The sequence below is a fragment of the Diuraphis noxia genome, unplaced genomic scaffold (genome assembly GCF_037042655.1).
Source record: "Diuraphis noxia isolate RWA-SAM2 unplaced genomic scaffold, SU_Dnox_SAM2 contig0002, whole genome shotgun sequence".
NCBI lineage: Eukaryota > Metazoa > Arthropoda > Insecta > Hemiptera > Aphididae > Diuraphis > Diuraphis noxia.
Genome location: NW_028301712.1, coordinates 85,835,899 through 86,062,801, shown reverse-complemented (window position 1 = coordinate 86,062,801; position 226,903 = coordinate 85,835,899). Strand labels below are relative to the sequence as shown.

Sequence of the window (226,903 nt, the reverse complement as noted above, 5' to 3'; positions counted from 1 at the left end):
TATGATAAAAATATTATAATACAATGGTGTATCTCTGCCTAAGTATAGTTGGTATATCAATAGTAATAATAATGGCGTTTGAAAAAATAGTCGGGCTTGAATTCCAGCTGATGCTGGTCGATTATAATAATATTATTGCGTACTAATTGCCAACTGGCTACTAATAAACGATGGTTTGTTTGAAATTATCAGCTAAGGTCTACGATGAAATCCGAAATCGACTCACTTGATTTTTTTTCTGTCACCTACATTATTATGTTACACCTGCAACATGGCTGAATCTTATTATAATATCAAGAAATCTGACCACATTGAAAAGACCATCATGACAAGAGTTGTAGACACAAAATTAGCAACATCGAATACGATGAAATGGAGACCAAGCTACACAGATTCGATGACTACACCGAGAAAATAACTTACGGAGATTTGACCATAGGCACAAATATGGGAGTGCTTGGGGTTGCTTCAGCTCCCTCAGATCAAAAATACAAAAAATGGAAAAATCATATGAAAAAAGTTTTCTTTGTTATACGTTTTATTTGGCGTTTTTGGTATAGAAACACAAATTATTTATGATGATTATAGTTATATAATATGGTTGAATCAAATATTAGTTAATATGTAACATTGACATTTTTATCTGTTTATACTAGGTCATTATATGAATATATAGGTAATATACCTAATGTATTTATGAGGTATATAATTACTGTTTAGATACTTAAATATTAGTGTGCTTATGTTTTTACAGTGCATTTATAGTAATTATAAAATTGAAGAATGGTACTTAGGGTCATAGCCTCCACGGACCTGTTTCATCTACATAATTTTAGCACCCCTAGTGTTGGACTTGGATTTGAAGGATCAATGAAACGTTTCAAAGTTACAGTGTTGCGTGACTCCACGGTGGGACCATCGGCCGCGGCAGACTGCACGGTGCCGACCGGTGTGGCCAGCGTGAAAATCACGGAGAGTCTCACTCATATTGTTCATTTCATTTTTCAACAAAACATATTTTGTTTACATACTCGTACAGTAACATTTAGTTTTTTTATTTTTTGTCTTAAAAGTACGATGTTATCTAATTCAACAGAATAATGGTCCCACAGTGCAAGTTCGTATTCACGTGGAACGCATAAATAATACTAAACATCTGTTTTTTTGTAACGTATATTATCTCAATAAAATATATGGTAGATTTTGGACACGTAAAAGTATGAGTTTATCGGTGTGGTAAAACTCAATATATAATATACATATAGGTATATAGGTATAACTTAATATATACGTGATTATAAGAAAAAGAAATAGAAAAAAATTTAAAAACCACGCACACGATATCACAGTAAAATCAATACATTAATTAATTATATAATTAGCAATTATTGCTCGGCCCAGAATCTAAAACGATAACAACTATTGCTTTTGTTATTGATGCATGAACACTGCATTGTGATTAGTGTTTATGTAAAAGTAGATATACTGCTCTGATCCACAAGAGTCATACGATCAAATCCATGTTGAAATCCACACACGCTGTCAATATTAGTGATGATGATATCGATAATAATTGTTGTGGACATAATAGTATTATAAAACATTTAGAACTTTATATAATAATCTAATATAGTAATACATTTAACATTTAAAGAAATTGACGTTGTAATTGAAAAGAAAAAAATACTTCCATACGCTAATAACCTTTGTTGTTGAAATTAATTGATCATTAAATAAGGAAAAAATGCCGTTAAACAACTCAAAAAAGTAAAAATATTTTAAAATTTTTATCAAGTATAGAAAGTGATAAAATAAACGTTTGGTGTAAATTCCAAGCATATACGATTATTCGTTTTTGAATTACAAAAATATAAGAAAATCGTATACACCTATATAACTGAATATTTGTATCACCAAAGAGAGACGTCATAGAGACAACATGTAATATCACAAAAAAAATATATTATGCCAGTAAAAGTAAAATTGCTTACCTTACACGAGGAACATCGATCATGTCAATAAAAACTGTAATAATGTTATATACAATACAGAGAGCAACGAAAACATAGATAGTCAACTAAAGATTTGATCATTTTTAGATAGCTTTGAAAACTAAGGGCTAAGACGAATCTGTACGAATTTTCTGTTGATCGATCGTCTTTGCGGGCAGTGGATATCTTCATCTTAACTTGCATGTGCCCGTGACATAGAAATTATACAATAGTGAACAATAAAATCGTTACTTGCTATAAAGCGCATCGATGTGACTGCGATCAAGTTGAGTGTGCTTCAGGTGGACCCAATTTACTAATTAATTATAAATGGCATCCTTCACCATTATCACAATACTGAACAAAAACTGTAATAACTATATCATTGGATTACGGCCACTGAGCATCACTGCACAATCTGCACGCACTTAAATGATATGATAAAAATAATATTTAAAATACAAGACGTCAAACACGAGAGCGATAGATCAATTATTATTATGTTAACATTTCTTACAGTTGTAGACAAGTGCATAACATTATCATGAATAATATCACGAATTTTAAGTAACGATTATACACGCTATACCTATAGACCGGTGCTTGGCGGCGGTATTACTGTCTGCGCATAAAATCGGTTTATTGAATACCGACCTAGTTAAAATAAATTTATGTTTTCATGATAATTTAACGTAAACTAGAGATATACTATAAAAATGGTATAAGGAGGCTGCAGTCGGTCGTGTAGTTTTAAGGAGGTCGATATAGGCAATTTAACATGATAACATTAAAGTGACTTATAAAGTGTGTGCAAAGTAAACACACACAAGGGTGTTAATCTGTAAACGTTTTCGGTCAAAATTTCCTAGAAACCATCCGTCATCGACATCAAATGTCGTAAACAATGATCAAGTTGTGCGGATGATCATAAAATAAATTTTTGTCAATAATAATAAATTTTACTATTTTTTCTTATAGTTTATACCGATATATATATTTTTATAAAATTGCCCAATTATTCCATAATTTAAAACTGTTCAGAACACAACCAGTAGTATTCACAAATTATTCATTATTGTATTTTTGATTTTTATTTACTTTGAAATCACACGTTCAAATACGAATACCAGAATAATAAATGTGTAAAAAAAAAGGTGAAAAAATAAGCGAATACCGAATAACTATACAGTGGTTCATTAGATCAGAATTTCTAAACGTCACTGTTCACTGAATAACAATCACTGGAACACTGGTAACTGTTGAAGTTGTGTGAATAATGAATTTATAAAAGAAAACAATAAAATTGAACAATTTTGACGGTATAACTGATTGGTGTATATAAATATTATTGCAATACATTATTAATATTATTGCAATAATGTTATTTATTATTATGTACATTATCCGTACTATGAAATTGGTATCATGACATTTTATCTGTGTATTTCGTTGAATAATTTTGTAACAGTTGGCCTGCACAATTCAGCCCGGTCGTTCCTTATATTTATCGTCAATTAACTTACATACGCGCACTCATTGACAATAATACTAAAATATTATAAACTTTTTCAATTCAAAAAAATTGGTTTTTAGACTAAAAAGCCAGACAAAACCGAAGGTATTTGGTTTGACGGATTTCGATTTTTAAAACTGATTTATATTGATCAACTAATGTACTAGGTTATTAATTGTAGAGGCGATTTTGAATACCTATTTTTTCAGCTGAGATATTGAAATATGATAACTTTTTTTAAATATTATTTTTATGACACTTTCAATGTTAGGAACATCAAAAATCGCTTCTATAATGACCTAGTAAACTTGTTGATCAATAAAAATCAGTTTTAAAAATCAAAATCCGTCAAACCAAATGCCTTCAGTTTTGTTTGGCTTTTAGTTTAAAAGCCATTTTTTCCATCGACTACAGCAGGGATTTGATATATTTTTTTTTATTGGTACAGCATCAACATCTTGGTTATTAGCTTACAATTGGTTAGGTTACATATTATATGGACTTTTTACATGATGTTAAGAGAAGCAAGAAAGAGAAAAGTACAAAAAAAAAAGAAGCAAAATAAATTACAAAAAATAATACAGTTAAATTAGGTTGTACATTTCAATTTTTTGGATTTGATATTATGTTAGGTACTCGTGGGTTTTTCATTGTTGTAGAAAACTGTGAGTCTGTAACAGTATAATCAACGTACATTTCTCCAGCCCTCCCATCTCGAATTTCGAAAATATTTTTGGCTATATATTTAGCATGTAGTTAGCGTGAATCAGCGTGACTGGTTTTGAAATTTGCTTGATACCAGGTTAAGCTTAAAATTGAAAACAAGGGGGGGGGCTGTAAAAACGTACGTGTATAATCGGATTTTAGACTTTGAGTCCTATACATTTATAATGACTCCTGAAAATGTCCTGGTTTCGATAACAACTAAATCGGTTGATTTGAAATGATATACGAGATTTGATTTTTGAATAAACCGCTTTTTTTGGGTCTGAGCGGAATGACGAATGTAATATTAATTTTCAAAACAAAAATTATAAATGACTTTTATGATTTTTGTGTCTGTCATTAGTCATCTTTCAGAGCAAAAAAATGCTTAAATTTTCAGCTTCAAAATCTTTCAAAAACTTGGGAAAGTCAAAAGAAAAAAATTAGCTCACTATACTTTTCTTAATAATTCAGTAAAAATTAAAAAAATTAAAAACGTAAATTTCAACGAACATTATCTTATTTATTTTGTTGTACCTAATTTGAAAATGAATAATCTTATAGATACTTTTCCCGAATGTATCTAATAAGCATTTACTGTACAATATATGATAACATTTTTAAACTTTAGACTTTTTTTAAAGATATTTGTAGACATGTGAAAGTGAAATATAAGACTTATTTTCTATAAATATCCTTAAAATTACGCTCAGGAAAAAATTGACAGTAATTTGATCCAAGGATCCTCAAAAGTTTGTTACCTAATACATATTGAGATTAAAACAAACATTGGGCGTTGTGAAAAACACAAAATGTTTAGCGTAAATGCACCTATACATATTATATACAATACATTTATTGCTTAATTTCGCAAATCATTCGGTAATTAAAAATCTATCAAATTTTTTATATTCTTTTCTTACCTAATATTTGAAAATTTAATACATTTCATAAAAGTTTTGATCTCAAGGAAAAAAAATCATTAAAAAATTCGAAAATAATTCTACCAGTATTTTTTAAGTTCTTTTGAGAGACTAAGATATTCACGGGTAAAATAAATAACGATTTACACAATGCATTTACAGATTCTACATTATTGTAATAATGAAAAAAAAAATAACACCTTTTTATTAGTATTTATTACTATATCTTTTACCAAATTCTCGTGGAAATGTAGATTTTAATATAATGGATCACACGAGACCTAAAGTAGGTATCTATTTATGGTTTTTAGAAAATTCTAAATATAACATAAATAATAATAGCAATAGTATATGTATTAATGTTTCTTGTAAAAACTATGCCAAATGTGCCAAGACACTGTGTACTTTAATATTCGAGGTTCAACTATATTTACGAGCGTATACTGTATATACCTATTGGCTATTGGCTATTATTAGTGTTTTTTGTCAGTGGAACTTTTTATTTTAAATATAGATAGGTACTTAAATTTTATTTCTCAGGGTTTCGCTGTTTCGTTATTATTATTATTGTTGTTGTTGTTTACACTTCACTGTTTGTAGGTAATGGTTATTTAAGTTTTTATACGTTGTATACTCAATGATAACAATTTTAAGTTGTCGATGGAGTAAAAAAAAAAAAACGAGATTATTCATAAAATATGAACCATAATCGTTTGCCTTCAAATATTGTAGTTGTTTGCCTACAGCACGCAATCTATGGTATATATATAGACATATAGTTTACGCATAATCTAACCTAATCTCAACGCTTTTGAAAAAAAAAAAACAAATATCAAATAAATAAAGCTAGTAATCTCTTAAAAAATATTCATATTTTCAAACACCGATAATAGAATGCTCTTTTTGTCGGTTTCTCCACAAAAAAAAGAAGTCAGTAAATTTTTTTTCAAAAAACTATAATATTATTATGTATCTTTACGATAAACAATAAGTACCTATGGAAATAAGCCGTAGATATAGATATTTAGGCATTATTCCGATCGTAGACCAAGTATGGATATTTTCCAGTTTCAACGTGACTATGCGTTCATGATTTTATTTTCCACGAAAACAGTTTTCGTCGGTAATTTTGTGTTCTCATCTCGGGCGTCGATGTTGTCGTTGACAAACAATTCTTTAGTCCTATAAGCAAACGTGCGATGAGATACGCGCACCTATATACTTGTATATATGTTGTATATAATGTGTTTGTTGTATATGATGTATCAACTATTATCAGCTATTAATTATTGCGCATTTTAAATAAATTTCATTCATAAATACAATTTTTATAAGTATCTATTTCGATACATATTATACAATATACATCTATATACAAGCTGATTTTTAAGCTTATTTAAACCTATTTTTTAAATTTTATTTGACTTATTTTCATGCTTAAATAACGCATATATTCAAATAATAAAAATATCATATACCTTCTATTAAAGGGAAAATATTGAGGTTTATATGGTAAAAAAATCACTCCACATAATTAGCAATCAGACACAATTGATGTATTTTCTACACAAACGTCATAAACAGTTTTTTAATTTATAATTGATATTGAATCTATGTCGAAAATCGATGAAATAACATCAACTATAATTATTCTGACAATTGTTAATAAATTAAAAGTTCATAAAACGTATATTATATTAAATAAAATAATTTTAATTTATTTTCTAATTAAAAATGATCTTAGAGTTCAAATAATCAGTAACCTATGCACAACATTATGAATCTATGTATATAATTTATTGAACTTCTGCGTGTTATTGATTAGGTAATTTTAATTTTTACTGATAAAATACCGATGATATAGTTCAATTAATGTTATTATTATTATTATTATTATGTTTTATCTTCACGAGCATCGTAAGCCAAACCAGTAGATAATAAAAATGTATTTTTATATAATACATCTCAATTATTGCCACTTCTAAAAAAAAAAACGAGTTTCTAATGGTATAAATAATTACAATGTGTGGGTATTAATGACGTACACGCAGAGTCGAAAGTTGCCAATTCTTAACGTTAATAAACCTTAAAATATTAATAATTTAATAGCAACTTTAGCGCATCTTTTTGTGTTCAGACCACTGCAAATTGTTAAAATGTATTATTTATTAGTTTGTTGTTTATGAAAATATTTTTATGGTAATTATATCATCATATGTACAATATATCTATTATAACCTCGACACTACATTGATTGTGTGAATAATTGTGCCTATAATAGCCTATAGGTAGTAAAATATAATACGTTATAATATTATTGCATATTAAACTATGATAATATAATCACCAATCTTATAAATAGGTATATGATAAAAAATTTTATTTTGTAGTTTTTTCGATTGATTAAAACAATAATTTAATTTCATAAACTCCCCAAAAATGGACTACCTGTAAAATAAATATTATATATAGTTGTAATAGGTATGATAATCGTTAATATGTTTTATACACATGTGTCATTATTTAAATAAGAAAATTGATTTTCAAACCAATTCCTGACTGGTAGCAAATCGAACTCGAGGGACTTGAAATGTCTAATAAACGCGTTTAAGCCATAAGGTATAACCTCCTATTCGGCTCCTAGCCTCCCATTCTCCTGACTAATGCTTATAATGCGCATGGTACACCCCAGAGTCCTCATTTATTTTTTTCCATATTTATATATATATATATTTTTATTATTATCAAACCAATTCACGTTAGATTACACAGAATTTGTGGAGAAGAGAAGAACGACAAAATTAATAATTGTTTTATAATATATAACCATGTAGTTTTCAATATATTTCCATTTCAACTGAAGTTTAAATTATTTTTTTGACTGTCTTCCATTCTTTAATCATTAACTATAATAGATATTGGCAAATATCAAGTCTGTTGAATGTCGATCGTCACTTTGCTGCTAGGAAAAAGGTATCCAGCAGTTCACCCGCAGACAATAAGTGCCGTGGAAAAAAATTGATCTTGATGTTTATTAATTTTTCCAGTATATTTACGAAATAACGTATTGTACTGTGATTTCAACAGCAGGCTAACGGAAGCTTCTGCGATAGCTGATTATATACATCGACCAAAAACTAATCCGGTGAAGACGTGAAGTGAAACTGCTATAGCGGTGCGCAGGCGATTGTAGCGTATGGTTTCATCCTTCGTGCTTGGCGTTATTTAAAAACGTCCATTTTATTACTTGTCAGGATTACGTGAAACTTGTTCGGCTAAACCACCGTGTTATATGTAAATATAACCGTTGCAACAACTGCAATGCATGCAATAAAAGTTATCATTTGGAATGTCTACAACTTCCTACAGATGTGAATAAACCAAAATAAGCAAGAAGATGTCAATATTGCGTAGATTATCACGACACCGCGACGCCTTCTCTTGTGAAGCAGAAGCGTCTGTAGAGCGCAAGAAGGGTGAGAAAAAGTCGACTCTCAAAACAGTCAAAATCCAAAGGCGGTATACATGTCGACATTAAAGCTATATTACACGGTGATTTCAGATTTGATTATTTCCGAGAAGAATATGATTTTAATTGCTTTGCTATGTTTTCTCTCATCATTTTAAATAGATACATGTAGACAAAATTAGGATGATCTGTAACTATTATTCTATATACTTATTTGATCGGAAGCAGTACATTTTCCCCAATATGTGTTCAAAATATAATAAATATATATACAACACGTGTAATAATTTGGATAATCGTATTTTGAACGTGTTTGTAATTTGCACCATCGCAGGTGGTGTCCAGGTGTGTATCAGATCTTGTAGTTGACGCTCAATGTTGATGTGTTAACTTTAGTCCAACAACTTGCGCGTGCCAATAAAATGCAGGTTGACTTATGGGTGAATTAAATAACAAGTATTATAATTTACGAAATATATATACATAGTAAAAATATTTAAGCATTTTATGATGAATAAAAATGATTAATAATATTAAGAAAATATAATTTGATATTTACATTATAGTCATTATACACACACCATGTCACCTAATGGGTATACTGTGCATGTCACCTTCAACACGTCATTCCACATTCAAATCGAAGCATTGAGTATCTAACAAGCTTTTCGACGAATTGCAGGACAGTTTTCAAGGTTGCTCACATGGTTTTTTCGTTAAAAATATCACATTATTCGATGAAATATCGTGTCGAGGTCAACAGCCGGTTTTTTTTTACTTCCTGCAGAATTGGTTGTCAAATGTGTTGGGTCGGGCTGCTTTCGACGACTATACTTACCAGATTAATCCCATGTCGTTCTAATTTATTACTCATTGTACATTTGCACTGGATTGTGTACTTGTATATGGTATGCATATACCAATTAAAGGTTGTGATTATTTTTGGTGAGAAAAAAACATATACGATTAGGATGTATAGTCAAACGATACTGCAGGACTTGGCGGCTAATTCTTGAAATCAATCGATTGTTTGTAGTACAAATTAAAAAAGGGCAAAAATCTCGAAAAGTGAAAAAATTGAAATCATTCGGTATATTGTCTACAGCTGGTAATTATTAGTCTGTGATGAACGTTGTTCGCGTGATATTTTATTTTAGGTATATTCTAATAATTGTAATCGAATACAAATCCCGGTGAACAAGTGAGTTACCTATATGGGTTGTATTATTATTAGAACAGAAAACAACTATAATATAACACACTTGTGAATTGTACGCAAAAATTATAACTGCCGCTGATGTCATATTTGTACAGCTTCAGTTATTCATTTAACAATAAAAACCTACGTTGTTGATACGATCGAAAGATTATACTTATTTTGCAATAGTCTAAAAGGTACCACACGTTCCTACATACAGTGCTTGAATTGGAAAAATAAAAGGGGTTCCAAAAAATATAAATTCTATAATATCATTAATATAATAGTATTATATTTCGAATTATAATATGCGATATCGAAGACTGAAAAATATTTGATATGAAAGTAAAATACTTAAATCAGGTAAATGCATAAAAATTGAAATAATTAAAATGTATTATTCGTCCATTCGCAGTGTTGTTTCGCATCAATGTAAACATAGTTGCCTACCTTTTTCGCCGTTTTATACAAATATAATTTGCCAACGTCTATAGTATAATAGTGCGACTAGCAGATGACTCGCTTTTAGATTTTTTCATATTTGTTGAACATATCATTATTGTGTTGTTTCTTTTTTGTTCCGTAGGTTCTTTTGTTGGAAGTGAAGTGGCTCGGATTGGACTTTACGTACACGCAATGTTTAATTTAAGGAGGTACAATACCCATTCTTCTAATTATAGGTATGCCCACAAAAAAATAAAAAATTCAAATAATCGGGTATGCAAATATTTTGAAGCTAAAATTTTATTTTTTCCACTCATTCAATAACTGTAGCTGGTTGTACATATAATTATATTATTGTAAAATGAGTATAATATTTTAGTCGACAGTATACACACTGAAAAGAGCAATATGATGGTTTAATAATACACGGGATTGCGAACAAAACGTCCATAGTACCGTTTTTCGAACGTGACGATTTCTCACGTTGCAGTACATTATATTTATATATCATTCGAACGCGTAAAACGCATAATAATAGTAATAATATCACATACACAATACACAAACGTGGGCCGGTGCAAACCATGCGGCGACCAGCAAAAGTGTCCGACATATAATAATAATAATCGGCGTGCGCATTATATCGATCGGCTTTTTACATCCGGCGCATGATCATCGTGCGATTATACTATAATATCGTTGTCCGCCATCTGTACCGGCGCCGCACAGTAGCTGTGTATACCAAGATACCATATTGTATATATATAGGTAACCACTGCAACAGTGGTCAATAATCATTAACCACACGCGTATACTACACACTGCAGTGTACCTGTAATAATAATAATAATAATAATAAATAACAAACCTATTTCGTTTTAATCGAAAACTATACCGTTCGCGATCGGACGGCGGATTACATTGATCGTTATTTTTCGCGCCTGTCGTACGCTCTATAATAATATTATATTGGTATATATTATTGTTATTATTATTAATAACATATAGGGCACAGCTGCCACGGTTTCAGTGTACGCCTATATAATATGTCCGTGGACGGTTTATATACAATAATATATACAATGACGTGTATTATATTATTATATACATTTATATGTGAGGTATATGCGGTGTGAGTGTAATGGCAATAATAATAATAATAAGAGCAGTAATATAATAGACGGACGAAATTATCGCTACGATAACGCGAACATATTATAGCTATATGCATTTCAATACTACGCATGTCATACACATAATATATGTATAGGCGTTTGTGTTTATGTCAGTGTAAGTGTACGTAGTATAAGCGAATCCGTTTAAGGAGGGAAATTCGTTTTTTTTTTCATTCATTTATTTATTATTTTTATTTTTTTTACGTACCATTTATTTCTAGGCAGACGCATTATTGTGCCCGGCCGCGGCGTGTGTGCTGAGTGATGCTGACCCACACGCGAAACCTAATCGCACCTAGATAATATGGACCTAGATCGTAGTCGGTCGCATTCGCATAATAATAATGCGTATTATTATATAGCTACAGATAGTACGACTGCACATCAAACGCGCGTCCCGTCCATATTCTATTAGGTATATGTCTATTGCTGCGGCTGGCAAGCTGACCCTTGTGAACGTGGCAGCTGCATCCAAATAAGCATATTAATAATAATAATTGTTATTATCTTTTCTCAGTTTCTCCCGCGGTTTCGTTGTTGATGATAATAATTGTAACTCGAACGCCTGTGTGTGCAGTGGGCAATCGAACGGATAGATATATTATTATGTTTTCAGCGTAAGAAACCCAAGCGCAAATGAATGGTAAAAAAAAGGGCACCGGATGCTACATATGGTCATATAATACTCGTATTCTCGTATAACAAAAATGTTTGAGGACAATTTAAAATATGAAGATTCTTTATAAAATATTAAAATATTTTATTTTGTTTTGATATATTGAAAATACGTAAAAAAAAAGCGTATCACAGCCAGTCCACGCCTGAAAATACCGTTTACTACACAGTATGAAGCTATAGTACATATTATAATAGATAGGATTTAAACCCGGTGGTAACTACTTATGAAAAAATCGTCGATCTTCATGGTCTAAAGTGATATGTATACGTATGAATAAGATTCGAGACTTGCATATAGCATTTCCATTTCATTTAATAATTACTGCAGAATAGTCTAAGTAAGGTATAAATTTGTTAAGTCATATAAATGGATTGAAATACATAAATTTTAATAGCATATTTTCGCAATAAAAATTAAATAAATATTTATGTATAAATTATTTTTAATCAAAATGAAGTGCGATCACTGGATGGTTTCTTCTCTCACCCTATTCATGTTTTTCTTAAATTATATTGTAGCACATATTCTTATTATACATTTGTGTATATAGATTGTATATTTTCTGGTAAAAAAAATAATAAAAAAAATGTTTTCGCATATTTCGCCGTTTTTTGAGCAAAACGCATGTTTAATAAATTTTGGGAATTTAATTGTTATTCCTAGCATATTTACGCAGTTTTCGTTTTATATGTAAATTTATATTTAAAGATTAATTTTTTTTTTACTTTCACAATAATATAAATGTTTATAGGCGTGTTATTGTTGTAAAAAAAATTACTAGTAAAAATGTGTCAAATTAAAATTAATAAATTAAATTTTTTAATTGTCATTAAAAAAAATATTCTGTTGCATATTTTTGCAAATATTAGGTTATTTTAATTTGTAAGAGCATATATGCACGCTTATTTCCTACAATTTATATGCAATAAGTCCAGAACCCTAGTTATGAGTTTATGATATTATTCTATGGTTGCTGTCTGCTCAACCATTAAAAGAACGATACCTGAATATCGATCGCGATTTACGTTTTAATCGCGGCTGAACAACGCGATAATAATGGAGATCTATCGCGGACGAGGAAGAGCATAATAATAACAATAACTATTATGTTGCTGTATAAGTATTAGGTACTATACTCTGCATGCCCATTATATGAGTTACGGTTACGGTTATGGTTAAGATATCACATATTTAAATATAAACTAACTATATTCCTATTGTTATTTATTAAGCCCGAATTAGTTTATATTTTTTTTTAAATGGCCAATATTGATTTATATTTTATGCCTGCCAGTTTTCAACATTAAACTACACTGTACAATACTTAATAAACTGAAAGATCAATAGTAAAATAAACTGTTATATTTTCTATATTCTACGAGCCGGTGTAGTTATCTATATTATACTGTTAACAGCTATTTTTCTTTCCTTCGATAAATAATTTAACTGATCAAATAATAAAATTAAATACTTTCAGTTTGAAAACCTATACTAAAATCAATATTGAATATTCCAGTGTCGTACCCAGGATTTGTTTTCGGGGGGTGGAGGCTTAAACATTCACACTTAACTATATGGGAAAATAGGAAATAATTTAAAAACATATATATATAGGTATATATATGTACATACCATTTAATATATTAATATAAATTGTCACAATTTTAAACTTAACCGTCAACAGTATTATACTATGATATAATTCCATTACGCATTAACTAAAAAAAACATCTCACCTGAGATTTCGGGGGGGGGGGGGGGAATTAAGCCCAAAAGCCCACCTCCTGGATTCGGCACTGCAATATTCAAATGAAACATAATTATATCAATGGGGCGTATTATTATTACAGTAAGATTATAAGAACGCGTCGATTTATTATCTTATATGAATTTAATAATGTTTATAAAGTTGTGAATTATTAATTACTATGAGAATCTAATCAACTATAACCATTTATTATTTTCACATGATTTTTAAACTAAAGAATTCAAGTTTTTTTTAAATTTTAAGCCAATAAGTAATCACTTAAATATCACTTTCATAAAAAGGGATTAACACAAAATACTTTATATTAAATTGTATTTTATAGTAAACTGGTATTCTATTGGATGTAATAGATATTATATTCATTGATCAATTTATGAATGGCCCTTTATTAAAATAATGTTTTTATGATTAAAAATGTCATTTAAAATTAATTTTTGGATTAGTAGTTAACATAGAAAATACATTTACAAGATATTATATAAACAGGGCACACTTTTTGGTAAGCTTTTTAGTTCAAATATTAATTAATTCAACTAATATAAAATCGTCTACTGTTAATATATTAAAATAAAGAATACAAATCACAAATATATTCTTACATAAACGAACAATTTTTAATTTTGATTACTCGGAAATATTATTCCAGAATGGCTGCATATCGAATAAATATTGAAATTAAAAATATATTTGTATTCATTTTAAAACTAGATTTTCATTAATCGATACCGGATGGTATTTGATGACTTGAAAACACATAAGTCAGTTTGTATTCGTTCCACCAAAGATAAATAAATAGTAATTGGTACACCGACTACCTACCAAGTAAATGATTTAGAAAATACGATAGTTTTTTTATTATTATTTATTATTTTATTAAAAAAATATAATTTTTTTAAAAATAAATCGAGAGGACTAAGGTATCCCGTCGATCTATGTAGAAGTATTTCGCTAACCGATCTCACGGTTTGTAAATAATGTTTTGGGGCAATATCCAATAATGCTTGAATAAAAAAAAATAGCATCACCAAATGTCCAAATTCATAAATATATGATCCACTTATATATTGTTATATGGAACATGGATTGATAAAAAAAAAAGAAAAAACCATATAGTTACCACGTAATGCCATTTATGGTTTTTAAAGAATTTATACTAAGTATACATTCGATTTTTGTTATGTATTCATAAAAATATTTTAAATTGATATTTGTGTTTAATGCTACTTTTCTTTTATTGTGAACTATTTAATAAAGTAATAAACACCCAAAAAAAGGCATTATTATTGTTTAAAAACTATCTATAATATTTAAGAAGTGTATTTTTGTATTCATATAAATAACTTACTAATAGTTTATTATTTTGTTTTTGAATACAATAACTTTTTTTACTTTTTGTTACATATGTGTCCAATTGTTAGTGTCTGTATTTCAACAAGTGACACTTCTATAGAAATTATGTATCACAATACGCATTCCTGTCAAAGAAAATAGATAAAAAATAAAACAATAATCATAACCAAAGTTATAAGTATAATTAATAAAGGTAAAAAATATTTAAGAAATATTTTGCAATATAGTTTTGAAACTAAACGACTTGATTTTATTTCAATTTTCGATAGGCAGACAGGTATCACATCAAAAAGCGAAACACATTGATTGTAAGAAACTTATTATCTGTAAGCTTTTCGATCCGTAAGTATCTCACGGATTAAACCACTATCTAAGGATTAGTATGAAATTTGTTCTCCTCTTTAAAATATAACGTATATATTATATTCATATTCTTTTAAATATATATTTTTTAACTGAATGTATCTTTAAAGTTGAAAGCAATTTCTAACAAAAAAAAAAAAAACGTAGGCACGTGTATTGTATAGTGTAAAAAAATGGTTAGATACAAAGTGATTTTTAGTTACTACTTTAATGGAACGCACATCAATGTGCGTAAACTACTAACGCTTGTGTTTTGGAATGATATGATCGTTTGTATTTGTTTGCCCATTATAAAGTGATAATAATTGTTCCACCGAATGAAAAATGCAATTCGACATTTTTAGCACATTGCGAGAATAGTAATTATTTAGGGTCAGAGCACAAATTTCTATAAGTATTTTTGTTATATTTACATCTCATATAATATGTTGTATCATGATGGAATCATACATATTTATATAGAAAATATATATCATATTATAGAGATGGTATGTATATGCCATGTTTTTACATGGGCAGGTGAAGCTCACCATTCATACATCACATAAGAATCTTCAGTTGCTAGTTAAAAATTAATAATCTACAGGCGTATCATGTATATACAATGACTTGCAAGTAATAAGTACTTAGTGCCGGATATATATACAGGTGATTTGAGCTGTTCTTTTTTTCTTCGTAAGTCATTGTCAAGAACGTTTGCAATTATTGTTATTTAATCGCCGATTAGTCACCAAAATTAAATATCGTTCGTTATACTTTCGTGGTAGATACCATCCCCTGCTAATCTCGCCGACGCGCGACGTGCGCTATATCTGAAAAATAATAATTATTTAATGCATTCCGTCATTTATGTTCTATACACTTAAAGCTACGAATTAAAAAAAAAAAATATGTACCACCTGTTGTGGCTTTATATACATACTTATAAATGTTATAATAGCGAAACGGTGTCGAAATGTCGAGAGCGCCGTCAATCGTTTTTTCCGACAAAATATCACCTACTTAATATTATTATTATTATTATGTTCTACGGCAACGTCGTCGTCCTGGTCGTATTCGAACGATGTACACAACACGATAGTGATAAGAAATTGGGCGAATATAATAATATAATAATGACCGTGTCATGGTTACCCAAATAAGTTATACACATTGCGGATCTCTTATAAGTTATAACAGCAGCTGTCCACTAGAATATTGGATTTTATTATATTATAATATTGTACTGAGTGAATGATGAAAAAAACCTCATATATTTTATAATTTATATGTGATATATGTTAAAATGTGAACCTATATTATATAAATATTTTTTTAATATAATGTACGAAGTTACTACGCAGGTTACCTACTGGTTTATCCTAATGTATATATAATAATTAGGGCTGGGATTTCGATGCACTTTGCATTGTTATCCAAAGCTTTCTGTGCGATACTCGTCTGGTCACAAATTTGTTTTATGTACTTATGAATGAGAATAAGAAAGTTTATTTTGCATTTTTGGAGATTTTTAGTTTTTAGGTCATTTTCTTAATTTTTTGGGCATTTTAGAGTTATTGCAGGAGCATTTTTTGAGTTTTTAGAAATCAAGTATGAATTTTAAACACCATTTTATTACTCTAGTTAATTTTTTTAAGGTAATTTTTTGGGGTTTTTTATGGCGTTCAAATCCCAGCCCTAATAATAATGTTAAATGTATAATATAATAAGCTCGGACCACATAATTTTCTTATGTCCACCGAAAGACAACTATAAGTACCAACTACACGGTTATAATCTTAAACCTATTTAAGGAGACGTGAGACGTGTATTATACACGTACACCTATAATAGGTGTACAGCAATCGCATATATAATATATTATGTAACTATATATCTTTGCGCACTATGATTTTTCTCATAGTTACAAGTCCCATACACGACGCTCAGTCGCGATCTTTGGAGGTAAGTTGAAAAAAAAAGCACCTGTGAAATACTTATCTTTTCAATTATATTATACTATATTATAGGTATTGAGGTACTATACAACTATTATGGTCCTATCCGTTTTCCGTATACGTCGCTAAGGCACGCACTATTAATTAAATAAATCAAACGAATTGTGCACGAGGTATCCGTAACGGTAATGTTCTGTTGTTTACTGTTTTTAACATAATTTTTTTCATTTTAATTACACGTGCAAGTTATCAATAAGAAAACGACGACAATACAAAAATATCTTTCCCGTTAAAAATTGGCAGGTATATAGGTAACTAAATCCATTTCCATGCCAACGCTTGTCGTGTGTAGGCGGTATATTGCATGAATATGATAAGAAAAGAAAAACATTGCTAACGATTTAGGATAATATCTATATATTAAGACATTTTCAAAAAGTTACAGTTATATGGAAAATTGAGCACAAGTTAAATCAGTTACATCTTTACCAACAAATTTAAGTAAAAATCATAAATTAAGCAAAAAAAATAAAAAATACATAGCTCGGTCTTAAGCAATGATGGTTACTTCATTAATCTATGAATTAATAGATAGTTGTGTTGTATGATATTTAGAAAAATGTCGTGAAATTATATTTTAATGATGTACGTCATTACAGTGCATAAAAAATAACACACCATTTGTAAGTCCGCAGGTATAATGTACGGTAGGTCGTAATTTAAACGCAATTATAAGTTAATTCTTTTACTTTAAAAATGATCTAAAAGAAAAAATAATATCAGTTATCTATAATATTCTATTTTGGACTTACAACATATTTTTATTAATATTCAGTGTTATGATTGTATGTGGAATAACATATTTTAATGCTCGTATAATATAATATTAGCTATTCCGCTAGATGTTGACCGGGTAAAAATTTTGCATGTTTAATAAATGTATTTGTAAAAAAATGTATATGCCATATTTCTTCTCATCATAATAGCAATATAATATGTAACCATTTAGATGAACAAAAATCTTATTTCTTTTTTCGCAAACAGAAAAAAAAATAATTTTGAGCTAACCTTAAGAGCTGTTTTTATAGAGTTAAAAATAATAAGAAAGAAATACCCTCCGGTTCCTAAGGAATGTACCAAGGTATATTGATATAACTTTTATTAAAAAGGGAGGTCCTGCAGTGGTTTTTTTGAGTAATAACTTCGGATAAACTAACGTCAATTTTTAGCTGTATATATACCTAATCCGACTTCGTAAAAAAATGAAAAAATATCAAATATAGCGCCATAATATAGGTGTATCTTGGTTTTGGTGTACCTCAGTAGAGGTAAATTTTCATCGGTTCATTTTGTGAACTAATTCGATCGAGATTGACAATTCACCTGCGCGGTGGATTGGATGTAGCACTTGATATTATAAATCAAACGTGGTTCTAACTACTCGTATATACTCTCAACATTTTTTTGATATCTCTAAGAATGATTTTAAATGTTCGCGACATTGTTCAAGTAGTTTTTGAGTACCTATATTATGATATACGAGTACATATCTAACTCCCATTGTTTTAAGATATAATTTTTTTATTCGAAACCATATAAACGCGACACTTTAATGTATGCTTTTACCTCATCTGCCCGAGTAACCAATGGCAACAAATAATAATTTATCCTATTACAATAAATTATTATAATATGTAAGCTGTAACCAAAAGCATTCATTCAAAAACAAAAATTTCAATTGTAAATCTCAAAATGCTTTCTTAAATTTGTAAATGAAAAAATTAAAGACAACTTATCGAGATAATAACTATCTATCTTTCAAATTGGACTAAGCAAGAGACGTTTACAAAATTCCACTAAAATCAGTCAAGTGTGGTTTTGAAGATTAGAGCTGTTCGGACATCGTGACACGAGATTTATATATGTATAATTATTGTTCAATTCAAATTACGTTCTTTTTCAAGTTTCTCTGTTTTAAAATACATTTTTCTATATTAGGTTAAATCATTGTAGTAATGCTATAATTTATAATACATTAAAATTATGTTTGCTTACACGTTAATTTATAAAACTATTGGTTTAAAATATTTTAAACTCTGATAGATTACAATTAATACCTTTATATTTGATATATTAAATTATAACCTATAATTAAAAAGTCTATTTTATCAATTTTAAATTGTAATGCAATTCAAAGTATCATCGTGTACCAAAACCATTGCTAAATAGTTTTATATTTAATATTTCTTTATTATTGCTCAACAGACAATGTGCATGTTCTTGTTTTTAATAGAAAATAATTACACTCAAGCGCATAAAAAACCTATGAAAAAATAACACAGCATAATGCTATTGAATAATGATAATAAAATATAGACATAATATTTTGCTTTCTGCAAACTATAAGATCACATGAACATCTAGACGAGTGTATTCACCGCTGTTCAACCGTGGAAACTTATTATTGTTCATCCGAGTTATTGAACCCTTCGTACTGTATAGTTTTGATCTGTTTCGATGATCATATTTTTCAGAAATATTAATATTCACTAAGACGCCTGTGTATAATAGTACTGAAATGTTGGTTTTGCGAAGTATTTTAACAATAATTAATTATTCATTTTCATAGTTTCCACAAGTCATAACTCTGTCAAGTGAGGTGGAGGTCAGCTACCTTCAATAGTTGTAACCATATTATGGTTCTCGATATAAAGATTAAAATAGTTACCATAGTTACCATAGGCACATATCTATAATATTGAATTAAATCAATTATCATTAATTTTTTAAGTGGTATTACACTGTCTGCCTTGTATAGCAATGATTGTGCTTTGATAATAATATTGTACCTTTATACTTATAATAGCTTTGCCTTGATATTATATATATATATATATAATTCTCTGAGGATATATCGTCAATTTATTGGGAACTTAAAAAGATGATACACGTATAGTATCAAATAATTTACGGTTTATATTATATGATTTCCAGCCCATGTGAAATTTTTTGATCGTAAGTATACTGCCCAAAAATGTCAATCCCGAAGAATAATAGGTATATCGGGTTAAATATCTACTTTTGTCAATATCTTGTCAAGTAAAGAACTGAAGTAAAAAGGCGTTTAAAATATTTAGATCAATCGATTTATGTTTTTGTGGCTGCATATGAACTGAGTTCCATTATAAATTTTTATGACGAATTGAGTTCCAAATTGTTGTAAGGTGTATACCAATTTTATTGAGTCCATGTAAAATACAAACTGAGTCCAGTAAAATTAAAAAAATTAAAATTTTTTTTTTTGCCATTTTTACAGATGTAGGGCTGTAACAAAAAATTCAACAGGTATGATTAAACATGTTTTACAAACATATTGTATAAATTAAATAATTATAGATGATAAAATAATTTTTTTTTTTATCGGTAAAAATGTATGGGATCAACATTGTATACATTCAAATCTAGTTATATATTGTGTTCGATTGGAACAGCTGCATTTTATCACTGATTTATTTTTCTTTTATGTATAATTTCATGCATTAATTATATGAACACTTCTAATCTTTATATACGTTTCGCATTATATATTCAACGAAATTTTTATAAATTGGTTAATGTTTGGATGGGCTGAATAAAACATAGTATTAAATATAAATAAAAATGATATGAAAATTATACGTACCTATATAATATATTATATTGGTATATATCCATCTGGAGCGGCTTTTGACGCGCGGCACGACTATATATGTGGCATAATTTCCACTGTGTCTGCAGGAATTTGGATAGTTGATTTTAAATTTTACTCAAAATAATCCTGGACTAATTTCGTAACTATTAGTTTCCTAACCCAGGACTCAATTAGTATATTATTTTTTTTCCCGTTCAGTATAGGGACTCAATTAGTATACAGCGGTTTTTGTAACAGTAGGTTAGGTATGAACAATGAAGAGACCTATTTTACACATTTAAACATTAAATCAATGGACAACGAAGACCTTATCATCACCCAATTTGTTGACTACTAATGAAAAATAGTAGGTAATCATTTAAACGAGACAATGGCAATGGTTATCGATTGACCTAAAAATGTATAATAAGTAATTTAAAAATATCAGCATACATACATAATATATATATATATATAATACACAAAATAATTATAATTATTTATTACATAGACTAAATTTAAACTTTCAGTACACTGTGGTGAACGATTATGGACAGCTAATATTAATGTACTTGTCAATATTTTTGTTAAACCATTTATTTTGGGTACCACTTACCAATGCTCTATTTTTGGACTCTACTTTTTTTTTTATTACTTCTATGTCAATGTCATTGTTGTCAAGTTAGTACAACGAACAGGTACAAAACTAATAAAAAATCAAAGTTATCAATTAACTATTGGTACCTCATTTACATTCGGCCATTCACACCTTCTCACGCTGGTGTATTTAATTACCAAAATACTTCGCAGTGGCAGCTTCATAATAAATTAGTGTTTACATTACCCTGCTAATAATTTGTGCAGCGGTTAGGCTGCTGCCCACCCTGTCCGATATTTACTGCTCTTGATGAGAGAGCGATGGACAGCGACGATGCTATATGACGATGCAATACTCGTGCTGTCCGCTTTCATGTTCACTTCCGTGTTAACTACCGCAGAAATGCCGGAAATGGATTGAACGAAAAGAGGTATACCTATATGATTTTTAATTATTTTGAAATAACATAATACGAGATTTTAGAATGTATTATATATATATAGCTTCACAGCATAATCGGAATTTATTTTAAAATTTATTAATTTATTTTATACGAATATAAACCTAAGCCTAACCTCTAAATTGATTAATTTTATTGTAGAACAGTATCAGACATCAATTATGTATAACGTTTCGAGAATCAGCACTTAAAAATGTTATATTTTGTTCTAATAACGAATTAACTATCTTATACTAATTGTACGCATTTGAAAAATTGTACCTACCTACACAAATAATTATTCGCTTTGAGCTGCGTTCTATGTAAGTAAAGCGTTTAATCGAATTATAAACGATGATATATAATTGCCATCATAACATCAACTAAGCCACTTATCGGTATCCGGTGGGATTTAATCTTCTGAAATGTATAACAATTTTAAATTAAAATACCGAAAAAACGGTTTTTCAAAAGCCTAATTTCTCACGCGGCCGGTTTTTTCTTTCGTTATTCATTGTTGAAAATTCAAACAATGCATCATAGAAACGGTAGTCTTAGCGTAATTAAAAAAAAATTAAAAAAATCCTCTTCACCACTGCAGGCGGATCTCGCTACGACAATATACCGCTACCGCGAATTTGGTGGACTGTGAACCACTCCGGCCAAAATATCTGAAAAAAGACGATGACACGCGTTGTGACAATATTACAATAATAATAATAATATTAATGGGCCGCTTACGAATAATTTATTATTATTATTATAAGATTGAATAAACTGCGTCGTCGAAAGAACGGATGACGATACGAAAAAAAAAACAATATAAATAATAATAATTATTATAGTTGGTCTCTGGGCCGTAAACCCCGAATTTTTTGTTTGCTCGTGCGGACACGATATCGTCATCTATATATGGTATACATCAACGTAATGATATGGTGTGTCTTTACAACGTACTTACGCATATCATAATATTATTATAATCGTGTGTATTGTTGTACGCCTGTTGCACATCATGCAGATCACGCGCGGTGTATGACACGACTCATTAAATTACCGTACACCCGAATGTATTTTTGACCATGACCAAATAAATATTGTGTTCATCGTGTTATGCGCGAGACGGAGGAGGCGATGATTTCTAAGAAAATAAAATCAAAAAGATACATACTATAGGTTTACATTAGAATAAACTTTGATGTTTTAAACTCCTGCAGTTTACGGTATGTCGTGTACATATAAGTGCGTACGTATATAATAGTTGGCGCGTATTTATAATTTCCACTTTCCATCGGTATACTTTATTACCTGTAATAATATATAGGTAGGTGGTCAACAGTTGTATCCGGTGGGCATTATGTATACCTGCCTACAGTAAATCAACGCGGGACGGTGTTAGATTTGGGTCACTGAACAATGAAAATTTAAAGAAGTCTGTGCAATTTTTTTGTTTCCGTGTCGCCCGCATGTCTGGTACGCGCGGTCGGCCGGAGATCAACGAGGAGGAGTGAGGACGGAAAACGACACCAGTCGTGATCTATACCGTCGATGTGCTGTTGGCCAGATACGAACACGTAGTAATATACATATTATGTAAAATGTATACATATACACATATTATTATATTGTTTAAGATATTACGATCTCGTGCCTAATTATAATGCGTGCAATTGTTATCATAATTATTATATTATTATTGTTGTGCCAATGTGCCGACGAGACGATCGGGTATTATAATATACTACTACGCCACTACGGAACCGTCTGCGATTTCAAAATCACAAAAAAGAGAGTACAAAATAGTCACGAATAAGTTAAAAAAAAAAAAAAATAGATATTGTGTATATTTTTTACGCATGATATAAATAACCGAGAATGTCGGTTCTATCTGATTTCCACGACACGTTCAAAGTTCTGACCGCCGGTTACGTTTGTAATTATATATTTGCGCACCTGGTAAACTCGTTTTTGTAAATCAGAAAAAATGATCACACAACTTTACTATCATAAAAATACCAAACGCAGAAATAACGCTATTAATGAGTGCGAGCGCGTGCAAGTATCAGTGCAGGTGATTAAAAAAATCATATTAATAAATAATAACAATAGCAAAAAATACAGAAAAAAGATGCGCACGCCTACCGAAATCTATGTCGCACTGAACCTATATAAAACAATACATAAGTAATAGTAGTATTACCATTGAGTAATCTAACCTATCTATAGCCAATGGTATTATGCATTGTTCCGTTGAGTTCATATGCATATTTTAATCGAAAAGTCTGACAACAATGTTAATCCATTCAACATTTAATATATTAACGAGTTAGTGAAAATTCGTAATTATTAATAATAATTTTTCTGGGGTTTTGATGCAATTGGAATTTATTTTCGAATCTACCCATCAAGCGATGTCCGTTTTATGACATACACGATTCTTGTATTTTTGAATCAGAATATAAGTTTAAATTTTCATTCATTTGCATTTTTAAAAAACAATAAATAACACAAATATGATCTAAACCTATATATAAAAGAAAAAACAAAGTAATGAAGTATGGAAATAATTATTTAAGAAAGATCAATAAAACTACTAAATTTGTAAAACTTGTAAAACTTGTTACTATCCTTTAAAATGTATAAAATCATTTAGGTAAAGAAATTTTTAATAGAATTATAACGAAATTATAAGAATCAAAATAAATGTAGTGCATTGTTTAGTGCATCATTCCGAATTTATATATCCCCTTTCTCCCCCCCCCCCCTCATCGCGTACAACAATTCTGCAGTGGTGGGACTAGGATTGTACATGTTAATTTCTTACCTAGGTATGTATATATAATTTAACAACCGGAAGCTCGCAGTTACCAATATCTATATATACGTGCATTTTCCTATATGCAATCGACTCGACACGGGTTGGAATGCGAGTGTGAGAAATTATAAATCGTATATCTGTACATGCTTTTTATATAATAATACTATAATATAAACTTAAGATGAACATTGTGTGTGGGGATTTTTTTATTATTATCTTATACAGTTTTAACTTTTAAATAACTAATTTTGACAGGAAACATAAAAATAATATTTTATTTTAATATTATTTTTAATATAATTATTATATTAGGTACTCTGCTATAACGCACGTAATATAGATCACAGCACATGCAGACATTGTGTTATTATGGATAATATTATGAAAAGATGCAGCTGGGAAATGTTATTGTGTCGTGTTTAACAACGGTTTATGATAATTATGTTAAATATTATTTAAGTTTTAGTGCGTTAACGATTCATAATTTCTTTCTCGCACTATAACTGTGTTCAGACAATTCTTTCAGATCAATCTTTCTTCTATTATTTTGTTACAGGCATGCGTGATGTGGAAAAATAGAGGAGTATCATGACCCGTAATAATGTGTGCATCGTCGGATTGCCGCGACAGTTTAGGAAAAATGCGCACATAAACCTGGTGTATAAATGTATAATTCGCGTACATATTAAATAAAGGTATCCGACTAACCGACTGTAATTCTTCTTCTTCTTCTTCTTCTTCTTCCAGCTTTAAAGGCCATTTGAGGCCCATTGCTACAAAACAAATCTCCTTCCATCTGTTTCTGTTCATAGCTGCTTCGATGATATTGTCTATCCCAAGTTGGTTTAGTTATTTTTTATTTTTGTCCATCCATCTCTGTTTAGGTCTTCCAATCGGCCTTCTTCCCTGACGAATGCATCTTAATACACCATTTGCTATTGACTAAGCCCTTAGTACATGTCCAAGCCAACTCAGTCTTTTGTGGCGTATTTCTGCTATTATGTCTGGTTTAACAACTGTAATGCCATATAAATTATATTTATATACAATAAGTCAACAAACTAGGGCTAAGATTTTAGGCACAGATATTAAAGCACTGCATTTTTGTAAAACAAGACAGCAAGTTATGAGATAAAATATGTACCCCAACATAATATTGTGCTGACTACATTAATTCCTAAACAATAGAAAATAATGAAAATAGATTGTATAAATACCAGGGGTGGCCTAGCCTCTGAGTTTTTTCTAGGTTGTCGCGATCGACCAAAAACAAGTTGTGAATCAACAAAAAATAATATATTATGATAATATGTATTTCACAGTTTTACACAACACATATTTTAATATATTTTATTACAAATTATTACTTTTATGTTTTAAGTTATTACTATTAGAGCTATACTACTATTATACTTTTATTATTACCACTTTTATGAATTATAATAATGTTTATTTAATCGTTCAATGAAACTGAAAAAATTCAAGAAAATGCGAAAGAGTACCTATAGATAATACCTAAAGATAATATTATATACCTATATAGATAATATTATACTGAAAACAATCAATGATATATGTACCTATATAAAATCTTTAAACTGTGAGGACGGGGTCAGTGGAAAAAATATACAGCCAAGTTTAGGTTAGGTTAGGTCAGTGGTGGTTTTTAGGGGGGCGAAGGGAGCGCTCTCCCCCCCCCTTGGATTTTTTTGTGTCAACTGTTATTTTCTGTAAATTATATAATATGCATATATATAAGTTATATATGCAACTATTATGGAGGGTGGGGAACACAAAAATTGAAAATAGCCTCCCTTGATGATTTATCAAAACCGCCACTGGGTTAGGTGTTATTATAAATATGCATTTTTATGTATACATACCTATAGGTATTATAATGCATGTATTATATATGCATTATAATGCATTCAAAATTTATTAGTGTATAAAAAAATGATTTTATGGGCGAGACTCCAGTTAAGCCTATATGTATATGCAGTTAATAAGTTGTATTTAATGAATTGGTATACACATTTTTTGTACACGTGTGGCCTTCCGGCAAACTTTATCTTGCTTTCAGACAGGATATAAATTTTTTAATTATTTTATTTTGACGGTGAATTAAAAGAGATTTTCTATTCATTTTTTTTTTATTTTGACTTTGAGTATTGTTTTGTATAAACGTGCAAATACATTCGATTTTTCCAAAAAAAATAATTGGAGATCTCAGTAGGTATCTATATATATGCTAATATGAATGCAAGTGGAGACGGTTACATATATTGTATCGGCTTCATCAAATATTATATCTCCAATACAGCTGTCTAATATTGATATCTGTAGATATAGGTGCATCGAAATTATTGTGTATATCGTGCATACGACGACATCGCGCGTGTACATACCTACAAAAGTTAAAATTCTATGTTCAATAATTTGTGCAAAAGAATACTGCGGTAGTCAAAAATTTAAAAGACACTGCGCAAATATGTACCAGTGTTATAGGAAATAGGCGTGTATTGGAAATAAAAAATACATATAGATACCTAAACAACATTAGCATGCGCAGCAAAAAAAAAAACTGTAAATCATTGAGCGATCTCGTGGGATTTGCAGCTATCGTGGTCGAATACTGTATATGGAATTAATAAGCCGTAAACCAAAATCCTTTACAGCTATATAGGTAAATGTGTATTGTATATTATTATTATTACATATTATTTTCCCGTTCGATATTATATCTGACGTCTGTTCGGTCGTTTTAACATTTATTTTTTCACATCATATAAAAATTCCACAATCCATATGTACAAAACAAATACCACACAAAACAATATTGTTTTTAAGAAATAGAATATTCCCATTTTCGATAGTACATCCCAATCGACCCTGAAAATATGATAAACTCATTAAACTATCAAGTGTAATGCCTTTAGTTTTTACTTGTTATTAACATTTTACATTTTATCATATATTCTTATGCGCTTTTTAGAGGTTTATCTACACGTAAAATTAAAATATTATCTAAATGATTAATCACATTTTCATAACAATATTTTGTGCATATCGAAATATTTAATCGAACGTAATTTTTAAGCGTAATATGGCACTTATTTTTATTTACAGGACTCAAGGCCGTTCATTAAGAGGTATTTCAAATAACTGATCAATGGGCCTTTGGTGTTCCAGGCTTCACGCTGACTTTGAATTAAACTATAATTGTTATTATTATTTCTTATCTGTTTAAATAAAAAAACATAACATATTATATTATTATATTATATACATCACTATATATATATTCATTAGGAATAAACAAATATTGTTTGTTGAACGTTCTTTCAAAATGAATTTTTCAAATGTATTTTTTATTGAACTTTCATGTTCCCAATATTGGTGTCATTCTGATGACCATTCCGGTTAGGTTAACTACAGCTTATCATAATGTATGAGAAATCCATTTATTGACGGTTGTAAGCTGCAAATAAAAGAAGACTTATATAGATAAAAAAAATATAATACGTATACATTATAAAGTGTAAAGATTATAAACACATATACCTCCATAAACATAAATATGTATATACAAATACAATATTAAAATGTTTATTACAAAATAAAAATAAAATAAATACTAATAAAAAATACTGAACTATTTTCATTCGTCGTGTATAAAAAAGCTCTAATGCAGCGGTCTCCATTACGTGGCCCGTGGACAGTATGCGTCCCTTTAACAAATTTAATATGGTCCGCACTAAAATTAATTCGTACATTCTAAAATTCAAAGTTCAAGAAAAACATTTGTGTTATTAAATAAACTTTTCCTTATATAGTCTAGTGTTTTGTGTAAAATATTACCATTATAATTATTATAATTCCACTAATTCTATTGGAGCATTTCTCTCGATCAACTATAATATTATAATATATTATACAAGACGTGATGTGTACATTCGTTATTCGGTTTGAGTATAGTTTGGTATTTCAATGGCGTTTGTATGTGTTTAAAAGGCGAACAATTTATTATATAGGTATAGAAAAATCGTTTAATATGATAAAACATGTTTTATGTTCAAGTCTGAAGCTCAACCAGGGCTCCCCCCTTGATCCGTTTATAAAATAGTGTTTTAACTTAAGTGAATTTAATTAATCTAGAAAATCAATTCTATTTATATGGATAATATTATGTTATAGGTACAGCTATTAACGATTTTATGTTAATTTCGCGTTACGATGATTACAAAAATGACAAACTCAGCTATAAGGAACGTTTCGTAACATACCGCGAACATCAAACGAAATATTATAATAATATGATATTGGGACCCCACCATTGAAAAAATGACCATATAATATATAGCTGCGCCACTGGCCCATTTATAGCGCGTTATCGTCGTCGTGTGTTCGAATACTGCAGATAGTGATTGTTTAACAATTTATGAATAACACAATTGAACGTTTAGAAGAAAGTTTGGCATGTACAATACATATTATCTTATATTATTGAATGTATACGGCTCCGACGTGATGCGCGAAGAGAAACAGATTCGCGATTTAGATCATCTCGCGCGAGAGTGAACAGTGATAATTATTATAAAACGATACGTAATTACGGCGACGATATAATACACGAGCCAGTGCGTTTCCCACAGACGACGCCATTTGACGGCAATACTTATTCGCGAAGATAAAACAACATCATCGGCAGTGTATTTTCATAAGCCGCATGTACCTTGTCGTCGTCACTGGGTCAACGCGAGTAAACATATTCTATACGAGATCACGACACGAACGCGCTATTTTCTTCTGTTCATTAGAAAAAGAAAACAGACCGAGCCGACGGCGTAAAAAATAATGTGTGGACACGAAAGATATAGTATGAGAACGGATGGGAAAATGATATGTCGTATTATATATATATATATAGGTGAAACAATATTATTATATGCGCCATCGTATCGCGAGAGAGTATATTATTATGTAAAAACAGTTAAAACATTATAATATTATAATATGTTATGCCCGCAGCAGCAGCAGCACGAAATGTAGCCCACACAACGTTAGGTTAACCTAAGGGCACACGAAACTATCCTGTTACGGTAATCACCCACCTCATACGGGTAGGTCATACTTCGGGGTGTATTATAATACGGAGACGCGTAGTTATGCAGTTTTATATTGATATCTGCTGCTGAAAAAGGATATGTTATATATTATAATAATTCATAATGATACAACCCGCCGACCGTATCCAGAGTATCTATAAATACGCCAGTGGCGGATTCAATAAGGGGAAGACTGAGAGGCCTCAACAGTTATATATGTTATATATATTACATTTGTAGACTTGTAGTCGTAATAATTATTATTATTATAAATAAGTGATGATGGAATTATACTTTTAAATTTTTCGTGTTAGGAAAATATGAGTTTAAAGAATTGTGTATTTGAAGTCCTAACATCAAGGTGTTAAATATTGTACAACTGATTCTTGTTTAATACAATATATAGGTAGTATTAGGTATACCTAATATTATTAAATGTATTTTGTTGAAAATAATAACAATATCGATAATACATTTAAAATACTTTTCATATTGAAACAAAAACTATATTGAATACAATTTTTAATAGAAATATAAAAATCCATTATAGGTTGAATTGTTTTAAGTTGTTCTTCTTACGATAATATTGAATAATATTAAAAATATTATGCACAATATTGTTTTATATGTATTTTAATGTCTTTATTTGACGATATCGACTATTAGATATATGAATGAAAAGTAACGATCAATAATTTTCTTACCAAAAAAATATAGCTAATATAACTACCGCTGAATTATATCTTGATCACTGTTGGTGGATATCTATAACTATTTTGCCTCTAAATTTCGGCAATAAGGGTATTTTCTCCGGTCACTTCTACCCGCCCCCCCCCCCCCCATCAAATGCACCTACTGCAGCAGGATACTGTGATTGGCAATTGATTCTTTTATATCATCATCGTAAATATATTGTTGTTTGGTCGGCTAGCTATAATGGCGTTGGCAAAACTCATGGACTATAGCATTATGGATGTGGTACACCTGCAATTTTTCAAAAACGATTACCTTGAAATTTTGATGGTGAAATGGATAACGGGGGAGGTTGGAACTAACCTGGGCACGTAGTGAATAATAATAATAATATGTGATTTGATGACCTGCTACAAATGTGTATAAGTTTTTAGCAGAACAAAGTGAATGAAAGGTAAAAAAAATCATAGTTATTATACACCTACTTCCGGTTTACTATCGAAAATGTGTCCTTAAAAAGTTAAACACAAAAACGCTCAACCCCGAAAACGAAATTGAAGAATCCTTAATATCGCGGCGTGTGTGAACACAATTTACAATTACCTATTATAATTTTTCCGTGCCTATATCTAACCCCTCTCCAACTACGCAATCGTCTTCGTCTTGGTCGTCGTCGGCGGTGGTGGAGGCGGCAACAGCTGAGGCGGCCGATCCAGAGGATATATACGTACAGTCCATCCGTCCGTCCGTCCACAGAACTCGCTACAGTGCTGTTGTGTTGCTGGTCCGATGTAATATTCGTCACAAAAACATATTATTTATCTTTTACAGCGGCATTAACGGTGGAACTTGAAAAAAAATTAAATATTTCCAATTGGTAAATAGTATTACATAATATTATTGAACACTCGAGAAGAGTAGTAGTCAGTTGTCCGCGTGGAATAGATTCCAGATCGTTTCTTTTTCAGCGGGCAAACCGAACTCACAAGATCCTCGACCACTTCTCTGCGTGCGTAAGTGTTTATTTCCAATTATTATTATTTTATTTAAAAAATAACAAGTTTCAAATAACAGTTGATGTGCTTACCGTGTTTATCTGGCATTCCGATATTTTGGTCAACAGATCATCACTTATATTATTTTTTTATTTTTTTTTACACTATTTTGTGATATAATTGAAACTCTATAGCAGTGTGTAAAAATGGATAAATATTTTCTAACTGTAAGAAAAATAAAGATTATTCCTATTATAAGTGTTTTATCTAAAATTAGCTATAGGTACTAATAACAATTTTTATTATTCGTATGATCACTACTTTTGTAGGTATAGTTTTTTAGATACTACAAACATACAAATTTACTACAAATATAATATTGTACATTATAATATGCCCAATGGTACTACCCTGCAATAAACTTAGATACTTTTAAAACTTAAGAAAACTTATATCCATATATTAAATACGTTAAAAAATTAAAATACACCAAAATAAAATCATCATAATCATGTATATATTGTCTAAACTTATAATCAGTGTTAAGTAGTAACGTAACGCGAATCACAAATTTCTGTAACGAAATTACTTTTGCAGTAACGCTATAGTAATTTCATTATATTTTATTTAAATTACCGAAATCGTATCGAAATTACTTATTAAAAGTAATTTTTATGGAGTATTGGGAGTAACATGATATTTTCTACGTTATTAAAATAAGTTATCTTAGTTCTAGATCAATTATATTCGAGAAAAATTAAAAATTAATTAAATATATTTACGATTTTGATATAGATAACAAGTAATAATCGACAACATTATTAAAAATCCCAGGAATTAATACTTTTGTTCGTTTATAACATTAATTCATCAATAATATACCTTTTACTTTTTAGTTTTAATAATGAACTGGTTTTGTGAATATTAAAAAAAAAATGTCGTCTGTAACTTCCTATTTTTTGAATGAAAAAGTAAAGCAACGTGATAAAAGTAATGTTTAAACGTGAATGTAATTTAAATTTTAAAAAATCAATGTAACAAGTAATATTAAAACTGTTCAAAAGTAATTTACCCAACACTGCAGGTATTATACTTAATTATACAAACTAAACATAACTACAGAAGTCTAATGTTTTCTCAAATAAAATAAAATAAATAATTTTTGGATTTATTTCTAAATTACATTCAAGTTATGATTATATATATGGTTATATAAAATAAATTTCATACATATAATATATCATATTATGATGTATAATATATTGCCAAATTTAGTTTTTTGTAATTAATAAATTATTTTCTATTTAAATTCTATTACCTTGTATAAAGCATATATAATTAATTCTATCACTGAATACAAAACGTGATGTCGTGATCAATAATTTAATTAGGTATAAAATGTAACTAACCGTTCGATTAGGAAAATTGAATAGGTTCCTTTTGTTTGGATTTATATGGGCACGTAGAATAAACAAAATTGAACTAGGTCACTTTTATATCAATAGAGGGTATTAAAATCAAAGATTTATCTGACGTATGTATAAGAATCGTTAGGATACTATACTATTGATATTATCTTATACACCACAGCGAAATTTTTTTTTTTTTAATAATTTGGCCGAGATTTACTTGTTTACTTCTTCCGTTAGTTTAAATAGGTACACACAATGTTTCCGTTTTACCGATTCAGTGAGAAAACTATACCATTACAAGTAAACATAAGGTCGTCGTGGACCGCTAGAGTCACTAATTGATTGTATCAGTTGTAATGATTACTGTTCACAGCTATTGTCTTCAAAATCGTTTACATTGCCGATTAAGTTTGTTAATAAACGAAATTTAAACACGTTGTTCAAGACGACTGGCGATCGAAAAAGATCGCTTTAGTCGTAAAAAAGTAGGTACCTAATAATACCTAAAATGATATTATTGTGTTCTGCAAAATGTGCAGACCTGGCGAATGATTACGGACGTATATGGCTATACTTAATATTTGAATTAATATAATATCAGGTGTGGTCAGGTATTCCAAGCGTAACAATCTCAATCAAATGATTCATACATGTCAAATTTCCATCATCGCAACATAATATTATACTAACGTGTTTCTTTTATCCGACAAACTGCATGATGATCTGTTCACATAACGGAAACGGATTCGATTAAATTATTATAGCCAAGTGTATTATTATAATGTGTGAAAACGTACTGTATACCTATCTAAACATACGTCTTATTATAGACATGAATACACGATTACTTAAAAATGTCACACATTTTATTTTCTCTATTATTAATGTTCTAAAATCATATTATATTATTTATGTTGTTCTCCCATAATTTCGAAAGTGTCAGAGTCAATTTTTTCGGCAGACACTATTTTTGAGTCATTAAAACACAATTTCTGTTTAGAGCGTTCCGATTACTCGTCGTGTACAGACAATAATGTATATCAAACAATAAACATGGTTTCGAACTTGGATATTCATTATCGTATGGAGCCTGTATTATAAGCTTATATCGAAAAAATCTATAAGCTTAAAACATTGTTTATGATGTGATCAATTTTTAACAATAATTCGTGGTCACATTGATACTCACGTTTGATTTTATATTTTTGTTACAAAACATTTTATTTTAACGACGATATTTTTTTATTGGCATAATAATATAATTTTCTATTTAAAAAATTATATTTTTTATATCTATCCCTCTATCTGAGCCCTTTATCCTATATTATACAATTATTATAGAATTTATTTATGTTTGCGTTTCAACTCATATTTTTAAATAATGGATTCGATAAATATTTTATTACCTATTTAAAGTTTTAATTTCACAAAAGTAGTGTAATTTCTTTTTTAAAGAACATTAAATTATTAACTATAATTTGAATGAGATTATAAAGTTATAATATTGACTATAATCTAATGCAACTTTCTACAAATAATTTTAAAAATAATATTGAATGCGATAAACTAGGTAAGTATAAAATATGATATATGTATAATAGAATCATATTGTATAGGATAATACATTATCATGTGATCACATAAAAAATGAGGCTGTACAGTGTCCATAATAGTTCTTACATATTTTACGAAATACGATACATATACAAGCATATAATAGTATATGTTACTCGACTGAATTATTCTGGGTGGTCTACAAACGATTTAGAAATAAATTTCTAGAATCACTAAAATAGCAAAACTTATCCGATAAGTGAAGTGCATTAAATTTGTACACTTTCGAAATAATCATTCTGTAATGTTATATTTTAATCCAATTGAAGACGGAATAAAAATGTGCTACTTATCCAGAAAAAATCTATTAGTAGTAACGTTGTATACCAATGCAGACTTAATTAATTTATTAACTAAATTCATATTAATCTTCTACATAGAGTCATGCATATAAACATATTATATTACTAAAAATGCTGAAAAATAAATCTGATATACACGTTAAATATTTATATATAAAAGATGTCCATCATGTAAAGGGACATAAAAAGCAGACTGATTATTATAAAAATTACTTTTACTAACACAATTCATAAACATTAATTAAGTTCGATTTTCCGACAAAAATAACATCATATTCATTTAGGCGTCAACTATGGAAGACAATAGACATTTTAATAATTATATACACTATATAGGCACAAGTGGGTACCGAATTTTTTTACATTGTACAAATGGTGTGAAATTATTATTGAGCGTTAAAGTACCATAAAATATAAATCATTCAACCGAATGAAATCGTAAAATGTTTATTACCATGTATCGTTGTTATTTGTTGTTATAATTACACCAGATTCGCATTGGCTGTTTTTGAATAGATAATAGAAAAACAACGTAAAAAAAATAAAAAGTGTCATTATTGTTATTATTATTTTAATATTAGGTACAAATGTACATCACTATTGAAAAACAAAATTCCTATATAATAAATAATACAATTTACTATATAGGTACATATAATGTACTCGCCGCGTATATACAATATACACAGTACACACGCACGCACGCACACACACACAATATTATATTATTTTTTAAAAACGTTATGTTTAGAGTAGTAGTTCTTATTTGTTAGGAAATATCAAGATTGACAGATATATGTTACGCGTTAACATAATCTCAATATGAATAGATAAAATACCATCGATAACTTATATGTCTATATGAATAATACACACAATCATATTACATTTTCACCCTCCCGAAATTATCTACTCTCGAATTAGTCGGGTATTAAAACAAATAAAAACATTTTCAGCTATATATATGGGTCACACCCTGACTTCTAACAATACTATCCTGTATATCAGCTGGCATATGTCCGGTACCTAAATATTTTTTTTTTATTTCTCTTGAAGAATAAGCTTATCCATCTCAGCTCCAACTCCTCCCACACACCAAAATTGAATTTTTAGTTCACCGTTTTAAAGCCTATAGATTTATGACCCATATAATATATATAGATATGAATATTTTAATAATGATTGTTATAATTCGAAATAAATACACAAATACTATACAATTTACCTATATTATAATTTGTAACTTAAACCAATAATACGATATCGTATTATATGGCCTAGGTCTACAGAGTACAGACTACAATGAATAGGTATAGGTACATAATAATAATTTATTATCATACCTGTATAGTGTATAATTTCCAAACTATTCGAACACATATCCGTATGGCGTATACTGCACATGAAACCGTAATATTATAATAACGGCACGTACTGACACGAAACTGACGCATGTCCATTATAAAGTTAACTCCTCCGTTCGGTTTTTGCGGTACTGCGAAACGCATCGCGGTAGGTAGGTACCTACAATTGTATTATAGTAATGTATAGTATATTATAATAATAAAAATAATATTATTATTATGCCAACCGCAGCAGAACGTATAGGTAATGAAATCGCGGTAATCGGTAACTGCGAAGTTATAACCGACGACTGTACGCGGTTGTGCACACCATAATAATCAGTAGAATATCAAAAATAATAAAATATAGGATACTGCATAGTACATAGGTATAAAAATTAACATCATTCGCATCACCTGAATAAATTATAACCACACGTGATGTATTATAATCGTTTTGGGCGCCTAATCGTCTAGAAAACGTTACGCGTGGATGGTTTTACTTTGCAACTCAAGAGCTATACCTATACAATAAAACGACACTATATTATATAGTGGACTGATTGATATTTCTACCACTTAAACTGCGGATAAAGTAACATTTTTATTTTATACTTTCATCATACTAAACAATGGTAATTTATGAAACCTATCTGATAGGTTATGTTATAAATTTATAGTAAAGTCTAACTACAAACTAGTATTGTAGAATATTATACTAATATAGAACATAGATTTTACCATGGATATCAATATATTTTTTTATAATTAAATTATTTTACCTACATATTTTAATTTAAAAATAATCTTAAACTGAATAATTATGAGTTGTATTATATTTAAACTCGATGAAAAAATATCTTATAATAAAAATAATTAATAGTATATTATAATCATTAATCACATTATTAATGTGAAAAAAAATTATCACATTATAATTGACATTACAAAAGGTTGAGAAACACTGTCTATAATATATATATTCTATATAGTATAAGCTATCTATAAATTATTGTTGTAGGTATCTACTTTGATTACAACTAATAAATTACTAAAATAATTTATTGTTATTACTTTACATCTTAATAATTGTAATGTATAAAAAATATGTAACATAATGGACGCAAAACATCTCGCCGTTACCATCCATCCAAAAAATTTATTTTTTCTAAGTTCCAAACTAGACGTGTTCATTTGGACCTTAATATTGTACCTACCTACTACTATAGGTTACTCTCGTTAGTCTCGTATACCACTGTCGTCGATTTTATTCAAATCACTGATAAGTGTAGTATTTTAAAATCGTTACATTTTATCTACGCAGAACATAAAACAAAAAATTAGGAAAATAAGAGAACTCAGGAATAATGATGTTTTCGACGAATTTTGTATAATCAAAATAAATTATTATAGATTTACTTTAAAATGATAAATCCGGAAGTGTGAAACTATTGTAGGTATCTTATGCGAGTGGTGTAAGATTCGTATTCCATTTATTTGTCGTTTGAAAATGTAATACTTCGTCGACTTATAGACCGCGACGACGGTGTAACTGCAGTGACAGCATCGACTAAACTCAGCCATTATCGTACAATATTATTCTATTGCAAAGTACCTACCTATAGCAAAATTAGGTTTTAAAATTTTAAGCGGTACCGACTTAAACCTAAATACAATATTATTCATAGAGTATGACTGTTGAATTTAAACGGTGCGATTTTCAGGAGAAAACGATGCACACGGCCATTAATCGCGATCATAATAGGCGCTTGCGCGTGTGCGATGATCGTTTGTTTAGATAAAAACACCGATAAAATTATTGCTATTATTATTATAATTATTCGGCGACGGAAATGCGCTTGCGGCGCCGCCAAGTAAACATAATATTATTTTAATATTTGGTTAGGTTAGGTATGAAAAACGATCGGCCTACGCGACCTACCCGACGACGTGCGCCGCCGAACACCACACGCCACCGCTCGTCTCGACGACCCTGACCTATGCGAAACGGGCGGTCGTGACCCTCTGGTTGTGTCACTCGCGGCTCAAACGAATACCAGGGTCCCATCCGAGCCGCGTTCGTTTCGCGAATAATGTGCAAAATACGTATAGGCGGCGGCGATTTTCAAACACAACATTACATTATATTTTCATAATACGTATTTTGGTGAATATCAAATACGACGAGGAAAAACGTCCTCGTAAAATATGTCATCACATGTCCGAGACGCAATTATGTGCACATTGTGCACAACTTAATAGAAAAAAAAAAACAGTTTTTAGAAGTTTGAGTTTACAAAACAACCATTTTGCAGTGGCACAATATTATTACGACAAATGGGAGCGTGATGTATATTGCATTGCGTTAACTATCCACACTTGCGTCTCACATTGAAAACGAGATCGATAATTAATAATGAAATGGAGAAAATAATATTATGTTCGATCACATAAAAATAATAATAAGCAGCGTAACAGCAGTTATATAAAATATCACTTATGAATTATTTGCAGGTTGGCATTTTCCTGGTGGTTATGTAAAAAATAATTCAAAATTAATAATTATTACTTAGGATACTATAATATTAGGTTAATACTTACTTCCTATAAAATCCTTTGAAAGTTGGACTATAGTTAATAAATTAGAACGTGTACCAGAAATGAACAAATGTTTGTTCACCCTTCCTTTTCTAAACAGTATTAAAAATGATGTACTATATGTATGTATAATCTGAAGTGCTGTATTCTAAAATCTAAATCGTGTTGTAATTTATAAATGATAATTTTGATTTTAGTTTTGATACTCACGCTTCTGAAATTAAAATATTATATTTTAAATTCATAAATATTTTAGCCTGTAGGTATATATATATTATTATGTATCTTATCACTGTATTAATAGCCAAATGGAGAGTCACTTAAATACACATAAATTAATGCATATGTTATTTTATCAATAAAGCATGTTTTTGCGTCTAAAAATTGTAGTATAATTATTCTATTTATTATCTTTATCATAATTTATAACATATTTATACAGTAAATTATTAAAAACAACCAAAAATAAAAATATATTTGACATACTCCTCAAACTTTTTTGTGCATGCTCAGATAACCTTAACCTATCTCTTAAGTCAAAAATTTAAATTATATTATAATTAATTAATATCTGCAGCAATCTGCAGATATTTCCTTGGTATAAAAAAACGAAAAATAATAACAATAAATAATAATATAATAAATGCGACCGACATTACCGTATATAAATACAGACATGGCTGTCGCTATGCCAAATCGTTGGCGAAAATTTTCTCTACCATAACACCACGACTACGAATGATTCACGCGACCGTGTTGAAAATTATTGTACCATGTTATTATATTAACATTTTTCCACGACTTGATAGTTGATATACTAAGCTGATCGTCACACTGAATTGTGATCTAAATTCACAGGTATATAATAACGGGAAACAGTAGAAATGACAAACAGACGTCTATAGCTACTATAAAAGAATAAAATATAATATTAATAATATAATAATACCATTAATACCTATATATGAATTAATATTTTGCGATATTCGTGTCTTGTGATCTGTATATTGGACAAAACAAACACTTTTTTTTAAATATTTGGGATTTTTAATAATTATTATAATAATACAGGCTTAATACTTTATCGTGGCCCGTGAGGGAGAAAGGCGTATTATAATATTATAATATTAGCTATAAATATTTCAGTATAATATTTTTATCTCTCATCATAACATTTATTAAATTTATCACTTTAATATGTAATATATTAGATAGGTACTATTATATTATATCATACAACCACATAATTCAAAGTAAATTTTAATATAAATTTATGCAACGATAAAACAACATGAGCACTCGACGTGCATCAGAACTTTTAAAATTAGGACCCCGTGAAGAGGTAAGTTTAAAGCGGTCGTGGCGGGAGGAAGACAATTCAGCTCTCACTATAATAATTTGAGACTCACTCGTCATTGGTTAACAATGAAAACAATGAAAACTTTTTACCACCGTTTGTTCACTGCTCGTTCGCGGTACACGCACTCTATATACGCTGCAATAGATGATAAATACATAGATATATATTATGTACTTAGCTATTCGCTCTCATAACATCACTTTGTATATGATATTATATATTATAAGTAGAACTTAAAGAGCCTGCAAATATTTTAATTACTAAATTAACACGAGTGAATTGAATTACGCGTAAAGAAGATGATCGTCGCTTGAATAAAAAAAATTATAACGGTATTTAAGATTAAAACAAACATCGTAGTTTTTACAGTTACAAAACCGACGTGATATCTGCACGCTACTTCACAATTACGATTACGTTTCGTTTGCAACGCAGTTTCAGTAAATTAATTATTTTTGAACTCGTTGTGATCTTTTACAGTTCAAACAATAGTGCGCTTACAACACATTATGAGATTATAAACGTGAATAACAATTGTTGGTTTTTATTTGTTTTCCAGAGTATACCATCATGAAGTACATGGATCTGTTCCGGATTGTTGCGCTTATTAGCGCGCTATGCATAAACGGGAACTTGGCGTTCACATCCGGTGACGATAAGTTCATAAAAAAATACGCCATGATGAAGGTATGCCATATGCCCATATACATATATACTTTTAATACATATATTATAATATGTAACATGTATATTTATTTATCATATTACACGTGTTTTGCAAAATATGATATTAGATGATTATTGGAACAGTCGTGGAAAAAGTAAAACAAAACGGTTACTTTCACAGTCCATAGTTGACAGTCCACACATAATGTTAAACGAGCAATTACTATTTTACATGGTTCAACGAATAATAACAATAATTTTTTTTTAAAAGTATTTCACACGTATGACATACTGTGACATTACCATAGTGGATGTACACTATAAACAACTGTATATAATATATGCTGTGAATAATGTACGGTTGTCTACTTGACAAGTGAATAAGTTAAAGAGTAAATTAAAAGAAATAATTGCCAAATATTATAAAGCCTTTGACGTTTAAAGATATAAATATGAATTACCTACATACATGTATAAACGGACGTTAAAACACTACTGCCCTAATAATAACCAATTAGTCCAGTATTTTAGAAACTAATTTAAAAAGTTTAAAAAATGTACATTCTATACCATTATGAAATTAATAACTTTTTATTACTGAAACCCATAACGCATTTATATATAATTATACTAATGTATATAGGCATATAATATTACAAGTTATAAGTAAAGATAAATTAATATTTCCTTAATTGTAAATTACTATTATTATTACAATTTAAAGAGAGTTAGAATAATAATAAATTAAATATTATTTATGCTATTTCTTTTAATAACATAAACAATAAATATGTCTGGACAAATTACAAAAATACTTTACCGACTAATTGTTTTGCGTTTAAAGATTTTCATTTCTTTTTAAATTGTTCAATACTTATTATAACCGGTCAATTGGCTACTTAGCTATTGTATATAATATCAAAGTACCTATAACAGTAAATAATGGCAATAGATATTTTTCGCGGTCACATAAACCTTCTTCATATTCCTGCAGGCTCCAGCTAGGTATATTATTATATTATAAAAATATTATTTTTATTTTCAAAACTAAGTATATATCGTATTTATAAATTTCAAATTTCAATACAATGATAAAATATACTTCAATTTTTATTGTAATAATTGAATGATATATTTACGTGCAAATATGATGCTTACTTTTTTATGATTATTGTTTATAAAATCCGTTACAAAACTCAATCCATTCATTTAAACGCGTTGTTACTCAAATACTAAAATTTAAAAATAAGTATTTGCATTCCGACACCGTCTTGCGTACAGATAATATAATATATTACCTCATTAGCATTTCCATAATTATTATACAAGTATTAACGAATTTAAGTACACAAATATTAAACGATAGTGTTTTCATTTCATAGTGCATACAGTTAATATAAAAGGTGCATCCAAACGCACCAAAACGACCCTAGATGCATAATATAATAATTACTTATGAGGATTCTTAATTTTATTTCTACAACTTAAATCCTTGTAAACCGTTTTAAATCGTTGAAAATGCATCATGCGATTACAAGCGTGAAATAATCAACATTTCAACGCCCAGAAAGTTTAAGCGACTATATAATTATCTAAACATATCTATTATATATGATTATCCACTCGCAACTCGGTGAGAACGGGAAGTGTGCGAGCTGACCATGCAGGATTTTTTTTTAATATTTCAATTTCGCTAAATACATATTAACTATAATATTTTATCTATATATACAGTAGTTCTAACCACGTTGGTAAATCGGTATAGAATCAATTATTAAAAGTCATTAGGTATACGTAACGATTTTTTTCTTTCAAATTTAAGTTACATAATATTTAAAAATATGAAATGGAACGACTTCTATAAATCAAAAATAAAGTACTTATTTATAATATTTCTGCTGCAGAAAATCATGTAAGCTTAACATTGCGCTATTTTCTGAAAAACGTTGAAAAAGTAACTATTTATAGTACTATACACATATGCACTATATTATAATACCTACTACTCGTAAATACCAATGCGCGCTCTGATTTTTGTTACGCGGTTCTGATTCGCGCGAGTGTATTACAATATATATATATGTGTTATGATATCGTCTGCAGGTGTACGAGAACTGTTTCGGGCCGGACGTGGTGAAAGAAGTGCGGAAGGAAATGAAAATAGCCACGGCCAAGTGCAACGGCAACATGCCGATGAGTGTACCTACGCCCAACATTGGCTCTCTGAAACTGGCCACGGCGCCATCAAGCATACACGAATTCAGCAGCGCACATCTCCAACCAAACCAGCAGCACCAGACCAAGCCACAAGAGGAAGCGTCGTTCAGCAAGACGCAGCCTAGTGGCATCGACATAACGAAACTTCAGCAAGCCATTCTGGCCGGATACAATAAGCACCTGGTGAGTATAATTATATTTTTCTTAAAAAAGATTAATGATCGACATCTGAATATATATAATATATATCTTATACCTACACAATATCCATTTCATGTGATATCGATATTCAGTATTTATTTTTAAACATTGAGTTGAAAAATACAACATAAATAAGTAGTCAAAGTACTAAGTAGTATAATATATTGATCATTTGATATCTCAAATTTTCACCGATAAATAAGTACAAAACATGTTTATAATGATGAATTATCTTATAGATAAATGATATTATTGATTATTTTATCGTAACTTAAAAATCTAGCTGAATAAAATTGTTTGCTAAAAATAAGATATGAAAGCGGGCGATTGTAAACTCTCCCGATTTTAATGGCATGTAAACTCTCCCGGGTTTAGTCCAATACTACCTGACGGGAACATGTAAACTCTCCCGGGTCTAGTTCAGTACTACTAAGCTAGCTGGGGAGCATGGGGTATTATTCGTTTTACATAGTTAGAATTGGTTCAGCCATTATATAGTCGATATCGTTTTAAATATTTAAATGACAAATACAGGTTAACACAAGATAAATACAGTAATACAATTCATAATAACAATTATAATCACAATCTCAGTGTAGCCAATTCATAGAGTAGCAATAACATTTAAAATAACTTGGGAGAGTTTGCACATTTCTTTCAGGTAAACATAATATTTACCCGGGAGAGTTTACCATCGGGAGACTTTATCATACAATCGGGAGAGTTTACCACCGCCCATGAAAGCAGAGAAACGATTTTATAATCGTTTTACACTTTATACTACGGACCAAAATACGAAGAACTATAAAAACAGTTTTTCGTGTACGACGGAATTCATACCTAATTATTCAACGCCGCAGTATAGGATCAATGGACGGTGGAGTACCACAACTTTTGTACATTAATAAATATTCTTAAGCCATTAGACTTTCGAGCTTCAAACACATCTGACAAACATTGACACGTATCCTGTTCCGATAAAAATGTATTCTGCATTTAAACAAAATTAATGAAGAAAACAACTAAAAGTATATTATGTGTTATGATTTTTCGTTACCTCGTTGGTCCGTTCTTGACAAACGTTATAATATGGTAATAGAATAAATGTCCGTTTGAATACCTTATAATGCTCTATTAATTGTTCAATAGTTATACTTATAATATTTGCTCAGTTATTGGTTGTAGGTGAGGTAAAAACATATTCGTGCTGCTGCTGCAGTATATGCGTCTACCTTATACGTACAGAATCATACTATATGTCATACAACTTTCCAACTACGTTTCAGTTCGATCGATTCTCGTATAGTCGTATAGGCATGTATCACGTTATTCTTCCTCGTTACATATCGCTTCATCGATTAAGCATGCAGAAGTTCAATTGTATAGTTGCACTTACCGTTGAAATCTGTCATTGTATTCTGCTTGCATGTTCGTCTCGGTAGGCCAAAGCCAACAGTTTTGTGTCCGCTTCGTCGACGGTCATTGATCGATCGTATGCCTCGGGTTTTCCGTTCATCCGTAAGTATATAGTGTCTTGCAATAGTATTTCAATCAACTGGAATCTAGATCGATGTCCGTACCTGTAAACTAAATTAATTAATTGCCAGGCACAAGCAACACAAATTGTATTATTGTTATTCGGTCGACGAGATCGCGAGAAACAATATGCAATGATTGAAATCCAATTCGTTCTGACCATCGATATTCGATATACGTATTCGACACAATATAATGTTCATAAATCATAATATATCAATAATCTACGTGCGTAGTTAATTTCGTAGCTTATTTTGCATGAGTATAAGCTCTAAAATTGTTTTTTATCACTTTTTGAATATAAAACAATTATTTATAGCTGTAAAAGTCTATCACTCAAATTAGTCTTAAAGCTCCATATTTTATAATATCCTAACTTATCTACAAAATTTAATTCAGGGTAATAGTATAGGTAACAGTTTTAGAGCCATAACAAATCAGCGTCAAATATAATCGTATGATGGATTTTTAAATTGCAATTAAATAATTAAAATATTATTGATTAATTTATTTACAATATGCATTATTCATTTAGGTAGTTGTATGGAAGTGTTTATTTTTTTAAATTTAAAATTAAATCATACAAATTCAAAACACGTGTAAGCCTGAATGACAAGTGATTGCTTGTAGGTATACATTTTTTAACAGTTAAATACATTTATCCATAATAAACCTAAATAGTCATTACTATAATGAAAAAAAAAAAAAAATAATAATTACTGTAGACTATCAGATCTTGATTTTTTGGCATCCTTTTTCACCTCCTGATAAACCATATGATAAATATAATATTACGTTTAATGAGTCAAAAACTTTAAATCGATAGTGGAACCAAAAATAAAAACAACGCGCATAATTCAAATTTAATGATATATCACGTAATTATATGGGTACTGTGTATAATATAGGTACTATAATTTTGTATTGCAAATGTATTTTTTATTTTTATCATCGAGTTCGAACATTAAGGAGTCAATGGACATAATGTGTCATGAGAAATTAACAGTAAGTTGTTTTGCATAATAAAAACGTATGCTAGTACTCTAGTAGCAAGCGTATAATTGCAAAATAATAATCATTACAGACGTACAAATTTAATAAAACTTGTTTTTCTATTCGAGAGTATAATATAATATACAGTGTCCCGCGAGGATTTACCCATTGCGATATCTCCTGAGATAATAAATCTGTTTTTTATTAAACTCACATAGACAAGAGCTACATGTATTTATTTTTATTTTTTGGTGAAAAGTTAAAAAAAAAATTATTTTTTAATTTTTGAAAAAAATAAAGATACTTTTATATTATAGAGTTTATTTTGCTGAAAATGTTGACCTATCAACATTTTATTTTTTTTAGTTTATGAATAAAACGGCGAAAAACTGATTCTTATCCGGTCAGCGAGTCCCTTATCTATACGGCTAACAGATATATCCTCACGGAACGCTCTGTATTTATATTCCTCCCTAAAATATGATGAGTGGCTATAATAATATTATAATATACATTTCAATTTTGAATTACACTCAGCAATAATACACATTTTTTTTTGAACCTCCAATCCACACAAATGCGAATTTATATCATTCGTTCGTGTTCGCATTGGTTTGAGCTGATGACGCTAAGATCAAATAGAATGATATTCAGTGTGAACGACATTCGGCTCATCACCTCATCACCCGACAAACAGTAATTATTCCGATCGAAAATAAGTCAGTAAACTTCAAATGATAAAAAGAATGATTTATTTCGTCGATCAACCGATGATGTGGGTGTTACTAGTGGTAAGACCACTTACAAATTCACTTAGTTTTGTATCCCTTGAAACGGCTAAAAAGTTGGAAAACGAACATGAACGAATATTCTGATGGACAGGTGCGGTTAGAATTTTATACCATTCATCGCGATCTCAGCCTGATGTAAACATAATACCTTTACAAACGGACAACATGACAAATCTCCATATAGCAGAACCTGCAATACTGCTGTGTTATTAGCTTTTTTAATATTGACCCATAGTTTATAATACATTCCACAATATCTGTATCCATATACGTGTTACTATACGCATAGGCCAAGGCCGTAGCCAGCAACCAATGTTGGAAGGGCTTTAGAGTAAATAAATAAGGTTTTTTAGTAGCATATATCAAAGAATTAATAAGCTTAAAAATATTTTAAGAAAAAATTCGGGGTTGGGGATAGTCTAAACCCTAACTCCTCCAGTCACCACTATGGATACTTGACGAAGGATGATATTTTACGATATTTCAATTTTACTTTGATTCAATGATAATTTTTAAATATTGTAATATTTTGCACACTCCTAACTTGTATAAAATTTGAAATATGTTGTAAGATACCTATAGTTAAAGGTGATATTATTAAGGCCGTAACTTAGGTTTTTATTTATAAATGATTTTTGATAAGAGTCCAGAAAGTGAAATATTAGAAAATCTTTTGATGTAACAGGGAGTACTTAAATTTAAATTCCTATGAACAATCGGGCTACGTTGATTTAATATTTGATATTTAAATATGTTGCAAATAATACCTAATTAGAATACTATTTAAAAAAAAAAAAAACATTCTTTCTCGAAGTATAAAATTAAAGACATAAGTAGACGTACTGTCAAAAAGAATTATTTTAAATGGAATTGCGTGTTTTTTGAAAATGTATATACTTTACAATTTACATAAATATGGTTTATACTTTATTCAGCAATTATTTTAAATAAATAAAAAAACGTTATCAACTTTTGCATTCAATTGTCCACCAACATATCCATAATTTATCCATTGCTGAGTATTATATGAAAACTCTTTGGCCGCAATAAATAAGCTGATGATAATTGATAATAATATAATAAATAGATACTAAATAGGTAACAAACTAACAACTATCAAATACCTATCACAAGACAATAATTGAGCCCGTAAACTATATTATTATGCGTGAATAATTATGTAATCAATAAAATATTATTATTAGGCCAATATCGATTCTTTGTCCGTTATACTAACTACCTCAATGGTATTAAATAGCAGCAGTTTATTTCAATGATGTTAATTTTTTAAGCACTATTTGTCTGTCTCGCTTACCAATAATTATGATTTATTATATTTTAAAAAGGTGTAATTCAATACAACAATAAAAAAAAAATATTTAAAAGTTTTTCAATTACATATGATATACATTAATTACATAAAATATACAACGTATAACGTAGACTACTCTCACAGCTGAATTTTCGTAATCAAATAGGCCAGTACTGAAATTTAATATCAAAACGATGTTAAATTATTAATATGATAAATAATATAAATATGTATTTATTAATAATTTACTGCCTGAGAAAATAATAATGAGGTAACTTAATGTTATTTTTCTATAAAACAAATCTTGTAAACCGAGTAGGTGTCAAAAAATCAAATAATATATAACATGATTTTTATTGTTGGTCAACTAATTACGGTTCACCTGCAAGTATAATGTATAATATTTTAGATTCTGAACGGAGTGATGAATGTATTGATTATACAATGATGTGTGTGTGTTTTTTTTTTTGTGTGTGTCTGTGTACAGCATAACTAGTCGAAATAATGCTTCAATTTCAAACTTTGGGGGTGATTTCCAATGGAAAAGTGAATATCCTTGGTGCATTATACAGGTCAAAAGTTAATATTTTCCAACAGTTTTCAAAAAAATCGAGAAAAACAAAAAAAAATGATAGAAAAACGTGCATTTTTACGCAAAACCAGTTTTCGACCAAATCGATTTTTTTAATACTTGAAATTTTCACCAAATGTTTATGTTAGTGTTATCTATATACAGTTTAATTTTCAAAAATGTTCGACTTTTTTTGAGTTATTTATAGACCACTGAAATTTTCGATTTTTTTTTTGAAGTGTCGGTAAAAAAATGTTGGGCGACCAAAAAACCTTGAAAATTTAATACACAGTTCCTTATGAGTTTTTCTTATTGTAGCTAAAAAAAATTAAAAATCGTAAGTCACAATTTTTTTTTATAAGCGATTATATTTCAAATTTTTACGAAATCTGTCGAAAACGCAAAAATTTGCAAGTAATTTTGAAGTTGAAAAATTATAAAATAATATGTTTATAACTAAGAATTAAAAATACAACACTACCTTTTCCATAAGTTTTCTTTCAAGTAGCTAATTTCGCCAGTTATTTTGATTGGCATTTTCTTTACATGATTTAATTTTCAAAATATTTTGACTTTTTTTTTGAGATATTTATAGACGACTGAAATTTTCAATTTGTCTGAAATTTTTTTTTTTAAGTATCGATAAAATTTTTTTGGCCCCATAAAAATACTTGAAAATTTAATACAAAGTTCCTTATAAGTTACTCTTATAGCTATTAAAAAATTATAAGAATACGTAGGCACAATTTTTTTTTTATAAGCGTTTATATTTCAAATTTTTACGAAATCTGTAGAAAACGTGAAAATTTGCAAGTAATTTTGAAGCTGAAAAATCATTAAAGTTTTTATGTTTATAAATAAGGATTAAGAATACAACAATAAGTTTTCCTTCAAGGAGCTATAGAGAAAAATCGAAGCATCATTATAAGAAAAATTTTAAGTGCGTTTTAATTTTAAATTTTTACGAAATAGCGTAACGATAACGATTTATCCTGAAACAATTTTAAATATTTGTTATTATTCAAAAAGTTTAAGTCGTAGATACTTGCAAATTTTATCAGTTATTTAGATTGGCATTTTCTTTACTTGATTTAATTTTCAAAATATTTTTACTTTTTTTGAGATATTTATAGACAACTGAAATTTTTAATTTTTCTGAAAAATTTTTTTGAAGTGTCGATAAAATTTTGTAAAAATGCTTCGACTTTTAACTTCAGTACCTTGTTAAATCAGAAAGTGAATCTAGTTGATACTTTGGGGGATCAAAAGTAAAAAATTCTTAATATTTTCCTAAATAATCGGGATAATCAAACTAAAAATTAACGGAAAAACAGGAAATTTTACATACAATCAGTTTTCGACAAAATCGATTTTGATTTTTGATGTAACTTTAAAACGAATGACCATTGATACATGAAATTTTCACCGAACGTTTATATAAGTATATTCTATCCACCATGAAATTTTTAAAAATTTTTGACTTAAGTTAAACTATTCATAGGTATATGCAATTTTCAATCATTATTAGTTTTTTTTAAATTAAAATCGATAAAAATTTATTTTTTAGGTAGAAAATCTTGAAAATTTAATACAAGGCTCTTAACATATTATTACAATAGCAGTTGAAAAATAAAAGAAATTCATTGATACAATTTTTTTTTATAAGCATTCAAAGTTTGAATTTTGACAAAATACGTAAAAATCACAAAAATTCACAAATTATTTTAAGCTAGAAATTAATAAAAAAATTTTTTTTTAAACTGAGATTTAAAAATTTAATATAAGATTCCTTACAAGTTTTTCAATCTTTATCACAAAAAAAAAATGTCCACCGGAAATTCAAATTAAATTTTTATTAGCATTTGAGTTTCAAATATTGACAAAAATTCGTCAAAACCATGAATATTTGCGAATTATTTTGTAGTTCAAAATTCATAATATTGTTTGTATTTTTATCTAAGGTTATAAAATTCAACAATAAGTTTTCCATAATCTTTGATCAATTAGCTATAGAGAAAATTTGAAGCGTCATTATAGGAAAAATATTTTTTTGAGCGTTTAAGTTTTAAATTTTTATGAAATCGCGTAATGATAACGATTTATCCTCAAACTAGGTATATGTATATCTATGATAATATAAGGTATTATAAATTATGATAATTACATGCAATGTTTTTGGAAAAATTGATTAACCATGCCTTATGCAAAATGCGTCCTAATTTAAAAATAAAATATTTGTTTCAAAATAGAATATATGACAATATTTAAACATAATATATCCTAGATTGACAAATCACCTCCGTTTAGAATCGTTTTTCGTATACAATGATACCTATCATTGCATTCAAATCTAACCTACCCTAGTCAGAGGTCCACCCCACCACCTAATGTACAGCAGAGCGATACCCACTTTCCTGCTTTTTTTAATTTATTTATAGACCTTCCAGTACTAGAGACAGCATATCATAAATTTATTATATACAATAAAATATATTGTAACGTATAATATGCTTGTCGAATAATATACAAGTGGAAAATTACAATTAAATTACAATTATTACTGTGTAAAAGGAAAGAATACAAACAAAAATATCCCAAGTTAATATTATGAATAATATTATAATTTATTTTAATGTTTTACATTAAATACTACGAAATAATTTTAAATGAAAATAATTATTCGAATGCGTGTGTACAAGATTTCACCAGTCCACGCAGTCAAATGAGAAATAGACGTTATACAGATGTCGAATTTCGTTTTGTTCATTTTTAGTTTTGCTTCTGGCTTTTGATTTTCATCACGCAAACCTAATTCAGTAGCGTTAAGATAACAATGTTATTACTTTTCTAAAAAAAATCGATAAGAATCACGATAATATTTTTGGAAAATTAGACTGCTTACAACGGTCTGATGATTCGCATTGATATCAGTATCGAAAAGCCGAGCGTGAAGAGTTTGGTTAGTAGGTAGGTATATAATAATATAATATGAACCTGAAACTGTCAATCATAAATATTTCGTAACTACATAATTCTCTTTCCTATTCACCGTATATACATTATGATTGCTCGTCGGTTATATAATATTAAAATATATTCATACAATGTTTATGCAACCGTAAGCGTCCTGCTGCCCATGCCTGCCGCTGGTGGCGTCGTCGTCGTCGCCATCTTTATCCCGCGCATGAGCGTGTCCGGGCGCACGCTTCCACGACGGAAACTAATAATATTTCCGTATACAGTATGTGTCACCTCAGCGACACCGAACGATTCGTACCAGGGTCCCATGACGATAACACAGGACTCGCGTTTCCTTTTCGCATCGATCTGCAAGACGATTTACCTGAGCGAACCGCGGTCGTGTTTAGAATGACTCGTTGGTGATGTTTATTATGCGACAACGCCTGCACATTCAAACTATATAGGCAGTGGCGTACGAGGGATTTTTCAATATTGGTGGGGGGCTTGAAAATAAAAAAATCTCTAAGTTGTCTCAAGATAAGGTGCAAAGTACGTAGATACTTTCTTACATATATTATATAGTAGTTATACCTATATATATTTATAGACTATAATGGTTGTAATAATTGGGTAAACACAATTGAAGATACTATATTAAATTATGGGTAAATATAAAAACAAATAATAATAAACAACATATGGTCAAGGGGGGGGGGGGGGGGGGGGGGGGAGATTTCAGCCCGTTAGCCTCTCCTCTGTGTACGGCACTGTATATGTATATAGGTGTAAGGTGCAGCTTATGACCCGCGATAGAATTTTGTTTTTTCGACTCGTATGGATTTCTCACATCTCTGTCAAATCACAGAGGGATATACACCGACGCTAATTTTCCGAGCACTGATGGCGTACACTAAAGACTAAAACCAAGATACACCACATTTTACGTTTTTTCAAGAGAAAAGTCAGGTTCTACAGCTAGTAATTTATAACAAGTAGTATTATATCACTCGTAACGTACCTAAGAGGTAAAAATAAAATGTACACCTGACTGACTAATCTACCGCTCGGAAGTTGTTGAGTTTTTTATGCAATTTTGCGAAAACTGCAACAATGCATGCCGTTTATCGAAGATATTCGTGCGAATATTGTCGGTATACGCGGTGGTGTATAATATCAAACGAAAACTTTTAAAATTTGGCTTTAAGCACAGTTTAGTATGCATATGGTTTCCTTCCCACCACACAATACCATAAATTATTAGAATATTCATAACTCACTTTAAAACTCAACTATATCGTAAAAAATCCACATATACCAAAACAAATAATGTTATTCATATACCATCAAGTTCCATAAGAGGTCGATTTTCATTCAAATGTTTAAACTAACGAAGCTACACGTGATCTTCTGAGGGAAAACTTGGTACGTTACGCACTCGTAAGACGTAGACGATAATAAATGCGAGTGTTACGTCCTCTTAACCACACGAAATACACACGCATGCATCACACCAAGAAATAAAATAAAACGGTTTTACAACCATCATTATCGTATATTATATTATATAGATCGTGTCTATTACGGTCCACTATTTTATAGAACTGTATATTTGTATTACCACGCGTATACCGATATGTACCGTATTTTATGTGGTCGCTATATATACATATATATTAATATCATACTATAATGTAGATTACATACATTTTATATATATTTATATTTCTCATACATCTAGCACGGTGTTTTTTTTAGCAGCAACAGTCTTCTCATAATTCATACTCGCAGTCGGCATCTGCAGCATCGGCTTCGCATCTCCAACCGCAACCACAGCTACCACAGCAACCACAGCAACAGTACATCAAACCGTGGACGTCGGGATCGTCATCGGCGTTCTTGGACCAACAGCCGTCATACATGACAAACGCTCTATTTTACCCACCAAACGCGGCCAACGACATGTACCTGCCGAGGATATCTAACGTCCCACAACAGTCCTACCCGGGCCCGTATCCCATGATGGCCGCCGGTCAAATGTACCAGCCGTACTATCAACCGTTCTACCCAACGCACAGGACTTCGGTGAGTCCACTGCCAATGAGCATATTACATAATATCACGTGTTACATTATGTATAGAGTGACTATTTGAAATAGTGTGCCGCGAGAGAACAAGCAACATCTGAGAAAAGAATAAACATTGATAAATGGCGAGGAGCACTTAAATTTTAAGAACAAATTGGTACCTACCTATATAAAAATAAAACAAAATATAGGATTATAATATTACCTATACTTATTATGATTTCTAACAAATTTTCAAGCAGCTAAAAAAATAATTAAAAACTCTTTGAAGTATTTTCGAAGATATTACCAATAGCTCACGATGAAATAATCACTCCGTAAACCATAAACACGGGTAATCAATAAGCTGACTAGGGGGGACAGTTTCATGTCACTTGCAGTTACTTATACACTCCACCAATTTGACCAGTTAGATGATTAATTATTTACTTAATATCGCTAAGTTTTTATACAGCCAAGTTTGTGTAATTGCGATAAACACTGTAAGTAATAAAAAAAAAACACAGATTCAAAAATTAAATTTTGTAGAAAATATGAAAAACCTTACTTGACTATACTATACATACATATATTGTCTACATTAATAAGTGCTTACAACAAATAATTACAACCAATTATCGAATCCCAAGTCTGATCATACGAAGTCTGCATCCAGTACATTCCATTCGTATTTCATCAATGGCCAATCTGAGTCAACATATACCTACTCACTATTAAAGTACTCACGTATAAACATTATGTGTTTATCATAAAAAAATATATAATTTTACTCTTTGTATAATTAGACTAACGGACTAAAATATTATTAACATTTATTAATGAATTCATGGTAATTTATTTTACGTCATATCAAGTATAAACACTTTTTTCATATTTGCCTTCCATTCATATAATATTATGCATTTCTTAGTTAACAATTTATGCAAATTTTAGAGCATATTATACGATTCTTCTTCGATGGATTTTTCTGTGCGTGTATTGGATGCAAATTTTAATCGTGAAACCTGCAAGAAACTCATAAACTGCTAAATAATATTACTTTTATCAATATAATTTAAAGGTTATCCGAGTAGTTTATTTAAATATTTTGTAGGTATATTAAACTTGTATACCATTTTAGTCGTTCGAGTTTACGAGATATTACTTGGATAATTCGCTCCAATTTTAATATAAACAAACATTTTTAAAATTTAGTTACAGTTTAGTGACTTAAAATTACCGTTCTACTAAGCAAATTCATTTTCTACTTGAAGATACTTTTACACACATTTATATAGGTACTCACAATAGCTATCTCCATCATCAAGCTTCATTTTCATTTTATTAACACATATGTTTATATTATTTACCACATTACTACATATATACATTTATATTTATCTCCATTATTTAATCTTGACCTATAAATGCATCTATAAGTAGTACATTTTACAATTTTTAAACACAACAAAAAAATCAATAACACTATTAAACTAATTACTAATGAATAATAATTTATGAATTCATTATTGCATAGTAAACTTTTGTACACACACAATTATAATAGGTAAGTACTTATTATTAACTGTCACCGACAAGTTTTTTAATTTTCACAATTTTCAAAATATTTTATCAACCTTTTCACTTTTGCACTTCGCCATAATACACTGTATATGAGTCGACTATGCTTTTTTCTCAACTCATTTTAAGGGCCATCGTTGCAATGGCCATGGCCATAAAAAACGTCTCAACTTTTCCCATCATATGGATCGTCGGATCGTCAAAAATCTAGTCTTTTTTTAATATTTTTGACGTATTGGAACTCTTCAACATCCATCCATCCGGTCCTTGGTCTTCCTAATAAAGTTTTTTTAACTGACACTTTTTTCATTACTTATATAATTTTATTTTATTTACGTAAATTATGCAACCTAAGATCTAAAATCTAAATTGTGTGAAAACAAATTATAACATATATGTAGGTGTTAAATAAATTTTCAACAGACACTTCAATTTTTTTTTTTAAACACGATTTTACAGGTATAGGTGCAAGATGGTCACATAAATGTATCATTATTTTTATAGTGTGGATTTTAACCTATTTTTTATCGTTATAAATTTACAATTTGCTTATAACATAATAGATACATAAAAGTTGTATACAAATTGACCAGCGTGTTGACCATATATCGGTCATGCGTATGATAGAATAACAATCTCGTGATCCAAAAGCCTATACTCTATAATGTGGATATTAAACTAATAAATATAAGGATAAGCGGAACGAATTACACTATCACTGTGACAGGTATAATAAAAAATAGAATTATTTTTACACTATGAGCTATTTTTATACGCTTCGTTTGGAGACAATTATATTTGGGCGAATGACCTTTTTAGTTTTTACTGCATAAGACACGACAAATGTACAAGACTAGAACTCTTTCTTATATTCTGATATATATATATATATATAAATAATATATAAAATATATATTATATAAATGTATGTACACATGAGGTGTGTTCAATAGTATGGAAATCAAATGATTTATTTGATGACCAAAAAAATAATGAGGATGATATTTTATGTAATAAATACATATGTATAAACAAATAATATTATTTATTAGGCGCACAATACGGCTACGCATTCCTTTCTTTTATTTCATGAGATTTAGATTGATAAGTGGTTCTTAAAACCTGAAATTGGATTGCTTCGTGTGATTTTTTTATAATTCCTAGACTAAAGTCTGTTCTTATAGGAAACAAATTTCAAAAACATCAACTAAATTGAATAGAAAACAACGATACAACTTACTCAAATCAATACTATAATGAATAATTTCAGAAATGATTTGAAAAATAACAAACCACGTATGTTGAAACTATACAAACTAACTACATAATTCTTAAAGAGGCTAATTTTTCAAAAGAGATTCATTACATTAGTGTGTTAATATTAATACAATATTAAAAAATAAATAAAATTGTCATCGTTTTATAATACAATCTAACGGTACTATATAGGGAACCTACTCGGGAAACGATAATAGAATCGTATACTGGTATACGAGTATAAAAAACTATGTCGGAAGTTGACAATCGTTCAAATCTCCAAGGTCTCGTGGTTCCGTTAACATAATATTATAATAATACCAACAATTACTTAATATTATTATGTGTTGAGGTATAAGGGGATTTCAGCCATTTCATGTGTACAAGTAACGAACGTCAATCAATGTGGGTAGCTTAAATATTTCAATTTAGTATAACTATTATTAGCAGCGTTAATCCGCGTACCAATTATAAGGTTTGAACATTTTCATATACTACACGACCAAATTACGTTTGTTTTGCATGTATAAAAAATGTACACGACGTGTAGAATTTCAATTTATTAGGAACTACAAAATGATGATAATATCACGAGAATTTAACGCATAAAAAGGAAATAAGATATTATGTACAAAAGGTATATTATTGTTAACATCGAAATATGAATAACTATTAATTACCTATGTATTTAATATTTATGTTCCATTTTATTTTTTTCATAAAAGGAGATTTTCTTAGGATACCATCAGAGAGGATTCCGCGTACCACAAGTTGAGAAACGCTGCTATATAGTACCTATATATTAATATACTCAACAGTATTTTCCCGGACATGCTTTACCCCATATAATCCGTGTGTACATATATATATATATATATATAGTATAGGTACGTGTATAATTACCCATATGCATATATATACGATGTATACACAATAATAAATTGTATAAATCGTGACCGTATGGCGGAATAGCGTGAAATACAGTAATACGTGGTATATATAATATATTATATTAAATTATGCGATGCGACCGTTTTGCGTTCGATGGACCTTATAACGATATTGGGATAGGCACACACACTCGCGTGCCGCCAGCACAAAGTCTACCGTTATTATATACATAAGATCATATAGGCATTGTTATGTACATGTATATCAGATTTATACCATGTACACATTTAAGTAGTATAAAATATGTTATAATATATTATGTATATTTACATATAGTACAAACATACAAGCGATTACTTTCGTAGTGTATTCTTATGACCTCGTATGACCGTACAATATAATAGGTATATATAGGCGATAAACTGATGAACGATACCACCTATATATGTATAGTTATATCTGCGCGATATAATTTATGCCGTTATGCCACGTATTTTTATAAATTTTTTCAGGTGCTCGTTTATGATTTACCTGTGCTAAAAAATGGTAAGCAACACCCGCCCCCCCCCCCCTTATGGCTGTAGGTATGTTTTATTTGTAAAATATTGATGAGAGATAACGGGGATATACCTACACCACGTCGAGAGCGCTGCAAGGGCGTAGAAAATAGTAGAAACGATTTTAATGATTTCTCCATTATAGTTTATTTATCTAAAAATATAATTTAAATAGTATTCATAATACGTGTATAAATGTTAAATGTATAATGGAAAATTGTTCGCACCCTCATTAAAACAATTCCCGCGGACGCCCTTGACCGAGAGTTTCGTTAATATAATATCATTAATAATATCATAGGCACAGGTTACGTATTTTATTCGCGCTATTATATTAATACTATGCACATTCGTCTTTCAACACCGTTGTCCACTTATTATACATGCATATAATGAAACGATAATAGTATAATATTATAATACGCGCGCACATTTACTGGACTGCGGTTGAATAATTGCCGGACATCGGTTAAACAATAAAAAAAAATTACAACTGGAAACGTGACTGGTAACATTGCGCGCGCGTTTCAATAAAATATTATATTATGCTTACCCGTAATACGTTGTAGCACGACGACAAAAAACAAACCAAGTCTCCAATTCGCACACGACTTGCTCGGTATGAAATGCAAAACACGGCCAGTCCACGGTAAAAATAACATACACAACACACAAGACGGGTCACTGTATAGACATCACTATAGTCAGTAAACTATCATCATTGTTATTATTATTATGATATTATGGTTACGGGCCAAACATAATAAAAGTACTAAAGATATCCATCGAACATGGCGCAGTAGGTTAATAAGTTTATGGTGATATCGATTATATTATATACATGTTACATGTAATAATAGTACATCGGTAGGCACCTCTATATAATATGCACTTGGTATTTTATGGTTCGGGACGTATTTCTAATGTAGATAGGAAACGTCTTATGCAGTTATGTCGGGTGGGATACTTGACTTTATAATAACTGGTTCTAGGAAAAACGGTAGAGCCGTTTATATAAAAATATAAACTTCAGTTTCGATCTAGGTCGAGCCCACATCCAACACCTACACATAAACAGAGTGATTTTTTAACTTGTTTACCTACCACGTTTTTTAATTCAAATCATGCATTTATTCAAATTCTGGTTTTCTAATATTCAAAGACGGTATTTTCGAATAGATACTTAGATTTTTCACAATATTTACCAACATGGGTTTTTTAAATAGGAACCTGCGTACTTTAATGAAAAATGATTTTTCTGAAAATGTTGACGTATTGTAATCGAAATTTTAACTACAATTTTTTGTTATACTACTTTAAGATAATTTTAGTACTAAAGATAACAGTATTGTATTAAATACTTTGTAAATGAATATATAAGCTCGGTTTTTATAATTAAGTATGCACTATAAAATATTTATTAATCATGACTCCTTATTATACTTAATACGTACTGCCGATGGATCAAATCGATGCAGACGATGCAGTGTCTCCGCAATCACAAATAATAATAAACGAGGTCGACGTTCAATAACGAGGCATGCAGAACCACAAAAACTAAATAATCCGGCGACGATATTGTCACCAAGTTTTGCCAGCTAGATTGTGTAGGAAATCGCGGCCGCGTTCCTTTTACAATAATGACACCACAGCCGTCTCTGAAAATGCTTAAAGTGTCACAGGTGCAGTCGTTTACGACATATATACATACCTATAAACATATTATAGCGATAATGTTTTGAGGTTAACCACCAAAACGATATTCCCATGACCACGTGCAAAACGACGGCAAGTAGGTTTGAGTACCTATGCGTACATAATGAGCATGGACATCCCCTGGAATAGGGAATTCCTAGAATTTTAAATTTGTTTTCCAAAGCCTTAACTGTAACGCACAAATTTAATAAACACATAGATTACTTTTAAAATGTATAAAACATCTACATTTATTTTTTAAATTAATTTCCTCCTCTCCAAAAATGTTTCGGGACGCCCCACAGTGGTATAAAAGACGATTTTAGGCGGCCAAAAGTATTATTTTTAAAACTAAAAAATTATTGTTTTTTTTTATCAATTATTTATCTTTACAATATTCTGTGGTTAAATATAAAATTTCAAATTAATTAATTAACATACACCCGACTTATAGTACTGTTTGTATAAAATATATACATTTTTTGATTGACATTTTATAACTTTCACATATTTCATATTATTTTATTCTCTCACTTAAAACGATAAACAATATTTTTTTTTTTATGTAGTTATTATGTTGTCTGAAATGCTATAATAACAGATTTTTTATTTTTTTATATTATTTTTTTTTTTTTGGTATTTGCTTATTATTGTGTTGAAATATTGAGTATTTTAATGGTTTTTTAACTTCGGCGTAATGGTACTTAAATTTACGCACTTTTACCAATTATTCACTATATACATATTGTATAGAAAATTGATAGCTATTTAGAAGTATAAACATTTTTTGCATTCAGTTGCGACAGTAATTTACAAAAATGGATTTCTTTAAATAAATATGATATACCTACTATTGTAAAAACCATGATTTTAGTACTTAATCAACTTTTAATGTTAAATTTAATGTTTTTGCTATAAATATAGGTATACATTTTAAGAAATAAAAAAAGTAATGAACTAAATTAACCATCAAATTTAAATAATTGTGTATAATATAATCTTCCGAGATAAATCACTGATTAATCAGTCAGCGTGATTTCTGAAAAAGATTGATTTATGTCACTTTCTTCGTCTTCATCTGATTCTGGTATTATCAATAATTTTTTCACATCATCTGATAACTCATGTTCATATTGTTTTGACACATTTCGAATGGACGAAATATACGGGTCTGACGAAATCAACAATATATGTAACAAATCCTCGTTTGTATTTAGCCTAGAGTTTTTACGAGTATTATGCTCTCTGTATTATTTGTAGTCTTTGTTTCGACTCTCCTGCGCTTCTTCAGATAGTTTACCTAAAATGTATAATATTAATTTTTTATAAAACTTACTCTTAAATGAATATTACCAATAGGAAGTGGTGCAAATCTTATAACATCTGCACCGTGTAATAACACTTTATGCACACTCGCGGGCATGTAGTACCATGGATATAACGTGACAAACATCTTTGCTGTTTTTAAACAATACTCTTCAAGTTTTATAAAAAATTAATATTATACATTTTAGGTAAACTATCTGAAGAAGCGCAGGAGAGTCGAAACAAAGACTACAAACAATACAGAGAGCATAATACTCGTAAAAACTCTAGGCTAAATACAAACGAGGATTTGTTACATATATTGTTGATTTCGTCAGACCCGTATATTTCGTCCATTCGAAATGTGTCAAAACAATATGAACATGAGTTATCAGATGATGTGAAAAAATTATTGATAATACCAGAATCAGATGAAGACGAAGAAAGTGACATAAATCAATCTTTTTCAGAAATCACGCTGACTGATTAATCAGTGATTTATCTCGGAAGATTATATTATACACAATTATTTAAATTTGATGGTTAATTTAGTTCATTACTTTTTTTATTTCTTAAAATGTATACCTATATTTATAGCAAAAACATTAAATTTAACATTAAAAGTTGATTAAGTACTAAAATCATGGTTTTTACAATAGTAGGTATATCATATTTATTTAAAGAAATCCATTTTTGTAAATTACTGTCGCAACTGAATGCAAAAAATGTTTATACTTCTAAATAGCTATCAATTTTCTATACAATATGTATATAGTGAATAATTGGTAAAAGTGCGTAAATTTAAGTACCATTACGCCGAAGTTAAAAAACCATTAAAATACTCAATATTTCAACACAATAATAAGCAAATACCAAAAAAAAAAAAATAATATAAAAAAATAAAAAATCTGTTATTATAGCATTTCAGACAACATAATAACTACATAAAAAAAAAAATATTGTTTATCGTTTTAAGTGAGAGAATAAAATAATATGAAATATGTGAAAGTTATAAAATGTCAATCAAAAAATGTATATATTTTATACAAACAGTACTATAAGTCGGGTGTATGTTAATTAATTAATTTGAAATTTTATATTTAACCACAGAATATTGTAAAGATAAATTATTGATAAAAAAAAACAATAATTTTTTAGTTTTAAAAATAATACTTTTGGCCGCCTAAAATCGTCTTTTATACCACTGTGCGCCCGCCCATCGCTAATATGACGGGTACATCGTAGTAATTTTCTAGGGGCTACGATGATATAGACGCGCGGGTATAGGGAAAATTTGGTGATTAAACTATGAACTGATATCCTATACCAATATATGTACATTTATGAGAGTGGGTAGGTATTTAAATAGACTCACTATATAGGTCAAATTTCTCCCGACTAACGTATACAAAGTAATCCGCCGCGTGTCTTTAAATTGTTTGTATACCCTTACCACAATTGACTAGATAATTTGACATTTGCAGAGGGTCGGAGGTTTTGACGTCCGCAACCAGATGGACACGATGGCTGCCAAAATGACCGGCAAGATCCGAAATGTCACGTGCGTCATGCAAGAACTCGGCTACGTAAGTGTCTATTAATCTGCTGTCAACGAAATTCATATTTTTTTTTATTATGACTATTTTAAAGTGAACTAGGAAATACCTATACCATAGAAAATACACGAAATATTTTACCTTTTTTTTGTTCTTAAAATTAAAAAATAATAAATCTAATTTCTAATATTTATTATTTTTTAAGATAACTCTTAGTTTTAACATGACGTTTTGTACACAGCTCAACCAAAACATGGAACCAGACTACGAAAACATGAACGACAGGGTGATGAGGCTACCGATCGCCGAAGAGCTTAAACAAGACATGGTAGACGGAATTACATATTGCAAGAAATTTTCGGTAATATACTCTTCATGAAACGATTATACATTTATAAACTTTAACTGTTTGGAATACATTTCGAAACTATTAAACATTAATTGGAACACGTTCATTAATTCTTTTTATGTTAGGAACAAACTATGAAAAGTTTTTCTGATTATTTCGTTTAATTTAATGATATACGTACCTAATATGTATTCAATAATTTACAGTCATACTTTCGTGGCTACTGGCCAGGTATACTGGTATTAAAACCTTAAAATTATACTCTTTTACTTGAATAATTAAAAATCATATGTGATATGCATTGTCTTCCAATTTTCTATTTTTTGTAAGTATCTAACTTTTCATAATCGTATTTGTATATGTGTCAACAGATGTGCGTGCCGGATGAAAGAAAAGACAAGTTCGCCAAAGAGTTAGTGCGGCCAATGTTCTTTTTCAAATGCTATAAAGTACGTAAATATGGTCTAATACACAAATAATATTGTACATTATTATTAGACCGAATAATATAGGTACAACTAATGCAATTAATACTTATTATATAATACGTTTTGTTTTAACACAATAATACTATATTGTATTCGATAATATAGCATAAAAAGTTGGAGTCGTGTATAATGAAGGATATCAGAGATCGTTACACGTCAGAAGAATTTGGCGAAGACAACATGGTGACATCCGAACGATCGATGAGAAGCTCACAGAACTTGGAAGACGATACTATTGAACAGACGGTTTTCGATTACATTTACGGAGACAAGTCCATAGACTTGGACGTTTTACTGTGAGTGCAACTGCAAGTGCAAGTGCAGTTTATCAACAACTATAAATGCTCAACCGCGTTTATCACACGAAAGAAAAATCTGTAATCTGCGTCCTAGAAAGTCAAATTATATACGTTTAAAAGTATATTTTTTTTCATTAAATTTCTCTAGATTGTAAGATGTAAGAGATATTTAATTTATTTTTATGTACGTTGGTTCTGGTTTTAAAACGCTACTAAAGATAATTAAATTAATACCAGCAGTGGCGTTTCGAAATCAGAACGAACTCTCCAACATAATATTTATGTATTTATTTTAATTTGTTAAGCTTATTATAATTTATTTATTACGAGTAAGAATTTAGTATAAAAATATATTATAATATACATACCTATATTACGTAAATGTAAGATTTATTTTTCAAATTGTTCACATTTTCTCGTTTTCTACGCAGACATTTTCACAGTAACAAATAGTTTAGGTACATCAGTATTTTTGGAATGTTGGATTTAAAAGGAAATGCTTGAGCAGATGTAATTTTTGTTATACATTAATCAATAAATTATAAACTGTAAATAATAATAGTAATAAAAATAATTTTATTCAACAAGTATAAAAGAACAAATTTTCTCACATAATAATAATTATTGTTATTATTATTGTATTATTGTTATGTTTAGTTAATTATTTTAAACTTGTATATTTTAAACAATATTTGGGTGTTCAATTATCTCCATGTAACATATTACATTGATAGTATAATAATAAATAAATAGCGCAGAATAAAAATGATTGTCATACAAAATGATAAAAATTGTAAAATATATGATTGCGCGATTGGACGAGTTGAAAATAAAATAAAAGTATAGTAAAAATAATAGTAATAATTATAGTAATGGGGGGAATGGAGAGGATGGATTAGTTATGCGATGTAAGTTGAAAAGTTGAGTAAAATCCTGATTTAGTTTTATGACAACTATATATGAATAACCTAAAATTCCTTAACATTATGTGTCGTGTTAGATATTTCCCTAAATGAAAATAGTAATAATAAACACGTTTTGATTGTAAGATTATATTCATTTGACTACATAATGTCCGAGTAATTATTTTCACTATCTTTGCGGCTGAACAGTCTCATGCGACCAGAATGTTGAGTGGCGCTACTGATCACGCTCATCCACCTGAAACAGACAACACAAATTAGTTATTTAGATTACTTTAATCGACAAATAATTCAATATTTATAAAATAATATTATGACGAAGAAAACTGCTCCCTAGATGTGATTTTACACGCCTCCATATTATACCTACATCGAAGGACGGACACCCACAAACAAATAAATGTAATTACCCATTTGCCAACCTAAGAATTAAAACAGTAGACAGATAATCACAAATGCAATTATATATAATATATATATATATATATAAGAATCGGAACACAATAACGGCCAAGACCACAACGTTTTACCTAAATAATGGAAACCATTAAGAGTTAAAAAAGCTGGTTTCAAACAAATGACCACGAATAATCTAATAAAGTTTTCAGTTAAATGTACGTACAGTACCATTTTCCAGGCTTTACATAAAAGTGACTGCTGTCAATCACTCAATTATCACCACGAGAAAACAAACGTCGGTATCGGGGTACCAAAACAGTCCAAACACCTAAATTTGAACCTAATTCGACAAATTCACACACGCCTAACCTAACCAAACGAATAAGTTTAAAGGCTTTTCCAACTTTCCAACGACATTTTAGATTTTATTCGGAATCTAACGAATGATGTTTTCGTCAACCGGTAATATAATTATTCAATTACCGTAAAATAATTCAACAAACACATTTTTTTTCGTTCGAGTTGCACGTAAAACGGATGATTGAAAAAAAACTAATATTTCAATATTTAAATAATATAGAGACGTAACACGTACAACAATGCGGTTTTATTGTGGTCGCAAAGTCTTAATGTTCTCGGTTTTATTTTCACTCGAATACACGAACACAACATGACTTGTTTGGACTACCTAGTAAAATCGAAAAAGATTTAAAATTCAATAGATTTTCCAATGACATAAGTAATTTTTATAAGCATTGCTATATTATTTATAGCATATATTATAATAAATAATAACTGTATTGTAGACACCCATTATGTACGATATCCTGCTTTAAGACATATAATTATCCTTATCCTAGAAACGTGTTGAAATATTTGTTAAATATAACGTTTTTTTGTAGCTAATCTAATATTATCGTTGACAAAAAAAAAAAAAAAAAAAAACCATCAGCATATCTTATAAACTATGTTTTAATTAATAAAATAATAACTCAATAATAAAATCCCATTTCCAGTAATAATTATTGCACACGTCACTCACCTGCCAAACGTGTATTCGCTTTCGGCTCTGAAAAAGTAGACGTGATTCTTAAATTGCAACTTGAAAACGAAGTCTTTTTCTATGGAATCGTCTTCGTTGGGTTTTGAAACACTGTAACCGAGCAGAGGCAGACTGGCCAACGGCAAGTCGTCTTGGAACGACTTGTAGAAGAACAGGCAGAAATTGGTAAACACGACCCACAGCTTTTGCCAGCCGTTGCTATTTTTGAACTTGCGCAACAGGAAACCGCTTAACTGATTCTGTAGGGAAAATGTGGGTAACACGGTTAAAACAATTAAAATATTTTAGGATTTTTATATGGATTTTCGTTAGGGCGTAGTTTATGTTTAAAACGGTAAAAAACTGTTAAATTCGAAACGATTTAAAAACATGTATACATTAATACGTAAAACGTTATGTACAATAACATTGATTGCCGGTACTCACCTCGGAGGCCCGAAGATGATCAGCCATGCCGATGCTCGTGTTCCGATGCCAGCAAACGTGAACGGTCGTGTTGTTCCTTTGCGCTGCACCCGGTGCTTTGCCACCGTTGATATCGGACAAAGTGCCGTTGCAGTCACCGTTGTTACTCATCATATCGTCCGAAGAACCTAATAGGCACAGTTATCGGATTGGAAATTAAAATAAGCTCGTGTTAAATCGTTAAACGTTGAATTTGTTTATCAACAATAAATGATGGAAAAATACTTTTAAAAAGTCTATAGATTTTCAAAATGTTTCGAAAATTATACTATTATTATTTTTTTTAATTAAAACAAAACAAAGAAATTGAATTTATCAAAAACTAGTTTTGCGTAAAAATTTCAGTTTTTTCACGTATTTTTTTTTTGTGTTTCCAAATTATTAAGAAAAGTGCTGAAAATTGTTTACATTTGATCCCTCAAAAAACGACAAATAGATTCACGTTCATATCATATAAGATATTTAATTTAAAAATCGAAACATTTTTCTACTAATAAAACATAAGACAAGGAAAATACAACTCAGCTCTAATTTAATATCGAAGAAGATTTGCTTTAAAAAATAAGCAAATATAATGACTAAATATATAATATTTTAAACGATCAAATTAATAATAATATAATTTGTTAATCAAAAGTATGATTATCTTACTGCATGATTTCAAGCTCAAATAAATATTTGGTCGCTCAATATTTGCCCGTTCTCCTTTGTAGGCTTGAACGCTTTCTGCGATATCTTCCAACCATTTATCTTTTTCCTCCTGACTGTTCGCCGCAATTGTGATTACTCTGGAAAAAAAATGTGCATATTTTTAACACTGAATCAATCGTTTGAAAACCACAAATAAGTCAAATGCACGCAATATATACAATATATAATAATATACTATATAACGTTTTGATAAAATAAAAACGTAGTCGGCAACTAATTTTCGCAATAATTTCCTCATACCTGTTATTTGAATAGATTGAAAAAGAATATTGTGTTGGGTTGTCGGTTCGTTCTTCAACAAAGAGGTCGTTGAGGGGTATCTGGCCATGGACGCGAAACATGTGGCCAACCCTTGCCGTGTATAACAACATATCAGACATCTATATTGGCATGCACAAAAGCGCAACACTAATGTTAAGCTGAACACATATTTCTTTAAAGCTATAAGTTAAATATAAGCTTGATTGAAACTGTGCGGCAGCATCAATGAATGAAAAGGGAGTGGTCACCGTGGCACAATATTTTATCTTTTTACTTTAGATATCAAACTATGGTAAAACAAGAAGAAAAATTAAATAATAATTCCATCTGAACCAAACAATATTATCATCATTTTTTTTTTTTTACTATACTAACTGAAGAAAATATTATACTCTAATGTATTTTTGTATTTTAAAGTTTTGCAATACAAATGAACATATTATCAATTTGAAAATTAGAAAAATCCATTTTCAATTATACAATTTGTTAATAAAATCTTAATTATATGAATTTAAAATGAAAAAAGTTATTTAAAAAAGATTTTGAAAAATAGAAATGTTTGTATGGTGTATAAATTTAAATTAATTGTAGCCAAATACTTACTAGATCCATTAGAAATTACCCTTTATATCCCATCTATAGATGTACAGCAAATTATTTTTAATTTAACAAATAAAATACACAACATAATATGATACCAATAATTTAAAATTCCTATGATTTTGACTATAATAACAAATTTCAATACAATAACTTCCATTTAAAGAAATATTTTTGAGAACCATAACCAGATTTTAACTTAACTTATAATTCTCGATTTCACAAATTTATTTTTTGTTTTCCGTGGAACTTTGTAATATGAATGTTATACTCTAATTTTCAATTGAAATTTTAATCAAAATTGTTAAATGAACAGTTGTTGTTAATAATATATGTTAAACTATCAACTATTCATAATGAGCATCTTTAATATTATGTACTTTAAGTAGTATAATATTAAAAATGTTAATAAAATATTATGTATTTAAATAATGGTATTGTACATTTTATGTATGTTGTGTTAATTATGGAAATTAATTTGAATACATGCAAAAACGTCATAATTAAAAGAAGTACATGTTAAATTTAATGACTTTTGATATGTTAATTTTAAGGTAATTTAAATCATTTAAAGATATTAAAATTCTATCATTTACTTTTATTTTAAACTATTAAGCACTTCCCAAATGTTTTCATAAATAAAATGTATACAATTAGATTTAAAGTTTTTAAATTTCGAAAGGTTAGAAAGTTAAAAGTTGAATATAAACAAAGATTTTGAAACAACTATAAATAACAATAAATTATTGTATCACAAAATAATAATAATAAAACTCTTGTACCACCTACTAAGTAAAAAAAAAAAAGATTACTATTAGAAATTTCTGAAAATAGTTTAATGAAAAAATCAGACAACTAATCAAACAAACAAAGCGGTTAAGATTTTTCTAACTCAACATCTTTTGCAGGAAAGATAATAGAAATAAATATTTAATCATAATTTTCAGCATTTTCAAGCAAATACATCAACATACATTATAATTTATAATCCAGTACACAAATAAAATAACATTAAAACTGTTCATTCATTGAACTTTACAATTACTAATACTTTCAAAATAATGATAATTAACACTCAATATAAGATGCTTTTAGTTTTTTAAATGTTAGCAACACAAATTAAGTATATTTGTACAATTTTGTATAATTTGTAATTTTTTGCTTCTCTTTACAGGCTTTTTATAGGAACAAGGAGTTAAAACTACAATTTGAACAATGGAAATAAATTTAAAATGACATGTATATTATATTGTTGAAACAACATTACAATATATTTTGATTTTGTTTTAAGATTGCTTGCCCTCCATAATTTGAATATTATGTATGGATAGCGTGCCGCACAGATAGGGCTGCTAAAAATAAACAAATAAGATAATGTTAAGTCATGCTTCAACTTGCCAGAAAAAACATGCGCTGTTGGTAACCTTTTCTCTGAGAAAATTTGGTTAGACACCCTTGCCTTACAAACTCTCGACCAGTAACATGAAGTGTGTCAATGCCAACCATATCTCTCTCCAACTCACAAAGCTGTACAAAGTTTTCCTATAACAAAACAATTTTAATTATAACAAGTCAAAAATTAAATTAAATTTTTAATTACCGATCTCCGAAGTGCACTTGGTAATCTTTTTGTCACTTTCAATAGTTTTGCTCTCGCTTCCAAACAGTTGTTGTAATCAATATGAGAAGAACTATAGTGTCTTATTAATTCTAAAAAATATGAATTTTAGTTAATAATCAAAAAATTATTATCAAAATTACATACTTTCTAGTAAATGAGAATAATGGAGTAATCTTTGAAGTGGTTTCAAAACGAATGAAGACAATGGCAAATAGCACACCTTTTCTACTTCAAAATCTTTATAAAATGCTTCAAATTTCTTGTTAGTACGATATGTATGATCAATTTTTTCTAAGACACTTAAGTGTTCATCTAAATAATTATCATACAACTAAAAATAATAAAATAAACATTAATTGTCGTTTATTAAGCAACATTATTTTTAAATAATTGTACATACCTCCAAATTATTAAAATGGTGTAACAGAACATCGGCTATACATGGAGGGTCCCAACTATTTAATCTCATTTCCACATCTTTCAAAAATAAAGAATGAGCATCATAAATTGGATCAATTAGATTTAAAAGCATGTTTACAGATTCGATCTGACCCATTTCATCATCTTCTTTGCTCATTTCATCACGCAACCACTAATAACAAAATGTAAAAATTCTTAAATTAAAAAAGTATTTTTTATTTATTTAAATTCATAAATATTAATTTTGCTTACAAAATTAATGACTTCTAAGTCTTTTCTATAAGTCCGCTCTGTCATCAATAATTCTTTAGTAATAAAATATGCTCTGTCAGTGGGCCTCTAAAGAAAAAATAAATTTTAATTTTATATAGAATGAATAACAATAATCACATTATACAGTTTAACTTTATATTTAATACTTATATAGGTACCTACTACTTTGTGGAATTTATAGGATAATTAATAATAATACTCACTTTGCGTTTTGTATCAGTAATTTCAAGATTTTTCAATGATGTTTTATCCTTGGCAGCAATTATTGTGCTAACATTGTTATAATGATCATTGCTGAAAAAAAGTGTATCAAAATTTAATTGTTTAGTAGAAAACAATGGAAGTGTATATTATATTTTACCTTATATTTCCTAACGATCCATTTGTAACATGGTTTTTCGGGGTGGAGGATGTCATTGTTGTTACACCATTTTCTTTAATGGACATAGAAGATAAACATGATGTCGATCCATTGATTTTCTTAAGTGGTGAATCTACTTCTTCAGGAGTGTCACCTTAAATTGAAAAAAAATTTTTTTAATAAAAGCATATTATACAAAATATACCATGCAATGTACAATTCACAAATGGAGGAACAAAAACAAAAATTATATATAATACTTTTATAACAATGTAAATGTGCAATTTGATAAAATGAAAATAGGGAAAAGTTTGTGACAGCAAATAAAAACATGTAATAATTATAATTTAACCAAAGTACAAATATATACTTAAATGTATATTTATTTGTGAGTTGCAAAATAATAATATAATAAATGAAAAACAAAAATAATAATAATAAATGAGAAGCAATTTTATGATATGTAATTGAATGTTGGTACACAAATAGGATTCAACATAAAATGTATAACTATTTATATGTATTCAAAACTCACTTAACTCCATTGGGTAAAACCGGATATGCATAACACGAATGATTTAAAGAGACATTCAGTAAAAAAAACTTGCATAATGTGGAAATTATTAAAAATGATTAAATCGTAGTTTATTTTGTATTTATAGACTTTTTATTAATTATTATATTTTTATAGTTGCTTGTATGTACATAGTAAAATAGTATCTAGATATAATAAGTATAATCAATTATTCATAAAAATTGACAAAAAAAATATTCTAAACACCTAGTTGATAAATTTAAAAAAAATAACAAGGTATAAATTATTGAATCGCAGTTTCACAGATAGGTAATACGAAAATGCTCTTGAAATCTACCAATATAATATTATGCATAAAAAAAAACAAGGAATAGAAAACAAAACAAAAAACCACAACAAAGTATGAAATCTTTTAACAATTTATAATCAGTTGTAAGTAAATGAAATCAAATAAATACAAATATCATAGAGAATGATGTTTAACGGCAGATGTATAGTCAACAAGATAAAAAAGAAGTAATGAATATTCGAGTTTTGAAGACTAATATTCTAAAACAAATTTATTTTCAAAAACAAAACAATGTTTAGTGAATATTATATACTAAAGGAAGACCGATTGAAATTTGATATAACGTTAGAGAATTAGTATTTAAATTTATAATTTTAAAACTAAAAAATTTACTATACCTAGCTATTTAGACCATATTTGGGCCAATGAGAGTAATATTATAAATTCATTTATCTCTTTTAAAACTTGGTACAGTGGTCAGTGACAATATATTAATCTCGCCATGTCTCTAACTTGTCATAATAATATTCAATATCAGTCTATAATAATATTATTATTATTATTTATAAATATTAGTTTCTTTTTGTATTACCATTTGAAATATTATGGTTTAACAAAATAATGATATATAATCACTGATAAGGTGGAATTTCAGTTTTCAGTGTTAAATTTTACATTATACTCAACTGAGATGAAACATTTGTATCAATATTAGAATTCATTATAACTATTAAAGAAATAATTTAAATTTTTATTTCAAATACAATACATTTGAGCACCAAATAAAATGTTAGTTTTCAATAGAATATTAAATTGATCCTTTAAAATATGTTTAAGTACTGTTGACAAATATTTATGATTGATAAACAGTTTAATCACATTTGCCAACCATTTAAATTAAATATGATAACACTCATTATTTGTTTTTTTTTTAATTCAACCAAGTACAATTTACCATTGTATAATGTATACATTATACAAGTTACAAAAATGTCAACATAAACATATTATACAGTTGTTTGAAGACATAATTATTATGTGGCTCACTTAGAATTATTAATAACAATTTAACAGACCAAAACTATTATTTAAATATTATAAAATAAAACAAAACAAAATCTGAAGACAACATTTTTATAACATTATTATCACAACCACAAAACAAATATATACATGTATATGTATGTATCTATAAAAAACACAAACATTAAAGAAAAATTACTAATTTACCACTTGAAATACTATAGTAAAATTATCTAGTAATGTCTTAATTATCCCTTAAATTCTTAAACACAATAATATTTGTTAATCTACACCCTATATGCCATTAATAATTATTATAAAATTGGTTCAAATTAGTTTTGTTGTAATTTAATGAAAGCTTGGATATTTATAATCAACATTGACTTTTTTGGAAAAATATATCTATACTTTTGTAATTTGTATCACTTTAGGTTTTCTCTTTAAAGTATGTGTGTAACGTCTTCTTTTGGAAGCCCTAGGTATTGTATTTGGCACATTAGGTGGCTCTTGAGCTTCAAATGAAGATGATGAAGCATCACTAGGTGGACTGCGAGTCAATGAGAAATAAGAATGGCAACGAGCTCTAGAAGCTAATGTCTTAGGTTTTGACCCTGGTGTATCCAATGATGCAGGACCATGTGCCATACGGCTCTTTCTAGTTTTCATATTGGTCTTAGGCAGTTCAAACATGTGAGGTGGTGGTCGGTAGAATTTTGATTCATCAGATTCAGTAAATGGTGAGTCATATTCATCAGAATCTTTGTTCAAGAACTCAGGAGGCGGACAGACACTATCGTAGTGGTGAAGTATTGTAGCATTACTTGAAAATTCTGATGTAGACACGCCAGCTGAAGTATCATCACCAAACGATAGCCTAGGTTTGTTTGTAGATGGTGCTCGTCGTGGTTCTTCTGGTTCCTCTTCTATAAAATCATCATTATGAATTGTTTTTGCATCATCATCATCATCAAAATTTTTTTGTTCAACAGGTGTAAGTTCTTCACTTTTAGGAGAAGGCCATTGTTCAACTGGTGGAGGAATATCAAATGCATACTCTTCTGGTAACGGTGGCAAATCTGGTAAACTATCCATCGCATCAGAACACAAACTCGGCTGACAATCACTAGACAATATTGAATCATCTAGTGACGCTGATTGAGTAGAATACTTTGTTGATAACTCATCATCAACTTCTGATTTTTCTGATGTACTTTGTTCGCTAATTCTAGATAATGTTCGTGACATACCATATATACCATACCCGATGAGATACATTCCAGAATAAGTAACATCTGGAGTTGGTGGTAAAGGACTAGATGTGACATCTTCTTCATCAGCAATGTTTCCGCTCAAATCATCCATATGAGGCGGATCATCAAGACTTGAACTACCAGAACTTTCTAATGAAAGTCTATGATTTCGTTTAGGTTCTAACTTGGGCGGTATTTCAATGCACCCTAATTTATTGATTAACTCAGCGTGATTAATTTCTTCTATAAATACATCTGAATTAGGATGAGGCTCTTTTATGCCTTGATCATTTCTGTCAACTATTAAGTTATCTGCTTCAATTACAGTATCTTCAACAATTTCTGAAACACTCTGACCAGTTTTCTGAGCTGTACGTTTTGTTTCATCTGAACTTTGAGAGTCAAGTTCTTTAAACGGTATTTCCTCACTACTTCCAGAATCATCAACAGACACCCAATCGTCATCAGTGGAACATTTGTTATTAGATTTATTATTTTGGTTTTTTATGTTAGTATTAGGTGCACAAGTAATATCAGACACAATAAACGTCTCATCTTCAAAGTCTTTATGTTCATAATCAATAGCTGATGCCACATTAAATTCTTCAGAATCCCAAACTTCAATTTCAAAATTTTTTAATTTTTTTAATGAGTCCAAACGCTCTTGTCTAGTACTAGAACGTCTTCTTTCTGGTGTTTCGCTTGGCGACAGTGATATACTATTTTGTTCTTCAGATTCTTTAACAACAGTATTAATTAAATATGTAAGACATTCTACAACCGTCTCATCAACTTTAATGTTCCACCATTTGATTGGTTTTTCTTCCAACTCCACTTCATTTTCGTTATCAACTGTATCATCTTTACTAGAAAATGACGTAACTAAAGGCAGTTGATGCAGGGAAACAACTGGAGAGTCTAAAGATATAGCCCTTCTTTGGTTGGACTGGTTTTGTCCAGATACATTTGGAAATGCTGAACCCTCAGATAAACCTAACCTAGCAAAAAGTATAGGAGATTTTTCTCTATTTTGAGATATTTTATCAGGTAATATTTTTCTCAATAATTCAGAAGGTGACTTGTCTTTTTTTAAAGTAGAAAATTCATCAAGGTTAGCTAACTTGGTTGCTAAAGATTGGAATTTATTAATTTTAATATATTTAGATTCAGTATCTAAAGGTTGTGGCACCGTAGTTTTTTGTGAAACCATCATACTGGATAATGCATTTTTCAATTTTATTTTAGTTTCATTAGAAATATTACCATCAGGAACGACTTGCTCTTCGTCTTTTCTTATACTGCTATTTTCATCTTTCTGTGTTTCACTATGAAGAGCTACTTTTGAATGAATTATTTGTGAGTTCTTTACAGAATTGGACACAATGTCAGGAAGAGTGCTGTATTGCATTAATTTATTATGTTTTGTTTCATTATTATCATCATCGCTTATTACAACATTTGGAACTATATGAATAGAATTGGAAGTTAAAGCAGAAGCAACTTTGATTTTAACAACAGAAGACTTAAAAATGTTTTCTTTTTTCGGGCTATTTGAAAAACGTCTTTCTGGAGATATTCCAGGTGAATTAGAAGCAATAGATGTAGAAGCTGATCCTAAACTCTTGTTATCTTTACTACCCAATGAGTCTTTCATTACTTTTTTAGCTTTTCCTCCTCTATATTCTACAATTATTATTTCTTCATGGTTAGGCTCTTCTTCATCAGGGTCAATTTTTATAACTTCCACTTCTTTTTTTAATCCATTATCTGCACTTCGAGGTTGATAACAAATTTTCTTGACCTTACTTACAGGTACACTGTCTGCACTATGACAAGACTTCAACTTGTTATTTTTTTCACCAGAAGATGGTCTTATTTCAGATTCATTGAATGAAGTTGATTTGTATGCCATTTGAATAAGCTCTGAACTTTTAGACGTGGTTACTACATCATCGTGATATTTATTTAATAAAAGTGTATCTAAATCAACAGGACTGTCATCTTCAACACTTACATTACCCGTGGATTGTGTTGATAATGATAAGCCTGAATCTTGAGAATAATGATCTGAACCACACTTAATTGTAGACCATTTAACTGTACTTTCTTCATTAGGCGAACCCTCAATTGTATGACGTTTATGTAATATATATGGTATATCTAAATCTAGTTTAACAATACTTGGTTCAAAATTGTCTAGGGGTGTCAAATCTATAGACTTTTGATGTAGTAGTCTATGAGATTTGTGTTTAGGAGCGCTCATATATGAATCACTTTTTGTTCGTTCAACGGGAACATGGCCAGTTTCACCTTTATTTTCAAATGCATTGAACCGAATTGCATTATTAGTAAAAATCTGTTCTTTACTTCTGGAAGCCAATTCTTTTTTACAAATTTCATTAAACTTATTGAACTCTATATCTCTATATTTAGGCTCTAAATAACCAAATCGTTTTTCAATTTCTAAAGTATTTTCTTTGTTATCATTTTCTACATAAAATATTTCATCTTCATCATCACTAATAGTATTATTAAATACTTCTCTTTCTAATAACTCATATGAATCTTGACTAATGTCATCTTGGTACATATCATCTGTATCTGGTACTACCCTAATATTACCAGTAATTTCAAGCTTACGATCACTACCACTTTCAGTTGATAAACTAGAAGTTGTACCAGGGTAACTACTTGAGAAAATTTTTGTAATAGGATGATCTATAGAACTATTTCTATCAAACGAGGAATTAACTTCTTCGTTTTCAACTGGAGGAGTTTCTCCGGAACAAGACCTAGATGAATTAAACTCTTTGCAGCTAGAGCTACGTTGCCAACTATAAATGGAAGGGGTTGATTTGTCAATAAGTATTAAATCAGTCTGACTAGATTGACATTTAATATCTTTGTAAAAAGTTTCAGAATATCTAGAGGACGTATATGATTTATCAGTATCATAGTCGTCTTCGTAATAATTTGACCTGATAACATTTGTACGGGTACAAGGCCTAGTGTAAGTGATGTTTGGGTACATAATAATGTTGTTTACGGCGGAATGTTTCTGACCTGGATCGTTGACGCTGTACGAGTGCTGGGACGAAGTGATGGAAGTTATGTCCGAAGTTGTCGTCATCACTGTCGTCGGATGTACAACTTGAGCAGTCGACACCTCTCCAGGCGCCACCTGGCGATGGACTGCGTTCGGACTCAGAGAACCCGCTAGGCTCGTGGCTTCCGAATTTGCTAAAAAAAAAAGGTTACATGTAGAATTAATAAGAGCTTAGAAAGAATTTAAAGTGGGTTATTAAATTTTTTAATAGTATGTAAAAAACTATAAAATTTTAAATATTTGTTATTCATATTTTTAATTTACAGATATTTCTTTAGCAAAATAAAATAAAATCAAGATGCATGCTATACCTACAAAGTTTATTGAAATCATGCTTAGATATAGCTGACAATATTAATCAAGAAAAAAGTGTTTGAATAATATATACACATATTTACATGAGATTGTATATTGTATAGATGTAAAGTATTGTATTTGTACAAATAACATTATTATATTTAGAATATAAAAAGTATAAAATGTTTTACAAAAATATATTTTATCAATTAATTAATATACGATACAATTGTTATTATATGTTGATATCTTCCCAAATATTTTATAATACATAACATTATTTAATTTTTTACTAAAAACAAAACAGATTATTTGATGAAATCAAAATATATGAACTTAACAATAAACTTTTTGTAATATATAAATTATATTTTTTTTTATTAAAACTAAATCTACAATTAGTAGCCTCCTTCATATTAGATAAAATTGTTTTTTAAATGTAATCTTGAAAGTACAAATAAATATAAGAATATATAATGTGAAATGTACTATTTGCATTTAGTATTTTTAATATGTAGGTATATTAAAATTTTCTAAACTTTTAAAAATGTAAATAAAATAAAATTTTTATTTTTAACTGTATAAAAAGAATAAAACTTGTCAACTTTAAAAAAATACTTGAGATTATACTTTAATGTATTATAGTTAAGGTATTTAATAAAAACACTAATATTGGTTATACAAATTACAAAAATATAATTATGAAGTGGCTCCAATAACATAAGAAATTATAAACTTAAATTATAAACTTTTAAGTTAAAAAAAATTATTATAAATAAAATTGAATCGCAAAAAAACATACCGAGGGGCAATAAAGGATGTGCTGAAAAACTGGAACCAACATTGGATATAGTAGAATGTGACAATCCGGTATGCCGAAATGATTGAGACCTGTTGGCAGAAACAGGGAAAATGGTGTAAAGAGAAACGCTATTTTTTACAATGAAAGTAACCCATTTGATAATTTTAACACACCATCAGAAACTTACTACTTGATGTTGTTTTTAATTTTTTTTTTTTTTTTTTCAAAAAGAAAACTTAAGACCATAATAAAAACATGCGTTTGGAAAAAATTTCAAAATCGCAGCATAGTAATTTTATTGTTACATAGCTTTTTTAAGGTAAATAAATTATTGATCTTACATGGTAAAAAAAAATTAAAAATACTACTGTAAAATAGATAGTATTAAATAGTTATGAAATTGTGATCACTTGAGTAAGTATTGATTTTAAAATAACATGTTGCCACGAAGAATTATATTGATACAAAGTTAATGCTTTAAAGTTTAGACTGCAATATTTTAGACCAAATGAAAATTTAAAGTAAAGAATCCTAAAATTTGATATTTTCTTTATTTTATATCTTATAATATACTATTGAGGACACTGACAACTTTATTTAAACTGTGAATAAAATCTAATTATTTAAAAATGTGAATACTTCAATAAACTAAAAATTATATTATACACATAAATATCATAACTAACAACAAGCTCAAATTAAAATATCAAGTCCTGTAATGTTTTATAACAATTATTAACTACAAAATATCTTTAATTGATATTTTAGTTTCTGGTGTGTTTTAAATTTGGAGCCACTTTCATTGACAAAAATGTGAGAAAAATAAATAAAAATTCATTCTCTTCAATAACTGTTGCATGCTAAGAATCACAACAACCAAGCTATTCTTATGGTTGTGTGTAATTACTACCAAAAATAAAAATTAATTAATACTTATTGTTCATTAGAATAGTTTAATTTAAGTCGATTTTTATTAATTGTCATTTATGTGTTATACATACTTATACATAGACTTACCTTTGGAATGTTTGACGTTTAACAAAGTTTTCCCTAACAAATTCCACCATTTGTTTTTGAGTTTTACCACTATATCTATAATTAAAAATATATGTATTAAATATGAATACGTATATATATACTTATCATACATGTATTATTAAATCATCTACCTGAATGATGATCCTCGACTTAAAACTTTAGTCCGTTGACGTGGTAAACGTTTTACAGTAAAACATCTAAAAAAGCCATGATTTTCTACGCATTTTTTCCAAAAACTTTTACAATCGTTACGAGTTTCAAATATAAATTCCACTATATCTTTAAAATAACCCTGTAATTATTAAAGAAGACATTTATATGCTATAATACTGACAATTTTATGTATTTATAAATAATGTATCAATATTGAAACTTACATATCCCTCAGGGTGTAGTTTGATAAGGAATTTTTTGCGTTTAAAGCTTAATTTTCTGATCTTGGCCCAAGAAAATGTATTGATTTTTGTAAAATTTTGAAAAACCAAAACACCCAAATGTGCAACCGAAAGATTTAAAGGAACACCTTCAGGATCCTACACAAAAAAGTTGATTAACATTAGAATATTTTACGAAAGTCCAACAATTAATAACCTACCTTCGCTGAATGCATTTTGATCCCATATAATTCACATCGACGTGCAGTTTCTAATAAATTTAAATCTGCTTCTGCTGGTGATTGTCCTCTAAATAAAAATTTTAACAATATTATTTAATCTAAAAATATGTTAAAAAGTACATACATATGTCTTTTATGACTTTCCATTATTCTTATTTCCATTTCTCTGTCTTGGTGTGGAACAAATTTATGTGACGATAAATAAGTGTGATCTGGATAATCATCCGCAGAATAATCCCCACATTCAGCTAGAAAATTTAATTTACAATTAGTAAAATTCATAAATATATAATATATATATATAAATGTTACCTTGTACAATATAAGAGGCCATTAAAGCAGCAGTATTATCATTACATTGCATGTGCCCATGTGATAAATCTCGTTTAATTTGTAAACAAAACAGATACCTGGTGTATTCCTCTTCCAATTGAGCAGGATCAGGTGTGTAAAACTTAACACAAAACCTCATTAATGGGTCCACAAGTGACAGTCCTATTTGTTTGTTTAATGGTTTTTCTAAGTCTAACCAATGCTAAAAACACATGAAAAAATATTAAACAGACTTCACCATGAGAATAATTCATTTTTAGTACAACTTACTTTTGTAGAACCTTCTTGATATTCAAGTCCAAAATAATCGGCTTCCAACAAATTTAGTTGCTTACATACTTGTTCAAATAACACTGATCCATCAGCTTTTGTCTGTATACAATATTAAATAATAATTACATTGTCCTTAGGGAATAAATCAAGTTTGATATCAAACCTGCACTTGAAAGAGTGTAACTGAATCATCCAACATTTGAACACGGACATTGAGCATTTTCCCTCCCCTTCTGGGCGTCGTTGGTGGTGTTTTAGAACCAGCTACACCAGGAGTGGACTGTGAATGGGGTATTTTGTTCAGAGAACTTCCCAGCGAGCTTGGGGTGAGTGTTTGGTCTTTTTCCACAGGAGACATTATATATACTTATTTTAAAACTAATTTAAAAATAACAAAAACCGAAAAAATTCATGAAACACAAAACATTAGAGTGGTTCAAATCATGTTTTCCTATCGACGTTGGTTGGTTCTGTGTGATTGATAGAATCTGTTCTACCGCGGCAACACCAATGAAATTCCATCTGAAATAAAAAACATTATTGTGAGAACTGAACTCGTATTATAAGATAAAATGAAGTTTTGTATTTTTAGTAATGTCAAGCGGATATAAAATCCAACACTTTATAGGGGAATAGGAGGGAAGCGATCATACTTTTTACGAATCTATTTTTAATGATTTAAAAGAAACGAGGGGATAGTACTGACAAATGACTCTTGTAAGTTGTAGTAATTCTATTTATTTTAGCCGGCACAAATAAAAACGACTGCGGATACACGAGTGTATTGCGACGAGTGTTGTGAGTTTGTGACCTTAAACGATTAGACGCCACCTAATTCAGTTGAACGTATTAAATAGAAAAGGTCTCTTACATACAAAGCCATTCACTTCATCCTTCAATGGACTGCATAGCAATGCTAAATTGTTTAAATTAATGTGTCTTCAATTTAATTTCATAAATAAACATACAAATAATAAATGTGTATACTATAATATTATGTATATAAAAGAAAAATCGCTTTGCATCAATTATTGAATGACTACCAGAATACTATTATATGATAAATAATAATACGTTATAATATATATATATATATATAATATTTAATTGAACTAAGTTGTTACATATATATAGCATTATTAACATTGTTTTTTTACAAGCATAAAGACCAAATCTAAAAAATATACAGATACGACTGATATGAGTTAATTTACAAGGCCTTTTAATGGAAATCCCACGTTTTATTGATGCAAGTGGTTATTTAAGGCAACTGCAAATCTAAGTAAATCTCAAGAAACAAAGACATTACTTTTGTTTTTATCTAATCGCACTTTACTGGTTTGACTTCTAAATATTTGAATAGAATTTTTTTACGAATTGACAAATAATTTTCATAACATTAGACATAAGAAATAATTGTATCTATGGTTGATTGTTTTACAACAACGGAATTTAAAATGCTGCTGATAATGCATTTCATTTTATATTCATAATAATCCAACAACTAGATTTATTTAAATGTACACAGCACGCATGAAACAATACACATAATACATATCACATATTATGTATGTAGGTTAGGTTAGTGAAGAAACGGGTGGACAAAATTAAACATACGCTTAGTCAACTATTTAGTTGTTTTACTGTTAATATAATATAATATTCACAAAAACATATTATGACATTTATAACTTTTTTCATAACTAAATAATTCTTACTCAAAAATAAACTCCGGAATTTTGAATTATTAGGATTAATACTTAAGAAATTGATAGTACTTGCATTATATATCAAAAAAGGTAAAACTATTTATATTCCTAAAAATTTTTTTTTTTTTTGTTATTTAGAATATACAATCTGTACCTATGAGGCACAATGAGTACATGAGATGAGAGATACTGGATACATACATATACAGTTAACATTAATACAAAATACTAACCTAAGCATATATTTACATGAATTCACGGGTCATGAGAAGCCATTCATCAATGGCACTCACTACCTGAAAAAATTAAAGGTCTTTTTTATAGACAAATTTAAGGAAAAAAAAAGCAGGTAAGTCGTGTATGTCGCTCTGCTGTACAGTAAGTTACAAGTGGGTTACTGTAATGGATGGAATTAAATTTGAATCCAATGATATTATATCACAAAAAACGATTCTGAGCGAAGACGGTTTATCTGTCTAGGATATATTATAGATTATTAAAAATTTTCAAATCTTAGATTTAAAAAGAAATTTTTTTATGAATTTCTAGTTTGAAATAATTTGCGAATTTTCGTGATTTTTACATATGTTGTCAAAATTCAAACTTTGAATGCTTGTAAAAAAAAATTGTGATTACGCATTTCTTTTATTTTTCAATTTTTATTGTAAAAATATATTATGAGCCTTGTATTAAATTTTCAAATCTTAGAATTAAAAAGGAAAACATTTATGAATTTCTATCTAAGATAATTTGAACATTGCCGTAATTTTTACGTATTTAGTCAAAATTTGAACTTTAAATGCTTATAAAAAAAAATCGTGCCTACGAATTTTTAATATTTTTTAACTTCTGTTGTTACAATGTGTTAGAAGCCTTATATTAAATTTTCAAGCTTTTCTACCGAACAAATAAATTTTTATCGATATTTATAGAAAAAAAAACTAAAAAAGTTGAAAAATTAAAATGTCAGTAAACAGCTCAAAACAAATCTTAATATTTTGAAAATTTTATCAAATATATAAAACGCCTATATAAACATTCAGTCAAAATTTCAAGTATCTGCGGTAATTTGTTTTAGAGTTACACCAAAATAAGGAAATCGCTAAAAGTGAAAATCCAATGTTGTAAAAATTTAAATTTCAAATGCTCATAAAAATTTAATTTGAATTTCCGGTGGAATTTTTATTTGTGATAAAGATTGAAAAACTTGTAAGGAATCTTGTATTAAATTTTTAAATCTTAGATTTAAAAAGAAAATTTTTTATGAATTTCTAGCTTAAAATAATTTGTGAATTTTCGTGATTTTTACGTATTTTGTCAAAATTCAAACTTTGAATGCTTATAAAAAAAAATTGTGACTATGAATTTATTTTATTTTTCAACTGCTATTGTAACAATATGTTAAGAGCCTTGTATTAAATTTTCAAGCTTTTCTGCCTAACAAATAAATTTTTATCGATATTAATTTAAAAAAAAAACTAATAATGATCGAAAATTTGAAATGCCTATGAATAGTTCAATTTAAGTCGAAATTTTTTGAAAATTGCATGGTGGATAGAATATACTTATATAAACATTAGGTGAAAATTTCATGTATCTATGGTCATTTGTTTTAAAGTTACATCAAAAACCAAAATCGATTTTGTCGAAAAATGAGTGTGCGTAAAATTTCCCGTTTTTCCCTTAATTTTTAGTTTGTTTTTTTCAATTATTTAGAAAAGTATTAAGAATTTTTTACTTTTGTCTCCCCAAAGTACCAACTAGATTCACTTTCTGATCAAACGAGGTACTGAAGTCAAAAATCGAAGCATTTTTACTGCCCCAAAACGTGATGACAGACACAAAAAAAAAAAACACACATCATGGTAAAATCAATACATTCATCGCTCCGCTCAGAATCTAAAATGTAACCTACATGCCTACATCACTGAGTGTACATTCAAGTTTTAAGTTCATATTATAAACTAATACATTATAATAACCTTGTGTTGGTCTTACAAAAAATAAATATATTTTCTACAGAGGATGATGTTGGAGAGTTATCTAATCAAGTATGTACCTATCATAAAGAATTATCTAATATTCATGTATGCATATATCATCCATCTTGTCAGTGTACATTCTTCTTATGATAACATTAGTTAAAAATTACGTAAAATACACAAAATGAAATGTCAATTAAGGTTCATAATCAAATAACGAAGTTTACCTTTAGATATATCTTTATCAATAATATTATGAAGGTGCCTTAATCTAACTTTCGATAAAGTGAATAAAAAAAACTAACGTAACTATACATACATATTTTAAGTCTTTACTTTTTACGCTTTAAAATATAATATTGTATTACAATCTTAAGGTAAAAGATTATGAATGAAATAGTAGTTACGTAATATGAACTATGAACTAATCTTATAATTATTCAACATGATCCATTATAGATAGGTACGTAGCTATTAATTATCAATCTAACATAATAATTTAAATTAATAATTTTCAAGTTTTGAAAAGAGTATAAAATTAAAGTACGGGGAACTTTGACTCCTTATAATCCAGCTAGATTTAATTTTCTGCCAAAAACCAACTATGAATTTTAGCATTATAATTTAAGCAATTTTCTAATTGAGTGTCTTTAGACACAAAAAAAAACGTATATCATTGTATAACCAATACTCAAAATCTAAAATTACATGATCTTCAACTCTGTAATTTCCGGTGTAAATTCTAGCGATTACAAAAAATATCTAAATCTCATTTTCTTAAATTATCTCTTATCTAGTAAAATCAATTCATAAACCCCTCCTACCATTAATACATTCATATCTTCAAAGTTCCTCAACGGCCAGATAGACACTGTGTCCACATTTTAACTTCACCGTCAATCGATAATTATTCAATATATATTATATATTTAGAATTATCCTATTAAGCGCAATATTGTCAACTTCCAATGGACATAATGAATATTTGCGCCCTAAGTAGAAAACTTTACACCCTCGTTTGATGCGCCTATCGGCATACAACGTTGGCACTAAACTTGTCAGTAGTTGTCGTTAAAAAAAAAAAAAAAACGCAGAAAAAAGTTAATTATTTCCGAAATAAGAAAAATACTGCATACTATATCTTTCACGTGATTTATAATTGTATTTTATAAAATTGACATTGATAATTTGGATCAATTACTATATAAAATCAAAATAAATTATAAATACTACACGTATATATCAACATAATATATATAATATATATTCACAATTAATATTTTTAACATAATATAAATATTTTTTTTTTACTTGAAATGATTAAATTAAATTCCATTATTACATATTAATATGTTAACTATAATATTATAATATAATATACTATAGCAGTAAACTCGTGTGCTGATGATGTTCGAACACAAATGGGTTGCGCCGATTTATACTAAATACAAAATTATTAGCATCAAAACCATTTTTGTTTTTTTAAGTGAGCAAGTAAGTTATTAATTAATGCCAATAGTTTATTTCGTTACCATACTTCACATTGAAAATATAGCGTTAAAAATGATTCGTGGAAAAAGAATTACGGAATTCAAACAAATGGTACAGAGGTTAGTGTCCTCGACGCTAATATTCACAGTTGGGTTTCTTCTAAATATCCTCTTTGTATCCACAGAAACTACAAGATCGATTTCGCAGAATATCTTCAATAAAAATAATACGACCCTTGTAAGCGCTGAAAAACAATACAACCGAATTCCAGTATTTATGGGGTTGATTCTACGCATTGTAAATTATTTTCAAAAGATAATACGACATAAGTTTTTATCAAATCTAGGTATCTGTTATTCGTGTATCGAATAATTTAGGCCATAAAAACGGACAGGGACACGAGGGTGTACAGATTCATAGAATAATATTAAAGAGGGGATTAGATGATTTTCGATAAGTAAAACTAATTTGATCGCTAGCCATCATAGTACCAATACTATATGGGCACGAGTTAAAACACAACCACAAGGTGGCTGACAAATAACACTGTCAATGATTATTATAAAAAAAAAAAAAAAAATTAAAACTTGAAACGTTGTTATCAAGTGTTAATCCATAATATGGTTTGACAATAGAAAAACGAACTTTTGAGGGTAGAAGTAAACACACACTTCTTATCAATGTTTTGCATATTGCTCAGAGGGTAAAGTGGGAAAAAATTTCAGAGGGGACTAATTCTCCATATAGTTTTAAGCGTTCCATATATAATTTTATGTATAATGTCTAATGTATAAAATCCTAATTTGTTAAACGGAACGCTTTTTAACCGCCGTCTGAGATAAGGGGACTGAGTCCTCCTGCCCCCCCCCCCACTTTAACCCCTGATATTGCAGAAGGTAAACATGCTCGTTCCAAAATATCAAAAATTCACAACACTTAACGTCATCGTTAAGGACGTGCCACGAGTCACAACGGCGTATATACATTGAGCGTGTAATAGCCACCAACCAACACTATATCTACAGAGCATCAGTTATTCAGTTCGGTGTATTGGTGTATCGATCACCGCGCTAACACTTTTCAAAACCAATTTAATACTTATCCACTCGTAAATGAGTGATACACTGATACGTTAATATATCGGTATATATACTATTGTGTACGAGGAAAACTAAAACTATTGATATAGAACAACAGAATATTAGGTACAAATAAAAACTCAAGAATCAGAAAAAAAACAGTCGCAAGACAATAACCAACTATAGATATGAAGTGAGATGAAATAGCACCACACCGTTAACACAGGGTCGGTACCACTTGATACTTGTGTATACACGACTTTTTTTTATGATGACCGTAACTAGTTATTAGCCTTTATTAGGACGAAATCCGGCACGCTAATATGAATACAAAACAGATGCTATAGACGAGTCTATTCCAGATTTGGGTGTGGAATTCCAGTTGTCCGCGATTGCAATATGTGTGTTCTCGAATCACTTTTTTCCTCACTCTCACGAGATCTCTCTCATTTGTCACACGATGCCTCCAGTACTAGTATAACGTATATACACTGTACTTATATATTATATATTATACGGACTGCGACAACCACGCACTTAACAAAACCACACGGGTCTATATTATACAAATGAATATTGACTGTAAAAGGAAACGTCCGGTAGAGTAATGCTGTAGTAATGTACATGTGCGATTATGTATCCATGTACATATGTGTGTGTGTGTGTATGTGTGTGTGTATGGGTACTAGTGTGTACGCACATAGTCATCCAAACATCGTCCGGTCACGACGACGACATTATAGTTCTCGTCTCCGTGTTATTGTCGGATACCGAGTATAAGTTTAGTAACCACTAACCGTTGACAACGACTACGACGACGTCAACGCACATGCCCAGTTAATACATCCCCACCAAAGACTACGACGCCGCCGCAATGGGAGAATGTGGTGAGGGATAAAATATTATGACCATTACCCTTCTACTGTAATATAGTCCTACTCCATTATTCACCCGCACATACAGAGCGACCAAAACTCCGTTGAGGCCAAAAACAATTCCTCAACCCATCGACCGAGACGACGCGATGATGTGAGTAACGACTAATGAGTATCTGTGAAAATTCACACACAAACAATAACATAAGAGCGAAATAATTGGTTTACAAAAAAATAAGTTAGAAAAATACATTGCAGAATTGTTCACTTCATTTCATTACATACCTACTTACTGTATAGACTAGACGGAGATGTCCAAAATTAATGCTAAGATTTTCGTGTAAATGTGTGTAAGGTGACCCACCTGATGCTCAATGGGGAATCAAACTAGCAATCATTACACAGGCATGTATCGAATCAACAGACACAATAAATAACAACACGATTTAAAATATTTATGATACTCCAATACTCCATGCAAGACTGCACAGTACACAAAATTCTAAGAAAAATATGACAGAACTATCTTTGAAGTTTGTAAACGTGACATTCACTCTGTATATTTCCAAATACCGATTCTGCTGTATTCTACTGGACAGAGAGGACATGGCGTTTGTAAGGCTGTATGCCATAATAATAATAGCAGTCGGTGTGTGCATTCACACAGATCGGCCGACATACATCCGGTTGCAGGAAATGTTTTTATATTATATAGAATATATTATATTATTTCATTTACCTAGAACGACAACTGAGTAATGAAAAGGCAACTACAGAGTATAAGAAAAATATTATTTTTGAATCATAAAAATGTTTAAATGTTATTATATTATAGAGTAAGAAGAATCTATTATTTATTTGTGTGCTAATAAATTCTGGTTAGATGTAAACCCTTACATTATAATATATTGTCGTATAATATTATATAACCTACTTACAATCAAAAACTCCTTGAACAATATTAAATAATATATATTCAATTAATTTGTTTGCATATAAGTATTACAAAGAAGAATAAACGTATTTTGTATTTATAAGGCGTTCAAAGGAATGTCATTTCTAACCTAAAATCACTGAATATCTTATTCATCCGTTGATTCATTATCTTTCACAAGCAAAAACTACAATAATGAATTACATATTAAATTCATTGAGATTTAAATTTACTTATTTTAGAACCTTATCTATTGTCACTATGAAATTTATTGATATCTTAAGTAATTAGAAAGATGTTCATTATTCATGTTTTAATAAGATAAATAATCAATTAATACTTAATTAGTAAAACGCCTGCTTTGAGAAAAAGACAAACAACAAAGTCAAACAATTATTTCTTTAGGAAAAGTTTTTATTTTTAATATACATAATATGCCTACCATTGAACATGCCTAAATAATTTAAATTAAAACACTATAGTAAACGTTTAACTCATATTAAGATTTATTAACCAATCTGTTTTAATATTTTACATTTTAAACTGGTCTAATTCAATCAATCTATCCTATATAACAGTCAATATGGTAAATCTAGACTAGTATACTATAGAAGAAATATATATATATTGCAATGTATATAGAAATCGACGAGAACGAACTTCAATATCGATCATTCGAAAGTAGGACAAGACAGAGAATTAATTATCTATATGAGGAAATTTGCTCATAATTTCGAAAAAACTATAAGTCTTCAGTAATCAAATTGTTCCTACTTTCATTAACTAATTCCAAACTTAAATATTATTATTCATTATTGACATGTAAAAACGACATTCAACACATGCTCGATGTCGTTTTATTATAGATATAGCTTAAAATAATACACGTATTTATGTATTTTTTTAATCTATCGCATATAACATAATATCACACATCGAAAATTCACACAATTTAGGCTACACCTAAAATTATTGTCGTTATTAATATGAATGGACTATTTGGAACTCATTTTAATTTTCAAAAAAAATGTATTAAAGCCATCAAATGTAAAAATCTATTGAACTATTAATTAAAATAAAATACTTAAAGTATGATAAGAACACAAAAGGTATATACAGGGTGTCCCACAGAGATCTGACATTCTGAAAAATGAAATAACTTTTGTTCTAATCAATATTTTAAAAAAATTTCTTTTAAATATAATTCATAGACACTTGCGCTACATTTTTAGAATACATTTTTTATTTTTTAATACTGAAAAAAACTTAAAAATTGATAAATCTTTTTTCGAAATATTCAATATAGCCAATTTGTAAATTTGATTTTCAGAAAAATTGATATGGTAAAAACACTTATTTAAGTCAAAAAGGCTGATTTTTTACAATTTTTTTAAATATCAATATTTTCGTTACGTAAATTATAGTAATTTATAGTTTATACATCACATATTATTATTAAAATAAATACAATAAAAAAAAATAATTAGATTTTAACATGCGCTTATTTAAAAATGTTCTTATAAAATATTTTTAAAAAACTTAATTATTATTTGAAATTACAAGGTTTCTAACATAAACTAGATCGTAATTTACTTAACGAAAATATTGATACTTAAAAAAATTGGAAAAAATCAACCATTTGACTTAAATAAGTGTTTTTACCATATAATTTTTTCTAAAAATCAGATTTACAAATTGGCTATATTGAATATTTCGAAAAAAAATTTTATCAATTTTTAAGTTTTTTTTTCAGTATTAAAAATTAAAAATGTATTCTAAAAATGTCCATGAGTTATATTTAAAAGAAATTTTTTAAAAATATTGATTAGAACAAAAGTTATTTCATTTGTCAGAATGTCAGATCTCTGTGGGACACCCTGTATATACTATAAGTAATATTTGCAAGAGTTTACAATAATTTTATAATATTTAATGATAATACATTTTTTGTGCAGTAATTAGTGTACTGGGTTTGCTAACCATAATCAATTATCTAGAAAGATCAGGGCCATAGCTACGAGGAGGGTTTAGGGGGTTCAAACCGCCCTTTAACAAAGTAGAAAATGTCTAGTATATTTTCAAGTTTAAAATGTTTATTTTATAACTGAATAAATACTTGATATAATATTATATTAAATTTATAGTGCCTGTAATGCATTTGATAATTGATAAGAGTTAAATAATAAAACAAAATAGAGGCAAATTAATCATTGAATGCAGTATGTGGTTACCAGGAAATTTCTTTAAGAGGCAGTATGTAAGAGGTATGGACCCTCCCCAAAGAAAATTCTTAGCTACGGCCATGAGAAAGACTATTATTATAATATATGAGAACGTTTTGATTACAATAGACAACCTACAAAACTGTGCCATCTAATCGAAATATAAAAAATATATTTCGTATCTTTACCAAAAAATGATATATAGATAATATACATAGAAATCCGGAATTCTACATTAAGTATAGAACATAAAAAGTATTTTCATACTTATAATATGTGTTAAAATACTAAAACAAACTTAATTTTATTGTATTAGTAATACATTCGTCACAAGTGGTGTGAGGCTTAAGAAGTACAATAAGTTGCATACTATGAATATTATAAATAAAATAACTTAATATAATAATACAACATAATATAATATACAACATTCGAAATGCTCATAATAATATTTATATTATGATATTTTAAACTATACTTAGCTCTCTACTACACTGAAGCTTTGTAAATATAGACCACCCACCCATACATAAGTGAAATAACCATAAAAACAATTATGGGTTAGGCGCCATCAAAGCAGAATAAATTAAAAAAGAACATGTGGATTCCAGAGATATCTAATTTAAATATACATTTGATATTTACGAACAAAAATTGTGTTAATTTCCATGTTAGGATACTTAATACTGATAAAATTATAATGGTTAATTTAATAATCGAAACATTTATAATATTATGATACATTTATACTATACCTAATATACATTTTTTTATATATAAAAAAAACAATACCCTTTGTACATTTATAACTTGCAGGTCATAAGTGTGATATTAAGTTCAAAAGTAATGATAAAATAACTCAAATGCGCTCGCTTGAATTTGGCGTAAAACGGTTGTCGGTTTTCCCTTGTTTTGAGAAATTCTAAGAACTATCTCATCGAAATGAACAAATTTTGTAATATAAATATTATGGCCGAAAAATGTCCACACAAAAATACATCATTTTAAAGCCAATATAGGTATAATATACACATTAATTTAATCACTTCGAGATTAGGTTATAAGTAGAAGTATAAAGTCATTACAAAAGTACAAAATATGATAAAATAATGGACGAAATTTTAAACAATGTAAAAAATGGCGTATATTAATTATATACCCACACAATAGTTATTAATTTATTATAGTTGATAATTTTATTGATAAAGTAGACAAACTATACATAATATATAACATTTTACGCCCCCCCCCCCTTGACATGTAGGCGGTATTTATGCATTATCTGTTAAAATCATGAGAAATTTGTGCTCGTGGTGCGGTCGTACACTAAACTGCGGAGAGCTCTGAGAAGGGCTCTAAGTGTACCTACCTACGTACCGGCCGGTGTTGCTAGCTGCCGCAAGATAGGTGACCACTTAAGTTTTTAGCAACAAATCCTTGCCACATAATATACAACAAGTGTTCCAAACCACGGTTCGGGTGGCAGTAATGTGCTAAACAGTTCCCACCCGTTCCCGGTATATAAAAGGGAAAAAAATTTAAAAAGTTGTTCCAAACCAATCGTACCCAAAACAAACAGCTAATAGACATAGTTGTCGGACTTATGATCAATAAAAAAAATTTAAATTAAATTATTAAACCATTTATCATTCCATTTACAGAGCTTTCAATATTTAAAAGAACATTTCATTACAGTAATATTCAATGTAATAGATAATAATAACTACTTCTGCTAAACAATTATTCTAAAATAGAACACATCGTAATACAAACGTAAACAATATTGTAATGCTTGGAGTTTTGGACTGGCGTTATAAATTATAATTTATACACAATATTGATATTATTTTGATTTATAATAAATAAAACTATTTGTATTATCAATAAATAAATGTACTGATTAATTAAACTCAAATGATTAGATTATCTGTTTAAATATCTATATTAAGAGGACGCCACACCCGCATGTGTTGTCTTCGTCGTACAAGTGCGTAGCATAGCAAATTTTACGCTCAGCAGATCACGTTTATCTCCGTTATTTTAAAATTTAGAGTGAATTGACCTATTATGAAAATTAAAGGCAAGATTATTACCAAGTGCATCTCATAGGCTTTTTATTATATTTAAATTTTAAAGCGAGTAATGAGTATTTTAAAATTGTAAATAATTTTTATATCTAAAAATACTCATAACTCGGCTTAAAATTAAAATATAATAAAAAGCCTATGAGATGCACTCGGTAATAATCTTGCCTTTAATTTTTATAATAGGTCAATTCACTCTAAATTTTAAAATAACGGAGATCAACGTGATCTGCTGAGCTTAAAATTTGCTATGCTACGCACTTGTACGACGAAGACAACACATGCGGGTGTGGCGTCCTCTTAAAGTAAATTTCTTAGTTAATTTTGATTTATTAAGTTGAAAAGTTAACTCGAGAAATCAAAAAGTATTAGATTTTGTAATTGTACAATAAACTATTTACTATTATTTACATTAACTAAATTATTATACTTTATTTTTATGCATAAGCGCATATAGATTAGCTATAACATGATAAAAATTAATTAGGAGGCAAAATTTGAAGTTGCTTGCGTTTGGACAATTTTGACACTTTACCAAAACTTAAAGGCAAGAAAAAATAAATCATCAAATTTAGAGATACAGATGTTTGTTATCAAAAAGATACATTGCACACTATACACAATATCTAAAAAAAAAAACTACTCTAACTGTTAAACTTTAAATATAAATAATTAGTGTCTAATTATGAAAATAGTTAATACCGTGTTAAGTAACATTATTTGTTGCCAAAGCAATTTCGTAACAAGAACATTTTACAATGATTCAATAATAAGTCGTAAATTAATATAGTAAAAAAATATATCGTAAATATTCCACAAGTTGACACATGTTTGACATACCTAGTTATAATTAATTTAATATTTGAAATATACTTAATAAAACAGTTTTCTCATTAGTTTAATAACAGATAGTTCAACTGTACAGGTATTATTTAAGTATTAACGTTAACTTTTTGAAAATCCTTAAAAACACAGGGTTTCAAGTTGAAAAAACATTACAACATATCACACATCTAATCTACGTTTATAATATTATAATTTACCTCGTGATTTACGCAGTATCTAATTTTTGCTTACCATAAAATTTAATTAATTTAATACTTAAATCTTAAGAGAATTTTTACGTGCCATTATAACTAATAAGCACTTATGCAATGTAGGCCAATGAGCTATTGTTTAAAATTGATGAAAAAAAATGTCTTAGGTTAGGTTGAATTTTTTTTAACACAAATCATGCAAACTACTTGAATTAAGAACATCTCGATGTGCATAGATAGTTGTAAATCGATCCGTCTGCTGCCCTCTGGTAAAAGTTTAAAAATGGGTCATTCAGAACGGGTTTATAAAATATATTATCATAAAGACAAATCGATTTCCATCAGTACCTAACTATTTAGAAAAATACCAAATGTTCAAATAATAGTTGAAAATTCCGGGAGTAATGATGTCAATTATACATATACGTATAGCGTTTAAAAAAAAAAATGTTAAGAAAATTTAAAAACTATTTTAGTTGTCTATGAAAAATGCTAAAATCGTCTTAAATGATATTTTTAAGATATAAAAAAAAAATCATTACTATTTTTATCTTTTTTTCAATATGTTAAACTTATGGAAGAACCTACATAGGTAAACCACCGTTGTGCAAAAGTTGATCAGTTACCTCCAAAGAAAACTCTTGGCTACGCCACTGCGTGTTTAGAGAAATACATTTATATAAGTACATTTAAATTCAGAAATATGCATATATATATATATATATATATATATGTACACGTAGATCAAAATATATATGTAAGTTATAAATACTATGCATCAGCGCAAATAGAGATTTGAACAAGGTGGTAGATAAGATCCTGGTTTTTTGTGACTTAATGGAACTTAATTTAAGTGCTCATTTTACACATAGGGGGTGCAAAAGACCCAAAGCACCCCCTTTAGTTACACCAATTATACTGTGATAATTTCGTTTTTTAGGATAATAAGATAATTTATTTGTTTAATTATAATAGATCGGAGATGTTATATTGAATTATGAAATGTGAGATGAAACAAACTAGTTTAGAAAATTACAAAAACTATGAAAAACTATGGAAATATAATTTATTGAATATATTAAATTCATCCCATATAATTATACTAATTCAAATTTAAGTAAAGTCGAGTTTTAAAAAAATACTTTGGAACTATAGGTTAAAATTTCTTTATTATAAACATTTTCACTAGGTATATATTTTAAAAAGCACCTACCATTTTCAGGTTAAAGTGAAGAATTAATAAAATAAATGATACGCTTACGGATATTGAATTTGTATGCACATTTCATATTGAGTAAATATTCAGACGGTGATAAATTTTCGTGTTTAATAAAAATATATTTTTATAATTAATATCTTCAAGTACGACTGTACACTCTGTACGCCCTAAAATATGAATAAATGAATAAAAAAAATATGGAACATTTTTTACTTATCTTGAACAATTTTACCTGTTTTATTTATTTTAAATAATATTTTTTTAACTACCTAATTATTATTATTTATATTATTTTAATAGCAATTTTTATTGTTTCAAGTAAACAATTATCAATAGTGTACGTACAATGTACATTTTGTAAGTAAGTATTTATTTATTTATTTATGAAAATGGAAATTTATTTGTATTTAGACAAAATTAAAAAGCAGTAAAAAAAAATCAAAAATTGTATCGGAGGGAGATTTCCACCGAAATCGGTCGGGATATAGTGTCTGTGATTCGAATGATGCTTGTTTTATTATCAGTTACTAAAGTTATGGAACATGCGTTTGTATAATACCCTCTTACAAAAGCGATTGAGACTAAATTTGGAAAAATTCTGTCGTTAACAATGGTTTTATTTGATTTAGAGATGGAATAATATTGAGAGAAAAACATTAAAAATGTCTACTTTCACTTAACATATCGTCATTAATAACCCAGTAAACAACAATATACATAAAAAGATGAGTCAGCTTCTCAGAACTACTCAGTACTGATTGCACATGATAAGATCTATTAGGATGAATATAAATTAATTAGTCACACGTGAACTCGTTTGTACTTTAGTGCTAACATAGGTTATTTTGAAAATAATTAATCGCTACATTTTTGTTCTTTTCTAATGATATATGAATACTATAGTTATGTATAAATTATAAAAAAAAATGTATTGAGACATACTAATTTTAAAATCAAACGCAGACAAAATTGACAAATTAGCATAAATTAGATACCTAATTAATGTAACAATTATAAAAAAGTAAAATAACCTCGATTCTACTTTTGAAAAATATAATTATTATCTCAATATTTAAATTTCAAAATGCTCTTAAGTATCATAATGTCTTAATAGGACAGCGCAATATTTGTAGAATCTCTTAATCCCACGTGCAACATAATATTAAGACATTATGATTAGATTGTTTTTCATGACATTTGAAGGATCAATCAATAAAATCACTGATTGCAAAATTTATAGAGCAGAATATTTTAGAAGGTATCAACTTTATATTTTATTACCTATTTCGTTGACTTTTAAAATAAAAATAAAGGTTGTTAATTTGAATAGATATTTAATTTTTTGATACAATATTAAAACAAATCAACAATGACTTCAAAGGTATTATATTCTTTAGTTTATATGATTTTGCGTGAATGCCGAGGTGAATGCGTTTTGTTTATGTTCCGCGTGGGACAGTGAGATCATATTATTATAAGCAATGCGCTAGAGGCTAGACAATACACATTACAGTTTTACACAAACATTTTCTGTCACTGTCTTACAAGTGTGTAACATAGCAAACTTACGCAAAGCAGATCAAGTTTAGTTCCGTAAGTCTAAAAATTGGAGCGAATCGACTTATCATGAAACTTGGTGGTAAGAATATTATCTGTGTTTTTTTGGCGGGTTTTTTTTTACGATAATTAAGTTTTTAAGAGAGTTACGAACATTTTAAATTTACGAATTATTACGATATATTATACATGCAAAACTTGGTATCAAACCTAACTATCGTAAAAAAGCACACATACAAACACAGCTAGTGTTCTTACAATTATCCGGCCTTTATTAGGCCGATTCACTGCTATTTTTAAACTAACGATAACGGAGCTAAACGTGGTCAGCTAACTGCTAAGCGAAAAGTGAGCACTTGAGAAATGGAGACATCAAATGTCTGTGCAATGTCCTCTTATAAATTATACATTTGCTTAGATATGAATACGTAAAATTAAAGGTTTAGGTGGTTAAAGTGAATAAAGTAATACCTAAGTAAAATCTTAACTGATATGTCAAATGTGTACTCTCAAATACACAAATCAAAAAAAAAAAAAGCTAATAAATAAACCAATGAACAATTTTAACTGCAGGTCCGTTTTTAGTGATAACTCAAGCTCTTGCTCATAGAACGGATATAAAGGTTGATAGGTAGGTACTCCACCTAATTTTGATCACAAATGCTTTATTAGTTATTCAACATTTATAAATAGAAATTTAAATCATCTGACATAATACAAGTTAAAGTGTAAAGTACCTACATACATTAGGGCATTAGGCAATATATTTCAATTTCCTCTAAAATAAAATATTAAGTTTTGACTCACAAATACTATCTAAGTGCAAAACATCAGATGAAATAATCATTCACTAACAATTGAAGTGGAAGTCAAAACTTATGAATCTAAATGTATGAAAACTTGACCAACAGGAAACAACAAAAAGAGCAAAGAAATAAAAATACAATAAAGAGTTTTTTTAGTGAAAAGTTTATTTCTGAATGTCAAACTGAATGTTTATTATCTGAATTTGTAAACATGTAAATATTTTTCAAACAATATACAATTAATTCTGAATAGTAGAAATTAGATGGCCAGTCAGGGAACATATGGTTAATGTTAATGGAGAATAGATAGACTATCAGATTATACAAATTTTATTAGGTACTTGTATAGGTGTATATCAAATCACTTAATCAACAATACCATTGATTAAAAAATGTTATAAATTATAAATAAATATAGGTAATATTATAAATACTATGCAATGTTATAATCAGTTAACAACTATTACATTTTATAACTATTTGTCTATGCACCTATTGTGAATTATGTGAATACAGTTTACATGACAATTTGTATAGCTTGTTACAAAGTAATAATAGACATTAAACCAATATCGAATTAATAGGTATAGGTACAGACTTATAAGTTAAAATTGTAATTATTATTTTTATTTTATTCTAACAGATTAGATTCAACAGTAAATTATGCATAGGTACATAAATACTAAATTAATTATCTGATTTGGAAATAAATTACTACAAGCCTAGTATGACACTGAATCGTTATAAATGTAACTGAAACAATGATGACTATTAATGTAAATGACTGTTATCAATTTTATGTTTCACAAATCAATATAAACATTTTAAAATTAATTCCAGCTAAGCAGGTTGGTACTTATATCACTATTTATTTTTTTCGGTTTTAAACCAATTACGCCATAGAAACTAGTTTTCTATTACTGCCCAGATGCGGCAATCATTTGTTGATGATAATTATAATATGTAAGTACTTACATTACATTTTGTTGATATCATAACATAAACTATGACCCACTATGACCTTTTGGCCGTTCTTTAAGCATTTAGTGTTAAACATTTCAATTAATAATACATTAATATTAATAAGCTTACAAATTATACTAAGTTTATACCTAAATTAATTTATTGTACAAACCAACTATCAACTATTTATTTATTATATCAATGGATAAAATGGATTTTCAACTTTTTTTATAACATTTTGTAACAAGGTAACATTGTCTGTGTGGTAAATAAAGAAATAAAGGGATGTCTCCTCATATTTGAATCATATTAAAAGATGATAGGTAGTTAATTAAACCTATAATATATATAAGTAAATATAACTACTTATCTTTCTATAATTCATTTTGTATTTAAAAATATGAAATTATATTAATCAATATTAAAGTAAAATTAGTAAATATTAGTAAATTAGTTTTTTAACTACCAATTATTAAATGTTTTTAATACCTATTTTAAACATTAAGGTAGATTATACTCATTATTGTTAATATCTCGGTTAATATAATGCATAAAATAGACTAGGTACCTATTGTAGTCATAATTGGTATTTATCTGTGTTGTGAATATTTTAATATTAGATCCACAAGTGATATGATTTTAAACCCAATATTAAATAATAACAGGAAAATGTAAGTAAATATTAAATTTCACAATTAATAATAATGTGGTGATTTTAAAGTTATTGCGTACAATGTCAGTATTATTAATGAAGATAAATATTTGAACATTTCATTAGCGATATAATTTATTCGTAATTTAGGTACAGTCTTGAAAGCAAGACAATTAATAGGTCATAAGATTTCTAGAGTAGTATTCAGTAAAATACAGTTATACCTACTACTAACCTACACTTAAACAATGTAAAACTATCTTAGTACAGAGTTTTAAATTCATCAAATCATCATCTTTATACGCTGATTAAATAAATACTACAAATCACTGTATAGGTACATTTTTAAATTTAGAAAAGCTATGTGAGTTTATAATAATCATCTAATGTAAAAAAGCGGATAAATTAATGTTCAGATGCCTACATGCATAACAAACAATAATAAATACAATTAATATTGAACTAATTTCAATAAGAAAAAGAGAGTGGCTACCTAAATAAGTAATAATACTGATAGTGACCGTATCGGACTATTCGGTTGTATCAATTTATCATTAAACGAGGAATAGACTTTGGGCTTTCAATAATGATCATTCAACAAAATGAGATTAAAATGCATCAATATGATCCACGACATTGGCCACGATGTCTAATTCTAATTATTAAAATAATATGGACAATAATATAGTTAACGATAAACGAATAAGTGGTGTTTTCGCACATCCTTATACACACCTACTCGAACGCTCCAAAATATTATTATTATTTTAAAGTGAAACCTATTGTGGGCGACAACGGTGGTGAGAGCCATTGTACGCTGGAGAGATGGGTAGGCTGGATCGTACATATGGTGCGCCACCACAGTGCCCCCGACAACCAGGACACCATCTGGGAGTCCCGTTAGGGGATTAAGGACCCGAACGGTCACAATGCAAAACCGTCGGCGGGCTAAGCGCACGTACACGCACAAACACACAATACGCGCCTCAGGCAAGCAGCTGCGCGTACGTAGGGCCCCCGAAAATTGGGCAACAAACAAAAACCTGGTAGAGAACTCTCAAACAAACTCACCTCCGATGAAGACGAAACGCGGAGACACCACCGCAGCTCGGAGGACGACGCTCCCGACGGTTCACCAACCGTAATTGGAACAGACTAATCCGCACGTACAACACATCGCGCGCGTCGCCGCGGTCGGTCGGGCCTAGTGGAAAAAACGCACCGCGCGCACACACTCACACTGACACACACACACGCGCGCGCACAAACGAGTAACTCAACCGACGACGCGATCTCACACACACACACGTCTACGATTATTGTAGAAATTAAGTACTACAACGCGGGCCGGTAAATCGGGCGAGAAGTTAATCAGCGGAAAAAAAATCCGCACACGCACGCCCACTACGCTAGCGGACCGGACCACTCGAAGACGAGACGAGTCGCGAGAGGGCCGAACGAGATCGTCACAAGACGACGACGAGTGAATGAACGACGACTGACGAAGTGACGACGGTGTCAGCAAGTCCGGACGGTGTGTATGCGACTCTGCCGAGTTGACGAGTGCCGAGTGGAGAGAGATCGGCGTGCGGCGTACGGGCGGCGACGGCGGCAGTGCGTACGGTCTCCCGCCCTCCGGCCCAGTGCTGCCATCCGACGGCCGTGCCGCACACTAAGTGTGCCAAAGACTGACGATAATCGTGCGCCCGTTACGAACCACTACGCCACGCCGCGGCCGTACGCGACGAACGATGGTACACACTACCGTCTCTACCGAACAATATTGTACCGTACAGGGTACAGCACCCCAAGACGACGACGATCCGGCGATTGGTACATCCAGATGGTTACTATAGTCTATAAGTTTAGACAGTGCAGTGGTATTGTGACCGGTGTTTACCAGATGCAATTGTACCCTAGAAATGCTTTATAACTATGTGATTTACATATATTTATATATATATAGGTGTATGCTAATTGTTTACTAAAAAGTGAACAAAATAATGTGATAGGGTTTGACATTTTGTCACCACTCCACTGAATAAGTATAACTATTATATTTTACGTTTGTGTTTAAAATTTGAATACAGTGTAATATATTGAAATTAAATGATTTTATTTTTCATAAACGTATCTAAACTCTAATGTAAAGTAAGTAGAATAAGTAGATACAGAAAAGAAAGATAAAACATTAGCAGGAAAAAGTTTTTTTTTTACATCGATGTGTTTAGTGTAGACATTTAAAAATATCGTTGTTTCCCTTTTTAGTCAACGGTCTAAAACAATAATCAATGTTTTAATACTTATTCAGTTTTACTCCTTTCTAAGATGACCTCCTCGGATTGTTAGTCAGTGATGACGTCACCACATCGTTGCGACCGACCAACGCTGCGGGAGATCAGCAGTAGTAAAAAGGCCGTAGATAATAGGTACGATTTAAACCGCACCACCGTCAATACCGGTCAAAAACTGAGGAATTTACTATGCAGCACCTATCTAAATAAACATACTTCAGGCATACAGTGTAATACCTACCTATGACCTACCTGCTATACCATGTCCAAAGATATATCTTCACACAACGTTATTGTACATAACTTACGCCGAAATTACCTAAATCGAGGGTGGTAAAGGACGAGGGAGCATACTACTACGTGTATAGAATTCGTTTATCGTCGTGCCCGTCGTGGTATTTTAGATGGAACGTCGATTTTACATTGGTATCTGCAGGATTAAAGATATATATATTATATATATACAATAAACATTTGTATTGTATACGTATACATAATATATATATATATATATATATATATATATATATATATAATAAATATCGAAGACCACGAATATATATATATAGTCGACATTTTTGGCGTCAAACGTGTGAACGCTTCGTTTTTCACGCCAAACGTAATGCGGTTACATGTCATCCGCCGAGTTCAGGAACCCTATACCCAATCTCAGTGTTTGCTGCTATAATATTATACAATATTATATATCATAATATTTATAATACCAGGCTACAGATCTGTTATACACCGTGATTACATTCTACCTATATTGTATTTAGAATCCATTTGCGTAATCTCCGAGTTGTCAAAATATTTTAGATTACCCACTAGTATAATTTTTCTTCGCCGTTCTCCTGCAGTAGCGTTTTTTAAATAAGGGTGTATAGTTGTATTATAGCACGATAGTTATCAGTACGTTTTTTCAAAATGAAACCACGGGCATGATGGCTATCTACCTCGCGTTCATCGATCGTATTTAGTCCGATGTCTAGAGAGCTCTTCATTTAAGTATAGACTACCGGTACACATACTTAATAATGAAATAGGTACCAATCTTTAAAATTGGTAATTTTAAGTACGGGTACCAAAACCATAAAAATATAATATAATATTGGCAAGTGGTAAGTCACGATCCTCATGAAGAAATAATTGAGTATTTTTCCTTGAACATAAAACGAGTGGTATAGTAGACAGATCTGTATTAATATATTATTTACTGTCTGAGTATAATCTAAAAGCTTTCAAGCAACCGACAATTTTTAGTTTTACTGCTGCCAAAGCATAACGAAATTATCTAAACAAATAATACGAAGCGACGATAAAGCACAATAGTAGGTATATATAGGTACCTCGGCACTTCATATTTGTATAAAATGTAATACAAACATAGTATGTAATAGTACATTACTAAAAGAGCTTATGTGGATTATTTTATAACATATAATCGTTTTACCTGAATTATTTTCAAACGTATATACGCAAACAAATACCTACGAAACACACGTCACAACATATTGTTATGAATTCACTATAAATTTCAAATAACAGTCGTTGAATCGTATAACACAGGCGTATAAAAGTCTGGAAATGTGTATTTATTTTCGAAAAAACCTGTGAATTACATTATAATAATATATAGATTACAATTTGTGTACGTCACAAATCATAAGTACCAAAACAACCCAAATTGAAGGATCCGCGTGATCAAATGAGAGTTTATGCACTTTGTTTGATGAGCAGATTGAAGTGCCAAATACATTGGTGCGTTTGTCAATCTAAATTGACAATATTATTGATCATGGATGAAGCGTATATGGTACTTTTACATTATACATTGGCGCCCATTCCAGCGGTAATCCAATATGAGGAAATGGTTTCGTAGGATAGGAGATGAGTGATGGTAATGAGATCATGAGACTCGCTATACGTACATAATATATAAGATGTCAAAACTGGTCTAGCAGGAATATCGTCGGAGTGCACATCTCTTTCCTATAGTCAAGGGCGCGTAATATTAGTTATGTTATCGTCAGTAACAACAAATTTAAAACTAAGAATAATTGTTAATGTGCCACCAGGGCTGGATTAAGGCCCAATGCCGCCATGGAGCAAACATTTTTTGCCGCTCCTCCAGCCACCACCCCCTCCACCACCACCAAGGTAGCCACTATACGATGCAACACATTTTTCCAATAGCTCATTTGAGATTGTATTTCTTCTTGTAAAGCGTGATCAATAACGTCTTTATTTTTAGTTGTTCTTAAAAACCATTTACGGACATTTGTATTATGAGCTACACTTTTCTCATGTTCATTGACTAGATGATGACATTTTTGCCAATTTGTAAACCCAAAATTAGGATCACTGAAGGCGTGTTTATTAGTACCAAAAATTAAACATTGAAAACAATAAAGCGCATTTTTAGATTTTGAATAGAGAAGCCAATTCCTTTTTTTGCGTTCGCCATTAAGAAGACACCTTTCAAATATGTCATATGGAAGTTTTCTAATATTTTTTCCGCATAAACGTTTTGTACTTTTAAAGTCAATATCAATCAAATTAACAAAAGGCGGATTTTTTAACAAATAGTCAATTGTATCAGAATCTAAATTCCATTCTGCTGGATCTGACCCAGGAAATTGTTTTGATACGGATACATTTTTTGAAGAGCTGGTAATAAGTTCTAAGTTAGGAGACGGAATTTCATTGTTTTTTTGTTCATCAAAATTATTAGTTTCAGCTAATGAATCAATAATAGATAGACTACTCATCTCGGTAATGATTCGATAGCGGTATATAAAAGTACATAACTACAGATATACTTAGTAGCTAGATACTTCAGTTTGTCTGATAAATCCGCTACAAAATGCCGTATAAGAAAATATAATCAACATTTCAAAATAATATTTTCTTGTCTTCGTATTTATATATTCATCTTATTATTGTATTATATAATAGCCAATAAGTCAACAGAACATTAACATGGTTGACAAGTGGCAATAATAGGCAATAATATAAAAAATATACAAACGTTACAAACCAATTGACCCTATTGCCTATATTAAAAACAACAAATTAAAACTGTGTATCTTTAAATATCAAACAGAGACCTAGCCATGAACATCCAATTAAAGAACTATTAGAAAGAAAAAAAACATACACCAGAATTCAGTCTTATAGTATTAATAGTAAAAGCTTGCACTTGAAAGTTGAAATTAACAATATGGACGTGAAATGAAGTTATTATTATTAACATTGGCACAACTATAACAATAAAGATGAAATGTAGCCATATGTATATATTTATAAATTAGTGTGTTAAAATGTTGTTACTACGTAGTATTTATATTATAGTTTTTTCACGAAGTAAAAATATTTTAGTTTGCATAAAGGTTACCATTGGTTGCTTGAATAAATAAAATAAAATAATGTAATATTTAAGTTATCACTTATCAGTTATTGTTCAAATGTACAACCAAATGCAATGTCCTTATGTTTGAAGCAATGAAGCTTATATAAGTACAAACTCAAAAATTACTTGACCAACTTTGACTAAAGTTTCAAAAAATTTTATTATGTAGATATCAGAGTATACACAATGTATAAATAGATATAAATTAACACCGGATGATGACATTACGTCGTAATGTAGTATAATTTATTAAAACAAATAATAATGTTATCAATTATAAAATATTTGTAGCTAATCTTAATCTGCAGTTTATAAACGTGTTTGCTAAATAAAACAAAAATTATTAACACTTTATGAAAATGATAAGATACTAATATACATAATAAAATAAACGAACAGAAAAAAGATAGGAATTGTGCCAAATATTTAAATTTACTTAATTTTTTACAACTGATGATTGCTGGACAGAATATAGTAGGTACATCTGTACATGGCGTATGGAGTTGACGAATATTTAATCATTGTATAGTATAATATACTTGACTAGTACCTATATAAACAATATACATATATATTATATTATCACCTTATTTGTATTACAATTATATTTTTACCTACAAAACTAATATTTGCTTCATAAATCATCAATGGTCAGCCAAAGCTTTTAGAGAATACTAAACACCTAGCTTCCTACTGAAATAGGTACTGAATAAAATAAATATAGACTATATTAATATTATAGAGTATAGATAATATTATTGTATTTGATGAAATGAAACATACCTAATGTATAATAATTATTATAAAATCATATACCTATGTTGTGTTTTTTCCCTTCAATTTTCTTTGTTGTAAATAGATGAAGGTAGTAGGTACAATATAATAGGTATCTAATTGTTATTTATTACAGCATTATACCTACATGAAAGTGTCAGTGTATTTAAATTTTAATTATGTGTACACAGAACACGCATTAATTACAGACTATACCCGCCTATTATATTAAAGGTGTATACTGTATACAAAATACTAAGAGTTAATATAATGTGTACCAAAAAAAAATTTAATATTTTATTACAATTTTAATCATATTAATGTACCTCCTTTATATACAATTTAATTAATTAATAATTATTAATTACTAATTAGTAATATTACACTTTAGAATAACGCGTATTTACAAATAAATCATTCTTCATTATTTATTTTAATATTTAATTATTCCCATTATTCATTCTTATTATAACCGGCATGCTAAAACCACGAGAATTGCTATTATCGTCAGTCATTGTTATGTCACCATTGTCACCCTACATGGCAGTCAACCTGTTTTAAATTAGCCTAAAATATAGATAATCTATTATCTATATACATTCTACCTACTGGTAATTTGTCATAATCATTACTTTACGTCATCTATAAAAAAAAAATAGTATACAGAATAATTACTAACATAGGGCATAGGAACATCCCATACACTTTAAGTCTTTAAATATATTTCATAAGCTACAAATAAAATTTAGATGTACTCATGTAATAAAATTTATGTTATATACGGATATGGATATGGTAAATATAATAATACATTATATATTAACACCTCTATTAAAAATTATAAAATAGTTCGCAAATTATTGTAAAACACACTTAATTTATGTTTACAAATTTCAAATATTTAACTAACATAACTAAATTATGTAATTAGTTACATTTAAAATATACATATTATGTTCAATTTAGTTTTCTTGCAAGTATGGTACATATTATATAATTTCATTCCACCTAAAATGTTTTTAAACATGTTCAAGTTATAAATTATAGTATAAAATGTATGTTTTTGTGCACAAAAAAAATATACGAGTATCATACAAGGGTTACAAGGCTATTATATTAATTTTACATGTACACTGTAAGGTAAGGTTTTTATTTTATTTATTAATACTATACACAATCGGCACAATAAGGAGCTCATTGACAGAAGGAAAATTGAAAATTTTGAATGAAGAAGCCACACACCGATGACACTTTTGTCTTTTAATTATTATTATGGTAAAGTAAGTTAACTAAATAACAACTACTTACCTAGTACCTACCTACTGATAGCTTTTACAGAAAATAGAAATACGTTATCTCTCTACTACAATTTTATAAGTTTCTCATCGTTCGCATTTCGCGCCGATTGAATCTAACAACCCATTTTATTTTCTCCTAGTAAACCAGATTATAATTACTTTTATAATTATAGATAATACATTTGTTCTACTTTATTCATAATTATTATTTAAGACGTACAATATTATGTACTACATTTATATCGTATTATTGTATATACCTACTGATATTTTATGAGTACAATATACAAATTGCAATAAATGTTTACATTTATAACATTTAATGAAAGTAGGTAAACGCAGAATGCTGCCGCTAGATATTAATATTAATATTTAATATTACACTGAACAGAGTGTAATGCATATCAACATTATAGTTGTAACGTTGTAAGTTTTTATTAATTATTTGAGAAAAATATAAAATACAATATTTGGTATAGCTATATACAGTTAGGTAGTCAATTGCATAATATATTAATAGGTACACTTTTTTTTTTTTTTAATAAACCGTCAATTGAGGGGGGAACCGTGTAAACACTATAACTTCTTCAAATATATTTATACTCCTAGATAATTATAGATTTAAGTCATGACAATATATCTAGTATATTCAGGAAAAATGAACACATTGTTAGTCTCAAAATTATTGGATACGTGCCTGAATAAACACCGAACTTCTCTATAGTTACGTTAGAATAATACGTTCCATTATAACTTTTTGCAGATTAAAGCGTCTTTCGTCACAATTATTTAAATTACAAAACTCCAAATAAATTCTATTTATGTAAGTAGGTACTCTGTAAAAATTTAACTTATCATTGGAAACGCAACCATTTTGCGAATTGCATAATATAGCCATATTATATAGTTATAGGTACTAATAACTAATATGTACTTATATTTGAATTATGCATAGATAATATTATAAAATCAAATCTAATAAATCAATAATGTTCTGAACGGACAAATTATTTGCGAACTATAGTAAGTATATAAAATAAATGAAAATTAACTGCTTGAAAACAGAAAAATTATGAAATAATTAAAGGTACAATACAAAAACCATATCCAATTATAAACGGAAATTGAAAAAAGCCGCACAAACTATTATAAAACAAAAACGTAGTATTACGATAATTTCGTTATAATAATTAAAACACGTGAAAATGAATTTTGCTGGTAATGGTAAAATGATTAATTTCTATTTTTGAATTATATAATGCGTGTTGAACTTGAATTAATATGTATCAAAAATAATTCAAATATGACATTAAATTAAAGTATAAATAGGTACTACTATACTAAGGAGTAGTGATTAAAAAATCTCAAAAATTTAATCTAATTCAAGAAATTGTTTTGAGGAAATTTCTGATATTTACCTCCTATATCGTTACCAGGAAAGTATTATACATTTCAGTATTTTTTGAATTAAATTATAAATAAGAATTGAATACATTTTAATGTTGGAGTTTTGTATATAAATAAATAATAATAAATATTAGATTCAACAGAAACAAATTTTTAACAGCTAGGTAGGTATTGTACATACCGAGTGGACATATAATATGATGGTTTAAGATAAATAAATTTGAGTAATTTATAATTAGTAAGTATAGTAAGAAAAAAAATTAAAAATGAGTAAATATTTATTATATTATTAAAACCGTATTCAAAAGAAAGTTTTTAAATGAAAAAAATGTTTTATTATTATAACAATAAACGAAGATCTTATATATTTTTTTAAATACGATGAACAAAAACGTACAATTTAAAAACGTTTTTAATTTTGGAATTAATTATGTTACATAATTTATGTATATAATATATATTAATATATGAATTAATAAGAGTGCATATTATTATGTACTATAGAATGAATACATTTGCCAATTAATATTTTAGTACAGGTACTAGGTAAAAGGCCGGTATAGTATACCTAAGTATATGTATCTACTAGCTTTAATCTAAAATAAAATAATAAATTGTATATAATAAATGTATAAACATTAACCAATAATACTCAATAGTCAATAATTAACCCATAGTTAATAAATTACATTAGGAAAATAAAAAAACATTTGAAATAGTTATAATTCAGGTAATAAATAATAATGCGTATCCTAAAAACTTGCATATAAGAATAAGATATACCTATTACCCTAATATATAATACTTATTTTAAAATATTTTGTAATGTTGTCGTTATTCAATGCTAAAAGGAATTTAAAAAGCACAATGCACATAATACATAATAATATAATATTTAATTTATATAATTTACTTATTGTTCAATTTTATTATATATAACAGATTGTAAATATAAAAAAAATTATAAAACTCAAGGACAAGCATCACTAATTTACGAATGATGAATAATAAAATATATATATAATAAAATATTTAAGACAATTCAAATTAATGTGATTTATAAATACAAATAATATTCAAATTTCAATTGCCTATAGTTCTCTACGCTTTTACCTATATATATAATTTGGCGATTTTCACGAGTTAAAAAATAGACAAAACATACCACCCGCACCCACCTTTTTATATGAAAATAAAATAATTTATTAATCGGCAACGTTGTCGAGAAGTAAGTATTGGTATTCGTCTTTTAAATGATTTAATGAAAGTAACTAAATCGTTATTTTAAACCAAGAAACAGAGATTAAATACTTTAATAACATACCTATCTAGTCAGTAAATAGTTTGCAGTAACATGTGTCAGGTACCTAAATTCATATTATACAGACTATAATTGATGATTTTTAATCTTTAGCACGTCAATATACGCGTCGTTCAGTCGTAACTTTTTATTTGGCATTATACGTATGCTTCGCCCGGATAGACCAACCACAGTTTAAAACAAAACGTTATACCATTTCATACTATGTCCTTGGCGCTCATAAATCATAATTATTCTTCAGTCACTCGTTTTAGACGAAATAATGACGATTTAAAAATGATGTATTGTATTATTTAAATTGGTTGGCTACTATTATATGTATTATAAATTATTACATTTGTTTACATTTCAATAATTTAATATATATAATGTATATACAATATACATATATTTCAATAATTTAGACTATCGATGTGCCCCATTGAGTCAGTACTAGAGAGATAATAATATACAATTATTGTGTAATACTATAAAATTAAAATATCCGGCATGCACTCGTGGGGTGTTGTGCTTGTGTTGCGTGTACAAATTAACGTGCATTGGTCAAATGATTGTTTTATCTCATCAGTCGAATTTCGTGCGTACATTGAATTTTAAAGTCCGCTTCCTATATGTTTTAAAATAATACTGTTGACTATTCGTTTTTTTTTTGGCAGCTTGCCCGGTAAATGTTTGAAAAAATATTCAGTTTTTGTATTCCACATAAATTTCAGCTTGGAACAAGCCATATTGGAAGACCTGCAGCTATATCGGAGAACTTATAATGGTAGCCGTCTGCTGGAGAAGAAAATATGTTTGACTTACCTTCCGAAGATTTACTATCCACGAGTATAGTGTAAAAATAATTTTTCGCTCCAGTTCTTGGCACATTACACTACACTATCTTAAGTCTTAACGCGTTAATTGCATATATTCCGTTTAAAATCTTTGAATTATAATTATTAACCACGATGATGATCACCGAATGTCGTATAAAGCCACATGTAGATATAATAAAATGCATAGAGGATTATAAATTGTACCGTTATACCTCCCACACAAGCCCACACGTAATAATATTCTTACACATATAATATTATTAGGTTAACTTACTAATATTTTTTTTTTTTTTTAGAAACTGTTTTGATAAACGCATTTTTTGACTTTCTCAAATCTTGATATTTTAGCAGCCATGGATGTTATTAGGCAAATGCTGCAGCTTTACGACGTATATACTAATAAATTAGGATTGTATAATATCATGATATAGTTCATAATTAATAAATATTACATTTATCTGTTAAATTTCATCTAGTAAGATATATATTTTTTTCTTTAATTTTATAAATATTAATAGTTTTATTTATGGATATTATATACCTGCAGTGGTTCTAAACGTTTTCATATTCACGAAATACTCACAATTTTATAAGATTTGACGTATCACAAACGTAAAATAAAACAGTACTTATATTTATTTATTATAAATTGTATTTAAAATTACATCAAATATAACAATTGGAAAATCCAGTATATCACTCGATAGAGAATAAAATAATTTTATAAGTAGTACAAGTTTAAAGACGATGAAACAAAATTCTTCTTTTTTATAATCGTTTCTTAATTTTTTTTTAATGATTTTCAGATTAAGGAGGAATACTTAATCTAAGTTCACTGAACACCTTTTAAGAACCACTGATGTGTCGATATAATATGTCTGCACTCTTTAGTCTTTACTCTTTAGTGTTTTTAAAATTATAATAATTATAGACAAACAATGTATGACAAAGATGTATACCTATACCTACTATAGTGACTACTATATATAATATGATATACAATTATAGGCTATTATAATGTTAGATATATACAATAATAAATCATAGTTTCTCAATTAAGTTTCCAACTATTATTTATTATTTTGAATACTTTTTGATCAAAAGTTGGTATAAGATACATATTAATTTATGTATAAATAATATGTTTAAGATTATCATGACGCATAGTCATAAAACACTTTTAAAGAGCTCTTCCAAAAAATTATACCAAGATAATATTATAATTATTATTCATGATACTGTGAAATTATACTCATTGTAGTGCGTATATATAATGATAATAATAGGTGTATACACATTATGTATAGGCATATGTAATTAATAATATGTATTTTTTTTTAATGTTTACATTGCGAATGCCGTGATGTTTATCGATTACTTACATAGTTGCACATTGGTATAGATGATTTTTGAAAAATGGGAAAGGAATATCCGATTATCCTTCTCGAAGAAATATTTTATGATTGCATCGCACATACATATATATACACATACACACACAGTTATAACTACTTTTATGTCCTATGTTCAGAGCTTGGCCAGATATATATTCTTGTATACGTATATTGTATATCTATAAGCAATGCTCGACACGTATACACAGGTAAATATAATGTACCGACCATTTCCGCCTATAGCTGCACAGAAAAAAACCACCATGAATTACAATATACACTATTATCGTTATTCATTGATTGAAAGGTGAATATTAATTTAAAAATAAATGTAAGCACTTGCCGTTTTTTCAATCATTTAAATTTAATAATAGGTAGCTAGTTCATTGAAATATAGAATACGACCAGAACATCTGTTGTTGTTACATGTATAGGTACATAAACGACGCGTTGAACCGCAGAAGATGTATTTATTTATATACACAGAGTGATTCATCAAACATGTTCACCTCTTTTTTCCTTTGACAACTTTTTCAAATTTCAAATTATTTCAGGACCAGGCGAACTTGTAAAAAAGTTGTTATATATAGTGAATGTCAATAAAATAATATCAATTCACTTTCGTAGAAAGTAATAATATATAATAAATAATAATAATAATAATATACATTTTTTACGCTTCTCGAAACACGTATCATAATCCGCAATTTTTTTGTGTACAGCTGCAAAACCCATTAACCAATTGTTAAATACGTTCAAGGCATTAAAACGTGGACTGAAATTCTCGCTTGTAATTTAATATATATATTATAACCAGGGAGCTTAAGGCCGCTATAAATCTCCACATCAACCAGGTTTATTTTAGCCTATATATATTGCATATATTAAAATAATAATTTTACAAAAACTCTATAGAGCTATAAATAGCTCCCCCCCCCCCCCCCCCCCGATCATACAAAATACTTGACTTCGCCACTAATTATTATATGTATATTATATTTATGCCGTACAAAATGTATAGCTAATATTTATTTATTTTTAATTCGTATAAGTGTATATAGAAGACTTGATGAAAAACTTTATGCACGAAGTCGATGCATGAAAGCATTTCGTATTTGGATGTCGATGATGGTGAGACAATACTTCGGTGTGAGGTCATTCACTGAATTTATGCAATTTTGTTAGGTACCAAAAATCCCGTTGAACGATTATTATTGCAGACAATCAGCTTTCGGAATATTTGCAGGATTATTTCCGGACCAACCACCTGCATCATATACGTGGCCCCAATCACGACCACACAAGGGCTGCCGTATCCTGTACCGGTATCATTTCCGCTTCCGACATCCTACACCGTTCAAAGGTTATCGGCCCTTGCGACGCCAGCAATGATGACGGACACCTCTGATCTCATGTTTTCATGGCGCTGCGCCAAAAACGTTATATATCGCATTCCAATCATAACAGAAAAATATTCAAATCTGCGGTGTTGAAGTCTGCCTGGGATGGAGAGCTCGAGATACAGATTTTGGCGAAACGATGTTGTACAACGTTGTAAACAAACTATTTAAACATTATTGGTCTTCGGCGCAAGCAGATCGATCTTGCAGTCGGAACTGCAAGATAAGGCGTCAATGATGGGCGAAGAAAAAGTATGTATTAGTACGTTAATAATACCCTCAATTATTCTCAATTCGGAAAAAAATATAATTTTTTATATCTAATATATTATGTATAGAAACAAATACAATTCCATGATATTTATTACAAAATAAAAATAAAGTACTTAACTATTTTTATTCATCGTGTGTTTTTCGTAAAATATTTTAGCTATAAGTGTGTAATTATTTTTATATCAGCATTTAATTTATTATTAGAACATTTCTCTTAGTAAATTATTGCACACAAATTATTATAGTGCCTATTCAATAAAAGTGCCTAGTAATTTAGTGACGTATATATTTAAAACTGATTACCTACCCATATTGTACATGAATTTATTGCGACATAATGCTTGTTATAAGTGTTTGGAACTTCGGACAAGTTATTTATTATTTTTAAGTCACTAGACTTAGTTTCAACCCGTTAGACTCCCACTGGCTTGATTCGGTTTCGGTATTCACCAAATTTGATCATTTCGGTTAACTCAGTAAATTTGGTTACATCTGTTAGACCACTAAAAACCGAAATATTCAAAATCAGCCAAAATTATAAAATTAGCGAGTAGACACCTTTATTCTTATTGGTTTTAAAGTTAGGTAAATCAAATTTCTAATTAAATATTCACCGAACCATACGGTTTTTACTAAATGTATATTTAATTTGAATTCTTATGCCTATGTACCACCAATTCGCCAGGAAGATGGATCATGGGCACGCTCTGACCAAGACAAAGCTGAAACGTACGCACGTCACCTGGAACGTGTATTTCAGCCGAACAATATCATCTCTGAACTTGACACAGAACAGTGTCAACCATTGTATGAAATACGCGAAAAGATAAAGCACTTCACACCAATTGAAATTGCAAAAGAAATCGATATGAATATCAATCTAAAAAAAGCACCTGGCTATAACCAAATAAACCCAAAAATATTGAAAGAATTACCCAAAAAGGCTATGATTCACCTAACACACATCTTCAATGCCATCCTGTGGAATACGTTCCTAAACATTGGAAACGAGCTCAAGTAATAATGCTACTTATACCAAGGAAGCCACCTGAACAGGTAACTTCATACAGACCGATATCGCTTCTCCCAAGCTTATCAAAATTATTCAAAAAATTATATTTAAAGCGATTAAAACCGATAATAGAAGCAAGACAGCTCATTCCTGAACACCAGTTCGGATTCCGGAATAAACACTCAACAATCGAACAGGTACATCGTGTCACCAACACGATAAATAAGGCACTGGAAGAAAAAAAATATTGTTGTGGAGTCTTCCTTGATGTAGCACAAGCTTTTGATAAAGTTTGGCACAAACGACTACTTATTAAGTTACGAGAACAGATGCCGCATACTTGGTGCGCACTCATCGAATCTTACCTATCTGAACGTCAGTTCAGAATCATTCACGAAGAAGCAATAACTGATAGGAAAAACATATCAGCTGGAGTACCACAAGGCAGTGTCCTCGGACCTATCTTGTACTTACTCTACACTGCAGATATTCCAACTAACAACTATTCAAAGACAGCCATGTTTGCCGATGATACAGCAATATTGGCAACTGATGAAGACCAGCAGACTGCGACTGATCAACTTCAACGGACAATCAACAACGTATCCAACTGGACTAAGCGATGGAAAATCAAAATTAACAGTGACAAATCGCTGCACGTAAATTACACTTTGCGTAAATATGTCAATATCCCAGTTATTTTTGAATCAACATATCATCCCACAGAACGATTCTGCAAAATATCTAGGAATGCACCTTGACACACGATTAAACTGGAAACATCACGTTCGCCAGAAAAAACTGCAAATTAAAGAGAAATTAAGGAAACTTTATTGGTTGATTGGAAGACACTCCGATCTAGACCTTACAAGCAAACGCCTTTTGTACGTAACGATAATTAAACCAATATGGACCAATGGAATACAACTGTGGGGTTGTGCCAGTAAGTCCAATATTGAGATAATTCAACGCTGCCAAAACATTGCTCTTCGTACTATTGTCGCAGTATACCAGTACGACAGAAATGACATTATCCACCGCGATCTGATGATGACCTCCGTCCAGGACGAGATTACCAAGTTTGCCCGAAAACACGAGATACGCCTAGATCAACACACCAATCCAGCTGCAATTCAATTACTTGACAACTCTCAAGACATAAGGCGTCTCAAACGCCGAAGACCATATGACTTAGTACAAAATATTAGACTAAGACCGGGATCTCTCCACTGAGAGTGATAACCCAAACACGTTATTGTATATATTTACCAAAATATTATTCATTAATATTTAGCATATATGTACACCTTTGAAATGTATTGTTAAAGATCACTGATCGTTATAATAAAAGCCTTCTGGCAGTTTACAAAAAATTTACCTGTACAAAAAAATGTTTAATTTTATTAACAAAAATTGATTTTAAAGACTTTTAATTAAGAATCAGATTGGTATTTAAAAAACGTGTTAACCTGTTTGTGCCGAAACGCTTGAGACAAAATATGACAATAGTTCTTACAATGTAATTGTCATTATAGAGAAGACGACTAATACGAGTTTCTAATATCACCCGCGTGCATTCACTGCAGTACTCCATTTAATAGTTACATAGTATACAATCCAGCGACACGGTAGTGTCGCGAGCTAAGTAAAAAAAAAAGGAAGGCGAAGCACTCGACCGTGTATATATACAGAAACCTAAACATTCCCATTTAACACGTGTTAATATTTTGGTATTCTTTATTAAAGGCTGTAGGTCTAATAAATGAACCAAATAGTTAGAATGAGATATCAATCGATCGAGAAAATCATAGGCTACGTGCTTTTATAATTTTAAATAGAATCGGTTGAATAGTATTTTAGTTATGATCAAAAAACTGTGGATATTTAAGTGATCATTTTATATTACTTTCGCCGCCGGCTGCCGTATTAAACGCGTCATGTTGACGGGACGAGTGAGAGGATTCTTGCGACGGCGGCGTGTGTCTCCCACTACTATTGCTTCCCCCCACCGCTAGACACATACAACATACTAACACGCGAACATGGTCCACAATCGCTTATCAGTTATCGGTATCGGTGCATTCTGTTTTCGTAATTTGAATTTTCGTTCTTTCGTCTCGCGTCCTGCGTACGAGCTTGTTGTCGGCGTTATTGTCTCGTGTCCATAATATTATTATTCAATGCACGTGGTATCACCAAACCTAACCGTATCGACTATCTATCATTTTCCATTGAGCATTTTATTGTTAAATAATATATAGTCGTTATAATAATAATTATTATTATAACAGTCTTTATTATAATTTATAATACTTTATTGTGACTGTCTTCATATTTGTGTCGAATTGTGTCTACATTAAAAATGGTAACTTAACTCCAAAAGGCGCGAGATATGAGGAAAAAAAATATCAGGAGTCTACTCAATCTAAAATCGTAGTTGAAAGTTATAATAGTACTACTATTAAACAGTGCAGTATTAACACGGTACATGAAGTACCACTAAAAAGAAAGAATCCAAAATCCAAACAGTTATTTCCATTTTATTAAATATTGAAAAATGTGCCAATAGATCAATTGGTAAATTAAAAATGCCTCTGGTTCAAGGTAGGTGTGCAGATAGAGTATTAAAATGGGTGCTGAAGTATAGGAAACAAAATGTACTTTTGTACAGAACGATATGTTTAAACATCTTAAAAAAATTATAAATAAGACATTACATCATAATAATGGAAAAAAAAATAAAAAATATCTTGACCCTAATAAAAACTAATGATATCTCAACAAAAACACTACGTCAACTCCGTGTAAAAAAACGCTAAGTAAAAAAAAAAAATATATAAATGCAATAAAATGTGTGATATAAGGTGGAATCTAAGTAAATAGTTTAATGAATAAAATGTATGTATAAATAATTAATTCAAATTTAATAAAAATTGTTTATTTATATTAATTTATAATATGAATTATTTTAACTCAAATTGATCCAATTTTGGTTTACTTGGCCGGAAGATTCAGTCTAAAAAATGTATAGCCAAGTACTAATAGTTTATGTAATAAATAATGAAAGCACCATTACAATAAATAAATTGTTTCCGGCTAAGTAAACCAAAAATGGATCAATTTGAGTTAAAATAATTCATATTATAAATTAATATAAATAACCAATTTTTATTAAATTTGAATTAATTATTTATACATACATTTTATTCATTAAACTATTTACTTAGATTCCACCTTATATCACACATTTTATTGCATTTATATATTTTTTTTTTTTACTTAGCGTTTTTTTACACGGAGTTGACGTAGTGTTTTTGTTGAGATTACTGTAGTCTATAATATAGCCAAATAGGTACCTACAACCTGCCTATAACAATATATATTGTAACGATACGGTAAGTCGGTAATACAAAGGCACCTCCTAATGATTATTATAATATGGCACAATAATATTGATTATTTCCTTATTTTTTTTTTTTTTTTTTGTAATTTTATTTAGCTAGTCATGATAGAAACGCTGTACGGCGGTCAAGCTAGGATCGAACAGCAATATAACGAAATAACAATATAAATATATATATATATATATAATATGTACTTGTATATGACGTTTATGAACTCTAGTACTCTACCTACGAACAGTTTCTGTAAAAAAATGATTAAACGACTGCATTTTTAAATGTAAAATTGTAATATGGAATAATAAAAAAACATTGCACCAGAGTATCTGTATTATATTTCGAATTAGAGCTAGTGGCTTTCTGAGGAAGCCTTTGATGATTTGCAGTTATACTCTCAGCCGTAAACTAATAAGTAATATTATAGGTATTTCTTAAAAACTATATAAGACATTACTGCATATAGGTACTATATAGTTGGTATACTAATTTTATTTATTTCCTACGATCACTAAAAAGCTTAAGAGGACGTGATACCCGCATGTGTTGTTGTTTCCGTCGAACGAGTGCGTAACATAGCAAACTTTACGCTCAACAGATCACGTTTAGCTCCGTAAAAAAATAAAATGTTTAAAAACGCCCATTATGGGTATTACTTTTAGATCTTGGTAAAAGGGAGGCTATTAGCCTATATTACTCCATTTTACCAAGGTCTAAAAGTAGTAGGTACCTGTTACGAGTGTTTTTAAAATTTTTTTTTTAGACCATGGTTAAAAGGAGGCTTTCAATCATATTATATTAAATTACAAAAAACTGCAGTAGAATACCTGCATTGTATTATTTTGAATTAGAGCTACTGACTTTCCAATTAGTCAACAAACTGTATATTACCTATACAACTATACAGCGGTGTAGATACGATTTTTTCTGGGGGGGGGGGGGGGGGGGGGTTAAAATATATTTATGACACAAATTACAAGTTATTAGTTAAACTAAACGTCATTTTTATTTTGTTTCAAATTGGTATTAATTCCATCATCGAAAAATGCAAAAAAAAGATTACTTTAAAAATAATCAGTATCACAAAAGATAAAATACCAATATAAAAATTTTTTTGGGTGGTTGGGAAACCCCTTACCCCCCCCCCCCCCACAACTACGCCACTGCAACTATATATATAATTATAATAACATAATTTATATACAACAATATATAAATATACCAACCCTATATACAAGAATTTGAAAAAAAGTCAAGATAGGCCAAACCTCAAGCGAAACGGTTCTTTTCGATTATAATGCAGTCGTATGTGACACAGTGATTTTCCCGTTTTTAGATTATAAGCGGAGCGATGAATGTATTGATTTTACCATGATGTATGTTTTTTTTTTGTGTGTCTGTCATCATGTTTTGGGGCAGTAAAAGTGTTTCGATTTTTGACTTCAGTACCTCGTTCGATCAGAAAGTGAATCTAGTTGGTACTTTGGGGGGTCAAAAGTGAAAAATTATTAATACTTTTCTATAAGTATATTCTATCCACCATGCAATTTTCAAAAATGTTCGACTTAAGTTGAACTATTCATAGGCATTTGAAATTTTCGATCATTATTAGTTTTTTTTAAATTAATATTGATAAAAATTTATTTGTTAGGCAGAAAAGCTTAAAAATTTAATACAAGGCTCATAATATATTTTTACAATAGCAATTGAAAAATAAAAGAAATGCGTAGTCACAATTTTTTTTTACAAGCATTCAAAGTTCAAATTTTGACTAAATACGTAAAGATTACGGCAATGTTCAAAATTATCTTAGATAGAAATTCATAAAAGTTTTTCTTTTTAATTCTAAGATTTGAAAATTTTTAATGATCTATAATATATTCTAGACAGATAATCCGTCTTCGCTCAGAATCATTTTTCGTATACAATGATATAATATCATTGGATTCAAATTTAATTCGATCCATTACAGTAACCCACTTGTAACCTACTGTACAGCAGAGCGACATCCACGACTTACCCGCCTTTTTTTAAATTCGTATTCTTATACTAATGTTTGCGCAGTACAACCAGTACTATATAATATGCACACGTGTATTACTATACACACTCTGACCGTATTACGCAAAATAAGTATTATACTAATTAAAAAAAAAACGGTAAAGCCGCTTTGCTCTACTGTAGTATGGCTGCATATATTATAGTAAGTGTCGAGTGCTTTGAGTAGAATAGTGAACATTTGTAATGGCGACGTGTTAAATTTGAATAATGTTTAATATGATAAATCACTGAATAGGTATATGATGAAAAACGATTCAGAATCTGATGACAGACTAATTTATAAAAATATTACTATACTCGGAAATTATCAACTATTTTAACTAATTTTATAAAATTAATAAATGCATACGACGTACTTACTGCTTACAAAATATTCGTGACCTACATCACCTATGTCCCATTAAACAGAAAATAAATGCACAGGTATCGTATTGCATGAAAATAATGTCGAAAACTTATAAGTTATAAGTATAGGCAGGTACCTAATACCTAGTCAAAAGAACATATGATAGGCAGCACTGTAACTTTATTATAGCTGCTTAAAACATATTATTAAGCGTTACCTACGACCAACCCATGTCCTATAGCTGCTACAGGTGTCAGCAGATTAATATATATTATAGAATACCAATTATATGTGTTATGAAAACTTACCTATACATATTTTTATACTATATAGTCGTCACTCGCCTGTTTACGAATCTTTCTTTCCCTCTGCACAATATAGACATACCTACTGTTAAACAGTCATCATACATTAAAACATAATGATTAAAATATAATGTGCATTAAACACGCAACGGTTCACAATACAAACCACTGCATCAGTGACGTGAATGCCGTCATCCGATACGAGCAATGAAGTAAAAAACACTGCACTGCGATAGAAAAAAAAACCATTCGAACGCGCACGTCTACCTATAATACTTATATATATTATATATATTATTATAACGTGATTAGTTGTACATTTATGACCAATAGTCAATACACCTATAAGGCCGTGTTACAGACTATTACAACGAGAGGACGCCAAAAACATTAGAATCGCGTGCGTGGCGTTTATTTAGCCGTGAAGAATTACGGCGATGTTCCGGTACGAGATTTCTATGGACTCGTAACGTCATTTTACCACGATTTAAAATATTATACCTCAAAGGCTTAAACCGCGATTAACGTTCGTTGACACAGTATAGTTGTTGGACATACGCACATATTATTATTATAACACTGTGAAATATAAATTATGATAATATGATTTATGGCAAGCCATTAAATAGTCGGTACCAAACTGAGTAGACTCACGCCCCCCCCTTATATTATATCCAAGTCAGTACTTATTCAATTATGCCACTGCAGTTTGGTATCCAAATACTCTGAACCAGCGTTTCGCAATCTGTGGTACGCGTACCACTAATGATACGTGGAATGCTTATTTGTGGAACGCTAAGAAAATCTTGTTTCATGAAAAAAATGGAATGGATCATTATTCACGTTAAATATTACTTTCTTCATTTGATATTAATAATAATTGTGAATATTTCATTGTCCATTAAACGTTTATTTAGTTAAGTGGTACATAAACATTTTCAAACGCGTTGCTCTAAACATACAAATGAATATAAGGATATTAATTCATATTAATAATGTATTATTTACTTGCATTGGTATTTTTAGGTTTGGATTTTGACCATATGTTTTGCATCTTATTTATACATACATAAAATACATTATGCAGAGCCATACTTAAGTTTGATGTTAAGTTGACCAACAAGAAAAAAATAAGGGTGATAAAAAATGGTAGAACAACTGAACAATACAAAAGAGATACATTGCTCAATAGCTATTACTTGATAATAGTTTTGACCTTTTTATGTTAACTCTGGCCTAACAATTTAAATATTTTCTAACAACTGGCTATTATTAATAATCATGGAAAATATTAGGTATCACAATTCATATTAAAAGTATTTTGTTAAATAGAAATAATAGAATAAACATGACAAATTAGATAAACATATCCTGAAATTTAATAAGTAATAACTAATAATGATATAAATAATTAAAAATTGATAAGGGTTTAATAGATAATACTTTCTAAAAATTTAGCAAAAATTATAAGTATAATAAAATAAAACGTGTTGTTAGCATTTTGACATTTAACAGCAACATCCAGTCTTAAATTCATAGTTCTTTTGTGAATTAAACATAATTTAATTTATATTCTGTTGGGCAAAACAACATGTCGATTCTGTACATTTCATCGCATCATCGAGCTATTGAAACCGATTTTCTTATATTATATGACTTAAAGCAAGAAATCATGTGGGGATGCACAGAAAAACTATTTTTTTGTTGGATCATAGGGTAAGGCATATTCTTTTGCAAAACAGAATTAATGTCAGATTTCTATTTGATAAGACCTCTATATATTTATACTTCCATCTGTTATTCTTGGGTTGTGTACAAATGTAGGAACTGTGTAATCGTTATTCATTTTAATAATAAATTGTTGAATATGTAATTTTAACAACATATTTTCCAAGTATTAAATGTAATCAATACATACATTACAAAGAAATCATAATAACATTTCTTATTTAACATTAAAAAATAATAATATTATAATTTAACCGTGAAACAGGTAAACAAAAGTATTGAAATAAATAATAAATGAATAAAATAATACACTAGACCAAAAAAATATGTTAAAGCAGTAGAATGATGTAGCCAATAATATATGCTAGCAATAATTTAGATGATACATGAAAAAATGTTAAAATTTAAACAGAATTGATAAAAAATTTGTTCTGTTTAACAAAAAATGGTGTTCATAATTAGCTAACTAGGATAATTGTATCCAATCACAATAAAGCATAAGTTATGTTTTTCCATCAACGCGCCAAATTTACATTTACCATGGTGGCTGTTGCTGATTTTGTGGAGGATATTGAGGTGGATATTGTGGTTGGCCTTGAGGTGCATAATTTTGAAAGTCTGGAACTAAACACGTTATTATAAGCATAGCTGGTAAATAAAATATTTTTGTGGTTTTCCTCACAACAAACAAAAAAATTACTTTTGATGCATGATCTTGAAAAGACATTGTTTGTAGTATTTTTCTTTATCAAGCAGATAAAATTAAAGCGATAACAAGAAAAAAGTATCAAATTACTGTCTAGTTAGCATTTTTTTTTAGCAACTTTTTGGCTAGAGCGAATAGTCATAAATAAAAACTAGTAACAAAAATCGGCCACCGTCTGAGGTTACTTTTAGTCTTATAAGAGATAGAATATACAAGGGCGTCCAATGGGGAGGGCAAGGGGGGACATGTCCCTCCCCTGGCTTTTCTGTGTCGATGATACATGTATATAATTATTATACTATTATATATATTATTATTATTTATATGGACACAGATCTTGGTCTGTGGTATAAGAAAAATAAGTACGCTTCGCCGTGTAAAAACGTGTTTAAGGTCTACTATGACGGAGCAGCGACTATCTGATCTATGTATACTTAGTATACATAGACAGAAAATTGATGATTTAAATTTAATTCAAGGTGTAGTGGACAAATTTTCAAAAAACAATAGGAATTTACATTTTTTGTTTTAATGTTCATCGATACTATTTTTTAAGTATTTATTCTAGTATAATAAGTTATTGTATTAAGTTAAGTTATTGACACTTATAGAATTAAATAATAAAGTGAACTATTTATGTTGTATATTTTATATTTTATTAAAAATTGAACTATCAAGTCTAATTTATTTATATATATTATACAGTCATAAAATATTGTTCTACGTAAACTTACATATAGCAGTTAACAGGTTAACAGAATGGTCAATATTATTGCAAATATTTAGTGTCCCTTCCCTGTATTTTCAAAGATGGACGCCCTTGAGAATATACATTATTTAATCCATGTTAAATATTCAAATAATTTGCTTAATTATAAACTCTCAATTATTATGTTTTAACTTAACAAAAAGAATAGGTATGTTAACATATTTTAGTATGGCATCCTATTCATAAATTCTCTATTTATTGTACACTACCAAATAAAATTAGACCCAGATGAACCAAAAAAAAAAATATTAGCAAAAATTAGAATTTAGTTTGAAACTCAAAACTTACAAAATCAGTGGCGTAACTATGGGGTAGCGAGGGGTAGCGGTCGTGACCCCAAACATTTTTATGGGGTGGCAAGAGTATCATTTTGTTACCTCAAAATTATTTATATAATTTAGTAAAAAAAATCCGCGTCAGTGTGTATTTACTATTTATTTATCTTTAAATAGTTATCAAGAAAAAAATACGTTATTTGTGAATTTTTGGGGTACCACACGATTGCGTACGATTTACTGTGCATCGTTGCTAAATTAATGTTTTTATTTTTTATCAGTAAAATTTAAATTTTGGAAAAATGACTTAAGTTATGGTACCACTTAAAAATCTCAATTTTCGATAAATACCTATGTTATAATAATATAGTACACAAAATAAAATAATTAAATGTTAAAATAATATAATAAAAAATAGTTATTCAATAATAATAAAAAAAAAAATTATGGAAGTAACCCCTGTTCTATAAGTTCAAAGCAAATGGCAACAGTGCTTCAAAGCTGCAGACAAAAATCGTACGCAATCGTGTTTTACCGGAATTTTCGTGTTATAAAACTGTATAATAATAGTATAATGATAAGTATAATATAATAATAATATATAAGTATAATGATTATTTTAAAATAATTTAGGAGGAAATTATGCGTATAAGTGGTACTCATCACTCATTATGCTTATTGGAGAAGGTGAAGTATTTAAAAGTGTTCATTACCCCAAATATTTGCTGTTAGTTACGCCACTGTACAAAATAATGAACTAGTTCAGACCCAAGATTTACAAAAATAAAATAATATTTTATTCCCTAGTTATAATACACTATATAGCACATAGTTCACCTTGTGGCTGATAATGATGAAGCGTGGCATAAGGATTGTATGTAGTTGGCATAGGCGGAGCATACATGTATGCAGGAGGTTGGTAAGAAGGCCCAGTCCTAGGAAGTGTGTATGGCAAGGGCATACCCTGTGGTTGTACAGGATAAGGAAGCTGAGTACCCATTGCTGATTCATCTATATAAAAAAATTGTATTTAAAAAAAAATATGTAAGTATTATTAATGTGATAAAAAGTAATTGTATATTTACGGTTTAGGGTTTTAGCAGGTGCAATTGGAATAGAAACAGGTTTTTCTCTACTCAAATCTGAAGTTAATGTTTTAAGTAATTCTTCTTTTTCTGCTTTTCGAGCAAAACAAAAATCGGAAATTTTGTTTTGGGCAGTAATTAAAATCTATAAAAACAAATAATAACAATAGTAAATATTAATTTAAAAATAAAATAAAAGTAATGAACGCCAACTTTAAATTTAACAACACAAAACTAATTTTATATTCTAAACAACTTAATAATAAAATATTTTTTAATTTTTATAAATAGTATATAACATATAATTACTTCGGTCAAGTCATTATAAAATTTGGTTCCTTCAATTAAATTACTTTGTAAATCGTTAAATACATCATAACCAGATGCTAAATCTTTAAAAAGGGCTTCCCTTTCGCCACCACTGCTCTTTTCTCTACAAAACTCTGTATTCACTACCTAGCATCAAAAATGAATCAATTATTTAACTATAAAAAAAGAATATTTTTCATGAACATACCTGTATATTAGATAGAAGTTTTTCTTGTCGAGCAAGACTATCATTTACTTGAGCTTTTAAATGTCCATAGGATTGATCTAAACTTTCAGTTGACAAATTAGCTTCATGGATAGATCCTTCTTCAGACAGAGCATTCAAGAACTTTGATTTCATATCAGTTGTGGCACATTTTAATTCCGTTTCAATAACATCTCTTTCATTTTTCAATACTTCCACCTATATAAATTAATAATTTTAAAATAAAAATAAACTATGAAAATAAAATAACCTAACCTCTTCCATTAAATGTTTTAATTTATCAGCAGCCGTGGAGTTAGCAAAATTAACTCCAGAACTAGATCCAACTGGCAATACATTTTGCATGGCTTCCCGTCCTTCAGATAATAAATAAATAGCTCGCTTATGGGTTTCAAACTTTTCATGAATCATCTAATAAGAATGAAAATATAATCGTAAACATTTGAATATTGATTAAAAGTTGAAATGCTAATTTAATATAATTTTACCTTATCAGCAGATTTGGCATTCTTAATGATCTCACGATATTTAGATATGTTAACTTTAAAAACTTGAGTAAGAACACTTGATTTGGTGCGATTCCATTTTTCTTTGAACTGTGCTTGAAGTTGTTCATCAGATGCTTGTTCTTCATTCAACATCCGTTCAGACTAAAACATTTATTATATAACAAAATTGTTAAATACATTAATTAGGATTATCTATGAATATAAATAACCTCGTTGATTATTTCTTCATTTCGTTTTAACAGCTCTGGTAATTCTCTGATCATATTTTCTAATCTTTGAATTCCGCCATTCATTCTTACACTGTTTGATTTTTCTACAAGTGATTGTGGTATTCCTACACCTTTAACATCCTCTAGTGCTGCTGGCAAGTTTAATGAAGCTAAACATCTATGAACAATCGCAAAATAATAATATAGAAAAATCATACGATAATTATGATTTTTTAAATGTAAATAAATAATTATATGACATACCCATTCAATATTTGTGTAGATTCTCTCAACTTTCCAATTTCTGAATTAACAAGTTCTGTTTTCCGAACATCGTAAGCGCTAAGTGCTTGTTGAACTGATATTGGTACTAAATCTTCAAATAAATCTTAAAGAAAACAAAATAAATCGAATAAAACAAAATTAAGAATAGGTAATATTTAGATATAAATGTATACCTTTAAATTTAGATGAAAACTTTGATGGCACAGGAGTAGGTTTGGCAATTGCAACTTTAGATATAATCTCTAAATGTTTGACATCTGGTATTCGTTCATGATAAATGAAATCATTGTCTTTCTTTGCTTCATTTAACTCTTGTATAGCTTTATTTAGAAGCTCATTGTAATATGAACGAGCACATCGCTCTTGACCAGCTTTAAGAGATGAAATGGCAACCTGAATGAAATAATAATAATCAAATGTTTATGAATATATTGTAATCATTTCAAATTATTTTTTATACATACATTAAGCCTGGCTATTTGTTCACCAACAGTTTTATTAGCCTTACAAACCATTGCTTGATAATATTGAGCCAAACCATGGAATATTGACTGTTTTCCATAAACCTATCAAATTTAATTTAAAATAATCAGGTAAGTGGATGTCGCTCTGCTGTGCAGTAGGTTATTGTTATGGATGGTCATAAATTTGAATTCAATAATATCATTGAATATGAAAAACGGTTATGAGCGGAGACGATTTGTCAACCTAGGATACTTTTTACTATAATATTTATATTATTTAAAAAAAAAAAGAAAAATGTAGGTAACTACAAAATAAATTCCAAATTAATCAAATTAGATTCATTATGTACCTGACTGACTCATTCATTCGTAGTGCATAAAATATACTTTAAAATATTTATAGTATTAATATAAGTCATTAACGACATTAACTATTACAATTAGAATATTAAGTATACTCAAGATAATTCAAGTATTAGCAAATTATATTTTTAAATAACAACATAACCAAAATTGTTATACTCTGTTATTTAATATGCAATTTTGTCCAAATTTGAACTACTTTAAACACTGTTATATAAAAATAAAGTACCTATGTATTTTTAATATTTATGAAATACTATTGCATAAACATATGTGGAACCTTGTATTTAATTTTCAAGATTTTGACCCAATGAGTAAAATTTTATTGATACTTATAGAATAAAAAAGTGGGCAAGTCCTCTGCTGTAAAGTAAAGATTAAGAGTAAGTCACTATAATATGGATGTGTTTAATTTGAATGCAGTAACAGGTATCATTGTATGCGAAAAAACATTCTGAACAAATATTTATATATATTTATAGGTATTTAATTTATTTAAATATAAATTTTAACGCTCACAAAATGATTTCTATATTAACTCTTAGAGTTTTTTTTTTTTAAATAGTTATATGAAGAAAAAGTTACGGAAGAACCTTGTATTGGGTTTCTAAACCTTAGGTATAAATCACAACAATTGTATGAATTTTAAACTTCATAATTTCATGCAAATTTTCGCGATTTTGATATATAATGTTTGAATTTTAAATGCTTATAAACAAACATTGTGATTAACGATTCTTGATTTTTTTTACTACAATAAGTACAACTTATAATAAACCTTGTATTAAAATTTAAAGATTTTTTGAAGAGCAAAATTTTTTTTATAGGCATTTCAATTTTCTACAAATAGCTTTAAAAATATCAAAGTATTTTGAAAATTTAATCATAAATGAATAAAGCTAATATAAATATTTGGGGAAACTTTCAATTATATACAATGATTTGTTTTTGAATTTTTAAAATTTAAAATGTCTTTAAATAACTTAAAAATATTCAAAGTATAGGGATTGAAAAATTAAATATATGGTATTTATTTCAAGCTTCTACAATTATTAATTTAGGAATAACAACAAAATAAAAATATCGGTACAAAAGAAATTTAATGAATATCAATGTTGTAATAATTTTAAATTCAAACACTTATAAAGATTTTAATTGACTATCTGGTAGGAATTTTTACTTGATAAAAGTAGACAAACTGATGAAGAAACTTGAATTGAATTTTCAAATCTAAGATTTTTAAAGATAAATTTTTAAGAATTTTTAAACAAAATAATTTGCACATTTTTTTTTACCTTTTGTAAGCTAATGAGAATTTTAAATTTTGACCTCCCCAATACACCAATTAGAATCACTTTTCCACCAAAAAATCTACTGAAATTGAAAACGAAGTATTATTTAGATAACTTATCATGTATACACACACACACACATAAAAAACATATCATTATAAAATCAATACGTTCATCGCTCCGCTCAGAATTTAAAATGTTTTAATGATTGTAAAATAAAATAATATTAAGTGTTTACGTTTGATGTCCATTCTTTATCCACTGACATCATAACGGTTTCTCTCTCCATCATTTTTACTGTTTCTGCATAATATTCTTCACACTGTGCACATAATTTAGCAATTGTCTGATCTTTCATTTTATCTAAAAAAAAAATAAATATATAAGTATAATTTTAACAGGAACTTTATCAATTATTAAATAAATATGCTATTTATATCAACTTAATACATATGAGACAGTGACAGAAAATTATTTTGCTGGAAAATTCTTTAGAACATTAGAGCATAGGCAATAAATAGACCTCCATTGATGTTCAAATAGAATAACAAGCAAAAAATTTTTGATTCAAAAGATTTCGATCAATATTGAAAAAATAGTATACTATCAAAAAAATTAGACATAAGAAAGCATTTACACGAAGAGTTTTCATATTAGGTATTAATGTGCTACATTTTATATCAACATACAACCAAATGAAAAGACCCAAGATAGCAACAGTAGGACTTCATAAAAATAAGGTAGCAATATTACCAAAAAGGACAAACACCAACGATATCGATGTGAAACAACAATCAAGCTAGGAGAATGTGCAGTCGCATCTGTGTACAAGTTTTATTTAAAATATATTAAAATATTTTGACAAATATATTCATCTTACACTCAGATACTAACATTCCCAGTAATTAATTTTTATGAAGATTCAAGAACGGTCTAATGAATAATAATCTAATAATTCAGGAAATAATCTATTATCACTTCCTCTCTAGCCTCTTGGCCACACATAAAATAAAACTCCTTCAACTCAACCTACATATTCAACTCTCAGTTGACACCACTTATGTTTATTAATTCGTGTATTAAAATTATCTAAATTACAAACTGTTCAAACTCAATCTAAATTAGGTACATATTATTATTTTCTAATAATTATAAGGAGGTTACCTATATCATAGCCAAAGTATATTTATTTATTGTGTGAAGAATTACAGTTATATACCATACAACTAAAATAAATGATTTAAGTTAATCTAGTTTATCAAACAATTATAAAATATTATAACAACCAAAAGCAATACAAATTCTTTACCTATATTTGCTTTAACTATAAACACTTCTTGAGCTTGAGCTAACATAAGAGATGATAACATTGCCAATGTATCAGGATTTAAGTCTGGTGTTGGATCTTGTTGAATTATATTCATAACTGTTGTTTTTAAAGTATTAAATATACCAGCACTTTGCTAAAAACAAAAAAGGAAGTTTGTATTATAAATTTAAAAACAATTATAAGTACACTATCACAATAAAAAAAATACATGATTTATTAATGAATATTATAATATGTAAGATTATATCAACAAAATGAAAACCCATCAGTAATAATGCTGAGGTCATTTTGATTTTAACTCTACTACTTTTACCCAGGGTGTCAACTAAGCCATCAAGCTTAATTCCACTATAGCAGAATAATAAAATATAATTTTATATGTGCTGTTAAAATGTGTCATGGATGTTTTTATACATCTTAAAATACTTATAGCTCCCTTCAAAATTAAAATATAGTAAAAAGCCCATGAGCTCTAAATAATACTCTTACTTTTAAATTTTATAAGAGGTCAATTAACTCTAATTTTTAAACTAACGAAGCTAAACGTAAACTGCTGAGTGTAAAATTTGGTATGTTACACTTGTAAGACAGAGACAACACATACAGATATAACGTCCCTCTTAACAGGTAAAAATTTAGTTGGTATAATATACGTTAAGGGTTTCCACACTACCATTTTTTGCAGAATAATAAACCTATGTGTTCAAATATACTGATCTTGAGTTTTGATTCGATAATAATTTTGAAAACACATTTGAATTTATTACAAAGTTTATTTTAAATCATTTAACAGTAAGCAGGGTTAGCGTTAAACTCTCGCATTCAGGTGTAATAAACTCACAACACACCTAAACGTCCTAAACAAGTTCCAACACACCAACGTGAGTTTTATGATAGTAATTTTAACATATTTTATTTATTTGTAATGTGAAATTGGAATCTTTTGAACCACATTTTAAATTTATTATTTTTTTAAATAAAAATTGTCACTTAAAATTTAGAAACAAAAATAGTTTCACAATTTTATATTGTACTTCTGACTCAAAGAAGTACAAATAGACCATAATAAATTAAAATATGTTCTAAATTTATTGTAGTGGTAAGACCTGACTCAGTACATTGGAACCCATTTAGGTTTATTTTACTCCCAAAAAATGTTAGTGTGCCTTTGCCTTAATATGAATTTAACAACTTGAGTAAGAAAACTCATAGTAAGATAAACAAAAGTAAGAAACTATGATAATAATATGGGAAACAATTCTAACAATATAACATTCAACTTAAATCATAAAATAAAAAGATTATTATTTTATTTACTTGAAGAAGTTTAGCAGCCATTTTTAATCCATCGTCGGTCTCTAAATTTTGAGCAGATGCTATTGCACTTTGTTGAGCGGCTATATTAAATAGTACACATATTCTCTCATAAGCAAATGAACAGAGAGCTAAAAATTATAAAATAAACATTAAAATAGTAAATAACAAGTTAAACTGATATAAAATAATTTGTGTAGGCATCATACAGTTTGAACGTACTTATGCTGACTTTTCCATTGGCAAAGAATGATGTCATTTTATTAAACGCATCTTTCCACTTGAAAGGAATCTGTACTTCAGATGGCGGCACTTTTGATTCTAATGAAGTTATCTGATCATAATAGCTGTAAACAAAAACATAATACATAAACTACCTTGGTACACTACTAGTAATAATAGTTATTAAAATCGAATTATGCTGGTTTACTTGTATATTAGTTCGAGAGAGTTGTCATATTTGTCTAACACCTTCCAAAGCGCCTGGCTACGGAGTTTGCTAAGTTCATTGATGGCTTCTGTGTAGTCTTCCGGATTGTCAGCCGAGTTGTAATGTGACGATATCAAGTTCCGCAAAGGTTTAACTATGTTCACTTCAGACGCCCGTTTAGTGGGCACCGCCAACAACGACGTGGTCGCCATACTTAATGTTGTGACGGAAAATTTCACTAATTTAAATCGAAAAAATCTGTGCGAAACAAAGGAACGACGTACTCGTAGCTGTCTGATTCAGTGACTCATATATGGACTTCCCTACCTAACGTTAAGTCTGAGGTACAGACGTCCAAGAGCTGTTAGCACAATATAAGCCGACAATAACAGTTAATTCGTAATGATTAACTAACACAGGTTCGAGAGTCTTGGGTCGGTGAACAGTGAGCGCTGATTAGTGTTGAACAGTTGAATACTAGAATACTAATACTGGATGAAATGAATGAATATTCCGTAAGGACACTGAGCGATAAAAATTAATAATACGTTATATCTTATATGTAAATATATGTATATATTCTAAGGTTGTACTGATTTGCTACTCATCCTCTTATCAGTCTTACAGTGTTGCCTAATAAAAAACACATTGAAATGTTTATAATATGGAAATTTCAAATTTGACATTTCGCCGGCCGGCGCACAACCATCGAAAATATTTTCGCCAACAGTAATATTATTATTCTTACTTTAAAAATACACTGAACAATGAACATAATTTTAATTTAAAAAAACAACCACTGATAAATAAAACTTGAAAAATGCATATGTTATTAATGAATGTAGGAAAAAAAAAAAGACACGGAAAAAAAAGCCAAATTACAATAATTAAACATATAACAATTAAAATTAATGTATTAAATTAGGTATTATTTAAAAATTGTTTATACATAATTGATCAAATATATAAATAATAAAATTTAAAGTATTATTCAAAATTTTTAAACATTGGTCATAATATTGTATACATAATACATATATATATAATTATTAATACACAGGGTTTATGTTAATTAATTTTAAATTTTTAACACAGTTGGTCTACTGTATAGTCCGTATTCATATTATGTAAAAATAAAATTGTTTATATTATAATATTACCTGTGTATTAATAATTAAATACATATATATATATATATATATATGACCAATAATGTTTAAACAATTTTTAAATAATACCTAATTTAATACTTTAATTTTAATTGTTATATATTTAATTATTGTTATTTGGCTTTTTTTACCATGGCTTATTTTTCCCGTGGATTTTTTCTTGGCTTTTTTTTCTGACTACCGTTATTAATACATAGTATAATATTAATACAAATATACAATGTTACATAGTAAACTATGTATATGTATTGCTTAAATTAAAATTATTTTTATTCTTTCCACTGAACTTATTACTTATTTACAATACTTGAATTTTTCAATAAATATATACAAATTAGAATGCACAGTTGGAACTAACGTTTTTAAATTATTACGCCTTTTATTAATGTTATTAATTCTACCCATAAGTATAATACTAAGGGTTAAAATTTTGGGCGAATGTAAGTTCCCACACGAGATATAGCAGGTAAAAATTAACCCTGGATATTCGTATACGTAAGTTCCCACACGAAAAAAAATACACTTGTACGTAAGTTCCTACACGAAAAAAAATTATACCAAACACCAAGGCTGGGCAAAGAAAAGTAACTTAACTTAATTTAAAGTTAAAATTTTCGTATTTTCAAAATAAAAATTTTAGACACATAATAATGTTTATAATATAAATTGCTTATAATTTTAACTTTTAATTCGTTAATGCTCAGCCTTGCCAAACACAAACTTCCTTCCCACTTTATTCAGATTTAGGACTGACAAATAACTTATATAACTTTTATAACTTAAAAATAATTATACACAGTATCATACTATATGGCTATGTGAAGTGTTTGAGCTTTCGCAATAAACCAAATAAAATTTGATTTTTTTCTATTACCTATTATTATTATTTTATACCTAAAAAAATTTAATTGGATTTTTTTTATCTAATACAAAAACAAAACAAATTTTAAGTTGTCATTCATAAGTCTTAATAACTTAACTTTTTCCGTGTGGGAACTTACATATGTATTCGCTTACCTGCTATGTTTCGTGTGGGAACTTACCAAGCCCCAAAATTTTGGAGGGGCTATTGCAGTCCAACAAAACTATAAGTTTTAAATAACCTATTGGGGGTAAACTTTATTTAAGATCAATTAAGAATATTTTTGGACCTCTCTCGATCCCTGTTAGCTGACTACCTAAAATGTATGATATATTTTTCTAACAATGTTGATCTCTAGACCTCTCTCTCTCTCTGTTATCAGTCCATTTCTTTATTAACTTATTTACAAATTTGAAGTTATTTGTGGTTTTTTTCAACATTTAACTTTAAATGTTGATAAAAATAAATTGTACCTATGTTAGGAAGATTTGCGTAAGTTGACAAATCTAACGTTCAATGTGTTTTTTAAATGAATTGCGGAAAAAATATCCCTAGCATATTTTATACATAAGATATAATAGAAATAAAATTAATATTATTGTATATTATTTTAAAAATTGTTATTTTACCCTGAATCATATATTTAAAAAATGCATACATGTAGTATATGCATATCGCATATGTGATATTATATTACCTACCCAGTACCCAGCCACGAACTTAAAATAATAATAATATTTAATATAAATTAAAATGTAATGTGATTATAATTTTATAATATTATTTGTCTACAATGACTATTGAATATAAATGCCGTATCTACTATACCTAAATATTATACCGGAATTGAAACAATTTACAACTGATTGGTCATTTGGAATTACATCTTGAACGAGTTTATTTTGAGTATACTGTATTACTGTTGAAAATGCCGTAAGTTTAACCATTATGGTATACATTTTATATATACATATAATATGATATAATAGGTACATGTATATATTTTGTAATATTAAATTAGGGTATAACACCGTTTTTATAAAATAACAATTTTTAATGTAATATACTCGTATAATATGTATTTCATTTTTTATATAATACAATTTATAAAATAATTTAATACTACCTGTATAATGCTTATTATTAATGCTACTGGGGATTTTTTTTTCTAGTGCAGGAATTTTTTTTTTCCATTTACCATTTAAAATATTTTAATAACTTTACATAAATCTGTTAATTTTACTAACGTAGGTTAGGTTAGACAGGTAGCTATATTATTTTATTTTATGTACTTTACTAATACTATAGTACCATCTATACTGGTTCCCATTCAGAGTATTAAATGACGATGTTTAAGATTCTGAGGAAGGAACGACATTGAAACGCTTATACTATGAGTGTTCGATTATAGGCCAAATAGTTAGTAAAATGTATTATAATTCAATTTTGTATTTTGTGGACAAGATGATTTTGCATTTATAACAAAAACACAAAATATAGTCTAATATAACATTAATATAACATTTGTATTATATTTTCGCTTGAAGTATTCGCAACGAATTGTGTATTATTAAATTGATTTAACTAGGTATTTTAATTTTAATTTAACAATATATAAAACCATTAAATCTAATTATAATAAAATATAATATTATAACTTATAACGAAAAATAATATTATATGTATTAAATATTAACCTAACCTAACCATATGGCTACCAAACAATTATAATAACATTTTAATTATTAATTTGGTTTTTTCCAATTATTTTAAAAACTAAAATGTACTGATAATTTTCAATTTCAATTTCCTAAATTTACGAACTAAATCCAATTGGCTTCCAAAAATCTTCATCGAAGTTTGTAATCAGAGCATTTTTTGAAAGTTGAGAAATTGAAGTTGTACAAATATTTTAAAATACCTTATTTAAACGTCTGAAATTATTAAGCTGGTAAAATAAAAATAAAATTGTAATATCATATTTTCAAACCCCACTCCCAATAAAAACTCCTGCGTATCTGAACGTAATGTAATGTAGTAATTGTTGTTAGAGAGCGGTTATTTTTTTTAGTTTTAGTGTGGACCAGTTAACATTTTTGCCCCACACGCTTTCAAAAATTTTAATGACGCTACTGATCAAGAATTAATGACAATAAATTAGTGGAATAAAAGTTCAAACAGGTGGTTGTTTTATATTATCTCTGAATAATAATAATTTTTTTTATCTACAACATGGTTACTACCAGTATTAAATATTTAACCATTGTTCTGTGATTTAACTATGGTTCATAACAATTATTATTATTCACATGGTTGATATCAGTTATCAATTATAGTGCCTTATCACTTTATCAGAACATTCAGAAGGTTTAGAATAAATTGTAAGACCAAGATTTAATTTTTTCAATTTATATCTTTTTTGTGTGAATTTAATTTATTTCTAAATATTTTAATAGTATTTAAATATGTTAACTTTTGCTAAGCTCTTATAGTTAAATCTATATTTAAAATGAATAAAAGTTATTCGTTGAGACGTCTATGTAACTTGCATGGGCATTTAATTAAGCAACATCGTGTCATTCGTTACAAATCAAAAACTAGCAATTACATAAATTCATTTGTACTGTATGATAAATTTATATGTGAACGACGTTCTCAGTCAAAATGCAGCGTCTTGGTACAGGTTTCTTCGGAAAATTCATGTTCTGATCTACATTCATATTGCTCCAAATTTGGTTCAATCAAAAATATTTTTCATTATCAACTGGCTGGTTCAAATCATTTTGTGCTTACTGAATTTGAAGACCAATCGTCAGTAAATTCATTGATGGACCAAAGTACACATATTAAAGATTCAAATGTTATTGCTGTTAGATCACCATTTCTTTGGTTTCGTTCAAATGCAAGTCAGAAAAATTCAAAATTATCAACTGTTGAAAAATTTGATTTTCCGTTTAAAGCTAATCAAACAATGATTGAACCTAATATTAAAGATATTGGACTGGAAAAACTAGATTCATTGTCTAATCAGATGTTATTATTATTGAAATGTACACAGCTGAATGATATTGGTACAAGATTGAGGTTTCTAACAGCAATGCAAATTGAAAATGCACTTAAAGGTATTTTTCCTCTATCAAAAGTATTACCTTTTGGTTCATCAGTAAATAGTTTTGGTAAGATTGGTTCAGATATTGACTTAGTTTTAATGGACAGTCATACCACAGAAAATGAAACTAGTCGATTGATTTTTCATGGAAAATGTGTGTCAAATGGTCGGACCCAAATACAAAGAAATATTGAAATACTTGGTGACCTTCTACAGTTATTTTTACCAGGTTGTTCAAGGGTGAAGCGTATTTCTCAAGCAAGAGTACCGATTGTCAAGTATTCACAAGATTTTGTTGGTGTTGAATGTGATCTAGCAGTCTCTAATGAAACAGCTGTCAATATGTCTGAACTTTTGTACATTTTTGGTAATTATGACTACCGGGTCAGGCCTTTAGTCTTTACTATAAAAATGTGGGCCAAAGAGATCAATTTAACAAATAATACACCAGGAAGATGGATAACCAATTTTTCATTAACACTTTTAGTTTTATTTTATTTGCAACAAGAAAAAATCATTCCTGATATTCAGACACTAGTAAAGCAAGCTAGAAACAATGATGTTCGAATCACTAATGAAGGTATCAACTGCACGTTCCTTAGAGATGTATCAAAACTTGACAGAGTTGATAAAAATAATAAAACCTTAGACCAACTTTTATTAGGTTTTTTTGAATATTTTGCATCATTTGATTTTAGTACAAATGCAATATCATTAAATTTTGGGAAAACAATCAATAAGCCCGAATATAGTGCCCTATACATTGTTAATCCATTAGAAGTCCATTTTAATGTTAGTAAAAATATTAGTTCAGAAGAAGTTGAGAGGTTCAGGATAGAACTGAGAAATGCTGCATGGACCATAGATTCTTCTTTAACGAATACAAACTCATTCAACTTATTAGATCTATTCAAAGGTTTTGACGTTAGCAAGAAGAGCCAAATAGTTTTTGATATCAAACATCAAATAAAAAATTCAAACAGATTAGTAACTGTCAAAGATTTATTTGATGATGATTCTCAAACCCAAGAAGACATAAGACTGAATAAACAGTTAAAACCTAGTGAAAAAGAATTTTGATATTGTACATAAAATAAGAATATATAATAAATTATTATATGTTTTTTCTTTAGTTTTTGTTTTTCATCCTGTTTTATGTCAACCTAATATAATGTACTATTAATAATATCATTAATATCTCTGAATTATTTTTTTGTGATTATTTAAATTTTAGATATTAATAAGGACTGAAGACACGGTATACAAAAATAATTTCACCAATTTTAAACAACTCATTCAACAACTAGAATTACATCATTTATAAATATTATTTCACAAATAGTAGGAATATGTTGCTTTATTAATTCTTATTAAAGAACTTGAATAAAACTAAAAGAAATCAGAAGTGAGTAATCAACAAAACAACTGTAATTTAGCTGATTAATTTGTAAGAATCTTCAATATATTTATCTGCCCCTTCAAATATTTGTCGCCTCCCCTGAAATTCTATTAATAACTATTGTAATAACAGTTAACCCCTCACTCTAATATAATCAACTATAAGTCTATAAATGATTTTAGTACTTATAGTTATAATCAATGTTGGGTGCAATAGTAATAAACTAATAAGAAATTAATTGTCGACAACAAATAAAATGTTTAAAAAAAACTAACAGAAGTTGCTTTGTTGTATAGTAAGTTTCAAGTGTTTCTTGTTGTCAAGTGTGTCATTCTTTTTTCTATGGATGGAGGGATTTAATTATAAAAAAACAATTTTATTTTGAAATACAGTGGGTGTATTATTTTTCCCACAAAAATATTGAATATTTTATTACGGTTATACTTTATATACTTCAGGAAAAATATCCCAATTTCTATTGTTAGTAACATATCAATCATAATTGAATTATAATTTATATAACACAAATAACCACAATTTTGTTCAACATAAAGTCATTAGCTAATTATTATTTACAGCGCTGTATAAGCAAGGTATTGTACAACTGAGTTTTATGATTTCTAATATTTGACTACAGCTACTGCTAGTGTAGTTTAATAATTTGAATTGATTATATTTCCTCAAAATGTTTGTACTATAACTTCTCATTACATAAAAAAAAAAAAAAAAATCCAAACAGTCATGACTATTTTGACGTTGATTCACCAGTCTCATAAGACCTGATTATAAATGCAAGTAAAATCATTAAAAATTAAAAATAAAATACAACAAATTAATGTTTCATTTAGTTAATTATAATTTAATCTTTAAATTCTGGAAACACCAAAATAGTAAACAATTTATTTTTTAAGGCCAGCATAAAAATGTAATATTATTTACTATTAAGTATTAATTATTAATACAAGTGTAAAGACCAATTGTCATTTGCATTACCTTAATAAAACAGAATATATATTAATTTAACATTTTTAAGTATAATACCAACATAGTCAAATTGTTATCATTTCATAACATCATTATTTGTTGGAAAATAATTACCGATAGTGACACAGATGTTATAGGTATTTTTTCAATAATAATAACTAATAATAATAATAATAAAAACGGACAGTCTTTGAACTTATTGGTAGAAATGTTACAAATTACCATAATTATCTAGATGGCAATTTATACGACACATTTTATTGCCAAATTTATTAAATAATGCATAACCATATTTTGTTTTAACCGTAGTACAATACAAACACATCAATATAATAGATTTCTCATTTGGTCGCATACAAATAAAATGATTTAAAATTTATATACATGAAATTTTGTCTAAAATTGATAAAAATTAATTGTACATTATTCATTAGAATTAAGTTACATTTCACGAATAGTTACTAAAAAGATAAAAATGTATAAGATAACTTAGTAGTATCTATAGATCACTAAACATAATATTGAGAACTAGAACATAAATATTATTTTAAAAAATCCTAATAATCAAAAAGTTATTTCTTGATATTAAAATTAAAATGCACACTATTAAGCAAAAAAAAAATATTAACTTAATTTTTTTTTTTGTTATTGTTTAATTAAATAAAATTGTGATAATAGAAAATGTAACCCGAAACTTCCCTAATCACGCACACAATGTAGAACTAAATATTAATTATTGATTGGAAGACATCAAGGTAAAAATTCAAAAACAACCCAATCAATAACATATATACACACATATAAATGCATATACATATATATATATTATCTAAATATATATATATTTATATATGTAAATATATATGCATATATATTTAACAGGATATCAAAGTAGAATATATTAATTATTATACATGTAGTAATCTATATTAAATTTAAAAATGAAAAAAGATAATTATACTTAAATTGTGATCGATAAGATTTTTAACTAAATATTAATTTGTATTTAAAATTTGTGTTTCAAATTCAATTTAAGTCTATATGAATGTGAGAGGTAGATTCGTTTCGATAAAAAATTATTATTTTCATTATCATTTATTTATTGTCTAGTTGGCATTATTTATGCTACGTGCTTTTTTGGCTACAGCTCTAACACGTTTCGCAGCTTTGGGAATAGCTAATTCTAATTTACGTTTTACACCAGTACTAGTGGATGGTTCCTGCTCATCAGAACTCTTCACTTCTTCAATTACTACTGGTTCACTTGGTTCCACAGAATCCTCGTTAGTATTTTCTGGAATTTGGTCACCTTGACTATGCAATCTAGTGCTTACAGCATTGGTAGTAGAATTTAAAGCAGGTGGTCCCATAGCTAAAGATAAATCACTAGCAGTAGTACTGCAGGATGAACAAACTGAAACTGTAGACGAAGATGATGCTGATTGTAGATATTGAATTTCTGTTTTGCATTTATTAAGTTCCTATAAAAGTAATACAAGTATAAAATAATTTTTTTTTTATGTATATTTATTTAAAATGTGGTTAAATATCAAAATGTACTCTATTTATTTCTAAAATACATTAGATAATATCATACATGCAATGGAGGAAGAAAGAATTATGAATGAAAAATAACCTTAGAGCTTGGGAAAAAATTGTTATAACAGCAAAGAACTTTCAATGAAAGTGCAAAACTTTCAATAAAATTCAACTAGGAAATATCAGAACAATTAATATTAATAGCAAATTTAAAAAAGATAATGTTTAGACCGCATTTCTACTTAGCATTGCATAACTATTTAATAATAAGAGAAATGCAGTAAGCAACATTGGTATCTACAACATTGATTAGAAATATTTCAAAAGGAAATTTTCTCAAATTGAAAAAATGGCCAACACAATTACTTTTGATAATAATAAAAAGTAATAATATCAATCTTTTATCAAGTACAGAAGGTATAATATTTTAGAACGAAAAATAATTATTTAAAAAAAAAAAAAAACAGAAATGAAATCCACAGAAACATATCTAGTCACATATTAACATATGGTTTCAAAAAAAAAATATGTTGATCAGAAGAATCGTTACATAACAGCAATAATATACAGAAAAGCACTCCTAAGTGATAATGACTATAATTATTATATTTAAGAACAACTAGATTGCAATTTGCTGCCAATATATTATATTGTAATTGCTTTTATTGGACTTTCAGGTGTAAACACTAGAGCTGAAATTTCAAACTGTTTAGTTGAAAAATGTTTTAAAGTATTCTTGTGGTTATAGATAGAATATATAGATAAATATATTTATAAAATTATAGTTGTGATTTATATCAACAATAATTTAGTCTGGATTCACTCATGTTAAAAAAATGAAACTTCATTGCATATTATTAATTTTAATACTAACTTGTAATAATGTACTGAATTTTCGATTTGTCTCTTCATTCTTCTTATCATATTCATCCATCCTACTTGAATATTCTACTAGTGTTTTATGTTGTTCAGCCATTTGTGATTTGCATTGCTTTAACTCGCGCTGCATATTACCTGATTGAGTTGATGTTCTATAAAATATTTTAATATATGTTTACTAACATTTTAAAAACCTAAATTAATATTTAGAAAAGCATTGACTGTATCACATATTAATTTCAAACTGCAACATGTCACCTAAATTTGCCTTTTTTTTATCCTTTCTTATAATATATAGTAGGATATACTATGTAAGTACCAACACCAACCATAGAAAATAAAATGTATTATCTAAGATTTTAACGTAAAAATAGTTAATAATAGTGAAAGAGCAAACAAATAAAAATTGTTGTGTTAATAATTTCAAATTATACTCACTTGCGCAATTGTTTTCGTAAGTCTAAGAAATCTCTTTCCAAATGACAACTTTGAGACCTAATAAAATAAATAATAAAAAGCTGAAGAAATGTAAAGATTTAAATATTTTAATTTAGAGGATTACAAGGCATAATTTATCCATGAACATGATTTTTTTACTGGATAAACTTATGGAGACAGTATAAACAGTAGCTTAAATAAGTTTTTACAATAATATGTGGATAAGATCTTTCTGTATATTGTGTTTTTTTTTATATACAACAATATAAAAGAATCTAATTTTAACAGTAAAACTAATGTAATACATTTTCTATTTTAATACAAAACTCAATTCATTTTATTTTTAAGGCTCAAGTTCAAACAAATAGTTTGTGAAAATATAGTTCACTGTAATAATGAAATTTGTATTTTGACTTACGTTTTTATTCCTTGTTTAATTTTACTAACACTTTTTCGTAACATTGAACCACATTGAGGACTTTCGGATGAAGCCCGTTTCCCTTCTAAGCTTGAAACTGACCCTTCACGTATCATTAAACTACGTTTTCTCAAACACATGCTGGTAATAGTTCTAGTATTGGGTGGACCTAAAATGATTTTAATATTTTATTAAGATAAAATATATTTTGATACTATACCTATACTAAAATAAGAAGTTTTATAAATACCCAAAGGTGATGGGAATTCATGATAATCATTGGCAAAAAGTCGAATTTCTGGAAGAGTTGGTTCAATCTTTTCCCTAAAATATTCCATTGCCATTGTGGATAAGTCAAATAGTTCATCTGTCACTTTATATGGCCTTGCCAACTTTGTAGTAACTTTAATGTAATGTAGTATTTTATACACTTCATCTAAAATCTAAAATAAAAGAACACACATTTAATAAATAAGTGCAATGATAATCATTAATCAGTTTTAAATTACCTCTCCAGCAAAAAAACATATATGTTTTCTTTCAATGTGTTTACCAAATGCCATACGCAATAATAATAATCTCATGTGAAGTGTTTCAACAATATCGGATTCGCATGCGAGTGGATGTTGTCGCCTAGCAGATTCTCGCCTAGGCATTTTTGTTTTAATAATTTGAAAGCGATTTAACATTTGGTTTTGCAAACGTTGAAAAGTAGAATTTAATATAGTACTACACACTACATTAAAATGCCGGGAAATCTGCAAAAATAAACAATTTAATTAAAAAAAATAAATATTTAAGGTTAGGTTAGGTCAGAAATTTTTAATAACTTACCGATCTTAGTTGGGATATGTGTTTAAAATTTGTATATGATAAAATTTTCTCAAGGATTTCATATGGAAGGTCTAGCAAATTAATATGGCTAGAACTACTTTGGCCTAAATTAACTACACTGAAATTTTTCTCAGGTTTTGTAATAACAACCACTTTGGTTGAAGTACCAGAACTGCTACTACTTTGTTGTCTAGTAGATACCATTTTATATAATTTGATGTAGTAAATATCTGACAACTTTCGATGTGTGAGAATTCAATCTAAAATCTTAAAAACAAAAAGAAAAAAAATTATTTATTTATTAAAACAGTCAACTTTAATAAGAAATTTAATTTTATGAACATTTTAATCAAATTACAACATATAAATGAGACGTGGGTAATTGTTTTTTTAAAGTATACCTATAGTTAATTATTTAATTTTTATAATAGATACCTAACCTAACCGGCTAGATTATTCTTAGATATAAACACTATCAAAATATTATATAGAATTATTTTTAGAATTAATCAAACCAGAGAAATAATTATATAAAAATAATAAATGAATTATAAAATATTAAAAAAAAAAATAACATGACATTTTAAAATCTTTTAGCGAGAAATCATTTAAATTTGAGTATCTAAAAAAGGGTTAAAATTCTCAATATATCAATTCTGAATCTAGCAGTAATTATTTAGATACTTTACATATATATACTTAGGCACGCAAACAAATTGTCAAAACCAGTTGTTTATGCAAAATATAATGAAATAAAAACATCTATAATGGAGTGATGAAAACTTATATAATTAAGTATATGCTAAATTATTCTAAGAAGGTAACAATAAAATTGTAATAAGTTACACAACAAAATTAACAATAAGTTTACTATAGCTTAAAATCTAAAAGTTAGTAATAAAAAAAAAAAATGTCGATAATTAATTGTTATTAATAAAATTATTAAAATTGGTAGGTTTTCATAGTAAATCATAAAAACAATAACTGAAAAATAATAGTTATAGCTATTATAAAAAAAAGAGAATATTTTACTTTTATAGAACTAATTATTAAATGAAAATAAGTAAATTTAATTGTATACGAGAGCAACCCTAAATAGTATTATATTGAATTAATTTGCAATTAAGCAACATGAAAACTATGGTGTTAAGAGTTTCACCACAAAATAAATAGTATGTAACCAAATTGATACAGACAAGTCCTAGTTCCAATTTTATTTGGCAAATGTTGAGTTAATGAAATATTAGAAAAATAATAAGTTATAAAATATTATCATTGACCACATCTCCAAAATTCCACAAAACCGTCATACATACACGAATTGCTAGGATACTTGCGCGAAAAAATGTTTAAAATGTCTCGAGACTTGAAAAATGCGTTGGGTCGTTGGTGGCACGACAGACCCAAAACACTACAACAGAGTCACGGCCGAACTAGAGAGTTTTCGAAAATAAAAAAAAGGCTTTCTTGCGGCACGGCAAAGGACTAAGAATGGTACACAAAAATGCGCGGAAGACGACTATGCGAGGACGAGACAATGGACCTTTAAGGACAAAGGCTCGCGTTATCAGGTTTGCTGGGGAGACGAGTGCTCAGATGAGGTGGCGGTACACGGCCGGAGAGGGGTGGTAGCGACGCGAGGGAGGGAAAAAAGCCAGTCGTCCGGTAGTGCCGGAACACTGTTTCGCCTGCGTGCGTATACAAAAATCTCGCGCCCAAAACACAAACGAGCGGACAGTGGGGGAACAACGAAAGCTGAGAAAAAGCTACACCGGGCCCAAAAGTACGGCGGCGGCGTCCTCCCTGGGACCTTATGCGGCGAGCGTAGACCGGTGCGACGGGTGTTCCGTGTTGTCGCCAACACTACATCGATAGTTCGTGCGTCCCGCCGGGCGAACTTCGGCGATCCGCTACCGGCGGGTCGGATGACCACGGAATACGTTACGTTACCTTGGAGTTTTTCGGCGCCACCGGAATATTACGAGAACGGACGGCACGTCGGACTCGGAATAATAATATATATGTGAACTGCGGGCACACAGCAGTGGTAAGCGAAGACCGTTTGAAAATCTTCCGAACGCCGAAACACAAGTCTCGGTAACGAGTAACGACCACAAACTTGGACGGCGGGGCGGTGGAGGCGCAAGGCTGTTGATTGGCACGCAAATGCAGTCAGTACAAGCACCGAACCGCGGGAGAGTTGCCGTACAAATGCGAAATGGCTTCGAAATGCGATCGCGCCAACACTGTGCAGTGTTTTGTGATCGCTGTCCGTACTGGACGGGGAAACGGGATGGGGTACGCGACGTGTACCGCACTCCAGTCGGCGCTCGGTTGGCGGGTGGGACGTTTGGTGGGGCACCGTCGACAAACCCCCGCGACAAGACAAGTCGTAGAGTCTCGAGCGAGCGATCGCCGGGCCGCCGGGGCCGCACAGTGTTGCCAACTTCCAATCGGGTACGTTAAAAAACATGATATTCTCATCGTTCCTTTCTTCTACACTTTAACAGTCCTAGACTCCTAGTAGTCCTACACGGCTACACTCCTACACCGTAAGACGTAAGTCGTAGATGATCTATAATGAATGCAGGGTTATCATATTATTTTATCCTACGCCTTCTAAGCGTGATCGCCGGGGCATAGACCTTCAGCAATTACAGGTTCTGTGTGTCTGTCTTATGTGTAGAGTTAAGACACGGTCGCCAGAGCTACGGCTACTTCATTACACGCGCCGTGACCGTCTTAAATAATAACATGTATATTATATAATAACAACATTATGGTCTTCCACTTTTTGTGGTTTCTGGTCCACACTCCACAGCGGCCCAGCAGCTAGCAGGCAGCTATACCACTTCTACCAGTTACCACCACCACCACTACCTCGAATATAGGTACGATACCACTCGCGTCACCGCTGCGGCAAGGGGTTATTGGCACTAGGAATTATTTTTCTCTCTTCTCTTTAAATTCCCAAACCGGAAGCTACGTTACAATAATAATAATATAGTGTAAATAATATTATATTGTATGTCCCTCGTCGTTTCCACTCGGCAGCGGCAACGCGCCGGCTCAAAGTAGTAATTACATTTTTTTTCCCGCCGTTTTTGCACATATACCTACGTACATCTTAAAATTCTTAAATAATAATAATATTATTATGCTTGCGTATAATAAAATATAATCACACATTCACACCCATCTCGTCTGTAATATCCGTAAAACGTCATGTCTATACGGCGCGGCGTAATCATTGCACTTGCATTTTCAGATGCCAGATAATATCATAGTCTATAATTAAAACTTAAGTGCACATAATATGACGCTGTTACATACTTATACTTGAATATCCATATCATTATTATTAGCTGATACCTAGTATTAAATAAGATTAGGTACGATATAATAGATACTCGGTCATTAAAATGTATGATAAAATAATAATATAGGTATTATAATAATATGCGTTCGGAGTATCACTCGTATAATATTAATGAGGTCGAGGTATCATATAGCCGTAGATATTCATTATAATTTACCGTCTTATTTATTTGATGGTAGGAATAAAAGTCTTTTTTATAAAGAAAATAGCTAATGATTAATATGTAACGATATAATAACTAATAAATACAAAACCAAGATTTAACAAAAATAGTAAATAATAAAATAATTATAAAAAAAAATATTTCATTGAATCGTAGTCAATAATATTATTAAAAAGTAATTATATATTAAACATGTATGTCTAAACTTGGATAATTTGTCAGGAATATTTTAACAAAATAGAAAAAATATTATATATTTATAAAAAAAACCATTGTATAAATTATTATAGCTGTAACTTAATATTTTGGGCTAAAGCTTTTAAAAAATCTTGGAGCTTACAAAGTTTTATCAACTTTTTTTCCGCCGATACTTTTTCCGTTCCCTATACTAAGCTATAGACGTATCCCAGGAGGGTGGTTGGAAGACGGGGCACTTGCTCTCCCTAGGATTTAAAAATTAATTGTTTTCCAAAACATTATCTGTAACGCGCCAATTTGGTAAACATAGATTACTTTTAAAATGTATAATGAAATCTTCATTTATTTTGCCCCTCCCTAGAAAAATGTCTGGGGACGCCCATGATGGCTGATACCTACATTTCAGTTTTTTAAATGAGAACCCACATTTTACTATAATCTATTTAGTGGATAGTAGTGTTGATGTACCTAATTCAAAATTTGAACTAGTCATTTTACTTTATAAAACACTTAAGTAGTAAGTAGGTACCTACAAAAATCATAATATGGAAAAATTGTTTATTTTTGGTATCGTTATTTAAAAATTCTAAAAATCGAAAGCGCGTGTGTGTATCCAATTTTTTAATAAATATTTTGTGTAGTACATATAAGGCTATAACCAGTATAATCTAATATTAACGATTTGGACAATATTAGAATATATTATTATTATATTTTCTAAAGTCTATACTCATAATATAGGTAATATACTAATATGTATAGAGTAGGTTAAGCTATTATATATGTGATATTAAACATGTATATTTATGTAATAAGAAAAATCAAAATTAATTCATCTTATCAATTAACATTGAAAAAATAATGTTATTTTTAAGTTGGTATCTTTAAAAAATACTCATTATTTACTCAAATAATATTAATTTATATTTTATGTACAATTGCATATAAATACCTATATTAATAAATAATAATATTATTAATATTTATTGTATTATAGGCTATAGTAGGTTTAAAACCAATTTTAATATAACTGTTGGATAACTAATTAGTTAATAGAAATTATATTAATTGTATTTTATTTTGATATATTTTATGTTTTTTTGTAATTATAATATAATTAATATTGATTATTAAATATAAATATATAATAAGTACATTACCAATTTACTACATCATCATAAGTCATAATAAATTTTGTCTTATAAGTTATAGTTTATGCAATATTTTCATAATATAAAATTCATAATGTTTCTTTTAAATTAAATAATACAATGTTTAAAAAATATGCCTTTGAGAATAAACTGATATTTTGTTGTGCCAGTTGCCAAATTAATTCAGTCATTATGATAATCTGCTTGGTGGCTATCTGCCAAAATACAATCGAATAGAATATACCTAGGTATTATAAATAATAAATATATCTAAAAATGATATAATATGCTTTTCTCATTGAATATTTCACATTTTATGTTTTTACAATATAAATACATTATTTTGACAACTTTACGTTAAGTAGATAGTAGATTTATGGTTATCTTTTTTGTAATATGTTTGATAAAATAAATTGTACCTATTTTAATTTTTAGTAGATGATTTACATATATATAATATAATATATATATTAATATATAGGAACACATTAAGTACCTACTCAATCTATATAGGTACTAAATAAACATTTACATTTACATTTATATACACTTATAAATTATAATTATAATAATATAATGTCCATAGGCGCAAATAGGGGGTATTAGCGCGCCCAATTTAAAATTAGCATCCTCAAATAATGTTTAGGTTTATGTATTAAAAACTTCTCCTTACAAAAAAAAAAAAAAAAAAACTAAAATGAGTAAATGCATTGCTTAGTACCCTTATTTTTTTTTTTATTGCAGAAATTGCGCATATGATAATGTTAAATAGTTTAGTCTATTGCTTAATGCTTATATATAGGCTATATAGCCTGACTTATAGTGTTTAGTCTTTAATGTTTATAGTCTTATGTCAATTTTTAAAGATAAGTACATAAACTCTATAAGTGAATGTAGTTATAGTTGTTCTTCTTATGTTAAATTTTAGACAATGTTGTTTAAGATTACGTTTAAAACCAGTGGCATATTTATTGGTATGGGTAGGGGGTACCACCTTCCAAACTAAAAGTATATGAATGTTTAAAATTATTAAAACTAATTCACTGGATGTGTTAAATTTTAATTCAACGATTTAAAATTATTATATCCGGAATACAATTCTGTGTAATATTCTAATATTAGTTATTACCTAGTGTAGGTATATTTTATGATATTATTGTGATTCAAGTATTTGAAAATGTCATGTAGGTATATACTGCATGTATGTATACAATTGAATATAATATGTGTATTCTAATTTCTAAGAGTTAAAAAGTCTCAAGTACACCCACAAATAATATTTTTAAATTACAACGAAATAACTAAAATCGTTTTTCTTGATTTTAATATGTCCGTACAAAATAATCGTAACTGTGCTTATGTATTTTTTTGTTACAGTATGAACTTAATTTATGAAATATGAAAATCCTTGAATTAAACATTTTATAATTTTGTTAACCACAAAATAATTTGAAAATTTTAATTTTAAACACTTTTAAATTAAATCGTGCCTAAATGTCAAGTTACACTCAGTTATACTAGTAGCTTATCTTTATTCTATAGTAAATTCTATAGTAATTCCTATTATAACTTATATAAATATAACTGTTATAACTTATATATAAGGAATCATATAAACGTTTAAGTTTTTTGACCCAAGGAATAGGTACCTAATATTTTATTGACAAATTTACCTATAGAATCTATAAATAACTTTAAACGAATTAAAATATTTTGAAAATATTATCAAGGAGGTATAGAAAATAATAAATAAATTTGTTGAAGAATTATTGTATATTCACTTTTGTTTTTTAGAGTTATACAAGAAAATCAAAATATTCTTATTGTTCAAAAAGGTGTTAAAAGGCATAAAAAACTATACATCAATATTATTATCCTTCCTTCAGCATCCATGCTCTGCTCAAAATATTATTTAGTCAATAAATAACGAAAAAAAAGCAAAAAAAGCCAACGGCACGTAGTGTTCCCAAGCGGTCACCCATCCAAGTACTAACTACGCCCGACGTTGCTTAACTTCAGTGATCGGACGAGAACTGGTGTATTCAACGTGGTATGGCCGTTGGCGATATGTTGTGGGAAAATTGAGATATTTAAATTAACTTAACAAGAGTATTCACGTTTTGTGGGTTATAAATTTGTTATTATTATTAAAATTATAATATAAATTATAATGATTAAACAATATTGTATAAATATGTATTTCTTAACTTGAAAAATAATTTATATTCGTAACAAAACAAACTTTCCTATTAAAAATCAAGCAATTATATCTTATATAGAATTTATCTTTTAATGAAATATAATCGACCTAGTTATTAATTTCCAAAACTGATGAATATAAAATATATACATTCCATTAATATTCGTATATCGTATACTTTTTAAAAATACAAAATAATATACATTGAAAGTTTCAAGTAGGTACCTACCTATGGGCTACGGTTAATAGTTCATTTTTTAATAACAACAAAATAAGAAAATCATAGTACGAGAATTTGATAATAATTCATGAGTGAGTGAGTACTCGTAGGTATACATCTAACGCGAAACGATCTTAAAAAATTAATTTGACTTTCCGGTAAACTTTTTTTTGTTAAATGAAAAAAAAATATCGGGAATTGCAGTATATAAAAATTCATATCTTGATATAAATACAGAACAACAGATCATAAATGAATTTCCAGTATGAAATAAATATAATAATATGCTACCTTTTTTTTTCCTGTTTAAAAACCAGGAACGGGTGGGAACTGTTCAGCACAATACTGTCACCCAGTAATATAATATGCTACCTAACAACTTAACCTAACCAGTGTGAAAGTTCTTACCGTTAAACACATACTTTTACGTTTTACACTGCCACAACTACGCCAATTCCAGAATATCTCTAAACATTTCGGATCATCTACATATAAGAAGTCTTGAAAACTACAGGCTACAGCAACATTATAACATTTCTACAAAGAACTAAACTTTACAACCTTATATAATGTATCAATGTGTCTTATTATGTATCTTTATTAATGTTAACGTTGGCCAATAACCTTAGTTGTTCGAGGCTTAAATAAAGAAATAAAAAATATGCTAATTTTCGTATGATTTTATGATTCTGTAAACATTTTAGTCTTATACAATTATTGTGGATTCATGCTTATTAACTACTTTTTTTAATTTTCCCTAACTTGCTTATGAGAAACATATTGTATTACATTTTCAAGTTTTTGATCTGAAAAAAAATTTAACAACAATAATTTAAAAAAAACTAATATGGTAAGATTTGAAATTTCTTTATGACTATATAAATCTCAAAACGAATCACAATATATTACAAAAATGTTATGGTTCATAGTCGCATAGAAATTGCTTTTATAAAAATTCAGTGAAAATTGCATGTATCTAAGATTTTTTTATGCTCAAGTTAAAGCGAATTTTTCGGAAACTGTAGGTGTTACATATAAATCCAAACTTTACCTTAATTTTTTGTTTGTTTTCCTGATTCTTTTGAAAATGATTGGGTATTTCTTTTACTTTTGATCCTCCAAACTACCAACTATTTACTTTCATACCAGAAAAGATGCAGTTGTTGAAAATTGCAGCGTTTTTACTGTCCCAAAAGGTGACGACAGGACAAACACGTACAAAAAAAAACATTTAATTGTAAAATAAATAATTCATCACTTCGTTCAGAGTCTAGAACTAGATCTGTATCAAATAACTTACGATTAATTTTCATGAGTGTCTTGCTAATCGTAAAAATATATAGAAAAAATAATATACATGCCACGTGGAACTATATGTAGCTCGGCAGTAATAAAAAATATAAATTATAAGTTATAAATTTATATTTGTAAATTTGTTAAAATAAAAACTGTTACTTGATAGGTATATTAGGAGGGATAGTCAAACAGTAGGTCGCAGACAATTTAAAATTTGATCTTCGTCAATCGTCAATATTAGAATTTATAACTTTACATTCAGTAATACTCCCAATAAACCCTAATGAATATATAATATCCACTATACTGTCGACAATAGTCGTATCATATTATCATGTAATTTTATAGCTGTTCCCATGAACATAGGTATATGATATATGTATATCTTCGTTCATGATAACTACTTAAAGGAAAAATATATTACCAGAATAGTAGATCTACTATATCTGTGTCAAAATAATTTTGGTCATCCCTAGTAATAAGTACTCCTATATACGTAATATGCTATAGCTGCATGATGCAATAATGCCCTGCGTGATTGCATCATATCGGCAATATCTTATAAATGTAGGTACCTATTGGTGTAGTATTGTTATATAGTAAACACTAAACACCAAACACCAAACAGTAAACATTTGTTATGTAGGCTATACTTGATGAACAAATGATTGTCCATTAGTTTTTCAAAAATAATAAAAATATTTACAGTCCATCTTATCCACTAAATTTTAGAATTTTAATGCAACGAATAACTGACTGAAAAACGCGCAAAAAATGACTTGCATAGTCGCATTATATATTATTATAATACACTGCCAATGTAAAACCACTCATATTCTTAAACGTGTACTATAACGTGTAATAGTGTTGTCTTTGCGTTTTTGCAGCTCATTTAACTTGAGGTAGACATTAGACACTAGTCAACAAGCGTGTTTTAAGATGAGTTAAAATAATACTCATTTATTTTACAATACATTATTATTACCAACCAATTGATATTAGAATAATTAAGTTTATATTGTCAATTTTTGATAGCAGAAAAAATACTCTGTAATGTAAAATATATTATATAATAGTCATTACTCATTAGTATAGGTACTTACTAATTAATATACAGTATAAGGAAATATAACCTCCTTTGAGGTTGAGATAATGTTGATACATATACGTTAAATGTATATTTAGTCCACAAATTCAAGTAGCATATAGTTCAAAAGAAGTAGTCACATGGGGTAAGATCAGGTGATTTTTAGGGAATAATAATCCTGGACTAAAGTATTGGACTGATTTTGGACTATATGTTACTTGAATTTGTTTGGAATTCATTTGGAATAACCCTGTATATAATATATTCTATTATTAATAAATAGTAATAATTAAAATTATATATTATTTATTACCTTATCAAATTATTTATCAAATACCTAATTAGGTATTGAGAATAGAGCATTGTAATTTGTAGTCAATGCGATTTTCCGCAAAAACTGTAGGGGCACGTTGAAACGAAGTGTATAATGTGTTAATATAGTGTGAACTGTAAAGTAAACAAATAAATACATTTGTCGATCATGCACACATAACACGATGATGATGATAATAATAACAATAATAAATGTAATTATTGTTGGTTCAAAGTTAATTTTGTTTGCATTTCGAAGAGGAACGTTAAGAACCACAGTATAATGTGTCGTATTGTTTTGTATGTGACACTATATAATAGGTACTTAACTTAATACCATAATATTTTCCTGGTGACACAAGTGAAATCGCATTGCAGTCAATGTGCTACTGATGACTTTGTATGTACCTGCAATAGATATGACTATTGACTTACATGAATAACGAGTATGACATAGACGAACGACAAATTCATACGGACACTACAGATATGCCCCCCACATGGCCACATGGCCACATAGTAACATGGGGGTAGTATTGTAGTAATTGCTAATAGCTAAATATACGAGTACATTAATTATTGTACAGGGTGGTTCTTTTATCAATAAATATTATTGCTACTTAGTACTTCATAAATTTATTATTCCTAATTCCGTAGTAGAACATTTTTTTTATGATTTTAATGTATAAAAATTGAATTTCAAACTCATTACTTATAGGTTATAACTTATAATAACTCATAATTAGTCTCAATGTAATTATAAATACCTAGTCCTATAGTGGACCAATATTTTGCGGTGACCTCTGAAACACCACTCGCCACTAGGCTAATTTCATGTTTAAATAAGTTAAACATTATTGCGACATATTATACATTAATTGCAACTGGATTGATATCCAATTTTTATCTACCGTATAAAAAGTTAGAGAAAAATATTCTGCTTTGGAGCACCTATATAAATTATAAAAATACTTGTTGTTATTTAAAAAGTAAAAAATAGAAAAATTATAAGAGTTAATATATAATTTTTTATTGGTTTTAAATGTTATGTTTTTGGTATGCAAATAATAATAAACAATTTTTTCAAAAAGGAAGTGTTATTGTTTCAGTATCCGACGCATACCATAATGTGTATAGAATTGGTATGTGTTATGTCTACCTATTCGCGTCCTATGTTCTGAATGTTGTTAATTGTGATTGATCCAAATATTGATAAACATATATTTTGGTAATTTAACGAAGAAATCATGCTTCAATAGAAATATGTGCCTAATTAATATAACCTTAGGTATTTTTATTTTATATTGTTATTTGTTAATTCTGTGATAATAATATTATAATTAGTTATATTACTCTATACGTATAAACCATCATATATGGCCATAAATCATAATAATAGCCAGTAATAGATAATACAATTTAAACTGCAGTACACACAGAAATACATACAGAAAATATATATCATTATTCTGTATTTTTGTAATAATAAATGTAGGTAAATTTTGTTACATAATACAATTACTTTACTGTTGTTAATAAATAATAATAAACCTATTCATTTCTTATCAGTCTTAACTCTTAAGATTGTCAATTATTGTAAAGCCGTAGTTTTTTGTTGTTGTTTGTTTTACAGAGCTTGTTGTTAGTAATCAACAAATTATGTGTTTTTTTCACGACCCATCAGGTCCAGCTGCTGGACTCCAGCATACCAAATTTTCTTTTAGCAACACTATTGATGTTATAATATTACTACAGTGAATGTGAAATAACCTATTATCAAACTTAAAGTTTAGTCTTTAAAAACATAATCTGTATTTGCACATTGATTTTGTATAAATATAGATAAGATAATTTTTAAAAGATTAAAACTTTTCTATTATTTTAAGATGACATAAATGGTTTAATTAATCATCCAATAAAGTAGCAGTGTTTATAAGGGCTGTCTATAAATTTTACTATCAATAATTATTGAAACAATGAAACAGATTTACAGGTTTTGGATAAATATATCATTGCAATTATACAATATTCCATCATATACCGACATAGTCGACATACCGTAGTCTCACAAATGTTAAAATTTATATTTTGTACAAGAATCGAGTTTATTAACATATGTCATATACCATATACGATATACTTAGTGGTCATAGGGTAAATATTAAACTACATATAATATTATGTTTTATTTACATTTTTTTTTGTTTATACCTATAGACACTAAACTTACAGATGTGTGTTATATGTGATCAGTGGCGTAGTTAGGAATTTAGTTTGCGGGGGTTATGTGTTTTTAGCAAAATCAGTAATCCTCGTGCAGTAACCTACCCCAGTACCCCACCAAATATAAAATGTTAGCAGTAGGGATTTATCCTCTTCATTTCCACTTAATTACGCCCCTGAATGGCCTGAATATGATTACTGATTACGTTAATATATTGTAACGTCTTCAACACGTGTTGACTAAAGCACAAATAAGAAGTATTGAAAAATACTGTAGACAAGGTAGGTACGTCATTAAAGTAGGTACATAATAATAAGCTTCATAATAGTAAGCGCCGGACACGTCACAAGTATATGATGTACCTGCTAGTACCTACGAAGACAAACTACATAGTAAGACCACATTTCATATAATATTCTATATGATGAGACACTAACACATTATTAATCTATCTTAACATAATATATTAATAAATTATGCACCTCAAGATCAATTAGATATTTATTCAAACTTGAGAATATTACTTTGTAATTATAAGTTATAACATTACCTACACAATATCGTGCAGAGATAGCGAATGAATAAGTGGTTAAAAAAACCTGCATTATAAGCATTATATAAACCTATATTATACAGTTCATATATTATATTTACTGACTACCGAGTGGCGAGTTCCGACTATCGTCATCGTAGTCATCGTCGTCCTACTCCTGCTGATGTTTTTGTAGATAGGTACTAGGTTAAAGGGTAGGTATCGTATATTCATGTATAAGTATGTTGTAAAGATCATAGCTCTTTTACATCATATTTAATCAAAAATCGGTTGATAATAATAGTACTTAGTAGTTAGTAGTTAGTATGTAATGTATTGTACCTATATATACTACATAGCCACTTCAACGGTGAGTTTAAAGAACATAATTCTTAATTATAGTAATTACCAATAAAAATAATATTTAGGCATAATATTATGATAAGATATTTTTTTAAATAAAATATACAACCAAATGAATTAATTAATTTAGTTAATTCTCATTTCTTTAAACAACCATCCTACCAGACTTGTCAATATATGGTATGGTATTATCATGACTATATAGCCTAGGTAGGTATACGTAGAGGTAATGGTAATATAGTAGGTTAAACTTAAAAAATACACCAGTTTTATAACTTTTATATAACACTCGGCAAATAAGGTTCTTGAAAATAATTCTGATTGTTATATCATATTTCTATTAAATATAATCATATATTTATTTTCTGATTTTGTATCAACAAAGCAACATACGGCCAACGCGCTTTGATTCGCTTAGAGAGTAACAAGGTCATTGTTAAAAAAATATTATATTATATTTCACATCATTAAATATTGTTCTTATATTTATATTTCATATTCAGATCTAGTTGATATAGGTAGATAAAACAATAATTGTGTTAAAATATGACCAAGTCTGATTTAGGAAATCCTAGATATAAATATCCTTATATTCCTGCTGGCTAGTTTACATAGGTAATTATGATACATTATTCTTTTACCCATTATTTCTACAATTTTATCGATTATTGATTATAATTAAAAATAATACTCAATACTTATATACTATATTAATCTATATATAATACAAATTATATTATCAAATTACTCTGAATTATGATTATACATATATAGGTACATTTACCTACATTATTGTTTAATAATGAATAAAAAAAATTGAACTTCAATAAAAACAAATAAATAATTAATACAATATTCTTATCAGCTCTACAAATTAATAAGAATATACCTAGGTAAACTGTAGTTTAAGCTCTGCCTACCCTATTTAAAATTACACGATTTCTTAACTTTTAAATAATTACATAGGTAGGTACCTGATTATTATTATTAAAAAAAAAAATATATATATGTATATAATCTTAAAAAATAGGTAACTAATATTTAATTTTAATTAGATCGTGGTGTCTAGATGATACGATTAGTGATTCATAAAAATAAGAACAACTATTCTATGTAAATGTGTATCTATACACAAATTTAAAATCGTGCAACTGAATTTTATACATTAAAGTTTTACCACATCTAAAAAATTAAAAAAATATTTTATATTATATTATATTATATTTATATTTTAGGCTGCCTTGCGCTGGAATGATGTTTCGAAATCAATGTAAATATGTGTACGACACTGCACAGCGCGAAATACCTACAGAAACCGGTACCTACCCTGTGTTCTAATACAGTAGGTTTACAAGAGAAACAACGAACTTTTCGTGACGGCATAGCAATGCACAGCATCATTTGGAATAGATTTTCTGAACTGAATAATGATCATGAATGATTTCGTAAATCATTATCATAGACATATAATAATATTATATATAGGACATAGGAAAAGAAGAAAAAGGCCATTGGAGGACTAGCCGGATGTATTGGATATCCCGAGCAAAGTGAATAGGTAAGGAATAACGTTCATAACTCATTATCTGATTAAGAATAATTAGAATATTGTTATTTGTTATCATTGAGTACGTCGACATTTGCGATGGTATAAGCATATAACTATGTATAATGTTAATATTAAACAAATAATAATTTTCTGCATTGTTGACGGTTTGGAAAAAAATCAAGTTAAGAATTTATTTTTAACTATGTTAATATTTGTTAAAATAATACTTATAATATTTCAAAATACTAATAAGTACAGTACATTTATTCTAACGTATATATTGTTATATTTAATTACCCGTAGTTCATCAAGTTATTAAAATTAGTTTAGAAAAAAAACTTAACTGGGCAAAGTTACAGTTTTTATATTTCAATCAATTGTTGGTAAACTCTTTTAATTTGCACATATGAAGCACATCCTTACGCAATGCTCCTTTATTAAAATAAATATTAAATGTATCTTGTTAAAAAAAAAAATAGTCTTGATCTTCCAAGGAGGCCAGTTCCCTTATACACGTCTTTAGTTCTCTCTATAATCAATTTAAACAATCCTCCGTGTAAAATTGTTTGATATTAAATAGAAAACTTGATTGCCATTGATGCCTTTCTCAGGCACTAAAAAGTAAAAATGTTAAATGTTTAATATCTAATATCTAATTATTTTTGAATCTTCTGATTTTTCTTTTCGTGGCAACATGTCATAAATTAAATTTAATAATATATTCTGTGGTAACACCGTAATTTTGTCTACGTTTATTGATAGTGGTATCAATATTTCGAATATTTGGTGATTCATCAATTGAGTCGGCATTCGGCATATTTATTGTTTTAAGTGCAACAAACACCAATTTGTAAACACTAAAGCCTTAATTTTACCATAGAATATTAACTTTACTGCCAACTGGATTTACCAATCTTTGTGATATTGGAAAGCGGTTCATTGTTCCTCACATACGTTCTACATTGGATTATACGTTGATACTTATTTGTTCCGAATACATCTAATATTTAAGAGATATCAACATATTTAAAGCAATCTATAAGTTAATTTATACAAGTTAAAATGGCCAAAGAGGAATCAAATACGGACGATAAACAAATCAAGATCAATAAATGGGATTACCTCGCTTTAAAAAATGCTTTGGATGACGCAGTAAAGGAGGTATTGATTACAAAATATAATCATGTTGAGGACTTTTCATTGATTGACTATCGTTTGCTGATATGCACATTTGCTGTGCTGGTCGCTGGGTTTGCACTTGGCTGGGATTTCTTCAATCCGTTCCCTAAATCCCGTTCTGTTCTTACGGTATGTGTTGCTTTTTATTTCATTACCATGGGTGCAATCACATTATACACAACATACATGGAAAAAGGCATATTTGCCGTGACTTTAGAACGAGATGAAAGCGGTTTTAATCCAGATGTTGTTTGGGAAGCTAGCAGTTATATAAAAAAACATACTGGTATGTATTATTTGACCCTGTTGCGCAAGGATACTGTTGGAGGAGATGTCAGAGAACGTGAAATATCTAAATCAGTTTCAAACTATTTTGATGAAGAAGGAACATTATGTCAAGATGTGGTGGAGAACGAGATAACCAAAATGAGGGAAGCTGTTTTAAAATTGAAGAAAATTGAATAATTTATATTAGACTATTAAAAGATTCTCATGGTTAAAATTAATTAAGGAATAACATAGGTATTAACTATGTTTTATTATAAATTAATTTAGTTTGATAAAAATATATTTGTTTGATCTTGAAATTTATATATTCATATACCGTGTTGATTTATAAATTTTACTCATAATAATTATACTGATGTATTACCATTCAAATATGAATAGAATAATGGTTGGGTAATATCATAAATATTTAATATTAAGAAACCCAGGTATTAGTTCCTCTGTTTTTTCATTATTCAGCGTTGGAAGTTTAAGTAATTTAGGTGAATTCAATTTTTTGAAGCTACAAAAACTACTGTTTTATACATTGATTCCATTTAATTTATAATAGTACTATAACTACTAATCTACAGTACCTACATGCATTTCTTAAAACTGATAATTATTGGAATATGTTGTAATAGTCATGGCTAAATATATTATTATTATTTATATTTGGCCCTGATCAAAGTGAGCTTATTTATTTTCCTGTGAATAAATGATTCATAATGTACATGGAGTATGGAGAGGTGTAATAGAAGTGGCGAGGGACCTACAAGGCATGGAATAAGCAAAAAAAAAATGTACATGATTGAATGTTGAAAGATTTTAAATATATTCATAATTATTAAATAATACAATAATACATCATATTTATAATAGCCAATAGATTAGATTTAAAAATATTTCCAACCTCTTTACTTTGACAGGTTATTGATAATTTTGTCCTAAATCGAATTAAAATATTTAAATTTTAATGATTCAACATTTGAAGTTTACGAATAAAATTCTAATATGCATATGTATTAATCAATTTTTTCTCACTATGGTGTTTAATTCCAGAGTAAAAGTTTTTGGAAATCTTCAATATCATTCAGGTGCAGATTTTTTTCTTAAAAATGTAGTCATTAATCCATTATTAATTATAAATATTGTTGTTTGAACTACTTTTTGTTATTCAACTAAGCCAACAATTTCTAGTTTTGGTAACATTTTGTTCTAATGTTTTGTAATTGAAATTTGAAGGCAATATAAATTATTTATAAATTACATACATTTTTTTTAAATATTATAAAATTATAAAATTCATTATGAATATAAATTATAAATCAATATTTATTACAAATATACCTAATTTCATATACATAAGAATGATTGATTTATATAATAGATTATACAACAATAAACACAAAATAAGTGAAAAAAAATTATAAGTGATTTGCTATTGAATAATATTTTTAATTAAGTATGGTTGGGTTAATTGATTTTTTTAGAACTTCAATCTCATTAAAATTAATGTACATTTTTAATAAAATAGCAAATAGTGAACATATTATTTATTTGAAATTTAAATGTCTTCCTGGAAAATATCATTTTTTATAAAAATATAAAACCTCACTTTGCATAAATTGTTCTAATTTTAACATTCATTTTATTAATTGGATTCTTTGGTACAAGGAATTTACCCATCCCTGCTCTTGATAAATATGTTAAATGTTAACAACAATAAACTTCATTAAAAAATAAAATTAACAATAATTTGGTTTTATATTCAAATGTTTATTAACAGAATCTTTAAGAAGTTGAATAACTTGAGGTGGATTTTTAGCTTGAATCACTGCAGTTCCAGACACTATCATATTTGCTCCTGCCTATAAAATATAAATAATACTTTGTTGTTAACAGTTACAAAATTGAATGTTTTAAACCAGCGGTTCCCAACCTCGGGTCGCAGAGGTTTTCATGGTGGGTCGCAAAAGCTTTTCTTACATTTACATATCATATTTTATTATATTATAATTTCAATTTCGGAGAAAAAAAATTATGTTCTTTTTTTTGAGTCGCCAAAAGTTAAATTTAAAATTTTAGGGTTGCAGTGGTTGCACTCATAAAAGGTTGGGAACCACTGTTTTAAACCTATAATTTGATTTCTTAATATAATTGGGCAGCAAATATTGTTATATTCAGTGGATTAGTCATAAACATAACCTGTGTATATCATAAATGCTAAATTATTAACTATGAAAAACTCTATTAACTTAATCAGTGCTGGCGTGAGGGGTGTGTCACTGGCTCACTGCACAGAGCCTCACACTTAGTGTGACAAAAATGATTAATAAATAACCTAACCATTAGCTATTAGCAAAATATGCATTAAAAAGTTTGAAAATATATGCATTTATATGCCCTAAAATTATTAAATTATGCACTGAAAATATGCATTATGTAAAAAACCATGAGCAAATTTTGAAATAATAAGAATATATCCATTAATTTTAAAAGTGTTTTATTAATTTTAATTTTTATACATTCAATTAGTAAAATAAAAAAAAATGAATAGGTACTTGTGAAGTTCGTGATATGTCTTTGTTATCTAATTTTTGTACACCATTATTCTGCACTTACAATTAAAAAAATTGGAATTTAATATTAGGTATTTCATTTTGAGGTATATTACTATATTAGTATAATATTTATAAAAATTATATTTACTTAAGAAATTACACTATATTATTAGTATTTTTTTTATGTTTTCCAACTTAAAAGATCGGCGATTGTCTATCAATAAGTTTTTGAGCATAGAAAAAGATCTTTCTACATCTGCTGAAGTAAGGGGTGCATATTTGAAATACAATAAATCATTTGCAGTCATATCATCAGGTAGATCTAAATTTGCAATATTGTCTTCTTCGCCACTCAAAACTTTGGAAATTTTACAAATTATGTTGTAGCCGATATTTTTGTCCAAAACATATTTTGGTTTTTTTTTAATTTCAATTCCGTAATATCCTTCTAATTTTGTAAATGTGTCTTGGATTTCTTCGACTATTTTAGGTAGTCACAGGAGAATAATAGGTAATAAATAGAAATACTACCATTTTGTAAACGGGAAAATAAATAAGAAACAAGAAACTTTTCAAATATTTGTCTAAAAAATTTTTTCATGAAATAATATGCGCTAACGCCGCTAACAACTCTAAAAAAATCGACTTTATGCCAAATATGCCTTAACACCAAAAACATGCACTATTAAACTTCATATTATTATTATTTTTATTACTTTAAAGCCTCAACAACTAAGGTTATTAGCTTACATATTTTAAAATATTACTTATATATATACAGGTACAATTTACAATACATTTTACAATATTACAATAAAATTATTCTTGGTAGGTATGTGTAATTAAAGTAGGGGAATATCTAGGAAAACATATGAAATTATATGAGGTTATAAAGTTTGGTTATTTTTAGGAAAGTTAGAATATTGACTTCATATTATTGTTACTACTGTTATGAAACGGATTTGTATCTCAGTTAGCATGTTTTCCTGTGTAGCAGAAAAAACATGCAGATGCATGAACTTATGAGCCTTGGTTATTATACATTAATATTACATGAGAACATCAACTTCCAATCTAAATGAGGCATTTTTTGCTAAAATAGGATTTAATACTCCAAGAATATTTAGTAAAAAATGTAATTAAATGTAGTTCACTTAATTATAGTTCACTTTTTACCTTAGCACAAACATCGATGTTATTTGGACCAATACCTCCATCAACTTCAATGTCCATTGTGGGATATTTTTCTCTCAAAAGTTCAATTTTTGGCATCATGTCTGTCATAAATTTCTGACCACCAAATCCAGGTTCAACCGTCATCACTAAAATCATATCAGCCATATCTATATATTCTTCAACACATGTAACCGGAGTGCCAGGTTTTATTGCTAAGCCTACTTTCATGCCAGCTTCTTTGACTTTACGGCATACTAAAGGAACGTCATCACATGGCTCAATGTGAAATGTGTATTGATCCACGTTAGCATCAGCCATAGCAGAAATCCACTAATAAATAAAATTTAAAAATTTAAATATTGGGCATCAATGCATTATACACAAAAACTTTTACATGCATATTTATTTTAAACTTTGTCTCAATGTAGAATACACCAGCCGGTGAACTGTTCCCATCAACCAGGGCGCTTTTCCTACATAACGCCATAAATAGTGACTGGTAGAAGAGGAAAAGTGCACAGAACTAGTATATTCTATTTTGAGACGGAATATGAATAAATTTTACTTGAATTGGATTTTGAACCATCATGTGTGTTTCAAACACAGTGTTAGGTAACTTAGTTCTTAAACATTTCACGACTGGATGTCCAAAAGTTAGATTAGGAACAAAAGTCCCATCCATAACATCTAAGTGTAAATAATCTGCTCCACTATCTACCAACTTTTGAGATTCATTATACAACTGCGATAAATCAGCGTTCAAAATAGATGGACCGATTTTACAAGATAATGTTTTGGCCATTTTCTAAAAATATAACAATAAGTTATTAATTTTTTTTTTCATTTGAATATAAGAATTTCGTTAATCAGGACTAACTGGGATTCTAGGTTGTTCAATTTAATGAACGTTTGAATAAACAAAATTACCTAAGGGAAAAAGGCGGAAAGCACCCCCCTCCCCCCGGTCTATAACAGGGATTAAGTACCTTTTCGTAGGAAAGATCAATTTTTTTTAATAAGTTACTAAACCATAATGTCCAGAGAGTCGTACAATTTATTTTAAGAATGATAAAAATTAAAAATCATTCAATTATGTATGTTCAAATAATAATATTATCTGCATATTTACAAGTTTAAAGAATACTTAGGAAACATTATAGGGCTTTTTTAGAACATATTAGTATCATATTTTAGGCTTTTAAGAACCTAAAAATCCACTCTTTAGTTATTAATATACAACAGTGGGTTTCACGTGAGCGCATCACATTATTCAAAAAAAATTACTTTTAAAATGAAATTTCAGTACCATTGTGTTAGTTAAAATAAAATATAATGAAATTAGTATAGCGTTGCTGCAAAAATAATATTTTGCAACAGTAATTTGTAATTAGTTAAGAGGACATGCAATAAGTGTGCAAAACAAAACAAAAAATATAATATAAAGGTAGGCAGATTTGTTAAAAATAGGGTAATAATAATAATTATCCAATTGTGAGGCATTAATAATAAAAACATAATAATTATGAAAATTTACATAACATTTATTTTTATTTGTTTTTACTTTGTACAATGAGTGTGAATCAAGTATGAGTTGGGAAATTTTGACCTACTCCATAAAATACAGAAATGTTGTCCAATTTCCACAATTTTGATGATTAAATACAATTATTATTATTATTTATTATTTAATATTTATTTATACATTAAACTGTTACTGTTAATGAAATTTCAAGTTAAGACTGAGTTCACCAGTATTGCAAGTCTGAGGTATAAGTATTGATTTTCATAAAATCAATAATTTGGTCATGAATAATACAATTTGTAGTATAACATGCAAAAGTAATCAAAATTTAAAAAGAAAGTCAGCGTCTCATATCAAACAGTTGGCAAGTAAATGATTTCGTTGGGTTTAGAAAACTGTTAAAACAATTTTTATTAACGAACAACTTACTATATAAGCAGAAAACGTATGAAAGTTGACCTTCAGCGGGCACGTTACTAAGCGAATAAAAAACAGGATTATGGGAAGTATACACTTTGATCGTACTGTAGTACTGCAACTACTGCTTTGCTTACTACTCAGAAAAAAAATTATAAAAAAGTTTTTAAAAAGTTTCCAATCTTGTGAGAACTGAAGACTTGTAAGGAAAATACACCGCACGCACGAGCGCCGTCGAAGCAGTTTGTACGAGTGACTTCGGTGATAAGAACCTATATTTACAGTAAAGTTTTGATCTTAGAACGCTAGACGGCCTAGACGAGTTACAATATCAAACCAAAAGGTGAAAGGGAAAAAAGATTATTAGTTAACATTTGCTATCTGTTTTTTTGTTTCTCATATTATGAAAATATGAAATAACGAAACTCCTCGATCATCAGCAGCGCCGAACACGTGTAGATTCGTGCGTCGCGCGTCGGTCGGGCGCCGGGCAGGCGGTATTGGGTAAGGGGAAACGGCCAAACGGGCCACGGCCAACGGATGTTATCGAATCAGCCGTAGGCGAGTACGTCATGTGTTTCACCGCGTTATCGCACGATTGGATGACCTTTTGATCTCAATAACTTAACGATGGGAACGCAGGGCCGCGGGGAAACCACGGCTTTTCGTATTGGTCGTCCCAATTCGGCAGCGGTGGCTAACACGATATTAGGTAGACAGATTCGACCGGATCGTCATGGAAGAAACACGCTGACTGATGACGTCTGACGCGACACAATGGACAGCGGTGTTAAAAAAGAACGCTATGACGTCACGGGTGGGTGGAGCCGGGCGCACTAGCCACCTCTCGCCCGTTGACCGTGTTACACGAAGTAGAAGAAATCCCCATCCATTGTGTTTGGTTTTGTACTGTCTGTTACGGTGTTTTAATTAATTGTCCATTCTCTATTCCTTCGTTGTCATCTGGGCGCACAAGAACCTCGCTGGTGCTTACACACTCTCGGACACACTACTAAAATTTTCCGACGACCATTTCGTTTTTTAATTATTCGCTGTGGAGGTTTTAAAGGTGCCGCACGACCATGGAGAAGATATCAAGTAGTAAAAACAGTAATAGTAGTAGTAAGAAAAACAGCAGTCTGTTGTCGATAATGCGTAACTGGCAGACGGCATGCTACGGATTGGAAAACTCGGTGTCTGACACCGAGCCTTCCCAATACTCTATTTCTCTTTGCCCTGGGCCTCAGTGGTGGTCCTGATGTCCCCCATGCCGCAATTGTAGCCAAACGCAACAGAGAGGGCAGCAGCGGCATGGGCAAGCTTATTCAATCGGAGCTCTCTGTACTGGAATCACAACCAGTGCATGAATTCGAACTTTTGGAGGACGTGAAGAAACATTATGCAGTACGGATTACGTTTGGGATGCAGATCACGGCTGACGTAGATATACAATGGGATACAATATTGTCCGGTCGCAAGCTCTACATACAAGTGAGTTGTAATTTGTAGGTACTTGCAACAATACATTGTTGTCGCCCAATATACACATTTAATGGGTGGGCGACCACAATGTTTTTGGAATGACATAATATCATTATGAGGTTCTGTACGATCTTATCCTCAGATGGTAGGTTTAACATTAAAGGGTGTAATCGTGTATTATATTGTTTTCATTCTTCGTGTTTCTTAATGATTCGATACATGTTTTGGCTCAAGGTCATCATAACAAATTTTATCTGTTTTGATATTGTGTTTACAAAATTCATAATATGATTAACAATTTATGTCGAAGGAATGTCAGCCAAAAAATGTATTGTTTTCAACAAAATAATATATCATGTTTGTTAAGTTAAGATGTTATTTATAGGTAGGTTGTGCAATAATATATTTGGTACATACTACATGTTTTCTATTTACATTGGTAAGTAACATGAATTGAGTTTAAAAAAAAATAAACACCAACTAAATCACAGTACTGACAGTATTTTAATTTAGTAGTATTTAACTCTGTGTAACTTTCATTTTCGATATTTTCTTATTTAGGATAACTTATGAGGTTTATTTACCTACCTACCAAAATAAAAACATGATAATTATTTAAGTATAAAAGCATCAACAGAGTTTAAACATAGGTGTACTTGTTTTTGGTGCTTCTCGCTTGGTACCAATTTTAATATTTATCACTTTTATAATATAATAAGTATTACAATTAAAATAAAATATGATTTTTATGTTATACCTGATCTTATCTCAATGTTGATATAAACATTTGAGTACAGTACCTCTCATTAACCTGTGTAGCCATACAAATTAATAAAATTATTGATATTAAATGCAATTGTCAAATAGTATAATATTGGGTATTTACCTAACCTAAAAGCAAAATGTAAATTTAGTAGGTATAGATCTATTTTTTATCTGTGGTAAGAATATCAATGGTTATTAGTAGATTAAGATAAATTATGAAAACACCTATTAAACGTGTTTTTTAAACATCACAAATAGGTGATATTAATAAATGTTTTAAATTTTAATTATTATTTGAAATCAATTTATCTATCTACCTACAACTTGCTAACAAAGTCTAATAAGTCAATAAAATTATCTAAATTATTTTACCACTATAATATGATATTTTATTGATGAATAATATTGTGAGATTATTAGGTACTTTTTATTTTTATCTTAGCTATAATTATTATTTATTTTTTTAAATTTTTGTCCTTGTTGCTGAATATATTTTATACTATCTGCCAGCATTTAATTGGACAAAGTTATCTAAATGTTTAGTATAGTTATATTTATGTATTTTAATTATTATTTATCTTTTAACCATAAGCTTTTATTTGTATTACAATATTGACTATATGATTTTGGATTTTAAATAAATGGAAATGAATCAATACGGTATACCTCACTGAAATTTGTTTAATTTATGAATGTTGAGTGTTGACTATTTCACTACTACACCATGCTTTAAACCTGTGTAACCTAGGTATATAAAATATATTTTTTAATTTTTTTTTAAACTATAGGTACAATCTAATTATTTAAGTTTAAAATAATGACAGCCAAGGTTTCCCAAAACTGTATAGTTACCTATAAATCATATTATTTTAAAATACAGGAACATAATACTATCTTTGTTGCTTATTATGGATTGGCTATAAATACAAATGTAAAACATTTTGATAATTTAATAAAGAACATAGATGAAACCATTATTAATAGTTTCAATTTTTCAAATTTTTACCTTATATTTATTGTGATTTATTGTAAACTTCTTAATAGTTTAATGCTACTTAAGTGATGTTTTTTTTGCATTAATAAATTAAACCATATATATTTTTAAATAGAATTTTCTTATTTACAATTATAATCATTTTTTCTATGCCCTTTAATATTTTATAATCATTAATAAATTTTATATCTTCAACATTAATGATGTAGCATTTTCTTGCTCAATTAAATATATTTTTCATAAAGTGTATCACCATTCTTGATACACTGTACTGCATACCTTATTTTGTGATAAGCATTTAAAACTTAATTCAACGTATCTTATTTAATTTATATGAATTTGAAAAATATTGTTTTTGTTTATCTGATTTTCAGAAATTAATTAAGAATGCTATCAATTGAATTGAATGTCTTCTTGACTGAAATGATAATTCTATCAAAAATATTCTTAATACATGATATATTTTTTATACATTTTTATTCTAATGATGTTGTGAAGACTTCGTCCCTCTTGGATCTCAATATTATTTTCTGGTGAGGGTAACTGCTTGCTCATTGGTGGGGACCAAATGCCCTCTATAAACTATTTTTTAATTTGTGCGTTTTGCACCTATGGACATCACAAAAAAATTAAAATAAATGTAATTACCAGCCATTAGGGTATTTAGTACTATTAATCTAGATTTATATTTATTATAATTTAATATACATTTATGTTTACTTACCTTTAGATTCTAATTAATATTAATCCTCGCCTCATATTTTTACTCACAATATATGGCTATTGTAACATTTTATCTGTAGTGATAATTTATTTTATGAATAGTTTTTTTTTAATTATGTTTAGGTTAATAACTATCTATTCTTACCTCTATTTTTTATAATTAATACTTAAAGTACTTATCGCTTAAGTACTTTTTTCCTATTAATTTTTTAATTTTTAAACAATAGTAAATTGTTTTATGTGCTATTAATTTTTTTTAAATATAAACCTAACTTCCAAATGTGGACACAATTTAAAAATGTTGTTAAGATAATAGTTTTTCAAAATAAAAATCTTATTTTAGTTGATTATAACCTTCTGGTGCATTTATAATAAATTAACCATTATTTATTGAAACTTCAAAATAAACATTATTTATGTGTTATTAATATAATAAAATGATAATTACAATTGATGTTATAATAACTTGTCTGTTTTTACTAGTCTCAAATCTGAAAGATATCATTATCTGGTCAAATTTGACTTTGAAGCTTGTAGAGAAATTTAAATTTGTATATTTTTTAGGTGGCTGATGCACAAAGACCAGTTGGATCAAAAGAAGGTTTTTTGGCCATGCTGGAATATGCAGAAGAATATTTAAATGTATCTCATATAATTGTCTGCTTTGCCAAGAACCATCCTGAACGCAACATACTGGTCAGAGGTTTCATGTTTTTGGGATTTTCGTTACAACCTCCAGGGCTCAACAAGATTGTACCACATGCTGCTATTGATAACTATAACCACTATATGGTGTACGATGTCGAATCATAATTTCATTAAATTTCTCTCATTTTTAAAAACAAAAACAAAATATTCAAATAATTTCAAAAATTATAATTATTTAAACTGTAGGATATATAGTTGAATTCGATTGTCAATGCTGCCACTACCCCTCTTTGTTGCTCTTAACATTATTATTATTAAATGTGTAAATTGATGCTTGTTTAATCATACAATAATTAATTACTTTAATTACATTACATTTTAAAATATTTTTTTTTTGCTTTTGTTTATTACTTACATAGATAAATACTTTTTTTTTAACAATCATGTAAATGAAATTACACTTTTTTCTAATTTGTCTCAATTTTTATTTTTAGATTAAGAATTATTTATAGTTATAAAAAAAAACAATAATTATATATTTAAATGGGTATCAATCTGTTTTTATTTATTTATTCTTATGGAAAAAAATAGTTATCTTTTAATTAATCAAAAGCGTTTTTGGAAATCATATTTTCATATGATACAGAAAAGTTTATGAATAAACTTTTGTTTACAATTAATTATACAAGTGTTGAATAGTTAACAAATAAATATTTATCAATGGTTGAGCTTTGCAACATAAGTATTGATAAAAATTAAAAATTACAAACAAACACTTCACACATTATTTATAAGTATTAAAATATAATGTATTTTTAATCAATGTTATGAACATATTTTTTCATAAGAGAATACTACCTGTGTGTTTGTCATCTTTATATTACTCACCTACAACGACCTATTAAAAAACTATTAGCCTCTAGGTAAGAACGTTATTAGTGCTTAAGCGTCACTGATTTTTGATATTTTCATTTTCAAGCAAGATATGGATCGGTGTGTGAAATATCAAAAGTTAATAATGCTCTTGCTTGAAAATTAAAACTGAATAAAAGCCAACGCTTTAACACAGATAATAATCTTACCATAAAGTCTGATAATAGGTCCATTTACTTTTATATAAAAACTAACAGGACACTATTAAAACTAGTGAACATGCCATGTATTACATTATTACATGTGTAAGGCGGGTACAATAAATGTATGGGCAGCATTCTATCAACACAGCTATAAATAGTATTTATAGCTGCGGTTAATAAATAATAAGTAACAAGTAAATCATTGATTAAATATATTTAAAAAAATAAAAATCGTGCCCGTACAAAAATAATTTTTTAATAGTAAAATCAGGGAATTGCAATGTAAGTGTGTAAAATTGTTAAATCACTAATATACCCATAATTATGAAAAACTTAGCTTTTAATCAAAATTTGTGTAAAACATGTGCCTAAAAAGGTTGTATCTGAGTTTAAGTTGGATAAATAGCTATTAAATGTTTTACAATCACAGAAAGTCATTGCTGACTCGTTAAGCGGAAGTTATATCCCCATAATTGTATTGTCTGTCTCCGTATTTTTTGGGAACTCCAATATCGAAAAAATAGAAACTATATATTTTACATTCAGTTTTTTCATTTTTATATGGTGAAAATGTAATTTTTTTAGTTATGTAAAATACAGGTGATTCCTTTAAGTGGGTACACTAATTATCTCAAAAAGTAATTACTTTTTTCAAAATATTTTTTTACATGGTTTAAAGTTGTTAAAAAACCAACGTTTTTATTAAAAAATTATATTTTTAAATATTTTTTATTCTTATCATTTTTAAGTTTTTTACTTTTTTGAATGACAACATGGAGTATTAATTTCATATTCCAAAGCAGAATATTTTTCTAAGTATTTTGATTCATAAAAATCGAATTTAGGGCTAGTAGTTTTTGAGTTATAAGTAATTCAAGTTTAGATTGGCAGAGTGGAGTGGTACGGGGTTGCCACACAAAATGTTTGTCCACTACTCCGCTTGTCTAAACTTTAAATACGTATAACTCATAAACTACTCGTCTTAAATTCTATTTTTATGAATCAAAATACTTAGAAAAATATTCTGCTTTGGACTATGAAATTAAAACTCTATGTTGTCGTTCAAAAAAGTAAAAAACTCTAAAAATGATAAGGCTAAAAAATATTTAAAAATATAATTTTTTAATAAAAACGTTGATTTTTTAACAACTTTAAACCATGTAAAAAAATATTTTGAAAAAAGTAATTACTTTTCGAGATAATTAGTGTAGGTACCCACTTAAAAGAATCACCCTGTATATAATAAAGTAATTATTATAGCTTTGTTAGTTCTTTTCCGCACAAAACAGTTTTTACTGTTTTACATACTTACAATCAACATTATATCATTGTAAGAATAGAATAAGTAACATAAGCAGGTGTAGCATTTTCTTAGAAATGAAAGTTCAAGGTATTTAATATTTATACAAATTTTCAATGGGTTTTTATCTCAATTTTCCATTAATGAATTTATTCATATTCTGATTTTTAATCAATCTGATCTGTTTCCTGATCATCAAATACCTAGGTGCGACTATACAGCGATTATTGACCAATAAAGCGAAACTATTAGGTGTGGTTAAAAAATTATTGGATTAAATAAATTAGTGGTTATTTTTTTATTAAGCCAGTAAGCTGCTGCTGTTGAGAAAAAATGTCTTATTTATATTTGATATTACTTCTACTTTTTAAACTAAAAAAATTTCTCTCCCCCTGCTTATTTTTATTAAGTCTTATATAAGCGACCGCCATTTTCAAATTCGGTTTGGCTCCTCAGTATCCAAAATCGAGGAAATCTTAGCTGGAGTTCCCCAGGATGGAATCCTCTCTCCCTTTCTTTTTAATATCTACACTTCTGATCAGCCTATTTCCCAAAATACTACTGTAGCTGATTATGCGGATGACAAAGCCATCATATCATTTGACAAAAATCCTTTTACGGCCTCACAAAATCTTCAAACTCATCTCAACCTAATGTCTGAATGGTACACCGATTGGCGCATTAAACCTAAACCTAATCCCAATAAGTCAGTACATACAACATTCTCTTTATGCCATTCCATTTGTCCTAATGTCTATTTAAATAACATACTTATCCCCACGTCTGACTCAGTTAGATATCTTGGACTCAACTTGGATAAGCGCCTCACTTGGAATAGCCATATCCGTATAAAAAGACTTGCCTTAAACGCCCGTCTTCGCAGACTACGAACGCAACTCACAAATTACAAACACTCCAGTTTAAAAATAAAAGTTCTTATGTATAAAACATTACTCAAACCTCTATGGACATATTATGGTCTTCAACTATGGGGTACAGCAAAAGCGTCCAATACTAAAAAAATTCAAAAATTTCAGAATATTGCTCTTCGGAAAATTACTAATGCTCCACCCTTTGTTTCGAATTACACTATACATAATGACCTGTCAATTAAAACCGTGACAGAAAAGCTATACGTTTCTACAAAATCTTTCATGCCCGGCTGCAAACACACCAAAATCCACTCATTAAAAACATATCCACCCTAACATTACCTGGCAACCCCAAGCGTCGATTAAAGAGGAGCTGCAGGTGCCGTGACTTGCTAGGGAACTAATATCAAAAAAATAAAATAAAAAATAAAAAATCAGTATATATAAACAAAGCTAGTTTTATACAACCTCCAGACTAGTGCCATTAGTGGGTGGCTTCTTACTCATGTACTCATGTATTATATGTAACTCTTATCAAATATGCTAATCGTGCATAATTGTACAGATTGTATATATTATTGTGTAAATAAAAAAAAAATAAAAAAAATATTACTTCTGATACGGTCAAATACTTAGGTCTTCATTTTGACAAACGCTTAACATGGAATATGCATTTAAAAACAAAAAGACTCCAACTAAACTCACGCTCCCGCATACTCAAATCACTCTATTCTAACCAATGCACAAAATTAATAATATATATATCTCTTTTAAAACCTATATGGATTTACGGACTACAATTCTGGAGAGCTGCCAAAAAATCAAATACGAAAAAAATTCAAACTTTTCAAAATATTTCACTTCACAAAATTTAAAATGTCCCTTGTTTCGTTTCAAATCTTACGCTCCATATAAAAACAATTAACGAAGAAGCCAAAACTTTCTACAATAGATTTCACCACAAACTTACGAATCTCTACAATCCACTCATAAAAGCTCTCCCGTCCTAACCCTTCCTGGAAATCCACAACGCAAGTTGAAAAGATCATGGTGTCGCGACCTTCTCTAAATTAATATAACGATGCATATTATCAACAACAGCTAAAGTGTCACTATAATAGGTGGGCGGTGGTAAACTCTCCCGATTGTATGGTAAACTCTCCCGATTTTTAAAACTAGTAAACTCTCCCGATGGTAAACTCTCCCGGGTAAGCATTATGTTTACCTGAAAGAAATGTGTAAACTCTCCCGGGTCAATATTATGTTTACCTGAAAGAAATGTGCAAAAACTCTCCCGAGTTATTTTAAATGTTATTGCTACCCTATGAATTAGTTATACTGCAGAGATTGTGATCATTTTTTTTATTATGAATTTTATTACCGTATTTAATCTGTATTTATCTTGTGTTAACCTGTATTTGTCATTTAAATATTTAATTACCATTAAAGTATTTTTAATTTAAATATTTAAAACGATATCGACTATAATGGCTCAACCAATTCTAACTGTGTAAAACAAATAATACCCCATGCTCCCCAGCTAGCTTAGTAGTACTGAAATAGACCTGGGAGAGTTTACATGTTCTCTTCAGGTAGTACTGAACTAGACCCGGGAGAGTTTACCATCGGGAGAGTTTACATGCCATTAAAATTGGGAGAGTTTACAATCGCCCTAATAGGTGGCTTCTTTAATAGGTAACGTCTTTCTCGCCTGTTTTTTTTTTTATATTATTATTCTCGCATATGATTAATGTGCCTAAATTGTAAAGACTGCATAAAAAAAATATTTTATATAATATTATTATTATAATTTAGAAATAACCATCTACATTCTACAATATTCTACATCATAGATTATTAACTCTTGTTATTCTCTAATATTATTAATATTATGGAATTATAAAATATTCTGTCAGACTAAGAAACAACAAAATATATATAAAAATTTAAAAAATAATACCTAGGTACCTATCTACCCCTCCACTTGATAACGAAAATTAATAATTAAATTATTTCATCATTCGCATCAATTCATAATAATTTTATATTTTTGTTGGTCTCGATAGCATTATTTATCTATTAAGTACCACAATGGCGTATTATATTATCAATGCCGGGTATTTAGTAGCAACTAACAATTTAATTAAAACCACTTAAAATATAGATATGACTAAAATATACTGAAAATTCGATTTATAATTCCATTAAATATGAAAATATTTACTCGAGTAGCTTATTTAATTGGATTAAATTTTTTTTTATCTAATCAGTTGTACTTTAACCAATTTTTTCATAATAAATTATTACGGTCATGTATTTGGCCACTATGACTCCTTATATGTTTATTAAGTCAATTACGGATTACGTTTACATAAGCATTATAAGTTTGCAATGTGCATACTATTAAAAGTAATATTATATGATACCTATAGATTATATAGATAAATAAACACTAATACCTACCTTAGAATATTTTAATATCCCGTGATAACACTATGGATTGTGTAACGATGTTTACCAAGTCCGTTGGTAGGTACCTATCTAATAATTTTATTATAACAACAGAAACATAAAATTATCTAAATCACTGCGGTTCGATTCAACTTTCATTTAAGTTTAAACGATTATTTATTAGTTATTACCTATAGGCTATATTACGATATAAGTTTATTATGAGTTATAATGAAATATAGTACAATATTACACTTTCTTAATATTTTGATCATTGTTTTTTTTCTTGATTTTTGATAATACACAATACAAATTACAAGTATAATATTAATAAAGTAACCTGCAGGAGGCTGATTTCGACTGGATTTAAGAAATTAATTGTTATTGATGATTGATCATATTTGTAAAATCTATAGGTACCTAATAAGTAGTAATAAATATTTATCACTAAAATTAATTGAAACAGCAACAATATATGGTCTACTCTACAGCTCCCCACTTACTGTATAGGTATTCATACGCTCATGTGTCAACAACTTGCGAGAAACCTTCCATTAAATTTTCAAGAGCAAACATTTTGTATTGTCAAAAATTGAAAAAAAAACCGAATCAAATAAGAAATATTCTTGTGCCTATATAAATAGCTCAAAAAGAATCAAAATATTTAAAAAATTGAATGGTGTTTAGAAAATGTAAATATAAACATTCGCTGTACATTTTATGTACCTATGGACAATGTGTGATTATTTTTTTTTATAGTTACATCGAATAACAAAATTGATTTTATCAAATAAAATAAGAAACTGATTTTAATTTAAAAAAAGTTAAGCGTCATAATATAAATCCATGATAACTTTTTATGGGCGACTGAAGTTTGAATTTTTTCGATATTGATTATTCAGGCGTAAATTAACGAATTCTCATCAAAGGATTTTCTTTTTTTGTTGTAATTTAAAAATTGATTGGTAACCATATGAACCTAATCTATATATAAAATTAATTAGGTAGGTACCTACTTATGAAAAATTTTGTTTTAAATTTTCAATCTTAAGCTGAACAAATTTAATGAGGCGATTGTGAACTGTGATCTGTCTTCCACCTTCCCCGATTATTCCATTACATTCCCAATACAAACTGTTGTTTTATAATATTTGACAAAAACCAATTTAAAAAAGCGGGTAAGTGGGTATCATGCTGCTGTACATTAGGGGGGTGGGGTGGACCTCTGACTAGGGTAGGTTAAATTTGAATGCAATGATAGGTATCATTGTATACGAAAAACGATTCTGAATGGAGATGGTTTATCTATTTTATGAATTTCTAACTTAAAATAATTTGCGAATTTTTGTGATTTTTACGTATGTTGTCAAAATTAAAATTTAAATGCTTGTAAAAAAAAAATGTGACAATGCATTTCTTTTATTTTTCAACTGCAATTGTAAAAATATTGTAGGAACCTTGTATTAAATTTTCAAATCTTAGATATAAAAGGAAAATACTTTATGAATTTCTAGTTTAAAATAATTTGCAAATTTTCGTGATTTTTATATATTTTGTCAAAATTCAAACTTTGAATGCTTTAAAAAAAAAATTATTCATATACATATATTTATTTTATTTTGCAACTGCTATTGTGAAAATGTGTTAGGAGCCTTGTATTAAATTTTCAAATCTTAGATTTAAAAAGAAAAACTTTTATGAATTTCTATCTAAGATAATTTGAACATTGCCGTAATTTTTACGTATTTAGTCAAAGTTTGAATTTTAAATGCTTATAAAAAAAAATCGTGCTTATGTATTTTTAATATTTTTCAACTGCTATTGTTACAATGTGTTAGGAGCCTTGTATTTAATTTTCAAATCTTTGATCTAAAAAGAAAAACTTTTACGAATTTCTATCTAAGGTAATTTGAAAATTGCCGTAATTTTTACGTATTAAGTCAATATTTGAACTTCGCAGTGGCGTATTTACGGGGGGGGGTCCAGGGGTACTGGACCCCCCCAGAATCTCTCCAAAAAAAAAAAAAATTCTTACATATTTGCAGACCCCGATTTATGTAAGCACGTGTGGACATGGTTTTTTCCCGTGAACAAAATATTTAAATGAAATATAGTTTAAAATTAGTCAACAGTCGAACGATCAAAAACCCGCCGCCACGCGTAATTAAACTTTTCCTTGTATTGTATGTATTACCACTTTATAATATACCCGTATTATAGATAAACATCAATAATTCTCGTAACAGTCAAAACATTCTTATCGCCAGGAATTGACGACTCACATCATTCTCCAATAAACTATTTCTATAGGACAATATAGATATTTATTATTAATCTATATGAGTTTTTGCTTTGTAAACGAGGAAATTGTTATAGAACCATTTACTTCATGTTTGACGTTTGTATTTCGTTACTGAACGACGGCGTCGGCTACGAGTGCGAACTGCATTACATTTTTTTAATAAAATACATTAGATTATCTAATGACAACCTAATCTAACATATCTAATTTAGATATTTAGATCTATTACGTAAGTACCAATTAAATATATAATAAATTTGTAAATAATAATAATAGCTCATTGATCTGATGTGAGCCGTAAGGAATTTATTATTTTTAATAATAACATAAAACATTAATGTAATTTTTGGAGTCAACTGGTCGACAATTAGTATTCATTTAGAACCATGTTTACCTACGTAATATTTATTCTCTGTCCAGAGATAAGCAGAGTAAGTAACATGAGCGACAAGCCAAATAATGCAATTGATGCATTGAATATATGCAATAAAGACATGTATCCTGGTATATTCAATTTGCTTCAAATTCTAGCAACACTCCCTGTATCGACTGCGTCAAATGAAAGAACATTTTCGAAATTAAAGTTAATAAAAACGTACTTACGTAATACAATTTCTGAAGTAAGTGTTAATATTTTATTCAGTAAAATATTATTTTTTTATTTGTGTAAGATTTATGTTTTTTTTTTCTAGAATAGACTTAATGGATTGGCTATGATGTCCATTTATAGAAAAGATTCTCTCTTACCAAAAGACATTTTAGATGAACTTAGTAAAAAAAAAAGACGCTTAGATTTTGTACTTTAAAATTATAAAATATAATAAAAAAACTTTTTTTTTATTCTTATAATCTATTAAAAACTATTTCTTTATATCAGTACCTACCTATCTATATTATGTTGGAATTATTGGACCCCCCCCCATAAAAAAAATTGAAAATACGCCACTGGAACTTCGACTGCTAATGAAAAAAAATTTTGCCCATGTATTTTTATAATTTTTATATACTTATGAGGAACTTTGTATTAAATTTTCAAGTATTTTGATAGGGTCAAAAAAATTTTATTGACACTTCAAAAGAAAATTTTCAGAAAAATTGAAAATTTCAGTTGTCTATAAATATCTCTAAAAAAGTCAAAATATTTTGAAAATTAAATCATGTAAAGAAAACGCCACTCTAAATAACTGATAAAATTTTCAAGTATTTACGACTTATACTTTTTGAATAATAACAAATGTTTAAAATCGTTTGAGGATATATCGTTATCGTTACGCTATTTCGAAAAAATTCAAAATTCAAACGCACTTAAAATTTTTCCTATAATGATGCTTTGAGTTTTCTCTATAGCTACTTGAAGGAAAACTAATAGAAAACTTAGTGTTGTATTTTTAGTCCTTAGTTATAAACAGAAAAAATTTTATAATTTTTCAACTTCAAAATTACTTGCAAATTTTCGCGTTTTTGATAGATTTCGTAAAAATTTGAAATATAAACGCTTATAAAAAAATTGTGACTTACGATTTTTAATTTTTTTTTTTAGCTACAATAAGAACAACTCATAAGGAACCTTGTATTAAATTTTCAAGTTTTTTTGGTCGTCCAACATTTTTTACCGGCACTTCAATAAAAAATTGAAAATTTCAGTGGCCTGTAAATAACTCAAAAAAATTCAAAAATTTATGAAAATTAAACTGTATATAGATAACACTAACATAAACATTTGGTGAAAATTTCAAGTATTTACAGTGAGTAGTTTTTGAATTACAACCATATAAAAAAATCGATTTGGTCGCAAACTGGTTTTGCGTAAAAATTCCAGTTTTCTGTCATTTTTTTTTGTTTTTCTCGATTTTTTTGAAAACTGTTGGATAATGTTTGCTTTTGACCTGCATAATGCACCAAGGATATTCACTTTTACATCGGAGACCACCCCCAAAGTTTGAAATTGAAGCATTAGTTCGACTAGTTATGCTGTACACAGACACAAAAACAAAAACAAAAAAAAAAAAAAAACACACATCATTGTTAAATCAATACATTCATCACTTCGTTCAGAATCTAAAATACTATAAAACAGCTTTAAATATCGAATAACATTATACAAACATTTTAGTATATGAATTAACAACATTGAAACCAATACGATTTCTTTTGTCGGACAAAAAAAATGTGGAACGCTTCACGATTTTGCGTGTCATCCTTGCGCAGGGGCCATGCTAATCTTCTCTGTATCGTTCCAATTTTAGTATATGTACTGCCGAAGCAAGTACATTTGAATGTGGGCCAAATGCTGTATATATAGAGCGCAATGTTGTCTGGACGTCATATGTGAGAGCGGATGTCGCGTGTTCTGAACATACTGATAGAAGATGAAAAACACGACCGCCAATAGATGGGGCGAGCTACTTCAGGAACCGATTGGACCACAATATACGGATAAACCGGGACATCATATTATTATAGAATAACCTTTTTTTTCGTATAATGTGTTTATTATCATGTTCAGTTGTAATTGTTGTTATCATAGTTTAATACTAGAAGCTAATATAAAAATAGTAAAAACTATTTTTTGTATAATTATACGGGAATTAATAATATCCCATATTTTAATTGAAAAATGTATTAACCAATGCAATTTTTTGCATAAACCACATTTACTGCATTTACATTTATTAATTGTTAGTAATAACCTAATGTTCATACTTTTCGGTTGAATGAATTGTTTTCAATACAGCTGTATTACTTTTAATTTTTAAATAAAATTCATTACAAGTTAAACCCAAATTCTATGTATAATATTATTCTATGTTTTATTATTAAACAAAATAATATTAAAGTTATTTTCTCTTGTCTGCCATAAGCCGGAACAAAATTAATTACCGGTCGGGACACCGGGACATGCCGGTCAAACCGGGACGAATGGCGAGCCTTCGGATATTACTAAAATTAGGGACGCCATACGACTGGCATACGTCCCGTATTTGGATGAAATGTCCCGGTCAGGCACGTAGGTACATAGGGGGGTGTTTTGTGTTTTGGGTGTTCAAACATCCTCCGAAATATTTGGTTTTTGTATGGTTATTTACTTATTATCCTATTTTAATGCTAATTGTCGTATTATAGTATTAGGTATAGACAGGCATAATATTACATCGCGTTTGTGAAAAACCGGCTAAAGCAAAAGAAAAATGTTCTACTTTTCAATAACTGATTTTCAAAAACACCCCCCCCCCCCCCACCAAGACTTGTCCACGCACGTCACTGGTCCCGGTGTCTCCTTACACAAATATTGTTAATTCCTAACATAGTATGTTCTCTTATCCCCTCCCCAAATTAACACCAATGCAAATTAAAAGTAATAAGGGTATGATTTAAAATGTCCCATATTTTTAAGAAATAAATTTAGGATCCCTATAAATCATTTATATCATGAATGGGAGTATTACATTTAATATATTATTATGAATTTGATAAATATTTAATAGTATTTTGAGTTCAGTGGTCGGATAAAACCAGCCTTTTACGAAATTCTTCTTGTTATTCGATGTAACTAAAAAAAAAATATAACTTTTCACGGAACGTTTGAAGAATTTTCTAGGCACCATAACATTTTCTAATTACATTGATTTTTTTTTTAGCTATTTATAGGTACCAATAAGAAATTTATCAATTTCTTTAGTCTTGTTTAATTATTGTCATTAGAAATTTTTTTGATCATATCAAAAAGTTAGAAAATTAAATACGGAGGCCCTCATGATTGTTATTAGGTATAATAGCAATTCTAAAATATTAAAAAGATACATAGACATGATTTTATTGTACGAGAATATAAGGTTTAAATTTTGGCAATATTCATAAAAATGTATAAACTATTTTGTTAAATATTGGAAAAATTAAGAATAATCTTGTAAATAAACACAGAACAATAACACAATATAAATGGCTTATATGAATATTCAGCAAAAATTGCATTTATCTGCGTTTATTTGTTTAGTAAGGTTACACTTTAAACATTTTTTTTTATTTAAATATAAGTAATTTTGTGGCATAGCCAGGATGTTAGTTATGTGGGTCTGCTTCACTTACGAGAGGCCACTATGTAGAAACTTTAACCATTATACTCATAGATTTAACTATTAGTTATTTATATCACATTTATATACCAACATTTGATATAACTATTAACTATAATATTACATTTCATAACTAATTTTTAGGTTAAAACTTTAGGTATTATTAATTCATTGTTATTTTTTATTCGATTTAGGTATATTACTTAAGTTAATAAGTTTAAGCACAAATTCCTACTCACTATATTCTTCAATACTTGTCTTCCTGTCTATATATGTATATCAGTACCGTGTAGGTATATGGTATATCTCATATATCGTAATGGCAAACGGCATGATGCAAAGTAATAATAAAAAATTGTAACCAATGGCAACTATTTATAAAAAAAATTTATAATAACATTTATAGATTTATTGTAATTTTGCAACAGACAATCCCAATCCCATCGGCAATATTTCTTGAACAAAAAATATATTTATTTTATTAACGATACTATGTTTTTGTTTATTGATTTTCCTCAATTAAAAATTATTTCAATAACCATACATTTTGGCATTTCACATATTATACCAAACATCTCATGAAAAGTTAATTATTATTTCTTTTTTTTATTTAAATGCCTCTTTTCATTAAATATGATTAAAACTATTACTGAGCATAAGCCTCTGAATAAATAAATAAATATTGTACACATATTAAAATATTTTATTCCTCGAAACACAGAGTGATTAACAAAATTCAATTTGGAAAATTATTTTATGATATTTATACATGTAAATTATATTTACTTTATAATTTATTTTCAGTATTATATTAAATAATTAAATAAAAAAATAAAAGAACACTACTCTTCGTCATTATCAATTTGAGCATTTGCCCTGGCACCTTCATTTACAGCCGTTGCCAAATCTATATTTTGTTCTCCTTTTAATCGATCACGTATTAGTTCAGCAATTGCTCTTTGTGTCCGCCTTTCGAGTTTGGTCATTCTCTTTTCTATGTCTCTTTTCAAATCCCAATCTGGCTTTCTTGGTGCTAATGTATTTAAATCCTAAAATAATAATAATAAAATACAAGTTAAAATTTTAATGAAAAATATAAATATACTAAAAATAGTAGTGACAAAAGGAGACTAGTAGATCATTATCTATTCTATTTCTAAAGTTAGGTTATGTTATATACAATTTATTATAAGTACTATTTTAGTTTGAAGGTAAGACTAATTCTTGACAAAAATATTGATCATAACATTAAAAAAAATAATTTAATATTCATAATCAGGGCCGGATTTAGAGGAGGGCTGAGTGGGCTGCAGCCCAGTGGCCCCCACCAATGTTATAATATTTAAATTAAAATACAGAAAAAATATTTTATTTATATATTAAATACTCATATTTACACATGTAATTAAATAATATTGAACATTATTTGGACATTTAAAAAATTTAATTTTACTAACTATAATAATAGATGTATTCGGATTTGTTGACAATGAACGGTGTCTAAGAATCTAGGTAAGATAGGTTTTTATGCCATCCGTAATCGGTGTTGATTTTCAAAACGTCATTGATAAGTTTGTACAAATGAAATTAAAAAAAGTTCCAGGCATTTAATTTTAATAACCTGACATTATTATTTTTATTATTCTTTATTTAATTACTTACACCTAATATTATGATGATATTACTTATACTATAGTTATACTTGATTTGATTGTTTTTATAATTATTTATTATTAAATAAGTAGTTAAATTGTTACTACTATAGTAGTATACTAAATATGATAATGAATGTTATTTAATAAGTAAAGAAATATATATTTTCTTATTTATGTGTAAGGGGCCCCCCACAATGCATTCCGCCCAGGGGCCACCCCATACCTAAATCCGCCCCTGTTCATAATATCTAATTGCAATGGAATTGTCATAGATACAATGAAAAGATGTCAACCCACTTAAAAAACAAATAATTTGGTTTTGATCAACTTAACACTTATTTCTCTCCATTTAAGAGGCTGTCGGACCCACATGTGTTTACTCCGTCTTACACACGTACTACATACCTGATTTTTGTTCACTAGTTTCAATAACATACTGTTAGTTTTGATATTAGATTAAATTTACCCATTATCAAAATTTTATGTAAGAACATTATCTGTGTTCTCTTTTTGGTTTTTTACGATATTTTAATTTATAAATAAGTTGTGCATTTTAAAAAATATATACTTTATATATTCATAATTTATTTATAAATTAAACATCGTAAAAAACCGACGAGAGAACACAGACAATGTTCTTAACTAAAATTTACTCTAATATCAAAACTAGTGAATGAAAATTTGATATGTGGTACGTGTGTAAGACGGAGAAAACAAATGCAGGTGCGACATCCTCTTAATAAATATATAAATATAACTTGCCTACATCTTCCAAACTAGGATAAATGATTTTAGCAGTTGTCCAATATAATATCATAAATTAACTACACATTATTAAAAGTTTGAGAAAGTAATTTAGCATTCATGTTCTCAATTATAATCTATTTCTTATTATCTTATCAGATATAATCATAATATTTATCTTAAAAGTATAATAGTCCATTAAAATATATTTAATAACATTAATTTACCAATTCTTGAACAGTAAAAACGGTTTCTCCAGCTTTTAATTGATCCTCGACTTCAGCAACAATATTACCTGGTTGAGGAGTAGGTATAAGTTCAGCTTTAAGCCCTTCATCTTCTGGAATATAACTTTTGAATCTTGGCCTAGAATAATAAAAAACTCTTAGATACAACACAACATATTTAATTTTTACTTCATACTTAGGTAATGGTTTTTCCACAATGTCTTCGTTGGTTTTTGATTCGTTTTTATTTTCTAAAGATTTTTTCAAATTTGCCAATCGTTCCTTGCGTTTTCGAGCTTCCTCTTCTAACAATCCAACTTTAATAGATTGATTTTCTGAATTTTCCATGATATAAGATAAAATATTTATTTATTTAACTGAGCAAAATAACAAATAATACTTAATTTTTTTTTAAAGTAATATACAAGTATTTAAACGGCATGAACTACACTACTAAGTAGTAGGTTTGATGTCCAAATCACATTTCATTATTTCAATACATCAAATTCACAATCCACAAAAATCTAACTTTTGTTTTAATTTTTAAAATTTAAAATTTAAATGTTTTGAATTTTTGATAATTGATAATGTTATCACATTTTTTTAAAACAATGTGACCATTTTACACATTATTAAATATTAGGTGTATATACTGTTTAATACGATCTCGGATGCACAGATTTAAATTATTATCTATATCTGTGCTCGGATGTAGGCAATTTTCCACTATTTAGGCATAATATGGAGTTGGACCTTGGACCTAATGTCCTAATCACGGACATAATAATATATAATAATAATATAATATAATATAATAATATAATAAATATAATAATACATAATAATAATACGTCCGTGGTCCTAATGGACCTATGGTTTAGTTTTAATCAATAATGATGACAAAATATATATTTAGTATATTTTTATTTTTTATATATTTTGTCATGGTTTTAGTGTTACTCATAGAGTAATAGTAGTAATACTATTACTCTATATTACCAGCACAGACGTAAAGTGTATTTATCAAAATATTATGAGAAAATATAGAATGCAAGACGGATACCAATATCAATACACATTGGGATTGGCCATTATTCGTTTATCATGTCCCATGTTCCCGTGGTCCAAATGATGTACCCAATGCCAATGAATTTTTTTTTCAATCATATAAGTAGAATCAAGACGTGTTCAAGTGTTTAAAAAGTTGTTGTTTTATTACAATAGAAGTTAGTAAGTTACACCAAAAACTGGAAAAAAATTACCGTATAGGTATATAAAAACTTCATAATATGTTAGCATTTTCTATTTTCTATACACAATAAAATTTTCAAAACATTTTGACTCATGTTGAGCTATTTATATATGTATTCATTATTTTAGCATTTGTAATTTTTCTTATTTTAGATTTTTTTCAACTAATTAAGATAAATATAATTTCATTTGGTCAAGAACTGAAATATGTATGTACATTTTCAAGCTTTTCTAATTCTACCCAACAAATAAATTTTCATCGATAATAATTTTAAAAAGGCGGGTAATTCGTGGTCGTCGCTCTGCTGTACAGTAGGTTACAAGTGGGTTACAGTAATGGATAGAATTAAATTTGAATCCAATTATAAAATAATATAATTGTATACGAAAAACGATTCTGAGCGAAGACGGTTTACCTGTCAAGGATATATTATAAATTATTAAAAATTTTCAAATCTTAGATTTAAAAAGAAAATTTTTATGAATTTCTAGTTTGAAATAATTTGCGAATTTTCGTGATTTTCGTGATTTTTACATATGTTGTCAAAATTCAAACTTTGAATGCTTGTAAAAAAAAATTGTGACTACACATTTCTTTTATTTTTCAATTGCTATTGTAAAAATATAATAGGAGCCGTGTATTAAATTTTCAAATCTTAGATATAAAAGGAAAATTTTTTATGAATTTCTAGCATAAAATAATTTATGAATTTTCGTGATTTTTACGTATGTTGTCAAAATTCAAACTTTGAATCCTTGTAAAAAAAAAAATTGTGACTATGAATTAATTTTATTTTTCAACTGTTATTGTTAAAATGTGTTAAAAGCCTTGTATTAAATTTTCAAGCTTTTCTAACGAACAAATAAATTGTTATCGATATTTATAGAAAAAAAAACTAAAAAAGTTGAAAAATTAAAATGTCAGTAAACAGCTCAAAACAAATTAAATATTTTGATAATTTTATCAAATATAGAAAATGCCTATATAAACATTCAGTGAAAATTTCAAGTATCTGCGGTCATTTGTTTTAGACTTTTAGAGTTACACCAAAATATGAAAATCACTAAATGTGAAATCCAGTGAAAATCTAATGTTGTAAAAATTTAAATTTCAAACGCTCATAAAAATTTAATTTGAATTTTCAGAGGAATATTTTTTGTGATAAAGATTGAAAAACTTGTAAGGAATCTTGTATTAAATTTTCAAATCTTAGATTTAAAAAGAACATTTTTTATGAATTCCTAGCCTAAAATAATTTGTGAATTTTACATAATATGTTGTCAAAACTCAAACTTTGAATGCTTAAAAAAAAAAAATTGTGACTATATGTATTCCTTTTATTTTGCAACTGCTATTGTAAAAATATGTTAGGAGCCTTGTATTGAATTTTCAAATCTTAGAATTAAAAAGAAAACCTTTTATGAATTTCTAAGATTATTTGAACATTGCCGTAATTTTTACGTATTTAGTCAAAATTTGAACTTTAAATGCTTATAAAAAAAATCGTGCCTAGGTATGTATTTTTAATATTTTTTAACTGCTATTGTTACAATGTGTTAGAAGCCTTGTATTAAATTTTCAAGCTTTTCTACTGAACAAATAATTTTTTATCGATATCTATAGAAAAAAAAACTAAAAAGTTGATAAATTAAAATGTCAGTGAACAACTCAAAACAAATCTAAATATTTTGAAAATTGTATCAAATATAGAAAATGCCTATATAAACATTCAGTGAAAATTTCAAGTATCTGTGTTTATTTGTTTTAGAATTACACCAAAATAAGGAAATCGCTAAAAGTGAAAATCCAATGTTGTAAAAATTTAATTTGAATTTCCGGTGGACTTTTTATTTGTGATAAAGATTGAAAAACTTGTAAGGAATCTTGTATTAAATTTTCAAATTTTAGATTTAAAAAGAAAATTTTTTATGAATTTCTAGCTTACCGTTACCGTCGAATCATAGTGTGTATAAAACTATAAACTATAAGCTATAAATAAAAGGAAATTTACTATTTTCTTTTATATACTGTAGGTATAGACTATAATAAATGAATAACTAATAGTACTGCTCAGTTCAATTTTCAAAATATTTGGAGCTATTTATAGTATAAACCATAAATCTATTCCACCGTTATTTCGTATAATGCTAGCATTAAACTATATTAGCTTGTAATAATAACAGCAAGTAATATTATAATAAGTCATAATTATTAATTTGTTTTTTTACAAAAAATAGTTGAACTTACCGCACTAGTGTACTACTAGGTACTACTAGTTACTACTTATAGGAAAATAATTATGTAGATAATAAAATATTCTTTGAAACATAGCCTGACAAAGTGACAAACCAAAAATCAGAATTGTTTGTCGTTGCTCGTAAAATTTTACGCATTAATTATTGCTTTGAGTTATACACACTATGATAAAAATAGTACTAGAGAGTCAAGAAAAGTTGCTCTTGTGTATGGTAAATACATAAGAGCAACTTTTCCTGTTTTTTAAAAAAAATTTAGAGTTACCTAAAGGTAATAGTACTTCTGGAGTTGAATAGGTAGTATATATTTGGTAACATTACATTTAATATTATAATTTATGGCCTAAAGCTTAATTTATTGATAACTCTATTGTAGGTATACTGCATGATGCATCAGCAGTACCTACCTATTATATAAAACGATTTTTTACACACATTATTACCATAAACTACGGATTGGCAATTGGATATTGGCATATAATAAGTAGCAAGTACTACGGTCTACGATTGTTATTAGTAATGTATTCACTGCTATAATGTCATGGATCTAGATAAAATGAACATTTTTATTAGGTAGGTACATATACCTTTGTTTTTATTTGATCATAGTCGAGGCTCGAATGAATAGGTATTAGGTAACTACTGTTTAATATTTGTTTATAGTCGATTTGTACGTGCATGGGTTTGCTATATTTTCAATAGTCCAGTCATAGGCGCCCGCAGAAATTTTTCTAGGGGGGGGGGGGCAATGTTAGGATTTGAGGATAAATATTATATTTTTACTAGATGTTTTAAAATAATAACCTTTTTTATTATACTCGTATACAATATATTATATTTTATTATAATACAACTTATTTTATACTTTAAATTTGTTGTAGTATACAGCAATTAGTATATTTAGTATATAGTAATTTATCTTAAAACATTCAATTAAAAAAAATATTTTGAAAAAGCCAGGGGGGGAATGCCTCAGCTTGCACCCCCCTGCGGGCGCCTATGAGTCCAGTGCCAATCAATTATAACTAGACAGCTATGTATATTTATTTATTCAAAGCATTTATGAGAATTTTGTTAAGTATAGGTAATTCGCCCTTAAAATAACTCAATTTTAGGTTCGTAAATAGTATGTATATTTTAAAATGAAATAAAAATATTAAAGTACAAAAGCGTTATGTATTTCTTTTTCAATTATCATTTATTTATTCACAGTGGTATCACATATATGGTTTATGTGAAGATAATGATGGAGTGCAGATGATACAGCAGTCGCGTATAGCTTTCTCTCTAGAACTATAGGTATTAAAATGTACTATAACGTGCGTGTGGTGGATGTCCAGATAAATTTAATTAGTTATCTTTTAAGCAATGTAATAATGGACTGATATAAATTTACTTTTACAAATTTTTTAGAGCAGCTGATCTATGTTGTTTCGACTTTCGAGTAATCTATATTATTAAAAGGCAATGTTTTTGTATATTGTGTAAGTGACCCACAGCCAAGTGTATCGCCCTGGCCCGGAATGAACCGGCAAGCTAATATGAAAAATCATGGTGGGTCACGTAAAATTGGGTTGGTAGCCAATAAAATGACCAACGGGCCGATATCATTTTCGGGTAAATAGTCTAGTTTTTATTTAAATAGAGGTATAATATAAATTTGAATTGATGGTTATTATAGCAAAGAAAGTGTTAGTTTTATATATATTAACCATATGTTGGGTATTCCATTCCCAATAATGATAATGCATGCAACACGCTGCCGTCGCGACTGTGCAGTGTATATACCTACTGCATATAAGTGTATATAGCTGATGTATGTATGTGTACAAATGATGAGGTACGAAAACACTTTTTAAACATTTAAATATATACTTAACCGTTTGAGAAATTGTTCTTCTCAGCTTAAATTAGTTAAATCTCTTTTAATGTTAGTTGAAAAGGATTTACAACAAAATTGTAATAATAAAGAAGCTCAAATCAAATTTAAACTAATATACCTATATTAATTAAAAATGGTTATATTAAGGTCATGACTAGAATAAGAAATAGGTGAAAATTGTTTAGTTAAAAAAATTATATTTCGAGTTTTTGAATATTGCTTTTTGATAATTTTTTTGTTCACATGTTGTAGTATAAAAATAAGAGATACAAAATTGCTTCGCTTAAGATGGACACTAAGTGACCTACTTCTATTGACTATTATACTTTAGAATATCCCTAATAAATAAGAAAATCGTTTTACTACTATAGTAAAATCAATACGTTCATTGTTCCGCTGAGAATATATACCTACTTTTTTAATAATAATTTATGTTTCATTGAATTAATATTTATTTATGTTTATTGAACTTTTTTCACAATAACGTTGTATAGGTATTATTTTAATATTCAATATTTTATGTTTATAAATTGTAAAAAAAAGCATTAAAAGATTGTTGGTTATAATGTTTTTAACAAAAATTATGATAGAAATTATTTCAAGGTAATAAATTATTTTTTAATAAAAAGCAAATATAAATTTATTTAAAGATAGTCAATTTTTTTTAAGTTTGTATGGGATTTTGGTACTGACGTAGATATGATTATATGAGTATTTTTACTTTTGTTAACCGTCGTAATTGTTGTTATAATATTTTATGTGTGTAAACTTATTTAATATTATTCCATACACTAATACACTATTTATTATATTCTATAGTAGCGGACAGCGGTATAATGTATACTTGTGTTTGTATAGAAAGATGGGTTTTTGTTTAGGGTTTTTACTGATTTTTTTACTAACCTTGACAAATGACAATTTATATGTGATCATGAAAAGTTCTTCGTAGTTAGTAACTTACTCGTATAGTATATAGACATTATGACATAGTGAATATTCTTTTTTTATAAACAATGACGATGATGAAATACAAAAAAATATAGCATAATTGTATTATAATAATTATATGCAAATATATAATAAAACATTAAGAGGACGCCACACCCGCATGTGTTGTCTTCGTCGTACAAGTGCGTAGCATAGCAAATTTTACGCTCAGCAGATCACGTTTATCTCCGTTATTTTAAAATTTAGAGTGAATTGATCTATTATAAAAATTAAAGGCAAGATTATTACCGAGTGCATCTCATAGGCTTTTTATTATATTTTAATTTTAAAGCGAGTAATGAGTATTTTAAAATTGTAAATAATTTTTATATCTAAAAATACTTATAACTCGCCTTAAAATTAAAATATAATAAAAAGTCTATGAGATGCACTCGGTAATAATCTTGCCTTTAATTTTTATAATAGGTCAATTCACTCTAAATTTTAAAATAACGGAGATAAACGTGATCTGCTGAACGTAAAATTTGCTATGCTACGCACTTGTACGACGGAGACAACACATTTACACATGCGGGTTGGGCGTCCTCAATTTTGACTCAACAGACTTGTCTACAGGTTAATACAATGCTTGTAATTTATTCCTCATAAAAAAAAAATGTCTGGTTTGCTATAATTTGTTATAATTGTACAATGAAGTTGAAAAACCTTTTACATATATTATGAACTTCTAGGTCAATACATTAGTTTCAAAATTTTAAAGAATAACATTATTTTGAATTTTTGATTTATTTTTTTGTTGATGTATTTCAATATGATAAATTGAAAACTATTTAATAAACAAACTATTTTAAAGTTTTTTCGATAATCTAACCATTTTTATATAAAGTTATTTGTATAATAAAGTAATTCATTATGAATTTTAATTTTAATCGCTTATGAGTTTTATTATAATGTTTGGTTAAAATCTTAATAATAAAAAAAAATCATATATAAGTATGAGATACATCCTAAAAGCTCACCAATAATAGCTAAAACGTGTAGTACCATTACTATTCGGAAAAGCAGAGCAAAGACAATCCTCCCCTGAGTTCGGTGACAAGATAAGAAAAAAAGTTCCATAATTAAAAGAAAAAAAACTATTCTTTTATGAATAAGTAATATTTAAAATTTACTGAAATTATTGTATGTTATATGGTCCAATGTTTCTAATAGCTAGTATACATGTTTATCTACACAAAAATAACTGATGCTCTATATACCTATTACTTAGGTAATATATTTTTCGATTATTTCAAATATTAAACGTGTTATGCAAAAATGTAAAATGTTTAAGTATATTGTGCATACTGTATACCTACAGTAATTTCAAAAATATTATCTTAAAAATATAGTTATATTTATTTTGACGTATAGCCAATAAAATAATATTATTCAGCATAACGAAGTCATAATTTAACCTCTTTCTAATGAAAGTCAAGTCAATACCTATATTTTGCTGAAACGTTATTTTTTATTGTATATTTATAAAACTTTCATTGCTATTTAATATTTATAAATATTATAAATTTTGTAGATTAGAAAAAACATTTTGCAATAAAATAATATTTGGTTTGACGGATAAAAATTAAATTCTAAAAATGAAAATCTTTAGTATTTATATAATTATATGTATATGTAAAACGTAATACGCCAAGAACGGTGCGTATCCATTTATGTTTTATTTTTAAATTACGCACCTTATAAAAAGAATATTAGGTAATTAACTAGGCTGAAAAAAACCAAGGAAATAAATGTATTATTGTATTTTGATATACCACTGAGTATTTACATAAAAAACTATTAGGTTGTTAGTTGAAAAAAAACATTTTGTTTTATCTATAATACTGTATTTATCGATTAGTTTTGAAATTTAAAATATTGGATTGAAAATAATTTGGAAAATATAAATTAATTAAATTATATAAAAAATTTAAAAATTACTTTGTTATCTAGCGTATGTGGTTAAATGTAAATAATATGGGAATAATTATAGTATTTTTTTTTTGTTTACGTCAGAATATATTTTGGATTTCGAAGATGTTCAAGAAGGATGTTCGCGAATCTTAACCAAAATTTATTAAAATAGGTATAATACGTTAAATTATGTATATGAATTTTTTTTAACTGCATTATTCATAGTAAATTTTATTTTCATCTAATTTTATTTCAATTCCTTGTTTGTTGAGGTCTTCAATTTTTAATTAAATTGTATAAAAAAATTTCATGGAAGGTAAAATGTATTAATTATAATAAAATGTAGGTAGGTACGCTATTATAAATTAACTAGTTTATAATGTAACTTTTAATGATCAAATTTATTTTAAAACTTCTATAGGAAATATCTCTGACCTAGCCACACTGGACTTGGTGGATTCTTGATTCTTCTATTATAGAAACGGGAGGGGAGAGTAGCTTGATGTTCGACGGTATGAAAAGGTACACTCAGAAGACGTTTAGAGTATACGTTTGAATGGGCACGTCACTATATTTTCAGTTACATACCTTAAAATTAAACCATCGGAGGTTATTGTAAAAGTAAGTTTTTTTATTTATTTATTTTATTCTTTTTCTTTTTTATACAATAACTTAAGTAAATTATAATGATTTTAAGCGTTTAGAATTATTAGGTAGGCAGCTTTTATATTATACTAAATCTATTATTTGTTATTAAATTTCAATTTCTATATCAGTATATAATAAATCATTAATAAAACAATAAATTGCATTATGGCTTATTACTAGCTATTATGGCTAGGATACTTTATATGCAATACAATTTGATTAAGTACCAATGCATTTGATATATTAAGAATATGCAAAAAAGGCAACTAAAGATATGACACTTTATTGGTAGTTATGACCAATACGACAATACCTACCTTCTGTCCTGATTAAATGGTGTTTTTCTATCAGGCTTAGAAATTACATTATAGAAAATTTTACAACATATATATGTACTGTAAGTTTTCTACCGAAAACTTTGATACTAAGTATTTTTGAAATTTTTTTTAAAAAGGTCATAATGTACAAGAAATATATACACGACTGCTATTGCCAAAACCCATATTAATTTTACTGTAGGTAGTGTAGTTGAAATTAGTATTGACAATAAGACGATATGGCAATTATAAGATAAGTTATAAATTAAATTACTATAGTAATATAATTAAATTTGGAAGGGTATTTTTTAGATTCATATAGTTTTATTTTTTCTTGTTAAACTGTCACATTGTTAAAATATATCATGAACCGCCATTTACCTCAATACGACAACAGCTGTAAACAGAAACTTACAAAAAAAAGACATCCCGACGCATATCAATTGTAGCCCCGTATGGCTGTATCACATATAATTTTAAAATAGTTTGATGGATGCCTTTATTATAAAATGACCTGGTAAAATAAAGTATTTACATATTGAAAAAATTACATTATATCACATTTTATTATATACAATATGCATTATATATATCATATTGTATATGCAGTTAAAATTATTGTTTTGGTTGAGTCGTTAATATAATGTCTTTATGTGTTTTCTCATTCAGTTGATTCAAATTAAAAAAAAAATACATAATTTGTTTTTCATAGAAAACAAAATTATGAAGGAGCATAATAACACCTAGAATGTATATACATACATGTGATTCTATGTTTATCGAAGTTTTTTATTGCTATCTACTCCGACTCCGAGAACTGAGAAGAAATTAAATATTCTGATAATATTATTTAAACAAACTTAATTTTTACAAATTCATATACATTTCGTGTGACTACAGTCTTCAGTCTATACATTTAATGTGCTAATAATAGGTAGATTGTGCATAGGCAATTAATTGTACATAAATTGATGAATTTATGATGCTACTATACATTATTATACCTATAAATATAATATTTATATTATATCAATATATAGTTTCACGTATTAAAATTTAAAATAAAACATGGTGATATATTTTTATTTAAATACATATTTTACTCAAATTTATCATGTTTAACTGATAAATTATAATTTATTTAATTAATCTATGTTTGTTTTTTTATTATTATTAAACATCCTATAAGTATATTATATTTATAACTTTATATTTTAAATTTATATATTTTTTTTAAAAAATTGGAACAGTCAAACTCAAAAAAATTAAAAATATGGAACAACAATATTAGTTCAACTTAAATTTAACAAAAAAAAGTGATTGCAATTGAAATAAGAATCCCTTTAAGTTTTATTCATACACCGTCACTATAAAAAGATGGTTCAATTTTTACCAAAGGCCATCCACCCACCCACAACTCTACACCACACATCCCCGATTTCCCCGATTTCAAATTTCGCCTAACAATAGTCGATAATTAATAATCCTGCTATACTTACATAATATTCAATCAAATCGTCAAGTATAAAAGTATTAGACTATATTATAGAGACGTAAACACCATGGGTCAATATTTTGGCAACATTACTATACTTGGCAACCCATATAATGTTACGTAAATATAAAATAATAACAATATACCTACCTAATATTAAAGTTACATTTTCATAGAAATTAATTGAGACAGCGACTTAGACTTAAAACGTCATAGACTACTAATATGGACATATGGCAATGATATAAATATGTAATACTGTAATACATAGGTTCTAGGTAAGTATTATAGGTATAATACGTCGTAACTGGTAACTGCTTAAGTAGTTAAGTAGTACCTAATTTATACTTCTAGTTACTATAGTAATACTCAGTAATAGTATTAACTATCTTGGTTCAATATTTTTACTTATAACCACCCAAAACCCACCCATCCATAATTTTAGGTGATTCAAAATGTTCAAATGTACCATCTTAAGTGCGTACTCGGCGCCACTGTATCATTTCTATAACTCAGTTATTAATCAGTGCCCTATACATATTTTGTTTTCGATTTGCGGGGATGAGACTAAAATGTTAAATCATAAATGCCTATAAAGTTTTTCTTGCGCAACAATTTTACCTTTCCTGTGAACACTGTTTTCGTGAATACCCAGACAAACACAGTATATATACAAAGTATATGTATATATAATTATTGTCTATTTATAAATAATAATGAACATATTAGAATTTTGTATGCTGTATATTTTATATGCAGTTATTACGATAAGAATATAGGTATATTTGTCACAAACTTTCAAAAATTATCTGAATGTAGGTACCTAAGTATTCTTAGTAGTTGATAAAAATATATATATATATTTATAAGTATATATATATTAAGCTGGCACGTAAACGGGGGGGGGGGGTGTCTCCCCCCCGAAATTATTTCTTTGATAATTAAATTAAATTAATTATATTCCTATTATTATAAAATATTTTTATAATTGTAACCACAACCATCATTATTTAATTTTGGTGTACAAAAAATTAAAAATAACAAAGAAACTGAAAATGAATCGAGTAATATTGAAAATATTGAAACCAAAATTTATGTACCAAACGTTTTGTAGACTTTTTTCTTCTATCTACCTAAAAGTTTAATATACCTAAGTAATTGTATGTGCATATAATTATCAAATAGATTTCTGTTCTATTCGTAATACATATTATTTGAAGTTTTATTTATTATTATTACTATTATTGTTTCTAGTATTCATAATTCCTAAATATACTTATTTTTGAACACTGAACAAATGTAAAAAACATTTAGTAAATTTAATAACAACAAACATAAAGTTTGAATATTGAGCATGATAATTGTCACATTAAAAATAATGAGTAAGTAAGAAGAAATTATTTTATTATGTTGCTGTAAAATTTGTATTGCTATATTTTGTAAGCCCCCCCCCCTTGAAATGTTATTCTGTGTACGTGCCTGATATTAAGAATTTATGCCTGTGTGTCTATTAATGCATTCAAGAGTGCATTTGTGCATTGTTATCTAAACTTTTTTAGGTCTTACTCTTAGGATAATCAAATTATTTTTACTTAAACTTATAATATCTACCTGTTCAGTGGTATTAAACGTTTGATTCATGTTGAGAAAGTTAATCATTGTGTGGCTAGAAAGTAATAAACGTTGCCTGTGGTATATATTATATTATAATTATCAATACGTATCTATAGGTACCCATTATACAAATATTTCATATGGGGCAGGTAAATATTATAATTATCTACCTAGTCCTAAAGCCTACTAACCATGAACAATAATATTAAAATATTAATTTGAAGAAAGTTAGATTTTTTAAACTTGTTTCAGCTTAATTGGTTAAACAAATATAAGAATTTAGGTCTTTTGGGATCTTAAATGTTCTTAAGTGGACGATTAAATAATAATTACGTGTTGTTTTTTTTTGTCTGAAGACACTTTTTATGCAGCAGTAAGAAAATCTAAAATCTGTTCCTTCACTTTTAGGTAGGAAAATTATTGAAACTAGTTTGTACTTTATCGAAAGTAGAGATTTTTCAGTACTTATATCACTATTATTACATATTGATTTTACTATGGTTAGGTTATAATAATTTTCAAAATATATATATATTAAAATTAATTAAATTAATTAAAATAAATTACGAATAAAATATTCTTAGATCTAAGATCGACCTTAGAGCTATTGTTTGCTAATAGACTATTTTCACTATTCACTCAGAAACGTAAATTTCAACCGTCTATAAATAGCTCAAAAAGAGCCAAATATTTTAAAAATTAAACCACTTACAAAAAAATGTTTAATTATAATTTAGCATAGATAGGTACATAATAATATCCAATGATAAGCCCCAGTATCTTAAATCCTCGTCTTCTCACTTAAATTCAGAATTATTTTATGCATACAATGATTTAATATTGAATTCCCCAATATAAATTCATCACACTATATGCATATGAGTATCAGGTAGGGATGTTAGGTAATTGCAGACCTTTCAAAACATTTAGTGATTCAGACCTTTCAGAGATTTAAATTGGGCTCGGAAATTATTTTTTACGACAATCGTATGGCAGAATTTTATTTTATCACTCTAACACACCAAAAATATTATCTTCAATATTAACTATTAAGTGTTTAAATACTGTAAATATTTTATGATCAATCGTAAATCGGTTCATTGGTAAATTAAGCCGGAAACTTGCGTCTCGTTTTAAAAAAACGCTACTAGATAATGCGCTAGCAGGTATAAGAAATAATATTGCCAATTTGTGTTCTTAAAATGAGACGCAAGTTACTGTTTGATTGAATACTTATAATATATATATATAGGGATGCAAGTAATAGCCGCCTTTTAAGCACCTTTTTAGTCCCCACCTATTATCAAAATGTTACTAAAATAGTTTACAGGTATAATATAATATAATATAAAGTATTATTTTTCTAAAATAAAATTATAAGATTATTTAATGACAATAAGTAGAGCAAGTAGGTATACGTATACCTAATATTTATATATTATATATTTATATGTATCCACAAGTCTCATTGTCATAACCTACTTATCATAAATTGTAAATATAAATATAACTATAAAATCAATACACAGACTCTCTCTCTCACACATACCTGTTTTTTTAATTATGACTGAATGCTGAATATATTTTAATTGTAATGATGTAGATTCCATGCAATGTGCTAGATATGTTATGAGTATTATGACTATACATTTATTGTTTTCATTGTATTCAAACTAATATAGTTACATAGATATATGCATAATATATATACAATATTAATATTTTTTAATAGTTATATTTTTTTTGTTCTTTACTATTGTTACTTACCCATGAAATTAGTATCCGTGTACCTATATAGCTTAAAAATTTCAAATCTTTGATTATTTGTTAGTGATGACGTGTTGTACGATAATATTATTCGTTATGATATGAGAAAATATATTTTACCTGGGTAATAAAAATATAAGGTACCTACCAATAGGTTTGAGATTATTTTCAATTTTTTATATGTGAATTATTGTTACTAAATACTAAAATTTAATTGAGTATTGGTCATATAGCATAATATGATATATGCATAAAAAAGAATGTATATGTCCTCAAAGTAAATAAAGTAGGTATAATTCATAATCTGTATGCATATAACTTATAACTTATAAGTATAAGTATTAAAATCTAATTAATCTTCGTAGATTTCCTATAACTGTCAATTGGTTATTAAATAATTATTGACTTATATATGTTTCCTCTATACCGATAAACGCTTAACTTATAACTATTTTATAATTTATAATTTATTTTATTTTAATTTTTATCTATAATTAAACATTATAGATACCAGAAGTACCTAGATAGGTACCTAATAATTATTCTATAAGGTTTTATTTAAATTTGGTTTACTGCAGTGTGTAACAGAAAGATATGACAGAATTTTTTATGTTTTTATATGTTTCATTTGTCATATCTTTCTGTTACACCCTGTATTTGAGTGACATTTTACAAATACCTATGCAAGCATTATAATTAAATAATTAATAAATTACATCAATATTCGGTGTAACTAATAAACGTTTGTAGCACCATTTGGCATTTACACCAAATCCTTGTAAAAAAACTTTATCATGTACTTAATGTAAATTGCGGTGAATAGTCTGCAAAAATATAGTCCAGGCACCAGGGTAAAAAAGCGTGTGGCTTAAATATTATAATAATTCTAGATTATACTATACATATTATAAAATAATATAAAAAATAATTTATTTATAAAAAAATGTCTCTATATAATAAAATTATTAGATTTTTATGTAAAAAAATCGATTTAATTATTTATTCAAAAACAACATTCATATATATAATGATAACAATTTATAGTATTTAACTATATTGCATATGCTACATATGCTCCATCAGAGTTCAAATTTCAAATGTATAGCGTACTAATATACAGTTATACAATAAAATATCTATAAACAGGCATGCAGTCCTAAAGTTATTTGTGAGTAATGAGTATGCTACATATGTGGCAGCTTTTGTCATCAACCCAGGCCCCCGTAGCCACGGTGGGAAAGGGCGTTGCCCCCTTAAAAATATTAGATAGACATTGTTTTATATATAACGCCCCCCTAAAGTTTGCTTTGCCCCACCAGAAAATTTGGTCTGGTTACGGCCTGCGTCAACCCCTCCACCTCCACCTCCTTTCATTTATATAAATTAATAACATATAATTTGTTATTATTTTATTAAGTTGAATTTAAATTATAATAACTTTAACAATGTAATTAATATTATTATAAAGTATATTTATTTACCTAATACATAATATAATAAAAGTTCTGTCAGCTAGTTTAAAACAATTTTTGTGAAGTGGGGATACGCATCTTTTTCAGCGCATACTTCCGGTCTCAAGTTATTTTCTTTAGTACCTATGCTCTCTTTTAAAAAATTGAAAAGTGGCTATGCACCGCATACTCATGCATACCCTCCACTACATCCCTGTCTATAAAACTATAACAGAAAGACCTGACAAATTAAATATCTTTTGTTTTAATCAGTAGTAAAATTTTACGATATAAAATGTTTTATTATTTTTTGTACTATTGAAAATTAAAATTAAAAATTATATTATATTCAATAAAAAAAAAATCAAAATAGCCAATTTGTAAATCTTATTTAAAAAAAAAAATTTTTATTTAAGTTAAGCCGTTTATTGTTTACTACTATTTAAAATATCAATACGTTTTTGAGTAAATTAATTTGAATCTGAATAACTTTTTCAAAGTATTATTTTTGAGAAGTTTCAGACATAAGTAAATCCTACTATTTATTATTAAACATTTATATTTTTTTGTAAGTTTAACTTATACCAATTTAAGACAATTTTTCATTTTTTTATTCGTCAAGTCTTTTTATTACACGCCTTACGTACCTTGCATAATTATCACTAACAATTCATGATGTTGCCGATATTGGTACCTACAGTCTATTAATTTTGTCATGTAATTAATTAAATTAAAATGTATATCGATAATAATTGGAAATTGGAACGTAAATAATTGTGCATATATTTTTTTTAACCTTATTATAGGTAGTTACAGGAGATTTTTGCCGCTGACTTTTTATGCCTCACACTTTTTAATCGCAGACTTTTTGGTAGTCTACCGTTTAATGTCTTTTTATATTTAATGATTTAATAAATTATGGATATTCTTGTATACGGTCTACTATTTCATGTGTTATATACGTTATAATATGTGGTACCTACCTATATCACATGTTTTTTCATTAAAATAAATCATCAATAAATTAAAAAAATTAAAAGAATAATTAAATACCTGCTTACATCTAACATTATAATCATTAAAAATGTGCATGTAAAATATTTATTTAATATACATATTAAATTTATATTAATATGTATTATAGCCTTTAGGCATAGTCACGATTGAATATCTGAATATGATATTATCATTATAATCTTAGACATTATTATTTTGACAAAACAAAATGTATAACTAAGCAGACCATATTTTTCGATTAAAAACCTTAAAACTTCATTGAAAATTAAATTAAAGCAGTATTCTAATATTGTCAGCACACTCCTATATATATTGCATCGACTTTAAAATAAAACTAAATGTTTTAGTATTTTCCTTCGCCTATAATAATAAATTGGTTAAGCGTAGTAACTAGGATGACCAGTTTTATATATTTACGTCCAGTCTTATACGAGAAAGTTCCGTATTTTAAAAGTCTGTTCCGATGTCCTCACAAAAGCTTTTTAGATATTTTTTTAAAATATATTCCATTTTCATACCTACTTGTGAAAAATATATGTGAAGATACGTACAACGATCTATTTAACGTAAGACACTCATTATTTCAGATCAAAAAGTATTCATATTTTTGAAAAAAAAAAATATTGCTATAGTCGTTAAAAACAACATTTTTGGAAAAAAGTTACTTTTTACCGTTACCAAATTTTAAATGTTTAGTATTTTTAATGACAAACCTATGTATGGTTTTAATTTTATGTTCTAAAGATCCATATGCGAACTGTTAAGAGGAAGCGCAATATTCTACATATGTCAAGGCACGTTTCCACAAACGACACCAAATTATCCTAACCCTCATCTCATAAAATATCATTCCATTTTTACATTCCTAGAAAATCCTAACCATACGCTAAAAAGGAAGTGGTGCCGTATCTTTTACAAAACTAATATCCAAATCCTCTAAAAAAATATAAAATATATAAATAATAATTAAAAGTTAATCACTATAGCCAAGAGTTGATGAGTCACTAATATAGATTGCTACATTCATCATATGTTTGATGTTATACATATCTATTATAAAATTGGTGAACTGATTGTGCTAATTAGTAATTTGTATAGGTTGTATATGTAAAATTAAAATATAAAAACAAACTCTAAAGGAGAATAGTTTTCTAAGTGTAATACATAAAAGTCGAGTTTAAGATCGGTACTTAATGAGTTATAACTGTTATATGTAGGGCTCGGATGTTGTTGCATTTGCAATTTTTTTCTACTATTCGGATTCGTTGCTAGTAAGTTATACATTTATTTCAAACGAGTATCAATTAATATATAAAAAATTTAAGTGCAACTTTTTGCAATTTTTGACCTTTTTTAAATTTTATTGCAATTTTGATGATTGTCGTCATTTTCAATACAATTTTATATATTTTTTTATGTTTTCACTTTTTTTTGCTAGATTATACAGTGCAACAATTTTTAAGATAAGGTAAGGTTTTTTTTAAAAAACAAATCAAAAATAGTTTAAATAAAAAGTTTTAAATTTTGTTAAAATTATTTGTAGATTTCTGAAAAAATAAGAAGACCGCACAATTTACCAGATTTTGATGGCATCTGACAATCTTTTTTATTATCTACTCGTTTAAAATCTATCTAATAAAACTTTATAATATTACTTAATAAAATGACTTAATCCATTTCATAAAATAATTTGTTAATATATATTTTTTTTATTTTTTTGGTACAAAATATTTTTTTATTGCAATTTTTAAGTGCAATTTTGGGTTTTTTTCACAGCAATAATGCAATCAATTGTATAACATTTTTAGTGCAAGAACATCCGAGCCCTAGTTATAAGTATAGGTAATTTACAGTTTGTAAATATTAGCCAAGATGTGTAGCAGAGAACCCACTTTCCACTTCACTTAGCGTATCTCAAATTTAAATAGGTACCTACTTCGTACTTAATACTTATTAATAATAATTATGAGTTATAATACGTTATTATAACTCATAACTCATAAGCTATTACACTCGTTTAAATTCGAAATAGGTAGGTACTCAGAAAAATATTTTGCTTTGGAAGATGAAATTAAAATTGTACGTTATCATTCAAAAAAGTAAAATAAATTCTAACATTAATTGTTAGATAAAAGTATTTAAAAATTCGTTTTGTAGTAACTTAAATCGTCTAAAACAAAATAATAATAGTTTGAACAACATTAACACTTTTAGTAATAATAAGTGTCTTCGTTAAATAGATCACTCATTAATATCATTATGACATTATATAATCACTAAAAATGGCTTTTTTATTCAGTAAATGATGTAAATGTTTAATTATGTTATTTTATTTGAAATAAAGGTTTTTACTTTAGTAAATTTAAGAATAATAATTAATCTCATATTTTAAAATTGTATATCTAATCATCTTACTTTCGAGTTGAGTATCGGGTGTGTATACTCGTATATGTAGTATAGGTACTCTGTAGGATATACCTCAATTACTCATTTTACTTTAAAGCATTAAAGACAATTATTCATAATTAATGCTATATAATAGGCTGTAACAAATATAAATAATAAGGATGAATACAAATTTTTAACTATGCATTGTATTTATTTTTTTCAGAACAAATTTTATTAATTAAAATCTATCAGCCATGCCGGACAGAGATACAAACTCCTCGATGAATAGTCACGACGATACATATAAGTGTTCGTTGGGTAGCGACGACTTCATACTCGTAGAAGAAATCGTTTCCAGTCGGAAAACGAGCACTGTGGAAACTGTCCAGGGAATATGTCTTTGTGCGAAGCAAAAACTCCGCAGGACAGTGGCCATGAAGAACTTGCGGCGCCGGGTACCGATATTGAACTGGTTACCGTGTTACTCGGTCCAAGACGCACTTGGTGACATAATGTCTGGCGTGACTGTCGGGTTGACGGTCATACCGCAGTCAATGGCGTACGCCGGATTGGCGGGTCTACCACCACAGTACGGTCTGTACGGTTCGTTTCTGGGTACGTTCATCTACACGTTCGTCGGCAGCTGTAAGGACGTGCCAATGGGACCGACGGCCATCGTGTCGCTGATGACATATAGCACGCTGCGCGGTTACGGTCCAGAGTACGCCACCCTATTGTGCTTCCTCACCGGCGTCATACAGCTGGCCATGGGAATCTGCGGTCTGGGCATAATCATCGATTTCGTATCCGGTCCCGTGTCGTCGGGATTCACATCTGCCGTGGCCTTGCTAATCATCGCGTCCCAGATAAAAGACCTGATCGGCGTCGACGGCACCGGGTCTAGTCTGTGGGAGATGATGTGCTCCCTTTACAGGCATATCGACACGATTAACTACGGCGACACGGTCATCGGAGTCGGGTGCATTGTGTTTCTGTTGGTGTTGAGGGTCATCGCCGAAGTCCGTATCGGCCCCGCGGATCCGGAACAACAGAGCTGCGTTCAGAAATACACCAACAAGAGTTTCTGGTTGATAGGATCGATCAGAAACTCCATAATCGTCATCAGCTGCACCGTAATGAGCTACATGTTCATAAGTGCTCGAGACCACGATAATACGTTCATATTGCCGTACAAGATCATCGGGACGATTCCGGGGGGTCTTCCGGAATTTCGTCTACCCCAATTCACGATGCAGCGTGACAACGAGACCATAGGTTTCTTCGACATAATGTCCACGATGAAGTCGAACGTGGTCGTTTTGCCGCTGATTGGTCTGCTGGAGAACATATCAATTTGCAAGGCGTTCGCCAACGGCAAGACCGTGGACGCCACCCAAGAACTGTTGGCCATTGGCCTGTGTAACATCGGGAATTCGTTCGTGCAAAGTTTCCCGGGATCAGGGTCGTTTAGCAGGAGTGCTGTGAACAACGCCAGTGGAGTACGAACCCCGTTGGGCGGGCTGTACACCTCGATCCTGGTGATCGTGGCTCTGTTGTTTTTGACGCCGTATTTTTATTACATACCCAAAACTTGTCTGGCAGCGGTCATCATAACGGCAGTGGTGTTCATGGTGGAAGTGAGAGTCGTCAAACCGATTTACCGCTCCAAGAAGAGCGATCTGATCCCGGGGATGTTCACCTTTTTCGCGTGCCTGTTCTTGCCCTTAGAGATCGGCGTCCTGTTCGGCATAGGGCTGAATCTAACTTCAATCTTGTACCACGCGGCTAGACCCAAAATATCCATACAAGAGTACAAGACTCGCGCCGGTTACAAGTATCTAATGCTGACCCCGGACAGGTGTTTGGTATTTCCGTCGGCCGATTACGTCCGTAACCTGGTTACAAAACACAGTCTCAAACGGGATATGCCGGTAGTCATAGACTGTTCTCACGTGTATGGAGCTGATTTCACGGCCGCTAAGGTCATCGAAATGCTAACTAAAGATTTCTCGGACAGAGGACAAGCTTTGTTCTTTTACAACCTCAAGCCTAGCGTAGTCGATGTGTTTAGAGGCGTCAAACCAAAAGAATTGGTGTTTTACTACAATAAAAAAGAATTGGACAGACTCCTACAAAAATCGACCGAACAGCATCACACAATGTTACAGCCATTGCTACATAAAAAGTGAATACAATTGGCCTAATTATTTTCCTCCGTGGAATTGTAATAGCTTTGACATTTGATTTTTTTTTTTTTGGGGGGGGGGGGCGCAAAAATATCCACTGATAAATTGACCACCTGTACTAAATTTATATATATAAAACGATTTTATGTTAGTTTTAGAAATTTAGTATGTTGTACACATGGAGTATCCTGTAAGGTTGTAAGGCCACTTATAGGCGCCTAAGATATTATAAAATTATTATATAGTCTTATAATACTTTGTCAAGGATTGGTTTCATAGTTACGATTATATATTTATATTTATGTAGTCGCCTATGTATTTACAGTTTTGATAAGTCCCCAGTCAATCAAAAATTTAAATTACAAAAGAGGAGTACCTAGGTTATTATTAATTAATTTAATTGTAGACTTATTGTATACGTAATATTATTGTAATGGACTAATTCAAGTCCTTTTATTCGTAACACTTAGGACTGCACACCTATTTTACTGCTTTAAACAAATATTTCATGCACTACTATCTCAGAAAAAGCAATGTTGAATGTATTACATATATAATATATATATATCAATTATATCATAATTGAACAATGCAATCAAATCATACAACAAAATTCAGGAAATACTCATATTTTCTAGTAGCTGGCATATTATGTAATTTTTATTTTGTAGACCCTAGTGCAGACACATTAAAATCATAGTGCACACTAAAAGTGTACATTCGTGGTCCACATTGTGTATCACGGTACACATAGAAAATAGGGCCTGAGACTTATGAAACTATGTTTTGAGGAACCTACCTATCTATCTAGCTTATTCATCTCAATTCTCAAACATATTAAATGAGCTGAACAGCTAACAGATCACTGTCTAATAGAAATCTAATAGTATTTAAAAAATAAATGATACAATATAGGTAAAAGTGGTATGCTCAAGAGAGCAGATTAGAGGACATATACATAATTAATTGAAATGTATTATTAGTATTATAAGCTCCCATTGAAAATTCCTGGTTACATCAATGATAGGTTGATTAGTCATCCATGGATGATAGACCTTATGGTATATACTATAAGAAGTATATACCATCCATATAATGTAAATGATTTCATCCATCAAATTGTATATACCTATCATTTAATATTGGTAGTGGCCATTTATAGACATAATATATCTCTATTTACTACTTAGCCACTTTACCTATTACAGCATATATGAGCGCCTGTCTATTAATTTTCATAAATTATCTTCGTGTCGTATGTTTCTAACAACCAAATTTAAGTTACCATTCAACAGTTGGGCACATTAATAAATTCTTAAACTTGAGTTTTATAAAATCTAAAATAATTATCATCATCTGCTAATATTGTAACATGTTTCAATTAATAATTGTACATGTTAATGAATTATCCTATTTTGGTTTTTGCGTTATTGTATATTAATTAAAGATTTGTTTTAATCTCAGTATTAGATATTTAGATCTAGTTTAATCTATAACTTTTTAAAGTAGTTATGAATTCTCCTAATTTATTACTTTGTTAAATATCACGTTTCATTGTTGTTGCTTAAATTATATATTAGTTTGTAACAAGAATGTATCGTATTCATTATCGAAAACTTAAAGCATAATAATCAAGATAAAATTTCATCCAAGTTCAAATTGTTTATTTTTTATTTTAATATACTAGTATTTATTTTACAATAATCAAAGGTAATAAATTAACACTAATAAGCTTAAAACACAATTAAGTGTTTACACATAGAAACAAAGAATTATAAATAAATATAAAATTGACTAGATTATATGATTATACATTTGTAGGTAAATAAAATTCAGTTATTAATTAATAAGAAAAATTAACTTAGTGTCATACATACATAATGCATTATGATTGCAATAGTTATCTAGATGGTTAATAATTTTTATGGAGTTTATAACTTATTGAATAATATTAAATGGTTGAAATAGATTATATATATATATATATATATGTTTGGTTTTAAATTCGGTTTAAAATTAATAAAATTAATATTATTTTTTACTTTTAATGGAGATAGCAATGAGATATAAAATATAATTATTGTTCCTATTACATGTCTATCTTCTATCTATTGGATGATTTGGATAACTTAAATTAGCCATTATTATTTTAATTAAATTTCTGTCTCAGTCTTTTATTTTTTTTTAACTATAAATATATTCAGTGTGTTTAATTTGATGTATTTTAAAAGCTGTAAGTAATGAACAATAAGCCTCATATTATAGATAATTACTCAGAAAGTTCACAAATTTATAATTGTAGTATAAAATAAACATTTAAAATTAATTATTACATTAATCACACTAATAATGAATTTATATTTTAAAGCAACATTTAAGGTTAAAATGTACATTGATAAATAAACTGCTGTATTGAAATGTGTTTAATCTCACAGTAATTAATGAAAATTACAATTAACACGAACAACACACAATTTATAGCCCTTTCGTCTAAAATAAAATTCAACATTCATACAAAGTTTTGCTAACTAGAAAACATTAATCTAAACAGCAGCTAATTTATCAATAATTTAAGTTACGTGTAGTTGGCTATAATAATATATTACAGAATTAATAAAACAGTCAAATAGCCAATATAATTAATATTTATGTGGTAGGATTTGTATATTGGAACTCTATGTAATCTAAGGTGTTTTTATAAATTAAAATTTGAATAATTTTGTAAGTGTATATATATAAACATGAATAATATGTATAGAAATTGTTATTTTATGTTTCATTTATCGTTTTTAAATATTTATTCAGCATCTGTTAATAAATCAATATGCCTGAATATTTAAATGAGTAGCTTTTCTTATTTCTTATTCTTTCTTTTCGTGATGTACATCTAAAATAAGAAAAATATGTTGATTAAACTTGTAACAGTACATAATAAAGGTAAAAGTATAACTAAAACAGTAAATATGAAACAAAAACATATGCTTTTTTAAGATAGTTAAATACATATTTGGTTTCAATTTGAATTAAGTTAAGTAGCTTAAAATAATGTAAACATACCATCTTCATCATCATCACTGGCATCCATAATGTCTGTGCAACATGTAGAATAGCATATTAATAATAGGAAGCCAATAGGTAATCCAAATAAAACACTAGCAACTGCAGGATTGCTAACCCAAATATTTACTAATGATTTTTTTGTCTCATAATACATCCTGTACATCTGTATAAATACACCACTTCCTCCATATGCCTATTCAAAAATATGATTTATTAATTATTTGAATATTAAGCTTACTGTATCGATATTTACTATTTAGATTCCAAAGAATCAATAATTACCATACTTAAGTAAATATAGATAATATTGTGTATATCATAATTAAAATGCATGAAATCGGTTGATATTACCTTTACTGATTGATTTCTTACAGCTTCTAAAAATAAAGTAATTGATTCAGGTGTCAGATCATTTGGTTTTTCTTCTGGAAAATGATGATGTCTAGTAGATGAATTGTAAATGATTAATGATGGTAGGGTTACATCTGATGAAGTAATAGAACTGGCAAAATCTGGAGAACCAATCCATCCAAATTGAAAGTCCCTAATAGGTAAAATGATTTATTTAACTGATTTTATCTTAAATGCGCGCACACACACACACACACACACACACACACACACATATATATATATATTACCTATGAAAACGTTCTCTATTCTTCACAATAACTGATTCTACCATTTGAAGAAACCTAAGATAAATAAATCCAAGATAAATAATTGATAATTTTTTCAATTTTAAGAATAATGCTGAAACTCAAAAACAACAGTAAAATAAACATTTTAATTATAAAATAAAATCTTGGAATTTTCTCTTCCCAGTAGAAACCAATTCAGACATAGGTATTTAGATATTATGTTGCATAAAATAATTGGAACCAATATGAGGAATCAATAATTTTATGATACGTAAACTAGTCTAAATAATATAGCCCATTAACAGTATTTTCAACATTATTCATACTTACTGTGAATGGTGTGGAGGCAACTTTTCAATTTTATTCTCTTCCACTACTGCTAAAACTAAGTACTTGTTGGTCTCCAACATATGGTGAATATTTGATCGAGTTACTTTTACAAAAGTATCAAATCTTTCTGTATTTATCCATTGTGTCAAGCTTGTATTGAAGTCCATATCCCATTCATCAGCTAATATTAATAATAACATGATAAAAAACTTTTCAATTTTTAATAATAATTCATTTACCATTGAAAGAGTAATGTTGTTCTTCCTTATACACCACAACTGCAGGAGTTTCGCCAAAAACAAAATGCTATAAATAAGTAAATATATAATATACATACAAGATAGGACAAAATTAAACGTACACAATATTTTTTCATTTATCATTCACTTATGATGTCTAAACAATTATGAAATCAACTTCAAATATTTATATTATTAGTCAGTTGATAAATACCTGTTTTCCAGTTAGTTCAGGTGTGATATAAAAATAAGAATGTGCTTGATATTGTTTTGCTAAATCGTAAAAGAGGTCCTAGAAATATATTATATAATTTGTGAAATATTTAAATTTTAATTGAATTATAAAATTATCAAGTACCCAAGTATGGCCAACACTTTTTCCAATAAACATAAAGAAGTTTTTGTTTGTTTGTTTAAGCATTTCAATGTCTTTACTATCAGTGACTTCTTGAACAGGAGGACGAGCCAATCGCTTTGCGAAATGAACCATTTCTTCTGTAGATCGTTCGCTATTAAATTTAAATTCACCTTCTCGATCTCTAAAGCTATAAGGCAATACAAAATATAATTATTAATACCACAAATACTGAACTACATGATGAAAATTACAAATAAATTAATAACATACAACATAATTGTAGGATACCCTGACAATCCAAATTCCGAAACTACTCTTTTATATCTTGTACAATCTATTTTTCCAACCCTTATATCAGAGTGGTGTAATGCTTGAGCAACATGACGCCAAATAGGTTCTAACTTCTTACAATGGCCACACCACGGAGCATAAAACTTAAAACAAACATTTTATAACAAATTTAATAGTCATAAGTTTTCACTTGTATCTGTAAGTATTACTAGTTAAATAAACAAACAAAATTAATTGTAATTTTATAATTCTTTTGTAATTTATTCATGATTACCATTATAAACCAATGTCCATCGTTTTTCATTTCAATGAACCTAAAAAAAATATGTATTTTTTAATAATAATCAGTATACAAAAGAGTACGTAATAATAATTACTAATTTATTACCCATCACTAAGTTCTAATACTCTTGATGAATGCACATCTTTGAGTAGAATAATAGATACTAAAACATTGTAATTATTATTAATATAATTAAGTAATTTAAACTGTAAAAGTATAAAACAATATATTTTATTCATTACAATACTGCCGTCGTAAGAAAAAACGCCTTAAGTAACAAAAAATATAAAAATGTGAAAAAAACTAATAAAAAATTGTAAAATTCAGCTTGTGTAAATAACTAAGCAGTATTCCAAAGTAATAAATTAAAGCAATATTAAATATTACTTCAAAAATATAATCAAATTATTAAAACGCCATAAATTGTATTATCTAATCTATACAAAAACACGTTTTATTCAAAATTGTTAAACGGTGACTTACAGCGATTTTGTTTACGATGGCAGAATACTAACACATAATCAGATCCTACAAGTTTTTTTGTTAAATGCCATAATTAGTTTTACTAGGTAATGTTAAACATTTAAAAGATAAGAAATTTCAGTTATCTTTTGAAAACACAAAGTAAATGAAGTTATTGAAAAACTTATAAACAGTTTATACTTTATAATTTTTAACTGTTGTGTATAAAAGTGTCAAATAATTAGATTCATAAAGGTTAAATGTTTCTTTCATAAATAAGGTTGGGTTTTTAAAGGAGGATATATTAATTTATTAACTAAAAAAATATAAAGTTTTAATATTGGGCATATTTATAAATATTTGACATCCATATGATTTAATTAAGTCAGTTTATATTAAGGTCTATTCAATTTAAAAGGTACTGTTGATTTCTAGCTATTTTATCTCATCTTTCTTTGATTTTTTTGATTTTATTTAATAAAACCTGCTTCAATAAATTAGATCACTATAAGTTTTCTGTTCTCTGTATACATAATATGTGAAATGTGAATCGTGAATACTGAATAAATATTACTCACTATCAATTAAGCATACCTTAGAAAAATAAGCATATTATATATCTTTGCTATTATGGTTTTAAGTAAAAATTAAAAGATAAATAATTATTGTTATTTGAATGTTTTCCTTTGATAATATAAATATATGTCTTGATTAACTTCAAACTTGCATCTTATTACACTTTTCTTATATCTATAAAATATAGATATCAGTATGTAACACTTACCAATGAATCCCAGGGAAATTATTGTAGTTAATTTATTAGAGATCATCATTTTTTTACAATATTTTTCTTATAAAAAATTGTTTATCAATGTATTGTATATTATACTATACTACGATACTATTAAACATTATACAGATTATATACATTTCACAAATTATATTGATTTTTATGAAATGTATGCATTAGTAAAATAATTTAAAACTAGTGAACTATAAGTAAAATTGTTACATAAGTACATAACAGAACACTACAAGGTATTGACATAATAATTAACTAAGAAGTGGAATAGTAGTATAGTACAACTTTACATATTATTACTATTGCATTAGGAGTTTACTGTTTATGTTTAATATTTATCAGTTATCACTTATCAAATTATCACGGTAAATTCATACCACGGTAAAATATTATGTCTAGGACATGAATACTGAAATAATATTCAGCAGTCAGCTGATCAGCTGAATCTCGGACTTCCAAGAAAAACGGAAACAGCCAACCTGCCGACCCTAATTGGTTATCTAATATCTATAGAATTATAATTTAAATTTATACTTTATAGATTCTCACATTGTGGAGGTGGACTGCCGAGACTGTGGTTCGTGGTCGTGGTTCAGTGGTTGCCGCCATGACAAAATATTTATATATATATTAAATATTATATAAAATATTTATTTTGTCATGGTTGCCGCCTGCCGGTCGGGCCAAATCAGGCGGATCAGTAGTTTAGCTAATTAGCTTAAGCAGTAAGCACCAGTCCAGTCCAGTTGGGCAGTGTTTTTGAAACTCTGTCACTCTGATAAACAAATGTATACAAAAAAAAAAAATAGAAGTCTATAACCCATAGGTCTATATAGTCCATGGACTATGGTATTATGGTAATAATATTACCTACCATATCGTAGAGCCTTGATATAATGTAAAGTTATGTTTTTTACAATATCTAGGTTCTCTACCTCAATACTTTTTTATGACAACCACATAATAATAGATAACGGTAAATAATTGGTAATAGTACATGGGCTTGATTCTCGGAAAAATACAATTTTTATAATTTTCGAACTATCGTACTCATATCACATAATATTCACATCCATCATCCATGGCTAAATATTTAGAGTAAGAAAAATAAGTATGTATTTTATGGTTCACATATTCTGTTGGATTACTTGGATTACTCTATGGCTATGGGGGTAAATAAAAACCCGATCAGCTGATCGTGTGCCATTTCCGTATTCGATGCTAGAAAATATGATCCATTATTAAATAACTAGTTAGCACGAGGTCAATGGTTATATTGTTTGAACATGATTAAACTGTGATAACTGATAAGGATACCGGGTTTTTAGTCTTTAAAAAATATGTAATATAGAAATAACAGATTTGAGATTACAGAGCAACACAAGCTAACACTATAGTACACTACTAAAGTACTAACAGTATTGTCAGTATTTCACTTTTCCACAAGCGTCAAGTACTCGTTCAATCTATGAATTAGATATTTCAATGTTTGGAGTTTAATGTTTACAAATTACAATTAATCACTCATTATTTATTCATTGTTTATTATTTTTTTTTTTCACAAAATTGGGTTGTTCTGTTTACACTTTTACAATATTTTTTACAAAAATGATTAGAATTATTAAAGTAACTAACTGCATCTGGGGAAATGTAAATCACGCTCAAAGGTTTTCAGCAAGTGTCTTACGTTTTTCTACTTCTGCTGTTAAAGGTTCTTATGATTTTATTCTTCTCAGTATATTATTTTTGTTTTAAAAATGTATATTTACTTAAAACTTTTATTTTTAGATCGTTATTATACTGAAAAACATGAATGGATTGATGTGAAAGATAATATTGGTACTATAGGAATTTCAGATTATGCTCAAGTAACTATTTAAATTATTAAATATTTTGTAAATATTTAAGACATTTATTATATACCTTTGAGTATATTGCAAGTAGTTGGTTAATATTTTATTAAACCTATTAAAAGTGAAAAAATATTATTTGGCTGAAAATATTTTTAAAACTGATTTTTATCCCAAGCTTAGAAATTATTTACCTTGTGATTTTTTTTTTTCTTAAAAGTTATAGAAAAAATACTTTTTTTGTATAATTCATATTGGTTCTGTTCAGTTGTCAAAATACTTAAAAAAAAAGTTAATTTTAGTTTAATATTTTGCACTGTATAGTAATCCATTGTAACAAAAATGTATATTATGTATTGAAGTGTTAAAAGTTCAAATCCTAACCATAAGAGGTTATCAATAACTAGATTAATTTCATCAATTAAAGTATATTTTTCATTTGAATTTATCTATAAAAATTGATATGTCTATTAATATTATAATTAAATTAATTAGTAGATATACGTCATAATAAAATACAGATCAGATTGATTAGTAATGAATATTACAAAAATTTATGTAATTCCTATATATGTACATAATACCTAATTACTAGTTTTGGGTAAGTCACTTTTAAAAAGTGTTTAAGTTACTTTACTAGTTTCTAAACTAAAAAGTAACTGAATTACTTATTTATTACAAAAATACAAAAACCATCGTGTTTTATAACTTAACTCAAGAATTATTTTACACTGTCCAATAAGATCCTAACACATCATTTCTGCTCATTGCTACACAACACCTAGCCATAATAGAATTGGTCTTAATTGGTTAGGTATAGTACATGAATACGTAAAAGAACCAGTCTTTGTTAGGCATTAGGGCTTCTCTCCCTGAATAGAGGGTAGTTACAATAAAGTTTTAGTATTTTTTGTATCTCTCAAACTAAATAACTTAAAATGGCAAAATTTAGAAAAAGTAATTTGTGCAAATTTACATTTAACTTTATTCTATTTTAAAATGAATCTATAAAAGGTTAGGTTACTTGTCTTATTCTTGATTGTTTTTTTGGTGCAAATATCTCCAATTATGTATGTTAAAAAGGTATCCTATGAATTACAAATTTAAATGTAAATTTATTAACACTTTAAATCTTATAAATATAATTCATAATATTAAATTGGTTATCTATATAATATACTGATTTTATTTGTATTTGAACATTGTTTTATTTCAAGTCAAGAATATTGTACTATTATATTTTTATTGGATAAACTTATATCAAGAAAAATACTAATTTAATATAATGATATCATGTCATACTACTAATCATGGTTGTTATTTGCTATATAGTATTATAAAACTATGAATAGATTATGTTGCATATTTATAATTTATAATAATTACAAATTATTTTCTATTGAAATATTTAACCCTTATCATTCACATATCACGTTATTATGTTATTTATGTTTAGTTTTTATTTTATTTTAAGTGTTAAGACTCAATAGCTTATAATATTATTACATAAGGGGGTCATTATAAACAGTGAACATAATATTTAGACACATTTATTTTACATAGTATTTTTAGTAGGTAGTTTACTAATCATTTTTATATTATTTTAGGATGCTTTAGGTGATGTAGTTTATGCTGAGCTGCCTTCTGTCGGAACAGAAGTAAAAATAAAAGGTATATAATATAGAACAGGGATGGCCAAATCGTGGCTCGCGAGCTGCATTGGCTCTTGTCATAGTCGTATGCAACTCACATCTTATTAAAATAAAATCAATATTTACTTATTAACGATGAAATTATAAAAATTATAAAATGTATTTATAATAATGTTGGCTTTTGATATCATTGTATTAATCCATGTGGCTCGTGAACGTATTCATGTTGGCCACACCTGATATAGAACATTTTTTTTAGTCGTAAGTAAGATTGATGTTAAAAATTGTTGTAAAAATCTATGACATACGTAAAATATATTATTTTTAATTTCCTATCTAAAGAAGTGCTAAAATTATTTATAAATTCACACTAATATATAAATCAATTTTACGTATTCAAGAAGATGCTACCCATCCATGCACGGATTGTTGTCTCAATCTTACAAATATACAACATAATATGAGTTTATACTCCATGCCACGAGAGAAGGAACCCGTGTCCCGACCAAAACGCAATCGAATTTGCACATGTATGCACGCCACAGCGCCAACTGTAGAGGACAAAGTGGGAGAAACGGAGCCCAATACCGCTAGCTGTCGTCAGTCTGCATGCGCGAAACAGGTTCCTTCTCTCGTGGCGTGGAGTATAGTAAAACCTAATTTTAGTTAAGTTTTATTTCTCAATTATTATTATGTTTTAAAATGTGTGTAACTACTTAAAAATAAATCTATTAATACTTTTGATATTAATTTCTCAGCATAACTTACTTAACATTTATATGTATATTTAAAAAAAAATGCATAGATGAATGTGGTGCATTAGAGAGTGTCAAAGCTGCAAGTGAACTGTACAGTCCTGCATCCGGCAAAGTGATTGAAATAAATTCTCAGGTGGAAACAAGACCAGCATTAATAAATCAATCTTGTTATGAAAACGGTATAATTTATTTAACTTTTATTCTATTTTATAATTTTGTGAATTTAATAATTTATTTTGTAGGATGGCTTTTCAAATTAGAACTATCATCTATGGAAGAAATATCAAAATTAATGAATGAAGAACAATATGCTGAATTCATTAAACAGGATCACAGTTAATGCTTAAGTAAGTAACTGATGATCTGTTAGACAAAATTAACTAAGAAAATTATTAATTGTTTTAAATTGATTAATTTTTTATATCTACAAGTACCCTAAGTATATGTGACTTTTTTTTTGTAAGTTGTTTGCATTTATTTAAAATATGAACCTATGTTAAACTTTTATTCAATAAAAAAATGTATGAATCAAACATTTGCATAAATATTGTTAACAACTAGATTGTTATGACTTTATGAGTTATAATATATATAATTTGTTTATAGGTTTCTACTAAAGTATTATTTTAGATAATTATTTGAAATAGAAAATTTGAATATCATTAATTTTTTCTAAAAAATCTGTTATTTTAATGAATAAAATATTTACTGAAAAGTATAAATAGTAAAATATACATATTAAAAATAAAACATTTTTTGAGGCTATGTTATTTCTTAAAGCATATTTGTTTAAAGCATTGAATAATTTACCATTGCAATATGTTACCAAGGAGTTACAAATCTTCTATCTAGGTGCTCAAGTATTCATGCCCCCCTGCACCTGTGATTGGTGCTGCTCTCATATACGTATTACCAACATGTTTCTGCTTACCTATGCAGTCTACCTTGAAAGACGTAGATCGTAGATCGCATAGTACTTATATTGTAATATGCCATATTTATATTTTCAAATTATAATATATGTTTATTAGCTAAAATTTAAAAAAAATGAATGTAATAATATATCCACTCGTCAGAGTGAATAACAATGTCAGCTTCACATTCTTGTTGTATTGTTGGAAGTAATGTATTTTTGTCTCTTAGAAGTACATACAAATATTGGCAGTCAGAACCATTTTTTAGACCAAATACCCAACGTCCATAGCAGTATCTAATAAACTGTGTTCTCTTAAAAATGAAGTGGAATCTCTTCACTCTTTTCGACAGTTAAATAAAAATCTTTTAATTGCATAATGCCCACAATATACAAAACAAACACAAATATAAACAGTACAACAAAATCTACGTTCAATATGTAACTAACAAACTTATTAAGTTCATTATAATAAATACAAAATAAGGCATATATCAGAAATTTTATCTGACCAATTTTATTTTATCTTTTAGTGGATGTACGTATTTATTAAATAACTATTTTTTTCTGCTATGATATATCTACATTTATGATAGTAGACCGCATATATGCATTTGTAGTCCGCATATGAGAGCAGAACCTTATGATATATTCTATATAAACCATAAGTTTTATATTTTAATAAATTATAAAAATATTTTACAATACATAGATATTATATTTTAATATAATACATATAACTTAATAGCATTGAAATATAAGTGCATAAGTAATGCCAAATAATATTGTCATACTAATATAGGTACTAGGTAATTATGTATTAGTATTTCGTTCTTGTAGCTTAAGCATAAATGTTTAATACGATAACAAAAATAATCATAATGGGTACTGATTTTTGGTTATACCTACAGAAAAAAATGTGTCATTAAAAATTTAATATTATAATCGATAATATTAATTTAAGATTTATATTGTACAAATTAATATTATTTTCTTTATTTGACTTGAATATGTTATGATTAAAAATTTCTAAACATTTCAATCTTTCATAATGTTCTAATTTCTTATAATATATACTTATATACCTATCTTTGAATATTTATAGGTAAATCCATACTTCTGAATTAATGTATACCTATAACATATAAGTTATGAAAATTAACTAAAATTTTATTTTTATTTTGTCCAGTCTAATAAATTCTTCAAAAGTCAAAAGTCTTCAAAATTTACTCTGTTATTTATTTTACATTCACTATTCATTGATCTACTATGAAATTTAAAGATAAGAATATTTTATAGATCCAGAGCCCCGCGTATGATTTTAATAATATTTTAGATTTTATTAAAAACAATAAAAAGACTTATGAGCATTTTTAAATATTAAGTTATAGGTAAGTATTTTTTAATTATTGTAAATTTATTATGTTAAGTGTGAGTAAAATAGAGACATCAGCCCTACACAAGATACCATAATTATTCAAGCAATCAATTCTTAAACATATTTTATATTATTTTTGAATGATAAGATACATTTTTTTTTATACTTGGGTATGGGCATTTATAATTGGTAGATATGCCCATAGGCACCCTAAGGAGAGACAAGCTGGGACATTTGACCCCTGGATTTTTGAAAATTATTTTAAATTAAGAAAATGTGAAAAAAATCATCACATTGTCCCCTGCATACTTAGTCAATAAAAATATAAAATAAAGAATTGATAGATAAGTACTTTAAATTAGGTAGATATTTTATTATAATTTATAAGTATCATGACATACTACTATTAGTAAGTACAATCAAATGTACATTACGTTCCTCTTTAAATATTATTCTTAATAACTTATTAATAATAAGAAATGTTATATATTTTATTGTTCGTTAGAAAAAAAATGCAAGTACTTAGTTTACAAATAAATTATCTAAAAATTTGTTACACAACAATTATAATATATTCTGGTCTATTTTATTCTATTTTAATTTCAGGTATCCGTTTAATCCATTAGTTGTTGCTGTTAAAGACTCTCTTATAGAAATATTATTTATTATTTTTGCGAGGATATTACACTAAGCTTTATTATTAACTGTAATTTATATATTTTACGTATTTTTGTTGGTTGATTATAAAATAGATAATATTTATAATAAAAGAATAAAATTATTTTAAAATTTGATAGGGAGTTATCATTTAATGGTAACAAACTAACATCCAACAAAGCATTGGCGCCCACAGTTTTTCCACGAACCAATGCAGTTATAACTATAGGGCTCCCAAATTTATTTGTTTGCATATTTGGCATTGCCAACTCTTTACGCTTTATTCAACGATATAAATATTCAGATGGACCAGATGAATAGTTATGAATTTATAGTGTCTGATCAAAAGACCAGAGTGGGGCCCCCGAATGTATGTAGGCCCCGGGACCTACGAGAAACCAATGCAATTGCACCACTTGGTACCCTACGTGGGCGCCATCGCAACAAAGCTCATAAAATAATTTTGCACATGAATCAGGATCAATCTGGTGGATGTCAGCGTGGCACTAACACTATACTAAGGCATTATACTATTATAGAAAGCTATCGGACAATTAGACAAATTAAAATTAACTGAGTGTCTCCTTATAAAATCCAATACACAAAAAGCTTTGCTAGTCATATAATCGATATGAGGGCCAAGATTAATTGTAAAAGCACAAACATAATGCTCAAGTCCTGGACTAGGTTAATGCCTTGAACATAATAGTCCCCTTAGTTTGTAGTCAAAGGAGTATTCTGTATTACTGACCTAGCACCTAGAACGATGAAAAATCATTACATTTTGTGATATTAAGCTATGGATTGAAAATATTATTATAAATAAATTTTTATCTTCAATTTCTTGTTCTTGTGCCCTGTTTCTTCATTTAAAAAACCTGATTATCATCAACATTAATAGTAAAGGTTATTTTTTCAGACCAATATGAGTACCTACTTGTTATAGCTGTTATTCAAAATTATGTTTATACAAATATTTATAGGACGTATCAAATTCATAGAAGAACATATTATTAGGTATTATTGTCGTGCTTCTTTTTTTATCAGGTAAGTAATTTTTTTTTGTAACCAATATTTAAATAATCTTAAAATGTTTTAAGGATAATTATCCTTAATAATATAAGCATCATAATAACTCAGAAAATCAGAAACTATACTAGTAAGAATTTTGATTTAGATACATCAAAATTTTCATAAAATCACCCACTAAATAATTTATAGTAAAAAAATTCTACATAGTCCTCATTTGAAAAAAAATAGAAGTTTGTATCGCCATTCTCCACTAGACATTCCATAAGTTGTACAAAAAATATCAGAAATTTGAGAATATGATATATACGAGTATGTATACCTAAAAATTCTAAAAATCTAAATTTGTATAAAAAATTGGGATGAGTAGGTATGTAAAAATGTTGACTTTTTGGTCTGAATAATTTATTTAGCCGACTTTTACCTTTAACTACTATATAGGTACCTACATAATATGTCCCGTATACATATTGTAAAGCAAATCGTAATGTGAATGTAGCAAAATAACCTTCACAATAAACTTGACTAAAACGTTCAACATTTATAGTTTCCTAGCGTATAGCCGCCTATAGGTGGACATCATAAATATAATATATGTTCACTCAGCTTTGGTACAAAAAAAACATAATTATTATGAGTTATATAATTGTTTGAACTTATACACAATGTTATTTTAGCACAGAATAGTTATGGAAGTTATTAAAGGTAAAATAGTTGTTTTATATAATATTATGTGATTATATATATTGCTCAAGCTACGTTCAAGGTACTCAACATGACAACATTTATGTATATATTAAATAACAATATCTATATTCTTCAACATATATTAATATACCTAAATAAATAATAATATAATACACTTTATCAAACTTATAATATAACCATATAGGACATAGGTATACTGCCAGTCAAATAGACAATATAATATTGTGTAGGCTTTTCATTAAGGTAAAAGACTTTTTTTTATTAAATACAGAAATAAACAACTTTAACCTAAACTAAGTATTCTTACATTCAGCATTTGCTTTTTTTTTTTGAGTAATATTATTATTGTATCTATAATATTAATTACATCTTTTAGATTCCGAGTGAAATGATAAATGTATTAACTATTAACTTTACAATAAAGTATTTTTTTTATAAATGTAGGTACTATGTACACAAAAACAGTGTAAAAAAAAAAAGCGGGTAAGTAGATGTCGCTCTGCTGTACATTAGGTGGTAGGGTGGACCTCTGACTAGGGTAGGTTAGATTTGAATGCAATGATAAGTATCATTGTATACGAAAAACGATTCTGAACGAAGATGATTTTTCAGTCTAGGATATATTATATTTAAATATTGTTATATATTCTATTTTGAAACAAATATTTTATTTTTCAATCAGGACGCATTTTGCAAAAGGCAAGAGGTTAATCAATTTTTCCAAAACCTTTGCATGTAGTTATCATAATTCATAATACCTTATATTATTATCATAGATATACATATACCTGGCTTGAGGATAAATCGTTATTGTTACGCGATTTCATAAAAATTTAAAACTCAAACGCTCAAAACATTTTTCCTATAATGACGCTTCAAATTTCCTTTATAGCTATTTGAAGAAAAACTTAGTGTTGATTTTTTAACCTTAGATATAAATACAAACAATTTTATGAATTTTGAACTACAAAATAATTTACAATATTCATGGTTTTGACGAATTGTTGTCAATATTTGAACTTCAAATGCTAATAAAAAAAAATTGTGCCTATGTATTTTTATAATTTTTTGATTACTATAAGAATAAATTATGAGGAACTTTATATTCAATTTTCAAGTATTTTGATAGGGCCAAAAAAATTTTATCGACCCTTCCAAAAAATTTTTCAGAAATATTGAAAATTTCAGTTGTCTATAAATATCTCAAAAAAAGTCAAAATATTTTGAAAATTAAATCATGTAAAGAAAATACCAATCTTAATAACTGGTAAAATTTTCAAGTATCTAGGACTTATACTTTTTGAATAATAACAAATATTTAAAATCGTTTCAGGATAAATCGTTATCGTTACGCTATTTCGTAAAAATTTAAAATTCAAACGCACTTAAAATTTTTTCTATAATGATACTTTTTATAGTTATACTAGTTTTCTCTATAGCTACTTGAAGGAAAACTTATGGAGAACTTAGTGTTGTATTTCTAATCCTTAGTTATAAACGCAAAAAATTTTATGATTTTTCAACTTCAAAATTACTTGCAAATTTTCGCGTTTTCGACAGATTTCGTAAAATTTTGAACTATAAAAGCTTATTAAAAAAAATTGTGACTTACAATTTTTAATTTTTTTTAGCTACAATAAAAAAAACTCATAAGGAACCTTGTATTAAATTTTCAAGTTTTTTTGGTCGTCCAAAATACCGACACTTCAAAAAAAAATTCTCAAAAAAAGTGTAAATTTCAGTGGTCTATAAATAACTCAAAAAAATTCAAAAATTTTTGAAAATTAAACTGTATATAGAGAACACTAACATAAACATTTGGTGAAAATTTCAAGTATTTAAAGTGATTATTTTTTGAATTACAACCATATAAAAAAATCGATTTGGTCGAAAACTGATTTTGCGTAAAAATTCCCGTTTTTCTGTCATTTTTTTTTGTTTTTCTCGATTTTTTTGAAAACTGTTGGAAAATGTTTACTTTTGACCTCTATAATGCACCAAGGATCTTCAATTTTACATCGGAAACCACCCCTAAAGTTTGAAATCGAAGCATTATTTCGACTAGTTATGCTGTACACAGACACAAAAAAAAAAAAAAAAAACACACATCATTGTAAAATCAATACATTCATCACTTCGTGCAGAATCTAAAATGATTATTAAGAAAAAGAAAAAGAAAAAAATTTAATAAAATATAGGAATTTTTAGCAAAATCATTTATTAACTAGGTACTTTCTAATTGTTTTCAAAAACAAAAGCAGAAAATACTTGCAATTTACTTGAAATATTAATTATAAAATTTTCTTAAAAAAATTATTACAAGATTCCTCATAAGTTGTAATTAATGGAATCAAAAACTCAGTGTCAATCCAAAACAATTTTTTACTATGAGCTTTGAGTAAAAAAAGAAAGTTTTAATTCTTCTTAATTTCGTCAAAATTACAAAAATGTCCAAATTATTTTGTAATTGAAAATTCATAAAATGTTTAATTTTCATTCATATACAAGATTCTTCAACTGATATAAATATGGACTAAAAAATACAAAATATTTTGATTTGCAAATTTTTGAAAACAATTTATAATTAGGTACACATTTTTCGAATAGATCCGTCAAAGTTGGAGAATAAAATTTAAGGCCATTTCACTGAATAAATGTATATTCATGATAATATATGAATTATAAATATTAAAAAATGCTTGAAAATTAAAAATTACCACCCTTATGGTGGCAAAGTAAAAACACAAGACTCACTCAATATTTTGTTAGTCTATAAATTGACTGATAAGAATTCGTTTGTGCTCAAATTAAGTGAAGTTTATCTTACAAATTTAAAATTTGTTCTTGGTTACAAATACTGAAAAATCTAAAACTATATTAGTTAACAGTCAATAACTTAGAAATGACAAACGGAGTAGATTTCGAAGAAGTTCTATAGCCATCATGATTGAAACTATTATGTCAATTCATGTTTACAAATTACAATTAATACAATATAACACCGTACTTATATACATACCCTTAAATAAACTACATACTAATTATTGTAAAAACTTATGTATTAAAATTTGGCTTCATGGATGTATAATAATTATTTATCGTTGAATTCAAATTTAACACATCCATTAGCTATCTATTGAACGGCTTCCCTGGTTAAATCAGACAAATGAGAACATAAAATACTTGTAGGATATTTTTATTGGAAATTAAACAAAAATGGGATTCAATGGAAAAGGGTCACTTAAAGAATTCTATGGTATAGTTAAAATTTATTACGAACAACTACGAAATAAAAGAACAATTACGAAACTCTGTTTTTAACTAATTTGATTCTTATTATTTTATTGCAGTTCGAAAAATAATTATCCTAAAAAAATTTACTTATATCAGACTTCAGTTATACACTTAAACCGAGTTATATACTATATAGGTACCAGGTACCTACAGTCTTATAACTACTGCTACTCTACTAGTCTTATTTATCTTTTTTTTTTAAATTTATTACATACAAAATGCAAATTAAAATAACGATTTATTAATCTATGTATTTAAAATTCTTTTTACAGAAATATAAAACAAATCGATATAAAAACGGGTAATAATGAAATGTATAATATATAATATTTGTATATAGGGACAATACTATTAGATTTACTATTCAGAACTATCTATAATCAGAATATAATCTATATGTAGGTACAAAGTTCAAATGTTATCTAATTTGTTAACGTATTGAAATTAAGCTACCTATATCTATGTATAATATGCATATACAATATACTAATATACATGTACTTACCTATATTGCATAAACATTAAATTTTCTGTTTTTTTTTTTTTTATCATATTCTCTGGGAAAAAATTATATTCATTATTGTATAATATAACTTTAATTTTAATTTTAATAGCACTGAGGTATATGTTTTAGCAGTGGCGTGCCCAGGAAATTTCAATGGGGAGGGATATATGTTATAAATTTCTTAGTAAAAGTAGGTACATTTTAATTAATCATGGTTATCCAAACACAAAAATTGCTAAACATATGTACATTCATGCATATTGAGTATCATTATACAATTAGAATTAATTTAAATAGCCACACACTATACATTATTGTTTAAATAAAATGACAACATTAAACTAAAAACATTTATAACCTTTATTAAAATAATTAATAGGTATACAAAAGGAAAATAATTCTTAAAAACAACTTAGTTATTCGTTATTCCAAACGAAAATTTATATTTATTTTATACTTTTAGTCTACGTGATAAGCATGATCCATCATTCTATCTTATATCTTACCATAAACATAATTAATTATTACTTAGAGGATTTATTGCTCATGAACATGAATACATAATCACTGATCTATAATCAGTATAATCCGTATAGTGAATGTTTATAATAGCCAATGGGAAATAATTTATAAGCAATAACTTATTACTGATAATTTTAAAAGTAATATCCATATCCATATATAAATGTTTATATATGTCTATGGTAATATCTAATAAGTTGAAGTTAACAAAAAAAAGCCAATGGGGGGGATATAACCCCTCCCCCCCCTCCCCCCTTGGGAACGCCACTGTGTTTTAGCCTAACAAAGAAACGAATTTTAATAAATGTACATATAAATATATTTTAGTAGTTTGACTCTGATTGGATGGTCTTAAATATACATTTAACTCAAAGAAGAATAAAATGGAGCTCACACAGAAACTCTGGACTGTTATTTTAATAATTGTATAAGTACTAATTTTTAAAATTTATTTTGTAATTAATTAAGAAGGTTAAATAGATATAATGGATACAAATTGTTTAAAATACCTATGATGAAATATTAAAATATATTCTAACATTACTTAAAATTTGATATGCAGCAACGCCTAATAATTCACCAACAAAATAATTTAAAGAAAACAAAATGTACTAGCTATTAATTGATATAATATATTACCAACTTTTTAACATTTATAATATTTCTTTCGTAGAAAAGAAAATAGTTGGTTTAATGGCGAGTGTGAGTTGGTTGGCACTATTTTTCGACGATGTAGAAAACTTGCCTTATTTTATAAACATATATTATTATTATTATTATTTATTATTATTTATAATTATAAATTAATTAAATTAATCTAAATTAAATAATATATTTTTTAATTGGGTATATTAAAAAGAAACAATACGAAATTGAAATGCTATTTTTCTTGAATATTGTATTATGTAAATTAAATAGATAGAATTATAATTTACAATAAATGATAGTTAATTAGTTTTAATTACAGTTGCGGTTCCTAGACGCGTAACCAGGTTTTTTTAGGCAAATGATTTATTTTTATATTTAAATGCAACATTTATTTTTTGGTGGCTTTATACACAGTCAATATTTATGTAATATCAAATATGAAATAGAACCAGCTGTGGTTTACATGACCACATATAACAACATATTTTGTAGAAATGTGAAGTACCTACAACTGATTATTGGGGTTATTTCAACATCCAAACACCCCTTTGGCTACGCCTTTGTCGATACCATACTCTGAACTTAACGTTTAAATAGCTGTTGCTTAATATTATTAATTTTTGTGCATTTTTACTTTGGGTATTGATAAAATATGTTTTTTTTTTTTAATAATTATAATCTACACAAGTTGATATTCAATAACTAATTTTGATGTCGAATAAATAATAGTGTACATTAGCAGAAAGATAGCCGTGGTGGGAACAAGGCACTCGACAAGTCA

At 28.2% G+C, this 226,903-nt stretch overlaps 14 protein-coding genes, 1 long non-coding RNA gene and 2 other non-coding genes across 21 annotated transcripts; 8 read left to right on the top strand and 9 right to left on the bottom strand.

The window, feature by feature from the left end:
- Positions 1 to 31,570: 31,570 nt before the first annotated feature.
- LOC107163361 (uncharacterized) lies at positions 31,571 to 64,133 on the top strand. Of its 2 annotated transcripts, none has more exons than XM_015510741.2 (8): positions 31,571 to 31,851; positions 41,022 to 41,149; positions 43,232 to 43,528; positions 53,469 to 53,792; positions 62,544 to 62,645; positions 62,857 to 62,976; positions 63,336 to 63,413; positions 63,558 to 64,133. In XM_015510741.2, the coding sequence occupies exons 2-8, from the start codon at positions 41,033 to 41,035 to the stop codon at positions 63,750 to 63,752; spliced, it is 1,233 nt and encodes a 410-aa protein (XP_015366227.1). In that variant the 5' UTR covers positions 31,571 to 31,851; positions 41,022 to 41,032; the 3' UTR covers positions 63,753 to 64,133. The 2 variants fall into 2 exon arrangements, with proteins under 2 accessions (XP_015366227.1, XP_015366226.1); XM_015510740.2 differs by having other exon boundaries at positions 31,572 to 31,851; positions 53,466 to 53,792.
- On the bottom strand, positions 44,617 to 59,938 carry LOC149059042 (uncharacterized). Its single transcript, XR_016190611.1, has 4 exons — positions 59,771 to 59,938; positions 59,514 to 59,717; positions 58,613 to 58,743; positions 44,617 to 45,126 (listed from the first exon to the last, which is right to left on the bottom strand). It is a non-coding gene; the product is annotated as an uncharacterized LOC149059042 (long non-coding RNA).
- A 171-nt stretch (positions 64,134 to 64,304) lies between the features above and the next one.
- Positions 64,305 to 100,586, bottom strand: Cdep (Chondrocyte-derived ezrin-like domain containing protein). 2 transcript variants are annotated; one of them, XM_015510739.2, is made up of 23 exons: positions 100,092 to 100,586; positions 80,574 to 80,932; positions 80,408 to 80,509; positions 80,117 to 80,339; positions 79,929 to 80,052; positions 79,784 to 79,871; positions 79,566 to 79,721; positions 79,320 to 79,480; positions 79,168 to 79,242; positions 78,151 to 78,239; positions 77,009 to 77,185; positions 70,849 to 71,002; positions 70,691 to 70,781; positions 70,467 to 70,553; positions 70,195 to 70,386; positions 69,939 to 70,125; positions 69,774 to 69,883; positions 69,572 to 69,715; positions 67,553 to 67,692; positions 67,253 to 67,389; positions 66,563 to 66,729; positions 66,116 to 66,375; positions 64,305 to 64,912 (listed from the first exon to the last, which is right to left on the bottom strand). In XM_015510739.2, the coding sequence occupies exons 2-23, from the start codon at positions 80,766 to 80,768 to the stop codon at positions 64,816 to 64,818; spliced, it is 3,156 nt and encodes a 1,051-aa protein (XP_015366225.1). In that variant the 5' UTR covers positions 80,769 to 80,932; positions 100,092 to 100,586; the 3' UTR covers positions 64,305 to 64,815. The 2 variants fall into 2 exon arrangements, 1 of the variants encoding a protein (XP_015366225.1); XR_016190610.1 differs by lacking the exons at positions 64,305 to 64,912; positions 66,116 to 66,375; positions 66,563 to 66,729; ... (17 more) ...; positions 80,574 to 80,932; positions 100,092 to 100,586 and adding an exon at positions 71,384 to 77,002 and having other exon boundaries at positions 70,860 to 71,002.
- Positions 100,587 to 122,288: 21,702 nt separating this feature from the next.
- On the bottom strand, positions 122,289 to 132,364 carry ALiX (programmed cell death 6-interacting protein-like protein AliX). 2 transcript variants are annotated; one of them, XM_089220172.1, is made up of 16 exons: positions 131,828 to 132,363; positions 131,620 to 131,744; positions 131,401 to 131,528; positions 130,063 to 130,216; positions 128,992 to 129,116; positions 127,099 to 127,200; positions 126,808 to 127,027; positions 126,614 to 126,737; positions 126,350 to 126,527; positions 126,120 to 126,281; positions 125,887 to 126,042; positions 125,614 to 125,829; positions 125,406 to 125,552; positions 125,097 to 125,241; positions 124,849 to 125,022; positions 122,289 to 122,885 (listed from the first exon to the last, which is right to left on the bottom strand). In XM_089220172.1, exons 1-16 carry the CDS (start codon positions 132,037 to 132,039, stop codon positions 122,797 to 122,799), a joined length of 2,457 nt encoding a protein of 818 aa, XP_089076298.1. In that variant the 5' UTR covers positions 132,040 to 132,363; the 3' UTR covers positions 122,289 to 122,796. The 2 variants fall into 2 exon arrangements, 1 of the variants encoding a protein (XP_089076298.1); XR_016190373.1 differs by lacking the exon at positions 122,289 to 122,885 and adding an exon at positions 123,664 to 124,019 and having other exon boundaries at positions 124,753 to 125,022; positions 131,828 to 132,364.
- Positions 132,365 to 136,225: 3,861 nt separating this feature from the next.
- Positions 136,226 to 138,099, top strand: MTPAP (mitochondrial poly(A) polymerase). The gene has a single exon (XM_015510732.2). It carries the CDS (start codon positions 136,368 to 136,370, stop codon positions 138,045 to 138,047), a length of 1,680 nt encoding a protein of 559 aa, XP_015366218.1. The 5' UTR covers positions 136,226 to 136,367; the 3' UTR covers positions 138,048 to 138,099.
- Positions 138,100 to 139,198: 1,099 nt separating this feature from the next.
- On the bottom strand, positions 139,199 to 145,650 carry LOC107163366 (uncharacterized). Of its 2 annotated transcripts, none has more exons than XM_015510754.2 (8): positions 145,409 to 145,650; positions 143,459 to 143,725; positions 143,134 to 143,382; positions 142,875 to 143,067; positions 142,625 to 142,793; positions 142,207 to 142,263; positions 141,764 to 141,920; positions 139,199 to 140,831 (listed from the first exon to the last, which is right to left on the bottom strand). In XM_015510754.2, exons 2-8 carry the CDS (start codon positions 143,660 to 143,662, stop codon positions 140,457 to 140,459), a joined length of 1,404 nt encoding a protein of 467 aa, XP_015366240.1. In that variant the 5' UTR covers positions 143,663 to 143,725; positions 145,409 to 145,650; the 3' UTR covers positions 139,199 to 140,456. The 2 variants fall into 2 exon arrangements, with proteins under 2 accessions (XP_015366240.1, XP_015366241.1); XM_015510755.2 differs by lacking the exon at positions 145,409 to 145,650 and adding an exon at positions 144,775 to 145,137.
- A 26-nt stretch (positions 145,651 to 145,676) lies between these two features.
- LOC149059040 (uncharacterized) lies at positions 145,677 to 158,137 on the top strand. Its single transcript, XM_089220994.1, has 2 exons — positions 145,677 to 145,915; positions 157,819 to 158,137. Exons 1-2 carry the CDS (start codon positions 145,677 to 145,679, stop codon positions 157,919 to 157,921), a joined length of 342 nt encoding a protein of 113 aa, XP_089077120.1. The 3' UTR covers positions 157,922 to 158,137.
- LOC149059041 (5S ribosomal RNA) lies at positions 150,295 to 150,413 on the bottom strand. Its single transcript, XR_016190646.1, has one exon. It is a non-coding gene; the product is annotated as a 5S ribosomal RNA (ribosomal RNA).
- Positions 158,138 to 158,912: 775 nt separating the features above from the next.
- Spase25 (Signal peptidase complex subunit Spase25) lies at positions 158,913 to 159,902 on the top strand. The gene has a single exon (XM_015510736.2). The coding sequence runs from the start codon at positions 159,195 to 159,197 to the stop codon at positions 159,774 to 159,776; it is 582 nt and encodes a 193-aa protein (XP_015366222.1). The 5' UTR covers positions 158,913 to 159,194; the 3' UTR covers positions 159,777 to 159,902.
- A 487-nt stretch (positions 159,903 to 160,389) lies between these two features.
- Rpe (ribulose-phosphate 3-epimerase) lies at positions 160,390 to 165,699 on the bottom strand. Its single transcript, XM_089220992.1, has 4 exons — positions 165,270 to 165,699; positions 163,884 to 164,123; positions 163,319 to 163,648; positions 160,390 to 161,449 (listed from the first exon to the last, which is right to left on the bottom strand). The coding sequence occupies exons 2-4, from the start codon at positions 164,118 to 164,120 to the stop codon at positions 161,327 to 161,329; spliced, it is 690 nt and encodes a 229-aa protein (XP_089077118.1). The 5' UTR covers positions 164,121 to 164,123; positions 165,270 to 165,699; the 3' UTR covers positions 160,390 to 161,326.
- Positions 165,700 to 166,132: 433 nt separating this feature from the next.
- On the top strand, positions 166,133 to 170,423 carry Oda (Ornithine decarboxylase antizyme). Its single transcript, XM_089220993.1, is given in 3 exon segments — positions 166,133 to 166,513; positions 166,515 to 166,748; positions 169,786 to 170,423. Coding segments are annotated over 3 exon segments (657 nt in total). The 5' UTR covers positions 166,133 to 166,339; the 3' UTR covers positions 170,035 to 170,423.
- Positions 170,424 to 177,575: 7,152 nt separating this feature from the next.
- On the top strand, positions 177,576 to 178,857 carry LOC149059039 (52 kDa repressor of the inhibitor of the protein kinase-like). Its single transcript, XM_089219837.1, has 2 exons — positions 177,576 to 178,490; positions 178,563 to 178,857. The coding sequence occupies exons 1-2, from the start codon at positions 178,257 to 178,259 to the stop codon at positions 178,674 to 178,676; spliced, it is 348 nt and encodes a 115-aa protein (XP_089075963.1). The 5' UTR covers positions 177,576 to 178,256; the 3' UTR covers positions 178,677 to 178,857.
- Positions 178,858 to 180,033: 1,176 nt separating this feature from the next.
- On the bottom strand, positions 180,034 to 180,140 carry LOC149059038 (U6 spliceosomal RNA). The gene has a single exon (XR_016190644.1). It is a non-coding gene; the product is annotated as a U6 spliceosomal RNA (small nuclear RNA).
- A 2,485-nt stretch (positions 180,141 to 182,625) lies between these two features.
- LOC107163347 (coiled-coil domain-containing protein 12) lies at positions 182,626 to 185,134 on the bottom strand. The gene is made up of 3 exons (XM_015510727.2): positions 184,766 to 185,134; positions 184,570 to 184,708; positions 182,626 to 182,992 (listed from the first exon to the last, which is right to left on the bottom strand). Exons 1-3 carry the CDS (start codon positions 184,915 to 184,917, stop codon positions 182,786 to 182,788), a joined length of 498 nt encoding a protein of 165 aa, XP_015366213.2. The 5' UTR covers positions 184,918 to 185,134; the 3' UTR covers positions 182,626 to 182,785.
- An 8,213-nt stretch (positions 185,135 to 193,347) lies between these two features.
- Positions 193,348 to 207,992, top strand: LOC107163354 (Epidermal stripes and patches). The gene is made up of 2 exons (XM_015510733.2): positions 193,348 to 193,480; positions 203,780 to 207,992. The coding sequence occupies exon 2, from the start codon at positions 203,811 to 203,813 to the stop codon at positions 205,743 to 205,745; it is 1,935 nt and encodes a 644-aa protein (XP_015366219.2). The 5' UTR covers positions 193,348 to 193,480; positions 203,780 to 203,810; the 3' UTR covers positions 205,746 to 207,992.
- Positions 207,993 to 208,497: 505 nt separating this feature from the next.
- On the bottom strand, positions 208,498 to 212,467 carry LOC107163350 (Thioredoxin-related transmembrane protein 3). The gene is made up of 12 exons (XM_015510730.2): positions 212,191 to 212,467; positions 211,050 to 211,107; positions 210,936 to 210,975; positions 210,641 to 210,804; positions 210,371 to 210,557; positions 210,227 to 210,304; positions 210,013 to 210,079; positions 209,774 to 209,954; positions 209,444 to 209,497; positions 209,154 to 209,346; positions 208,800 to 208,995; positions 208,498 to 208,629 (listed from the first exon to the last, which is right to left on the bottom strand). The coding sequence occupies exons 1-12, from the start codon at positions 212,237 to 212,239 to the stop codon at positions 208,604 to 208,606; spliced, it is 1,293 nt and encodes a 430-aa protein (XP_015366216.2). The 5' UTR covers positions 212,240 to 212,467; the 3' UTR covers positions 208,498 to 208,603.
- Positions 212,468 to 213,553: 1,086 nt separating this feature from the next.
- Positions 213,554 to 217,001, top strand: ppl (glycine cleavage system H protein, mitochondrial). The gene is made up of 5 exons (XM_015510735.2): positions 213,554 to 213,919; positions 213,997 to 214,076; positions 215,666 to 215,729; positions 216,516 to 216,647; positions 216,711 to 217,001. The coding sequence occupies exons 1-5, from the start codon at positions 213,817 to 213,819 to the stop codon at positions 216,806 to 216,808; spliced, it is 477 nt and encodes a 158-aa protein (XP_015366221.2). The 5' UTR covers positions 213,554 to 213,816; the 3' UTR covers positions 216,809 to 217,001.
- The last annotated feature ends 9,902 nt before the right edge of the window (positions 217,002 to 226,903 follow it).

What these genes read in the sequence shown, in the direction of transcription:
- LOC107163354 (XM_015510733.2), top strand. Translation starts at nt 203,811, where the DNA reads ATGCCGGACAGAGATACAAACTCCTCGATGAATAGTCACGACGATACA.
- LOC107163366 (XM_015510754.2), bottom strand. Translation starts at nt 143,662, where the DNA reads ATGGTATCTACTAGACAACAAAGTAGTAGCAGTTCTGGTACTTCAACC. An exon ending in TGAATTCCCATCACCTTTGG is followed by an intron (nt 142,794 to 142,874) that starts GTATTTATAAAA and finishes AAATCATTTTAG; the next exon opens with GTCCACCCAATACTAGAACT. An exon ending in ATTAAACAAGGAATAAAAAC is followed by an intron (nt 142,264 to 142,624) that starts GTAAGTCAAAAT and finishes TTATTTTATTAG; the next exon opens with GTCTCAAAGTTGTCATTTGG.
- LOC107163350 (XM_015510730.2), bottom strand. Translation starts at nt 212,239, where the DNA reads ATGATGATCTCTAATAAATTAACTACAATAATTTCCCTGGGATTCATT. An exon ending in AATTTCCCTGGGATTCATTG is followed by an intron (nt 211,108 to 212,190) that starts GTAAGTGTTACA and finishes ACAATGTTTTAG; the next exon opens with TATCTATTATTCTACTCAAA. An exon ending in GGGTATCCTACAATTATGTT is followed by an intron (nt 210,558 to 210,640) that starts GTATGTTATTAA and finishes ATTGCCTTATAG; the next exon opens with CTTTAGAGATCGAGAAGGTG.
- ALiX (XM_089220172.1), bottom strand. Translation starts at nt 132,039, where the DNA reads ATGGCGACCACGTCGTTGTTGGCGGTGCCCACTAAACGGGCGTCTGAA. An exon ending in CAATGGAAAAGTCAGCATAA is followed by an intron (nt 131,529 to 131,619) that starts GTACGTTCAAAC and finishes TATAATTTTTAG; the next exon opens with CTCTCTGTTCATTTGCTTAT. An exon ending in TGGCTGCTAAACTTCTTCAA is followed by an intron (nt 130,217 to 131,400) that starts GTAAATAAAATA and finishes TTTTGTTTTTAG; the next exon opens with CAAAGTGCTGGTATATTTAA.
- LOC149059039 (XM_089219837.1), top strand. Translation starts at nt 178,257, where the DNA reads ATGTTTACCTACGTAATATTTATTCTCTGTCCAGAGATAAGCAGAGTA. An exon ending in TACGTAATACAATTTCTGAA is followed by an intron (nt 178,491 to 178,562) that starts GTAAGTGTTAAT and finishes TTTTTTTTCTAG; the next exon opens with AATAGACTTAATGGATTGGC.
- LOC107163361 (XM_015510740.2), top strand. Translation starts at nt 41,033, where the DNA reads ATGAAGTACATGGATCTGTTCCGGATTGTTGCGCTTATTAGCGCGCTA. An exon ending in AAAAATACGCCATGATGAAG is followed by an intron (nt 41,150 to 43,231) that starts GTATGCCATATG and finishes TATCGTCTGCAG; the next exon opens with GTGTACGAGAACTGTTTCGG. An exon ending in TCATGCAAGAACTCGGCTAC is followed by an intron (nt 62,646 to 62,856) that starts GTAAGTGTCTAT and finishes TTTTGTACACAG; the next exon opens with CTCAACCAAAACATGGAACC.
- ppl (XM_015510735.2), top strand. Translation starts at nt 213,817, where the DNA reads ATGATTAGAATTATTAAAGTAACTAACTGCATCTGGGGAAATGTAAAT. An exon ending in AACAGAAGTAAAAATAAAAG is followed by an intron (nt 215,730 to 216,515) that starts GTATATAATATA and finishes AAAAATGCATAG; the next exon opens with ATGAATGTGGTGCATTAGAG. An exon ending in TCAATCTTGTTATGAAAACG is followed by an intron (nt 216,648 to 216,710) that starts GTATAATTTATT and finishes TTTATTTTGTAG; the next exon opens with GATGGCTTTTCAAATTAGAA.
- Cdep (XM_015510739.2), bottom strand. Translation starts at nt 80,768, where the DNA reads ATGTCTCCTGTGGAAAAAGACCAAACACTCACCCCAAGCTCGCTGGGA. An exon ending in TTATTCTCATTTACTAGAAA is followed by an intron (nt 69,884 to 69,938) that starts GTATGTAATTTT and finishes CATATTTTTTAG; the next exon opens with AATTAATAAGACACTATAGT. An exon ending in AGCGAATACACGTTTGGCAG is followed by an intron (nt 64,913 to 66,115) that starts GTGAGTGACGTG and finishes TGTCTGTTTCAG; the next exon opens with GTGGATGAGCGTGATCAGTA.
- LOC149059040 (XM_089220994.1), top strand. Translation starts at nt 145,677, where the DNA reads ATGGCTTCGAAATGCGATCGCGCCAACACTGTGCAGTGTTTTGTGATC. An exon ending in TGTTGCCAACTTCCAATCGG is followed by an intron (nt 145,916 to 157,818) that starts GTACGTTAAAAA and finishes TTTATATTTTAG; the next exon opens with GCTGCCTTGCGCTGGAATGA.
- Rpe (XM_089220992.1), bottom strand. Translation starts at nt 164,120, where the DNA reads ATGGCCAAAACATTATCTTGTAAAATCGGTCCATCTATTTTGAACGCT. An exon ending in TGGTTCAAAATCCAATTCAA is followed by an intron (nt 163,649 to 163,883) that starts GTAAAATTTATT and finishes TTTATTTATTAG; the next exon opens with TGGATTTCTGCTATGGCTGA. An exon ending in ACATCGATGTTTGTGCTAAG is followed by an intron (nt 161,450 to 163,318) that starts GTAAAAAGTGAA and finishes TATATTTTATAG; the next exon opens with GCAGGAGCAAATATGATAGT.
- MTPAP (XM_015510732.2), top strand. Translation starts at nt 136,368, where the DNA reads ATGAATAAAAGTTATTCGTTGAGACGTCTATGTAACTTGCATGGGCAT.
- Spase25 (XM_015510736.2), top strand. Translation starts at nt 159,195, where the DNA reads ATGGCCAAAGAGGAATCAAATACGGACGATAAACAAATCAAGATCAAT.
- LOC107163347 (XM_015510727.2), bottom strand. Translation starts at nt 184,917, where the DNA reads ATGGAAAATTCAGAAAATCAATCTATTAAAGTTGGATTGTTAGAAGAG. An exon ending in GTGGAAAAACCATTACCTAA is followed by an intron (nt 184,709 to 184,765) that starts GTATGAAGTAAA and finishes TTATTATTCTAG; the next exon opens with GCCAAGATTCAAAAGTTATA. An exon ending in TTTTTACTGTTCAAGAATTG is followed by an intron (nt 182,993 to 184,569) that starts GTAAATTAATGT and finishes TTATTATTTTAG; the next exon opens with GATTTAAATACATTAGCACC.